The sequence below is a fragment of the Gobius niger genome, assembly GCF_951799975.1.
Source record: "Gobius niger genome assembly, chromosome: 15".
NCBI lineage: Eukaryota > Metazoa > Chordata > Actinopteri > Gobiiformes > Gobiidae > Gobius > Gobius niger.
This window is the reverse complement of record NC_136866.1, coordinates 17,184,464-17,472,821: the sequence shown is the minus strand read 5'-3', so window position 1 is coordinate 17,472,821 and position 288,358 is coordinate 17,184,464. Positions and strand designations below refer to the sequence as shown.

Here is a 288,358-nt window from a genome sequence, read left to right as displayed (position 1 = left end):
GGTAATAATTGGAATGACTGACGTGAACAGAGACATTGTGTCATTGTATCTTTTGGCAGGGCTGTAACGATGAAGGGGCCTCTGGGCATTTGCTAAGAGGCCCCAATTTGAAAGGAACCCAGAAATATAATTCTTTAACACCAGTAAATAGACCAGCTACAATTATTATTTACGATCTAAAATGCACCAGATTGCAGGAAATCATATCTGAATTCTTAAAAAAATTCTTGGGGGAGGACCCCCAACCCCCCCCCTTCAGAGTGCCCTCCTACACTTTCAATAGGTTCTGATGGTCATGTGGGATGGTGCCAAACCCCCTCTGATCCATTATGCAGCTCCTGATGTGCTCAGTCATGTAAAACGTAGACTTGTTTTTGGCTTAGAATTTAATACAATTACGAGACACTATCGCCACCCAGCTCGGGTACAGTATCAAATACCTTGTATTGTGCAAAATGAATATATAGAATAGAATAGAATAGAATAGAATAGAATAGAATAGAATACTGTATATACAAATGTAAAATGTAGCGTGTATCCTACTGCTTGTTGAAGGTTAGAGTTCCCCCACCTCCCAAATCCCACTTTAACCACTGGTTATACAGACTGACTAGGTCACTCCATTACTAGTTATTTTTCGTCTTGATGACACAGGCATATTAGAAGATGATAATGCCAGGATTCAACGGGCGAAAATAGCAAAAGAGAGACTCAGGGACACTGTGGATTAGCCGCCAGAGTCTAGATATCGGGCAAATTGAGAAATGGCTGCAGTTATTTGGACAGTGGTCTGATGGACAATATTAGAAAACACAGCCATCTTTGCATATTGCAATACAATGTATTGCTTGAAAAAAACAATTTTAATTTCTGATCAATATTTCCAAGTTACTACACAGTAAAAAAGACAGATCAAGATTAAGAAAGGTTATCACTGTTATAGCAGCAGAGCATTCACTTTTTGTAAATCACTTACAATAAATGACTAAAATGCAGAGTGAAGTATCCAAAATGTGCTTAAATCTTCTGTATTTTGGTTACCTTGATTGTATAATCCAGGCCATTCAGTTGGGCTTGAAAATACTGAAAGAGAGAGAAAATTTGAATGTCTGTTAATAATCGATGTTGATTTAATTAATTAAGAAATATATATATTTTACCTGTTTAACATATTGAATGAGCTCTTCTTCACTGAGGTTGTTAACTGATGTGACATGCATTTCCACATGTGCAAAGGAGGTTTTAGTTGTTGCAGTAATAGGGGCTCCAGTGGTGGTAGTAGTAGTAGTAGTTGGAGCTGCAGTAGTAGTAGTAGTTGGGGCTTCATTAGTGGTAGTAGTAGTTGGAGCTGCAGTAGTAGTAGTAGTAGTTGGGGCTGCAGTAGTGGTAGTAGTAGTTGGAGCTGCAGTAGTAGTAGTTGTAGTTGGGGCTGCAGTAGTGGTAGTAGTAGTTGGAGCTGCAGTAGTAGTAGTTGGAGCTGCAGTAATTGTAGTTGGAGCTGCAGTAGTAGTAGTTGGAGCTGCAGTAGTAGTAGTTGGAGCTGCAGTAGTAGTAGTTGGAGCTGCAGTAGTTGTACTTGGAGCTGCAGTAGTAGTAGTAGTTGGAGCTGCAGTAGTTGTAGTTGGAGCTGCAGTAGTAGTAGTTGGAGCTGCAGTAGTTGTAGTTGGAGCTGCAGTAGTAGTAGTTGGAGCTGCAGTAGTAGTAGTTGGAGCTGCAGTAGTAGTAGTTGGGGCTGCAGTAGTAGTAGTTGGAGCTGCAGTAGTTGTAGTTGGAGCTGCAGTAGTAGTAGTTGGAGCTGCAGTAGTTGTAGTTGGAGCTGCAGTAGTAGTAGTTGGAGCTGCAGTAGTTGTAGTTGGAGCTGCAGTAGTAGTAGTTGGAGCTGCAGTAGTAGTAGTTGGAGCTGCAGTAGTTGTAGTTGGAGCTGCAGTAGTAGTAGTTGGAGCTGCAGTAGTTGTAGTTGGAGCTGCAGTAGTAGTAGTTGGAGCTGCAGTTGTTGTAGTTGGAGCTGCCGTAGTAGTAGTTGGGGCTGCAGTAGTAGTAGTTGGAGCTGCAGTAGTTGTAGTTGGAGCTGCAGTAGTAGTAGTTGGAGCTGCAGTAGTTGTAGTTGGAGCTGCAGTAGTAGTAGTTGGAGCTGCAGTAGTAGTAGTTGGAGCTGCAGTAGTTGTAGTTGGAGCTGCAGTAGTAGTAGTTGGAGCTGCAGTAGTTGTAGTTGGAGCTGCAGTAGTAGTAGTTGGAGCTGCAGTAGTAGTAGTAGTTGGAGCTGCAGTAGTAGTAGTTGGAGCTGCAGTAGTAGTAGTTGGAGCTGCAGTAGTAGTAGTTGGAGCTGCAGTAGTAGTAGTTGGAGCTGCAGTAGTTGTAGTTGGAGCTGCAGTAGTAGTAGTTGGAGCTGCAGTAGTAGTAGTTGGAGCTGCAGTAGTTGTAGTTGGAGCTGCAGTAGTAGTAGTTGGAGCTGCAGTAATAGTAGTTGGAGCTGCAGTAGTAGTAGTTGGGGCTGCAGTAGTAGTAGTTGGAGCTGCAGTAGTTGTAGTTGGAGCTGCAGTAGTAGTAGTTGGAGCTGCAGTAGTTGTAGTTGGAGCTGCAGTAGTAGTAGTTGGAGCTGCAGTAGTTGTAGTTGGAGCTGCAGTAGTAGTAGTTGGGGCTGCAGTAGTTGTAGTTGGAGCTGCCGTAGTAGTAGTTGGGGCTGCAGTAGTAGTAGTTGGAGCTGCAGTAGTTGTAGTTGGAGCTGCAGTAGTAGTACTTGGAGCTGCAGTAGTTGTAGGTGGAGCTGCAGTAGTAGTAGTTGGAGCTGCAGTAGTTGTAGTTGGAGCTGCAGTAGTTGTAGTTGGAGCTGTAGTAGTTGGAGCTGCAGTAGTAGTAGTTGGAGCTGCAGTAGTTGTAGTTGGGGCTGCAGTAGTAGTAGTTGGAGCTGCAGTAGTAGTAGTTGGAGCTGCAGTAGTAGTAGTTAGAGCTGCTGCAGTAGTAGTAGTTGGAGCTGCAGTAGTAGTAGTTGGGGCTGCAGTAGTTGTAGTTGGAGCTGCAGTAGTAGTAGTTGGAGCTGCAGTAGTTGTACTTGGAGCTGCAGTAGTAGTAGTTGGAGCTGCAGTAGTTGTAGTTGGAGCTGCAGTAGTAGTAGTTGGAGCTGCAGTAGTAGTAGTTGGGGCTGCAGTAGTAGTAGTTGGAGCTGCAGTAGTAGTAGTTGGAGCTGCAGTAGTAGTAGTTGGAGCTGCAGTAGTAGTAGTTGGAGCTGCAGTAGTAGTAGTTGGAGCTGCAGTAGTTGTAGTTGGAGCTGCAGTAGTTGTAGTTGGAGCTGCAGTAGTTGTAGTTGGAGCTGCAGTAGTAGTAGTTGGAGCTGCAGTAGTAGTAGTTGGAGCTGCAGTAGTTGTAGTTGGAGCTGCAGTAGTTGTAGTTGGAGCTGCAGTAGTAGTAGTTGGAGCTGCAGTAGTAGTAGTTGGAGCTGCAGTAGTTGTAGTTGGAGCTGCCGTAGTAGTAGTTGGGGCTGCAGTAGTAGTAGTTGGAGCTGCAGTAGTTGTAGTTGGAGCTGCAGTAGTAGTAGTAAGAGCTGCAGTAGTTGTAGTTGGAGCTGCAGTAGTAGTAGTTGGAGCTGCAGTAGTTGTAGTTGGAGCTGCAGTAGTAGTAGTTGGAGCTGCAGTAGTTGTAGTTGGAGCTGCAGTAGTTGTAGTTGGAGCTGCCGTAGTAGTAGTTGGGGCTGCAGTAGTAATAGTTGGAGCTGCAGTAGTTGTAGTTGGAGCTGCAGTAGTAGTAGTTGGAGCTGCAGTAGTTGTAGTTGGAGCTGCAGTAGCAGTAGTTGGAGCTGCAGTAGTAGTAGTTGGAGCTGCAGTAGTTGTAGTTGGAGCTGCAGTAGTAGTAGTTGGAGCTGCAGTAGTTGTAGTTGGAGCTGCAGTAGTAGTAGTTGGAGCTGCAGTAGTAGTAGTAGTTGGAGCTGCAGTAGTAGTAGTTGGAGCTGCAGTAGTAGTAGTTGGAGCTGCAGTAGTAGTAGTTGGAGCTGCAGTAGTAGTAGTTGGAGCTGCAGTAGTTGTACTTGGAGCTGCAGTAGTAGTAGTAGTTGGAGCTGCAGTAGTTGTAGTTGGAGCTGCAGTAGTAGTAGTTGGAGTTGCAGTAGTTGTAGTTGGAGCTGCAGTAGTAGTAGTTGGAGCTGCAGTAGTAGTAGTTGGAGCTGCAGTAGTAGTAGTTGGGGCTGCAGTAGTAGTAGTTGGAGCTGCAGTAGTTGTAGTTGGAGCTGCAGTAGTAGTAGTTGGAGCTGCAGTAGTTGTAGTTGGAGCTGCAGTAGTAGTAGTTGGAGCTGCAGTAGTTGTAGTTGGAGCTGCAGTAGTAGTAGTTGGAGCTGCAGTAGTAGTAGTTGGAGCTGCAGTAGTTGTAGTTGGAGCTGCAGTAGTAGTAGTTGGAGCTGCAGTAGTTGTAGTTGGAGCTGCAGTAGTAGTAGTTGGAGCTGCAGTTGTTGTAGTTGGAGCTGCCGTAGTAGTAGTTGGGGCTGCAGTAGTAGTAGTTGGAGCTGCAGTAGTTGTAGTTGGAGCTGCAGTAGTAGTAGTTGGAGCTGCAGTAGTTGTAGTTGGAGCTGCAGTAGTAGTAGTTGGAGCTGCAGTAGTAGTAGTTGGAGCTGCAGTAGTTGTAGTTGGAGCTGCAGTAGTAGTAGTTGGAGCTGCAGTAGTTGTAGTTGGAGCTGCAGTAGTAGTAGTTGGAGCTGCAGTAGTAGTAGTAGTTGGAGCTGCAGTAGTAGTAGTTGGAGCTGCAGTAGTAGTAGTTGGAGCTGCAGTAGTAGTAGTTGGAGCTGCAGTAGTAGTAGTTGGAGCTGCAGTAGTTGTAGTTGAAGCTGCAGTAGTAGTAGTTGGAGCTGCAGTAGTTGTAGTTGGAGCCGCAGTAGTAGTAGTTGGAGCTGCAGTAGTTGTAGTTGGAGCTGCAGTAGTAGTAGTTGGAGCTGCAGTAATAGTAGTTGGAGCTGCAGTAGTAGTAGTTGGGGCTGCAGTAGTAGTAGTTGGAGCTGCAGTAGTTGTAGTTGGAGCTGCAGTAGTAGTAGTTGGAGCTGCAGTAGTTGTAGTTGGAGCTGCAGTAGTAGTAGTTGGAGCTGCAGTAGTTGTAGTTGGAGCTGCAGTAGTAGTAGTTGGGGCTGCAGTAGTTGTAGTTGGAGCTGTCGTAGTAGTAGTTGGGGCTGCAGTAGTAGTAGTTGGAGCTGCAGTAGTTGTAGTTGGAGCTGCAGTAGTAGTACTTGGAGCTGCAGTAGTTGTAGTTGGAGCTGCAGTAGTAGTAGTTGGAGCTGCAGTAGTTGTAGTTGGAGCTGCAGTAGTTGTAGTTGGAGCTGCAGTAGTTGTAGTTGGAGCTGCAGTAGTAGTAGTTGGAGCTGCAGTAGTAGTAGTTGGAGCTGCAGTAGTTGTAGTTGGGGCTGCAGTAGTAGTAGTTGGAGCTGCAGTAGTAGTAGTTGGAGCTGCAGTAGTAGTAGTTAGAGCTGCAGTAGTAGTAGTTGGAGCTGCAGTAGTAGTAGTTGGGGCTGCAGTAGTTGTAGTTGGAGCTGCAGTAGTAGTAGTTGGAGCTGCAGTAGTTGTACTTGGAGCTGCAGCAGTAGTAGTTGGAGCTGCAGTAGTTGTAGTTGGAGCTGCAGTAGTAGTAGTTGGAGCTGCAGTAGTAGTAGTTGGGGCTGCAGTAGTAGTAGTTGGAGCTGCAGTAGTAGTAGTTGGAGCTGCAGTAGTAGTAGTTGGAGCTGCAGTAGTAGTAGTTGGAGCTGCAGTAGTAGTAGTTGGAGCTGCAGTAGTTGTAGTTGGAGCTGCAGTAGTAGTAGTTGGAGCTGCAGTAGTTGTAGTTGGAGCTGCAGTAGTAGTAGTTGGAGCTGCAGTAGTAGTAGTTGGAGCTGCAGTAGTTGTAGTTGGGGCTGCAGTAGTAGTAGTTGGAGCTGCAGTAGTTGTAGTTGGAGCTGCAGTAGTAGTAGTTGGAGCTGCAGTAGTTGTAGTTGGAGCTGCAGTAGTAGTAGTTGGAGCTGCAGTAGTTGTAGTTGGAGCTGCAGTAGTAGTAGTTGGAGCTGCAGTAGTTGGAGCTGCAGTAGTAGTAGTTGGAGCTGCAGTAGTAGTAGTTGGAGCTGCAGTAGTAGTAGTTGGAGCTGCAGCAGTAGTAGTTGGAGCTGCAGTAGTTGTAGTTGGAGCTGCAGTAGTAGTAGTTGGAGCTGCAGTAGTTGTAGTTGGAGCTGCAGTAGTGGTAGTTGGAGCTGCAGTAGTTGTAGTTGGAGCTGCAGTAGTAGTAGTTGGAGCTGCAGTAGTTGTAGTTGGAGCTGCAGTAGTAGTAGTTGGAGCTGCAGTAGTTGTAGTTGGAGCTGCAGTAGTAGTAGTTGGAGCTGCAGTAGTTGTAGTTGGAGCTGCCGTAGTAGTAGTTGGGGCTGCAGTAGTAGTAGTTGGAGCTGCAGTAGTAGTAGTTGGAGCTGCAGTAGTTGTAGTTGGAGCTGCAGTAGTAGTAGTTGGAGCTGCAGTAGTAGTAGTTGGAGCTGCAGTAGTTGTAGTTGGGGCTGCAGTAGTAGTAGTTGGAGCTGCAGTAGTTGTAGTTGAAGCTGCAGTAGTAGTAGTTGAAGCTGCAGTAGTTGTAGTTGGAGCTGCAGTAATAGTAGTTGGAGCTGCAGTAGTTGTAGTTGGAGCTGCAGTAGTAGTAGTTGGAGCTGCAGTAGTTGTAGTTGGAGCTGCAGTAGTAGTAGTTGGAGCTGCAGTAGTTGTAGTTGGAGCTGCCGTAGTAGTAGTTGGAGCTGCAGTAGTAGGAGTAGTTGGAGCTGCAGTAGTTGTAGTTGGAGCTGCAGTAGTAGTAGTTGGAGCTGCAGTAGTTGTAGTTGGGGCTGCAGTAGTAGTAGTTGGAGCTGCAGTAGTTGTAGTTGAAGCTGCAGTAGTAGTAGTTGAAGCTGCAGTAGTTGTAGTTGGAGCTGCAGTAATAGTAGTTGGAGCTGCAGTAGTTGTAGTTGGAGCTGCAGTAGTAGTAGTTGGAGCTGCAGTAGTTGTAGTTGGAGCTGCAGTAGTAGTAGTTGGAGCTGCAGTAGTTGTAGTTGGAGCTGCCGTAGTAGTAGTTGGAGCTGCAGTAGTAGGAGTAGTTGGAGCTGCAGTAGTAGTAGTTGGAGCTGCAGTAGTAGTAGTTGGAGCTGCAGTAGTAGTAGTTGGAGCTGCAGTAGTTGTAGTTGAAGCTGCAGTAGTAGTAGTTGGAGCTGCAGTAGTTGTAGTTGGAGCTGCAGTAGTAGTAGTTGGAGCTGCAGTAGTTGTAGTTGGAGCTGCAGTAGTTGTAGTTGGGGCTGCAGTAGTAGTAGTTGGAGCTGCAGTAGTTGTAGTTGGAGCTACAGTAGTAGTAGTTGGAGCTGCAGTAGTTGTAGTTGGAGCTGCAGTAGTAGTAGTTGGAGCTGCAGTAGTTGTAGTTGGAGCTGTAGTAGTAGTAGTTGGAGCTGCAGTAGTTGTAGTTGGAGCTGCAGTAGTAGTAGTTGGAGCTGCAGTAGTAGTAGTTGGAGCTGCAGTAGTAGTAGTTGGAGCTGCAGCAGTAGTAGTTGGAGCTGCAGTAGTTGTAGTTGGAGCTGCAGTAGTAGTAGTTGGAGCTGCAGTAGTTGGAGCTGCAGTAGTAGTAGTTGGAGCTGCAGTAGTAGTAGTTGGAGCTGCAGTAGTTGTAGTTGGAGCTGCAGTAGTAGTAGTTGGAGCTGCAGTAGTTGTAGTTGGAGCTGCAGTAGTAGCAGTTGGGGCTGCAGTAGTTGTAGTTGGAGCTGCAGTAGTTGTAGTTGGAGCTGCAGTAGTTGTAGTTGGAGCTGCCGTAGTAGTAGTTGGGGCTGCAGTAGTAGTAGTTGGAGCTGCAGTAGTTGTAGTTGGAGCTGCAGTAGTAGTAGTTGGAGCTGCAGTAGTTGTAGTTGGAGCTGCAGTAGTAGTAGTTGGAGCTGCAGTAGTAGTAGTTGGAGCTGCAGTAGTTGTAGTTGGAGCTGCAGTAGTAGTAGTTGGAGCTGCAGTAGTTGTAGTTGGAGCTTCCGTAGTAGTAGTTGGAGCTGCAGTAGTTGTAGTTGGAGCTGCAGTAGTAGTAGTTGGAGCTGCAGTAGTTGTAGTTGGAGCTGCAGTAGTTGTAGTTGGAGCTGCAGTAGTAGTAGTTGGAGCTGCAGTAGTTGTAGTTGGGGCTGCAGTAGTAGTAGTTGGAGCTGCAGTAGTAGTAGTTGGAGCTGCAGTAGTAGTAGTTAGAGCTGCAGTAGTAGTAGTTGGAGCTGCAGTAGTAGTAGTTGGAGCTGCAGTAGTTGGAGCTGCAGTAGTTGTAGTTGGAGCTGCAGTAGTAGTAGTTGGAGCTGCAGTAGTAGTTGTTGGAGCTGCAGTAGTAGTAGTAGTAGTTGGAGCTGCAGTAGTAGTAGTTGGAGCTGCAGTAGTAGTAGTTGGAGCTGCAGTAGTTGTAGTTGGAGCTGCAGTAGTAGTAGTTGGGGCTGCAGTAGTTGTAGTTGGAGCTGCAGTAGTAGTAGTTGGAGCTGCAGTAGTAGTAGTTGGGGCTGCAGTAGTAGTAGTTGGAGCTGCCAGGTGACTGCAGGCGCTCGTAGTACAGCAATTAGGTGTACTTTGGAAGGTGCCGATGCTCGTGAACAGAGCGGACGTGGATAAAGAGCCAACATCAGCACACACACTCTCAGAGGCACAGCCATAAAACAAGTCTCCGGTGGTAACTGCAAACAACAACATCACACTGTTACTATGTGTACACTGTTACACCCTGCAGGTGTCCGGCTCTGCTCAAAATGTGTGTGTTTTTGGAGGAAAATATTGACCTTTTCCAGACTTTGAATGTCTGTCTCGACAAATGTCTCTACAAGTGCCAAGCTCTGCTCACAACCCATTACAGTACACTGTGATTATGCAACAAATGTTATCAACCAATTAATAACTTCATATCAAAATGATATAATACGGGTAAATGAACCCTTAGTATATAGGACCAAGCTTTGCATAAAGCTAAGCTTCGAAACTAAGTTAAAACATAGCTTAATGCACTAAAGTGTGAGAAGCTATGCTCAGCGCCACTGCGGGTGTCGTAGCATGTTGCATTTTTTTACTCATTGTTACGGACGGGGATTTCAGCCCCGTTGCACTACCGTTATTTCTGTTCGCAAGCTGTGCTTTGTTTTAATATATGCACAACCGCTCGGCGAGGCCCGCTGCGTAATGTGTCCGCTCCTGTTCCGCCGGCTCGTCACCGATTGGAGAACCTCCCACCCGGAAGACCAATCAATGGACCAGGCCGTCAACCAGCTGGCCAATCGGGCCACAGCACCTAGAATGCCACTCCCTTTAAATCCACAGACTTTTCCCTTGTTCGAGGCGGCTGGGGAGTTGTGGAACCCAGTTCGCCTTCGTGTGTCTCTTAATTTCTGTGACTAAATGGCCTTACTTTGCTAGTGACTTGTTTGGTTTAGTTGAGACGCTTTGTTTATATAAATAAATATCTTCTTCTTCTTCTTCTTCTTCTTCTTTGCTATTAGTTCCTTAGGTTGCTTTGTTGTTTTAGGAACTAATTTGAATTATTTGTTTGGTAAATTTTCTAAGTAGTTCTTATTTTGTTCGTTTTCATCTTTTGGTTTTCGTCAGTGCTATTTTTGTTTTACCCGTTGGGCCTCCTTTTGTTCCCTTTTACCTTTTTGTAAGAATAAAATCTGCAGTTTTAGGGCCAGATCTTGTGGCGGCGCACGGGGCGGCGCAGGCTCTTGGCGAATTATTTTCCGAGTGGCGGAGCTATATGTGCCATTCGCCTCCGCCACCTGTGAGGGGGCGTCACCAGAGGAGGTGACTGCACTGATGGAAACACGGCTGACATTCACTTCCTCGTTTACATTGCGCTGTCTTGCGTTCTTTCTTAAGCCTTAGGCTCTCACAGGTCGCACTAAAAACTTTATTTACCCCATCGTGAGCTAAACGATGTTCACGTCTCGAGAGAAAAAGAGCTACAGTGTCCGCTGTGGCGCGGATCGGCCCGCGCTTGGCGTGAACGCAAAGCAAAACAAAAGCACATGTTGACCCCCCACTCCCACACAACCACTCTCCTGGACGCGGAGTCGATCTGGTTGGAGGAAAATGTGTGTCTCAACCCACTTAAATGCGCCAAGTCTGGAGTGGCAAGATCACAAAGTGCGCCCCGACTGAGCGCAAAATGTCACGCTATCCTCTCCGTTTTGATGCACAAGATCGGGCCCTTAGTTATTTCAATCTACTGTGTTCCTTTCTTTGTACCCTAGATCAAAGAGAGTGTAACGCTCATTAAAATTATTGATATTATTTTAATGATATTGTACATTGTGCCACAACCCAATTCCACAATGGAGATTGTGGAAGTATTTAAATCACTTACCTGCGTCACTTTATCAACCATAACCATAGTCTGTTTACTAATTATTTACTGTTTATACTTCTGTCCCCACAAAGTCCTTGGTCATTGTACACAAGATACCACTATTTTACTATTTAATTTTGTTTTTTCACATTTTCTGCCTATTTGCGCACCCTGAGTGTTTCTAAGAGAAGTATGTAACAAGTACATTTCACCATTGTGATATCAATAAAGGCTATCTTATCTTATCTTGTCTTAATTTCACTCGAGAATCTGTGGAAAGATCTGAAAACTGCTGTTCACAAGGGCTCTCCATCTAATCTGACTGAGCTTGAGCTGTTTTGCAAAGAAGAATGGGTCAAAAATCCAACCTCAAGATGTAGGACTGAGATAATACCCCAAAAGACTTGCAGCTTTATTTGCAGCAAAAGGCAGTTCCACTAAGTATTTACTCAGGGGATATAGATACTGTTGCAAACCCAACTTTTCAGTTTTTTTGGCTCGGCTCCCAAATATCCAGAAATTAAAATTGAAGCCTTGGAATGTGCAAGGAATGTCCCCAAGAGCTATGATGGCTCGCTTCACTCACTACCAAACGCTAGCAAAAATCAGATCCAATCGTTTCAAAGGAGTTCACCCCTCCCACCTGATAATGGAGCGTAGAGGTAAGATTTTAGGCCCAAGCCCAACCCGAAATTCGGGTCGGGTCGGGCCGAGATATCACACATGACAGTCGGGTTTAGGTCGGGCTTCAAGATTATTTTTTTTTAGGTATAATTATTTTTTTATTTTTTATTACAGTCATTGTAATCTCAAATAAAAATCTAAACTATAGGCTTAGACTATGGGCTATATGCACAGTGACCTCACGTGATTTCCGCCTGGACAGTCAGCCAGACGCTGTCCTTCCTGTTTGTTATCTCTTCCCATTAAAAATTAGCAGGTCCCACAGAAATGAAGCAATAGCTTAAGATTTGGTAAAGGACAGCGAGTAAAAGTTAAGATGTGACTGGAGCAGGTTAAAAAATATTACATGAGACGTAACGACCTCACTGGAGGAAACCTCCGTGTTCATAACGGTGGATGTTTTTGTCTTGAGGCTAACGCGGCTAACAAAATAAGAAATAAAACTAGCGCAAAGTTTTGAACGAGCCTGCGCAAAAAAGAATCGTCTTGTTAGTAGTAGTCTAAGATAAAAGCTCCTACCTTACGACAGCTGGCGTTTCCTTCGGGTGCTGGATTCACAGTGAACGTGAGGTTTGTAATACGTTGCTGTGACTCCATCAGTAACTTGTTGTCCTTAACCAGATCCTGAGCTTCTCTATATTTGTGTGGGAACCTGCTAATTGTGAATGTAAACGATCAGCGACCAGGAAGTACAGCGTCTGGTTTACTGTCCAGGAAGACGTCACGTGGGGAAACTGTGCATATAGCCTATTGGATACAAAATATGATTATACCTATTCCTGCGCGCTGGGAGGGGAGGGAGGTGTGCGGGGGGGGGGGGGTAATTTTAGAAATCTCGTACTAATGAGGGCCGGACTGTTAGCATTGGAGCTGCGCGAGCTACACATCATGCCAGGGCCGAGTCTACCGTGAAGATCCCGCCCTTATGTCCTTTTTAGGAACATGCTTCATCAGAGCTGGGGAGGGGGAGTCTGTAAATCAGCCATGATTTCCCCCACGACCGTAGTCATTTTGGTAAACGGGGAGGAGTGAGCAGAAGCTGTCCATTTATACACTGCTCACAAAAACTTCGGGCACACTCAAAAAACACATCCTAGATGTCAATCAATTCGATTTTTCGGATGAAAATCTTTATTCATAGTGTAGGGCAATGTGTTGAGAACAAAATAACATAAGAATGATGAATGGAAATCAAATTCTCAGCCCCTGGAGGTCTGGATACAAAATTATAGTCAAAATCAAAGTGACAAATCAGGTCACTGGTTGACGCCTGGGCATGCTCCTGATGAGACCACGGATGTTCTCCTGAGGGATCTCCTCCCCGACCTGGATTAGAGCATCAGTCAGCTCCTGGACAGTCTGTGGTGCGACGTGGCGTTGATGGATGGACCGAGACATGATGTCCCAGATGTTTTGTGTTTTTTGAGTGTGCCCTAAGTTTTTGTGAGCAGTGTAGTTTAAAGTTTATGGCTTGTTTTTTATCTAAACTCTGGTTTGGTTTTTAAATGTTTCATGTTGCATGTCTCACCAAGAAAAAATCCTAGTTTGTGAACCTGTTTACATGCAATGGCAATAAAAACCTATTCTGATTCTGATTCTAGTTCTAATTCCTCTAACTGCTTCAATCCACTGCCTCTTCTGGTCTGGGTCCGTCGGAGAAGTGCAGTAAGAGAGAGGTTTGGTTGTTTTCTTACACCACAAGAGCAACCAAGAACAGAAAAAAAATAAATGCACCGAGACTGAGCCATTTTCTTCACTGCCTAATGCTAATGCTGTTTTGTGACAACAGCCACCGCACGTTGTCACACACCACTTCATGGATATTGTCCCATCCCTATTACTATGAGAATGTCTCTGCAGGTGTTCAGCTTTGGGTCTTGTGTAGAACTTACTTATAGATGCGAAGCATTTGGTCTCCAGAACATTACAGGCTATATTTGTAGAACACAGATTGCCACTATTGCATGTTCTGCAAGTCAGAGTGCCGGTACCAGGGGTTGCCGGAGCTGAACACACAAGAGACACACACAAAAAAGTCACAACCAAGGGCTAGCAAACCTAAAAACAATCCTGGTGAAAACGCTCACTCACCGGTTGCGGCGGCAGAGTTACAATCGTCTGTGTTGCAGCATTCAGCTCTGGACAAAACATTACCAGTTCCCACATCCAGTGAGAAGTCCTTGGTCCCAGACTGGCCTCCACAGAGATTGTCAGTGTCACAGCGTTTTATATTCTGAGTGATTGCTGGTCTGGTCCCTTCTTGGGACACTATGGGCAATTCAAAGACAAGTAAGAGTTACCTCCTCCTTCTGTGTACTTTTATAAAATGATTTTGATGTGGTCATAAAGTAAAGTAACTTTGAACATACCTATGATGGCAGAGACACACTGGGTTATTCCGCCGGAGCAGGTGACAGAATTTGTGTTTGCACAAGTTAAATCATTTGAGTCCGTACAAGTCAAACAAGTGAAACCAACAACTGCAAGAGACAAAAGCAGGTCACGCCAAAGGAACCAGGACCAAACAGGGAAATAAACCAGGACTATAGCTTATATTCACCAGAGTTGATGGAGAGGGCCACAGTTAAGGCCAGAGGAAAGAGCATCTTCAGTGCAGTCTTCATGACCGGAGTCTTCGCGTAGCTTCAGTGTGTCCTCTGTGTATTCGCTGGTGGGTGCTGCTCTGTCTCTTCTCTTCTGTTTTGGAGGAACCGCTGTAAAGGCGATAGTTCAGTTCATGTTCAGAGAATGCATCACGCCCTTTTAATCAAACTAGTTCCACAACTGCATTCCCAACAGTCACAGTTTGTGCTTCACAGACAGTGAGATCAATAAAGTATCATCTCATCTCATCTCATCTCATCTCATCTCATCTCATCTCATCTCATCTCATCTCATCTCATCTCATCTCATCTCATCTCATCTCATCTCATCTCATCTCATCTCATCTCATCTCATCTCATCTCATCTCATCTCATCTCATCTCATCTTATCTTATCTTATCTTATCTTATTATTAAATCTTTGAATCAAACTTTTGTGTCTTTTCACCAACAGCAATTAGTCCAGAACGCTACTGCTGACAGGGAGCAAATAAAAACATGGTCATATCTCATGTCTTTGTGCTGGCTTATTGATTATTGTTTATTTTTCATGCTTTTGAATGGACTGGCCCCTCAGCACATCATAGCTTAAAAGTTAGACGTGCAGTGGGCCCAAAGCAGCAGAACACTCTGCCCCTCTATGTCCATTCAGCTAAGTTGGGGTGAGCGGGGTGGGTTGGGTCAAGACATTTCATAGCTCTACTGCCAAGGCTTTCAACATTTTGCCGAGACATTTTGACTGCTTCCCAAAGCCTCTATACCTAGCCTTGTCTTGGTCTGATGTGGGCGTGGTCAGGCATCCACATCAGTGCTGTTCCAGAGTCCCCCAGAGGCATGTGCCCTGCCTTTCATTACCATGTTAGCAATCTGCCAAGGATACATCAGTGTTACATCAGACTTTGCTGCCTTGCACCAGCCCAAATCACCCATAATGCACCATGGCTCTCCAGAAAAAAAGTTGGCGCTTAAAGGGGCTAGACGCAAGTTAGCCATTTTATGCTCACTACTGCCACCTCAGGTCATATGTGTAACTGCACCTGCTATATTAAGCTCGTGCATGACGGCAATTCGGATCCGAAGTAACACCTTTTTGAGTGACAGTGCAGGATTTTAGAGGCAGTTGTGGTGAACAGGTCTGAGCTCATTCTACACATTAGGACATGGCTGGAACATAGGGGGAGGAAAATACTTAGTTTTAACATTTTTAAACTCCCTTTAACTCCCCTTTTTGAGGAAAAATACATGCTTTGAATGTTTCATGAAGCACGACAATATAATTTGACATTGAATTATAATATCAAATTATTTTTGACATTATAATTTAGTTTTAGTCGTTGCTGGAACATGGTGGAATAACTGCTGAGTCATGTGTTTCTCCTCATCACAGGTGGCACCATAACCCTCTAATTGATCATACAATACAAATATGATTTATATGACATTTCTACTTTAGTGGCTCTGAGGCTGAACTAAAGGGAGGGAAAACTCGTAACAAAGTGGTCAGTAAGGTTCAGAGCGTGTTGTATGAATGTGTAATGCATTGGGTCTCCAGGTAAATTTGTAGTGTATCGCCGGGGTCCATAAACAAAAGCTCCAGTAAAATATGCTTTCATTGGGAAAATACTATTGAGGAAACTTTTTTCATTAAATGAAAAATAATGTGCCTGACAGGACTGAAGCCTCATAAAAAACATCTTACACTTGTATTGCACATTGTATTCCATGTTTCTGCTGCACTGTAGTCATTATTTATTCACTCACTTGGTGGTGGTAAGTGACTTTTGTTGCCACAGCCGCCCTGGAGCAGACTGTTCATTCACCACGTGGGTATAATGTGTTCTTTATATCCTGATCTCTTATTACTAGCTGAGACCCGGCCTTCGGCCGGGCCTCGCTAGTCTCCACATTTGATATTCTGGGATTATGAGTGATTACAAAGAAATGTCCAACCTGTCACACAGTTCAGCTTTAGACCAGTGGTTCCCAACCCATTCCAAAAACTATGGCCACTACAAATGAGTAAAAGAATGAATGCAAAAAAAAATGTCAAACAAACTGCAATTGGAGTGTTTGATGCACCCGTACTCCTTTCTTATAAACTACAACGACAATATTTTCGCTAAACTCGGGGAACAGGATTCAAGAGACAGTGGAATAATTATGGAGAAATATTAGGGGTTCAGTTCTAACGGTGTGGTTCACAGTGCAGGACCCGTGGTTGGGTGCATCACGGTAGTGCACAATCCAAAAAAAAGTGAGTAGGTTTTGAAATGAAATAGCCTAATGATCGTTGTTAGACAGTATTTATAACCTTACAATAAAATTGGCAATGCTTTCCAAGCTGCTTTAGAATAAAATGTACCTCTGGGCTCAATACGTGAAAGCAAAATAGAAAGCAAATGGTCCAGCAGCAAAGTAAAAAAAAGATAAAAAGAAAAAAAACTAAGCAGTGCAGGCCATGCGCTCGTTAAGTTGTAGTGTCATTGTCGCTTTTACGCACACGGAGGATAAATCAGTCGGAGCAGCGCGTGTGATTAGAGGCTCGTGTTTGAGCAGGTTTGGGGCGCACACGCACACACATACACACACACACGCACACACACGCACACATACATACACACACGCACGAACACACACACACACGCGCACACATACAGACGAACGCACACACGCGCACACAGCGCCCTGTTGGGATGCGCACGCGCACACATACATACACACACGCACGAACACACACAAATGCGCGCCCACACACATCGCCCTGTTTGTACGCGCGCACACGCACGGCAGTCAGATCTCGTGCACTCGCGTTTTTGTGACAGCGGGTTGTCCTCGGACAGCAGCACCGCGGTCCATAAGGACCCGTGGCCAATGCACGAGGCCGGTGGGACTCGTCACGTGGGGGCCGGCCGCGGATGTAATAACACCAACCACGCACACACGCAGTACTGTCGCCAGGCTTCCTGGTGTTCCCAAACGGTCTCCCATCCCAGTCCTAACCAGGCCCTTCCCTGCTTAGCATTCGAGGAACGGTCTCCCATCCCAGTTCTAACCAGGCACTTTCCTGCTTAGCTTCAAAGTCGGTATGGGAAATAAACATGGCGGCGCCCAGCCGGCGGCCATTGAGTTAGCGTTTTCTATAATAGATAATAGATGTCAGTGCCCTCTGCTGAACACGTGTCTAATTCTTTCCTTTTTTTCAAATTTAAGCTGCCTCCTAGTGGATGGAGTGAGCATTCTGGTTATATCTTTAAAAATGCATAACTCCGCACAGGAATAGGCTCGAGACTTGCTCTTATTTGACATACTCAACAATATGTGCTCTATAAGTCGTGGGCCAGATTGAATCATCTCACCTGTTGGAGACTACTGCACCTGCTGTCCCTGCTGTGGTGTTTATGTGACATGGCGTCTGTTATGTTCCCTCCTGCCAGTTGGTGGCGCTGTGAGTATAAATGGCCCACCAGATTAGCTTCTCTTTCCCTGACCTCAAACACTTCTTGCTTTGGCCCTGTCCCAAAACTCGCACTTCCACCCTCGCGCCCCTCCTGTGCACGTTCCCGATGATGGGTGCAAGTGCGTAGGGCGTCCCAATCCTCCAGCCCCCTTGGCTGACAAAGCATATTGCCCATAATTCTTTGCGGTACAGACCAAAGAGACAGAAAAATGGCTGCATCCACTGATCTTGTGCTGAAAAAAATTACTTTTAATGAAATATTTCAACTTTTCTTGTGCTGTATATGTGCAAATACACTCAAGATTTGCTATGTTACTTGGACAGAAGCAAACAATTATCTCATGAAGTATTACGATGATTTGCGCATTGGTATTTACGGATGTTATGCAACAATTTCATAACTTTTTTTGTGCAATCATTCATATAAAATTCAATTTCAACATTTAATTTCAACAAAACATAGGATGTATGAAAACGTAAAACTTACCCACTCCACATTTAAAATGAAAATTATACAGCAAGCACAAATAAATTACTAATATCCAATATACATTTATTTTAACGTGTTTTAACGTCAATTCATTTACTACTACTTTTTTTTAACAGGGCCGGATGAAATTACCTTCAACTTTATTAAGTTTAGGTCTGAAAATGATGTAAGCCGCATTGTCCCAATTCTGCCATTTTTGCACACTTGTAACCTGCACACTCGAACCCTTGCGTGCACTTCAAACAAGTGCACACTTCGTAGAGGGGCGTAGGGCGCAGTGTGGGTATTGGGACAGGGCCTTTGTGTGCATCGCTGCCCAGATCTCAAGTATAGCCCATTCAAACCGCTTTTAATGTACCATTTAAATAGTAGAACTAATCTGTACCTCCGTGAACCTGGCCCCTCATCATGCTCATCTTTATATAAAAAATATGTCAATCGTTTGAACTGTTTTCGTTTTTGAGATATTGATGATTCTGTTTTGCATGTAGTGTGTGTTGCCGTGTGCCACTTACACGTGCACGCGCTTCAGAGGAGGACGAGGGTGGACACCTCAAGGCTTTAAAGTTTGTAATAGTTTAAAAACAGAACCAGCACAAACAAGGATTTTTACAGGACAAAACAGCACAATTGACATATTTTTGATATAAATTTGAGCATGATGATGGGCTAAGTTCATGGAGGTCATTGAGACGCCTGGCTGGAGAAACATGATGGGCAGATGTGGTCACGCGCGCCACTTCCTGGCCGGTGCTTTCAAACACCCTATTTTCAAAATGAAACGTCATTTTCACATCTAACGCTGATCGGTGTATTCATATATTTTAAGAAATTTTATTTATTATGTATTTAAAACGGAACAAGTGTCTGTCATCAATGGACAAATCTGTGTGACCTTATTATGGTAGTTATATGTTTGGTCCAAACCCGAGATTGACCACTCGGTGGCGGTGTTGTGCAACACATCTTTAAAATAAAAAGCTATGGATAGGGTTGGGGAACAAGATTAGGCACCAGCCCACTATCCTTAAGGTTAGTTGCACGGGCACAGTGTTGGGGAGAATACTTTGAAATTGCATTTAGTTACTGAATACTTGCCTTAAAATGTATTTTGTAATATATTCCGTTACTTTGTCTAATCAGAGTATCGTATTCTGAATACTTTTAGAATGCTTTCACATTGATTGTCATTATATGTATGCATAAATATGGCATATAATTACAAAAATGAAGACCATGATTGTCGGGACACCTGTTTTAAACCATAGGAACTCAAATGCAGCAATAGATACAGCATCATGTGACACATGTGCAGTGTTTTAAAAAACAGCTAGGTCAACACTTAAAGTTCTTTCTTAATTATGTGGTGCAATATGGAGCTAAAATGTAATGATGAGAACTGGGATGTAATCTGTTGCTGTTGCAGAAGAAATGTATTTATTTTTTGTTTATATTGTAATTTAAGTTAATTATCCACAATTGTTATGCCATACCTGTGTTGCGCTAGTGACCCCTTGTGGTCGATTAAGGAAATAGCAGAGCGCAAAAACGCACGTGTTTAATTGGCTAGGGACAGATGGCTTCAGGTGAAAAAGTTCCTAAGCAAAAGTACAGCTATCGGAAACAAAGCGCCTGAAAATGGACTTGTGACATGTTTAAAAAAATAACATAAAAGATTCTCAAGGAATTAAATTTAAACATGAAACCAAAAAAATGTGTGTTCATGTATTTGTCATCTCATTAACATCAACTTTTAACTGTTTACAAAAATACAAAAATTGCACCAAATTATTGGAGAGTTATTTTTGCAAAGGCTTTTAGTCTCCTGTCGTCTTCTTTTTTATACAGCCTTTATATCATTGTCCTGCTTGTATAGTTTAAATTAGGGACGTGCACAGATAGAGCCCAGGTGGTGCTTAAGCACCTGCGCCGCGCGCCAAGACAGTCCGGACAAAGTCAGCGGTAGAAGTCAGTAACTTTAGCAGTTCTGTTTTGTCGCGCTAAAATAAAATGGTCTGAAAATGAGCTGTATTTGTCAGGGCTGAGCGTAGACCAGGGCCAGAGCAGTGTGAGCAGAGCTAAGGAGAGAAAGGTGAGGAGGGTGAGGAGGTGCCTTGCCCTTTTGTCTGTGTTGAGCACCTGCCCCTCAAAGTGTCTGGTTTAAATTGTGGAAATAGAAACGATTAATGGGTACACTCTAGGGCTGGGTATCGATTCAGATTTCACAAATCGATCTGATTCGATTCACTTCACAAGGGCCTGATTCTAATCAATTTGATTGATTTTTTATTCAGTTACCTCTTACCATAGGTGTACAAAATAGGGGATGGGGGGTTTATAAGCCCCCTTTCCCCCAGACTTGTATTCTCCCCTCTGTCTCCTCTGTCCCGGGGCTGAGGTCTGTCTCCTTTTCTTATCAAATCCACTGAAAAACATCCTTCCAAACCTCCTTCGCGTCGCCCACTTTTATTTCCTTTTGACAGAATTATAAACAAGTTCAGGACTCAAACCTGCAGCTCCTGAAGCACAGGATTGTGTTTGTGCCGACAATTATCACATGACACTGTTGACCAATCGGGGAATGCACATGAGAGAAATGAAACAGGAGAGACTGTGTCATAAAATCAGCCTCAGACTGGTGTAGTGAGTCGTGATGTGTGAACATCCAGTCGGTGAACACACTAAATCTAGTGCAGTGTGGACCCTCTATTCTCACAAAATCTCTTAAGACTGACAATGATGTGTAGTCTGTGATCAGCTTAAGAGCTTTACATCAAGGAACCAGTCACCCATTCATGACGACGATGGCATAACAGGAAGGTGGAACTTCACCTCTCTGTTATGCATAAGTGTTAAAAGTGCCCTCCATGGGTTCAGATTCCATCCAGCTGCAGGTACAGCAGCTGTCATGGTGTGACTCTACTGTGACCACCATCATGCCAGCTCCCGAGGGCTGCCTACGGCCCAACCTCGCTGTTATCTGCCCGAGCAGCCGATTACAACCCGGTTGCTGGCCCGTCTCCGGGGGAAGTCTGTCAGCTATGCAGTTGCTGTTTGTGGCTTTCATGCTGGCCTCTCCGCGGCTGTTTTCATCCTCGGCTCCGTACATGGCTCTTTGATACAAGTCCTCGCTGCTCTTCAACCACCACGCACCTCCTTCGCTGGACATCAACTCAACTCTGTAACAACACTTTCTTCTCCGTCATAGCCTCTACATCCACTGAGGCTCCCGTTGCAATCTTTTCTACAACTCCAGTGCCAAAAACATTATTTTGTCTCTCTGTTTCGGCCGCAGCTCGGACACCGGCACAACAACAACATCCGTATACGTCATCCGCACACTCATCACTTGACTTCATCTAACCTCCTGCCCGTCTAAACTTCCACCACACGGACGTCACAACAAAAGCCTCTCAAGACAGTACTAGTACACAATACAAGGTCACTCAAGAAAAAAAGCCTGCTCCTCTGTGAATTCATTGTTAACAATAAACCAGATAGGCAAGGCAAGGCAACTTTATTTATACCACGCATTTCGTACACAAGGCAACTCAATGCGCACACTCTGTCTCACTGAAACCTGGCACAAACTCATGGACTACATTGCAGTAAATCAAACCACCTCACCTGTATACTCCTACATTGACAACCCCCGGCAGGACCAGCGAGGAGGTGGCATTGCCGTCATCCACCACAGTGACATCTCAATCCGCCCCATCATGGACACATTCTCAACCTGGTCTGTTCCACACCCTCCCTTGCCATACATAATCTGTCATTGACCGACCTCACAATTTCTGATCATCTGGCCATTACCCAATAGTCCCATCTCTCTCTCCTCCTTCATATCCCATGCCATCTCCAGCTCTTTGCTTCCCTCAGATCCAACGGCCTCTGATCTAGTCAATTTCTACAACCACACACTCTCCTCCTGCCTCAACCAAATAGCCCCCCTCAAAACGTCCAGTCTCCTTCTCCACCTCTGCTCCTTGGTACACCCCAGATCTCCACACTCTCAAAAAACAAAAAAGGCAACTTGAACGACTCCATAGAAAATGCCCAAGCCTACAAACACGCTACTGCTATATTTGTTTTGGTCCAATTTTTACTCACAAATTTTGACTCAAAAATACTCAAAAACCCCCGCACACTATTCCCCACATATGCAAAACAGACCAAACCCAAGGACAACATCACTTCAACATTCACTACAGACAAATGCAATAACTTCCTGTCATCTTACCATACCAAAATCTATACCATGCACTGTTCTCTTCCACTGAACTTGAACTCACTCCACTCACACTCCATAGCATTCCCTCTTTCTCTCCTCTGTCTCCCTCTGACACCACCAAACTCCTCTCCATCCATCCATTTTCTTCCACTTCTCCGTTTTCCGGGTCATGGGGGCAGCTGTTGGAGCTGCCCAAATCACATTGCACCAGCCCCTATTTTTACTGCCATTCTTTTGTTATAGATATTTTATTTTGCCGTGAGCATATTTTTGCATGTCATTAGGACATACATTTGAATATTCCTTGGTAGGAACATTTTTTTGTTATGTTGGTTCCGCTGGGGCATTTTAGTGTGTTGCACACCCCCAAGCATAAAAAACAAGCATGGCGCGTCAAGGCCACAGCTTAAATAAGACTGTGAGACAGCATAAGACCTCATTTCTGCCTTGTGGTTATGGGTCAGCCAGCGAGGTATGTTTGTGTATTTTTTGTGTATTTTTTATACAATTTTGTCTTTATTTTTACCTTATTGTACCTCATGGTATTTTCATGTTGCACATTTTAGTTCGTCGGTGACGACTGTGATGGTGTTGTGATCAAGCTCAAGTTGTGAACAGCATTAAACATTCTCAAGTCATCAGTATAAAGAACTCTTATTGACTTTTAAGCAGCAAGACGAGGTGGAAGTGATACCCTATGGCTCCTCCTGCAGGTGGTGGGCTCACAGAAGGACTCCTCTCAACCATGAAATTCTCTAACTGCCAGCTTGACCTGATCCCATCTCTCCTACTCCTGCATACCTGGACAACTTCAGACCCAATCTCCCGCTACTTTCAAAAATTCTGAAACGCGCCGTCATCACCCAACTCCACCAACATCTCCACTCCTCTCATCTCTTCGAAACATTTCAATCCAGATTGCGCTCATACCACAGCACAGAAAAAACGCACTTCTTAAACTTCGTAACATTCATTGTGTCTACTCGTGTTACAGTATCACTTTTTGGGTTCATTTAGTCAGACACTAGGGTTAGGGATGTTTAATTTACATGTTTCAGCTGTCGCCCGAATCCACAAGGCGGGCATGACCAGTCAGACTGGTCACGCCTCGGAAGTAAGAACAGCCAATAAGTCACCAAATGCCGGTGATACTTCTGATGGCAGCCTGCAGTTGGCGGCTGAAACATGTAAAGGTAAAAGATCTCGACATCTCTAACCCCAGTGTCTGACAAAATGAGCCCAAAAAGTGATACAGCACTTCTTAAAGTCACAAACGATCTCCTCCTCGCCGCTGACTCTGGTTCCAAATCCATCCTCCTCCTCTTTGCTGCATTTGACACAATAGACCATACCATCCTCCTCCACCGTCTACAATCAATTGGCATCTCCGGCACAGCACTCCTCTGGTTCACCTCCTGCCTCTCTCTTTGTCTCTGTCAACAACTGCAACTCCCACACGTCACCCACGGTGTCCCCCAAGGTTTGGTGCTCGGCCCCCTCCTTTTCACCATTTACATGCTTCCCCTCGGTCAGATCATTTGCCACCATGGACTCCCACTGCTACGCTGACGATGCCCAACTCTACATTTACACCGAATCCATCACGGTTATCCTCTCCACCGTCACTAACTGCAGCTGAGCTATCAAAACTTGGATGGACAATAACTTTCTCAAACTCAACAGCAATAAAACAGAACTCCTCATCACCAGCCCCAAATCTCTCCTCCCCTTTGTCCAGAACGTTACCCTCCACATGTTCGTATCTGTGCTTATTCTGCTCCTGGATATTCGGTGTGAGTTTTTGTTTTTGCATCTTTGTATTTTGTTCGTGGTTGAAGTCAGGGCTGCAGTAGTTGGGGTAATAGTAGTGGCTGCAGTAGTTGTAGTCGTAGTTGAGACTGCAGTAGTTGTGGTAGTATTAGGGGCTGCTTTAGTTAGTAGTGGTAGTTGTGTTATACTCAGGGGTTAAAGTGGGCGGGAACGGTCGGGAATGGCGTTCCCCCACTTTGCATGGCCAAAAAAAAAAAAAAAAACAGTTAATGATTGCAACCTTGTCATTTTCACGCACATACGAGGCAATAAAAATACTAGGTCGGGCCATACTATGCGTCCCGGGGGCCAAACAATAAGATCTGACCCGCGCCTAATTTTCCATAAAAATATATGTTTTCCGGCATTATTCGCGCCACCTTGCGTAGCAGTGTGCCTGCGGCTCCGCAGGCTCAAATGGAAACATGTCTCTACAAAACGGTAAACTGAGAGAACAGGAGGCTTATTGTTGGACGGACTGACAGATTTTCTAAAACAAAGCACAAGGACACAGCGAGAGAGCGTCCGAACGCTCCCAGCGCCAGCTCTCCCTGGCCATGGGAGAGAAAAAGGCGCGTGGGTTCCGTATGTGACGAGGCGGCTACAGGAGCCCCGACACTCACATCTTCCACCTGTTCACTCAGCTCACTCCACTCTTGGCCGCCTCTGAAGCGACATCACCACACACCGCCTCCTCCTCCGCCGCCACTGCTGCTACCCCACGAAGCGCTCAAAGTGAGCACGCAAACGAGTTTAAGAAATAAAAGTCCTAATGAAATAATAAACAATGGTTACAGCAGAGATCGAGTTGAAGTTAGACCTAGCTCTTTTACTTCAGTTTTTCCCCTTTTGTGCGCGGGTGAGTTAGGCAGAGAAAAAGTAATTATTACAATGAATAATCATATTCAACTTTTAATCATCAAACATGCGCTAACAATCTGCAAAATAAAGGGATCAAATGTTCATATTGTCTAAAGCTTGTGCTGCTTTTTGTTGGTAATAATTGGAATGACTGACGTGAACAGAGACATTGTGTCATTGTATCTTTTGGCAGGGCTGTAACGATGAAGGGGCCTCTGGGCATTTGCTAAGAGGCCCCAATTTGAAAGGAACCCAGAAATATAATTCTTTAACACCAGTAAATAGACCAGCTACAATTATTATTTACGATCTAAAATGCACCAGATTGCAGGAAATCATATCTGAATTCTTAAAAAAATTCTTGGGGGAGGACCCCCAACCCCCCCCCTTCAGAGTGCCCTCCTACACTTTCAATAGGTTCTGATGGTCATGTGGGATGGTGCCAAACCCCCTCTGATCCATTATGCAGCTCCTGATGTGCTCAGTCATGTAAAACGTAGACTTGTTTTTGGCTTAGAATTTAATACAATTACGAGACACTATCGCCACCCAGCTCGGGTACAGTATCAAATACCTTGTATTGTGCAGTATGAATATATAGAATAGAATAGAATAGAATAGAATAGAATAGAATAGAATAGAATAGAATAGAATAGAATAGAATACTGTATATACAAATGTAAAATGTAGCGTGTATCCTACTGCTTGTATCCCACTTTAACCACTGGTTATCCTGACTGACTAGGTCACTCCATTACTAGTTATTTTTCCTCTTGATGACACAGGCATATTAGAAGATGATAATGCCAGGATTCAACGGGCGAAAATAGCAAAAGAGAGACTCAGGGACACTCTGGATTAGCCGCCAGAGTCTAGATATCGGGCAAATTGAGAAATGGCTGCAGTTATTTGGACAGTGGTCTGATGGACAATATTAGACAACACAGCCATCTTTGCATATTGCAATACAATGTATTGCTTGAAAAAAAATTTTTTTTATTTCTGATCAATATTTCCAAGTTACTATACAGTAAAAAAGACAGATCAAGCTTAAGAAAGGTGTATAACTGTTATAGCAGCAGAGCATTCACTTTTTGTAAATCACTTACAATAAATGACTAAAATGCAGAGTGAAGTATCCAAAATGTGCTTAAATCTTCTGTATTTTGGTTACCTTGATTGTATAATCCAGGCCATTCAGTTGGGCTTGAAAATACTGAAAGAGAGAGAAAAGTTGAATGTCTGTTAATAATCTATGTTGATTTAATTAATTTAAAAGAAGAAATATTTTACCTGTTTAACATATTGAATGAGCTCTTCTTCACTGAGGTTGTTAACTGATGTGACATGCATTTCCACATGTGCCAAGGAGGTGTTAGTTGTTGTAGTAATAGGGGCTCCAGTGGTGGTGGTAGTAGTAGTAGTAGTTGGAGCTGCAGTAGTAGTAGTTGGGGCTGCAGTAGTGGTAGTAGTAGTTGGAGCTGCAGTAGTAGTAGTAGTAGTTGGAGCTGCAGTAGTAGTAGTAGTAGTTGGAGCTGCAGTAGTAGTAGTAGTAGTTGGAGCTGCAGTAGTAGTAGTAGTAGTAGTTGGGGCTTCGGTAGTGGTAGTGGTAGTTGGGGCTGCAGTAGTGGTAGTAGTAGTTGGAGCTTCAGTAGTAGTAGTAGTAGTTGGGGCTGCAGTAGTGGTAGTAGTAGTTGGAGCTGCAGTAGTGGTAGTAGTAGTAGTTGGGGCTGCAGTAGTGGTAGTGGTAGTTGGAGCTTCAGTAGTAGTAGTGGTAGTTGGAGCTGCAGTAGTAGTAGTAGTAGTAGTTGGGGCTGCAGTAGTGTTAGTAGTAGTTGGAGCTGCAGTAGTAGTAGTAGTAGTTGGGGCTGCAGTAGTGGTAGTAGTAGTTGGAGCTGCAGTAGTAGTAGTAGTAGTTGGGGCTGCAGTAGTGGTAGTAGTAGTTGGAGCTGCAGTAGTAGTAGTAGTAGTTGGAGCTGCAGTAGTGGTAGTAGTAGTTGGAGCTGCAGTAGTAGTAGTAGTAGTAGTAGTTGGAGCTGCAGTAGTAGTAGTAGTAGTTGGAGCTGCAGTAGTAGTAGTAGTAGTAGTTGGGGCTTCAGTAGTGGTAGTGGTAGTTGGGGCGGCAGTAGTGGTAGTAGTAGTTGGAGCTTCAGTAGTAGTAGTAGTAGTTGGGGCTGCAGTTGTGGTAGTAGTAGTTGGAGCTGCAGTAGTAGTAGTAGTAGTTGAAGCTGCAGTAGTAGTAGTAGTAGTAGTAGTTGGGGCTGCAGTAGTGGTAGTAGTAGTTGGAGCTGCAGTAGTAGTAGTTGGGGCTTCAGTAGTGGTAGTAGTAGTTGGAGCTGCAGTAGTAGTAGTAGTAGTTGGAGCTGCAGTAGTAGTAGTAGTAGTTGGGGCTGCAGTAGTGGTAGTTGGGGCTGCAGTAGTGGTAGTAGTAGTTGGAGCTGCAGTAGTAGTAGTAGTAGTAGTTGGGGCTGCAGTAGTGGTAGTGGTAGTTGGGGCTGCAGTAGTAGTAGTAGTAGTAGTAGTTGGGGCTGCAGTAGTGGTAGTAGTAGTTGGAGCTGCAGTAGTAGTAGTAGTAGTTGGGGCTGCGGTAGTGGTAGTAGTAGTTGGGGCTGCAGTAGTAGTAGTAGTAGTAGTTGGAGCTGCAGTAGTAGTAGTAGTAGTAGTTGGGGCTGCAGTAGTGGTAGTAGTAGTTGGAGCTGCAGTAGTAGTAGTAGTAGTTGGGGCTGCAGTAGTGGTAGTAGTAGTTGGGGCTGCAGTAGTGGTAGTAGTAGTTGGAGCTGCAGTAGTAGTAGTAGTAGTTGGAGCTGTAGTAGTAGTAGTAGTTGGAGCTGCAGTAGTAGTAGTAGTAGTTGGAGCTGCAGTAGTGGTAGTAGTAGTTGGGGCTGCAGTAGTAGTAGTTGGAGCTGCAGTAGTAGTAGTAGTAGTTGGGGCTGCAGTAGTGGTAGTAGTAGTTGGAGCTGCAGTAGTAGTAGTAGTAGTTGGGGCTGCAGTAGTGGTAGTAGTAGTTGGAGCTGCAGTAGTAGTAGTAGTAGTTGGAGCTGCAGTAGTGGTAGTAGTAGTTGGGGCTGCAGTAGTGGTAGTAGTAGTTGGAGCTGCAGTAGTGGTAGTAGTAGTTGGAGCTGCAGTAGTAGTAGTAGTAGTTGGGGCTGCAGTAGTGGTAGTAGTAGTTGGAGCTGCAGTAGTAGTAGTAGTAGTTGGAGCTGCAGTAGTAGTAGTAGTAGTAGTAGTAGTTGGGGCTGCAGTAGTGGTAGTAGTAGTTGGAGCTGCAGTAGTAGTAGTAGTAGTTGGAGCTGCAGTAGTAGTAGTTGGAGCTGCAGTAGTAGTAGTAGTAGTTGGGGCTTCAGTAGTAGTAGTAGTAGTTGGGGCTGCAGTAGTGGTAGTAGTAGTTGGAGCTTCAGTAGTAGTAGTAGTAGTTGGGGCTGCAGTAGTGGTAGTAGTAGTTGGGGCTGCAGTAGTAGTAGTTGGAGCTGCAGTAGTAGTAGTAGTAGTTGGAGCTGCAGTAGTAGTAGTTGGGGCTGCAGTAGTGGTAGTAGTAGTTGGAGCTGCAGTAGTAGTAGTAGTAGTTGGGGCTGCAGTAGTGGTAGTAGTAGTTGGGGCTGCAGTAGTAGTAGTTGGAGCTGCAGTAGTAGTAGTTGTAGTTGGGGCTGCAGTAGTGGTAGTAGTAGTTGGAGCAGCAGTAGTGGTAGTAGTAGTTGGAGCTGCAGTAGTGGTAGTAGTAGTTGGAGCTGCAGTAGTAGTAGTAGTAGTAGTTGGGGCTGCAGTAGTGGTAGTAGTAGTTGGAGCTGCAGTAGTAGTAGTAGTAGTAGTTGGAGCTGCAGTAGTAGTAGTAGTAGTAGTAGTTGGGGCTGCAGTAGTGGTGGTAGTAGTTGGAGCTGCAGTAGTAGTAGTAGTAGTAGTTGGAGCTGCAGTAGTAGTAGTAGTAGTTGGGGCTGCAGTAGTGGTAGTAGTAGTTGGAGCTTCAGTAGTAGTAGTAGTAGTTGGGGCTGCAGTAGTGGTAGTAGTAGTTGGAGCTGCAGTAGTGGTAGTAGTAGTTGGAGCTTCAGTAGTAGTAGTAGTTGGGGCTGCAGTAGTGGTAGTAGTAGTTGGAGCTGCAGTAGTAGTAGTAGTAGTTGGAGCTGCAGTAGTAGTAGTAGTAGTTGGAGCTGCAGTAGTAGTAGTAGTAGTTGGAGCTGCAGTAGTGGTAGTAGTAGTTGGGGCTGCAGTAGTAGTAGTTGGAGCTGCAGTAGTAGTAGTAGTAGTTGGGGCTGCAGTAGTGGTAGTAGTAGTTGGAGCTGCAGTAGTAGTAGTAGTAGTAGTTGGGGCTGCAGTAGTGGTAGTAGTAGTTGGAGCTGCAGTAGTAGTAGTAGTAGTTGGAGCTGCAGTAGTGGTAGTAGTAGTTGGGGCTGCAGTATTGGTAGTAGTAGTTGGAGCTGCAGTAGTGGTAGTAGTAGTTGGAGCTGCAGTAGTAGTAGTAGTAGTTGGGGCTGCAGTAGTGGTAGTAGTAGTTGGAGCTGCAGTAGTAGTAGTAGTAGTTGGAGCTGCAGTAGTAGTAGTAGTAGTAGTAGTTGGGGCTGCAGTAGTGGTAGTAGTAGTTGGAGCTGCAGTAGTAGTAGTAGTAGTTGGAGCTGCAGTAGTAGTAGTTGGAGCTGCAGTAGTAGTAGTAGTAGTTGGGGCTTCAGTAGTAGTAGTAGTAGTTGGGGCTGCAGTAGTGGTAGTAGTAGTTGGAGCTTCAGTAGTAGTAGTAGTAGTTGGGGCTGCAGTAGTGGTAGTAGTAGTTGGGGCTGCAGTAGTAGTAGTTGGAGCTGCAGTAGTAGTAGTAGTAGTTGGAGCTGCAGTAGTAGTAGTAGTAGTTGGGGCTGCAGTAGTGGTAGTAGTAGTTGGAGCTTCAGTAGTAGTAGTATTAGTTGGGGCTGCAGTAGTGGTAGTAGTAGTTGGGGCTGCAGTAGTAGTAGTTGGAGCTGCAGTAGTAGTAGTAGTAGTTGGGGCTGCAGTAGTGGTAGTAGTAGTTGGAGCTGCAGTAGTGGTAGTAGTAGTTGGAGCTGCAGTAGTGGTAGTAGTAGTTGGAGCTGCAGTAGTAGTAGTAGTAGTAGTTGGGGCTGCAGTAGTGGTAGTAGTAGTTGGAGCTGCAGTAGTAGTAGTAGTAGTTGGAGCTGCAGTAGTAGTAGTAGTAGTAGTTGGGGCTGCAGTAGTGGTAGTAGTAGTTGGAGCTGCAGTAGTAGTAGTAGTTGGAGCTGCAGTAGTAGTAGTAGTAGTAGTTGGAGCTGCAGTAGTGGTAGTAGTAGTTGGAGCTGCAGTAGTAGTAGTAGTAGTTGGGGCTGCAGTAGTGGTAGTAGTAGTTGGAGCTTCAGTAGTAGTAGTACTTGGGGCTGCAGTAGTGGTAGTAGTAGTTGGAGCTGCAGTAGTAGTAGTAGTAGTTGGGGCTGCAGTAGTGGTAGTAGTAGTTGGAGCTGCAGTAGTGGTAGTAGTAGTTGGGGCTGCAGTAGTAGTAGTTGGAGCTGCAGTAGTAGTAGTAGTAGTTGGAGCTGCAGTAGTAGTAGTAGTAGTTGGGGCTGCAGTAGTGGTAGTAGTAGTTGGAGCTTCAGTAGTAGTAGTAGTAGTTGGGGCTGCAGTAGTGGTAGTAGTAGTTGGGGCTGCAGTAGTAGTAGTTGGAGCTGCAGTAGTAGTAGTAGTAGTTGGGGCTGCAGTAGTGGTAGTAGTAGTTGGAGCTGCAGTAGTGGTAGTAGTAGTTGGAGCTTCAGTAGTAGTAGTAGTAGTTGGGGCTGCAGTAGTGGTAGTAGTAGTTGGAGCTGCAGTAGTAGTAGTAGTAGTTGGAGCTGCAGTAGTAGTAGTAGTAGTAGTTGGGGCTGCAGTAGTGGTAGTAGTAGTTGGAGCTGCAGTAGTAGTAGTAGTAGTTGGAGCTGCAGTAGTAGTAGTAGTAGTAGTTGGAGCTGCAGTAGTGGTAGTAGTAGTTGGAGCTGCAGTAGTAGTAGTAGTAGTTGGGGCTGCAGTAGTGGTAGTAGTAGTTGGAGCTTCAGTAGTAGTAGTAGTAGTTGGGGCTGCAGTAGTGGTAGTAGTAGTTGGAGCTGCAGTAGTCGTAGAAAGCAGGTGACTGCAGGTGCTCGTAGCACAGCAGGTAGGTGTACTTTGGAAGGTGCCGATGCTCGTGAACAGAGCGGACGTGGATAAAGAGCCAACATCAGCACACACACTCTCAGAGGCACAGCCATAAGCCAAGTCTCCGGTGGTAACTGCAAACAACAACCATCACACTGTTACTATGTGTACACTGTTACACCCTGCAGGTGTCCGGCTCTGCTCAAAATGTGTGTGTTTTTGGAGGAAAATATTGACCTTATCCAGACTTTGAATGTCTGTCTCGAGAAATGTCTCTACAAGTGCCAAGCTCTGCTCACAACCCATTACAGTACACTGTGATTATGCAACAAATGTTATCAACCAATTAATAACTTCATATCAAAATGATATAATACGGGTAAATGAACCCTTAGTATATAGGACCAAGCTTTGCATAAAGCTAAGCTTCGAAACTAAGTTAAAACATAGCTTTATGCACTAAAGTGTGAGAAGCTATGCTCAGCGCCACTGCGGGTGTCGTAGCATGTTGCATTTTTTTACTCATTGTTACGGACGGGGATTTCAGCCCCGTTGCACTCCCAATATTTCTGTTCGCAAACTGTGCTTTGTTTTAATATATGCACAACCGCTCGGCGAGGCCCGCTGCGTAATGTGTCCGCTCCTGTTCCGCCGGCTCGTCACCGATTGGAGAACCTCCCACCCGGCAGACCAATCAATGGACCAGGCCGTCAACCAGCTGGCCAATCGGGCCACAGCACCTGGAATGCCACTCCCTTTAAATCCACAGACTTTTCCCTTGTTCGAGGCGGCTGGGGAGTTGTTGAACCCAGTTCCAAAAGGCAGTTCCACTAAGTATGTACTCAGGGGATATAGATACTGTTGCAAACCCAACTTTTCATTTTTTTTTTTGCTCGGCTCCCAAATATCCAGAAATTAAAATTGAAGCCTTGGAATGTGCAAGGAATGTCCCCAAGAACTATGATGGCTCACTAGCGAAAATCAGATCCAATCGTTTCAAAGGAGTTCACCCCTCCCACCTGATAACGGAGCGTAGAGGTAAGATTTTAGGCCTAAGCCCAACCCGAAATTCGGGTCGGGTCGAGCCGAGATTTCACGCAGAGTGGTAAAATAAATATAAATATCACAGCAATAAGTGAAGTTATTTCACAATGCAGTTGAAAGGAGTTGACATCTGCAACACAGCTTCATAAATGGCTAACACACACGCTGACACGTGTTTTGATTGACTCACCGCTCTGTCCTGGCCGCTCCATAGGGTGTTTAAATAATGGGACTTGCGTTGGTTATAAAAGTTAAAACCACTCTGGGGGGTGTTTTTGAAAAGGAAATAGCATAACAACATGGTTAAAAGCTCCAAAATTGATTGATCTTGCATGATATAGGCCCTTTTAAAGAATGTAGTTTTGATCAGAAGTTTTGATCTTCATTATGCACATTTAACTCAAGTCTCCGGTGGTAACTGCAAACAACAACAACCATCACAATTTTACAAAATCTCAGTGATGTTTCAAAGTATGATTTTCATCTGATGACTTAACTGAGCAGGAGCAAAACTATTAAGTAAACCCATTGTGTACTTCATGTATCACTGTTGACAGTGTTTTGACAACATGCTGATGTATCAGAAGAACCAATACAATGCGTTAATGCTTCAGATTTATTCAGTACATTTAGTAAAACAGACATTAATTGTCATTGTGTAGGATTTCAACAGCAGTATATTACATTTTAAAGGATCTGTATCATGCTATTTTGACCATCCCAAAGTAAAGTGTAGGCATTTATATGATATATTGTACCTCTACCACTATGGAGCACTTTTTTTTGGGTGAGAAATATAAGTATTTTCTGGGGGTATTTTGCAAACCCGGAAGACAAGACGCTTCGATTCAGTTAACTCTGCCCCCTCTCCCCGAGCTGATCTGCCCATGCATTATTAGCAGTAAAATAAATATAAATATCACAGCAATAAGTGAAGTTACTTCACAATACAGTTAGAAGGACACACGTTTTGACTCACCACCGTTCTGTCCTGGCCTCTCCATCACATTGGAGGTTCACCAAACATCCATCAAGAGACGGTCAGAAAAGCACTATTTTGGCTGATAGTCGCTGAATCCCGGAAAGAAATTCCAACTTCTGGCGAGTGGCCTCTTCTTTAGGAAGGTTGAAAAAAGTCCTGCACCTCTCGTAGCCAAACGCGCTTCTTTTTCTCCGCGACATTATTGTTAGGTAAGAATAAAGAAAAGGTGTGTCCAGAGTAGGTTAGAAAGAGCTCCATCTTCACATCCTTCAGTGCAAACATGACATCTGTTCAGACGCTCAGTGGTGCGTTTGTTTTCAGCCCTGACCTGGAAGCGCTTCCTTTTTAAAAAAATAAATAAATTATTATTATTATTATTTTAAATTTAGCTGTTTTATATATTGAAATCAGGCCGTAAGGCATAACATTAAAGACGTTGTGCTCTGTTTGACGCTATGACGTAAAAAACGTCAGAGTGTCACAACTCAGTCATTTTCCAGCAGAGGGCAGAGCAGCTGCTCAGAGAGCAGGATTCAGGAGGATTGCTGAGAACTGCGTGAATGAAGCCAAAAACCACTCTGGGTTTTTTTTTAATTAGGAAATAGCAAAACAACATAGATCTAAAAAATCGATTTTGCCTGATATAGGCCCTTTAAATGTTTTCTTGACAGACTTTTAAGATGGAGTAGCAGCGCATGAAGGTGAGGCCACAGCAGAAGGAAAAGCGAAGAGCTGGCAGAGATGTAAACACCACGAAGAAGACCTACACCAGCAAGTGGTGAAGGCTGTGGACGAGACTGTGTTGGAGAAAATGGAAGACGTACTTTTAAATACAGGAAGACATTTGTGAAAAAAGAAAAGCTTCATAAAACGTATTTGTAAAGAGTTTCATTTATCTAAATAATTCAAATGAAGTTCTGGATGTAATTCAATGGCAACAGTACACTTGTCTTGAAGATTAAAGTTGAAAGATTCACAAAGAAATGTACCCTAATACCTCTAAAACGATATGATGTGTTTTTCATCCTGACAAACCCAGTGTTGGGCATGTGCATGTGTTTTTGATATAAGTCTTCTCATTGTTGGATTCAATGGAAATGCTGTTTTTTTTTACAGAGGCTTCCTGTGAGCAGTTGAAGATTTGTAGTTAATGTTTAGTCAATATTTGCATTAATATTAAATCCAGATACAGTCTACTGTATTTTTCAGAAACACAACTTTGGCTTCTGCTTTGAAGAAAAGAGCTGAACCAGTGATGCAGGTGTCTCTGGTCGACCCTCGTTCATTCAGTCGCGTATAACCTGTACACAGCCAAAGTCTGCATACAAAAGTCCCTGGCTTTATGCAGAATTCTGGACCCTGCACCGGCAATTCCTAAGACTGAACCACGGATCACAGGACTTAATGACTACAGGCCGGTGGCGCTGATGTCTGTGGTCATAAAGTCTTTTGAGCGCTTGGTCCTGCCACACCTCAAGGACATCACCGCCCCCCTCCTGGACCCGCTGCAGTTCGCCTACAGAGCCAACAGGTCTGTGGACGACGCAGTGAACCTGGCCCTCCACTTCATCCTGGAGCATCTGGACTCCCCAGGAACCTGCGCCAGGATCCTGTTTGTGGACTTCAGCTCTGCCTTCAACACCATCCTCCCTGGACTGCTACGAGACAAGCTCTACCAGCTCAGCATGCCCGACTCCCTCTGCAGGTGGATCAATGACTTCCTGACGGACCGGAGACAGTACGTGCGGCTGGGTAAGATCGTCTCGGACACTCAGACTACAAACACCGGAACTCCTCAGGGCTGTGTACTTTCCCCCTGGCTCTTCTCCCTGTACACAAACCGCTCCACCTCCAGTCACCAGTCCGTTAAACTGATCAAGTTTGCGGACGACACCACCCTCATCGGGCTCATCTCCGCCTACAGGAGAGAGGTGGACCAGCTGGCATCCTGGTGCAGCCACAACAACCTGGAGCTGAACGCCCAGAAGACAGTGGAGATGGTCGTGGACTTCAAGAAAGACAGCCCCACCGTCCTCCCTTGCCCTGACAGACTCTCCCACCCACATCTCCATTGTGGACTCTTTCCGTTTCCTGGGCAACACCATCACCCAGGACCTCAAATGGGAGCCAACCACCAGCTCCCTCATCAAGAAGGCCCAGCAGAGGATGTTCTTTCTGCGGCAGCTGAGGTTCTACGCGGCCATCATCGAGTCCATCCTCACCTTCTCCATCACTGTGTGGTCTATCCTCACCTCCTCCAAGCAGCGACTGCAGTGCATTGTGCTGCTGCTGAGAGGGTGACTGGCTGTGAGCTCCCATCTCTCCAAGTCCTGTTCACCTCCAGGACACGGAGGCGTGTGGGTCGGATCACTGCTGACCCTTCTCACCCTGGACACGGACTATTCACCCCTCTCCCCTCAGGCAGGAGGCTACGGTCAATCAAGACCATAGATCCCGCCACTTTAACAGTTTTTTCCCCACAGCCGTCACACTCATGAACGATAAAGAGACCGAATAACTCTATTGCACTATGTGGTCTGTCCGCACTTAGATCCACTGGTATCACTTATCACTTTATCACTTTATATCACTGTATCACTTTATGCACCATATGTAAATCCGATCCTGTTGTTCTATGTCAATTGTTGTCGTCTACCATATTTTACCTCTTATTTTTATCTTATTTATTTTAATATTCTCATGCATGCCCCTTATACTTTAAAGTTTATAGCGTGTTTTTATCTAATCTCTGTGTTAGATGTTTTTATGTTTAATGTTGCACGTCTCACCAAAAAAAATTCCTAGTTTGTGAACCTGTTTACAAGCAATGGCAATAAAAAACTATTCTGATTCTGATTCTAGTTCTAATTCCTCTAACTGCTTCAATCCACTGCCTCTTCTGGTCTGGGTCCGTCGGAAAAGTGCAGTAAGAGAGAGGTTTGGTTGTTTTATTACCTGTTACGGATGGGGATCTTCAGCCCCGGTGCACTCCCGTTATTTCTGTTTATAATTTCTGTTTTGTTTAATATATGCGAAACCGCTTGGCGAGGCCCGCCGTATGACTGGTCCGCACCTGTTCCGCCGGCTCACCACGGATTGGACAACCGACACCACGGTGGACCAATCCACAGACCAGGCTCGTCAACCGGCTCGCCAATCAGAATCAGCACCTGGAAGGCCACTCCCGATAAAGCAATGGACTTTCGCCTTGTTCGAGGCGGCTGGGAGTTGAGCAACCCAGTTCGCCTTAGCGTCGTTATGTTCTGTCACTATGGCTAGCCGAAATTTGTTAGTGACTTGTTTGATTCTGTTCAGACGCTTCGTTTAGTATTAGTTCCTTAAGTTGTGTTGTTTGTTTTAGGAACCAATTTGCATATTCGTTTGAATCTTTGTTTGGTAAATTTTCTAAGTAGTTCTTGTTTTGTTCGTTTTCATCTTTTGGTTTTCGTTAGTGTTATTTTTGTTTCAACCGTTGGGCCTCCTTTTGTTCCCTTATTACTTATTTTTGTGAGAATAAAATGCGCAGTTTTAGTTTTAAATCTACCGTGTTCCGTCCTTTGTTCCCTAGACCATAGAGGGCGTAACATTACCCCACAAGAGCAACCAAGAACAGAATAAAAATAAATGCACCGAGACTGAGCCATTTTCTTCACTGCCTAATGCTAATGCTGTTTTGTGACAACAGCCACCGCACGTTGTCACACACCACTTCATGGATATTGTCCCATCCCTATTACTATGAGAATGTCCCTGCAGGTGTTCAGCTTTGGGTCTTGTGTAGAACTTACTTATAGATGCGAAGCATTTGGTCTCCAGAACATTACAGGCTATATTTGTAGAACACTGATTGCCACCATTGCATGTTTTACAAGTCAGAGTGCCGGTACCAGGGGTTGCTGGAGCTGAACACACAAGAGACACACACAAAAAAACAGTCACAACCACAACTAAAAACAATCCTGGTGAAAACGCTCACTCACCGGTTGCGGCGGCAGAGTTACAATCGTCTGTGTTGCAGCATTCAGCTCTGGACAAAACATTACCAGTTCCCACATCCAGTGAGAAGTCCTTGGTCCCAGACTGGCCTCCACAGAGATTGTCAGTGTCACAGCGTTTTATATTCTGAGTGATTGCTGGTCTGGTCCCTTCTTGGGACACTATGGGCAATTCAAAGACAAGTAAGAGTTACCTCCTCCGTCTGTGTACTTTTATAAAATGATTTTGATGTGGTCATAAAGTAAAGTAACTTTGAACATACCTATGATGACAGAGACACACTGGGTTATTCCGCCGGAGCAGGTGACAGAATTTGTGTTTGCACAAGTTAAATCATTTGAGTCCGTACAAGTCAAACAAGAGAGTCCGACAACTGCAAGAGACAAAAGCAGGTTACGCCAAAGGAACCAGGACCAAACGGGGAAATAAACCAGGACTATTAGCTTATATTCACCAGAGTTGATGGAGAGGGCCACAGTTAAGGCCAGAGGAAAGAGCATCTTCAGTGCAGTCTTCATGACCGGAGTCTTCGCGTAGCTTCAGTGTGTCCTCTGTGTATTCGCTGGTGGGTGCTGCTCTTTCTCTTCTCTTTTGTTGTGCAAGGACCGCTGTAAAGGCGATAGTTCAGTTCATGTTCAGAGAACGTATCACACCCTTTTAATCGTCACAGCAGACAATAACCAGAGTTAACATTAATTTGTACCACTGTGCTCAAACTGGTTCCACAACTGCATTCCCAGGTGTTCACAGTCAGAGACAGTCTGAGACATTCACAGATAGTTTATTTGTATTAAATCTTTGAATCAAACTTTTGTGTCTTTTCACCAACGGCAAATAGTCCAACACGCTACTGCTGACAGGGAGCAAATAAGAACATTGTCATATCCCATGTCTTTGTGCTGGCTTTGTGCTGGTTTTTATTGATTTTCTATTGTTTATTTTTCATGCTTTGAATGGACTGGCCCCTCAGCACATCACAGACCTCATCCATGACCTTGTGGTGCCTCAGCTTAAAAGTTAGACATGTGGTGGGCCCAAAGCTGCAGAACGCTCTGCCCCTCCATGTCCATTCAGCTAAGTTGGGGTGCCAGTGTTGGGTCAAGACATTTCATACTACTGCCAAGGCTTTCAACATTTTGCCGAGACACTTCGACTGCTTACCAAAGACTCTTGGTCTGATGTGGCCGTGGTCAGGCACTGCCCAAGTGATGAGTCCCCCAGAGGCATGAGTCCTGCCTTTGGTTAACATGTTGGCAATTTGCCAAGGATACATCAGCGTTTCCTTCGCTGCCTTGCACCAGCACCCCCATAATGCACCATGGCTCTCCAGAATTATAATAATAATAATAATAAAATGATAATATCAAATTATTTTTGACATTATAATTTAGTTTTAGTCGTTGGTGGAACATGAGGGAATAACCGTTGAGTCATGTGTTTCTCCTCGTCACAGCTGCCACCATAACCCTCTAATTTATAATACAATACAAATATGATAATTGCCACTTTCGTGGCTCTGAGGATGAACTAAAGGGAAAGAGGAACTCACATTGCTCTTGTAACAAAGTGGTGATTCAGGTTCAGAGTGTGTTAGTTCAGTTATGTATGACTCTGTAATGTAATACTGTCCAAGTAGTAGTGTATCGCCGGGGTCCATAAACAAAAGCTCCAGTAAAATATACTTTCATTGGGAAAATACTACAACACGTTCCAAATTATTATACAAATGACATTTTCTCTGATTTTCTTAACTGTCAACTCAAATGAGAGTCAGCATAATTTTCAAGTCTTTAACTGGTAGAGGATGATTTTTTTTTATTTTTTATTTTTTTTTATTATTATTATTTTTAATTTAAGGTAGTGCAGACGAACAATACCAAAACAGTAGACAAGTCCACTGACGTGTAATAATAATAATAATAATCATAAAACAAATTCTATACAACAACAACAACAAAAAGGGCATAAGTTAGAAGTGCTACCTTAAACATTTACATGTGTGTGCGTGTGTGTGTGTGTGTGTGTGCGTGCATGTGTGCATGTGTGTGCGTGCCTGTATGAAATGCTAAGTGCGACTTGGATATGTTTATAGGGGAAACACAAGAGAATGAGAGTTTGGCAACATAGAAAGGAGCAAAAAACAAAAGAAAAACAAAAAGATACTAATAATAATAATAATAGTAATAGTCATACAACTAAAATATAGAATAGTAAAATCAATCAAATAGAAGACATTTCTTTCCAATTATACAATGCTTATAATTTTATTTTATTTATTTATTAATCATTTTTACTTATAAGTTCAATACCCTTTTGAAGTGGATGTAAGACCAGGGGCTTAAACTCTGCTGCTGCCCGACCCTGGGGAGGCAACTCGCAGAGCAAGGACTGCTCCATCACCTCAGAGCAACCCACTGACCAGATGAGGAGAGGGTCTGCTCACTTGATCAAGCAGTGTTTTTACCTGGCTAATATCCACCTCTACATTTGTCGTTAATTTTCTTTTTAGTATTATTATTTATTTATTTATTTGCATTCTTTAATTTTGAGGTGGGGTAAGACCATGGTGCTTAAATTCTGCTGCTGCCAGGATGATTTAAATGTGGTGGAAAAAATCTCCCAGTGATAACAGTATTTTTTTGAAAAATAAATATAGTTAAAACCTCAAAATCTACTGTTCCAAATTATTATGCAACTCATAGTTTCAATACATTTTAAAGCTTGTAATTAACTGAAAATGAATTTGTAGCATTAGGAGGTCATATTTACTGAAATCAAAAGCTATTTAAAGGAGGGGTATTATGCAAAATCGACTTTTTCAAGCTTTACATCATGTTATTAAGTCATTCCCTCATTAAAAACATGCCTGAAGTGTTGCCTTAGCACATTCACGTATTTTCGAGTAATCTGTAAAAACTCCGATGGCAGCCATTTTAGGGATAAAACGCCTGATTCCTTCAGGAAACGCCCTCGACCTCCAGGATACGCCTCCGACCTTTCGTCACCAGCCGAGTAACCAACCACTGCTCCTCAGCAGAACCCCCTCCCCGCAGTGTCTAGCCCTAAGATGTAAACAGAGTCATCATGGAGAATTAGCATCATGTGTTGTGAACCGGAGCCACAGCAGACTTTTACAAAGACACACATCAGTGTTTCTGTTACCGAAACACCCAGGATTAAAACCGGTGACAAGAACGCTTATTTCAGTGTCTGATTCTGCGCTGGGCCTTGATGATGCACAGAGCCTCCGGAGAAAGCTAATGCTAAGCTAAACCTCGAGTCATCACGTGAAAACGAGAGATATGCACACATAAAGTCAATAAAACCATCACACACATAAAGAACCGTTCAACAATGATCACACACGGAGCCTGGCTTGTTGATTTGGAAGTTTATTGCTCACATTTCATCTACAATGGGTCATAGCCAAGTGGCTTTCTCCCGGAGCTAACAAGCTAGCCGCGACAAGCTAACGGGAAAATTCACTGAATACAAGCAGCATATTATGCATTGAAAACGTCACTAAAACAGGCAACTGCTTGAAGCAGCCTTTATGACGATCACACACGGAGCCTGGCTTGTTGATTGTGTAGTTTATTGCTCACATTTCATCTACAGTGAGTCGTGGCCGAGTGGTTTTCTCCCGGAGCTAAGGCACTATTAGCCGCGACAAGCTAACAACCTTCACCTTCACAACATTCATTGAAAACAGGCAGCATATTATGCACAAATAACGTCAATAAAGCAGGCAACTACTTGAAGCAGCCTTTACGATGATCACACAATGAGCCTGGCTTTACACATTTGTGGTTTATTGCAGACTTTTCATCAACAATGAGCTGTAGTCGATTATAACAAGCTAACGGGTAACCTCGAAAAACCATTGTCCACCTGCACAGATAATGTCCGTCTTTGAATCGTATGGGCTCCTGCAGATCCTGGTGTCGTCCATGTGGGTATAGTTAGAGATCCATAGGGCATGGCAGATGCAAAGAGAAGCCTCCAAACAGCAGTTATTTTTCAGGCAAGAGCCTCTTCCAAGCGTCCGGTGTGGAAGGTTCGTCTCCAAATAATATCCTGTGTGGCCATTGTTCACAAAGTGATAAACAGTAGCTCCTTTCCAACAATAAAAAATAAAATGCACCGATCGTAGTTTCAATACAGTTGAGAAAATGAGCGCAGTGTTGTTGTGATGCCACAGACAGCGTGTGGAGGGGGCGTGTCGGAAAAGGTCAGAGGTTCTTAAAGAGACAGGGGCCTATTTCAAGTCATTTGCTAACGCCATTTTGAAAGAGCAATTTTATACAAGGCAGTTATTCTAATTTACTGGATTTACAGACCAACAGAAGGTTTCGTCATCATTGTAGTGTGCTATAGACTGGTGCTATGTGGCTGAAAAAAGCATAATACCCCCTCTTTAAATCAAATAATATTAACAGGTCAAGTTATATTTTACCATAGGAGCCCTGGTGTGATAGCAGCTTCAAAATTCTTAAATCCATTAAACTTGTGAGTTTTTGGACAGTTTCTGCTTGGATTTCTTTGCAGGATGTTAGAATAGCCTCCCAGAGCTGCTGTTTGGATGAAAACTGCCTCCAACCCTCATAGAAGTTTTTTTTTTTTTTTTTTTGTTGAGGCTCCAAAGCTTCTTAATAGGGTTGAGGTCAGGGGAGGAGGGGGTCCACATCATGAGTTTCTCTCCTTTTATGCCCATAGCAGCCAATGATGCAGAGGTATTCTTTACAGAATGACATGGTGCGTTGTCATGTATGAAGATGATCTTGCTTGGGAAAGCACGGCTCTTCTTTTCTGTAGCATAGAAGACAGTGGTCAGTCAGAAACTCCACATATTTTTCAAAGGTCATTTGTACACTTTCAGGGAGCCTAAAGGGGCCGACCAGCACTCTCCCCATGATTCTGGCCCAAAACATGACTCCGCCCCCTCCTTATTGACGTCACAGCCTTGTTGGGTAGTTAGTTATGAGTAGGGGTGTAACAATGCTCTGTGCAAAAATCTAGTGATATGAACTGTACGAAAGTGCACGCACCTAAACACAGTGTGTCATCATCACTTACCGCTAAACTGAAGGCTGTAAACTCTCCACACCTGTATTTTGTCCTCCAAAAACAAATCTGCATGGCTTTGTAAAGGGAGTCCTGCAGACGACTAGGCTGCACGGGGGAAGATCCAGTGCGGCAGCAAAATGCGTAAGATCCAATCTTGGTCATAATCTGCCTCAAAAGCTTTGTTTCCAATAAAGTGTAATGTTGTCCATGAACAGCCCAAACACGAGCCTCACATCAGATGCGCTGCTGTGAATGTTTTAGCTGCCGTGTATGGAAAGCGAAGCTGAAACTTATCAGTTAACAAGCGCATGGCCTGCACTGTGCTGCTGTTTTGTTTTTGTTTTTTTTACTGTAGCGCTCTAGTTTTGCCTATTTTATTCTGAGACCATAAATACTGCCAAAAGATGAACATTTTATTTATTTATTTTATTGCAAAACCAACTTTTTGTATATTGTACTTGCACCGTGATGCACCGAACCGTGAGATAGCTGAACTGTTACACCCCTAGTAGTTACCAATCAAAAATATTAAGGGATGCTGTGATTATTTGGTGCTTAAACCAGGACTTAATCAGGCAAAACAGAAACAAAAGTAAGACATAGACAGTTTATCTTAGTTCCACAAATCATATAGATTCCATTTTAAACAAAAAACATGGCCCTCGAAAAAATGTATGTCAAACGTTTATTGATTTGTGCTGTGCAATGAAATCCAGTTTTTATCCTGGGCATGATCCCAGCTTATACTGTCTCTGGGTCCCAAAAAGTGTCCGGTTCTGTTGAGCAGTGTCCAGACGCTCAAAGTCCGTCAGAGCCGGGTAATCGCTCCAAACCCAGGCTTTGGTCTGGGAGGTAAGGCCTGATCCCTTCAGTAGTCTGGTTGGTAAGCAGCACCATTCACTGTGCCGCGTGACTTTTAATTGTATTTTAACCCATGTACTTGTCCGTCCCGCCTGATCACGGGTTTAGGGTTAGGTCAACCTCAGGGGGAACCACAGAAGGAGAGATCCACTCCCATGAACGAACAGGCTATAGACCCAGGGCCAATGGGAGTCCCTCAGCAGACGGGCCAAGATCACAGAATGTCCAGTCCTTGTTGGAGCTTCACTTCTTCTTGTCCAGATCCTGTAGGCGGGGTTGAAGACCATGACACCAACGTCTCACCATCTGAAACAGACACTCCCAAGCCCAAGGGGGAGCGGAAAAGGGGACACCATGTGAATAGTAATGAACTGATCTAGAGGATAGCGCTCAGTGTACCGTACTTCCCACAGCAGTGTCCCTCCTAAGGCAGCTTTGCTTTAGGCTTTGGGTTATTTATTTATTTATTTTATATTTATTTGTATTTATTTATTTTATTGAGTTTTTACACAAATACAAACAAAGGCAGCAGAGCTAAACGGCTCTGTTAAACAGGGTAAAACGAGACGGCAGTTGAAGGAAGGGGATGTGCCTACATTGATGAGTGGGGAGAAAAAGACAACAAGAGTGGACACGGGTTTGCTTTCATTATAGATATTTTTCTTTGTTTCAAAAATTTAAAACAAGAAAAAAACATTAATCATCAGGAAGAAGGAGTATCTAATGATAATAATACAAATACAGATAATAGTAATATTATAAATAATTACAGAGATTAGTCGTTGTGAAGTTATTGGTGTTGTAGAAAGGTTAAGAGTGGGGGCCAGATAGGAGGGGCTTCAGCGTGTGGGGGGGAGGTATGAGTGTGATCCAGAGTGATATTGTCTATAAGGAGGTTTTTCCATTGTGTGATGCTGGTTTTATGTCTTGTTTTCCAGTTCATGAGGATTGTTTTCTTGGCGACAGTCAAGGCCACAAGGAGTATTCTGTTGTTTGTGTTATTCAGGGTGGTTGTGGATGTGTCACCGAGAATGCAAACAGAGGGTGACAGAGGGATGCGGCAGCCAAAGAATGAGGACAGAGTATTTGTGATCTTTGACCAGTAGTTCTGTATTGGTGTACAGTGCCAAAAGGCGTGGATATAAGTGTCCGGGGTGTTCTGAGTACAGTTTGTGCAGTTGATGGAGGAGTAGCCCATTTTGATAGTCTTTGTCTGGTGTAGTGTGTTCTATGAAGAATTTTGTATTGAATTAGTTGTAAGTTTGAGTTATTAGTCATAATGTACATGTTCCGGCAGATTTGCGTCCAGAAGTCGGCACCGGGAGCAACCATTAGGTCGTGTTCCCATTTCGCTGTTGGGATGCAAAAGGAGGTGTCTGATTTAGAGATCAATTGATAAGTTTGTGACAGCTGCTGTTTAGGTTTTAATTTGAATAGATCGATAGTAGGTGATGGGAGATTTAGGTCTAAATGAGTATTGTTGTATGCAGCTGTTAGGGATGATTTGATTTGTAAATACTGAAGAAATTGGTTGCTGCCGATGCCGGATCCCCGGACAAGGTGATTGAAGGAGACCAGTGTGTTGTTATGGAAGATGTGTCCTAGGTGTGTTATGGCTTTTTCGGACCAGGTATGGAAGTGGATTGTCTTCTTGTTGCTTAGTATGTCAGGGTTGTTCCAGATGGGGGTTCTTTCTGAGGGGGTGAGTTTCGAGTTTGTTATTTTATGGAGTTTCCACCATGCCATCAGAGCTGAGGATATAGAGATTGATTTGAAACTTGGGTGGAATTTGAGTGATTCACTGAGGAAAGACATGTCTGATAGTGGGATGTTGTTCTATATATTTGTTCTAAATCTAACCAGATGTTGTCTGACTGTCGGGGTTGAGTCCATTTGTGTATGTATTGTATTTGGTTGGAGATAAAGCAATGATAGAAATTTGGTGCATTAAGTGCGCCTAGGGGTTTGGGTTTCTGTAGAGTGGTCAGCTTGATCCTTGGGGGTTTGTTTTTCCAGTAGAATTTTGTGATTATTGAGTTAAGACTGTTGAACCAGGGTGTGGGTGGGTGTGTGGGTAACATTGAAAAGAGATAGTTGGCTTTGGGGAAGATGGACATTTTGATTGCAGCGATCCTGTTTGTGAGTGATAGTGGGAGATTCATCCATTGAAGTAGCTTGTCTTTTATTGTTTTGAACAGTGGTGTGTAATTGAGATGAAACAGCTCTGACAGCATGGGGGATACCTTAATGCCCAGATAGAGATACAGATTTCTTTATTTATTTACCGACCTGATCATAAGCTAAATTGGAGAGGTACATTTTGAGCCTAGGCTTAAATGTTGAGACTGTGTCTGCCTCTTACATAAAAATGGACCTTGGTAGATAATGGCTTTTTGGAGAAATATAAAAAACATATTGTGATAGTACTCACAAAAAACACTAAAATACCGTAAATTCCGTACTATTGAGCGCACCTGAATATAAGATTTGCAACAACATTTATTAAGCGTTCCAATACTGGATTTTTCTCTTTGTGCGTGTTCTGTTTTACAAAGAGAAGAGTGGCATACACATCCACTTCTATTAAAGTGTGTCACGAACTTCATTATATTATTCTTTAGACATGCGTGTGTTCAGTCAAGCCAAAACACTGCCCGCACAGCGACTCCTCCTTGGGAGTGTGGCCGCTCTCCTCAGCATGTTAGCGCACACAGCCTCGGTAGCTCGGGAGTTTCCCGGTGTTATTGTCAGTACCAACCCTGAATCCTGGAGGCCAGGAAGCCAGTCCCAAAGTGAGGCTGGTGTTCTCTGTTCTAAAATGTCCAGAGCCGTAAGTAAGAGACGTGAATGATTCAATATTATGTGAAGGCATTCACATAAAAGGAAAAGCATCAGAGCTTTTAGTTTCCAAGTGTTTTTGTCAGCCATTTACTGCAGCCTCCTTTTTTTTTTTTATTGACCTTTTATTTAACCAGGATAGTCCCACTGAGATTAATAATCTCTTTGTCAGGGGAGTCCTGGCCCCAGAGGGGAATCTATTGTACAAGTTTTTAGTGGTAGGGGAAACCGGAGTACCCGGAGGAAACCTACGCAGACACGGGGAGAACATGCAAACTCCACACAGAAAGGCCCCGTCCAGGTGGGAATCAAACCCGGGACCTTCTTGCTATGAGGCGTGAGCGCTAACCGCTGCGCCACCGTGCCGCCGTGGTGGATGGTGCTCCAAAAAACATATATAAACCTAAAATATTCTTAAAGGAATAGGCCACCGTTTTTACATACTGAGCTATGTTCTTACCTTAGCTTAGACGGGTTCATTTGTAGCTTGTTTTGCCGCCCCAGATACTAGAGCAATGGCGGCCCCGAGCGTCGCGGTCAAAAAGCAGAGCGACCAGGGGCCGTTGGTCCGACTGCAGAGACTTCTTTAAATCATTTTAGTTTGTGTCAGTTTTATTCAGACCTTTTGTTCCATTTCTCTCAGACAGATTGTAGCTGTGCAGTTTTTAAAAACTTGACTTTGGGTTCTGGGGTAAAGTAATTGCCCATGGAAGGTGCGCCCTCTAGATTACTGTTTCTCAACTGGCTTGGGGCCCAAAAGTGGGTCGCGTAATTGTTTGAGTGCATCATGAGCCATTTCTTTCAATATTATCTTCTGAAAAAGTATAACAACATATGAGTCTGCTGAAATGACTGTTATCAGCGTGTTTTTCATGTCAGCTCTTTAGGCTTATCTAACGCTTATTCAACAATCATTATAATGTTTGGCACTATATAAGACTAAATCGATCTTTATGTGGGTCACAGCTCGTCATCCTAGCATGATGGGGGAGACCCACTGAACCTGACTAGATTAATAAAGAATAACGAAAACATTTTAATTATCGGATTTCAGCATAATGACATTGCAACAATAAAGCACAAATTACAACAGTGTCTTTTGACTCAGATCATTGTGAGCTCTACACATGTTAAAATGCACCAAAACACAGAAAATATGAGCTGATTTGCTATAAATGTACTCCCTCCTATATAAATAATCTTATACATAATTCTTATATATCATTCTTGTTTTGCTTAAACCCCTGGCATAAACGGGGCACTGATGTTAATGTACGATATTCAGAACACAAAACGACCACAGTAGAGCAGTAGCATTTCAAATTGGTTTACTAAATAAGTATCAGCAGTTTCCTCTTGCACCGACTGTTACACACTGTACATTTATCCTCGAAAATTCAATAGCTTGAAGGTCCGAGTGCGGCCCTAACAGAAAGAGGCCACTTGTGGAAATCCGATGCACATATGCGACAATAAAAATGAACCAAAAGTACCTTCTGAAAACTGCCACAATCATAATATTTACAATATAGTAACAATCATAAACATTTCCAATAAACCAAACACATTACAGTCGATAGCAAAAATATACAAACCAAAGTTGAGAAAGAAATGCTTTATATCCCATGTATAGAATAAATAAATGTAAGTGTGATTAGTATCAGCAACAAAGAACCATTTGTGATGTGAATGTGATGAATACAGTAAATCCAAGCTTTGCAAAGTATTTCCTCTGATCGTATTGTTATCATTTATTCTACATGTTGTTGTCATTGTACAGCAGAATTAAAATCACATATTTAAAAACTAACAGTTTTTGACGATTTGACACTTTTGAACTGGACACAGTGCTTTATGTGGCTCAAAAACTGACAGTCTCGCGTGTGTGGGGGTAAAATGTATAATCTTATACCGACATTCCTACTGAGAAATGTATCTACTTCTGTAGCAGCAACGTTTTGGCCATGTCCATTTTAAGGCAAGACACTTGAGGTGAGAAAATACATACAAGAGATATTAAAGTGAGTCTTCTTGTAGAGAAAGTCATATACATTATTACAAGCATTATACATATAAAAAGCATCAATTATATTTTATTTTAGGGATGCCATCCAATGGAAAGTGCAAGGTTTAACATTGATGGTTAATTTCTTTTCATGTCAGAAGTGAGATCTAAGAAACCCTTGATTAACTGAAAGAAGTAAAGAATAAATAGTTTGCTCTCAGTGTCTTGCCTTAATACTATAAAGAAAAATCATTAGGTGTGAAAAAGTGATGCAAGTAGAGTTGGCACTAGTCGGTTTGCGGGTTCCTCTGCTGTGGTCTATACTGCTTTATTGGAGTCTATACAGCGTGAGCTGGTGGTCAGGCTCTTACAGGGCTTCAAACTCATCGATCCTCTGCTTGGTGTTGCCCTGCCGGATCTGCCGCAGAGTCTTGTACTTGTCGCGTCCCACTCTCACATTCTCGCTGTGGAGGATGTCGTTCTGTGTTTTCTTGGTGTCGTCTCGCTCATGAGCCAATTCGTCGGTCAAGGCCTGCCACAGACAAAGGTTAGAGTTATGATTGTTCATTATGCAACACACACAGCTAGGAAGGAATGGAATGATATCAGAGGCTATGTTCAGACTGCAGGCGGCTGTCACCCAATCCTCATGTTTTTGCCCCTATATGACCTGCATTTGATCTTTTCATGACAGTCTGAACGCCCTCCTGATTGATCCTGGGGGCTCTGTTGTCGGGGGCTTGGTGCCCAGTGGTGGGTCAGACAAAGAGCGGTTCAGAAGCCCCTTATGAGAGACCAACAGGCCCAGTTAGAATTGCGAGGCCATCCTTCTGTGGACCCACCACCTGCGGGAGGGGGCATAGGGGCTGGTGCAATCTGATTTGGGCAACTCCAACTGCTCCACGACCCGGAAACATACAGTACAAGAAGAAAATGGATGGATGGATGGGCGCACACTTGAAAATGAAACACGTAGGTCGGAGCAATCGTGGCTCTTCGTTGCAGGTTAATAGCGAGTTGGCGACAGACTCGAGTTTCACTTCCCAGAGTGGAGTTCTGCTTTCTCTTTTTCCGCTGTCCCTCTTATCCTTCCCAACAAAGTTTAGGCGCCCCCTGTCTGTCACAGGCCAGAGACTCGTCTGTGCCTCTGCAGAAGAGTAAAAAGCCTGTGGCGTGCATCACCTCTCATTGAAAATAATAGAAGCAGCTTTTTTTTAATGCGTTTCAAAGCGTCTCGTGTGCCTTGGCCTTAAAGTCCTATAGGCTAAAGACTCTCTCTCTCTGTTAAAGACATCGCTGCCTCTGCAACACAAAAGTCTATAGTCCAAAAAAAACTGCCTCTCTTCCCTCTTAAGATGTCTAAGTTATTGATGTACTGTATCCGTTTGCCTCCCATGACTTTAGCATAGCCACATTCGAGCCACATCCCGTTCAGACAGAGATCACAGAGAGGTCACATCTGATTGTAATCAATGGCCGCTGGCTGCTCTGCTTTATGCCCACGACACTGGAGGCCGCCATTGCTGTAGTACAGGGGTGTCAAACATACGGCCCGCGGGCCGGATGATTTAATCCGGCCCCTGCCCTGTATAAATAAATTCCAGAGTATGTCAAAAAAAAAAGTAAGTCTCTAGCCCATTCCTGTGCAGAGTTATGAATTTTTAAAGAATAACCAGAATGCTCATTCTAGCCACTAGGGGGCATTAAATTAAAAAAAAGGATAGAGTTCCACACGTGTCCAGCAGAGGGCACTGACATAATAAGAGCTCAGGATATGAACAACACATTATATAGCCATGTGGTAAATGGACAGTCTGCCCCAGGGCGGCTGTGGCTTCAATAAAAGTTTACCACCACCAAGTGAATGAATAATGACTATGTAGCACTTTCAGGAACTTGTGACACAGGCTTGTAAAGTGCAATACAAGTGTAAGCCGTTGTCATTGATGAAGCTACAGTCAAGTTGGGGCTTTGATCAAATCACAGCTTATTATTATTCATTTATTGGAAACATTTTCTCTATTATATGTGGCCCGCGACCCGCCATGGGAGCTGAATTTCGGCCCGCGACCCAAAATGAGTTTGACACCCCTGCTGTAGTACCTCCATATCGCCGCTAGTCCCCCATTGAAAAGCATCGGACTTCAGACACAATTTTAACGGCTGGTTTCTATTTTTTAAACACTAGACTAGGCTAGGATATTCCTCCTTAGATTGCGCTGGGTTAGTAACAATTAATGAAACCAGGCTGGTTTTCGTAAGAAGAATTTTAGAAATCTCGTACTTAATGAGGGTCGGACTGTTAGCATTGGAGCAGCGCGAGCTACACGTTAGGGTTGGGCGATGTTCCCTTAATTGGCCGTTGACGATGTTTACAGTGAACCATCGTGATGGACGATGATATTGTCCATTTCTCATTATAAGCATTTTTTAAAGACATTTACATAGCCTATATATATGCTGCATATTACTATGTATGAACAGAGTCACGGAACACGACTTTTGCAAAAGAAATGTGTTAAAACTCGTGCGTAAAGTCTGAGAGGAGAACGAGGAGTGCTCGTAACCTCGTAACTCCTGCACCGCGCCTTTCTCTCTCTTCTCTCGGTCCTTCGTGAGAATAATCCACTCATCTAGCTCCGATGTGAGAGCCATCTCGTCATTTTAAAACGGTTTAAGTTTCCGTACGCAGCAAAGCAAAGCAAAACCACGCGCTGTTAAACTCTGAGCTGCAGAGAGAGAGAGAGAGAGAGCCCCGCGCATCAGAAATAGAGCAGCGCTGCGTCTTTACGTTAATAATTATGGCTAACACATCGTGGCTTCTGGCAGGCCACTGAAACTAGCGTGCATATTAGTTACAGCCGTGATTTAATTTACAGTGCAATCCCTGCAAAGTTTGTAGGTTTACAAGGCCTACAGAAGACCAGCGCGTGTTTCTGACAGGAGGGGGCGTGGCATCACGATGGTGGCTCTCCATCGTGATGTTGCTCATCCATCACAACCCTACTACAGTCTACAGTGAAGATCCCCTTTTTAGGAACATGCTCAGTCAGAGCTGGGGAAGGGGAGTCTGTAAATCAGCCATGATTTCCCCCTCGTGCGTGGACATTGCGGTAAACGGGGAGGAGTGAGCAGAAGCTGTCCATTATATTTTCCCAGCCCTGCAGTCTGACTGTAGCCCAGGTTTTGTGTCCAGAGTGTAAAGATGTGACTGACCCGCAGCTGCTCCTGGAGGCGCAGGTTCTTTGCGGCCTCTGTGATGCGCTCCTCCTCGTCGCGGTACTGGTCAATGCCGTCGTTTTGCAGGTGTGCACTGTGCGAGTCCTCACTGTCACTGTCGTCGTCCAGCTGGTCGAACACCGGTGGAGGAGGAAGGGGCAGGGAGTAAGCGGGCGCTGTCCTCACATTATTTAGCTCCTCTTTAGTCTTCAGTAGGTCATCCTGCGCCTCTTGGGCCTGACCACAAACAGGGAGATGGTAAGTGACTGAAAGACCCTTCGATCACATTTCAAATAAGCACATGGGTAAAAGAATATAAAGTTAGTTAGCTGCAACCGGCAGAATAATAAGTGGTTCTGAGCAACTTAGTGATGGTGCTCCTTGTTTTCAGTGTTTTGTTTATACTTTAACCACGGATCTACAAAGCAGTTCACCAATGCTAGGTTCACAAATGCTAAAGAGTGTCAGAAGTGAGTTTAAAATAAGGTGAGCAATAACTAATATTATTGATGCAAAACATGTAACAGCAGAGAATTGTATGCATACAGTACATGGATGATACATGTACTGTATGTGAACTGTATATGCAGAGTGGAGAAATATGCCGTAGTTGATAAATATACAAATGTGTGGTAAATACTACTCTTGCTAAACATCTCACCCGGTGCTGCCATGCGTTGGCCTCGTCTTCTTTGCGTTTCTTGGCCTCTTCCAGAAGTGCAATCTTTGCTGTGTGCTCTGCCAACTCTGCCGCCTGGGGAAGCAAAGGCACACACTGATAAAGAGAAGTAAAATATACAAACTGTGAAAGAAGAATGTTTGATCTCTTGCTTTTACTTTAAAAGATGTCACATGTCTTTGTTACTTTCAGGGCAATAAGACTGATCTGCAGTTCCTTTTACTTTCAAAAACCACTGTTCAGAGTCGGTGTCATCATCCAGGTCCTGATATATATTTATATATCCTGTATATGTATCTATGTCTCCAGGGGAAAAATATTAGAGTAAATATTATAAAGCAGCTTACAATCTCGGCTGTGTCCAGTATATTTTTTAGTTCATTCTCGCCCTTTAAATCTATATAATGAATACAGAAGGTTGTGTAATCGTTTCAGTGTCGTATGGGTGTATTATGCTCCACATGGGAAACATAACTAATACTGGATGTCATGATAATGACGTCACTTTTTCTTATCTCAGTACAAACTTTGGGTTTGGTTCTGTCAATCAATCAACGCTTTATTGTCATTTTAAAAACAACAAACTTTCGTTGGAGCATACAGCAGTTCGAAAAGTTGCGTATCATCAGAGCCTGAAAGCAGGTCATCAGCTCAGAGTGTTCACTGCTGCCTTGAGCGCTGAGGTGATAAACCACGGATGTTTTCTGTCCCATATAGCGATGTAAATCATGTGTGATACATAAATGTGCTGCATTTTTCCCTATTTCACCATGTTCATGTGGTGTCTGCGCCAGGCTTTGGGCCAGTCAGAATAAACACTTTTCCTTTTCTTTGCAAAGTCCTGGCTGACCAAGGGGAGTGAAACGTGAGGAGCGCCATCTACAGCAAATGGTGTCAAAATTAGCTTTGACTGAATGAAATAAAACAATTGTGCATTGACATCCTGCCTCGGAGCAGCAGAGCTGCAGGTGACTGAGTCGGCCCCGCCCACTGGAGCTCCGTGAAGCACAGATCCACATTACAAAGACAATGAGTCTTATTTATCGGCCTATGATTGATTATTTCAAGCGTTAATATCAGGCTGCAAATATGAAAACCACCACACGCCTGTTTGAAACTTCTCTTGCTCACATGATTGTGTTGGTGCTTTAGTCGTGTTTATGTGAAGTCACAATACTAAAGTTTGTCCACAAGAGGTCAGTGTTCAAACAGAATGAAACAGCTCTGAGAAGTCGAACCTTAGAAGACTTTTTTTAATGACAAAGTGAAAATAATTCAATAAAAATGCACTGTAGTTGTGTGTAACTCACCAGCTGCTCCTGGCTTTTCTTCTGGTTCTCTGCCTGTTGAGCCAGCTCCTCTTTGGCCAACAGAGCAGCCTGTCGCTCTGCCTCCAGACGTGCAGCATCTTGCTCAGCCCGACGGCGCTCCTGGTCCAGGGTCATGGCTCGCTGCAGCTGCTCCTGGAGCTCTAAAACACACAGCCCCAACATCAGCCACTGCACATCAGAAACATCATCCTCTACACATCAGAAACATCATCTTCAACACATCAGCAATATCATCCTCAACACCTCAGAAACATCATCATCATCTACACAGCAGCAATGTCATCCTCAACACATCAAAAACATCATCCTCAACACATCAGAAACATCATCCTCAACACATCAGAAACAGCATCCTCTACACATCAGAAACATCATCCTCTAATCAGCAATATCATCCTCAACACCTCAGAAACATCATCATCTACACATCAGCAACATCATCCTCTACACATCAGCAATATCATCCTCAACATATCAGAAACATAATCCTCAACACATCAGAAACATCATCCTCTAAACATCAACAATATCACCCTCAACACATCAGAAACAGCATCCTCTACACATCAGCAACATCATCCTCTACACATCAGCAATATCATCCTCAACACCTCAGAAACATTATCATCTACACAGCAGCAATATCATCCTCAACACATCAGAAACATAATCCTCAACACATCAGAAACATCATCCTCTAAACATCAACAATATCACCCTCAACACATCAGAAACAACATCCTCTAAACATCAACAATATCATCCTCAACACATCAGAAACAACATCCTCAACACATCAGAAACATCATCCTCTAAACATCAGAAACATAATCCTACTAAACATCAGCAATATCATCCTCAACACACCAGAAACATCATCTACACATCAGCAATATCGTCCTCAACACATCAGAAACATCATCCTCTACACATCAGAAACATCATCCTCTACACATCAGTAACATCATCCTCTACACATCAGTAACATCATCCTCAACACATCAGCAACATCATCCTCTACACATCAGAAACATCATCCTCTACATATCAGCAACATCATCCTCTACACATCAGAAACATCATCCTCAACACATCAGCAACATCATCCTCAACACATCAGCAACATCATCCTCAACACATCAATAACATCATCCTCTACACATCAGAAACATCATCCTCAACACATCAGAAACATCATCCTCTACACATCAGAAACATCATCCTCTACACATCAGCAACATCATCCTCTACACATCAGAAACATCATCCTCTACACATCAGCAACATCATCGTCTACACATCAGAAACATCATCCTCAACACATCAGAAACATCATCCTCTACACATCAGCAACATCATCCTCTACACATCAGAAACATCATCCTCTACACATCAGCAACATCATCCTCTACACATCAGAAACATCATCCTCAACACCTCAGAAACATCATCCTCAACACATCAGCAACATCATCCTCAACACCTCAGAAACATCATCCTCAACACATCAGCAATATCATCCTCAACACATCAGAAACATCATCCTCAACACCTCAGAAACATCATCCTCAACACATCAGCAACATCATCCTCTACACATCAGCAACATCATCCTCTACACATCAGAAACATCATCCTCTACACATCAGAAACATCATCCTCTACACATCAGAAACATCATCCTCTACACATCAGAAACATCATCCTCTACATATCAGAAACATCATCCTCTACACATCAGAAACATCATCCTCTACACATCAGAAACATCATCTTCAACACATCAGCAATATCATCCTCAACACCTCAGAAACATCATCATCATCTACACAGCAGCAATGTCATCCTCAACACATCAAAAACATCATCCTCAACACATCAGAAACATCATCCTCAACACATCAGAAACAGCATCCTCTACACATCAGAAACATCATCCTCTAATCAGCAATATCATCCTCAACACCTCAGAAACATCATCATCTACACATCAGAAACATCATCCTCAACACATCAGCAACATCATCCTCTACACATCAGAAACATCATCCTCTACATATCAGAAACATCATCCTCTACACATCAGAAACATCATCCTCTACATATCAGAAACATCATCCTCTACACATCAGAAACATCATCCTCTACACATCAGTAACATCATCCTCTACACATCAGCAACATCATCTTCTACACATCAGTAACATCATCCTCTACACATCAGCAACATCATCCTCTACACATCAGAAACATCATCCTCAACACCTCAGAAACATCATCCTCAACACATCAGCAACATCATCCTCAACACCTCAGAAACATCATCCTCAACACATCAGCAATATCATCCTCAACACATCAGAAACATCATCCTCAACACATCAGAAACATCATCCTCTAAACATCAGAAACATAATCCTACTAAACATCAGCAATATCATCCTCAACACACCAGAAACATCATCTACACATCAGCAATATCGTCCTCAACACATCAGAAACATCATCCTCTACACATCAGAAACATCATCCTCTACACATCAGTAACATCATCCTCTACACATCAGTAACATCATCCTCAACACATCAGCAACATCATCCTCTACACATCAGAAACATCATCCTCTACATATCAGCAACATCATCCTCTACACATCAGAAACATCATCCTCAACACATCAGCAACATCATCCTCAACACATCAGCAACATCATCCTCAACACATCAATAACATCATCCTCTACACATCAGAAACATCATCCTCAACACATCAGAAACATCATCCTCTACACATCAGAAACATCATCCTCTACACATCAGCAACATCATCCTCTACACATCAGAAACATCATCCTCTACACATCAGCAACATCATCGTCTACACATCAGAAACATCATCCTCAACACATCAGAAACATCATCCTCTACACATCAGCAACATCATCCTCTACACATCAGAAACATCATCCTCTACACATCAGCAACATCATCCTCTACACATCAGAAACATCATCCTCAACACCTCAGAAACATCATCCTCAACACATCAGCAACATCATCCTCAACACCTCAGAAACATCATCCTCAACACATCAGCAATATCATCCTCAACACATCAGAAACATCATCCTCAACACCTCAGAAACATCATCCTCAACACATCAGCAACATCATCCTCTACACATCAGCAACATCATCCTCTACACATCAGAAACATCATCCTCTACACATCAGAAACATCATCCTCTACACATCAGAAACATCATCCTCTACACATCAGAAACATCATCCTCTACATATCAGAAACATCATCCTCTACACATCAGAAACATCATCCTCTACACATCAGAAACATCATCTTCAACACATCAGCAATATCATCCTCAACACCTCAGAAACATCATCATCATCTACACAGCAGCAATGTCATCCTCAACACATCAAAAACATCATCCTCAACACATCAGAAACATCATCCTCAACACATCAGAAACAGCATCCTCTACACATCAGAAACATCATCCTCTAATCAGCAATATCATCCTCAACACCTCAGAAACATCATCATCTACACATCAGAAACATCATCCTCAACACATCAGCAACATCATCCTCTACACATCAGAAACATCATCCTCTACATATCAGAAACATCATCCTCTACACATCAGAAACATCATCCTCTACATATCAGAAACATCATCCTCTACACATCAGAAACATCATCCTCTACACATCAGTAACATCATCCTCTACACATCAGCAACATCATCTTCTACACATCAGTAACATCATCCTCTACACATCAGCAACATAATCCTCTACACATCAGAAACATCATCCTCAACACCTCAGAAACATCATCCTCAACACATCAGAAACATCATCCTCTACACATCAGTAACATCATCCTCTACACATCAGCAACATCATCCTCTACACATCAGAAACATCATCCTCTACAAATCAGCAACATCATCCTCTACACATCAGAAACATCATCCTCAACACATCAGAAACATCATCCTCTACACATCAGCAACATCATCCTCTACACATCGGCAACATCATCCTCTACACATCAGTAACATCATCCTCTACACATCAGAAACATCATCCTCAACACCTCAGAAACATCATCCTCAACACATCAGCAACATCATCCTCTACACATCAGCAACATCATCCTCTACACATCAGCAACATCCTCTACACATCAGAAACATCATCTTCAACACCTCAGAAACATCATCATCTACACATCAGAAACATCATCCTCTACATATCAGCAACATCATCCTCTACACATCAGAAACATCATCCTCTACACATCAGTAACATCATCCTCTACACATCAGCAACATCATCCTCTACACATCAGCAACATCATCCTCAACACCTCAGAAACATCATCCTCAACACATCAGCAATATAATCCTCAACACATCAGCAACATCATCCTCTGTACATCAGAAACATCATCCTCAGCACATCAGCAACATCATCCTCAGGAGAGGAAGAGGTCACCTGCTGATCACAGAGTTAGAGCTAAACACCGCCAGCCGAACCGCCAGCCTCTCGGCTATAGGGCGACCCACACTCCCTCACTGAGCCATTGTCACCCTTTGTGACAATTCCCACCACTTCCTGTAGAGGGTGCTCACCTCTCTCAGCCCTCTTCGTGTTCTCTTCCACCTGGTACAGACGCATCATCAGATCCTGCTTCTCTTGCTCCATCTGGTCTTTCTCCCTCTCCATGGCCTCGCGTTTTTTCTTCTCGTTTTCCAACTGAGCTCTGGAGATAACACACAGGATAAAGGGTTAAAAATACCACCAGCCATAAAGAATGGACAGACAGTAGCACAGAGGCCCCAGGGACAGACATTCATTCATTCACAATGATATCGTCACACACAATCCTTCAGCTGACAAAAGATGCATGCACAAAAACAGAAAATTATCAAAGCTATAGGGACACCCCTGTGGGCTGAAACTCTATTGTTATAATGTGAGGGAAATGCAAAGTCTCAAATCCCAAAAGGTAACGATCAGATGTGGTTCAGCACATAAATCTTTCTCTGTAATATATTTTTTTTATTTTTTTTATTGACCTTATTTAATCAGGATAGTCCCACTGAGATTAAGAATCTCTTTTTCAGGGATAATGATTTACTGACCATGATGTAATAAGTGAATACGCTACAGGCTAGTTATTCCTCTACTGGGATGACAAGATTCACAAATGCCAATAATCAGTCTCACTTTATTTTCCAAAACAAACACATTAAACATTGCTTTTGAGCAGTTTTCACTCAAATGTTAGTTGACCCATTAAATTGGGTTTTCAACTTTTGTATTATTGTTTTAGTTTTGTATTGTATTGTTTTTTTTTGTTCACTTGAGGTAACTTGTAACTTGACGGGGCCTATTTATGGCGGGTATGCATGTTCTCCCATGTCTGCGAGGTTTCCCTGACCACTAAAAACATGTACAATAGGTGAATCCTCCAGCCAGGTGTTTCTGACCATTAGCCTGGCTACACATCTGGAGCAAATGCAGAGAATGACTTTTCCTAAGGGATCAAAAAAGTGTACCTTAACCTTTGACCTTACTGAATGAGTGTTCGAGTAAGTGGTGGTGATTCATGGTGCTGATTGGCAGCCTCACTTCCTGCCCCAGAGGCAGATGTGGCTACAATAGTAGCTTACCACCACTGGGTATGGAGTGAATTAATAAAGAATATAGGGCGACGCTTTGAGAAACTTGGTAACACAGTAACAGGCCAATACAATGGAACCACTGACCTTTGGATCTGTGGATGAACCACTAAGCCATTGCAGCCCCAAACATCTCTTTGTTATAATATTGTTGTTGTTGTTGTTGTTGTTGTTGTTGTTGTTGTTGTTGTTGTTGTTGTTTTGTTATTTGCATTGTCTTTGTCAAATGACATTAATTGAAATATTTAAAGTGAGCTAAATGGAGATCCAACTATGGTGACAAGATTTACATGAACACATTTATTGTGCTGCAGACCGTTAGGCCTCTGCCTGGGCTGTTTGAACAGCTGTAGGAGACACTGACACTGACACTGACAGCAGTAAAAACATGGACTGTATTTACCATGCAGCCCCAGAGAAACAGGAACGAGCTGCACCTCCACAAAACGATGAATGAAGTAGATTTGACATGACTCCGTAATGCACAAAGGAAACACTACATGTGTGTTTTGTTTTATAGAAGTGATTTGATGATCATGGCACCGTCATTGTTACGACCGGGTGGGACACAACATATTTGGGAAGGACATGGACAAAATGATAAGAGAAACTGTTACTTCTTTTTGTTCTTCTTTGTTGTTTTCATTAGATGTGGAGTCGGCCAAACAGAAAAGGTGTGGCAGCGGGCCAACCCTGTACAGGGCTGTAGAAGCCAAAACAAGTCACAAATAATCTCAACCCAATAAAAAATCTTCTAAAATAAAATACAGAAGAGAAAAAAGACTTAAAATACAAAGGAAAAAATATAACTAAAAACTACACTACGAGTCAAAGGTTTGGGGTCACTCAGGCCAGTTCTATAGCTTCTCTAATCAGCACAACAGAAGAAGAAGAACTTTATTTATGTAGCGCCTTTCACAGACAGAGTCACAAAGCGCACAAGGGTTTTCTAATTATCTAACTAACACAATGCACCATTAGAACCTCTGCACACCCATGTAGGTCCATTCAAAATCACCAGCTAGACTAGACATTCACAGCATTAACACGTCTAGACTGCATTTGTGATTCATTGAATGTTATAATATTTAATGTTAAATAAGGACATTTGAAGTGACTCCAAGTGTTTGTGTTTGGAACACATAACAGTTGTATACTTTGTCTGACCTCAGACACATGTGACCTGTCTGCCTCAGTGTGACTTCAGTTGGCACATGCATATCAGCAGACCACACTGTTCCATTTCACGGCTGTTTCTTAGATTGTATTAAATAAATAAATACTCTTTGTTTTGTGAACTTTGAGCACTGAGTTTATAAGCACGAGGGCTTAAGTCACCTTTCTGTCAAGCCTTACTTTTTGCTTCATATCTTTCAAATGATCTTGTTCCTCTATGTGCCGTTGGCGTCTGGTTACTGTCCTTAACAAACTGTGCATTTGTGGCAATCATGAAATAACCACCACTCGAGCCTTTAGGTCCTCCTGTTATCTGCCTGACAAAGACAGCATCTGCTCCAGTCACTTTGTGAGGACGGCTGATGCTGTCGGCCATCTTCAACAAATGGTTAGCAATGCCCCCGGCAACAATGTAATTGGCATTTACAGTGTCTAAAGTATAAAATAAAATAAAATAAAATAAATAAAATGTGAACAATATAATTTCAAGTAATGCAAAACCAAAGACATATAAATAAATTACCCCTAATTTCAAAACTCCCAGTTTTTAACACCAAATCCAAAATAATTTCACTTTTTCACCTGGAGACGTATTTTTAAACAAAAACAGTAAAACTTCTGTGAATTAAGGTCAAATGTTAGAATATATTAGCTTTCTGTCTTTATTATTTGCACCATGATCAAAAATATATTTTGATACTATTTATTGATACATTTCCCTGAAATATTGACCCTGACCACATGACTTACTGCGCTGTATCAAATGACATGGTGCTTTTTCAACACAAAATAGAAGATTTCTGTTTCTTGGTTTTGTAAATATAATTGAAATAGAATTGGGAGGTGTCTTTAAGATCCAGGAGGAGGCTGCTGTGCACCTACCTCTCCATCTGTTTCTGGTGCTTGTCCTCCTTGGCCTGGGCCTTCATCTGCTGCACTTCGATGCTGTCGGGCTTCCTCCTCCTCATGTACAGCTCATGGTTCCCCATACAAAGCTGCAGGATGCGCTTGTTGATCCGCAGTCGGGACGCGAAGAAAACAAAGTCCTACAGCAAACATCAGCAGTTTAAAATAATGACTTACTATCAGAATCACAGTGAACTCAAAACCCTGTAGTTTAGACCTCTACAAGTATCTTATGGACCTCTACAAGTACATGATTAATGCATTACTTATTACTTCATATTTCTGTTTTCTCTCAACTGAGCCGGCCAATCACACGCAAAGATTTTATAAAGCTGTAGTAATAAAGCTGGTTGAACTGAATATTGAATCTACTCACTGGAGACTTCTTGTCGATGGGTTTGATGATGAACTTCTTGTCATTGAAAGAAATATTTCGGATCTCACTCCAGGGAAAGCCAATCTTCGGAGTCAACCTGAAGACGAAGATCAAAATGTAAAAACACCAACAATGACAGCAGACAAATGCACCAGAGGAGCGCCTACGGAAATGGATACTTTTTACAAGAGCTATCAAATCAAAACTGTCCTTTCAGAGAGTCCTATTTGGATTAGAACTAGTGACCACTTTCAGAAAAAACTAAATCATATGAACCAGTTCAAATTGCTTTTGGCATACTGTAATTGTGCGTACATTTGGCATTTAAAGAGACTAGATGCAAGGTGGTCATTTTACACTCACTACTGCCACCTCAGGTCTTATGCGTAACTGCAGCTCCGTGCATCACGGCACTTCAGACCCGAATAAACCTTTTTGAGTGACAGTGCAGGATTTTAGAGGCAGTTGTGGTGAACAGGTCTGAGCTCATTCTACACATTAGGACATGGCTGGAACATGTAGGGGGAGGAAAATACTTAGTTTTAACATTTTTAAACTCCGTACAGTCCCTTTATCAACACTCAAGACTCCTCAAGAGACTCAATGTCTAAATTGGCAAATAATAATTAAAATATCAATGCAAATGCTGAACATATGATTTTTTGATCAATGGGTTACTTTTGGGTGAACTTTAAAGCTGCCTTAAGCAATGTCTTTTTGAAGTGTTTTCATCAGTAGGTGGAGTAGTGAACTCTGCTCCACCACCCCGTGCAGCCCCGTGAGGAAACTCCTGTTGTGATGCTGGGCTTTACAAAACCATTGATTGATTTACATGAAACTGAACTCATGCTCAGGCCTGTCATATTCACATGTACACTATCATCAGAGGTTTTTCAGCCATATCATCACCGATAACTGAGAGGTGCGTGTTGAAGAGGCTGTTAAAGTCCTGAGCTGTTCTTGCAGTGAGTGAACTGTTGTGTGAAGGTGAAGTCGACTGGACTGGGTTGATAGCAGAGAGGACGTTATGCTTCTGTTCAGAGAACCTTCTTCTTAGCTCTTGTGGTCACATGACAACACTTCCTGGACGATTGAGAGCCTTCACAAACTCAGACGAGTTGCAATAATAACAAACAGGACTTGACATTAACACTAAACACTGATCCAAATTGGCTTTACACTCTCTGTGACACTTGGGTTTTATTCAGTTCAAATTTGTAAGCAAACATTAAAGATGCACTGAAGAACTTTTTATGCAAGCACAAGCAAAGAATCAGGAAAATATTTTCATTCACAACTTAGTGCTGAGCAGCAACAGCGTGTGGGAGATTTTTTTTCCACAGTCGCGCAGCAGCAGCGGCTCCTGAAGTGAACTCATGCGAGCGACCAAACAGAAGCAGTAACAGGTTCGGTGTGTGCGCACCTTTAGAAGTGATTAACTCTACCGCCCCAAGAACTGACAGGGTAAGAATATGTTGGCAGGTGGAGGATGATTGAAATGAATGCAGTTCAATTATAGTCTGATTAAAAGTGTTTAAAAGGTGAGAGTAGGTCACGGTCATTATAACCCTGAGCAGAAACTATGAGAGACTAAGGTGTGGATTAGGGCGTGTTTGGGTTTGTTGGAGTCGGGCCCAGTTCAGTCACCGAGTGTCAGTCCCATTGAGGACATCAGGGCCCGACTTTCTAAACAGACGTGGTATTGTAATGGAGCCGCATGAAACTGCACAGTGCCTCGACCGGAAAAACCCTTTTGCCTTTTCATGCCTGCAGAACAGACACGTGTGCAAAAGCCCAAGGAGAGCGGACTCGAAACACTGCACAGGAGCTTTCAGACGCCCTTTAACCTCTTACCCCCCGCATCAACCGAGTGCATTCTTTCCAGTTCGGTATTACTCAAATTTGAAAGCTTCTCAACTGGAGAGCAACAGTGTAATGCCGAATTTGAAAGCTAAGACCTGCAAAAGTGATTGTAACTTTGTGGTCACAATGTCGCCTTGTTTTATGTCACATTTTTGTCAATTTTTGTTACTTTTTCATGGCTTTTTTTTGTCACTCTTTGTTGCATTTTTGTCATGTTTTGTTGTTTTCGGTGTTGCTTTTTCATTGTGTTTTTTCATAGATTTTTTGTTGTGCTTTCGCCTTGTTTTTGTCACTTTTTTGCTGTGTTTTCATCCTCGTTTTCATTGCTATTTTGATGCTTTTTTTTTTTTTTAAGCTTTTAGGTAAAGCCAAACTGGTTCAGATGGGGGTTAAGACTTAGCTGTCTTTAATAATCACTTAATATCCATCCATCCATCCATCCATCCATCCATCCATCCATCCACCAGCCCCTTATGGCTCCACCTGCAGGTAGGTGGGTCCACAGAAGGACGACCTCATGGTTCTGACCGGGCCTGTTGGTCTCTTATAAGGGGCTTCTGAACCGCTCTTTGTCTGACCCGTCAACTAGGACCTGTGAGAACCTACCAGGGGCACAAAGCCCCCGACAACAGAGCCCCCAGGATCATTCAGGTGCTCAAACCCCTCCACCACATTAAGGTGGCGGTTCCAGGAGGGGCACTTTATATTGTAATTTATATAATTGACTATAATCTTATACGGAAATATCGTTTGAAAATAGCCTAAACACTTTAGTTTTACAGCTATGAGAAAATAAAATTCTTATTATACTCAAAACATTCCTTTTAGGCCCTATAGGTGACTGTTTGATCTTCTCCATCTCTGTGCCAATGGAGCACTGCAAACTTGACTCTTTACCATCAGAAACATGGCTCAGCCTCATCTGTGTAGAGCATAGACACGTGAGTCCAGTGGCAGGTTAGTCAGGAGTTTGTTGTAAACTGCAGCGCGGCACGAGACTCTGAATGAAGCTCAGTCAAACAGAGAAATAAGCTTGTATTGCTTTGCAGCGGATGCATCATGATAATATGATATTGTACAGTATAATGTGCCAGATCTAACGCACACCTTAACTAGGCCGAGAAAAGACAATTGGACCAAGGCCGTCAGCTGATATGGACCCAAATGGTGCACTCGTGGTGGACTGAACGGGGAAAAATGCTTCATTTCACATTAACCATGCTTATTTCAATTAAAATGAAACTTAATCAGTATAACAAAACTATGTATAATGGTAATCAGCACAAAAATGACAAAAGCATCAGCTGTAACATCCCCGTGTGGACGGTCTGGCCCTGGTAACAAACAGTGGGGTCAGTGACTTCCCAGTGAGTTACCTGAACGAGCACTTGAGTTGACCTGACGTGCACATCCCGCACCGGAGGTCATCAACCTCTGACAAGTGCCATTCCAAACAATTTGAGGCTTTTCAGAGACTGGGTCAGGGTTAGAGGTGTCACAACATACGAGGAAGACAAATGCTACATGGGCTTCACCTGCACTGGGGGTGGGACTTTAACCTCTTAACCCCCGCCTTAAAGGAACAGGCCACCGTTTTCACATACTGCGATATGTTCTTACTTGAGCTTAGATGAGTTGATACGTACCTGTCTGGTCTTTGTGTGTGCCCTCAGTCACGCAAAACGACCAAAGATGTTGTTAGCATTTGGCCTCTCCCAGTATATTCCTATGGCTCCAAACAGTGTGAAGTTGAAAGCTACCAAGCTCTTCCACGGGCACGCACAAAGACCAGACAGGTACATATCAACTTGTCTAAGCTCAGGTAAGAACAAATCTCAGTATGGAAGAACTGTGTGCTCCAAGTCACACAATAAGACCAAAGATGCTGTTAGCATTTGGCCTCTCCCAGTATATTCCTATGGCTCCAAACAGTGTGAAGTTGAAAGCTACCAAGCTCTTCCACGGGCACGCACAAAGACCCGACAGGTACGTATCAACTCGTCTAAACTCAGGTAAGAACATATCTCAGTATGGAAGAACAGTGGCCTGTTCCTTTAACCGAGCGCATTTTCTCAAGTTTGGCTTTACCCAAATCTAAAAGCTTCTTGACTAGAGCTTACAGCCGACAGGCCAGGGTACACGGGTGGAAAGCAAGTCAACTTTTGAAACCACGCCTGTCGGTCTGAGCGTCTTTCCTCCATGGATTTATGGATAGAACACAATTGAAAAAAGGCAAAGAGAACAGAGGAAATGATGCTCTGTTTGCACAAGATCACAACCTCGCCTCGACCGAGACTTTCCTTGCGCCAGGGGGGAGATCGGGCCTATTGTCTATAACAAATGGCCACATTAGGACACATGGCTTTTCACTGATAAACACCATTCAGTGTCCGATAAATGACCCATTAACGAAGGCTTTCGCTGTTTGAGTTTGAGTTCAATCCCTCAGCTCACGTGGCATATATTAAACATATCGTAACATTGTAATGTAATTTGTAATGGCAGTCTGGCAATATGTACGCCTTGCTGTTGATGGAGGTGCACTGCATTCTCTTCATGTCTGTCATCTCCATTGCTGCACGCCTTCAGTATTCCCACGGCCGCTTGTGTGTCTGCAGCGGCGCCACAACACAACAAACGGGCTATGTGTTTCACAGAACGACCCGTAAATGGTCCTAAGTGTTGTGTCTATTCTACTGAAGTGTAACTATAGAGTGATTAATATCCGTTAATGGGATTCATTAAGTATTTATTGTGGCTAGTGAAATCGTTCGCAACCAGAGCTTGTGAAAAACACACCGCTACACGTGACAGTTTTCCCGGTGAAAAACTGTCACATCTGAACGCAGAAAGCATGCTGATGCTGTTAACAAAAAAGCGATGATCAGAGGAGAGCGGCCGCTTTTGGGAAAAGTCATGTTCACAATGACACATCGTCCTTATGTGATGTAATCTAACTATGACAAGCTCAGTACTCTGTCAACCTTCATCCCAATGTCTTATTGTCAATACTTATCGAAATTCATTGACTAAAACTATCACATTTAGAAACAACAACTCAAATGTGACAAAAACTAAAAGCATTCATCTAGAAGACTAAGAGGGCTGCCAAAAACACAACACTGCTCTTTACAGTGACAGCAAGCCCATTCCAGTGCTCTCTGTTGGAGTCTGTGAACATTCAGAAAAATCTGTGGTAGATTCCATTGCTCTTGATAAACCTCCATGAGTCTGATAATAGACCTTTAAAGAATCAGACTTCAACATTGTAATACAGGAATAAATAGAGGGCTTCCTGAACCAGCTGTACTTGTTTCTGTGTTATAGCAGATAAGTCATCACGAGTCAACCAGGAGTTTGTAGAAGAAAGAACAAACCTGTCATCTTTCTCATAGATGTTGAGCCCCAGCGCGTCCACTCCAAGCCACAGCTCGGTTCCCTTCTTATTCTTGATGTCGAAGTAGTTCACACCGTACATTTCCAAGTCCTGAGCAATCTTCAAGTACTCCAACATGGCGTCCTCCCTAAAGAGTGTGCACAAGCCTTCATAAGTTATTACATCTTAAATCTTTCACTACAGCAACATGGACATTGGTTAATGATAGTTTTGCTCTTTAAAGAGTGAGTATGTCAGCTATATGTTAGCATTGTGTTTCACTAATGAAAGGGAATCATAGTGCTTCCATTGCCTAGATGAGTGGCTCTGCTGGTGCAGCCACAGCACCCACTTCAATCTCTGACTATCTGTATATCAAGGCCTTGTCCACACTTAGCAGCTCATTAAAAACAAAGATATTCCTACGGTTTTCCAGCCAAAGTGAAGATTTTTGAGTGTGGACATAAATAGAACGTCACATGTACATTTAGAAACAGCATGGACGCCTCTGCTTCATGTTGAAGAGTGCAGGCATAGGAGCATTTCATGGTCGGCTATTTTCTGCCAAATAACCATCCCACGCCAATGACTTTGGGTCAAATACCCTGCTGCGTGTGGACAAGGCCTAAGGATAGCAAAAGACTGACTTTTAGTTAAAGAAGAAAAATGGATTCATAGATTAGCAACATTTGACAACTCTGCAGGCATTACTTTCTTCTTTATAGACTTTACTTTCAATTCTACCTCTGCAGCTCTGTTATCTGTTATCAAATAAATGTGTGTCTGGATTATAGCTGCTGTCGACCAAACTGCAATTTGGTCGACCTTCACCCCCAATATCTGCTGAGCTTATACACGTTATTGTCTCACTCTGTCCAGACTCCAGTCAAAATCACACATACACCCCCCGATACACACTGGTCTTTCTGTATGAGTATGTTAGTATTTGAAGAACAGTGGACAGTTATAGTAGTTTAAGAAAATGGAAGACTGACTTGAGCATGCCGCTGTGCTCCTCGTGCCAGACCTGGATCCGCTCCTCCCACTGGTCTTTGGACAGTTTGTGCTGCTCCATCACTCTGAGGAAGACAAAGAGCACCAAAAAGGTCATTTCTTTCAATTCAGCTTCTCTATGATGAATACTTCCTGGGCGAATGAGAGCTTTCACTAACATGAAGGCAAGATGTCTGAGATTTGCTCTCTGTTTTTGTTCCTGTTAGGTTGTTGTTTGTGTTTTATTTGTTTGTTGTGACCCTATTGTACATGTTTTATATGTAAGGGGAAAAGGATCTCCCAGAGGAAACCTATGCAGGCCCAGAATGGCTTTTCATCCATCTGATCCTGATCCTCCCAAATGGCATTTTGATGGTTTCATCCACAGCCTCAGATTCACACTTTCTGGTGACGTTTGCCGTGACCGACTCTTCGGCTGTAATGAATGTCAAGCGGATTAAATGAACACTTTGTGCTGATACGCAGCTGCACAAGGCTTAAGGCTGAAACCTGAGGCCTCCAATGGTCTTATCAGACACTTGGCAAAGGATTGATGCTTTTGCATGAGAATATCGGTAGTATGGTCAGAGATTATGCTTTTAGTGCTTGAGCTGGGGGCCGTCTTGGCTGATTTTTGGTGAAAATAGCCCCCGCTTCGATTTGCCTCTCAATAATATTTTCGTGTGAGCGCAGAATGGACAAGAAGAACTGAAGCTCCATCAGCCCTGGGTCTATCTATAGCCTGTCCGTCCATGGGAGTGGATCTCTCCTTCTGTGGTTCTCCCCGAGTTTTCTCTTTTCTCACACTTTGTTTCTGAATTTTTCCTTGCTGGGTAGAAGAGTCTAAGACGATTCCATTTGCTGATTTGGACACTATGTTTGCCTGCACACTACATTTGCTTGGACATTACATGGTTATTACAAAGACATAGGGACATTAAATAAAGTTTTGTTCAAAAAGAGTCCTAAAAAGTGTGTGAGGTGGCTGACCTGTGGGGGAGCAGGCGCTCGGTCATCAGGTAGCCGGGCTTGTGCACTTCTTTGGTGTAGTCTCCGAACTTGGCCTGGACGGAGTAGGAGGCCAGCAGCACGGCGGTCTCTGGAGGGCAGTAGACCTGGTCACTCAGAATGCCGTCTTTAACCTGCAGAAAGAAGAGCTTCTGCGTGATGTCCTGGATCAGGTCCTCGGACACATCCTCCGGGAAGAACTTGGCCAGGAACTTGAACTGAAGAGGGTTCTCCTTCTTCACATCCTGGGACGTCACCTGTAAGTCACACCAGCCAAAAAATACATAGTGAAGAAGAAAAAAATATACATATAAGTCGCTCCGGAGTATAAGTCGCACCAGCCCTGGCAACTAACTGGGCCTGGAGGCGTAACTGCACCACTGACAAGCCTCTCCCGGCATCACGTTGTTCAAGCACCCATTTGCAAACTTGTTCCTCTGGCTGTAGCCATTTAGCTAAATTAGTTTTTTTTTGTTTTCTTCATCACGGTAAGAGTAACCTCCGCTTTTCCCTCACAAGTTTCTCGCTCACTCCAAACATTCTTTCTGTTGCTCAATTATCATTGTTTAAATCTTCAGTGATACTGGAGCAACAGATAGTGGTACACAAGCCTAGAGCACCCTCTAGTGGCCGTCAGTGTGAAATAACAAACGTGTGAGATTATATATCAGTCGCCTCTGAATATAAGTCGCACCCACAGCCAAACTATGAAAAAAAGTGCGAAGTCCAAGGGAAAAAAAACACTTGGGTACAGGATTGTGAATATCCAGTGCTACTAAAAGGCACTATATTCCCATTATTACCCATTTTGTCAAAATGTGACGAAATAGGTGTTTTACCGCCAAGGCTGTCCTGACGAGTGAAAATGTGACAAAACGTAAACCCCATTTCATCACATATTGGTTATTTGAGATGACAATGCAAACGTCACGCTTATTTTTACTACAAATTACTACTTTTACAACATACGTGAATGTTACCTTAGAAAGAAGTGTCAGGTATAGGGCCTTTAAATGGAGATGTTGTCCCCAGAAACTGACAATAATGCATTTAGAGAAAAGAGTTTTCTTCAAAAAGCCTGGACTTGGAGCAGAGCTGCTTCCACAGAGAGGTGCCTGAGCGTGAGGCATGTGTTGTTTGAGAAGCACTGGGCTCGTGGGTGTGACCTAATGCCTTCCCTGTATTATAATTGTCTTGTTTAGTTCTGTGTTTTTGGTTCAGTTTACGTGTGGTTTAGTCCTGCATCGAATCTTTCTATTTCCACATGCGAAAGCTTCCTTCAGTTTTTTCCCTGATAAGCTAACATCTGTGACAAAGCACCTTTCAGTACATCTGCGCTAAGCCAGAATCATCAACATCATCTTTCAATTTATCATTTCTTTCAAAAGTTTGAGAGAAAGGTGCAAGCTTTTTTTTAAATCCATCTATCCATTCGCGGAGGCAGCAGTCTAAGCAGAGATGCCCAGACATCCCTTTCCACCTCCCCCAGCTGTTCTGGGGGGACTCCAGGCCATAGAGACATGTCTCACCAGCGTGTCCTGGGCCTCCTCCCAATTAGCCATGCCTGGAACACCTCCCGAAGGACGCGACCAGGAGGCATCCGAAACAGATGCCTGAGCCACCGCTGCTGCTCCTCTCATGCGACTCTACTCTGAGCTCCTCACCCTATCTCTAAGGGTGTGCCCAGCCACCCTGCGGAGTTAACTCATTTCAGCCGCCTGTAGCTGCGTTTAAATCGCAATAATATTTGTGATTTGTGAGAAACACGTTGGCTTCTAAATAAATGTGAGCAAAGGAGTTTTAACCAAGGACTTTCTGGCCCTTAGGTCGTGATGAGCACCTGTTTCTCCCGCCTACAGTGGTGATCTAGCAAGCGCTCGCAGCCTCCTTCTCTATTACTATTTGAGAAATATTGAGCTGCAACAGTGGGTAATACCATGGGTGTATTATACTGTATGTAACAGCTTTACCCAAACCTGCATCATTGTCTGAGGACATGACCACTGTAAAGATTAAAGGTTCACTAATAAATAAAATGTATCAGACTGTATGACATCTGGCCTTACCTTTTTGTTCAGTTTTAGCCAGCTGGGATATCCTTTACCATCCACAAACTGCAGTCCAAAGTACCAGACTTCACGCACCCCGATGGTTTTCACCACCTGCACATACAGAAATGCATTTCCTTATTTCAAGTACAATCACAGACTTTCAGAAACTCAGAGACAGACATTATTTACTGTTTGAAGAGCCAGCTGCTAAATTTTATGGTTATGGTTAAATTACATCAGTGAACTGGCAATTTTATAAGCAAAGTTTGCAATACTGAGACAGTTTGTAACAAAGATGGTATTTTGACACATAAGAAGGAGTACAGCCCACTACAGCCCAGCTCAGTCCGAGTATTAGCTTAGCCAGCTCAGTCCGAGTATTAGCTTAGAGTGATCTTTTCTTGTACAGGAATCTTATCTCACTTTTCATTTCTTTACTGTTGCATAAGTTGACTTCGTTGTCGACATACTAAAATGAGCAATCCTTTAGTTAGTGCCTCTGGAGTCACACTATAAATTCATGAGCGGCTTTTCCATGTTCTTCCAGTCATTTCAGCTGAATAATATACTGTGGCCATGTTTTTTCCACTGACTAAAGACAACGCAGTCAGAAGAAACGCTCAGTGTTTCCCAGACGTGGACTTTCCATGTGCACTATACGTCACTGCAACATTTCACAAGCTCACACTTCATCTTACAGTCAAGCCCGCGAAAGTCCAGGGTACTAACGCCCACTACAGCCCAGCCAACTGCCCACTACCCCTGTCTACTAAAGCCCACTACCCCTGTCTACTAAAGCCCACTACAGCCCACTACCCCTGTCTACTAAAGCCCACTACAGCCCACTACCCCTGTCTACTAAAGCCCACTACAGCCCACTACCCCTGTCTACTAAGGCCCACTACAGCCCTACCAACAGCCCACTACCCCTGTCTACTAAGGCCCACTACAGCCCTACAAACAGCCCACTACCCCTGTCTACTAAGGCCCACTACAGCCCTACAAACAGCCCACTACCCCTGTCTACTAAAACCCACTACAGCCCACTACCCCGTCTACTAAAGCCCACTACAGCCCACTACCCCTGTCTATTAAAGCCCACTACAGCCCACTACCCCGTCTACTAAAGCCCACTACAGCCCACTACCCCTGTCTGCTAAAGCCCACTACAGCCCACTACCCCTGTCTACTAAAGCCCACTACAGCCCACTACCCCTGTCTACTAAAGCCCACTACAGCCCACTACCCCTGTCTACTAAAGCCCACTACAGCCCACTACCCCTGTCTACTAAAGCCCACTACAGCCCACTACCCCTGTCTGCTAAAGCCCACTACAGCCCACTACCCCTGTCTGCTAAAGCCCACTACAGCCCACTACCCCTGTCTGCTAAAGCCCACTACAGCCCACTACCCCTGTCTACTAAAGCCCACTACAGCCCACTACCCCTGTCTGCTAAAGCCCACTACAGCCCACTACCCCTGTCTACTAAAGCCCACAACAGCCCACTACCCCTGTCTACTAAAGCCCACTACAGCCCACTACCCCTGTCTACTAAAGCCCACTACCCCTGTCAACGAACGCCCACTACAGCCCACTACCCCAGTCTACTAAAGCTCATACAGCTCAGGCTAATAAAACCTAGGCTACTAAAGCTCACTAAAGGTCACTATAGCCCAGGCTAGTACAGCCCAGGCTACAAAAGTGCATACTACTAAAGCCCACTGCAGTCCAGGCTACTAAAGCCAAGGCTTCTAAATCTATACAGCAGCAGCGCCTGATCACAGTCAACTTAAAGGGGACTTAGATTCAGGCGAGGAGCATACACAGCAGGGGATGGCTGCAAAGATGGGGAACAGGGCTTACATTGAGCTTAACAGACGTGTTTTTGCCTTTTTCATTGCCAAAGTAAATCCTGTTCAGCCAACTTCATGAGCATTTCATAATGAAAACAAAGCCATTTATTCACTGACTTGGAACAAGTCACATCTCTTAGAATAAACTGAAAGCTTTGTATTTATTTTACAGACTTCTTTGCAGGGGCAAAACAACAGGAAGTGTAACCAGTAAAGCACTAAGGGGCCCGGAGAGGCATGAGCACTAGGATCAACTACAATAATATTTACCATGTTTCCATGCTTCTAACTGTCTTACTTCACTTCTTCAGTAAATGACATTAGAAATAGGTTAGGCCTGTTAAAACACTCTGAAAGTAGTAAGTGGCCCAAAACTATACATACATAATCTGTGCTTTGAGCAAATGCCCATATCCTGATAAACATGTTGTTTAGTTTCATTCGTGCATGTTGGAGTAATCCTGCATATTCAATATTTCTCCCTCTTTTAAACTGACACTTCCTTTTAGGATTTCCTCCAATGCAATTCTTTTCTTTTCTTCTTTTTTCTGCTAAACTGCTTCACCGTTGTTGTGTCAGTAGGGGGTGAATCCAGGTGTTCTGCACGTTCAGAAACTATCTACTGCTTCATCTAACACGTACATCATGTCCAGTCATAGAACATGAAGTACCTGTGCTAAGGCGCCCAAAAGGGTAGAAAAACTTCAAAAGTATGATAAGCTACTGCTTTAATTCACTATTGTTCACGGGCTACATTCCCTTACTGTCAAGGCCACATTCTTGGTCGCTAAGAGAGATCGCACACTCATGAAGTTAGGGCTATTGTAAAACCAGTTCTACAGGAAGTAGCCTCAGACAATGTTTTCTCTGCGTTGGTGCAGATTAGAGACAGGTACTGACATTCCTCTCCCAAAACTTTGAAGTGAAAGAAGCAATTTAGAACTAGCAAGAAAGTAAAAGTAGACGGACACAACACTGAGCGATAATACAGAGACATTTCTGAAATATGTTGAAGTTCTGATTATATTTTAAATAAGGATTGATATTGTTAACTGGTAGAGGGTTAAACATAACATTTACCACTGACCAGGAATGTTTCTAGTTCTATGAATCCACAATAACGTCATACAAAGGTTTGTGTGGTGACTAATGACTATTGTGGAGTTTCACTCTCGTACAGATACAGGGCGGTTTCTGGCTGTACGTAGGCTCAGCACATGCACAGGAAATTATACAAAATTTTTTAATTGATCGAGAAGGAAAGTACTGTTTAAAGTGATAGTCTGTAAGTTTAAATGTTTTACAAATTTAATAGAATGCCTATAATTGACCCTCTGGGCCTGACTTTTGATCATATTTTCTCTGAAGTGTCCTGATCTCAGCAATTTAATCAGAGTCTGGCAAGATTAACGCATGGACCAATGAGACGAAGTTTCCTGTGCACAGGGCCTTCATGCAAGCAAGAAAGTCTTAGGTTCGATTCTGTGTGGCGTCTCCATGGGTTTTCTCCGGGTGCTTACGTTTCCCCCATCAACCCGAAACATGCACAATAGGTGACTCCTCCGGCCAGATGATTCTGACCATTAGCCTGACTCAAAAACTGGGGATGGATCCCTGGTCACCCACTGCTCCTTATGGGGCGCCCCAGCGCATGAATGCATTTTTGGAACAGCTTAAATGGAGTGTTGCACTTAAAACAAATTAAAAAGTTGCATACTCAATAAATATGCTGATGAAAAACGAAATCATTTGAAATCTATTGAAATATTGTTTAGTACCTGTGAGGCAGAAGCTCATGAGTGTGCTGTGAGGAACCGTCTCAATGTCTAGTGTCCAGAAGACTCAATAGTTCAGGAACTAATGACATTTAAAGGAACAGGCCACCGTTTTTTCATACTGAGGTTATGTTCTTACCTGAGCTTAGACGAGTACCTGTTTGGTCTTTGCGCATGCTCTCAGTTATGCAAAACGACCAAAGATGTTGCTAGTATTTGACCTCTCCCAACACATTCCTATACAGTAGCTCCAAAGTTGGAGGCTACCACGCTCTTCCACAGGCACGCACAAAGACCAGTCAGGTACGCATCAACTCGTCTAAGCTCAGGTAAGAGCATATCTCAGTATGGAAAAACAGTGGCCTGGATCAGTGGAGTGTGTTTTGCTCGCTGGTGTCATTCTAATCATTCTGTACGGTCAGCTGTGACTCAGAAAAACGAGTACATGTTTTTGCCTCTTCCTTTTCCCATTGAGCATATGGAAAGTGACACCTTGCATGGGATTACGTGATTGTAGTTGCTCAATAAACAAACTGAAGCACATGAAAGGACAGACCGCTGGAGCTGGCCAGTATCTGACGGATCACGTGTGTGGTGTCGCATTGTCAGAGTGGTTTCGTTTGTGGCCTCAAATGAAACTACAGTATCAACCCTTGTGCTGAGGGCATCTTCTGACACTTTTAGCCAATCTTCACATTTCCTGCTTTGTAAGTCATTTCATTTGTAATGAAAACTCTTGATTTGGCTTACACTTACACATAACATGTCTTAAACCGTTGCAAACACTAACAACAAAGCATCTGGTTTGTTCAACGCTATTGTTACATCTATATCAAAGAAAGGAGATGTTTGATTAGCCTTTATTTTTTTGATCCTGCCCTTTTATGCCACTATTTTCCACTGGTGTGTATATTGTAGATGTATAGAACATTTTTAAAACTGTTTTTTTCACATAAATTTGTTCATCAATTTAAATTCTGCACAAAAAATACTATATTTTTAATTACAAATATTTTGCCAATGTAAAAAATGGGGTGTGTGTGTGGTACCTGGTCAAAGAGCTGTTTGCCGGTCGTACTGTTCTGAATGGCGAACTCCAGCTCTGCGTCCACCGTAGTGACGCGGACATTGACCTGTGGGAATAAACAGGACAGCATTAGAGCAGAGGCCAGCACTCACATTCAACATTTGATCAGCAAAATCTCATGGAAGAGCGAGAAGTATTTCTGTAAACCTGTAAATACAGCTAAGATATTTACTTTTTTCAATAGATTTTTCTTTGTATTCACATTGGACTGGTCATACTTGATTCATACATAAGACTCCCACATTTGCAGCACATAAGTAGAAAATGACGACAGCTTGTGACACAAGCATGACATTTAGCTCAGTTTGAGCTCAGAGTCAGTGAGAGAAAAATGCAGATGTATCTTTTTATAAAGTGTATGTAAACATCTGGTTCCCGCTGTACATGAGCCCCTGCCCTTGACTTGCTGCAAACCCTCAACTCAGTCTAACTAAAGCTTAGAACCATAACCAACCAACTGATGTGGGGCTATTACAGCATTTAAACTAAACTAAACTAAACTGCAGCTAGTACTGGTCTACTATTGTACAGAAAGTAAAGCTGGTACGGTTTGTGCAGTGACATTCACTCTTTAAACTAAATGTAAATATACATATATGTAATTAAACATTCCAAGACTAACTATTACATTCATTAAACTGTGCCGACTTCATCCTGGAACACATTTAGAAGGTTTGTGGGGCCATAATGGACTATTAACCCCTTAAGGGCGAGTGTCGCTGATTCACGACATACAAGCAAAAACACATCCAGTCTCTGAGTGAGAGGCGGGACATGGCCACACTCCTCTGCACCTTCATAACTCAGACCCTCCATTGGAGACCAGCTCAGGCACCGGAGACCACATCCAGCCAAGAAGGGCCACACAGGCCCACGAGCTTTAACATCGTGTTATAAATCTGTTTTATAGATGTTTTTTTTTAAAATAATTGATACATTTCAGGTTCAACATTTCTTTCTTTCCTGCCATGTCAACACTGATATATATTTTTTATACAATTGGAAATTAATTCAGGCGTCAAGGGGTTAAACACAAATCCTTTCAACAACAAAGTATTTAAAGCAAATGCAAACGCAATATCTCGGGAAAAAACTGAAGAAGAAGAGTATATGTGTGTATTGTAGTGTATTATGAAGATCTAGCCAACAACATGTGGGGAATGATGGACAGACTAGCAGTAATTCCAGCTCAAGAAGTGCACTTCCAAGAGACGAGCCTGTCTCTCCCTGCCCATCCCTTCTGCCAGCGTTGTGTTTTCAAATAAAGCCGACTAACTCCTTAATAGAATGGGGAAAAAAGAAAAGAAAATGGAAAATAACCATTGGGATATCCCATTGGGTCATGATGGACGTCACATGACCGCTCCTGTGGTGTAGTGTTTGCAGTGTAAACATGTGTGTGTTTATCTGCTCTTTCACAGCAGCGAGGTTAGCTGTCACAGTCGGTCTGGCTGTGGGGGCTGGGCCAGGCAAACCCTCACCAATAAACCAGCACAACCATTCATTTACAAGATCCATCATCGACACGCAAGTCTTTGTAATCCAAACAACCAGTTCTTTTTTTTATTATTCTTTATTTGTAATTTTTTTTTGTTTAAAGATGGGTACAATTTACTTATATGTACAGTATTATTGTTCACTTTCAAAGAACACTGTCCCATCAAAAAACAAATAGAAGAAAACAGAAAAACAAACAAACAAACAAACAAACAGAAACAGAACTTCAGGGAGTGACCATCACGTTGTCTTTAACACAAAATCAAACCAGGCTTTTTAATTTTTACGTAGGTGACCCATTTTTGTTTTTGGTTTTCATATGCCGTCAGCTCTTCCATTTAAAAAAATACTCATTGTTACATCCCACCATGCAGATAAGGTGGGAGTATCTTGTGATAACCATTTTTGAGTTATGCATTTCTTGCTTGCCACCAAGAGGACGCTTAACAAATATATATCTTTTTTTCTCCATTCCTGTGGTTAGCATCCAAAGTATACAGTTTTTATTTCGAAAGGAAATGTACAATTGAAAATGTCTTGTAGTGCTCTGTGAATGTCCATCCAATATTGTTTGATAAGTGGACAATTCCATAGGATGTGGAAATGATTTGCACGTTGGTCTCCACATTTTCTCCAACAAATAGGAGGTCGTCCGTCAAAGTGTGTTTTTGGACATGGAGTGATAAAGAATCTTATGATTGTTTTCCAACCATATTCCTTCCATCTCTGTGAGTTTGTACATTTCCATTGGAGTTTCCATGTTGTTGTCCATTCTCCTCTGATATTGTCATCAAGCAACCAGATCTAATACGAACCTTTTCATACCGAGCCTGCAGAACATCATGACTTATCATCACACAGAAGGTCAGGCAGAACATAATAGGATTTGCGTTGGAGCCAAGGCTGCAAAGTTTATCGATATCCAATAGCAATCGAAGTTCTGACGACTGCAATAACCTCAAGAAGCTGAGGTTTGTTTTTCTGTTTTTTTCTGTATTTGAGTAATCTAAAGTGTTTATGTGATTCCATCCGGGACTTATTTTAGTCACGTGGCTGTCCCCCAGAGGTACTCTCTGAATGTCGGGGAAACTCCTCCAGAAGCTCGAGTACACTACATATACCAAAGATCAAACATTACTCCAACTAAAGTAAAGGCTACTCAGTCAAATTATGACTTCAGTGAAAGCAATGAAGTATTTGCTGTAGTAAGTACTGAAGAACCTCGTGACAGCAGCAGGTGTGAGCCCAGTCTGGGCAGTATGGGACGAAAACAGTTTGTTCTTGTGCTTTGCTGTTGCTCGTCTCCATCGTCCGTGCACTTCTGTCATTCGTATGTCACGTCTACTTCGATGTTTTTACCCCAGGTCTGTTGGGCTAATTCTGGCACAATGATCTACGGTCGGTGCTGACAAGTTGATTAAAGTGCATTGACATGTTGAAGATAAAGTGCTGACTGAGAAGTTCCTGAAGAGGTAGGACACACCGCCTCATGACATCAGCAGGTGGAACAAACAGTTAGGATAGACAGAGTAGATGGATAGATAGATAGATAGATAGATAGATAGATAGATAGATAGATAGATAGATAGATAGATAGATAGATAGATAGATAGATAGATAGATAGATAGATAGATAGATAGATAGATAGATAGATAGATAGATAGATAGATAGATAGATAGATAGATAGATAGATAGATAGATAGATCTCTTGAAGGAGACTCCCTTTGATAGAGAAAAGCATTATTTCAGAGTGAATCATTGGTTGAAGCAGAGAAAGGGCAGAGCCGGAGAGCGAGAGGTTTTTCTGTTTACTCACATGGACTCGCCCCGGTGATTAATACATCACTCCACAGTCATAAAGCAGGAGAACCACAGCGGCTCTCTGCTTTAAAGAACCCTTATTATAAATGACTTTTAAATGGCTTTTAGTTTGTCTGTGCAGGCTCTCTGTCGTACAGGAGTTGTCCATCCATCGTCTGTAAGGTCGGTAAAGGTATAGGGTTTTTCGCCTCACATCCTTTGGCAGCGACACTAAGACTGATACTTTACAACATGTTCACTCACAGGTTGAGAGTAGCCCTTGAATAAAGAGGGTGGCACTAGGACAAGCTGACCCCTCCCAGTGGTCTGTATGTAGTCTGCCTGTGAGCGGAAAGCCTTATTGTAGCTGACAAAACCTTTTGGATGAGAGGCCAGTACAGACGATGACTCAAGAACCTTCTTCGAGGAAAGCATTAACATGTTGTTCCTTCATGAATAACATATTCCTGGATTGTACGTCTTTAGTTTCCTTCGCAAGCACTCATGCGTTATGGGGTAGTTTTATTTTGGTTTAACAGTTTGTGTCACCGGTTCTGTTTATTACTTTTATGGACAGAATTTCTAGGCGCAGCCAGGGGCCGGAGGGCGTCCTGTTTGGGAACCTCAGGATCTCATCTCTGCTGTTTGCAGACGATGTTGTTCTGTTGGCCTCATCAAACCAGGACCTTCAGCTGCTCTGGGGCGGGATGAGGATCAGCACCTCCAAATCCGAGGCCATGGTTCTCCACCGGAAAAAGGTGCTTCCCCTCTTCAGGTCGGTGGGGAGTCCTTACCTCAAGTGGAGGAGTGCAAGTATCTCGGGGTCTTGTTCAGGAGTGAAGGACGGATGGAGCGTGAGATCGATCCGATCGAACGGATCAGTGCGGCGTCAGCAGTGATGCGGTTGCTATATCGAACTGTTGTGGTGAAGAGGGAGCTGAGTCGGGGCAAAGCTTTCGATTTACCGATCGATCTACGTTCCTACCCTCACCTATGGTCATGAGATTTGGGTAATGACTGAAAGGACAAGATCGCGGATACAAGCGGCCGAAATGAGTTTCCTTCGCAGGATGGCTGGGTGCACCCTTCGAGATCGGGTGAGGAGCTCAGTTACCCGGGAGGAGCTCGGAGTAGAGTCGCTGCTCCTTCATGTCAAAAGGAGCCAGCTGTGGTGGCTAGGGCATCTGTTCCGGATGCCTCCTGGTCGCCTCCCTCGGGAGGTGGAAGACTCAGGACACGCTGGTGGGACTATGTCTCCGAGCTGGCCTGGTGTCGCCTCGGGGTCCCCCTAGAACAGCTGGAGGAGGCGTGTGTGGATCGGGAAGTCTGGGCATCTCTGCTGAGACTGCTGCCTCCTCGACCCGGCCCCAGATAAAGCGGAAGAAAATAGATGGATGGATGGATGAATGGATGGATGGATGGATGGAGTTTGTGAAGCTCTTGATGACGTCACTCAAACCCGACTCACAGCAGCACTTACAGTGTATTTGGATGTATTGCTAACATTGCTATCAACGCCTTGAGAAGGGTAAGATTTAGAAGCATTTACTATTTGTGTAGAAAGGACACATGTTAGTAGCTCACAATGAACATTGTTACACAGCGATTTGACAAACGCAATCGATCGAAACTGGCCTCACCAACCTCCACAGATGGCTCATGGTGCTGTCCACACCAAACACACCCGTCCCAACATGGGCCAAAACCTGCTCCACCAGGACCCACTGGAGATTATCGTGCCTTTAACCACACCTTTATGGTGCACTGTCGGAACTGAGGTGTTCAGACTGTGAGCAGGCACATGCGTTTATTGATTCATATGTTGTGTATCCAAAGCTTTCCCATGGTCCTCACCATTGGTTTTATGCCATTAAGCCCAATTAGCCTATTTAAATCAATCCAATCCCACATGAACATGCCCCTCAGTAGTCGGTCCAGCAGCAGAGCGGCGCTCAGAGATAGGCCGAAGAGCAGAGGGCTACTGCACAGAACAACCATCTTTGCATCTTGTGCTTCAGATGGCCCTTTGTTGCTTGCTTTATTATTGTCACAAAATCTTAGGTCTATATTCACATGAAACATCTTAAAACACGCTCAAACATTCTTAACACTCAATGTCCTTTTCTGAAGCTGCTGTTTTCAGCCACTGCCCAGTGAAGAGAGTGAAATGAGGGAGACGAACACGTCGTTGAAGTGTGTGCTTCTGCAGGGGCGCTGCTAAGACACTTGTGATACCCCACATACAAAAGATACAGACAAAATATAAAATAATCAAAATAACATTAGGCTTTCCCCAAATGTAAATTTTTGCTCTTTAGCTATTTTAGCTACTTAATCAAATAAAAATAGAGGGGTTGTGTCCCTGCCTCTCTATCTATCTGCACGGCCCTGCTTATTTTTTGACATACTGTGCTAACCGCTGCGCTACCGTGCCGCCCATAAAGTCATAATAAAGTCTGAAAGAAAAACATCCAGCTTTTACCTGATGTTTAAACCGTTTTGGTTGCATACGATCTGATTGGGTTATGAACGTCGCATTATGACCACATGGGAACATTTGAGTTTAACAGTGAGCTCTATTCAATCTTTAACCTGGGGACAGGCTCCCTCCACCATCAGAGTGTCAATACGACCAAAGAGTGACAGACAGAGGCCATTGTGTCTGCGACCGGGCCCAACAATGAGACAGATCAGTCAGAGCAGGTTCACATGCATTCAGCTCACCAGAACAACCACCTTTTCAACTATAGATTGCATTTTATTGTCCCCTGGAGGAAATCTTTTCTGTAAAGAGAATATGGGTGATTCTAATTTCATCTGTGAACAGAGCTGTAAATCTCTGTTTTTATGCATCGTTACACAGATGTAACTGAATCATTTCAAGAAATAGAAATCTGTGGTAAGCGCACATGTTTACTGCAAACTGTCAGTCACATAGTGTACAGCATACAGGTGTTTTGTTTACATTAGCCAAGTTTGTAGCTGATTATTCTCTGAAAGTGTTTGACATGTTTATTGGAGGAATGGCCCATTGAGATAAAATCCTCTCGTTTTCTGTCCGTTGTCCTCAGTTCTGTTCATTACTTTAAAGGAACAGGCCACCTCACCTTTTGTCCATAATACGATATGTTCTTACCTGAGCTTAGACGAGTTGATGCATACCTGTCTGGTCTTTGTGTGTACCCTCAGTCACGCTAAACAACCAAAGATGTTGCTAGCATTTGGCTTCTCCCGACATATTCTTATAGCTCCAAACGGGGTGAAGTTAGAAGCGACCAAGCTCTTCCACGGGCACAAAGACTAAAGTCTAAGCTCAGGTATGAACATATTGCATTATGGGTAAACGGTGGCCTGTTCCTTTAATGGACAGATTTTCTAGGCGCACTAAAGGTCAAAAGGAGCCGATCATCTCTGCTGTTTACAGATGTTTTTCTGTTGGCTTAAGTTGGCTCTCAGTGGGAAAAGGCGGCGTCCTCTCCAGGTCAGCGGAGAGTCCTTACTTCAAGTGGAGAAGTTCAAGTATCTCAGAGTCCTGTTCATGAGTGAGGGCCGTGGAGCGTGAGCTCGACAGACAGTTCGGAAAGGAGTTTCCTTCTTAGGGTGGCTAGAGACAGAGTGAGGAGCTCAGTCACCTGAGAGGAGCTCGAGAGGAGCTAACTGAGGTGACTCAGGCATTTGGACAAAGGGCAGGGACTACCTGGCTGACCCCGAATGAAGCGGTAGAGAATAAATGGATAAATCCAAGTATTTTCAGAGTAAGTGGAACATTTTCTGTACACATTAGTGTCAATGGGAAATTACACAAAAGTATCCAAAGAAAGACACAACTAAAAACATAATATTTAGGCCTATGTCAACTTTAAATGTGAGGCAGTGCAGGAGAAGGGTGAATAGAAGAGTTCAAATATGTACGGTGTGTGCACTAGAGCTGCTCTACCTGAATGACTCCGTTATCAAACTGTAAAGGGTAGTTGAGTAAAATCTCTCAGCTGTTGCCAAACTCATTTCTAGCTCTCGCACATCCCCATTGCTCACTTGAGCTAATTGGAAACACGCAGTTCATAGAGAGGCAGAGTTTAGACGTGAACAGGGCGGACGGCCAAAGCTAACTCTGACTTCCTTTATTTAAACACACAACAGCGCACATGTTCGATCTATGGAGCCAAATGAAGTTTAATCTCTACAAAAAAATCATTAGAGTACCACAGCTACTAAAGAACCTCTCAGCCTCCTCCAAACGAACAAAACTATAGACAAAGTTTATATATTGAGGCAAGAATACACTGCAGTAAACGATATTATACTGAAGAGCGTTTAAGTGAAGTCACAGTAAAAGTAATATATCTTCAAGAAATAAGAAACACACAAGATTTTTCATGTGTGTTGCAAAAATAGAATAAAAAACGATATTGTTGGTCTGTCACTTATTGCAGTGTTTCCCAACCAGGGGTACAGACATTCAAAGTAACATTCATGGAACTAAATTTCACGACCCATTTCCAGAATGTGAGGAGCCACAAAAGCGTGAGTCAATATGCTCATTGGAGGGTAACATCAAAACATGAATGCCCAGGTTGTTCCGAATATTCGGGCCCCTCCTCCACCATTTCAAAGGCCTTCTTCAGATTTTTCCACCAGTAAATGAGACTTTGGGGACTTCCAGAGTTCTCCGTAACATACCTGCTGCCTGGGACACACTGTTCCGTAATGACGGCTTTTGCTTTTTGCCGTTCCAGAGGGAGGGAGAACTCTCACATGAGAAAGCTATACTAGAGCTAGAGCCTAAACTGAGAGCTGCTGCCCCACCTCATTTCACGCTCACACAATACCTTTAGACACGGACAGCGCCTAAGCACACACATCATTATACAGTATTGGCCTCTTACTGCTCCACTATTGCTAATATCTCTCCATCCACAGGAAACTCAATCTCGAACACGATTCCATGAGTTCTGTATTAACAAAATAAACTAAATCACAGGCCCGGCTGCCGTCTCGTGTAAGAAACGCACACATTTTTTCGGGGGAACCGAATTCCAAATTTGCTCTAAAAACACCCTCAATTTCCAAAACATGAGCCCAACCTGTTTGAGCAGTTGTAAGGTAAGGGGCAAAACGTGAGTGTGTAAACTGACGGAACAGGTCCAAAGCACACGCAGGAATCTGGCTTCAAATACCTATGACACAAAGGGGGAAGTCGTGTTCGCTTCCATACACTGTTGGCTTGACATTAACACAAGTTTATTCATCCCAGGTCTCTCTATTGCAAAGAAATAACTCCAAATTCAAGAGTGCGAAAGTAAAGTCTTTGTAATCATTCCTTCGTTTGATGGAATCACGCAGTAAAACAAGGAGTAAATATTAATGCTCTGTCTCCAACATCGGTGACATATTAAAGAGGGAAAGTTCCGTAGGACTCTGACACACTCACAGGTTTGGCTGAATGACAGCGCTGTAGCAGTTATGGAAATGCGACCTCTTTCTAGGTTACTTCCTGTGCCCAGGGATTAATAATAAACATCACCAGAAATGTCAAACCATAAAAAGAAGGTGAGTTTGAGCAGCCGGAGTGTGTGTTATATGACAATCCTTACACCACAATGGAACTAACTATGGCTACTTCAGCCCCTGGCTCTGGTAACAGTACAGTGGTCAGTGATTGTTGGATGTAAATGTGATAAATGAGCTGTAGGAGAGCTGACTTACTGGTTTGGGCATGTTGGGGTCCTTTCCCTGGCTGTGGCTGTGGCAGCAGTTATTCTGGGCTTGGTGCGCTTCCCCTCCGTGCTGCGCGTCCTGAACGGAGTGAGAAAGAAGAGGAACGAGTTTGAGCCGCGCTGGCGTCACTTAAAGCCGGCTCAGGAGCAGTCACCGGGGATGAATCACCTCCAGCAGCACAGAAGCAGAGAGAGGCAGGCAGAGAGGGGAGGGGCGGGCAGGGAACGGGCAGGACTGGCCTTTCACAATAAAAGACCGTTCCACCGGGTCGGTAGGAGAACCTCCAGCTGCATGGAGGTGACTTTAGGATGAATGGCACAGTGTGTCGACTCAGAAAGAGGAGCATTCTGGGACCTCGAACTGGAAATGATGAGAGGGGACCGTGGGAAGCCTAGAAACACAAGAAAACACAGAGAGAAAGCCTTATTATTGGAGACATTTGAACTACACACTAAAAACTGACTCCAAAGTGTGTCTTTCTGAATAATTCACCTTATTCCGCCCGATTTTATCTTCTCCAGTCCTATGTAAACTAATAGGGGAGAAGGGGCGGGCAAAAATCATCGTGGCACCAATGAGAACTTCTCATTCTCATTCAGCAAGCTCCTGAGGTTAATTTCTTCAATACCTGTTGCTATAGTAACTATAAAAGTAGATCTTCCACAGTCCTGTCCACATCTGTCAGCGTCCGCCACGACTCAGAGGAATAGGGACACACGTGACCTACATTGGATACATGTCGCTAACTTTGATGATTCTTTTCTTTGCTTCATATAAATAAAGAGTTGCAGTGTTCTGAAGTTCTGTCTCATGCAGAATCCTCCTGCCTACAATCTGGTGTGGCTTGTTTACATGCATGAGACCCATGTATGTTCATGAACATGTACTGTCCCGACCAAATAAACCAATAAATAAAACTTCCTTCTTCACCTGTCACTCTGTGACTGAAGAGCAATGAGGCCTCAGCCTTTTAACTGAGAATGAAGAGCACATTTCGTGTCATGTTACTGTTGCTCATGTTGCTGAACTTAAAGGAACAGGCCACCGTTTTTCCAGACTGAGACCAGACTTCCAGACTGTTCTTCCCTGAGCTTAGACGAGTTGATACGTACCTGTCTGGTCTTTGTGCACGCCCTCAGTCACGCAAAACGAAACGGAAGATGTTGTTAGTATTTCACCTCTCCCAGTATATTCCTATAGCTCCAAACGGTCTGAAGTTGGAAGCGACCACAAAGACCGGACAGGTACGTATCAACTCGTCTAAACTCAAGAAAGAACATATCTCAGTATGGAATAACTGTGGCCTGTTCCTTTAACTCTGAATCTGAATCAGAATTGGGTTTATTGCCATTGTTAATGAACAGGTCCACAAACTAGGAATTTAGCAATCGTGCAACAAGAAACATAAAGCATAATGAGATGACGTGAATTATATAACACCACCAAACAGTGTCACATTTACACTGGAGCATTTGTTCTGCAGTTTTGGGGTGAACAAAATGGGCCCTTCAGACACAAACTTGCCCCCCTTCTGGTTTAGAAATGATAGAGAGCATAGATACATAGATAGAAAGCAAGGAGACAGGAGGTTAGCATCGTGCTGCTGTAGACCATCCTGTGCGCAGAGTTTTACACTGAAAGCTCAAAGCGGAAGAGCCGGGTGTTTATCCCGCTCACGCCGTTGCTTGGATCCAGTGCGGTCCTCGGTCAGACATGCAGCAGGTTAGGAACGGCACTGCGCCTCGCCCTGTGATAAACTCTCCGCCCTCCACTGTCTCAAACTCTAGTCTACGCCTTTATTTGAGCACAAACACACCCAGCGAACGCACTTACTGCGCTTACAATGTACTATTGCAATAATCTGTCAGTTCTCCGCGTTATTTCCTTGTGGTAATCCTGGAACGAGACGCTTCTCTCTCTCTCTCTCTCTCTCTCTCTCTCTCTCTCTCTCTCTCTCTCTCTCTCTCTCTCTCTCTCTCTCTCTCTCTCTCTCTCTCTCTCTCTCTCTCTCTCTCTCTCTCTCTCTCTCTCTCTCTCTCTCTCTCTCTCACACACACACACACACACACACACACTTGTTTGGAAACTCGGAACTGTGTTTTACGCACGTCTGGCTCCACGCCCACAGCGACAATTGTAATCCAGTAAACCAGCTATTCCACTCTTTGTCTAGTAGGCCAGTAGGACAACCCTTAAAACCAGACAGTCTTCACAACACCCACGGGTGATTGAACCTGTTTGATCAGGATCGACGTCCTCACCTCCTTCATCCCGGTCTCTGAGACACCTGCGCGACACACTGTCCCCTCCGTTTGGGAAGGCACAGGCAGATGTAAGGTCAGCATTAGGTCTGCCTGATGGAAACACTCATCACCTGAACCAGCAGACCCTGTCGCGCTCCCTCGTCGACATGCGCCCCCTCCTCACTTTAACAAAATCCACACGGTCCCTCGTTTAGGCCGTCTCAGCGTCATTGTGATTTGCTCCAATTTGTTTAGACTACGTTGAAACCTGAACATTTTTATTTAACAATTAAAGAGAACTGTTTTAAAAAAAAAAAAATAATTCATGAAGGAAAAACGCATGAACATTGATCATGAGATTGCTGAGATCAGTTTGTTTTTCCGTGGATTTAGTGAAAGAAAAGGGCGCACTTCACTCATAGCAGTTGTTTGGCGCGTGTGAATGAATAAAATACAGTTGTGCGAGTAAGTTTACGCACCCTGGTGGATTTTTGGCAATTTCTCGAAGAATATGAAGGAAAATACAAAAACACTTTCTTTTTTTTCTTTCTTTTTACCCAGTGATGATGTGAATCAATATATTCTGCCAAAAAAAAATGTGTTAACTCATTTCAAATGACCCTGTTGAACAGTTTACACACACCAGTTCCTAATACCGTGTATTTCCCCCTTCAGCATCACTGACAGTTTGGAGTCTTTTGTGGTCGTTGTGGAGAAGGTTCTGTTTATAATCTAATGGTAAAGTCTGAGATGGAAACTCCAGAACCTTCACTTTATTCTGCCTGAGCCAGTGGCATCAGCGAACCAGCTCCATTGTTCAGTTGCCTGTGAGACCAGAATGATTCCCCTCTACTCACCTTATTCCGCCCCCGCCCACTTTTGCCACTTTTTGCCTTGTCTCAGCACTTCCCTTGTACAGATACTTCCGGTCGAGTGCAAAGCCCATTAATTTAAATGGAGAACGAGGGAAAATATTCTCCGCTCAAATCTGATGTTTAGTCAACTGATTTGTGTAAAATGCCCAATGTTCATTTGCACCAACATGTCAACACTGCAGCGTTTCTCAGCGCGGCCGAAAAACAGCTTTGTTTGTGTGCAGTAACTGATTTCATCTGGACTTCTCCAGTCCTATGTTAACAGAAAGGGGGGCGAGCACAATTCATGGCGGCGCCCCCACGAACTTCCAGAGTAAGGTGAATACTTTTTTTATACATAGGGACCAGTCTGGAAGCCCCGCCCCCATTGGCCGCGTCAGAAAAATGAAACCGATCCCGTGCAATCAGATTTTTTTATTTGTGTCACATGTTGGACATGGAAGTCAATACTAATCTACAAACGGCGCTGGAGAGAGAGAGCGAGCGTGTCTCCAATCGGCGGTAAGTGACCAAAAACACATCGACAGTAGGTGAGTTTTATGATTCAGAATCCTGCGCAAATATTAACACAAAACCGTGAATAACACCACACCGACGGCAGACGCCCTTCTCTGATTGGCTTACCCTGCTTCCTGTTTGCTTGCACATGCACCGCTGTGGGAAATGGAACTGACTCTGCGGTGACCAAACTCAGTCGCTGCTACAGCGGTGAGTCTGGTTCCCAGGCTCACATTTCACAGTCGGCATGCTGCACTTTTCATCATAGATCCTGTCCAGATCTCAGCGGCCAATCAGAGTCTAGTATCCTCCCGCGTCGACCAATGAGACAAGCTTTTCCAGTGAAGCAGCCTGTCAGGTCCAATCAGGAGGGAGGGGGAGTTGATCGACGACAATTCTGTTCCTGCTCTTCTCATTTTGCTAATTTAAGCTATATTAGAATGAAATCAGGACCTCAGGTACAAAGTAAAATGACGTCCTCAGAGTTTCTATTCCTGTACAAATCTGCCATGTCGGTAAAATTTCCTTTTAACCTGCGTAATAAAGTTTTAATAAAGGCAACGTCTTTTTATGAGCTCCCATGTAAATGCTCTGTTTTTATCCTTTTATAAAGTAGACAGTAAAAGAGAAAGCGTGTATTTTTTTTAAAAGTTTGTATTTGGTGTAAGTTTAGATGGAGGGGGCTGTTTCAGAGTGAAAGGAAACTTCTGTTTGATGTCCCACAGACCTGACGCTGAGGTCGTTCACTGTAACGTGCGCCATGTAGTAAGAATAGCCTCCCGCTAAAGCAAAGCTCATATTAACAAACCTGATAGTTAGCGCTCGCATCACGAAGGAGAAACAGGCTTATTGTCATCATGTTCATTATCTCTGATCATCACTGGGAGATGCACATTCATTCATCAACATGCACCGTGTTCACACCACTGCAGTATTCAATCGGCAAAAAACACGGTCTGTTCTACAGCTCCGCGCTTAAACCCTGATTGTGAACATTATTTAACAAACCGTGTTCTCACATTTTCATGAAATCTGGGCCATATCTCAACGTGATCATTTTGGGATCGTCTTCGTTGAGGAAAACAACACTGCACCTACAGACAAAGTAAATACAATGTATGTATGTGCATGTATGTATTTCTTCATTACACTTAAAGGAACAGGCCACGGTTTTTTACAGACTGAGATACAGTATGTTCTTACCTGAGCTTAGACCAGTTCATTTGTGCCTGTCTGGTCTTCACACAGGCCCTCCACCTGAGTCCTTCAACATCCACACAGTAAAGTGAAGATATTACTGCGCCGATGTGGAACTACTCCTGGTATTATTACGCCTTACAATAAAGTTCCCCTTTTTATCCGCTTAGAAAATCCACATTGTTTAATTTGGTGTAATAATACTTACATATGGTTTGGAGCTATAGTGGAGAGGAGGAGAGGCTAAATGCTAACGCCGTCTGTGCTGTGTTTACGTGACTGAGGACACGCGTGAAGACCAGACAGGTACAAATGAACTCGTCTAAGCTCAGGTAAGAACATATCTCAGTATGTAAAAACGACCTGTTCCTTTAACCTCTTAGCCTTAACTCAGTGCATTTCCTTCAGTTCGGCTTCTCCACTTTTTTAATGGGTTTCTGTTGCTCTTTTGTCACTCTTAAGTCACTTTTTGTTGCTTCTTTGTTGCTTTTTTGTTGTGTTTTTTCCCTTTTTTGTTACTTTTTTGTCGCCTTTTTATTTTGCTATTGTTGTTTTCGTTTTCGTCACTTTTTTGTTCCTTGTTTTTTTTACGCTATTTTTCAAGACACTTTTAGATATGTGTAAAGCCAAACTGGAGAAAATGTCCTCGGTTCAGGTGGAGGTTAAGAGGTTAATAATCTACTTTTTCAGTTAAAGTAATTAAATAAACAAACCCATCCTAAAGTCCCGTTTATGGCAAACATTTGTCTTATTTCTGAATGATTGACCAGGTTTACCTCACTCTGAGCCGTACTTATGACTTCATACATACGGCTGTACCTCAGTGCGCACGGGCCAGGAGGGAGGGGCCAGTTCCGGTGGGTGTGGCCTGTGGAGAACAGCTGACCAATGACAGCGCGGGGATTAAAATAGAGCATATATATGAGAGTTTACAGACCTGCCGCAGGACTGGTCATGCACTGGCCACAGAGACCTGACATTCCACAGCTCTGTGTCAGGTCACTCTCGCCACATCAGAGAGACGTGACCACTGACTATTATAGGGATGACATCAGTGTTTACTCAGGGAATGGCCACTCTTCACGCAGTGCTTCTCAAACTGTGGTTCATTCCTATTCATTGTGATTAAAGGATTATTTTACACTGTGTGTTTGAGTAATGCAATTAAGTTGAGACATGGTTTACACCCAGGACCATTTTCCAAACCGGTTTAGAGCGGCTTAGGCCCGTGATCATCCTGGGATTTAGTTTTAGTCCAGGATAGAGAGTGTGAATGGGTGACTGGTTCCCTGCTGTAAACCTCTGTGAGCCTGATACAAAAGTATCAAGCCTGGTACAAAAGTGCTGTACAAGTTGAGGCCATTCACCATTTTACATTTTAGTCATAGTGTTAGTCATCATAAACCCCTTTTGGTAACACTTTATTTTACTATACCTTGATACGTACCTAACTAAATGTATTACAATGTAATGTGCTCTGTAACAATGTGTAATGACTTGTACCTATGGGTTAGATACACAATGGAATAACTATGGAAGATATTTTGTCTCATCAGAATGTGAATTTTAAATTGAAATATTTAAAAACAATACCGTCTATATTTTCAATGTGAATTTGTCATTCTGAATTTGAAACACTTTTTGTTTTGTTTTTTCAGACACAGTGTCTGAAACTAGAGGGTAAAAATATTCAAACATGTTGTGTCAGTTTAAAAAAAATTCACAGACATGCAAGATGGCCATATTATGCTCACTACTGCCACCTCAGGTCTTGCGCGTAACTGCACCTTCTATATTAAGCTCGTGTATGACGGCACTTCAGACCCAAAGTGATACCTTTGGTCTGAAGGATTTTAGAGGCAGTTGTGGTCTGAGCTCATTCTACACATTAGGACATTATTGGAACATGTAGGGGGAGGAACATACATAATTTTAGCATTTTCAAACTCTGTATAGTCCCTTTAAAATTTACATTTTGATGACACAAAATATCTTCCATAAATAACTTGTATTAGTACTTTGTATGTATAATAATGTAATAGGACACGAGACCCTTATGGTTAGGCTTATGTCTTACTACATTATGTACCTACAAACTACAAATACATAGTATTCCATTGTCAAACCCATAGGTACAACTTATTACACATTGCTACAGGCCATATCACATTGTACTTAGTTAGATACAATGCATCAAGGTAGTCCCCTCCTGGAACCACCACCTGAAAGTGGTGGAGGGGTTTGAGGACCAGAATGATCCTGGAGCTCTGTTGTCGTGCCCCTGGTAGGGTCGCCCATGGCAAACAGGTCCGAGGTGACGGGTCAGACAAAGAGCGGTTCAGAAGCCCCTTATGAGAGACCAACAGGCCTGGTGAGAACCATGAGGCCGTCCTACTGTGGACCCACCACCTGCAGGAGGAGCCATAGGGGCTGGTGCAGTGTGATTTGGGCAGCTCCAACAGCTGCCCCCACGACACGGAAAAGTGGAAGAAAATGGATGGATGGATGGATGGATGGATGGATGGATGGATGGACGGACAATGTATCAAAGGTACTGTAAGGTAAAGTGCTACCCTACTTTCTTTCAAATTAGTTGTGGTCCAATTCTATTCACTAAATAATATTAGGCTAACTGAACTGTATATTACTTTAACTGAAAAAATATTTCAGGGTCAGGGTTCAAAGTTCATATGACATTAGAGATTAGAGATTTAGTTTGCTTTAGATTACTAGCAAACTAAAGAAAGCTGTGTACAATCTTTAGCAAAACATTTAATATAATAGTATCTTATGTGTCATGTGCACTTTCAATCACCCTCTGGGATTCAAAGTTTAAAAGTGAGAGGATTTTAAAGTTTGAGTTTCTGTTTTGTCTTAGGCGTCATTAGGCGTCGGAAACATGAAGATTTGACAGTGTCTGCGTGTGCTGGTGTATGAATGAGAGTGTGAATGCGTGAGGGGCTCCTTGCTGTGAGCCTAATGTCGGTGTTTAAAGTCACACCGCCTAAAATTTTACCCAAAAAATAAAATTGAAACACAAGAATATAATCATTTATTTTATGCCAGATGATTCCGTCATTGAAAAATACCTCCTAAATGTACAAACAAACATGAGCTTTGGCTGTGAGCGGCTCAGCTCTCCTAAGGCAAGGCTGTAAGTTCACCGGGAGTGGGTCCGTCTCCATGGAGATGTGACTAAAGTCAGCAGCATTTGAGATTCAAACAGGTCAGATCCACTCTTTGGTCACCCACTGCAGTATTAGCATTTTCTGTGTCGAGCTGGTCATTAGGAGCATGTTTTGTACTAATGACAATAGCACAAAATGTTACGCAGTGTGCCTTTAAATTCAGACCATTTTACCAACATTGATGCACCAAATACGATTTTGAGTGAGGTTTTAAAGTGTTGCTGACATGGTTTAACACTGAGGATTAGGCCAGATGCAAAACATGAGCACATTTACCTACTGGAGCCTCTCAGTCCACTGTTTGCAAAGTAACGCTACACATGCAAATGACACTGCACCGCTGGCATCTCCAGACCCGGGCCGGGGGACGACTCAGTGACACGTGACGGACTCACACTTTATCCACAAACACTTCAGGGACATTTACCATTTTGTTTCCTCAAGTGCAAAGCAAGCACCTGCAAAAGTAGATGAGTGGTGTCTGCCTTTGGGCCTCACACTGCGCTGTCTTATTTGCATATCACATTTGGAGCCCGAACACTGTATCACAGGCAGCGTTCAATGGTGAAATATCAAGCAGGGGTTTAATGATGATGATGATGGTACTTTATTGATCTCACAGATGGAGAAATTGCATAAAGAGCCGTTCAAAAGAGCCGCTCGGTCATGAACGTCGCTCACATCACTGGAACTCATCCCTCTTTCTTTTTTCCAAGCATAGTTCAAAAGATTGTATCTCGGAAAATGTTTTGAGGTGGCTTGAGTCTATATATTTGCCTGATCTTCCGACACAAGCCTTTGTTCAGTGGCTGTTACTTCCTGGTCCAGTTTATCCATATGATGATGAAACACACAGCACCTCAGCTGATGGTCCTCACCCAGAACTTTTGTTTTGTTTTTGTCTCTCTGTCCAAAGTTTTATTTCTTCGTCCAGCCTCCCATCCTCTGTGACCGTACTTCCAAAATATTGTTACTACTTACAGAAATCAGAGAAGGTAAACAAACAGGGAAGGACTGGGACTGAAAAATGGCCCTGGACTCGGACCAGCCTGGCCCAAATTAGCCTAAATGTGACACTTCCACAAGATTTTAACCTCTTGCTTTAAAGAGACTAGATGCAAGTTGGCCATTTTATACTCACTACTGCCACCTCAGGTCTTATGCGTAACTGCAGCTTCTATATTAGGCTCGTGCATGACGGCACTTCAGACCCAAAGTAATACCTTTTTGAGTGACAGTGCAGGATTTTAGAGGCAGTTGTGGTGAACAGGTCTGAGCTCATTCTACACATTAGGACATGGCTGGAACATGTAGGGGGAGGAAAATACATCATTTTAACATTTTTAAACTCTGCATAGTCCCTTTAACTAAGTGCATTTTCTCCAGTTCGGCTTTACCCAAATCTAAAAGCTTCTCTATGCCTCATTTGAAAGCTAAGACCTTTGTACGCATTTTTGTTCTTCATTGCTTTTTTTTGTGGCTTTTTGGCGTGTTTGTCACTTTTTGTCACTTATTTGTTGTGTTTTCGTCATGTTTTTTTGTCCCTTTCATTGATTTTTTTTTATTGCTTTGTTGCTGTGTTTCATCTCTTTTTTGCCGTGTTTTCGTCACGTTTTTGTCACTTTTTTTGTTGCTTTTCCAGCACATTTTTGTTCTGTTTTCATCCACGTTTTCGTCGCTATTTTGATACTTTTCTTTCAACCTCTTAACCCCCACCTGAACCGAGCACATTTTCTCAAGTTCGGGTTTACCCAAATCTAAAAAAACACAACAACAACAAAATACAAAGTGTCGTAGTTTCTTCATCCAGCAGAGGTCAGCAAAGCTCCAGATCAGAGCAGCAGGCCAAGCTCTTTTTATGACTTTATTTTAGAACTTACACACATTTTTGGATTCTTCCAAATGTCCCTCTCACAAGTGTCTCATATTGCACCAAAAAAATAATTACAATTAAATAAAATGCACAGGTATAAACTTACTTTTGATATAGGACAAAACAGTATAAAGATATTGCAACAACTTTAGTTTTTTAATTTATTTTAGTCTCTACAGGTCCGTCTGAGGAGGACGCCGCCTCAGCACGACTTCTTTTATCATCTCTGTAAAAGAAAAGAAAAAACTTTAATATGAACATTAAGGTCTAAGGCTAAGAGGCAGAAAGTCATTCACCATCACCGTCTGATAGAGAAAGTTTATTGAGAAACCTGTAAAACTCAATTCACCAGATGCCCTTCCTGTATGGGTTTTCCACTGGCACATATAACAGGGCCTTCAGGCGTAGCTATTGTTTTCAATCAGTTTTTGGACAGACGTGGCAATATGAAAACTAAATGTTTTCACAATAAACATAAAACTTTTAAACAATATTTAAAAAATACTTTCATAAAAATATTTGCAAATAATATCAACAGTGGCACAAATCCCAAGCAATAGAAAACTCTGGAAAGAAGTTTGCAAACTGAGAACAGACGTGACAAATAAGCTGCTAAGATAAGACGGAGCAGATCAATAAGGAGTGAATCATAATCCTTAACGCATCCTTAAAACCACCCATCAGGGCAGAGAGTAAAGCCATGTGGTCATGTGACGCTCTTACCGTCCAGCACAGAGCGGCTGCTGTGTCTCTGGTCAGCAGTGCAGTGGACCTCGTTCATCAGCCACGGTAAGAAATTGGTTTCAACATCTGCAAAAAATAAAATAAAATAAATAAAACACATTTAAAATATGTTGAGGAACTTTCAAAGGGCAAAAGTGTGTTCTTTGTGGGACAAAGCCTGACAAACTGTGCCATTGGCCCCTCCCACCACCACTCACTCATGCACCACATTCATAACAGATGAATGTGGTGCGCCAGGAGTAGTTCGAAATCCGCGCAGTAATCTTCACTTTACTGCGCAGTAATCTTCACTTTACTGTGCGGATGCCAAACTACTCCCAGTATTATTACGCCTTACAATATAGTTCCCCCTTTTATCCGCTTAGAAAATCCACATTGTTTAATTTTGTGTAATTATACTTTGTAGTGTAACACTTCACGTAACCATATTTAAATATGGAAAACGTGGAAGAGCTTGGTAGCTTCTATCTTGACCTGTTTTGGAGCTATAGAGGAGAGGGGGAGAGGCTAAATGCTAACGCCGTCTGCGCTGTGTTTACGTGACTGAAGGCACGGGGGAAGATCAGACAGGTCCTAAAGAACTCGTCAAAGTAAAGGTAAGAACATATCTCAGTATGTAAAAACGGTGGCCTATTCCTTTAAAACAACAAACATTTTTATATATATATGTATATATATATATGTATAGTATAGTATAGTATAGTATCTTATTGTAGTGCAGAGTGACGTGCCACACACCGTGCTGCAGGGTGTCTGTGAAGAAGCCGTGGCAGCGCAGAGAGGTGAAGATGGAGGGCACCAGGTTGGCCAGGTGCTGCTGAGTGTACGCTCGAGCGGCCATCTTCTCTGCCACCTCCTTCTCTCTCTTCAGCACTTCCTTCTGCTGGGCAATTCTCCGCTCCTTCAAATGACAAACAATTCAGAGCAGCAATCTTCTTCAGTAAGGCAGAGATTTGGACTGTGTGTAATCACTTGGAACTACGGTCTGTTTAATGGGGTCAAAGAAAGAGCATCAACAATCACAGCAGACTCTCGCTTCTGACATAAACAAATTTAGAAATAAGAGATTCAATCTTAAAGTAAAGACTATTTTCCAGTCAGATGAAAAGATCGTGTTGCGTCACATAAAATTGATGGAGAATCACTGCCTTATATAACATTGGTGATCAGGCTTTAGTTTCTTTCAGTCGAAGCTGGGGTTACACTGTGTGATTTTTTGCACAAATTTGGCAATAATTTTGATCGTATGACAATTTTAAAGTCATGCAGTCAAAAAAGCCGAAAAACATCCTCTAACAAGCACCATCAAGCACAGCCCTGCGACGTTCACCTTGCTCTAACGTAATAATGATATAAGAAAGTCCCACAGCACTCACCTTCTCCTCAGCGTGGCGCCTCTCCTGCTCCTGCAGCCTCTGCACCTCACACAGTTGGGCATTTCGTCGCTCCTCGAAGGCCCTCTGCTGGGCTCGGAGACAGGCCAGCTCCTCCTCTTCCATCACCTCCAACAGAGACTGCTCCATCACCTTCCCCACCAGCACCTCCAGCAGCGGCTGCACCTCCTGGTCAAAGTCGAACAGCTGCCGAGCGGAGGTGAGAGAGTGGACTTTACACACAAGAGGCATCTCAGCAAATGTAGAACCTTTAATGCTTTCCAAAGCCCTGCAGAAACCCTGGTTCTGGTTGGAAAATCTGGTTCATGGGTTTGTCTCGAATGCAAATCGACATTGATGATTATCATTTGTTTCTCTATCAAAGACTATTAATTCAAGCTGTGCTCCTTGAATGATTCTGTCTGAGTGAAAGTTGGAGGAAGTGAAATCTGCTGCACAAACGTGTTTCAAGCTCTTCCATTGTTCACTTCCTCATCAGGGATCGCTATAATAAATGAGCGATTAGCTAATGCCACAAAACACCATACTGGGATCACAGTATGGGATCCATGGGACACGACCAGGCCACGCCGTATCGATCACCAATCAGCGTGTGGTTTATAGGTGCCATACGTCTCAATATGTCGCCCTCCAGCATGAGCCCCTCATCACATGTCTGCAATATTTACAGCCTTTACAATGTACATCTACAAAATTCATTGCCAACTTTAACTATTGGCAATTGAAAGTCCTACTGTGGCCCAATGGGGAAACCCGAGGCCAGCTTTTCATTCCTGACCCACCGTAGGACAAGATTGGTGTGCAGCGGTCACTGACCTCTCCGTCCTCGATCTGGGTGGCTACATCCACTCCCGACTTGGCGGGGATGAACAGCGGCGTGTCCGGCCTGTCCAGGAAGGCGTGTGTCTGGCACTCTGCGTCCGCCTCTGTCACCTGGTTACTCAGCTCCTCCAGGTACAGCTCTGACGTGACAAAAGGACGAGGAACACCGGGGTTTGTGGCACAGAGAGTTTAGTTCACATAAAAGCATTTGAACATGATACAGTGTGTGTGTAATGTTGACTTTTTCATCTTAACCACAACCGTAACCAAGTGCAGTTCAGCTTTACATGAAAAATTAAAGCTAAGACCTACATATTCCTTGAGTTTTTGTCACTTTTCTGTTGCTCTTTTTGGCTTTTTTGTTGCATTTTCATCCTCGTTTTCGTCTCACTTTTGTTGAGCCTACAAAAAAAAAAATGCCTATGTCACTCGCATTAGTCGACGGTGTTTTTTCATTATATCAAATCAGATCAATAATCTGTTTTTGAGCTCATACACAAACCCTGGTTCTGGTTGGAAAATCTGATACTTGGGTTTGTCTCGAATGCAAAACGACATTGATGATTATCATTTGTTTCTCTATCAAAGACTATTCAAACTGGTGCAAAATATCCTATAAGATGCAGATCATTATAAATTGCCATTTTGGGGTCTGTTATTTCAGGTTTTTAAACATCTATTTCCTACAACACTAACAGGGTTGTAACCTGTCTGCACCTCCATATCCAACGATGGGCTCTTCAGCATGTCTGATGTCAGCAGAGGCATGTTCAAAGGTTTCAAACAGAGACCCCAGCAGTGGTGTAAATGTCCTCAGGCATTTACAAACATGTATAGCCGCACCACTAAGAGGATCATTACCTGTGACAGTGTGGAGGGAGGGCTGCACTCAGGAGAGTCCGCCTCATAAGTCAGTCCACCTAAACTGGAGGATATTTACACTGAGATGCCGGCGCAGGGCTGAGAGAATCGTCAGGGAAACCAGCCATCCCGATAACAACCTGTTCTTCACCCTGCTGCCACCAGGGTGTGTGTGTGTGTGTGTGTGTGTGTGTGTGTGTGTGTGTGTGTGTGTGTGTGTGTGTGTGCCGTACCGTACCGGTCTGGACCTCCATGTGCTGCCGCCCCTGAAGGGCCTCTGGAGTCCCCACACGCTCCTGCTCACGAGCTCTTCTCCGGGCCACGGCTCTCCTCCTCTGCTCCTGCTGTCGCTGCAGCTCAGCCATGTCCGCCTGAGTCGTCTGTAAACCATCTCCACTTTAGTTTGGACGTCAGGTTAGGAAGGAAAGGAACAAAGCGCTTTACATGGGACAATTCACATTCACCTTAGTAGCCACTTCTGCTCTGGGGCAGACTGACGGAAGTGAGGCTGCCAATCTGTGCACCACCAGCCACTCACTCTCACCTACACACCATTATCCTAATGTACATGTTTTAGTGACACAGGAAGCATATGCAAACTCCACACAAAGGATCGAACCCGGAACCTTCTAGCTGTGAAGCACGAGTGCTAACTGCCGGTTATTCTGGTTAGTATTCTGGAAGTAAGGGTACAATTCCACAATAATAAACTAATAAATACAGGGAGCATGCTTCCCTTAAAAGCATTTAGACATTCTCCAGAGCACTGGACATATCAAATGATATTTGTCTGTAAATGAAACATAGTGAAAAGCATCTGGACGCTACAGCAGTGACCCAGCAGCTAACACAAATTTTCCGCACCTCTTTTCTCCATGTTTTTCCATTGTTTTTAGCTAATGTTAATCTATGAACAATGTGTCCTAGTTCCTCCTAAAAAAGGCAGATTCCCATGGCAATCCTGAAGTCTATTCGTCTGCTCTGTCGGATACAATAATTCTATTCCACAAAACTTTTCTCCAAACATAACAATGTGTGCACCTTACATATAATACAGCCATTACCATGCTATTGGAGAGAAAAATGGACAAAGGCCAAGGTTGCTCTGCACTGTGCCTGTAGTGTGCACACTCACTGTGGGTATGACGCGCTGAGCATACGTGTTTCCTCGCACCACTCGACGGTCATACATGATGTTTCCATACTGGCCCGGAGTTCTGCATTCAAGATATAAAATGTACATGTGACTGACATGTACTTTAGTGCATCGTACAGTCCTCGGTCATCTTTAGTTTCTGTAAAAATAATAAAATATGAGGACTTGATTCTGTAAAGCTGTTACTGCTGTCACAATCAAACCTGCTTTATGAAGTATGATGTTGCTTTTTGTTTATTTCATTTATTAATGTACGTATTTGAATGGGATAATGCCTATTATGAACAAAAAAATCAGTGCTATAAATATGCCTAATTTAGCTCAGAGCTCATTTCCATCCACAGTCCCATGGGGCAAAAACACACCACCATATAAGATAAGGCAGTTATCATAGGTATGTAGACTACAAACAGTTACACACACAGTTAGATTTTCTAAAACTAGTTGCTGTTGTTATTAATAATGATAATAATATATATATATATATATATATATATTGAAATAATATTAATACAACAAAAACAACAATAATAATAATAATAATAATAATAATAATAATAATAATAATAATAATCACTATGGCAACATAACTATTTCTTATCATTAAGTCGATTAGTGATTACAGGTGTTTTGGCGCTAAAAAAATAAACTTTATTAACCCTATATACATAAGGAATAACCAATAGAGAATTATTGAACCCTTTTTACAAAGTAAAATAATAAAAATACAGTCAGGCTAAGTCAGGTGGTGTCCGTGTGCAGCGCGTGAACCCAACACAAACACACACAGCTAACATGAGCTAACTGTTAGCCTCGGGCTGCTTACTGCTCCGGCGGCGCCTCTCGGTATCTGGAGCGGTTGTCCACGGCTCTGGGACGGCTGGAGAAGGTGTACGTCCCGCTCGTCTCTCTCTGGGAAACAAAAGCCATGGTTTACTTGAAAAGTAAACGCAATGTGCAGCGCTGGCTTTGTTCAGAGGCTCTGGGTCCAGGACATAACAGAAGAGATGGTTGTTGTAGCAACAGTAACCAAGCGCGCGCGTCTGCTGCCCCCTGCTGTCTGCTCCGGGTTTATCACGTTATCCCTCATTGAGGAGTCCTGTTTTTTCCCCTTAACCTCTTAACCCCCACCTGAACCGAGCACATTTTCTCCAGTGTGGCTTAACCCAAATTTCATTTAGTGCCCTGTGTAGGTTTCCTCTGCTCTGAAAAACATGTAGGCTACAATAGTCCAGGTTGAGTGTGAGTGGGAGACGTGTGTTTATGCATGAGTCCCATGTGTGTTCATCAACATCCCCTGTCCCGGCCAAATAAACATCTTTGCTCAAATGCTTAATGTTTTGCCTGCTGTTTAATCTTTAACTCTCAAGAGTTGTTCTGTGTCTAAATGTATGCTTCCTATCCACATTTCTCATTCCTCTGTTTGATGAAATGCTTACAATTATTTAGAAATAAAACATGTATTTGTCCATCTGGACATTAAAAAACATTTACTGCGTAATCCTGCTGAAAGATGCACCCATTGCCATAATATTCCAGTTTTCCATCCCTCATTTAGTGCAGTATATCTTTTTTATGACACTTATGACTTTCAATTGGTTTGAAACAGGACGAAGTGACTCTTGATGTTGAAGGTTGACTCCAACGCCCTGTACAAGAAGGACCAAAGTCACCTCCACCTTCTGAAGACACTGAGGTCCTTCAGAGTGAGTAGGCCTCTGCTCAGGACTTTTTATGACTCTGTGGTAGCCTCTGCTCTCCACTACGCTGCCGTGTGCTGGGCCCCGGGCAGCATGGAGCGGGACAAGAACAGGAGGGTGAGCTCTGGACTCTGTGGAGGACGTGAGGGACAGGAGGGTTTTAGCCAAGCTCACCTCCATCATGGACAACACCTCCCACCCACTGCACGGGACTGTAGAGGAGCTGAGCAGCTCTTTCAGTGGGAGACTGAGGCACCCTCAGTGCAAAAAGGAGCTCTACTGCAAGGCCTGCATCCCCACTGCTGTCAGACTGTACAACCAGACTGTAGCATACCCCCCCGCATTATGGAAGACACTTTACTGATGATTTGAAGTTTATTGACAGTAAACTCGAATTTCACCGTAAGAGCTGGGGACACACAATAAAAACAGCGTGTAAGCTAATTGCCATACTCTTACAATCTTTCATCCAGATGAACTTTTAACTTCCATGAAATGGACAATCAATAAAAATATTTAAACATGTGGTTATGCATTACTATAAACATACCTTGTTCCTCTACAAAGGGGTAGCTAATACAAAAATACATTTTTCGCTCCGTCGTGAATTTTCTTCTCTCGTACTTTTGTTGCTGTGAAGCTAGCGTGAAGTTAGCGGGGAAAACTTATTTCAAAATAAAAGCCCTGAATACCAAACAGGAAATTAACCGTAGCTTATGGCCAACGCCAAAATAAAATAAAAGCAAATATATACTTCGAGGTTATTTACACAGACTGTAAAGTAACATGTGCAATAACCAGAATACACACAATAATCCCTGTATTTACATCACATATCTGCGTCACTTTATGTGTTATAGTCTGTCTATTTATTATTTAGTGTTTATGCTTTTTGTCCCCACAAAGTCCTTGGTAGTCATTGTACATAAGATATCACTATTTACTATTTAATTGAAAACATAAACATTTCCTGCCTATTTGCACACCCTGGGTGTTTCTGAGAGCTAAATGTAACAAGTAGATTTCTCCATTGTGAGATCAATAAAGGCTTTCTTGTCTCGTCTCGTCTCGTCTTATCTTATCTTGTCTTAACTCATCTCATCTCATCTCATCTTATTGAGGACCCTTCCAACAGGTGCCCCAAGGAAAGAGTGCTCTCAAGGCTCAAGGCCATCGAGTCCATCCCCTCCACCCACTTCATGAGCAGGTGTTTCAGAGAGAGCTTCATTCAGCTGCCATTAGACTGTTTAATGCACCTCTGTGTGTCTAGTATTTGTCAATGATAGATGTGAATATATTCTCGTTTATGCTTCATATCAAGCACAATGTCTTCTCGTAATAACAATAAACCCGTCTAAATGTGTTTACTTTTGATATTTGAAGCCTGAGCCAGTCTTACATTTCATTACTTGACACAAGCGTCAGGAATGACACACGTGTCAGTAACAGATCGAAGTGAAGTGGTCGTGTAAAGGCTATGGATCATCATGAAGAGTATATTACATGCTGGGCTGACCCTGCTGTTCCCAGACTGTTCAATATCCTGTCACGTGTCAAGCAGCATAATCGATCTACGTTCCCACCCTCACCTATGGTCATGTCATCTGGGTAATGACCAAAAGGATGAGATCGCGGACAGGAGGTGAGCTTCCTTCCTTCAAACAGGGCGGCTGGGGATGAGGAGCTCAGTCACCCCGGAGGAGCTCGGAGTAGAGTCGCTGCTCCTTCAAGTCAAAAAGAGCAGCTGAGGTGGCTCGGGCATCTGTTCCAGGCATGTCCTGCGAGGCGGCCTCGTGGAAGACCCAGAACACACTGGAGGGACTATGTCTCTGTGGCCTGGTGTCGCCTCTGGGTCCCCCCAGAACAGCTGGAGGAGGTGAAGTCTGGGCACCTCTGCTGAGACTGTTGCCTCTGTGACCTAGCCTCGGATAAAGCGGAAGAAAATGGATGGATGGATGGATGGATGGATGGATGGATGGATGGATGGATGGATGGATGGATGGATGGATGGATGGCATAATGGAGAAGACTAAGCCAAACAAATGTAATTCTTGGAGGTTATTTTCAACAAAGGTCCTCGCAAACGTGACATTTCTTCTGAAGAGATAGCTTCTGTTTACTTATTGTACTAAAAAAAACAAAGTACTTTGAGAAACTTGGCAACAAAGGCTTGAAAAGTGCAACACAAGTGTAAGCTATTGTTCATTATCATTATCAAACATATCATCAGTGTTAATTTTGACAACATATTTTAATTTAGTTTTAGTCTTAGTCTTTTGACGAAAATGTAATTTGATTTTAGTCTGGTTTTAGTCAAAAAAATATCTTCAATTTTAGTTTTAGTCGACTAAAATTGCAAGTAAATTTAGTCGACTAAATTTAAGACGAATTTAGTCGACTTTGCATTGATAATATTCATTAGAATCATATTTAATCTTGTTCCTCTGCTTTATGGAGCTGCTCCACATGAACAAAGCTCAGAGCTGATCCTTTGGCAGAGAATTTACATGATCTGAGGCTCTTTCAAACTGTCAATAGAAGTTTGGATGATTTTAGTCTCTCCCTTTCATTTTTATTCAGTCTTATTTTAGTCGACTAAAATATCTGGACATTTTAGTCATAGTTTTAGTCTCATGAAAAACGTTTAATTTAGTTTTAGTCCAATTTTAGTCATCAAAAATAACACTTTGACTAAAATTAAGAGTAAATATTTTAGTCGACAAAATTAACACTGCATATCATTATATTTATTTAATTTTTATTAGAGTATTTAGAATATGATTTCTTTCCTAAAATCAAAGGAACTCATCGAAGTACGTAGTCATGAGATTTCAGCTTTTAAAAGATGAACTGCTAGACTGCTTTGCAAAGTGGTTTCTGGGTTCCTAATTAGTGGTAAATAAAGCGGTGTAACAAGCTAGCCAACTTGTTTTTAATCAGTTTATGCATAAACATAATGCTCATCAATGTGAAAGCATTCTAAGTATTCAGTAAACTGCACTCTGATTGGACAAAGAAACAGAAAATGTTACAAAATACATTTTAAGGCGAGTGTTGCTCCACATTCTGTAACTGAAACTGTAGTTGACATATTGTGTACAAACATGTGTTCATGTTAATGTGCCCGACTAACAATAAGGATATTTTCAAGTTGGAAAACTCTTTGTGGTTGCTTGTGATAAAAAAACAAAATCCCCATACAATTTTAATTTGAATATTAACTCCCACACACTCAGAGTTTTGCCCCTGTTTGCACTGCACTGAGTTTAACATACGTCTTCTTTATTTCTTTTTTCAAAGCAAAGATAGTTGGTCAACCAGAGTGCCAATGCAACATACAACACTGTGCCATTAATGATCAGCAAATCTGCGGTTATATAGATGAGATAGATTATATAACGTCTCCTGCAAACAGACTCCTCCCCCAAACCTTTCTTTTGTGCACAGTTTAGATTCATTGTGCACACATTTAAGATGATTCTTGCATTGGTTTTGCACTTCTTTTTTCAGCTGCAAGTGTTGTTTCTGGAAGTGTTTCAAATGGACACCGGGAACAGGATTGTGATTGCAAACCATTTCAACAGCAACGGAGAGAAACATTTAATACCACTGCTATCTTTCTGAATCAGAACCTGTTCAAAGGAAAAGGCGCGTTGGCATAAGAGGAAGAGCGGTTCGCAGAAAAACCGAAGTATCACGTGTTGGGTCTGGCTTCCTCTGTCAGAACACAGTGTGCAACGCTGTTATGCAACACATGGAGCGGAGACACTAAAAACATCTAACACATCTAATTGTCCGGATGCAGTCGCCGCTATAGCCTTTATACACAGTACAAAATGGAGCCCTTTCATTGCTTTGTCTTCTGTTTACAGGGTCACTCCACAATGGCATCTGTGCAAGTAAATAACACAATAAGCACAATTACTTCTACTCAGCTTTATTCGTGTTTACCCAAACGTACTCGATTGAGTGAAAAGAAAAGTGCCAGTGTAGTGATAGGAGAGGCCAAAGAGAAAGACAGCAAAAGAAAATACCAAAACATTCACAAACTTTACAACTAGCATATTACGACCTTAGCTTCACAGAGTTAGACTACAATTCTGTCAGACTACTCCGTGTATGAGTACTCTGTAGTACCACAATAATTCTCCAAACAACACACCGGCAGAACATGTGAAGGCCCAGTCCTGGACCCAGCCGTAAACTCTGGGGTCAGTCCGGGATTACGCCTGATACTCTTGAATTAGTCCTGTTCATTTGTCGGGTTATTTTTGAAAGCCAGCTCCCTCCCTTTCGGAGTTGAAATGGCGTAACATAATTGTCAGTGACTTCACAAGTTCTATTACAGGGCAGCATAACCATGGCAACACTCATGATCCAACTATACATACATCGGGGTACATGCGTGAATGCCATTTTAGACAGCGTGTCAAACTCCAGGCTTATACAGAATGGAATAAACTATGCATTTCTGGGAGACAATTCTTTCTGATGGGATTATGGAAAAAACAAAACAGTGGTTCTAAAACCTTTCATACCAAAGTACCACATCAGATATTCAACCTTCCAAGCACCAACAGACCCAGATCAAGTCCACATCCGGGTCTCAAAACTGATCTGAATCATGTCTAAACTTGAAAAACTCCCAACTTAAATACATTAGTGAAGCATATATTAAACGATTTCTGATCAAAATGAGTCTAAAATTGCAGGTTGTCCATGAGTACAACCTGAAGATGCCCAAGTAGCCAACCACCACTGACCGTGAACGTCCAAAAGATCTGGCTCAACTTCTGGACCTAATGAAAGTGACCGAACTGTCTCACTTCAGTCTCACAATATGGCGCCTCGATCACAAAGGCGTGACTGTTGTTGCCCAAAAGAAACACAGGCCCACTCCCTCTGAGAGCATGTGGTCAGGACTCTACAGAACAAGATTGTATTCTACTCTCCATCGGTTTCGGAGTGATTGTTCAGACGTAGGACTCCTTGGCGTAGGAGAACTCTTCGAACACCGGCTGACTGCACCTCCTGAGCATGGCATCGGAAGGTCCTACGGGCACACATGGGGCGCGGGAGCACTCCGACATGGCTCTGGGCCTGAACGCTCTCCTCTCCGGACCCCTCTTACTGACCACCCCCTCGCTCCCCAAATCCTCAGCACACCTGTCCACGCCTCCCCGCACCGGGAACTGCGCGCGCGTGGGCCAGTCGTAGTTGACGGACGCGGGGCGCGACTTCCTGTCCAATCGAATAGCGTCCTGTACTGTCATGGCGCTGTGCGTGGGCAGGGGGCGCGTGCTTTGGACAGCTTGTTGGTAAGAAGGCGGCTCACAGGGAAGTCTGCTGTCTATGTATTTGAAGACCTCGATGGCCGACAGTGGGCGGGGCTTAGGCGACATGTCCTCACTTTGTAAGTCTTCTTGTAGCGTCTCGCAAGGGAATGCGTTCTCACTTTGCGGGTCTGCCCTTTTCAAACTGATTCTGTTAAAACTCCTGGCCCTTGGAAGGACTTTCATGGACTGGGAACGCTTCTTGTCTTCTGGTTTTTCACAATTGAACGGTGTTGAAGTGGCTCTCCGTGGACAGGTTGGGGATGCCACTGGGGAACAGGTAAACACGGAGCTTTCTGACTGATTGGATGTGGCGCTGTCTATTGAGGAGCAAGAGCAATCTCGCGCCTGATTGGCCGGTTTGAAACGCATGTTGCTCAGGAGGAAAGAGGGGGCACTTCTGCGATTCAAAATGGCATCGTCCGAGGTTTGCTTCTTCAGCGGTTGCTCTGCGAGGACGCGAGTGAACACGGAGCAGTCGTCGTGGCTCCTGGCGTGGCCTCGGAGTCCGTTTGAGTCCGCAGAGAGGTGGATGATGGGCTCAGAGCAGCGGCGTGTGAAGGCAGCTTTGGAGCTGCGTGGAGAGGGTTCTTGGTGGAGGTACATGTGCTTGGTGTCGCCGATGGAGCTTTCCGCCTGCTCTGGGTCTCCGTCGGGGTCTGTGCTGTCGTAGGCTGAGTCGTGATGCTGAGTGGACACCGAATCTGCCAAATACAATACAATCACGGATCAAAGAACAGTTCCTCTGACAGGGCCGGACATGAACAGGGCCCGAAACCTGATGCTGAGACTTTTTCAAGGCCACCATTATGAGGATTTATTATCATCGAAATTATAGAAGCAGTCCGGCTATCTGCGCCTATTGCTACCGGTTGCCAGGTGCCAGGATCTGGATTCTCTCCACATACAAGTGCTTGGTGAAGGCAATACGATATAGAAGTATGGTATGTTGATTACAAAACTTGTCTAGTAGCCACTAAATGTATGTTTGGCACTTTTACACTTTTACTTACCGTCATCTGTGTCCAGCAGATTTGGGATGTTTTCTCCAAGAATCTCCCAGTGCTCAATCAAGAACTCCGTCAAATCGGCCACCTGTGACAGACAGTAACAAGACTTATTTCTATTTTGGGTTAACATAGATTGTTATAAACAATCAAAAGTTAGAGCATAGTCATGGAGATACAGCTGATCCCAAACGGGAAAGTTAGAAGAAGATGTTTACAATGGTAGCATTGTAGTCCTTGTTGGTAGTCGGTGTTGTGTTTTTGCTACTTGCACACTCAGATCAGAACTGTGATGACTTTTAGTGAAACTGTGTTGAGGTTTACAGCATTCTTAACCACAACATCTACAAAGTCCCCAAGACCTGAGCGAGACCAGTACTGGTCTCTTCACTTTTTGTTGTTTGTTTTTAATTCTGTCTTTTTATGCTCAGATCGGCCAGTTCTCTAGTTTAAATCGGCAGCCCCCACAATGTTTGTAGTGTATACTTTTAGTTTCTATATGGCATTTGGAGCAGTGCTGTTTTGAATGTGGGGCATACTGACATACCCTCTTCATGCGGTCGTGCTGCTCACTCAGGGGCGTGTCTTCGAGGCAGAGCAGCGTGGGCCCGATGCACACGGCCAGGTTGTGGATGTCCATCATGTTTGTGTTGGACTTCTCCTGGATGTGGTGCAGGACACAGAGGAGGTGCTGCAGTAGAAGCACGTTAGGGCTGGGCAGCTCCTCCAGCACTCTATGAAAAACAGGAAGGAACAAAACAAGAAGAGACATCAGCTTGGCGCTCAGTCAGACTTCCTCTTTGAGGCAGGGGATGCAGAAGTGGTCAGTCTGCATTGGCACATATGGAAACACTTTGAACCACATCATCCTCGTTCAAGTTGCTACTATTGAGAAAATACTGTGGCTCGAGTCATTCACAGTCTTTAAACTAGGTTAGTGTGGTCATATTACCATGCTTTATACCATGTGCAGAAAAGACTGAATACAGGCAGAAAGTGAATGAATTTTAAGCTCCATTTCTTGTGCTAGTTTACATACTGTATGTGCATGTGGTTGTGAAATGACCTGATTGAAGAGGAAAGACCGTTAAAGGGGACCTCTCTCTCTCTTTCAGCTGCTGTCCCTTACAGCCCAGTGGCTGATTGACTCCTGACTTTCATTCATGTCTTTGGGGATGACTTCCATTTTATAGAGCAGCTGAGAAGATTATCATTGCCCCTCCCTCTTCATTCAGGACATTTACTCCATAATTACTTTGTGGGTGATCCCACGCACCCATCACGCAGTCTCTTTTTTAAGGAGGAGACTTTGGAGTCTACAGGCCAGGTCCAGCCGACAGAAGAACAGCTTCATCCACCAGACTGTCAGGAAGCTAAACTCTCTCCATACAATTTCCATTTTATGGATATTATGTGATATCTTTTGTCTGTGTCAAAGAAAGTAACTAGACATAACTTGTTCTCATGCAGTAGAAAAGCTATATCGTGGTTAAATGATGGCCTGGTGGTACTTAAATGATCAAATAAGCCTTTAAGAGTTTGATGTTTTGCATGTGAGTGTCTGCGTCCCATTGCTGACCTCTGCAGGGCCTCCACCCTCAGCTGCAGGTCCTCCTGTTCTAACGTGCACATCCACTTGTCATAGAGCCGCATGTCCAGGAGGCTGCCCGGGAGCTCCTTCAGAAAGCTCTGCACAAACAGCAAGCACACTCACATCAGGACTACACCAGAGATCACACCAAGGTGGTCAAAGAACAGCAGCTCTGCACACTTTGATGAACATCTGCCACCTGGACAAAAATGGGACATCTGAGAGAAAGACAATATCATCATTTTTCATTTTGTTTGAGCGAAATATTTATTTTCTCTAAATACTAGACAAATAAGCTCCCTGGGGTGGATCACTTTATGTGGCATCAATTGGGGCATTTATATTTACCCTGCTAGATGAAAGGTTATCAAGTTGTCATCAGTACTGGATTGTTTTAAAGAAGGGGAGGGGAATCGCCATGCACTTCACAAACTACAAGGCTAGTTCAAACTACTCAAGAGATAACTGTGATCCAAGCACATCTGTGGACATTATAGGGAGACTACAGAGGTGAGTGTATGTGTATAAAGGACTATCCCATGCCTGTCCTCCGTCACACCTGTCCTGTGTGAATGAGACGTACCTTAAGTAGCCCCACGAGCAGGACCACAGGCTGCTCCTCCAGCTGCACCTCCGCCCCGGAGTCCAGCTGCTCTCGGACCTCCAGCATCTTCTTGTTGTTGCAGGACTTTCGAAACACGCCTTCAGTGGACGGACCACGCTTCCTCAGCAGCATCAGCATCTCCTGCAGTAACAGTAAAAAGTATAGAATAAGTAGTAGTACTAGAAGAGAAGTAGTGCAAGCGGTACTGAAGGCAGTAGGTAAACTGACCAGTATGGCTTTGGGCAGGGAGCCATCTTCAGAACACACTTTACTCAGCGGTTTTCCAAACAGTCGTTTCTTGGTGTCCGGTCGACTGGCCCTGTTCACAAAACTGGAGCCGCTCCTCAGTCTCCTCACCACACCCTTCCAACGTTTCTCTGCAGGCAGCAAACCAGGCTTTAAATAATATGATAATGTTTCACTTTTTTCTTTTTTTTTTTAAAGCCAGGTCCACAGTTAAATTGCGATATTTGGCGGCTTTTTTTGCCACCATTTTTTTTTTTTAAAAGGGAGAAAGAGATGGTCCGGCATCAACAAGTACACAGGTACAATACATTTTCCAGATATTTTGGGTGGGTTTGGTTGCTGAGACCTGGCAACCCGGGAGTATTGTTTCATTTGAAAGGTTTATGATCATTTAAGAAGCAAAAATATTTAACGTCTTATCGCCGACAAACGTTCTTAAGCCATCAGCTATACTCAGTCATTTACAGAAGGTCATTTAATGGAAAACGTCTGTAGGACTGAGAGGTTATTGAACAGATTTCATGTATGAACTAAAATGACGATGACATTCCCTCACACTCACCACTGCTCGTGTTGTCCTCTGCTGTGGCGGTGCTGAGGTCCTGCTGCTGGGTCATGCCCTAGAAACACAACAAAGAAGATCAGGACAAAACAGACCAAAACCGTACAGTAAAAAATTGTCTGGTGGTTGAAGATTTCACTTACATTGATTGGCGGCTCAATAAGATGCTCCATGCCCCCTCCACTCAGAGTTTTTACCTGCAGAGGATTACAAGTGTTTGAGAATGGAACTAAGAACCATCTGCACAGACTAGTTGGTTTATCCAGGTGTGTGGTGCAGTAGTGTTGGTTTATCCAGGTGTGTGGTGCAGTAGTGTTGGTTTATCCAGGTGTGTGGTGCAGTAGTGTTGGTTTATCCAGGTGTGTGGTGTTGTAGTGTTGGTTTATCCAGGTGTGTGGTGCAGTAGTGTTGGTTTATCCAGGTGTGTGGTGCAGTAGTGTTGGTTTATCCAGGTGTGTGGTGCAGTAGTGTTGGTTTATCCAGGTGTGTGGTGTTGTAGTGTTGGTTTATCCAGGTGTGTGGTGCAGTAGTGTTGGTTTATCCAGGTGTGTGGTGTTGTAGTGTTGGTTTATCCAGGTGTGTGGTGGAGTAGTGTTGGTTTATCCAGGTGTGTGGTGCAGTAGCGTTGGTTTATCCAGGTGTGTGGTGCAGTAGTGTTGGTTTATCCAGGTGTGTGGTGCAGTAGTGTTGGTTTATCCAGGTGTGTGGTGCAGTAGTGTTGGTTTATCCAGGTGTGTGGTGCTGTAGTGTTGGTTAATCCAGGTGTGTGGTGCAGTAGTGTTGGTTAATCCAGGTGTGTGGTGCAGTAGTGTTGGTTTATCCAGGTGTGTGGTGCTGTAGTGTTGGTTAATCCAGGTGTGTGGTGCAGTAGTGTTGGTTTATCCAGGTGTGTGGTGCAGTAGTGTTGGTTTATCCAGGTGTGTGGTGCAGTAGTGTTGGTTTATCCAGGTGTGTGGTGCAGTAGTGTTGGTTTATCCAGGTGTGTGGTGCAGTAGTGTTGGTTAATCCAGGTGTGTGGTGCAGTAGTGTTGGTTTATCCAGGTGTGTGGTGCAGTAGTGTTGGTTAATCCAGGTGTGTGGTGCAGTAGTGTTGGTTGATCCAGGTGTGTGGTGCAGTAGTGTTGGTTGATCCAGGTGTGTGGTGCAGTAGCGTTGGTTTATCCAGGTGTGTGGTGCAGTAGTGTTGGTTTATCCAGGTGTGTGGTGCAGTAGTGTTGGCTTGTTTGGTCATGTGATGCGACTGTGTTGGGACTCACTGCGATGCTTCCTGTCAGCACCTTCATGAGGCCGTCTGAAGGAGCACTCTCCCCCCCTTCACGCGCTTTAGCTTCACAGATGTTCCTGTAAATGAAAATAACCATGTATTTTTAGTTTTCCTTTCAGATTTGGATAAGTTCCTCTTTGTATTTACTGAGGAGTAGGGGATTCTTTTTCACTAAGCCACAAGTTTGCTTAATCTCTGTGGTAACACATTGAAAACGACTCCACTAGAGAATGAAACACGCCCAAAAAGGGGACGATCAGCCATCATGAGAAAGTAAAACAATCTGCTTCAGTAGTTATTGCTGTAGTTCAATACATTATAAAGTGATAAGATAAGGTTTCATTAAGAACAACTGTGCTTTAAACAATACCGTAATAATAAAACATCAATGAAAATGATTCAATAAGCCACATGCGTGTTCACGTTTGCCCCCTACTTTCCGCCCCCCTTCTGTCCTTTAGCAGTGTCACCTGAGCCCACGTGCTGAAAACCTCAAAAACAAATGATGCACCGGGGAATTTACCAAACAGTCATGGCACAACACGACAAGCCCACTCCTGCGGTCATGGTACAGTACGCCACTTTATTCTCATCAAAGACCTAGTTCACTATTATTTAGACCAGAAAGAGCTGGTTCAGTACGAGTTGCATTGGTTGCATTGGCACTGATAGGAAAGTGTCATTGTATTGCAACTATTACTACTACTATACTACAAAGTGCACCTTGGATGTGTTAGTGCCACAACAACCATCTGAGAACCTTGGGGAGTGATCTCTTTCTGATATCCACAGAGCTAGACACGCTCAGAGAGCATTTCAGTTTTTTGCAGCTGAAAGGAACAGCCTTCACGCACAGTCGTGAGTCGTGTCAGGCTGAAAACGCTTTTATGTTAACAAAAATGTAAAGCACTACTTTGTACCTATACAAATAAACTCTCTTGCTACTATTCAAGTTTTTAGCGGAACTACAGAGGGAGGCAAATTTGGTTGTTGCTTCATCCAGGTGTGTGGTGCAGTAGTGTAGTAGTACTACAATCTGCTTCAGTAGTTATTGTTGTAGTTCAAAATATGATAAAGTGATTAGATTAATCACTTAATAACAACGGTGCTTTTAACAATACCGTAATAATATAGCATTTTAGTACGATATATAGAATATATAGAATTGAAATATCAAACAGCAGAGGCCCTGTTTGTTCTGTTCTGGTGCACAGAAATGAAAACGTTTGGTGAAGTTGTGCAATTCCAAAAAACATGTTTGCTTTTTATATTTCACTGGTACTGGACAATCATACAAAACCATCACAAGCTTTTACAAATACTACTACTACTACTACTACAGTGGAAATACTGAAGTGTACTCTATCCAACGGTCAATAAATGTGTCTTACCTGTGAAGAATGTTTAACCAGAGCTCTTTCTCATTCGGTGAGCTGAAAAAACAGCATATTCCAAGTTACTATTCCACAGGAGAGCACAGTTCTGGAGTACTCTGGTTCATTCAGTAGTCCAAGTAGTGCTCTGATTCAAATGTAGTACTCAGATCAACTGGACGTGGTCTGTGCTGTAGTCTGCTTGAAATATGGAAGCAGTGTGCTGGGCTCTCTGGTTCAGACTGAAGCAGTCTGCGCTGATTCAAATGAAAGTCGTCTGTGCACTACAGTCTGACTTTTAGAGAGGCGTGTTGGAAAGAGTCCCCAGTCATGGGCACAGGAAGTGACGTCATGGCGCGCCCCGACCACTTCCTGGTCTGGGTGTTTGCGACGTCGGTGGAAAGTGAGAGGTTGTGATGCTCCTACATATACCTACCTAACCCAAATCAGAGCCCTTCTCTGCAGGACAGCCAGAGTTTAGTTAATACAGCCAAGATTTATTCAGCAAGTTCCTTTCCTTTTAACGACAGCTTTAGTTTCATCAATGTTGTCTCAAATGAGTGATATTTCAAATCAAATATCACTGTTTTTTTTATTGTAGTTCTTTTAAGGAAACAGAATTTAAGACGTGTTTCTTTGCTGTGAAATCTGTGTATGCAATTTTAATATTCAGTCAAGAAATATTACAATAAAAATAATTTGGTGAATTCTTGATAAAAGCCCCCACTTCCCCTTCAATGATAATGGACTTTCTTTTTGTCACTTCTGCTTTTCAATGGCACGGTCCCATGACGGGAGAGAGTTTACGCAGTTTACTAACAGAGTGAAAGAGGCACGAGGTTTGCATGGGACTGTTGTCACAAGTTATATATATATATATATATATACTGATCCAATGACTCTAAATGTGTGTACTATTAAGGTATGATTTGTGACTTTTCAAGAACATGAGTCAGTGTGATGAAAAAACATTGACGGCTAATCTCCTGTAACAAAGCTGGGATACAGTGAGAATTTGAGCCAAATCTGGACTTTCTTTTCCCACGTCAGACAATAAAACTGGCTTTGAGAAAATCAAATGTCAGCGACATGATCCAATCAGCATGAGGATGACAGTGCTTTTGTTTTGAGCTGGGTTTTTGTCTGACATAATGCTGGCTCAGTGTAGACAGTGTAGAGTGGAGCCTGTACACACTCTCAAAACAACACCGACTGAACACCTTTCTATGAAGAAAAACCTTTCTCACTTTTGCTGTGGCCTTGTAGAGCCACATTTTGTGATAACATCGCATTATGTAATAAATGTTCAATACAAAATAACATTTCCACTTCTTTGTGCAATAAAAGCTCATTTTATGTGTATATGCATTTTCATGTAATAATGTGGGGTCTCAAAAAGCTCAAATAAACTACTACTACCAAAAACAATTTTAATTGGGAATGAAAAGGAGATGGTACTATTTGTATTTTTATATGCACGAAATGAAAATAAATAAATAAATCATAGAACTCGATATCTCGGCAGGTACAGCATACTGAACCGAAGACTGACCAGAAGGTCAGCAGGCAGACGCTGAGGTCCCAGGCCAGCACCAGGCTCAGGGGCAGGTCCAGCGCTGAGTCCAGCTGTGAGTCCTCGTCCTCTGGGTTGGCGTCAAAGCTGAACACAAAGGCCTCGCCCAGCTTCACTCGGTGTTTCAGACGGTAACTCGCCGCAGACCTGTTTGGAGAGAGTGATCATTGGAGAGTTTAGGAAAGGTTCACACGGTTCTTAAGCAGAAACTGAAATACAGCTTGTGCTTTAGTCGTTTTCCCATAAACTTTAAAAACTGTGGCATCAAAGACACATGAAAACACACAAGGACGACATTAAGGAAAAGCTTTTAATGTGTGCTCCATGATTTCTTTGTTCTCATCGCCACGAAATCTGACGTCTTTGTTGATTTTCAAAAGATAAATATTCATTGCATGCAAATATTGCAAATATTGATCACAATGTTTATCACTGCAGAATGTTGATGCTTGGTTGTGTGAGTAAGGTCACTGAGTGGGCAGAGGGAGGAGGACATTGGGAGGTACAGCCTACAGGGAAGAGAGGACTGATGAAGATGTTTCCCACAATGGGTTGTGTTCCCGTTATAGAAATCAGTTGGAGGACAAGTGCCAAAACTATTCAATGGAGGAAAAACAGCTTTTGAAAGACATTTCTATTTGTCCACATGTTTTCCCTGATCATTATTTGACAGTGACTAGATTCACAAACCAACATCATGCTCATGTTTTTGAATATGGTCTCCACTTTTAGATGCCTTTATGAGGAAATAATAAGACCATAGTTCATGTGAGCTGGAAGAGAGGACTGTGAACTTTGTGACAGTTTTAGTTTTGTGTGAATTAGCACAGGAATGACAGAGAAATGGGCAATAAACTAAGACTAGAAATCTGTATTTTGACAGTTACCATAGTTACGCCATCGAATTTTCTGCTGCCCTCCACCTCAATTAACTCACGTGAACGCAACCTATTGCCCTGGGTCAGACTGACGGAAGCAAGGCTGCCATTCTTCACCATCTGACCACCATCAACCACTCACTCACACTCATACAGACAGCATTCACCTATTGTACACGTTTCTTAGACACAGGGAGAACAGGCAAACTCCACAGAACATCCCAGACCTTCTAGCTGGCTTTTACCTCTGACTCCTTTGAAGTCCCGGAGCAGCTTTACCTCACATAAACATTCTAACCACTGTAGAGTCTCCTCTGACCCTGACGTGCTGCACACACCTCCCACAGACTTCCACGGGAATGCGCTCCACTGTACAGGCTTTCTCGGAGGAACAGCGCTGAATGTCAATGCTCAGATTAGCCGGGCTGACTGATTGGACAGACATCATGCCCACAGCCTCCCAGACCCCATGGGAGCGGAGTCGATGATTACCTTTAATCGCTGCAGTTACATAGAATGCATCGCTCTCCATTAGAAGCTTTCATAACCTCTTACAACCCCCCGGTCTTTATTCTGCATGGGCTACATAAACGCTGTAGGTTGGACGGTGGAGTCAGAGGGATTTCAGAACTCATTAGAAGAGCGAGAGAGAGCGAGAATGGAAAGAGGAAGAGAAAGGAGGGGAGTGAGGAGGGCGTTGGATGGACAGGTTAATAGAAGGGTTGCCAGTGGCTCTGATGGTAGAGCGGCTGGTCCTGTAATCGAGAGGTCTGCGTCCGTCAGTCCGTCCTCTGAGTGTGGAGTGAATGAATAATGACGTCTGTAGCACTTTGAGAGCCTCGTGACACAGACATGTATAAAGCACAATACAAGCGTAAGCCGTTCCTAATAGACTCTCGCTGTCAGGCAGAGCTCTGGGAGAGGAAGGAAGAGACGGCCCATTCAACTCTGTGTCATTAGTATTATTTTATCATACAAGTCTGAATGTACTGGATGACTGAGAATCTACTTGAATCTACTCTAACTGAAAATAAAAGCCTTTATATAAGACTAGAATCAATAAGTTGATGTCTCATTGGCCATTCTTTTCGACAAATCAATGCCATGAATGGAAGCACAAAAGGCGGCACATTAAAGAGAAAGAGCTGTCTGAAAATAACGTCTTGGCTGATATGGCAGCAAATCCGTCCATGTTCCATGTCTCCGTCACCGATGATAATCCATCCACGACTCCGTCACTAATGATGCCTCTAAATTGATGCCACTTTTCGCCGCAACCACTAAGAAACGTGCGGCTGCTAAGCACTGCAGAACCAAAATGATGAACACGTGCTGAAACATGTGCTTCAGCTTCATGTTATAGAGGCAGAGAGGGAGATATAAGAAAGTCACTAACCACCTGTTTAAGTGTCCGGGTCAGCTCCTCCTCAGACTGAGCATCTTCACCAGGACAGAATACAAAATCAAATGGGTTCAAAGGCTATAGCGCCAGTTGTCACATGTTACTAAGCAAATATTCATGCTACTGGCACTTTGTAAGTAACAAAATCCACCCCCTTGAGTTCCAGCATTAGTTTGCCCGGCTTGGATTTGGGTCGGTCCAGTGGAAAGTTTAACTTAAGTGGCATTTGTTTCAGACTTTGTTGTACTGCTCGTACCTGCTTGTTTTTTTTTTTATTCAGTGCATTCATAAAATTCATTAAAGGGACTATACCGAGTTTAAAAATGTTAAAACAAAGTATTTTCCTCCCCCTGCACTGTCACTCAAAAAGCTGTTAATTCGGGTCCAAAGTGCCATCATGCACGAGCTTAAAGGGACTATAAGGAGTTTAAAAATGTTAAAATTAAGTATTTTCCTCCACCGACATGTTCCAGCCATGTCCTAATGTGTAGAATGAGCTCAGACCTGTTCACCACAACTGCCTCTAAAATCCTGTACGGTCACTCAAAAATGTATCACTTCGGCCCGAATTGCCGTCATGCACGAGCTTAACATAGAAGGTGTAGTTACATATATGGCCAGAGGTGGCAGTAGTGAGTATAAAATGGCGAACTTGCTTCCAGCCCCTTTAATATAGAAGCTGCAGTTACGCGTAAGACCTGAGGTGGCAGTAGTGAGCATAAAATGACTTACTTGCATCTAGTCTATTTAAATTTAACCTAAATCTGTACTACAGTATAACCTGGAATTGTTTTTTTGGTATGACTGTGGTGCATCACTTTAAAAGAGTGATTAAAGTACTTCAAAACCCCGGCCCTCATGCCGCCCCGGGCCACCCCAGGACCACAAAAGTTCTGGACACGCCACTGTTAGTCATCAAACAATAAACATTTCAGCTTAAAATGCTGTTTATTTTACAACAGCTTTTTTTAAATGCTTTGAATGAAGGAGTTTATGTCAAAATAGCTCTCCTCTCCTGAAAAAAAAACTACAAGAAGCTCATAGTACATCATTCATAGCCTATTTTTGATTGTTTGGAATCGATAAAGAACCGGACCCATAAGAGAAATGATCAATGGCAGTGACAGAGATAAAAACATATTCCCATCCCATAGCTGTGTACCACTATACATATATATTGGATAGTATCTGGCTACACAAGCCGCCAGTAGCTTCTATTCAACAAAACCCTGACAAAAAGTCAGGTTTTCTCCTGACCCGGCAACAGAAGCTCTCGAGAGCATGAGTGTTTTCCTTTCATACGAACCCACCCAATGAATGGACAGTATTTGCAGAGAATCAAGGTATCAAACAATAAGACATTTCCTGCTGTGACTGACAAATCCCTGGACAAATAAAAAGGAGCTTATGTAAAAGGACAAACCAATACCATCTAAGTGCTGACAACAAAAACACATGCCTAATCTTCCTCTAATCCTGCGTAGGTTTGGGCACAGGCTGATTCCCTTTCGATTGCAGTTGATAGAGTCATTACCTGTGTGAGTACTTCCATGGTTACCTTGTTTAAACCCCCCATACTCAACTCCATGAACCTAATACACACTAAATCCAGTATGTGGAGAGAGAGGAATAGTCACCGAGGCAGGGTTAGGGGATTTTTGTTTATATGGATCCCATTAGCTGAGAGCAATAAGCAGTTATCTAGTCTTTCTGGGCCCATTCCAAACAGCTATATAATAACATGTATATATAATTGGCTTAAAATGTGCATAGATTTAAACATTCAAAATACTTTTAGGAGCAAACAAACTTATATCAGAGTCAACACACAAACATGAAGCTTCAGATTATTTTTGAATAGTACCTTATTTCTAAGTTGGAATACGGTTTTCTTCATGAAATTAGTTTTAGGATGTTGTGTTATTATATGACCATTGGACACCATTCTAGTGTTATGCTCATGCACAGAGTTTAATAGGACAATTTGATTGAATATAAAGACAGGCATTTTGACTGATAGGCTGCTATATATTAAGGTGCCCAATGTGACATTGCCGTGACAGAGTAGAACATACACGTCTTCTCTGTTAGTTTTAATTGGACATCCAAGGACAAGTCTCACTGCCTTGTTCTGAACCACTTGTAGCTTTGCTATATCTTTCTGAGCAGTGGAGGACCACACTTCAGAACAATATGACAAGTGGCACAAAGTTAAAGACTTGGTAACCATTTCCAAAATGTCACGTTTCACATATCAACAACATTTTTTTGAAACTGCAATGGCACGTCCCATCTTATTAACAACAGCATTAATATGTTCTGTCCAAGAAAGACTACTGCCAATGACCAGACCCAACAGTTTGGCTCTGTCTATTTGTTGTATACATTCCCCGGCAAGGTTTCCTTTTAATTTCAGTCCATGTGTAAGTTTTTGCTTTGACCCAATTATCATGCCTTTGGTTTTATTAATATTCAGAACTAACTTGTTGCTTTTAACCCACTTGTACACCAGGTCCAGTTCTGTAGATAGAACATCATTAATTTTGTCACATGATTTAGCAGCGTAGTAAACTTCTGCATACAATGTCATGGATGCGCTTTTCATAGTGAAAGGTAAATCATTAATAACAACAGAGAAGAGAAGAGGCCCCAAACAACTACCCTGGGGTAATCCACATTCCAGATCCATTCCTGGTGAAGCATTGTAGTGTGTAGAGATTGCCAGTTAACGTAAACATCACAGCACTGCCCACTGCGCTCAGGAGCTCGTGAAACCACAGACCAGCTGGACAAACCCAAAAACACTGCGGTATTTTCCCTTGATAAAGAGCCACACAGCGGAACTTCCCCTTCAGTGTCTTCAGGGCGTGAAACGGTCATGTAATCACAAACTGACTGGAGAGTCCCTGACTGTCCACACAGCCGGTACGGGTTTCATTTTGTGTTCCTTTTTCTGTTCTCCATTGTCAGAAGAAACTAACATCACAAAGTGCTTCACGGTGAAAAAGTGAATCAATAACAGTCTGGGAATGAAGGATAGCTCAGTAACAAACCAGAGAGACAGTATTCACATACACTTATATTAGAGACTTATTCCAACATGGATTAAATTAATTTTTCCCCCTCATCAATCTACACACAATGCCCCATAACGACAACGTGAAAAAAGCTTTGAAGAATATTTAGCAAATGTATTATTTAGTGGTGGGCCATTAACGGCGTTAACATGCTGCGTTAACGCGAGACTCTTATTGCGCGATAAAAAAAAATATCGCCGTTAATCTATTCTCAAAGCTGGGTTGGGAGCTGGGTCTACACTCTGCTATGATGACTTTCACCGTGATATTTTATGCAGGGCTAAAAGTATTCCTGCCTGAGGCCTCTGGCGCAAGCAAAGTGTATCAGACTGCAAATTATTTGTCCGGTTTTTCCGCGCATTTGTGAAAAACTCGCCTTTCCCGCACTTCTTACGGTCCATGAATGCATCTCACACGCAGCCTCGCTGTTACGTGATTCGTCTGAAACCAAAACAACTGCCACGCGGATGCTGTAGCTACTTTTGTTATGGATTAAGTTTTGCCAAATGGGCGCTATGACCAGACGAGTGAGAATCGGATAAAGAGGCGAAGAGCAGCAAGTTCTACGTCTGATCCACAGTGAGTTTATTTATTGTTTCTGTGAGAACAGTCGGGCTAACGGGGTCGCATCACCCGCGCTAAAATAAGCACTAAAAGCCCCGCACGAGAGCTCGGTGTCGGACCTGCCCCGCTCCGCCTCCTTCTGCAGCCGTGCGCGCGGTGAGACAGGTGTGCGCGGTGAGACAGGTGCGCGCGGTGAGACAGGTGTGCACGAGAACGACCCGAGCTGCTGCCGCTGACCCGCTGTAAAAAGCGAAACGTAACGCCTTCATACTGAACAGAGCCTCGCACTGTCACAAATACCCGATGCCAGTGGAGTCTATGTTCCGCAAACGCGCACACAGTGGCGTGAACGCGCACACGTGTCAGCTCCAGCCAAATCTAACCAACAGCCTGATTAACAAACTATGACACTTAATCCTTTACTAACTAGATTATTTTGAAAAATATTACACTTTACATTTTGGTCTATACTTGTATTTTACCTCCCATATATTAAGTGTTTGCACAAATTGGGAATACATTAGGTCCAAGTGCAGAGTAAATGTGTAATAAAAAAGTTAAATAAAAAATATTGGCCAAGGCTACATTGCCTATATACAGTAGCCTCTATCTAACGTTTTTCTTTTTTCTTTTAAAGCACCGATAAGAGCACCATTAAAGTCCCGGATCTTTTTTCTGTAGCAGGTCATAGTTGCAGAAGAGGAGATTTAGTTTGTCACCAGAAAATTGATTGACACAAAGCTACTGACTGTACACAGTTCATCAGGACCTCTAATGTCGGCCTACAGTTCAAAATTAATGTTTAACTGAATAAACAGTTAGGAAACACAAGTGCATCTTCTTGAACATGAATCATTTTCATCACCAATTATCATAGTAGAACGTTCTCAAGCAGTTTGTGATGCATTTTGGAAACAGGAGATGAGCCCCTGGTCTAACGCACCGCCTGACTTGAGAAACTCGTTCTCAAAGACTTACTTTTAGTCATTATTTGGGCAGCACACATATTCTGAATGGCTTCGGCAGAATTCAAGCGAGACATTTTAATCTAGATTAATCTAGATTAATTTCAGAATTAATCTAGATTAATCTAGATTAAAAAAATTAATCTATGCCCAACTCTAGTATTATTCCATGTACATTCAAAGCAGATTTGTTAAAACAAGTAAAAAGGGAGTTACAATAATCTAAAGTAGAGGAGGTGAAACCGTGACTCACCGATTCTAGACCAGAGTTGGTTAGAATTGGCCTTTACTTGGCAGCGTTTCTCGTACACACATGTAGCCTGTTTGAAGAGCAGCTAAACTAAAGGACTGTCTTTAATAAAACTCTGGACAGGACATGGCCATGGTAATACGCTGGAATGAATGGTGATTCTGGCGGCCATCTTGTGACTGGCCCGTCTAACCCAGTGCAACATAATCAAATGTTTTGATCTATTTTGAGCTATTTCCTGACTCTTTGATCATTGTGAGTGACCTTATGTCAGGTCTGGTTTTTAAATGTTTCAGTTTTATAGAAGGCACAGACTTTTTATTTTCCTTCCTCTTTGGTTGTTCCCAGACAAAAAGTAACTCTATGAAAAGAACTGTTCTGTACAGAGGGGCAAACGCCTGGAACTCATTTCCTTTTAGAAATACTAAAACTAAACCACACTTCAAGCTGAAAGTAAAAGGTCAATTAGCTCAGTACATGTGAACATAGTCACCATGTCCTACATGTGTCCTATAAGGTTGTATGATTATATGAAATGTGTAATATTCATGTATTCTATTTTAACTGTTATGTAATTTTATATTGTGTCAGGACCCCAGGAAGACGAGCAACCACTTGTGTGCGCTAATGGGGATCCTAATAAAGAATAAGAAAGAATAAGAATAATCATTGAAATATGACATTATTGCTGTTCTTTTCACACGACATGACTAATATTTACTGAACATGTGACAGTGATACAGTGAGTGCTCATAATGAACCCTGAGTCAATGAAGAAAAACAAAACTAATGCGGATAAACAACACCACGTTTCAAAGAAATGAGCTGATCCTGACTGAGATACCAGACTTAGAAGGAATCGCTGTTTCCCCCTCCTGGTTTTAACTCATTCTCAAGATACGAGGAAATAACACTGATGAAAATAATAATGGAAGTAAGAGTATTGTTCTTTCACTATGACACAACATTAGAGTCATATACAGGCTCTTCAGCGCAGGGCAGTGCCACAGGTGACATCTATATATATCTTCAATAACGGTCTTTCACACGGGGTAATTTTGTTTTCGTGCACGGGTCGGCTTTAAAGCTCCTACGCTCAGTCCGCCTACTTGACTTGTCAGCTGGTATCGATTTAAAAATGGAAAAACAACAGAAAATCCCCCCGACGCTGGTTGGGGGATCGGGGACCCCTACGCTCACATGCACTGGTGAGAACACGGATGTAGTGATGCCTGTGGGCAGCGGAAAGTGACAAAGGAACGAGGGGAAGCCACAGACACGTCTGCAGCTGCAGGGGCGGAGCTCCAAACTCAGTCTACATCAATTATTTATTATAGGTTGTTGTTTGTGGGGGAGGGGCATTAAAGGTGCATTATGTAACTTTTTATGCGGGAAAACAATGTTGATATTTGTGTGTGTTGTAGTGACCCAGTGGCCGTATGACTGGTCAGCACGGCGCCTTTACGTTCCATCACAGTGGTCTCTTTCCCGAATGAAAAGTTGCATAATGCACCTTTAAAGATTTCTGCTTAGGGCACTGAAATGGCTTGCCGTGGCTCTGGTTGGGTTAAACCCTCAGTCAGTTTATAACTAATTGGGGGCTCGTCCATGATGATGCACTAACCCTGTGTTCATGATAGACCAGAGGGTCCAGGGGTCCCCAAATCAGCTCGAGGTCTGCAAACTTCTCTACCGTCACTTTGGACATATGTCCAGGGTCCGGACATGTGCAGTCATTGCTCTTGAAAATGTTAAAACATGAACACAGGTTGTCTCTTTACAAAGCAGAACTGATTAAGGAATCTAAAATGTTGACATCTTATTTCAGTGTTATTCAAATTGTTTAGATAATTGTTATTCAGCCTTAGAAATTAAGTATATTGAGAGGATGAAACGGCTTTGGGGTCTGGATCTGGACCCAGGTCGGCCAGTTGGGGACCCCTGTAATAGACAGTTGAATGTGGGCTGTGAAATGCATCATTTAAAAATTGAAACTCTCCAGACTGTGGCTAAAGCACAGCTGTCAGGAGTCCCGTTTTGGTCGAGAAACTACCGTATTTTACCTCATCTCTGATGGGACGGCTCGCGACGGGTGACGGAATATTGACCATATAAAGATTATCGTCCATCCCTTGTGCTGTCACATAATGAGGTATTTTGTTTTTACCACAAGGGTACTTTATCGTGGCCATCCCGCCTTCGCTCTGCCCGATCCCGTCTGACCTTAGAGGCTCAGCAGGAAGGGCCTGGTCAGTACTTGGATGGGAGACCGTTTGGGAACATCAGGAGCCTGGGGTGAATGTAGTGAGTGAGTGGTTGGTGATCGGAGGGGCCGATGGCGCAGACTGGTTGCCTCACTTCTGTCAGTCTACCCCAGGGCACAGGGACGTGCACAGATAGAGCCCAGGTGGTGCTCAAGCACCTGCCCCCTCTGCCCTGTGCCCTTTAAGTGCCCTTCTCAAGACCTGTTTTTTTTTCCTCACCCAATATTCAGTATTATTTATTTTATTGTTCTTAGATATTTGCCCTACTAAGCCAACATGTGCTGAAAATACAGTTAATGTTCAGCAACTTCAAATCGCGCTTCCTCCTCTGCCTCTGAGCCGCCGCGGCGCTGACGCTCCTGATCAATGAAGGGCAGCTGTGCCGTCCCCGTGTTTCCCCCGTTTGAGAAGATGGTACAGCCCATCTCTGTGAGACGCGGAGTAAAGTAAACTGAGTGAATTCGGTAAGTTTATGAACGAGCCAGCGCGACATGACTGGATTATTAAGGGGAAAGGAAACGAGAGGGCCGTCGGGGCGAGATTGTCAGCGCTGCGCGTGTCGAGACCGTCCGGATAAAGTCCGCGGAAACAAGTCAGTCACTTTAGCGGTTCTGTTTTGTCGCGCTATAAAATGTTCTGAAAATGAGCTGTATTATTCAGACTAAGTCAGGGCTGAGCGTAGACCAGGGTCAGAGCAGAGTGAGCTGAGCTGAGGAGACAGAGGGGAGAGGAGGAGAGAGAAGGTGAGGAGGTGCCTGGGTTCTGGACACTGGAAGGGCACAGGAACATGAACAGCCCAGGATTATTGTTATATAACATGTTTTTTGACATGATATTGACAAAGCAGATGTTTTAAGTGTAGGCTATAGTACCTTTGCATCATTTATTTGTGCTAGACTTAAAGCCACACCGTGTAGAATTTTACCCAATAAATAAAATTGAAATACAAGCATTTATTTAATGACCATTATTTTCATCATTGAAAAATACCTCAGAATTGTACAAACAAACATCTATGAGGCTCACCCCGCCTAAGATATGGTTGTAAACTTTACTGGGAGTGGGTACGTCTCCAGCTCGTCTCCATGGAGATGTGACTAAAGGCAGTAGAATTTGAGATTTAAACAGGTTAGTTTCACATCCAAATCCATTCTTTTATTACACACTGCAGTAACAGCATGTTCTGTGTTCGAGCTGGTCATTAGGAGCATGTTTTGTTTTGCCACAACAATATAGTCCAAAATGTTACGCAGTGTACCTTTAAGTGCAGAGCCTTGTGATAGTCCTACATTGTCCTTTAAAGTCTCTGTAGTTTACTATTAGGTCCACATAGTTGGACATTTTATGTTGCTGTGTTAATCAATGGTCTGTTAGTGTCACTAATTACAGAAAAATCACTTTTTTGTCTTTTTTTTTTTTGGGGGGGGGGTGCCCTTTTGTCTTGATTGAGCACCTGCCCCTCAAAATGTCTGTGCACGCCACTGCCAGGGCAGCTGTGGCTACAATAGTAGCTTACCACCACCGAGTATGGAGTGAATGAATAATGTAATGTAAAGTGTCTTCGTGCTATATAAAACCAATGCATTATTATTATTATTATTATTATTATTATTATTATTATTATTATTATTATTATTATTATTATTATTATTATTATTATTGAAAATGTCTTTAGATCAAGGGTGGGGAACCTCAGGTATATGGTGAGACCATTTGACCAGGCTCATGTCTAATATAGTACAGATCAGGGTCATGTGTCATGTGTCATGTTAAGTGATGTGTCTGACTTGTGCTGTATCACTGTGTTCCTCAAGTGTTCCTTACTTGAGTTTGGCCAAGACAAGGACGTCTGTGAAGAGGAAGAGGTGTCTCTCCTTGGTCTTGGAGCCCTCCGTCACCTGGACCGTCTGATCCAGCAGGAGCTCTCGGTTCTCCCCACACAGACCCAGGACGAAGGGGCTCTGGTCTGCAGCCACCCAGCAGGAGGACTCCTCCCTACAGCGGAAGAGAACATCCATGAATGTCAACCCAAAAAACCTCCACACATTCTCCAGGAATAAGCAAAACATTAAATGGACCACTGTCATTTGGATGATACACATTCATTTATTTCTTAAAATATGAGAAAAAGACACACTTTATTATGAGGAGGAAGAAGAAGAACTATCGCCATGGAATTAGTCTCACTAACAGACCAGAGAGAGAACGCAGGAACAAAACACTGATGAAGCAACAAGTACCATTTAGGTATTTGTGTTACTATCAAAGAGTTCATGCCAGAACTCAAATCTATTCTCTGTCATGCACTAGAATAAAGAGCAGGGCATAGGCGACCTAGGCGATGCAGAATTGCACTTTAATTTAACCCTAGGAGGTCCATGCCCCGCCTTGTACATCACGACCTGTGGACTTAACTTTTGTTTGTATACTTTACTTTACTTTACTTTATTGTTCCCGTTGGGAAATTTGTCCACCAGTGTGTACCAGTAAGGAGCAGTGGTAAACGGCATCTGGGGACCCATCTCCAGACCAGGCTGATGGTCAGAATGACCTGGCAAGAGGATTCATCTATTGCACATCAGGAGTACCTGGAGGAAAACCTACGCAGACACGGGGAGAAAATGCAACTCCACACAGTAAGGCGGGTGGGAATCGAACCCAGAATCTTCGAGCAATGAAGTGGAGGTACCTAACCGCTGCTTTTGAAATGAAAGTTGTAGATTTCACACTTTCAAACGGGCCCTTCTACGCCTCCGAGGAGCTGGGCAACATCGCGGTGAAAGGTTGTATATTCATATCAGAAGTGGAGGCTTCCTCCTCTGACAAAACTGTGCACATCTTCTAATTAAAATAAAAGAATGGTTAATAAAGGAAACGTTTTAAAGAAGTCATTTGTTCCAAAGGCAATCTCCACTTTGATCGGTCACAAATAATAATAATAAAGCATCTTATCTATCTTATCCGTTTAGACATAACAACATACCCATGGCTGCAAGCTTAATAAATGTTCTTATGGTTTCACATTTTTTTAGATAACAGAAGACTACAGGCACAGCTCTTGGTGACAGGAAAAAAGATATTTAAGTTTGAGAGAGAAAATATCTGTAGATCCCAAACCCCAGAACCAAATCTCTCTCTTCGTTATATAGGCTTAAGTCATTTGACAAACCTTCGTATGAATGGCGCGTGCCTCACTGTCTCCAAATCAATAGAGGATTCAGAAGGCGGCTCATTCATATTGAAAGGAAATGTCAGGGACTAAAGTGGACATGATGGGTGGTTTTGGGGTGGCATTTCCATTAGAGCGTCATCATATGCCTGGAGGATGAGCGACTGATCCCTCAGAGAAATAATCAACCACCACCTTCAGAGAGTCAGAGATGTGTGTGTGTGTATGACCGCTGCACCACCGCGCAGTGGTCAGTCTGCTGGCAGAGGCCCAACACCAGCTGGACTACGTGCACAGGGGCTGAAAGTCTTTAAAGTGCGCGCTCTACATGAGTCACGCAGGAACAAGCAACAGATCAAAAAGTCAGAACAGTCAATAAACACCGAGAACAAGCACCCTTTCAGAGTGTCTCATGGAGCAGCAGAGCAGGAGGAGGGTCTCACTAGGAGCTCCTCTTCCTCCGGCCCGGGACATGCAGGGGCGGTCTCTTCACCCCCTTTCACCTGGAGATAACGCCTCCTTGTTGTCTATGTGCACTGCTCAAAATTTTGGAAACCCTATTTATGTGTCGGCTTTTGTTTATTTTCAAAACTAATTATATCGCACAATTCTCATTAAACACATGAAATGATCATGTGGAACTATGTTGGAAACAGAAAAAGGGCATCCGCACAGTAAAGTGAAGATTACTGCGCGGATTTCGAACTACTCCTGGTATTATTACGCCTTACAATATAGTTCCCCCTTTTATCCGCTTAGAAAATCCACATTGTTTAATTTTGTGTAATTATACTTTGTAGTGTAACACTTCACGTAACCATATTTAAATAAGGAAAACGTGGAAGAGCTTGGTAGCTTCTATCTTGACCTGTTTTGGAGCTATAGAGGAGAGAGGCAGAGGCTAAATGCTAACGCCGTCTGCGCTGTGTTTACGTGATTGAAGGCACGGGGGAAGACCAGACAGGTCCTAAAGATCTTGTCAAAGCTAAGGTAAGAACATATCTCAGTATGTAAAAACGGTGGCCTATTCCTTTAAGGCGTCAGAGTTTGTAAATATGGGGTAATCTGTTAATGTCTCCTGCTCTTCTTTTTCTGCTCAGTCAGAGTTTAAAAATGTTATAAAATTATGTATTTTCCTCCCCCTACATGTTCAGCCATGTCCTAATGTGCAGAATGAGCTCAGACCTGTTCACCACAACTGCCTCTAAAGTCCTGCACTGTCACTCACAAAGGTGTTCATTCGGGTCCGAAGTGCCGTCATGCACGAGCTTAATATAGAGGCTGCAGTTACGAGTGAGACCTGAGGTGGCAGTAGTGAGTATATAATGACCAAACTTGCATCTAGCCCCTTTAAAGTGAAGAGCCACTGGACTTTTTTCGTCTCTGTTTCTAATGCTGCATGTGCTCTGCTATTCCAGCGTTTAGTGATCATGTGGTTTTACCCACAGAGCCACGTCCACAGAGACCCTGTGATATAGATTGACCATTGATATAATTTACGTATTCATGTGTATGCCCTACTCCTCCTGCTCACTGGTGGATGAAGCGACCAATCAGTGGGCAGGAGGTATTTACAGGAGCGGCATAGTCAGTGTGCAGGCTTCTTTACTGTTCACTGTTCACTGTAGTAGCACTTATAACACTGTTTTTTAATGCAGGCTAGCTGATATTGTAGAAATGTGCCAGCATTAGCCTAGCGCCACGAAACTCTTCAAATATAAGAACTGCAGGATTTACAAAAAAAAATATCTCCAGGAATGAGCAACACTCTGGATAACTAGGAAATGAGGCCCTATGTCAAAAATCCTTGAATATACCTTTAAGAACCATTTTTTTTCAGAATGTATTTTCACATATTATGTATTACACAGTTAACATTTGAATGACAGATCAGTTGTGTGTCGTAATACAGTTCCCTGTTTGTCTGTTTGACACAGAGGGAGTCATGGATGTGCGCCTCTCCCTTCTCATTAGAAGCCACTTGACTTTTCCTGGATCTTTGCGATTGTAAATGAACATAATCCACTAATCATAACTAGCTATGCCCCCAAAAGAACTCAGAAAATTGAGGAAATTGAGTACATTTCTAAGAGGAATATACTACGTGGATAATACTAATTACAGCGTCACTTCAGTGAGACGTTATGCTCTGCCCGGACCTCCTCAGTGCGGCGCATGTTCTCTCTGTCATTAAGCTCTCCTGTCCTATAATGACACCATGGATTTGAATACAGAAAAGACAATCATTCAGTGATAATCTCACTTCAGAAATGATACGTGCTTTTATACAGCCTCCTCGGATCATTTAAAGGAATAGGCCACCGTTTTTACATACTGAGATATGTTCTTACCTTAGCTTTGACGAGTTCTTTAGGACCTGTCTGATCTTCACCCGTGCCTTCAGTCACGTAAACACAGCGCAGACGGCGTTACGCCTTACAATATAGTTCCCCCTTTTATCCGCTTAGAAAATCCACATTGTTTAATTTTGTGTAATTATACTTTGTAGTATAACACTTCACGTAACCATATTTAAATAGGGAAAACGTGGAAGAGCTTGGTAGCTTCTATCTTGACCTGTTTTGGAGCTATAGAGGAGAGAGGGAGAGGCTAAATGCTAACGCCGTCTGCGCTGTGTTTACGTGACTGAAGGCACGGGGGAAGATCAGACAGGTCCTAAAGAACTCGTCAAAGCTAAGGTAAGAACATATCTCAGTATGTAAAAACGGTGGCCAATTCCTTTAACTGTTGTATGCAGTTTTCATTCATGTCTCAGTCACACTGCACACACAGGGTTGTGAAGGACACAACAACATTTTTCAGAGCTGGGATTCAACCACCAGCCTTTGGGTTAGTGAGCCACACACTCGCACATGCAACTCACCTAATGGGGGACCAGGGCATTCCCAAGCCCTTCCCGAAGGCCAGAGATGGGGCTGAACGCCGCCTTTGGGCCAAGTTTCGAAAGTGCTGCCGGAAAATACAGACAGGAAGTCAGTGTGTGAGTTTGTTTTGCTTGATATGTTCCTTTGTATTCATGGGACACAGCCGAGCTGAGACACGGCTGACACTACGGTCTTTGGTGGCTTTGTGTCTTGTACGAAGCTGCTAAACTGTGATAAAACACCAGCGTAACCTTTGTAAAGTGTTAATTATGGTTGTCTCGCACTCTGCCCTGCCACAAAAGGTCACAGTCACCAAGCAAACCTCCCACTTCCACATCTTGTTTCCATTTATCTCAGGTGACATAGGTCCTCATTTCGGGGCCCTTCAGGCTCGGAGAACACTTTTTGTTTTGTGTTGATTGGTGAAATATTCGCCCAGATATTCACTCTTTCGGGTTGCCGCTGATTTACTGTTCGTTTATGGAGCTTCCATGCTGTTCGTGTCAGAGTTTTTACTTTTAAACGATCCTGAAATGCTCTTTCCTTAGTTTTATTTTCAAATCGAGTGCGAGAGGGGGAAAGAGGAGGAGAGAGGGCGAAGGGGAGGAGAGGGGGAGAAAGATGGAGAGAGGAGGAGAGCGGGACAGAGGTGGAGAGGAGGAGAGGGTGAGAGAGATGGAGAGAGCAAGAGAGGGCGGAGAGGAGAGAGGGGGAGAGAGCGGGAGAGAGGAGGAGAGATTGCGGAGAGGAGGAAAGAGGAGGAGAGGGGGGAGAGAGAGGGAGAGAAGAGAGGGGGACAAAGGCGGACAGTGGAGGAGAGAGGGAGAGAGCAAGAGAGGGGTAGAGAGAAGAGGGGGGAGGAGGAGAGAGAAGGGAGAGAGAGCAGGAGAGGGGTGTAGAGAGAGGAGGAGAGGGTGAGAGAGATGGAGAGAGCAAGAGAGGGCGGAGAGGAGAGAGGGGGAGAGAGCGGGAGAGAGGAGGAGAGATTGCGGAGAGGAGGAAAGAGGAGGAGAGGGGTGAGAGATGGAGAGAGCAAGAGAGGGCGGAGAGAGGGAGAGAGGGAGAGAGGGGAGAGAGCGGGAGAGAGCGGGAGAGAGGGGGAGAGGAGAGGGGAGAGAGTGGGAGAGAGGAGGAAAGAGGAGGAGAGGGGGAGAGAGGGGGAGAGGAGAGAGGAGAAGAGGGGGAGAGGAGAGAGGGGAACAAAGGCGGACAGTGGAGGAGAGAGGGAGAAAGCAAGAGAGAGGGGTAGAGAGAAGAGTGGGAGAGAGGGGGGAGGAGGAGAGAGAAGGGAGAGAGAGCAGGAGAGAGGTGTAGAGAGAAGAGGGGGAGAGAGGGGGAGGAGGAGAGAGAAGGGAGAGAGAGCAGGAGAGAGGTGTAGAGAGAGGAGGAGGGGGAAGACAGGGGGGGAGAGGAGGGAGAGAGCAGCTCCTTGGTCCCTGAGCTCAACAATTACAGTATACTGAATCTTTACTTTTTGTAGTCTGTAGGCGTTCTTCTTATTTCAACCCAAAAAAGTTTATTTTTGGTCATTTTAAAATGGAAAAAAAAATATCCCACATCTCTCCCTTTAGATTTAAAAAAGGCTTTGCCATCAATACTTACAGGCCGCAGAGACACAGCTGCATCGTCCAAGCTCCCTCTCCTCAAAACTCCCACACCGGAACCTCCAGTCTCCATGTTCAGGCACCTGTCCCCTGAAGTCCTCTGTCCAAAGCCCTGTCCCCTGAAGTCCTCCGTCCAAACCCCTGTCCCCTGAAGTCCTTCGTCCAAACCCCTGTCCCCTGAAGTCCTTCGTCCAAACCCCTGTCCCCTGAAGTCCTCCGTCCAAACCCCTGTCCCCTGAAGTCCCCCGTCCAAACCCCTGTCCCCTGAAGTCCTCCGTCCAAACCCCTGTCCCCTGAAGTCCTCCGTCCAAACCCCTGTCCCCTGAAGTCCTCTGTCCAAACCCCTGTCCCCTGAAGTCCTCCGTCCAAACCCCTGTCCCCTGAAGTCCTCCGTCCAAACCCCTGTCCCCTGAAGTCCTCCGTCCAAACCCCTGTCCCCTGAAGTCCTCCGTCCAAACCCCTGTCCCCTGAAGTCCTCTGTCCAAACCTCTGTCCCTCACTGAAGTCCTCTGTCCAAACCCCTGTCCCCTCCTGAAGTCCTCCGTCCAAACCCCTGTCTCCTGAAGTCCTCCGTCCAAACCCCTGTCCCCTGAAGTCCTCTGTCCAAACCCCTGTCCCCTGAAGTCCTCCGTCCAAACCCCTGTCTCCTGAAGTCCTCTGTCCAAACCCCTGTTTCCTGAAGAAGTCCTCTACCCACACCCCTGTCTCCTCAATGTCCCACTGATCTCCCACGGTCCAAAGACTTGTCCTCCCTGGAATATGTCCACAGTGCAGACTGTTCCGAACGTCCTTGTCCCACGTATTTGCTATAATGAGCGTGTGAACAATGGGCGCCCACATAGACCGAAGAGAGCAGTTTGTGACGGGACAGTAGCACACGCCCCCCTGATGCCCCCGTAAGAGCCCCTCTGCCCCGTTGTGCTCAAACGGGGCCATACATAATGAGATATCTCCATCCAGGACGTCCCGCTTCAGGATAATGAGCAGGACATGCCATGGAAGGCACAGCAGCCAAATGAAAGGGTTCGTACATGACTGAGGGCTATTGTGTAACAGGGCATCAGAGGAGGGAGAGGCACTGATGCAGACAGACATAGGATCAAGAAATACTCGAGTAAACGTGTCACAGGAAAATTCTTCAACTCAAATTCAACTCAAAATGTTTAAGTAGCAACTTTGAAATGTACTTACAGTAAAAAAGTAAAGGGATTCGCACCGATTTTGACAGTCATTTATGAATAAAATCAGGTTTGGCTCTGAGCACAGGGGAACCTAAACCTGGCTCTCTCTTTGGCCCTCCGAGGGGCTGAGTAACATTGTAATGAAAATGTGTGAATCTTTATTTTCTCAAAAACAATTACATTCAAAAAGTTAAGTATAAAACACTCAATTTTCTCATGATTCTGAAAATGATATATTAGAAGAAAAAAGACCCACACTCTGGGCCTAAAGTCCAACACTACAGGCCTAGGGTCCAACACTCTGGGGCAAAAGCCTCGCACTCCAGGCCAAAAGATCCACACTCCCGGCCTAAGCCCCGCACTCCGGGCCTAAGCCCCGCACTCCGGGCCTAAGCCCCGCACTCCCGGCCTAAGCCCCGCACTCCCGGCCTAAGCCCCGCACTCCCGGCCTAAGCCCCGCACTCCCGGCCTAAGCCCCGCACTCCGGGCCTAAGCCCCGCACTCCCGGCCTAAAGTCCCAGACTCCAGGCCAAAAGACCCACACTACGGGCCTACAGTCCCGCACTCTGGGGCTAAAGTCCTGCACTCCAGGCCAAAAGACCCGCACTACGGGCCTAAAGTCCCGCACTCCGGGGCTAAAGTCCTGCACTCCAGGCCAAAAGACCCGCACTCCAGGCCAAAAGACCCGCACCACGGGCCTAAAGTCCTGCACAACGGGCCTAGTCCCGCACTCCGGGGCTAAAGTCCCGCACTTCAGGCCAAAAGACCCGCACTACGGGCCTAAAGTCCCGCACTCTGGGGCTAAAGTCCCGCACTCCAGGCCAAAGGACCCGCACTACGGGCCTAAAGTCCAACACCCTAGGGGCAAAAGTCCCGCAGTCCAGGCCAAAAGATCCACCCTACGGGCTTAAAGAGCCCGCACTCCGGGGGTTAAGTCCCGTACTCCAGGCCAAAAGACCCGCACTACGGGCCTAAAGTCCAACACCCTAGGGGCTAAAGTCCCGCAGTCCAGGCCAAAAGATCCACCCTACGGGCCTAAAGAGCCCGCACTCCGGGGCTAAGTCCCGTACTCCAGGCCAAAAGACCCACACTACGGGCCTACAGTCCCGCATTCAGGGGCTAAGTCCTGCACTCCGGGGCTAAAGTTCCGTACTCCAGGCCAAAAGACCCACACTACGGGCCTAAAGTCCAACACTCCGGAGCTAAAGTCCCGCACTCCAGGCCAAAAGACCTGCACTACGGGCTTAAGTCCAACACTACGGGCCTAAAGTCCAACACTCCGGGTCTCCTACTCATTCCCAAAGTCAGGACAAACACATGATGATGAGTCCTCGCCTTTGGAACGGCCTGAGGTCCAGCCGGACGGGCCTTTCTGTGTGTCCTTCCCGTGTCTGCGTAGGTTTCCTTCATATCAGGTACACCGGTTTCCCCTACCACGAAAAACATGTAAAATAGGCCAGGATGAATGAGAGTGTGTTTGAGAGTGAGAGTGGGGGACAACGGATGGAAATGTTTAAAAACTTTAATCCCCACTGTTATTGGGTTCCTTCATAAGTTATAGACACTTTACCTTCTCCTGGGTTGGTGCACTATATGAATTTGATATAATCTCCACATGTGTTTGCATTTGTTTTTAGAAATGATAAATTATAGTCTTTTTGTCTTTTTATTGTTTCCAATCTGTATGATTGTTTCTGTATGTTTCTGCTGGCTGCACACAAATTGCCCTTCAGGGATCGAATAAAGTATTGAATTGAAATGAAACACTTCAATCTGGTGTGGCATGTTCATTAACAAATGAACCAATAATAATATCCATCATTCCATGTACAGTATGGAATCCTGCTTACTTTAATGAGCGAACTGAAAATAATGCAAAACTATAGTATGTTAACATCTCCTTTTATGACTAGAATTCTTTCATTTGGTAACCAGAGTTGGATGATAGTAGTTACAATGGATTTGCATGGCAATGTCCTATGTAGTCATTTGTGATTGGACAATTCCAATTCCGTGGCAACAACCGATTTAGGCCTCTATCATACTGTAAATCTGTGACTATCTCAGCGGCTGCTCTCATCTGATGCACAAGTGCTTGTTTAATAAACATTACACAAACATGCACAGATGTTGCGAGTATGTTCAACTACTAACACACAGAATACACGAGTCTTCTGCAAGGCCGAGTAATGCTGTGTCCACACCACATGTTTTTCGGGTGTCAAAAGTGTGTCCCAAGCCCCTAGTTGGATGCTTGTGCTTATTGAAGTCAGACACTTGTCACAAATGACACGTCTGAACGTCAAGACTCTCTGGAGGCGTGTCAGCTCAATAAACCACACATGCATCACGCCCGGCTCAGTATGTGATCATCATAAAGGCTGCTTTATGTATTTGACAACTTTATTAATGTTATTAGTGCCTAATACTTGTTTGGACTGATGCGAGCTAGCCAGTAGTGCATATTTCTTGTTTTCACAGATCAGATCAGAGCTTTAGCAGTAGTAGCACTTACTTTCTCCGGAGAGAATGCTCCTGGCATCATCAAGGCCCTAAGACATTCCCAGCGCAAATCCAGCCACTGAAATAAGTTTTCATGTCGTCACTTTTCATTCTGGGTGTTTAGGTAAAAGAAACACGGATATGTGTGTCACGGGCACGAATGGACTGGTTTTAAGTTTTTAGTGTGTTTTGGTGCATGTTTTTAAAGTTGAATTTATACTAAAGCAAGCTTGTTGCCCTGGTAGCCCTGCCCCTGTTTGTCTACAAGACACCAGTGGCGGCTGGTCCATTACGCTGGGCTCAGACCTAGAGCAGCGGAAGAGAGGAGAGCGGCGAGCTTCCATTCATTCCCTATGCTGCCTGGCGACCGGAAAGAAGCCTCCGGAAATCCACAGGAGAGCGCCGAGATACGGGCGGCCGGAGCGGAGACTAGCGTTAAAAAAATTTCAACGTTATGCAAATACAGAGCCATTTCCGGCGGCGGCCACCAACCACAGAACAAGCGCTGACAGACACCTGTGCGTAATTGGCTCATGCGCAAAAGCTGCGTCTCAAACCCACCTCCACGCGCTCCTGCACAAGGGGGGCTGGCGAAGGAAGTAGAGCAAGCTGAGCGACGGAAAGCGTTTTTTTTCCGCTTGGTGTGAGCCCGGCGTTATGGGCGGTGGGGCGCCGCCCCTCCTATCAATTTTGCAAATAAAATAAAAAGTTTTAAGCTTAGCAAAATCCTAACTTTCTTATATACAGGTCTTTTATACAGTGGAGGGAGGGGGAGTGGAGGTGAAGGAGGTGTCATTTTGTCTGCCTGGTTCATCGTGTGCTGTAACCGCTGTAACACAGTCTCATAAATGTGTAGTTTTGTGCTTGGGGCGGCGAGGAACAGCGCTCCAAACATCTAACCAATGGTACTCTGATATGGTATAAAAACGTCACTGTATATCATTAATTCAACCAATCAGAGACGCGCAATAATAAATCCCCGATCGGAGATTTAACAGGTGAAATACGAGGAAGCTCTACTGTAAACAAACACGAGTAGCTCGTTGTGGGAGCAGCTCTGAGCTCACGGACGATCGGAGGAAAAACTTCTCATTTGAGAGACGGAGAAGCTTCGTGTTGTTTCCTGAGAGGAGGTGAAAGGACTTAGTCAAACTAATGGACTTGGGACAACTTTCTTCCGTCAGAAGTCACGTCTGAATGGACTTTCCTGGAGGTAGCATGACGATGCTAACTAGCTCATCTGCTTTAGCTGCTGCTTGTTTATCTCACACTTTGAGACAACCCTCGCTGACTTGGACAGACAGTTCTGTCCCAGGACTTGGACATTTGATGGAGAGAAGATTCAGGACCATGAGGAGGAGCTACGACAGGAGAGGGGAACGTCATTCATTCACTGAGGGAAACAGAGGTGGAGCTCCAGGTGCTACAGGAGGAGGAGGACTCTCTTCTATACGTGAGCTGCACATTATATCTGACCGGATCATTTGTCTGTCGGTTTATACAGGTTTAAACCTGTGGCTCTGAGGCTCATAATGAAATCACAGCAGGTCTGGGACTAAAACTGTACATGAAATCAAAGAGGAAACACCTCCTGCCTTTGTTCTGGTTCTGTTGGTACAAAACACATATCAGTGATGCACGATACAAATATGTATCGTGACTATCGTTACACTTTAGTCAGAAATGATTTATTTTTTTGTTGAATAAAACTAAGCAATAAGTTTTGAATATATTCTACATAAAATAATAATATTAAATGCCCCAAAGATAACTTTCTTTTTTAAGTTAAAAACAATGTTTATAAGTATCTTCTAAAATATAATTGAAGGTAGGTCGAGGCAACAGCCCCCCCTGGTTTTCACATCACCAGCCGCCACTGCAAGACACAGCTGCACCTTGATTGTGAAGGGGATATAATAGCGGAGGCGGGTTGGCACAGGAAGGGGGGAGAGACAGAGGACACGGTGTGGAGCAGGCGGCACGGGCATGGCATTGGACGGAACGAAGGATTTTATAGACTGGCATGCAAAGGAGGACGGATTGACGGCAGGAGCAACTATTGTATTTTAATGTTCTTAAACTGGTTTTATCATTGGCTACACCACACCACAGATTCTCCAGGAAGTCAAACCTGTGACATTTTATGGCGTTGTCGGCAGGATTTGGGAGCGTGGTGTCTATTATTTTTTTATTTTCTATTAGTGTTTTGTTAAATCAACATGGACTCAATAGTGCCTTGCTGCAACAAGAGGCTCCTCACAAGGCCTCAGCGAAATCCTCGATATGGACCGAAATAGAACATGGAGCTGGTTGTGCTTAAGTTGCAGGGACTGCCAGTGGGATGGCTGGCTATTTTTTCTGTGTGTTTTTAAACCATTTCATTTGTATTGTGCATGTATTTTAATCTGGCCGCCTCCCACTTTGAGGCGGGGACTGGCACTCCAGTGCACCTGTGCCACAATCAGCGCACCTGTGTTACGCCGGGCTCAGACCTAGAGCGGCGGAAGAGAGGAGAGCGGCGAGCTTCCATTCATTCCCTATGCTGCCTGGCGACCGGAAATAAGCCTCCGGAAATCCACAGGAGAGCGCCGAGATACGGGCGGCCGGAGCGGAGACTAGCGTTAAAAAAATTTCAACGCTATGCAAATACAGAGCCATTTCCGGCGGCGGCCACCAACCACAGAACAGGATCTGACAGACACCTGTGCGTAATTGGCTCATGCGCAAAAGCTGCGTCTCAAACCCACCTCCACGCGCTCCTGCACAAGGGGGGGCTGGCGAAGGAAGTAGAGCAAGCTGAGCGACGGAAAGCGTTTTTTTGCCGCTTGGTGTGAGCCCGGCGTTAGACGGTACATCAACACAGGTGCACATAGAGTGGGAGGAAAAAAGGAAAAGAAGGAAGGAAGGAGACCCACGACCTGGGGGTTCCGGCGGCGGCTGGCAGAACAGATGGAGCTCGAGGGCACGGCCCGGTCCCTGCTGCTATGGCGAGGAAGCGCATGGCGGCTGCAGTAGAGGAGACACCCCGTTCCTCGACCCGTAGAGGAGGCGCGCTGGCCGCGGCGCGTTTACGCAGGTGCGTGGTCGAGGCGCAAGGACGCAGCTCCCTGGAGGAGGCATGGGACATGGCTGGCTGGAGGAGGCGCCGGGACGCAGCCCGCTAGAGGAGGCATGGGACATGGCTGGCTGGAGGAGGCGTCGGGACGGAGATATGGAGGTCGCCAACCAGAGACCAAGAACATGGATGGACCACTGGACTGACTGTTTTTAGTTGGTTTTAAGTTTTTATATTCGTCTTACATGGGCCCATTGTTTTATACCAAGTATTTAATAAATAACCTATTCATAGGGTGTGTTTTTTTAATCTCTGGTTTTAAATTGGTTACATTCACCTCTCAAACACGCGCCTGTGACATTTTATGGTTGGCAGTGGTGCAGCGCAGGGGCGGACTGGCCATAGGTCCATTCTGGAGGAGCACAGAAGGGCTGCTGCTACCCGGCCTTGCGATTGCACAGCGAAGCAGCAATTTTTTTTTTCAAAAAATCTCTATTCTATTTGTTTAACAGCTCTGTTGTTCATTGGTGACACAGCAATTGCGCAATGAAAATTAAGCCTATTATAAATTGATGTAAAAAATGTCTTTGTGGACGCGTACGTTTACACTAACTTGGGCCGGGCTGGTCCGAGTCCAGGGCCGTTTTTTAGTCCCAGTCCGCCCCTGGTGCAGCGAGTGACGTAACCTTGTCATTTCTCTGTGACGCCTGGCTCACACCTAGAACAGCGGAAGAGAGGAGAGCCGCGAGCTTCCATCCATTCCCTATGCTGCCTGGCGACCGGAAAGAAGCCTCCGGAAATCCACAGGAGAGCGGCGAAATACGGGCGGCCGGAGCGGAGACTAGCGTTAAAAAAATGTCAACGCTATGCAAATACAGAGCCATTTCCGGTGGCGGCCACCAACCACAGAACAGGATCTGACAGACACCTGTGCGTAATTGGCTCATGCGCAAAAGCTGCGTCTCAAACCCACCTCCACGCGCTCCTGCACAAGGGGGGCTGGCGAAGGAAGTAGAGCAAGCTGAGCGACGGAAAGCGTTTTTTTGCCGCTTGGTGTGAGCCCGGCGTGACGGTCGTGATTGGTTCGGCCTTAGCCGCCAATCAGCAACTTGTTTACCGTGTGTGGCCAGCAGTGGCGTGCACAGACATTTTGAGGGGCAGGTGCTCAACCAAGACAAAAGGGCACCTCCCGCGAAATAAAAGGAGTGATTTTTCTATAACTATTGACACTAACAGACCACTGATTAACACAGCAACAAAAAATGTCCAATTATGTGGACCTATTAATAAACTATAGAGGACGATGTAGGACTATCACAAGGCTCTGCACTTAAGATTAGCACAAATACAAATAAAATAGGCCAAATGGAAAGGTACTATAGCCTACACTTAAAACATCTGGTTTGTCAATATCATTCCTTTGTCCATGTCAAAAATATCTTAAATAACAATAATCCTCCCACAGATGCACAGTGTCCAGAACGCAGGCACCTCCTCACCTTCTCTCTCCTCCTCTCCCCTACCTCAGCGCACTCTGCTCTGGCCCTGGTCTACGCTCAGCCCTGACTTAGTCTGAATAATACAGCTCATTTTAAGATCATTTTATAGCGCGACAAAACAGAACCGCTAAAGTCACTGACTTGTTACCACTGACTTTGTCCGGATGGTCTCGACACGCGCGGCGGCGCTGACTTCCTCGCCCTGTCGGCCCTTTTGTTTCCTTTGGTTTCCTTTCCCCTTAATAATCCAGTCATGTCGCGCTGGCTCGTTCATAAAGTTATCGAATTTACTTTGGTTACTTTACTCCCGTGTCGTAGATGGGCTGTACCATCTTACGAGTAAACGCGGGGACACCAAAGCTGCCCTTCTGGGATCAGGAGCGTCGGCGCCGCCGCGGCTCGAGAGGCAGAGGAGGCATGAAGCGCCATTTGAAGTTGTTGCGCATTAAAACTGTATTTTCAGCACATGTTGGCTTAGCAGGGCAAACATCTAACAACAATAATGAAATATGAATGAAATAAGACTTAATATTGGGGAGAGAAAAAAGCAGGTCTGGAGAAGGGCACTTAAAGGGTACAGGGCAAAGGGGCAGGTGCTTGAGCACCACCTGGGCTCTATCTGTGCACGTCCCTGGTGGCCAGATCCAATTTCATTCATAGCCGCCGGTGGCTCCGCTCCGTGGTCGTCCCATTAGTCCAACGTCTCAATATTCCGAAAACGGGCCTGTTTTTTTCTGACTAAAGAGACGTCGGACTAGTGGCACCTCTGCTCAGTCGGACTAATGGGTTGTCAGACCAATGTCAGGGCGCCCTCCGCCCCTATGTCACTGTTGGGGAAAAGCTCCTGATTGTCGGCCGCACAGGAGGCACTGGACGTGTGTCAAAAGCTTCCCACACACAAAAGGAGACACAGGAGACGCGGGACGCACAGCGGGATCTCTGGATGCTCCCCGAGGCGCGTCCCCATGTATTTTGAATGTAAACGTTTGACGTAGCGTGACCAGATGTCCCACGTTGTGTGGGACGGCACAGCATTTTCAACTCAAATCCCGCATCACGCAAATTGGAGCCGTGTCCTGCATTCAACTCCGCTGCTGCACAAACGTTATTTCCTCAGACGTGGAGAGCGTGCTCAGCACTGTCTGTGCCATTTCTCCCCTCTCTCACGCACTGCCACAGCAGACTGTGACAGCCAATAGTGCCGCGTTTTGACGTGTTAGGTTGTCTCTGATTGGACACTCTACTGTAAAGCTGCCTCTCACTCGCTGGCGCTCCCGTGCAGAGTGCAGTCTATGCTGCAGACTTAAATGAGAACTCAGAGGGGAACATTACGTAAACGAAGGGGGGAACTTTGTTTGTCTGTGTTAACAAATATAATCTGGTGACGGTCTCCTTAGTTTAAAGTAGAAGGTTTAGAGCCTATTGTTTTGTTGTCACTGCAGTGACAGGAGCAACACAGACACATGAGCTCAATGACAGCGCTCAACACTTTGAAACAATTAAAAAAAAATCATATTTTACACTTTGCTGCAGACTGTTACTACATTGTTTGCCTGCACGGAATTATAAGCTATTATTTTTGCACATTGTTGTTTGCAAAGTGGGTATTTATTATTGGGAATCATCTAAAGTTATGATGTTTCAATTGAATGTAGTTTCACGTTTTTAAAAGTGTCCTGCTTTGCCCCTCTTAAAAATGCTTCATGGTCCACATTTGGCGGGTTATGAAATGGTCACCCTTTTTTGACACTTTTGACGTGTTGGGTGTGAACCCGCCATGACACACAGCAGCAACAAGTGTCACTGTCACTGAAAATAAATATTACACACTGGCTGGTGTATTTTGAGACAAACTTTATTTTGTTTATTGATTGATGATTTGCGGAAATTTGTCTTTGGCTCAATGCCCGCCGCTGCCACACATACAACCAGTTATATTCAAATTCAACAGCACATAAACAGTTCTAGATACAAGTAGTTGGTCAGTTACAGCCAGTACATCACAGTAGGGCTAATACAATTCATCACAGTTAAGATGACCTCTTCAACTGCTCTTTGCACTGTTGTTTAAATTAGACACAGAGTAGGGGAGAAATGAGAGCTCTGTAACATCTGCCTGATGACAGAATTGCATATTCACCGTTCAGAAAAATCAATGATTTTCTGAGCTTCGATGAGGACAGGACTAATCCCTCAGTTTGTGTTTTGCTCTGCACCATTAGACCATTAGACCGTACCGAGCAAGACTCTCTAGAATGTCATTGAAGAAGTGAGACATTTCTGTGCTCACACCAACCCACTAACCACTCTCCACTTTAAGCTGGAGTTGTTGCATATACTGTTGATCCATGTTGTCTTGCCCTGTTGCTGGGTGCAGTGATTCGAGTGTCCCTCAGCTGGTCTATCTCAACAGGAATTATGTTAATAATGCCAAGCATAACAGACAAATAAAATAAAGCAGTTTTCAGATTGGGAATCCCAAAGGGCTATCAAGCAAAGCTAGTTTGAAGAAGCAAAAACATATGATATAAATATAATAAATTACTCAGTTAACTTTGGTGAGCAGTTCTGTCATTGTAAAACTAAAAGGTCTGTTCCATGGGGCGAGGGAGAGTGCAGCTGAAAGTCTCAGCTCCAATTAATCAACTGAATGAACCGTCAGAGGATTTAGTGGGTAGGGAAAGAGACGAGGGAAGGGTTTTGGAGAGGGTCAAGGTGTTAGTCTTCTGTAGAGAGATTTTACAGATTAAGCTGCTCTTCTGTTGAACCCTTTCACACAGTGTTCAGGTGGAGATGCTCTTCTGTTGAACCCTTTCACACAGTGTTCAGATGGAGCTGTTCTTCTGTTGAACCCTTTCACATAGTGTTCAGATGGAGATGATCTTCTAAAGATGAACTCTTTCACACAGTGTTCAGATGGAGCTACTCTTCTGATAAACCCTTTCACACAGTGTTCAGATGGAGCTGTTCTTCTGTTGAACCCTTTCACACAGTGTTCAGATGGAGATGATCTTCTAAAGATTAACTCTTTCACACAGTGTTCAGATGGAGCTACTCTTCTGATAAACCCTTTCACACAGTGTTCAGATGGAGCTGTTCTTCTGTTGAACCCTTTCACACAGTGTTCAGATGGAGCTGTTCTGTTGAACCCTTTCACACAGAGTTCAGATGGAGCTGTTCTTCTGTTGAACCCTTTCACACAGTGTTCAGATGGAGATGATCTTCTGATGATGATCTCTTTCACACAGTGTTCAGATGGAGCTACTCTTCTGATAAACCCTTTCACACAGTGTTCAGATGGAGCTACTCTTCTGATGAACCCTTTCACGGTGTTCAGATGGAGCCTTGCGTCAGACTCTTGGCCTGCGCTCCTCTCAGCTCCGGGGTGTCTGCCAGGATAGAGCCCCAGCACACATTCACGCCCCTGTTGTCATTAGAGGGGCCCCTGCCTTTCACCTGGCCCCGCTCCTGCTTCTTCCCCCTGCACTCCTTCAGCTGGATGTGGATGGGATGTGGTCCTTGATGGCTGGGTGGCAGCTGCACTCCCACACGGTTCATCCCCAGAACGGGACACCGAGAGCCCAGGAGTCCCCGCAGCTCTCGCTGGAATGTCTTGTTGAAGTAGAAATAGATGAAGGGGTTATAGATGTGCGAGCTTTTGGCGAAGAGTGCAGGGAACACAAAGCCTTCTGGAGCCATGTAGCCGCTGTCTTTGTAGAAAATGAAGAGGAAGGAGACCACAGCGTACGGTGCCCAGGCGATGATGAAGCCCAGGCTGATGCAGAAGAACATCTGTGAGGAAAAAAACACATTTTACCAAAACTATTTGGGACAACATATATAGCTATATATATATCTACTTGACCTCATCCCCAGGTAAATAAGAAAATGTAGTTCACTGAGTCACCCAGAGACTGTATTGAAGCCCATTCTTTGTGCAGTGGCTGCACTGAAGAGGAGATGCAAAATGTTTCCAAGAACATGTTGGGCCCATGTCGGTAATTGTGAAGTGCACAACTACAGTAATGTAAATGACGGCTATGAGTGAATATTTATCAAAGAGTGGATCTGCTTCTGAGCAGTTCTACTCAAAGTGTGTTCACAGGAACCATGAAGTTGCCGACCACACCTTCACTGAACTGAAGGTACTTTGTTTGAGTTTTTCTCACTGCTGCGTACAGGGGGAGCTCCAGGCAAACGCTTCACCAGCTCTGGCCCCTGTGTTTCAGAGTCCCCTTATCCTTTTACATTTCATCATTATGTCATTAATAGTATAAAGTATAAATTAACTTAACTTAACTTGACTCAACCTTAAAATGTAAAATATCAATGCTGTGGGACCCAAAAGAATGTTTGTTGCCGCACAGCTCTAATAATGTCTTTGAAATACACACTTACAGAGTGAACCTTTGTTTTGTAACGCAATCACCATCACTTTCATCATTCAGCATATAATATGAAATATGAATTTACATAGTACAAATCAGTGTGACAAAGAAGATAATAAAAGACTTCTTTAAGTTGAAATAGAGGCAATAGTAGCACATAAATGCAATTAGATATTCATGTGAAACTGTACTTAGAGGAAATGCTTCCATGACCTGTAGTGTGGTGTGTGTGGCAGCAGCTCTCACCATGGTCAGCCGCTTCTCAGTGCGCCGCAGGTTGTTGGGGATGCCTCGGGCCGACAGGGAATAAGAGAAGCGGGACACTTTGTAGATGATGAGGCCCTGGGACAACACGATCAGCAGCACGGGCACCATCGTGAAGCAGGCAAAAGAGCAGATGACATAGAAGGCATCTTTCGCAGAGGTGTGGTAGCCCCTCCAGGCCACCGTACAAGACAAACCATAGGGCTCGGGCACGTACTCGCCCCACCCAAACAGAGGGAAGGACGACCACACCACTGCCACCAGCCACAGGGCAGCACAGGCCAGGCGGATGTTCACTCCCTCCAGCCACACTGTGGAGCAGGGACATATCAGACTCCAGCAGACTGGATTGAAAATCTGTGGAAAGATCTGAAAACTGCTGTTCACAAACGCTCTCCTTCTAAAGTGACAGAGCTTGAGTTGTTTTGTAAAGAGGAATGGGCTAAAATGTCAGTCTCTACATGTGCAAATCTTGTAGAGTCAAACCCCAAAAGACTTGTGCTGTTATTGCAGTAAAAGGGGGTTCCAGAAAGTATTCATTCATGCTGTATGAATACTTATGCACGCCCCACTTTTCACTTTTCTATTTTTTGAAAAATAACAGAATCATGTATCATTTAGCTTTCACTTCACAGTTGTCAAAAAATAAAATAAAATCTTGATGTTTAGGGTTGTAAACATGACAAAATGTGCAAAAGTTCAAGGTGTATGAATACTTTTGAGAGGCACTGTAGTTAACTTGAGTTTAATGTCAAGTTCTGAGATGAGACATAACTTTGTTAACCCTGAAGGCGTGGCCAATATAAAGACACAAAATATGAAACCAGTAGAAAAACTCAAATGTTTACAGATACCTAATTGTAAATAAGTAACATGAGAAAGTGCAGAATGTAGTGTGTGCTGTTCCCTCCAGGGTTGTCAGGGTTGTATCAACTGACAAGGATGTGGACAGGAAAATGCAGGTGGGGCTAGAAAATAAAAGCTTAAGCGACCACTGGGATAATCATTAACAAAGTGTCAACAAGCAATCATCCTACAACCCCGAATAATAAGACAAACACGTTTCTAGAGCTAAATGTCCAATTCCAAAGGCTGGTCTAAAGGGAAAAACTCCCGCGCTGAGATGAAGACCCACCGTCGAGCAGGCTGTAGCAGGTCTTGAGGTAGCGGATGACACTGATTGCGGTGATGGTGAACATTCCGCACAGGCCAAAGATGTAGCAGCCCAGTCCATAGTAGACACAGGTGAACCTCTGGCCCAGCCACATGTGCCTGAAGGACGAGGAGATGGACAGAGGGTAGAAGAGGACACAGCAGCAGAAGTCCACCACGGCCAGGTTCACACACAGCAGCTCAGAGCCCGCCAGCTTCTTCCTGCGGCGGTAACAGATGAGCAGGACCAGGCCGTTCCCCAGCACAGACAGGAGCACTGCAGGAGACAGGGTGGGGGGGTCAGCAGAAAGACAACTCCACTTAGGTCTCCTTAGGCCTCAAATCACATGAATTTCAGAACGATTTGTCGGGCTCTAAACTACAAGGTTAGTGGCATTCACAGGGACACAGGGGCGATTCTTTTTCCTCTGAAACTCCGCCCATTTCATTTTCAATTCTTATTCTGGTGCATCATAAAACAGGTGGGAAAAAAATACTTTAAACAAAACTCCTTTTAACCCCACAGATGCCCTCTGTGAGGAGTTTGCAGACCACTTCAGAGGAAAGATAGACACTATCAGATGTAATATTTTATCTACCCAAAGGAACACGGTTCTAAATACATCTGATGGTCTATTTGTTCCAGAGGAAACACTAGAAAGTTTTGTCGTGGTTAATAAGATAAGATAAGATAAGATAATCCTTTATTGATCTCACAAAGGAGAAATTCACTTGTTACAGTCGGCGTTCAAGAAGATCACTCAGAGTTAATAAAGTGCAGCTGATACAGAGATTATTGCACATGTTACTTCACAGTCTTATTGTACAGTCTGACAGCAGTGGGGATGAAGGCTTTGCGGTAGCGCTCCGTCCTGCACTGAGGGTGTCTCAGTCTGCCACTGAGAGAGCTGCACAGCTCTTCTACAGTCCCGTGCAGTGGGTGGGAGGTGTTGTCCATGATGGAGGTGAGCTTGGCTAACACCCTCCTGTCACTCACCTCCTCCACAGAGTCCAGGGGGCAGCCCAGGATGGAGCTGGCCCTCCTGACCAGCTTGTTCAGTCTGTTCTTGTCCCGCTCTGTCCTGCCCGGGGCCCAGCACACTGCAGCGTAGTGGAGAGCAGAGGCTACCACAGAGTCATAAAAAGTCCTGAGCAGAGGCCTGCTCACTCCGAAGGACCTCAGTCTCCTCAGAAGGTGGTGGCGACTTTGGCCCTTCTTGTACAGGGAGTTGGTGTTGTGGGACCAGTCCAGTTTATTGTTGAGGTGAACACCCAGGTACTTGAAACTGCTGAGATGCTGCTGAGATGCTTGAAAAAGCTTTCTCCTCAGTGAGGCCCACCACATGTCTTTTGGACCCGGTCCCAACCCCGTTTTTTAAAACATTTTATGGATCTTTTAGAGACGAGCTTCTAAACATGATGAATTGCTCTCTTCAGACGGGGGTCTTCCCGGCTGCGTTTAAAGGGGTGGTGGTGAGGCCCCTGTTGAAGACGAGCAATTTGGACTGTAAAGATTTTAACAATTTCAGGCCAGTATCCAACTTACCATTTTTAAGCAAAATCTTAGAAAAACTTGTCTTTATCCAACTTAATGATTTTATTACTGCACATAATGCCCATGAGAAATTCCAGTCTGGCTTTAGGGTAAACCACAGCACAGAGACCGCCCTCTTAAAGATTTTAAATGACTTTAGATTAGATTATGACTCACAGAAGGTCACAGTGTTGATTCTTCTGGATCTGAGCGCTGCCCTTGATACAGTCGACCACACTATTCTTTTAACTCGTTTAAAACACATGGGCCTCTCTGGTACTGTCCACAAATGGTTTACTTCCTACCTCACAGACAGGACGTTCATGGTAAGTGTGGATACTTGCTCCTCTAAGGTGCATGGAATTACAGGTGGTGTTCCCCAGGATTCAATTTTAGGCCCAGTGGTTTTTAATCTGTATATGCTCCCTCTTGGTGATGTCATCAGGAGACATGGAGTCAATTTTCACAGTTATGCTGATGATACACAGTATGACACCAGGCCAATAGATGCACTTTTTAACTGCATTTTAGATATCAAATTCTGGATGGCAGAAAACTTTCTCCAGCTTAACCAGGACAAAACTGAAATGTTAGTCATCGGCCCTGAGGCCCAGAGAGAGAGACTTTTACCCAAACTACAGTCACTGTCTTTTAATCCTTCCTCACAGGTGAAGAACCTGGGTGTGATCTTTGACTCTGAGCTGGCGTTTATTCCACACATTAAGAACAACACAAAGATTTTTACCATCTAAAGAACATAGCCAGTCCGCCCCATTCTCTCTCGGGCCAACACGGAGACGCTAATGCATGCTTTTATCACCAGTCGTATCAACTACTGTAATGTCCTGCTTTCTGGTCTTACCAAAAAGAGGATCTCAGGTCTACAACTTTTACAAAATTCAGCAGCTCGTGTCCTAACGAAGACCAAGAGGCGGGACCACATTACACCAGTTTTAGAATCGCTGCATTGGCTCCCGGTGGTTTCAGGATTGATTTCAAAGTTCTTTTAATGGTTTTTAAATGTCTTAATGGTCTTGGTCCTTCTTATCTTTCAGAACTGCTTTTAACTTACGAACCTTCACGGCCCCTTCGCTCCTCCGGCAGGGGTCTCCTAGTTATTCCTAAAGTCAACAAAAAGACTCATGGTGAGGCGTCTTTCCAATATTATGGCCCTCGCCTCTGGAACGACCTGCCGGAGGAGCTCAGGGCTGCAGAGAACGTTCATGTTTTTAAATTAGGGTTTAAAACATCGTTGAGAATAAGACTTTTGGGTTATTTTTATGATTGGTGATTATTGTGGAAAATAATTTGTTTCTTGCATTTCTTATTGCTGTATTGTAGGTCTTTTGTTGGGCATGGAATATTTCATAATTTATCGTTATTTTGCTATTCCTCCATCTCCTCTCGGCCTTCCTGCAATTTCTCTTAAGTTGTTTTAGCTCCCCGTTTCTCCAAGGGGGAAGGGGTTTAGGATTAATATTTTTAAGTTTGAATGGTGCAACTGTATCGAGGGCAGTGAGTAGTTTACTGTTAAAGTTGTCAACAATAAAATCACAGTTAGCAGGTAAAGTCACTGGAGGAATTTGTTGTAAAGCATCAATACATTTTGCAGCCACTTCAGGGGTGAAATTTACGTTTCCTCACAGTTTTTGCTTTGGACTTTCGCTGAATCAAACCGGTGACATTAGAAAACACGCAGTAATGGTCAGAGACAGCCAAGTCGACGACAGAGGACACAGGCCATACGTGATGACCAGGTCCAGACTGTGTCCTTTCTCGTGAGTTGGCTGCATGAAGTGTTGTGTGAAGTCCATAAAATTAAGAACATTCAGAAACTCGACTGAAATGGGGTCTAAGAGGTTGTCTATGTGTAGGTTAAAATCACCGGTTAGAATTATCATATTAAAAGAGCTATGTAAAATTGATAGAAACTCGAATTCATTAATAGAGAGGGGACACCTTTTGGGCGGTCTATAGATAGTGACGCATAAAATATTGATCAAATAAAATAGGTTTGGTGGCAAGAGCATTTATGCATATAGAGGCAGTCCCACCACCCCTTTTTCCATTTCTGGTTGAAAAGGCACCGCTAAAATTAGGTGGGGAGGCCTCGGCAAGAACGGCATTTGCATCCGCACCCAGCCAGGTTTCAGTTAAAAACAAACAATCAAAAGATTATTATCTAAAATCAAATCGTTTGCAATAAAGGACTTATTCGGCAGAGAGCGGACATTTAAAAGAGCCATGTTTACTGTGGTAGGGGGCTGAGTATTTAAGGAACTATGAGATGACAGTGCCTTGGTGAGAGGTCTGAGGCCATTAGTATTAACAGTGCGAGTGGTCTTACCTTTGGTGCGCTCTCTGCTGATAAAGACAGGAATATCCGTTATGGTGGGTGCGACAAAAGCAGGAATATCCGTTATGGTGGGTGTGGAGGGACACCTTCATGCTGCAGATTCTATTGTAAGTTGAATGTTCTGTGAAAACAGGTGGGATCCGGTGGCGTTGGGGTGTAGTCTGTCCTTTTTGAAAAGTCCAGGCCTGTTAAAAAATGTGAAGAAATTGTCCACGTATGGGATGTTATTCTTCGTGCAGTAGTTCTTTAAAAACAGATGGAGCAGCCTCGCTCTATAGCCTACTAAATTTTCCATCCCCAAAACGGGGGGCAGAGAATGAAACTATGCAAGTTTTGTCGTCGTTTTTGATTGAGTGACACGAAGTCCTGGTAGTTTTTCTGACTGCTGAAGTTTGAGGTCATTGGTACCGGCGTGGATCACTACTGTGGAGATTGAAGGATGATTTTGGAGGATGTGGGTGGCAGAAGGTGTGGCCGTTGATGACCCTCACATCGCGGACCATCGACGTACCGAGCACAAGCACTGATGGATTTGGCTTCACCACGGCCTCCTCCACAGCAGAGGCGCGCGGCTTGTAAAAACACTCTAGTTGAAGGTGTTGATGTTTTTTTTTTACAAAGAAATATCAATCTGTGCATTTTTTTTGGCTTCTTCCTGAGCCCTCAACGATGTCTGCGTGAACATAGAGAATAAGGCTGACAGGTTTTTATTTTGTTTAAATAAGTCAGACAGGTTCAGCCCTTATGACCAGATTTTGTGGAGGTCACTCGCGCTTAGAAAATGAAACCTTCATCTTTTATTCCGCTTTTCATTTCACCCTTTTTGCATCAAAAGAAAAGAAAAGTGCATAATGTCTGTTTGCTATGCTCCACTTTATTGAAAATGAAGAGTTACGAAACAAAGAGCGCTGGGCAAACTCCGCGACACAGAAACATGATGGGTGGTGGATGAGTTTTTTTTTTTTTTAAAGAACCTCATCCACAACTACAAAGCTGTTAAAGGGCTGAAACGACTAATCCATTAATCGACAACTAATCGATTATTGAAATAGTCGACAACTATTTTAGTAATCAATGAATCGTTTTCTGGGTCATACAGACTTAAATGGAGCAAAAATGACATGAAAAATGTAGTATTTTTGATGAAAACCTATTTTGTTTCTATAGTTAGGGCCTGTAGTGTTTTGTACATTGTACATTTCATGAGTAGAGCCTCCAACAAACATTTCCCTTTAGTTTACTCCATCCACACATCCTCAAGCAGCGCCACATAAGCTATATGTGATCAAAAATATTGAAAAAATACAATTTTCCTACGCCATTCACAGCAAAGCGATTCATCGATTAATCATGAAAATAATTGATAGATTAATCGATTACAAAATAATCGTAGTTGCAGCCCTAAATGGGACAATACACTTTATTAAGAACTGAGGTAGCCTATGTAAACTTAGCCTGGCCTTGGCCATCCGTAAACTCTGGTCAATTATTATTTCCCTACATGTACGTCTGCATCTGATCTCAGTGGCCGTGTCACATCGGTTGAATTTCAACCTATCATTCAGCGAGCGGGGAGGCGGTGCTTGTAGGTGACGGATTTTCTGGTTGTAGTTTGGCAATGGCGGCTGATACAAAAGTAATGGAAGCTCTTCAGTCTGTTCTGGCTCAGCTCCCAAATATCCATAAATTAAAATTGAATCCTTGAAATGCATAAGGAATGTCCCCTAGAGTTATGATAGTGTTATGATAGAGTTATGATTGTCATGGCAACCTCGCCTGGTGTCCATCTCTCCCTTTGTTTCCCCTCCCCTTGTGTGTGTCTCTCTGTTCCCTCCTACCTGGGCGTGGCGTCTGCAGAGCTCACCTGGCAGCAATCTCAATCAACCTCCCTGCCTGTTTAAGAAGAGCAGCTCTCCCGCCACTCCTCGCCAGTTTGTTCATCTACACTCACTGTTGGTGACAGCACTTGGCTCCAGTTGCGATTTTTGAATTTTTTGCTTAAACCTTCCTATTTCTGTCCAGATCTGCCTGCCTGCCTGCCTCTCAGCCCACCTGCCTGCACCTGCCGCGGTGTTCACTCCGTCTCCAAGTCAAATACTTTTTTTGGACAATAAATTGTTAACACTTCCCTGTTGTGTTCTGCTCTTGGGTTCAATCTAGAAGCGTGACAATGATAGCGTTATGATAGTGTTATGGTCGATTATGAAAGCTGCTTCACTCACTCGGGCGCATTACATACGTCACGACCAAACACTAGCCAAAATCAGATCCGATTGTTTCAAAGGAGTTCACCCCTCCCACCTGATATCGGAGCTCGTGAAGGTCCAGACCCTCTGTACAAAATGAGTATGAGGGTATGGTAAAACCAGACTAATGTAAACTGTTGTTCTTTTTTTTTTACAATAAATGTAAACTACTATGAGTGAAAAAAACAACCTTTTTGTGTTCATCACATTCTTTAAAAAAAAAAAAAAAAGTTTAAAAAATAATTACATTCTGCCAGGGTATGTAAACCTCTGAGCACAACAGTACATATATATGATTTGCCAAAAGTCAGTGTTTAGCTTATGTGCCGTAGTTTTAACAGTTTTTATTGTAGCTGCTAAAATATCTGTTGGATGACCACTTGTCCACATGATCAGACTTCTTGAAATAATGAGGAGAGCACCATTGAAACTGCTTTGAATATTGAGGCATTTGTTTTGAGGTTATTAAATATGGTGTAACATGTCTATAATATGAGATAATGATGATAAAAGCCGTCTTAAGTGTCCCAGCAGCACATTACCCGGATCCCCCGCAGCGCCTCCGCGTCAGAGCCTTTGGAAAGTGTACAAACCCACGGAGAGAATGGCGAGCCCCACGCAGATGTCCGCCCCGGGGGACAGCTTGGAGGTGAACGCCGAAGGCAGGCCGCTGTCTTCGGTGCAGTTCCCGCTCATGTCTCGCTCCCGGGTTCTCGGAGCCGCATCAGGGCCCCCCTCCCACACACACACACACACACACACACACACCCACAGCCGCAGCCGCAGACACGCGCGTCTCTGACTGCGAGGCGCGCGGGGCCAGCTTTTATGCACGAGGCCAGCGGGGATTGGACGGACGCAGACGCACAGATTACTGCTGCGCGCACGTGCCACATCAACGCAAAACCATACACTGGTCCAGTGCTTTAAGTGGACAAAAAGAAGTGTATTTTTTGCCAAGACCCCCCACACCCCACCCCCCTCAATATATTTATATTTTTCCTTATTTTCTTTATTATTTTTACAGCGTTATTACTGTATAATAACGTGGGACCGTATCATTTATATAATGTATTAACAATAATTAGTCAGGTCTGCTCAAATAAATAACTCATGATGAAAGCCCAATGCAAAGAAAACAAGCTTTGTGAACGTCAATCTGCATAATAAATATGCATAATAAAACAGTAATGAAAGCCCAGTCTTACCATTAGAAAACAGACTGTTTGAGCTGAACTCTTATAGGTGGATGTCTCTGAAGTTCTGTTACAGATATGATTCTGAAAGACTAAAGTCTGTGCTTTCCAAAGTGTCTAACAAACACTTCCATGTTCTGTGCTGCAGCTTGTCAGGCTCCGTTCTGTTTGCAGTCCGCCTCATCTCAGTCTGCAGAAGTTTGTTTCAATCCATATGTACCGCTTTGTTTTGTTTTTATCGCATCTACGAGGCCAAACGGGGCACATGGCTCTCGTGCTCGTCGCCACTTGTGAGAACCTCAATGACCGCGGCTCACGTGGGGTCAGCCAGCGCGGCCAGCCTTGTTCTTTACTCCTCTGAAGCAGGAGAGCAGAAGTGTTCATAGTGTTTTAACCGAGCAGCGATGTTTGCGATCCGCTTGTTTGTGTGGACGAGCATCACGTTAAGTTGTTTACAGCGGCTACAGCGACGCACCGCGCTCTTCACTCATACGACTCAAGGGTGTATGGGTAATGTAGTCTCTGCTCACGTTGGGACGAAGTAAGAAGCGTGCATTGTGAAGGGCGCTCTGAAAAGCGGCGGAGCAGCCCAAGGATTAAAACAGATGTGCAGATGAGCGCACCGGTACGCTAAAAGCACGTTCCTGGCGCACGGAGAGGTGGCGGTACGTTCAAGAGCTATTTTTGTAAGTGACGGTACTGAGTACCGGTGCGTAACTGCCCACTTAAAGCACTGCATATATACTGCATATATACTGCATATATACTGGACCTCATATATACTCATATAGTACTGGACCTCATATATACTGGACCTCATATACTGGACCTCATGTATACTGGACCTTATATACACTGGACCTCATATATACTGGATCTCATATACTGGACCTCATATAGGCTACTGGACCTTATATACACTGGACCTCATGTATACAGGACCTCATATATACTGGACCTCATATATACTGGACCTCATGTATACTGGACCTCATGTATACTGGACCTCATATACTGGACCTCATGTATACTGGACCTCATGTAAACTCATATAGTACTGGACCTCGTATATACTGGACCTTATATACACTGGACCTCATATATACTGGACCTTATATACACTGGACCTCATATATACTGGACCTTATATACACTGGACCTCATATATACTGGATCTCATATACTGGACCTCATATATACTGGACCTTATATACACTGGACCTCATGTATACAGGACCTCATATATACTGGATCTCATATATACTGGACCTTATATACACTGGACCTCATGTATACTGGACCTCATATATACTGGACCTCATGTATACTGGACCTCATATACTGGACCTCATATATACTGGATCTCATATACTGGACCTCATATACTGGACCTCATGTATACAGGACCTCATATATACTGGACCTCATGTATACTGGACCTCATATATACTGGACCTCATATATACTGGATCTCATATACTGGACCTCATATATACTGGACCTCATGTATAGCCTACTGGACCTCATATATACTGGACCTCATATATACTGGACCTCATGTATACTGGACCTCATGTATACTGGACCTCATATATACTGGACCTCATATATACTGGACCTCATGTATACTGGACCTCATATATACTGGACCTCATATATACTGGACCTCATGTATACTGGACCTCATGTATACTGGACCTCATATATACTGGACCTCATATATACTGGATCTCATATACTGGACCTCATATATACTGGACCTCATGTATACTGGACCTCATATATACTGGACCTCATATATACTGGACCTCATGTATACTGGACCTCATGTATACTGGACCTCATATATACTGGACCTCATATATACTGGACCTCATATATACTGGACCTCATATATACTGGACCTCATGTATACTGGACCTCATGTATACTGGACCTCATGTATACTGGACCTCATATATACTGGACCTCATATATACTGGACCTCATATATACTGGACCTCATGTATACTGGACCTCATATATACTAGACCTCATATATACTGGACCTCATGTATACTGGACCTCATACTGGACCTCATGTATACTGGACCTCATATATACTGGACCTCATGTATACTGGACCTCATATATACTGGACCTCATGTATACTGGACCTCATATATACTGGACCTCAGGTACCGTGTCAGGATCAAAGACTCGGATGTATCGTTTGTTTTTGCTCTTTTTCATATATTCTAAAATAATACATATAGGCTATAGTACATTATTATCTCTGTCCAAACTGGATGTAAAGCGCCTCTAACAGGCCACATGGACCAGAGCATCAGTGAGAAGAGTTTATTTGAGCAGGTCAGAGTTGCTGTTATTGACCTGACCTCAGGTCGTGGATTTATGAATGACTGACCGGGTGTAAAGTCCCTGCAGTGTCTGTTATTTAGGGCAGTGGTTACCAACCAAGGGTACAGGGACCCCTGGGGGTACTTGACATTATTACAGATTTAAAAAGAAAGTGAGAAGAATTTCAATATTCCTTTCAAAGGAAAGTAAGTTAATGATGTTTTCAGTAGGAGAGATCTTTACATGATTTGAACGGGACAGACAAATTGGCTGTAGAATAACCACGACTTAAAGTGAAATTTTGATCACAAAAATTATCGTCATAAAAAACAAACACATCTTTGTCTATTTTTCCCCCTCATGTTGGTTGGTCATTTTGTTCGGTGTAAAAGCAAGACTATATCTTGGTGTTTTCAAAGAAGAAACAATGGGATAAATTGACCCGGGGGCGTCTGCTCCAGAAGAAACAATGAATAACAAACTACAGAACATTTGAATGTATAATTGTATAGTTTTTACTTTGTTAATTTGTGGATCTATTTGTTTTTCCTGTAACACTTTATGATGTTTTGTGTCACTTTCACCTTTAAATTTGGTGGTTCATCTTAAAATGAACCACAAGACCACTTGTTTTTTGACGACCAACATCTTTAAAACCAAATATTCCAGACGATTTCTAAAGATGCAAACAACTAGAAAAACATCCCAAAATGTCAATAGTCACATTTTATATCTATTTCTGAGAGTATGGGAGAGCGGGCTATGGTTCGACCACTGAGAGACCAGATATGTGTCACATGACCAGTCCGCAGCCCCTCGCACTGATCACACACATACAGTCTATGGATCACACAGAACATCATCTCAGGTAAAACCATTCCTTTTTTCTCACACTTGACTTTGTGTTTTCGGTTTTTAAATGAGCTCATGAGGTCACAGACTCACACAGTATTAAAAAACAGCTTTAAAGACACAAAGTGCTGCAATTTCCTGTTTTAACTCACTCACTCACTCACTCACTCACTCACTCACTCACTCACTCACTCACTCACTCACTCACTCACTCACTCACTCACTCACTCACTCACTCACTCACTCACTCACTCACTCACTCACTCACTCACTCACTCACTCACTCACTCACACTAATAACTTTTTATTGTTTTGTGTCATATTTTATCATCATTACAAGTTTTGTTTCTCCTAATTTATGTCACGACTGAAACATTAATCAGAAACATTTCCACCAGTACTTTTCCCTTTTACTTGAGTATGTATTTGGGTCACTACTCTTTACTTGTACTCGAGTACTGCCTATTATAAATAAAGGCCCCCAGCCCACACTAACATACACCACTAGGGGGCGCCAACGTCCCATATGAAGTCCCCCTGTACATGACAGCACGTGCACAGTCTAATACCTCCTCTGCTACTATATGTAAACTATACTCAAGTACTGGCAGTGATTATGAACTTATGGGCAACACATTTATCTTTGTACCAAGAATTGAAAACACACTAAAATATGAATCTCTTCATGACATCACCAACACTTGGTAAGACGTTTCAAAGTAGATCCTTTAATTCCTTTTTCATGGCTCAATAAAACATTGAAATTGAATTGAAATATCAGAAGTGTTTGCACTCGTCAAAAACACGTGCTTGATGTTGGGGAGTTGGAAGGATGTGGCATGTCTGGATCTTAATCCCTCACAAACAAAGAGGTTTAGCTATTGTTTTGTTTGCCGTTGCTTTTATAAAACCTCTTCCATAGCCTTGTTTTGGCTCGAGCTCAATCTGAGATTATGACGTCAGATCAGGATCTCGATTCTAGAATGTGAACGGAACAGTAACATATGAGGCACACATTTTTTTTTGATACCAGTACTTCAACGATACTTGTTTTTCGATACCGATACCTGAACGACACGTTTTCTATACCTATACTACAATATTTGTCATCTGAACCAGAAAACAGAACAATAATGTGTGGAAGATCTGCACCTTTACATTAGGTTCATCTCCAATGTTAAGAAATGTGGGGAAAATAAGAAAAAAAATTGAAAGTGGGGCCAAAATAGGAAACAAAATGGGAATAAATTTGGCAAAATTTGGGGAAAAATATAGGGGGGAAAAAAGTCATGTATTTGACTTCCTTTAATGCTTTAAGTCACCTCCTAAGTTTTGATGCTGGACCAACAGCATCAAAACTTGGATCAAAAGAGAGATTTTTTTTCGGTTCCCACATTAATCTTTTTGATACCAGTATAACCTAAACTTTTTGTTCTGATACCAGGCTGGTATCTTTTAAAGGTACCCAGCTTTAAGACTGACTGAAACCAAACCGAGGACCAAATGGTGTAGAGACGCGTGTGTGTGTGTTCTTGTAATTACGACATTGTGAGGACCAGTTTGAGTATTTAACCAACAGAGTGAGGACATTTTTGTTAAGTTAGGACATTTTGGTCGGTTTAGATTAGGGTTAGGGATAGGATCAAGGTTAGGGTCTGGGTAATACACTATGTCTATGAGTGTCCTCACTAAGATAGCAGTACAAGATTGTGTGTGTGTGCTGGCTCCAAAAAGGAAGAAGAGAGAATCCCGGGCGTTTTAGAAACATGTTTATTATTATTTACAGTGCTCCATAACAAAAGCTCCCACACTCACAGCGGAATGACTGACACTAAGGCCTCACATGTGCACCACAGGACAGTGCTACAGTGTTGGAGCAGAAACCGGGACCCAGAGCGACCAGGAGAGACATGCTGCTGCAACCCTATTATACCAGCAAATACTTTGGACACAGGAGTGTTTTGATCATTTTTCCTAAAAGAACTTGGGGACAGGTGTGCAGGTGATGACGTGCTTGGTAGTGAAAACAATTAAAGTGCTGAAATTTTGACGATCAGGTGTAATCAGAGCATGTGCGTCCTGGACACCAGCCGCTACTGCAACACGAGCGCACGACGTCCTGTGGCAGTTCACTACAGTGGCATCCAGAAAAAAAACGTCTTGCATCGTTCCTGCTCCCAGATAAAGACAGGTTTAGGACAGACTAACAAAAATAAAAGGTAAGACGCCTAACGCTGCTTTGTCACACACTTTGAAAAAGGATTCAACCGAGTGGAAATTCCCTTTGAAGCATACAAATATACACGTGCACATCCATCATCCTTTTTATACAATCAATACTTAAGGAAAAATATATACTGCAAGTCTGTGGTCAACCATCGTGTTCACCCTTTAACAATCTTTTTATTCAGACAGAAAAATAGACTTTGAGAAATGATCCCACGAATACCCAGCATCCCACTTACAAACCGTGAAAGTCCGATGAAGGTTCAGGAGGGGATTTAGAACATGACGATATAACACTCTGTCAGTTTTCCCGCGGACTTATTCAAGATTTCTAAAGGAAATACCCGACACGGCATCCTTCAGAATCATAAAGAGAAGTGATGTGTCACAACGTTGAACATGTCATTGAACATATTTACAAAAATAATTTGCCAACGATGGACAAAAACACTTGCAAACAAAAAAAAAATTAAAATTTCAAATATATAATATCTGCGTGTGAAAATAGAGTTGATTTTGGACTGTCCCCTTTCCTCTCGAACATGAAGATGGTTCCAGTTGTCCAGAACACAGCGCCCCGCACTCAAAGCACAACTGAAGATGATGACGATGATGAAGTTAATTTGACCTTCCTCTTTTTTTTTTTATTACAATATTCACTCCACTTAACTCCTGCCTGAGCCCAGCGGCGGCACCAGACATTTGTCTTGGGGGGTTAGGGTCAGGAGGGGCTAAGGTCCTCCAGGGGAGTGCTCACAAAACATGACACAGTAATCACACACATTTGTCACTGCTATTGGCCGATCGAGCGCCAATAAAGGCTGATATCTCCGAGAGACCGAGAGTGATAGCCTTCTCATTAACGTTGGAAAGAGCGAAGTCAGGGCTTTAAAACGAGTCCTCCCACAATGCTCTAGGCCTCAGGGGAACGGAGAAACATCGCTATGAAAATTGGTTATACACAAGTGAATATGGACATGCTGCAAAGGGGTGGGCCATATCCTATCACGATACAATGTTTTGAGATCGTAATTTTTAATATTGTTGGGGACATGTAAACTGCTAGAGTAGATCATATTTGCAAGGAAGTGAGTATGCCATAAACAAACAAAAAGAATAAAATTAATCTTAGATACAGACGGCATCTCTGGAATCGCCCATATATGGTCATGTTTAAAAACAGTTGAGGGGGAAAACAATTTGGAGAAAACTTTCTCTAATAATTCAGAAACTACTTTAACAAATGAATTATGAATATGGTTTTCCACTAAATAAAGATACAAAGACATGGGGAGAGCAAAGTGGTTCAACAGCCCAAAAATACATAAATAAGGGAGAATCGGGCTAATGCTAACGCTAGCTAGCGCAAGCTACGACTGCTGTTTTTTCGCTTCTACTGAACAATCTGCTGTGAATAAACATCCATATGGACCTGGTTTAGACTTGACTTTATTTGTATGTGATAAATAAGTTTATACTGCGCAAGAAAGTAGTGTTTTCACCCTTGGCGAGGCCACGCCCCCTTCCATGACGCGATGCCGTCTGTATCTATAGGCGCAAGGCTGTTTTTTTGTTTGTTTGTATACTTTATTGTCCCCGTAGGGAAATTTGTCCTCTGCATTTAACCCATCCTTCGCAACCTGTAAGGAGCAGTGGTCGACGGCAGTGCCGCGCCCGGGGACCCATCTCCATGATGTGGAGCCAGGCTGATGGTCAGAATCACTTCCACACAGAAAGGCCCCGTCCTGGTGGGAATCGAACTCGGGACCTTCTAGCTGTGAAGCGGAGGCGCTAACCGCTGCACTACCGTGCCGCCTGGGATTTTTAAGTAATTTGTCCATTGTCAAATATATCGTTATCGTGATATTTCTTTTTTATATCGTGATATAGATTTTAAGCCATATCGCCCTGCCCTAATGCTGCATGTCATTTTGAAGTTAAGAACCTGGAGGATTCAATCGAGGTATTTTGGATCGCCATACAAAATGACAGAGCTAGCAACAGTATGCTAATGCTAACGGCGTCACGCTAATGCTAACGGCAACAAATCAAAGCTGGAACAGAAACTATGATTTTTACACCTGACACTTGGAAAAGTCTCGATCAAAAATATTGGTCGAAAATATCGGCTGAGCATATCGGCATCGGTCAATAAAAATCCCCCCAAATTGGCGTCGGCCTTAGAAAAACCCATATCGGTCGACCTCTAATCCCAGCACAGGACAGCCCACACAACTTCAGCTCATTGATCAAACACAGGGTCACACAGGCTCTCGCTCGCCCAGTTTGACGCCCTTGGATAATAGTAAAATGATTGTAAAATATAAAAAAAACTTTAAGTTGGTGGAAAACTGAACCACCCCCCAAAGTCGCGTCACTTCCTTGTTTCATTCAGTCGGAACACAACCACGTCAGTAAAAGAAAACAATTCTTAAGAAACATACAAGATTAAAAAAAAACTGAACATGGAATAGACCCTGAACATTCCCAGCCACCGCTTCCCCGAACTAAGCTGAGCTGCCTTCCTGCTCACCTGGAGCCACTGGCCAAACGAAAACAATGCGCTAAGAACGTTTCCCTTTGGTCGCGGGGAAGTTATGGAGTGAAGGAATAGTTGTGATTGCAGATTATTGGAATCGTTGTGGGAAAGTTGAGGGGTTTTGGCATGGCTGCATTCCCACCTGGGACGGGGCCTTTCTGTGGAGTTTGCATGTTCTCCTGTGTCTGCGTAGGTTTCCTCCGGGTACTCCGGTTTCCCCTACCACTAAAAACATGATGAATGAGAGTGTTTGAGAGTGCGACTGTGGGACAGCAGATGAGCAAAGCAGCCCATGGCAACAATCTGGTGTGTTGATTGACATGCACTGTCCCGCCTAAATAAACCAATAACAAAAAATAAAAACAAAAGCTGCAAAAGGTAATGGAGAAATGACTCAATTTGCCTTTTGAGTTGAGTTGGTATAAACAAATCTGTCAGTATTTTTGTACTTAAATAAAGAAAAAGCAAACAAATATCAATCTACTTGGAATAAAATGATTTTTTCTCCATTTTAAATCCACAGGCAGATTAGATTTTCTAATCACTGTGTAATAACACTTATTAAAAGTCACCACCTTGCACTGCTCAATTAAAAATGTCCAGCCCCTCCTTTGAATAAGCGGGACCCAGTGACCCTTCAAAGACAAATCCCTGGTTGAACCAATGTGTGCGCATCCCTGCCTTTGCCAGGCGAGCGAAGACATCCGCCAAAGCTTCACCGCGATACAGAACACGCAGCAGCCTCTCCCCAGGCCGGTGAGGACATGTCCCGAGAGTAACTAAAGGGAAGCGAGGGGAGAGGGGTAGGAGGGGCCCAGGAAGAAAAGCCAAGGTAGAATCAATATAGCAATTCATAACCAAAAAAAAAAAAAAAAAAGGAAGATACTGAAATGACCAAATAACCAAAAGGATGTAGACCCTCTTTAACAATTCAATCAAAATGTTGCAAAAAGCTGCTAAGACTAACGTACACGAGACGGTTTCGACTCCTCCTCCTGTATCTGGTCCCTTGTCCCTTAAGGTTGGCGGCATTACGAACAACAGTAGAAACATTTATATATATATATTTATATATATGTGTACAAGCGCTGGAAACCACTATCAAACCAGAAACCCCACATTGCTGATCTGTGTGACATCCAAAAATCTGTGTGTAGTAGAAGTGCTGGTGTTCACGAGGCGTGTCCACACTACGGCCCCCCCGGTACCCTGTGCTACTCCACCTGCATGTGTGATTGTTCCTGTGACGGTTTGGCATCTGTGCTAAAGGCTAATACATGAGCGCTCGCTTCCTGTTGCATTTCAATGCAACAGGAAGGCATGAGATGACAGCATGTAGAGCATGTAGCTATGTTTAAAGTCAGATTGGTACGCCGCTGTTACTGGGAAAGGGTGAAGGAGAGGAGGTGAAAGGAGAGCAGGTTTACAGATTGTTTTACTCATTTACTCATGTGTTTGACCCCCCCCCGCGGTCCGACAAGAACAGGTGGACTGATGGAGATAACGGACCGAGGAGCCACAGCTGGAGCATAAACAAGCCTTAAGGCCAGACACTACAGGTGATTCGCCTCAACTTTTGAAATGCACAGATAGCAACATAAAACTTTTGCTGTAGATCACATAAATAAATATGAGAATGAAAATGTACTGCGTTTTTTGTTATTTTATGTTTTCATGACAAAAAAATGCTCAAAATGTCCTGTAATTTTGGCGAAAAACTGTGAGCCAGGTTTAAATGTATGGTTTTATTTCGTAGACATATTCGGGGGATTTTGGATGTTTTCTTTAGTCTTAAAATAAGCTGTTTTTTGGTTGACATTCAAAACTCAATAAATCAAAACCTAAAGATTGAGATAATTGAGTGTTGCCTGTAGTGTCTCCCCTTAAGAGAAGCAGCTAAGTCATTAATACCTCTCCTTCAGGACTGACGTCATCAATCTTTCACGTGACAGGACACGAGTGGACTTTAGACCGGACTTTAGAGTGGACATGTCCTCGGGCGTCTTTATTGTTATTTGGCAGTGGGCTCGCATGTGTCCCCGTTAGGTTCATGCCTGTTGTTGTTGTTGTTGTTGTTGTTGCTGAGGTTGTGGATGCTCTGAAGGCCATGGCTGTTGTTGGGACCACAGTGGTTCAGTCTGAGTGCGTCCAACTTCCTCCACAGCTCTTCCCTCTCCTGCTCCTTCTTCTTCTCCCTGAGGCATCAACAGCACTGGCATCAGTATTTCCATCTTTGTTCACTAGCGTAAGACCTGGATCTACAAACAGAGTGGCTCAAATCACTTCATCCTTGATCCTGTCGAGAGCCACACATTATATTTAATCATAAAGGACTTAACAGCCTTATGACATGTTTTCAATAATGTTTAATCACTGATCAAAAAGGTCCAGATATAATATGAAATGGGGGCTGTACAAAGATGAGAGTCTGGGTGGGGGATGTATTTTGGTGATTTTTAGATGTAACATTTTCAGCAGCTCAATGCCCCCCAATTACAATATTACAATAAATGCTTTTATTTCTCATTAAAATTGAAATTCATTTGTATTCAACCAATGACATTCTCTGCTGTTGTGCTCAGACTGGGACAGCATTTGATTTATCTTTAATCATTTACTCTAGGACAGAAATGACTTATCGATTAATCGACGACTAATTGATAATTGAAATAGTCGACAACTATTTTAGTAATTGATTCATTGTTTTCTGGTTCACACAGACTCAAATAGAAATGAAAATGTAGTATTTTTCATGAAAACCTACTTTGTTTTTCATAGTAAGTGTATGTAGTGTTTTGTACATTGAATGTCATGAATATCTGTGTCTCATCCAATCAGATTGCAGAACTAGCACTAAGAGCCTCCAACAAACATTTACTTTAAGTTTACTCCATCAACACGTCCTCAAGCGATGCCACTTTAGCTTTATGTGAAAGAAAAATGTGAAAAAAAATCCAATTTTCCTACACCATTCACAGCCAAGCGATTCTCAATTTAGAAATGACAACTCAAAGGCTACAAACTCAGACACACAATCAGAGTTTTTGTGATAATCAGCTAATGATTAATAAATGTATATGAATTAATGACACAGTGAAGCATGTGACTGTGTGTTTAATCAGGCCCACTTTATGTGACCTTTAGATTCAAGGCATCAGTGAATCTCTGAATGTCTGTTCTTAACATGACGTTCTATGCTCCAGGTTGTGATGACGCTCTAAAATTAAAGGGGATATGGATTATTTAGCCTAGAGGAGGTTCCACACCTCTGCCGGTCGTTCTTGTAGGACGCGGTCAGCTCGTCGAACAGAGACCCGTTCATCTCCATCAGAGTCTTCAGGACGTTGTAGACCAGAGCCACGATGGTCCTACACACCACACACAGGTTAGACAGCTGCTCCCTGAGCCCAGACAGAACTTAGACAACTTAAAGAAACTAGGACATAGACGTACAGCCCTCTCCCTGATTTCTGACATTTGTTTATGTTTACCACTCTTAGATGTTTCCAATCATCAAGACTATTTTTATATCACATAGACATTCTCAGTGAATCCAAAATGCAAGGGAAGGGAAAGAATACTCAAAACCTGTCTGGTCCTGTTTGAAAAAGTAAATGCCCCTGAACGTAGTAACTGGTTGTGCCGCCTTTGAATCAATAACTGAGGTCAGCGTTTGTGATAACTGGTGGTGAGTTTGTCACATCACTGTGAGATCCTTGTCCTGCTGCATGGCCCAAGAGCGCTTGAGCCTGAGGGTTTGAACAGATGGCCGGACGTTCTCCTCCAGGAGTTCCTGTTCCGACTGCACAATTGATTATTCCATCAATGACAGCAGGTTGTCCAGGTCCTGAAGCAGCAAAGCCCCAGACCGTCGCACTGACACCTCCATGTCTGACTTTTGGTACGGCGCTCCTTTTATCAAACGCTGCAGGTTTGGGAGTGGCCACGGAAACTGAAACTGAACTCTGCTTTTCAAAAAATCTGGTTACTCACAGCTAATCACAGACGGGGCATTTACTTTTTCTCACAGGGTCAGAGAGGTTTGTGTTTTACTTTCCCTAATAAATGTGATAATCATTTGGAAACCGCATTTGATGCATTTGCATTGATTAATACCGTAAATACTTTGTACTCCTTTGGAAACGTCCTGTCCTATTGATAATTCATAGGTTTCAGTCCAATCTTTTTCCTGTGTTGATCATACATATGTTTCAAAGTAAGATGTAAACCCACGGATTCCAGTGCTCTTTGGAGATGCGGTACAGGCTTCCGAACATCAGGGGCAGGATCTTGTCAATGTTTTCTTCGATGAGGCTCAGAATGTATTCATTGTTCCACAAATACAGAGCCCTCTCAGCCACCTGAGGGAGAGGTCAGAGGTCAGACTGCAGGTAGGAAAACATGGACCGGAACACAGCCCCTGTACTGGATATTCCATTCAGATATCTAAGTACTTTTAGACATCTTTAACTCCAGGGCGTATTTGAATTACTACAATTAGCGCCTTTTTTAATGGGTGTTTCTCAGGCCGATATTTCGGACCGATTTTGAAAATGCCTCTTATCCTGTGAAGCTTCTAAACTGTAAAGTGTGTCAGTGTTGCCTGTGACAGCAGGGGGCGCTTCATTAGGAGTGTTGGGCTGATTGATTCAGGACATTCATGTTTAGTAGACACTTCAGAGGAAACTGGTTTACAGAAATGTCCGTCTCTTATGGCTCCGAAATGATAAACAAAGGTCTCCAACATAAAACATATAAAGTAGGTGCACAAACTTCTGACCGATGTTTCTCCGCTCCTCTGAGGCTGAGGAAGTTGTGGGACGGTCTCTATCACTTTATGTTCTGGAGATATCGGCATGATATCGGCCGTTAGCCAATATTGTAAACTGCCCAAATATTGGCCTGATATATCAGTCGACCTCTAGTGTCTAGTGTCGACCTCATAGTTCCAATGTCCCCAGTTCTAGGGTGTTGAAGGTAGCCCAAAGAACAGCTGCTCTTTATGGATTAGAAGTAATCAAACTCACAGATCACAGTGAAAACCAGGACTAAACCTGGGCTAAACCTGGACTAAACCACGTCTTAGCCTTGCTCTGGTGAAAGACTAGCTTCTAAGGAGCAACAAACGGCTCTGAAAAGGGTTTCTGTGCGTGGCCTAGAGGTTATAGGCTGCAGCACATAAGCTGTGCTGTAGACTGAGCGGTTAGCGACTGTGCCTCTGGAGTTTGCATATTCTCCTCGTGTCTGCAGGCTTCCTCCGGGTACTCTGGGTTCTCCTACAACTAAATATGTACATAGGTTCGCCTCTGGAGCCAGGGCTCCCCTGGAAATCAGATTCCTAGCAAGACTTTCCTGATTAAATAAGTGTCAAATAAATGATTCAAATTTAACAGTTTAAACATGCAGCAGTAAATTACACGTTTAAACTATCTATACTACTATAAAAAAAAATCAATAGTATAGTCTCCATTGTTTCCATATAATAGAGTGGTGGTCCAGGCTGGACTACATAAGTGCGTCTAAATAAACTTAAAACTGACATTTGACTCCACAACAGTAATCTTTTTCCAGGGAATGGTTAGCATCATCATAGACTCAAAATCCGTGACACACAATCCATCTGTGGGAGCATTGTGCTGCCATCTACAGCTCAGAAAGGATCTCACCTGGAAGTGGGGGTTTGTCACACACTTGGAGATCTGCTTGAACAGCGGCTCCTGGATTTTCTTGAACTGTGTGGGCTCAATGACATCCAGGATCTCCTCCATCTCCCCCAGAAACATCACCTAAACACAGCAGCACCAGGTACAAATGACCCCCGGGTTATTGCTAAAAGTGTGCACATAACTTTAAGTAACCCTCGCAGTGATATACAATACTTTTCACATGTATTACTACATTAGTATTTCTTATTGGTATTATTCCGTCCCTCGAGATCCTGTTCACCTCCAGGACGGATCACAGCTGACCCTTCTCACCCTGGACACGGACTATTCACCCCCTTCCCCTCGGGCAGGAGGCTACGGTCCATACAGACCCATACCTCCCGCCCTCCGGATCAGACTCATGATTGTAACATCCTGCTCCAGACATTTGCACTTCTCTATTGCACGTGTTCTGTCCACACTTAGATCCGCCGCTATTACTTAATGCACCTGCACATCTGTGAATACACTCACACTGTTGTGTGTTAAAAATTGTTGTCTTTATTTTTATTTTAATCTTCTTCATGCATGCCCTTATAGTATTTTAAGTTTTTATTGGTTTATTATTGATCTAAGTTATGTGCCATGTCTCAGGTTGCACGATTGCAAGAAAATTCCTAGTTTGTGAACCTGTTCACTGCCGATGACAATGAAACATTTCTTTTCATGTTCACATTTAGTGTGACACACATTTATGACATTAGTCTTCTACTAGAACTAAAACTTTACAAGAGCCAGTAAAAAGGTCAGTCTTTCGCCTCCTCCTATTGGCTGCGATCAAAGACTGTGATCAAAGTCCTGGAGTGTTTTTTGCTGCTCGAGGGTGTCGCAGTTCGCACCTGCGATGCTAACTACATGTTTATCAGAGATGCTGTTCACGTTGGAACACTTTTTAGTTGTTCGGAGGAGTACTGTTTGAGCTTGCCTGTTCAGAGCTGCGCTTTGGTTTCAGGTACACTGGGTTTAGCCTGGTTTAGTGTTCAATTTAGTGTGTTAATAAACAAACTGACTACAGAAGAAAGATTCATATTCTGATGGTGTTTGACCTTTATCCACAGAGTTATCAGTATTTTAAAGGTCTCCCGTCGCCACAGATTTACGATTTACAAAAAGTCTTACCTCTTTTTGGCTACACGTCTTGGGCCAAAACTTGAGCAACCCACGGATCACCTACAAACAACAGCAGCAAGTCATTGATGTGTTCTCATAATAAAAGCGTTTGAGTAGGCGTCTGAGTGGATTCATTTAGCTCCATGTGCCATTTCGGAGGTGGAATGAAAATGGCACACTGCCATGATGTAAAAATAAAATACCGGCTCAGTGAGCGTGGGATCCTTCTCCAGAAATTGGACGATGCAATAGGCCAGCTACGGAGAGAAGAGGAGAGGCAGGTTAGCTGTGGAGATACAGCAGTGATTCAGCCACAGATAGATTTAAACACGCTGCAGAGGGAAGGGAATATCAGGGCTGGATTCCTCATGGAAATGCAAAGGGCCTATCTGGTCCTCGGTTTGCCTTAAAGTGATAGTCTGTAAGTTTGTTCTTCAGTGCGTGTACCTGAGCGTGGAACAGGACCAGGGCCTTGGCCGTGTGCAGCGGGAGGAGCACCTTCATGAGGAACTGCTTATGCTCCGCCTTCAGAGGCAGAGCGAAGCCGTTGATGATACTGTCCAGAGAGACAGACGGAACACTTCAGACAAGTGGACACAAAGACCAGAGTAAACAGGACTGAACAGGGACTTACCTGCCCAGGATCTCAAGCAGCTCCGCAACGCCGTTAAAATGTTCCGATTCATAGATGAACCTGCACACACACAAAGAAACCGTCAGAACACGAAGAAAACAAGGAAAGTGGAGCAGTTTCAGAAGCTGCCCTTTTTAACATGAGAACTGTTTTAGCTCCTTTAGCTCCAATCAGCACAGCTCTTAGTTCAGATTCAGATTTCTCCCGGTTGTGACCCCAGTTTAGAAAATGGCAATAATGAAGAGCATTCCCAGTCCTGCCCGTGTGATGTGGACTTACCGTAGGAATATGTTGTTGATCTGTTTGCGGATGAACGCGCGCAGGCCCAGGAACTTGCCGTAGATTCGGTGCAGGATGGTCTTAAGGAAGTCCCTCTCTCTGGGGTCCTCAGTGTCGAACAACTCCAGTAGCTGCACAAACACGAGCGCTTTAGCAAAACCCACTCAAACAAGCGCACAAGACTTCAAGGACGAGCTCAGGACCATAAAAACATGTGTGTGACCATAAGAACTCCTGTATGACTGAGACCTTACACACACTTAACGGTAATATCCCCATCAGGAGTGTTCCGTTTCACTTTCATTATTATATAAATAAAATGATATACAGGCCGTGAGTATGAGGAGTTTATACGAATAAACGAAGCTAAGAAGAGTCTCCTAATGTTCATCTCTGAATGTTTACACCCCCACCTGTACCCACCACATTTTCTCCAGTTTGGCTTTACCCAAATCTAAAAGCTTCTAGTAAAAAGCATTTTGAAAACAGCAACAAAAACAAGACAAAAATGTGAAAAAAAAGTCTATATAGTGACGCCAACAATGCGGGGAAAAAGATCAATTTAGATCAATTTTGCTTTCAAATCACCATCAAACTTTACTTACTTACACATGAGGCACTGACTTATAGGCCATAAGGTTTAAGATTTGGGTAAAGCCGAACGGGAGAGAATGCGTGTAGTATTTGATGATCTGTTGCTTCATTTCAGTCTGACAAACAGCAGACTTTGTCGGCCGGGTGAGCAGATCTTTATTGTAACTGTTGTTAGCAGTAGCTCTTTTGAACAGACATTTCATGTGGGACAAAGCAAATGAATAAATGAAGAGATTTCCAATTTACTATTTCTGATAACGTGACATCATTTTATCCTCAGGGCAGAAGGTTCTTTTCGGGACCAGGGCTTAACGTCACAGATGGATCATCTCTTAGTTTTATAGGAGTCCTTTTAGTGAGTGACAGGGACGCCATGGTAACGCTCAGGGGCGGAGCTTTTGCTCTTTTGCTCTTTTTCTCTGTCTCCTCATCTTTGTGTGTGCATTCCAGTGTGTGACCAGGTTAGAATCGATGAGCCTGGTAACAGACCTTTGAGGACTTAATATTCACTCTGTATCTGGCATAAAAATAAAGAATATTCTTCTGTGATTCGATCCTATGCTCCTCAGTCCCATTATGTAAAGTGCATTATAAATAATGTCTAACGGCTTTCACTGTCACCGCAATTACAGCGGCTTATTGGAGTTCATTATGAAACAGCATTCATTAAGCTTCAGGGGAGGCCACACCAAGGGTTTCTCCTGGTCACGCTACGTCCTTGCTTCAATCGTCTGCAGCAGCAGTTCAGACGTGCACACATTTCTTTGCACGACATCAGCTCTGTGCTAACGACTGACCATAGCACGGCGCGTTTACAGGACAGAAAATTATGATAAATTCATATATATTTAATATAATTTGGAATGCACCAAATGTATCACCCTGAATAATATCCACAACCACAGCAGTAAACCATATGGTTTACCACACAACACTCATTTCTACACAGGAGAATGAGGAAATGATGCAACATTTTCTTTTTGTAGCACAATGACAGACTCTGAGACGCCCTGAGTCATGTTAGGACATACTGCTCTATGAGTCCCCGATTGATGGATAATCAAAGCATCTTCTGCTATAAACAGGACTGTAATGCTGGAGGTCAGAGTTATGCTACGTTCAGACCAAACGCGCCAAACCGCGTTATGTGCATCTATTTGATCGCTTGAAGCGGCTGCTGGAGTCTGCTGCTATGGCGTGCCTCTCGCGCCGTCTCTGAGCTCCAAGTTGTGAATGACTAATTGTTTCCTGATTCTTTGATTGTGAATCAGTGAACCCACGCGACACAGGTTTGTAGTGTCCCCGGTTAAGCACATAGTTGAGTACACATCGAGTGTGCAGTACCTGTCTGTCCAGCCCAATGGCCGCTGGCTGCCCTGCTTTTTGACCACAAACGTGGGGGCCGCCATTGCTCCGCCGTTGCTGCAGTACCTCCATATCGCCGCTAGGCCCCCATTGAAAAGCATTGGACTTTAGACACGTTAAAAACTACTTTAAAGCCTGGTTTCAATTGTTTCAACGCTAGACTAGGCTAGATCTTCCTCCTGAGATCACGCTGGGTTAATAACACTATATGAAACCAGGCTGGTTTTCGTAATATGATTTTTTGAAATCTCGTATTTAACGAGGCTCGGACTGTTAGCATTGGAGCAGCGCGAGCTACACGTCACGCAAGGGCCGAGTCTACGGTGAAAATCCCGCCCGTATGTCCTTTTTAGGAACATGCTTCGTCAGAGCTGGGGAGGGGGAGCCTGTAAATCCGCCATGAATTGCCCCACGGCCGTGGTCATTCTGGTAAACGGGGAGGAGTGAGCATAAGACGTCCATTATTTTCTACAGTCTATGGTCCAGCCTCATGTCATGATAAAATCTGTTTAAAACATGTTCCTTATTGTGTGTTAATAATAATAATTCCTCCGATCCAAATGCCTGGGCTGCGCTGTCATAAAGCTTTCCCTCCTCTCTTCAGGCGGTGTTTCCAGGCGTTAGTCTTCACAATGTAGGAGAGGGGAGGTGATGTTGCTCTAAGTTCACACTGATGATCTTCTGTGTCCTTTTGCCAAAATGAGTGTTGGACTCTTTCTCCTTTAGCTGAAATGTTCACACGTTCACATGCTTGTGTTAATATGATGCTCTGACCGCCCCGTCGGGTCAATCACTCGCACAGCTACTTATTTGGACTCGTGCATTGCCTTCACATTGACAATACACAGAAATCACCCACTTTGGTCTGAACGTGCAACTACAGGTGGTGTGTTTAAACAGGCGGTAGCTGATGAGTGGATGGAGAGGGTCTATAGGTCTATAGGCCTAATCCTGAAACTGGAGCTCACACACTTGTGAAGAACTTATGAACAACAGGTCCGGTTTTAAAGCCAGCACTGGACTTCCAGCCTGAAGAGAAAGTCCCGTCAGGTCCTTAAGATGTGGGCCTCCTCACAGACTCCTGAACTAAGGGCTGTGTCCGCTCTGCACTGGGTTTTCAGAAAGTCAGTCAGTAAAACATTCTTTTAAAAAACATACCTGGAGAACAAATCTTTGGTCGACGTAGCGTTTAGCGATGCTGGGCTGGAAATCTGGATTCTCGAGAAAACGCAGGAGGAACTCGTACACCAACTGAGAAAATACAGAACAACGTGTTCAGAATGGAGCTGGTCGTTCAGAGGCCACAGTGAGGGGAGTACCTGCATGTGGGGCCAGGACGCCTCCAGCGTGGGCTCATCCTCCTCTGGGTCAAAGTCGGGGTTCTCACTGGGAGGAAGTGTCCGGAAGATGTTGGTGATGATCTGAAGAGACAAACGATCACATCAAAACTGCCTCATTGCTCCTGTCGTTACAACAAACTTAGACGCTGAACATTGTGAACTCAACTGCTCAAATAAAAAAAAAAGGAAAACTCCAGTTAAAGTAGAAAGTAGTCATCCAAATAATTACTCAAGTAAGTGGTTCAAAATATGACCCTAAGTAGTACTGAGCAAATGTTGTTTAGTAGTACTTCTTCTTTCCAAGTGATGGCCATCCGTGGAATGACAGAGGGTGTGGCCAAAGCCTGAATCAGGTGCTTTTGTGAATCTGCTAATTCTGTGCTTTTACTTTTCTGATTTTTGATTGTTTGTTGATTGAGCTGCGTTAAACTTCTCTCGTTCATAGTGCTTCAATCACGGGGCAGCGTGTAGATCTGCTGCTGTAAATTTGCAGTCATGAATCTGCAGCAGCTCCGGGCTGCAGGACGAGCGAGCAGGAGCCGCAGATTCAATGCAATTTGAGCTCATAATTATTGGCTGATTTTTTTTTTATTGGCTTATCGGGGATGGCGTCAAAAATGCAGATAATGGCTGATATCATCGTGCATCCCTAGACATAAGTGAGATGACTGTAAGATTTGATACGCTGATTGCTGACATGCACTGCTAATACTTCAGGCTGATAAAAGGACGATTTCTGCATTCATTTATAGAGTTATTTATTTAGTCCTGCGTAAATGTGCTTTATTAGGGCCTGGGGCGGACACACTGAGGGCTTTCACATTTTCTGCAGTTATGAAAATAACAAAATAACCAGGGCTCCAGACTAATATTTTGGGTTGTTTGAAATGGTACACTGAAGTTCTTTCACTTAGATCAACCAGGCGCGTTTACTGCCAGTACTTAGTCAGTCCTTACCATGTTGGTGATGTCTGGATAGGCCGCCTCCACGAGGACCCCTCTGTTGGTGGAGACATAATCCACCAGTTCGTTGAGCGTGGCTCTCTTGACCTCTTTACTTTTCAGATCCGTCACAGAGTCGAAGAAGTCGAAGAGGACGCAGCACTGCTGGAGTTTCTGAGTGAACAGCTCCTGTTGCTCTGTGCTGGGGGCGTCTGAAATCAACACACATTCATTCATACGTCTGTGAACTCTTCAGTGAACTAACTGCCTTGTTTATTTTGCGTTCAGCTGAATAAATCAGGCTGGAACTCAAAATAGATATTAAAGAAATCTTGTTAAGTCCAAGACCAGAAAGTCTGGAGTCTGTAGGAGCGACTAGTGGAACAAAAACCTCATTTGGCGAATCGGGCGTCTCGGGTAATCTTCAGGAAATGTGGATTTGTGAATGAATACCCGAGGGAAAGACGGCTTTGCAAAACGATAGTAGTAGTAACGTCTGCGTTATCTCTGCATCATAAAATAAGCATCGTACGGGCTACGTTTGTCATTTTTATACTCTGACATGAAAACTAAGATGGTAAAGGGAGGAAACTAACTCCACTTCGACCACTACATGAAGAATCATTACAGAGACAATAAAGTACTCAAGTCTTTCACACATCAGCCAATAATCACCGAATCCCCATTCAGCCAATTTCAGAACAGCCGACCACATATTGCCAAGCTTTGTAGATGATTTCCACTGATTTTTCAGACCCACAGAATATTGTGTACTATGACTATGTCAAATCGGAAACCAGCTCTTACTTTCATCAGTAAAAAAAAAAGCGTGTTTCTTGCTTGTTTCGTTCTTCTGTAATCGGCAGTTTAATAATAGGTTTCACTGAAAACGCCAGTTTCTGACCAAAAAGCTGAGAAAACAAGCTTTTTGTAAAAAGAAACGCATAAAGCAGAACAGTGACTTTGGTGCTAATATTTGCTGCTTTAGTGACACCTCAAACATCTGAACTGTGGTTTCCTTCTATAAAACAGAAAAAAAGTGCTTCTCTGTCGTGTGCGCTGAGATGAAAGGCAGCACCGGACGTGGACTCGGGGTTAGCATGGCTGTTGACGGCTTTTTCTAGATCAAACACCTGTCTGCTCCCTTGATCCTCCTCCTACATCATGATCACCATCATCTCCTCCAACACTCTTACTATGAGAACCACCGCTAACCAACCTAACCTGCTCAAGTGTAAGGTGCCTGTCTTTTTCCTTTCCGCCATTCTCTCTCGATCTTCTCCTACTCTCATCGCCATTATCCGTCCCTCGTCTGAGATCACAGTTTATCTGAAGAAGTAGTCGCAGTTTCTACTTCTGCTACCTGTGGTCGGGCATCCAAAGAGCACTGCTGTCACCTGACTCATTCACCAATGTCTACAAGTAAGATCTTTATACAGAAGTTGCACAAAACTTTACTGCACCCGTTCTCACTGGAAAACATAACTGACGTCTACAGACGTCAATGGCAGTAAATGAGTTAATATTACACATAAATAAAAAGTAGTTCTAATAATTTTCAGAGAAATCCCACAAAGGCAGAGTCAGGAAGGAGTGGTGATATACAGTATGTGATTACAAAGCCTTGCATGGATTAGCCTCAGGTTATTAGAGCTGTCCAACATGACCTGAGCCATAAAGAGCCTTATACCTCACCCACACTCTGTGCACACAGGTACGTGCACACATGGAGGTACACACGGGGTACAAACAGTACTTCCTTTCAGAAGGTTGGTGTGATTGACTTGAACTACAGACTAAGAGTATTTGTCAGTGATAGACCATTTGCAAAATATCAAAATGTATTTGGGAACTGCCTTCACAATCGACCTGTAGATATGACCTGAGCACACCAGCCCGTAGTTTTGAACATGTCAGTGATTATTCACCAGCGTCCACCACAGACCTTTAATCATTTGCTCTGAAGTGGTCACCCTCAGAACTAGCCTCATGCTCCCTCACGGTGCATTCTCAGATGTTTATTAGGAGCGAGCGGCCTGACAGAGAGATGCACCAATCCAGCCCTTATGCTTCGATACCGATATCTACTGATCTCCAAAATTAACCGATACAAGAGACTTTCCTACAAATGACTGCTGTGAATCAAAAAGTGAATAGTCTCTTTTCTCCAGTGTGAGATCAATAAAAACTCATCTTTTTTCAGCTTTGATACAACTTTTCTACACTAGACAGACAATTCACTGAGATTTAGTCTGAGAGCTTCAGATCGGATGCTTTGAATCGATACCCGATATCGTATTTTGTTCAGGATCAGCTCCGATATCCGAGACCAGTGTCGGATCGGTGCATCCCTATCAGAGGACTTTACACCCTGAGTGAAGGTTCAGCAAACTTATCAGTAACAACAGCAGCCCATCAAACACTCCCTCCACAACACTGCAATAGGACGAGGTCACGGCTCATAATTAAGTATAATTTAATCATTACTACTACTTTTTTTTATGGGATTATATTTTTCCAGTTTGGACCTGCTGGATGTAGCTTATTGTTATGTGTGATGTCACACTTAACAAACGCATTGATGCAAGCGCTGCCCCGGGGCTTATGGGAAATTCTCACATGTTTAATACAATTTATCGGCGGGCCGGTTATAATGCAAGCGTTGTGTGTGACATGTGCTTTAGAGAAAGCTGTGTTGATGGGTCTACTCTGCATGGATCTGAAGGACCAGCTCTAACACGCACAGGCAGGGAATGGTGACATGTATTGAGCGTTGATTATGTAACTGAGCTTGTATTAGAGAACAGTAGACAGAAGCACAGCCAAAATCTGCACAATCAATTTGACACAGTGGAAATGTCCCCGAAGTGATGACAGCCAAACATGCCTTATGCAAGCTCAGCTCAGGTCGGAGTCAGAATCAGAGAGTCAGAGTCGGAGACAGAGGCAGACACTGAGGAGGATAGATACCGGCTTTTGTCAGATCTGACACCAATGTATTATTACATTCATATAAAATATACTGGATCATTATTTTTTTATATATTTGATATCCTTTGCAAGAATAACAAATTGTAGACCTACTGCATGAAATAGCCTAAATACTAAAAACTTTTTTGGCAGAAATATATTGTAAACTGCCTTTTTATACTGTATTTGTAAACTGTCTTTTTGTTGTGTAATCTTTATCTGTAAACTGCCTTTTGTTGTGTCATTTTGATTGTGTAGGACTATGGATGGAAATTAGCATAATGCTAAATCTGGTGCAGCCATCTTTTTAATGTAACTGCACGTTGTCCTAAACTAATCAAACTTTGAAAATATTTCGGCCGGCCTCAAAAACACTTTGTTATTACAGGACTTTATTGCACAGTAAATGTAGTAAACTCTACTGGCGATTTGAACGCACCGCTCTCTAGTTTCTCAACTCCGCACCGGCGCTGTGGCTCTTTGACTTTGTACTGCTGCCCAGGTCCAGGAGTTTTTAAAGCGAGATTATTTATGGAAATCAACCTTTATTAAAATGGTGATTAGATTAAAATGTGATTAATTGTCCAGAGCGTATGGTGTAAAGTGAAGGTGTTCCAAACGGGCTGACCTTCGGTCTGTTTGATACAACACAGAGCGTCACTGCTTTAGTCCAACACATGGCCTTTGGTCACATCAACACTTCAGAGAAACACAGCTAAGACACCAGAGCACAGCAGAGGAGGGGCCACGTCCACCATGTACTCCACCGCGTACTCCACTGTGTATTTTCTACAGCACCACAGTTTTTAACTGGATTAAAAGTATTTTGAGTTTGGATTGAAAGACAGTTTTGCAGTGATCACTTTAGACAAGCTGCAGGTGACTCTAAAGACACACGAGTGTCGTTCTGCTCAGAAACATCTTACAGAAGACACCACTGCTGTAACAGCACCATTATTCTTCCCTTTTTTATTTAACCTCTTAACCCCCGTGCATTTTCACCTGTTTGACTTTACCCAAAACTAAGTTTCTTGACTGGAGCTGACACATACCTGTAGGCCAGAGTAATGTCTCATCAGAGAGCTAAAACCTGACCCTAACTTTTTTGTCGCTGCATTTATGTCACATTATTAAAGGGTTTTCGTCTCATTTTTTGTCGCCTTTTTGTGGCTTTTTTGGCGCCCTTTTGTCCTTTTTTGTTACGTTTTTGCCACTACTTTAACACTTTTTCCAAGAAGCTTTTAGATTTGTGCAATGCCAAACTGGAGAAAATATGCTTGGTTAAGGTGTGGTTTAAGAGATTAGTACATTTTATTTAACTTTACTACTATACTTCAATTTCTATCTCTTCACAGTTAAAATATTTTTTTGTGTCAATTGTATATTGTAATATTTTGATTGTATACTATGATCTAATGTTGCGCCCGGACCTAGTGACTTCTCCTCTTCAACTATAAACTACTGCTGCCACCGAGGGTCAAACATGTGAAAACCCAAGGTAGATGATAACAGATGTCAGGCTTCCTGTTCCTGTCACAGCACAGCCGTTCTTCACTTCAGTGAGCTCAGCAGTTTGTGGAACTACAATTAAATAATTACACTATACATTCACACATTAGGGCATTAACTGTGGCAGTGGCACTAGGCTACATCACTTGAGTCGACTCGTCGTGCTAATCTCCCTGTCTCTCTCTCTCTATGCAGTTGTGAGTTGATGCTTGTGGCTTGCAAGTTTGTTTATTCTGCACTTTACTGTACATCATTAATATTAGAGTAACCCTTAATACAAGTTGTTACAAGTTTCCTAGTTATAACATTTATTTCGAGGCGGAAACCCTTTCCCGTGTTTATATGGGACAATTAACAGTGTTACACCTGCCAAAACATTGGGTCTTCTGGACATGTTCAGCCAATATGAGTGAGCTAAAAACCAGGACAGTCACTGCGCACTGAGACCAAACACAGGGGGCGGCTTTTAACTATTTCTGTCACGGACTCATTCACACGGAATCAACTACGATCTAACACACCAGGGACCGAGAGCATGTTTGCTTCAGACCTTCAGAGGAGGGTAGAAGAGAGGACTACTGCCACACTCGGGTCACCTACTGCCACACTCGGGTCACCTACTGCCACACTCGGGTCACCTACTGGCACATTCGGGTCACCTACTGCCACACTCGGGTCACCTACTGGCACATTCGGGTCACCTACTGTCACACTCGGGTCACCTACTGGCACATTCGGGTCACCTACTGCCACACTCGGGTCACCTACTGGCACACTCGGGTCACCTACTGCCACACTCGGGTCACCTACTGGCACATTCGGGTCACCTACTGCCACACTCGGGTCACCTACTGGCACATTCGGGTCACCTACTGTCACACTCGGGGCACCTAATGCCACACTCGGATCACCGAGTCACCTACTGCCACACTCGGGTCACAAGGCCATCTACTGCCACACTCGGATCACCGAGTCACCTACTGCCACACTCGGGTCACAAGGCCATCTACTGCCACACTCGGGTCACTGGGGGACCTACTGCCACACTTGGGTCACTGGGGGACATACTGCCACACTTGGGTCACCGAGCCACCTAATGCCACACTCGGTTCACCGAGCCATCTACTGCCACACTCGGGGGACCTATTGTCACACTCGGGTCACCAAGTTTTTGTATTGACACTAAATAAATTAAAATGCTCAAAAAATATTGGCCTGTCTCTAGTATACGGATGTCTCTTTCCATTTTTTAGCTTCTGATATTTTGACTCTTCATGCAGGCCGATACTGACCAGATACAATCTTTTTGTAGTATTATATTTTTATTTAATTTATCGTGATACAGCATATAATATATTGACAATATATTTTATATATTCTGGTCTTTATAAGAATAATAAATATTACAGTAGTTTCATTACATTACATAAAGGTCCAATAAGAAAATTAGAAGAAATTAGAGGCCTTTCTAAAGACATGTAAGAAGAAATTTGGGATTTTAGCTTTGAGTTTTAAATTAGAACGTAATGTTGAGTTTTATACAGGGTAAAATAGGCATTCTACATCAAATAAGTGCTATAATAGAAGTTTTAATATTTGCTGCATTTTAAGCCTCTTCACAAAACAACCGCAGTGACATTATAGTTTCAGCTCTATCAACTTCTAAAGAACATTCAGGTCAATTGCATTCTGTTTAGGACCTGTAGACATACTCACTAGGAGCACATGGCTAATTATCATGCATAAAGTGCACACCTACAGAGCATATGGTGGTTCCTGGTTCCTCAGTAAAACTAAATGACAGCTGTAAAGTGCTTTCTTCCTCTGCCATTATTATGTTTTAGCAGCTGCTGAGTGTCCTCAGTGATGAACATAGCAGTTCTTAGCAATAGCATTTGCAGCAGCTGCTGCAGTAAACCTGCAGGCCGGAGCCGTTGCAGATTCAAGACCGCAGATTGTCGGTCGTCTTTAAGGGGACCGGACTCGAGCCAGTCAGTAAAAAGGTGCATTATGCAAGTTTTTAAGCTAAAAAAAAAAAAAAAAAGCTTATATTTGACCATGTAATGATCCATTGGCTGTATGAGTGGTCAGCATGGAACCTTTACTTCCTGTCAGTGGTCTCCAAGACGCTCAAGGATCAAATGATTTAAAGGTTTTCTGGTGAGAGGCTCCGTCAGAAGTGAAAATATTCCGAACAATTGATTCTGGAGCGTCTTGGAGACCACTGTGATGGGAAGTAAAGGTTCCAAGCTGACCACTCACACAGGTCACATAAGCACTAATATCAACTTTTTCTTCCACATAAAAAATTGCATAATGCATCTTTAGATCCAATCCCTTACTCTCAAAAGACCTAGATCAGCTACTAAAGCCAAATATCGAATCGGAACATACTGAGCCTTCGGACCAAACAATCCTAACAAAGACCTAAGCAGTCCAGAGGAAATCCTACTTCTGATGGGCTGTGTTGTACTTCATAGAAAGTCAAAGACAAATTCTCGTCCACCAGAACAAAAGCATACAGAAAATAACACTTTAGCATTAGCTTGTGTAGTGCTAACACAAACACACATGGTGTCACATCAGACCAAACCTCTTTCAAAAGTTCTCCAACCTGGCACTAACTTCAGACACACATTTTTTTTATTTTTTAAATGAGGAATGAGTTAACAGTGCACGTGTTACACCTGTCCACCAGCATTAACATTTGGAAGAAGAAGATTCCGTTGTGAATCTACTGGCTAATTTAGTGATAATGAAGACTAAAATGTGCCGGCTTTCCCTAAATTCCAAACTACGGACCGGAGAGGTCTGTCCTCACAAGGTCAAACTCTGATGAGGCGTTTCGAGAGTTGTCTTCACTGTCAACACACATGAGCAGCAGACACCCACAGCTCAGACATGCAGGTGAACAGGTTGTGCCGCACATTCTGAACCTCCGCAACAGTTTCACCAGCTAAAACTGACTCGCCAGTTCCACATTACAGGAACAAACCACTGAGTGAGTAGTTTAGGGCATGGTACAAAACTAAATTACATCACAATTTCTTTCCTCTTTTGATTGATCATTTATGTTATAAATGAATATGGTTCATCAGATGCACAGCTCATCTTCAAACAATGAGTCGCTCCCTGCCACAGGAGACTCTCCACGTTCACATTAGAAACCTAAAGCTGTGACCATAGGTTTCATCACAGTTCAGCTGAAGTGTATTTAATTGCACAGCTACATTACAGTGAGTTCCTGCTCAGTGCCCTACAGGCCTTCACAGCGGGACTATGGGCGCACACGTGCTCTGATAAAAATGTTGGTTATGAGAAGGGATGGGCCGAGATCTCGTAGCACGAGATTCAAATAACACGAGATTTCTCATCACAGTGTAAAGTCATTTCCTGACTTTTTATTGTATTTCTTTGGTTTAGGCTATTTTGTTTTATAGTTTGCAGCTGCATTATAAATATAGACCTACTGTAGACAGCTTATGGATCTTAAAGGAATATTTGGACTATAGTTATCTATATATTTAGTCACAGTTATAGTTATACAATAGTTACTAATATATTGGTTTGCACTTAAAGCAGAACAATACTACTTCAAGCTCAATTGTTTGGGACAATAAATCAAAGAGAGAGACAAAGGTACAATATTCCTGAATAAGATACTGCATGATATTGGTGATTTCTTATCAATTCCCATTCCTATAGTTTGTTAATGTATTACAATATAGTACAATGGAATAAATTGAGAAAAATTAAGTCAAAATCTCATCTTGTGGGATATGTATCTTAGCCAACCCCAGTTATGAATGACAAAACCGTTTCCTGTGTAGCTGTTAAAATAAAAGGAGAGTAATAAGCTGTTGCCTAAAATAATAATGGAAAGAATAAGGAGGACGCATTAAGTTCATTATCACATGATCAATTTTGTGGCAGAAAACCATGTTTTTAGAGGCAATTCCAAAATATTGCCTTAAACTATGCTCAAAAACGTAACCAATATGTGGTGTATGTTGTATTTATACTCCCTGTACCTCTGGGGCCACCGTAGTGTCCCCCGTCAGGGAACACTCTGAAGCAACCTTAGTAGTGTCCTCTGTCAAGGAACGCTCTGAGGCCACCCGAGTGTCCCCCCGTCAGGAAACACTCTGGGGCAACCCTAGTAGCGTCCTCCATCAGGGAACGCTCTGGGGCCACCCTAGTGTCCCCTGTCAGCACTAGGACCCTCTTACCTTTGAAGTGGTGCCACCCTAGTGTCCCCTGGGGCCACCCTAGTGTCTCCAGTACTGTGACCCTCTTACCTTTGAGCTGGGGCCACCCTAGTGTCCCCGGTCAGTACTGTCTGTGACCCTCTTATCTTTGAACTGGGGCCATCCTAGTGTCCCCGGTCAGTACTGTCTGTGACCCTCTTATCTTTGAACTGGGGCCACCCTAGTGTCCCCGGTCAGTATTGTCTGTGACCCTCTTACCTTTGAACTGGGGCCATCCTAGTGTTTCCTGGGGCCACCCTAGTGTCCCTGGTCAGTACTGTGACCCTCTTACCTTTGAACTGGGGCCACCAGTGTCCCCGGTCAGTACTGTCTGTGACCCTCTTACCTTTGAACTGGGGCCATCCTAGTGTTCCCTGGGGCCACCCTAGTGTCCCTGGTCAGTACTGTGACCCTCTTACCTTTGAACTGGGGCCACCCTAGTGTCCCCGGTCAGTACTGTGACCCTCTTACCTTTGAACTGGGGCCATCCTAGTGTTCCCTGGGACCACCCTAGTGTCCCCGGTCAGTACTGTGACCCGCTTACCTTTGAGCTGGGGCAGCGGGGACAGCTCCACGGGGACAGCGCCGTGGGTCCTGAACTGGGACGAGCCCTGAGAAGAGCTGAGGGACCTCCTCTGCCGCTGCTGGGCCTTCCTCACGGACTTCCTCGTAAAGCCGTCCACTTTCTCCGCCGCGGAGATCGCAGCAGCCGACATTTTAGAGCCGTCTTCTGGAGCGGTTCTTCTTCACACGCACTGCCGTCGATCCCTAATCACAAGAACAGGCTTCCGTCGTTTCGCATTTGCACAAATAACACTGTCACCTTTTGGCTGCTGCTATTTTACATAACGCAGTATGTTCTTCATGTGGCCGGGCGAACACTAACGTTATCTGGTGACTTGCAGGAAGCTCGGCATAAACAGTAGGCATTTGCCGCATATGTTTGGGGGTTTGCGGGTCGTACAGCCTCCACCTGTTCCACGGCGCGGTCAGGGTAAAGTTGGGTGAAATGTCCGTGAAGTTTGGAGCAGCTCGAGCCTCCTCCTCCTCCTCCTCCTCTGTTGACGATGCCTCGGGGCCTAACGCGCTCGCTAAAAGACACTCGCGTAGACAAATCGTCCGAGCGTCACGGTCCAGACGTCTGCAGCGTAAAGGGAGAATCCCGACACACGCTTCCCCCGGCGTTTATGGACCGCGCTGTACGATTAATTCCCGGGGATCGATGGCAAACTGGCAGCTATAAGCGCTCCCGTGTGTCGGTAACAGCGCTGACGGAGAAACGGGGGAAGAGAGGGAGAGGAAGGCGACGGGGGAGGGGCGTGTGGGTGACGGACAGCTCCCGCGGCCAATCGGCGGGCAGCTCCGGAGAGAGGGCAAACTTTTAGCGCCAATCACGACACTCTCGGACCATGTGACTTGCGAAAACATTCTGTGACGTTTGTAGTGCAGCAGGAGCGGAGAGGGCACGTACGGGAGAGGGGCACCCGTGGGAGAGGGGCACCCTGAGATCGCCACAGTTCTTTATGACGCAAAAAAATAAAAAAAATAAAAATAAAACTTGATTAAAATCTCTTTCCCCCCACCTGAACTGAGCGAATTTTCTCCAGTTTGGCTTTACCCGAATCTAACAGCTTAAAAAAAAGAAAAAAGAAAAATAGCACAAAAAACTAAGACAAAAAAGGGCTGAAAAAATAGAAACAAAAACGAGTTGTAAATGAGGATCAAAGATTGACAAAAAAGCGACAAAAAAAATATGAAAACTGCAAAAAATATTAATTCATCAGAAAAGCAACAACAACAAAAACACGACAAATAAGTGACAACACAGCAACAACGTGAGGATAAGCGTTAGATTAGTTTTGTAGGCCTTAGCTTTCAAATGAGACTAAGCTCCAGTCAAGAAGCTTTTTGGGTAAAGCCGAACCGACCAATTATAGATATTTTCAAACTACGTAGCCAAATTGGTCTCATCATCCTATCGGTCAAATGAAACCACATGATTACCGAAAGTCGGCATTGTGGCTGACGGTCATGTGACCCCAACCTGACTGATGGCTGATACAGTTTTCACTTGGCTGCTCTGTTATGTGGCCGATTACCACAAATACAAACTTGTCTGAAGTAGGAGAAACAGAGGAATTAGCGCTCTGCTCCCTCCTTCCCTTTAATGATTAGTCCCACTTTAATTTGATCAAAATCACTTTTAGAATAAATCACACAAGTTACAAGACATTTTTTAATAAGACTTGGCTTTTGTTCACAAACAAACCAAAACATCCAGCAGTGGGTTTTGTGTCTCACAATCCAAAATTCACAAAAAATATATACAAAAATGTTACAGGCGCTATGTACAAGATTCACAACAGGGAGAGAGGACGAGTCTTTAGAACAGAGACGTTTACAACATGAACGTGTTGTCAGAGTGCGGCCGATAACAGCACTACATTAAAATGTGTCACACGGCTGCGGTCACTCCCCTGTCCGCTTGGTGAAGTACGTGGAGATTTTCTTCATTCTTTGTGGGGAGCAAGTGGTCTGAAAAACAAGACCGACACAAAGAGTAAAACATGGCAGTCTGGCTGCATTCCACACGAGAGGAACAGCTTTGTGAAAGTGTTTGCCTTAAAGGGCTGGGTCAGGTTTGACACTGGCCCCTGGTCATCAGAACCTCCACAAAACTCAGCATTTCAATATGTCCAAAGTGCATTACGACAAGCCTGGTGCATTTTGGGAAAAAGGTCCTGTGGGCCGATGGGCGGCACAGTGGTACAGTGGTTAGCGACATGTGACACCTGCTGAGTCGCTGTCTGTGGCGCTGTGCCAGGCCCAGCAGATTTGCACAGGCTGGTAAACATATTTTTCGACAGTGCACCCCACTGGAGCTCATCAGTCAGTACACAACCCTCCTCAGTCGGACCCAGCAGGTGACTTGGTATCAGTTTCTATAGCAGAGGTACAGAGTGGAGCATGTGTGGAAAAATGTGATGAAAATGATGTCAATGCTTTATTGGAACAGCAGTTCATGGAGGGCAGAATTAGAAAGATACGTTTAGTCTGTTCATTCTAAATCAGAATAATTGAGAGGAAATTTAAATATAGACCACATAAGTCTCGCGGAGAGACAAAAGAGATTGCTCATTTTAAACTGGACACAAAACAGATTCAAATGGCATGTGTGATATATCGCGATAGAAATGTTTATATCGTAATTTTTTATACTGCTGTGTACACGATATAATTTATGCCATAAGTGCAGCATTAAAGAGATATTTCAGGATTTTTGACATAGGGCCTCATTTCCTAGTCATCCAGAGTGTTGCTGATTTCTGGAGACATTTTTTTTTGTAGATCATGCAGTTCTTATATTTAAAGAGTTTCGTGGTGCTAGGCTGGTGCAGGGCTAGCGCATTACTACGGTATCAGCTAGCCTGCATTAAAAACAGTCTGACCCGCTCCACAGAGCACCTGAGGCAAATCACTTATAACGCCAGACTAACCATATAAATGCATGTGTCGATAAAATAATTTTTGGAATATAACTGACCTTGCATCACATGAATGATCGCATTTTGAGGGATTATTTTCTAGCAGATCACTCTGCCGCCGCGTAGCTTATACAACCACGAAGCTGATGCTGCTCAAATATAAGTTCTTTTAAATGCAAAATGGTTAAAATTATTCGACACAGACATTTATATGGTTAGCCTGGCGTTATAAGTGATTTGCCTCAGGTGCACTGTGGAGCGGGTCTGTTTTTAATGCAGGCTAATGCGCTAGCCTTGCGCCACGTAACTCTTCAAAGCATAAGAACTGCATGAATTACAAAAAAAAATATCTCTGACTATGTTGGACACAGGGGCAGGTGCCTGCTTGCATGTAAACTGCTTGAGTAGATCATATTTGCAAGGAAATTAGTATGGAGCTGAAACAAAAGGATGAAACCTCTTTGCATTAATCTTCCCAACAGGCATATGGCTGGAATTTTTAAGTAATTTGTCCGTTGTCAGTTCTATTGTCAAATATCGTGACAAAGATTTTAGGCCATGTCGCCCTGCCCTACACCAAACTGACCAGCAGTAATGCACAAATGTTTTTATTTTTCTAGAGCTGCCGTTTATGTTGGTTATACATCAACTTAATGGCATGATGTGCTTCATTTTCTCTGTTCTGCTTGTGGCTGACCAGATTCGATAAAGGTTAACCGTGCCAAACTAGTTCTGCTGCTCCTAAGGGTTAGGGGTCGTCCATACCAGCCTTGGTGTCAGCTAGAATCCAATGAAAAGAGGTAAACTCACCTGAAATCCAGGCAGCCTCCCCTCTGCTCTCCCGGGACTCTTCTTCATCTTCTGGCCCAGCACAGAGAGCCAGTTCCCGGCTGTAGGACAACAGTTCTCCTTCTCTGCTCCTGCTCCTGACACGTGACTGTCCGAGCAGCACAGCCCTGACACGAGTCTGCTCTTCTTCGCAGGATTCAGCTCCACCACACACTGACAGCCCTCGTCATCGGCGCAGCAAGAACGGCCGCTCGCCTCCAGCCGCCGCTTCGCCCGCTGCTCCGAGGGGGGCGCGGTGGGATTTTGAGGACTTAAAGGTCTGGATGTTGAAGGACTGGCAGAGCCCTGACTGGGGGACAGCCACTGCTTGATAGAGGTGGGCGTTTTGGGGCGGGCGGCGGGGGAGGGAACGGGGGAGTTGGTACTGGAGGGCAGAGGGAGCGAGGCGCTGTTGGAAGCACAGGCAGCGGGCCGAGGGGAAGACAGGCCCCTGAAGCTCTGCACGCCCTGGGTCTTAGCAGGAGTGGTTTCTTCTCGGGCCAAAAGCTCTGAGGACAAGAAACACCAGTGAGAACAGAATCAGTGTCCAACCAACGCACCACAACCACACCAGAGAACGGACGCTGTCATGGCGGCGATGACTGGACAAATTACAGCAGAATTTGAACTACTAGTCTCATTTGGAGATGACATGACCATAGACAACACTGTCATTTTACTGTGGAAATAATGTATTTAAACAATCTCCTGTTTAAGAATCCACATTATATACACTACATGGACACTCCTGTTCAAGTAACAATCGGCCTCATTCACGATACGTTCTTATGCACAAATTTGTTCTTAGGTTTTTGGCATCACAAAACTTGTTCTTAGCCGAGAACGTTCTTCTGTAAGAACAAATCCTAAGAACAGTCAGGAGGACTCTTACAGTTCTGCTCACGGTCTGGAACCTGACTTTCCGAGTCAGATATATTTGTGCACAAATCATGTATTAATGAATTCCTGAAAACATGTAAAAATGTTTCTAATAAATCACAGATGCCCTGTTTATTCCGAAATGTTGGAAATACTACTGCAGTCTCAGTAAAGCATGTGTTACTGCTAAAACTTTTTATAGCCTCTGCTTATAAATAGGGCGCTCTTCTCGTTGAGCTACATGGTCAGAACGTCGTGCTGCTGTATCTATTAAACAAACTGACCAGTGAGAAGTGCAGGAATAAGCTTCCGTGATGTTATAACTATTTAAACATCTTGTAATGAGAGCTTATTAGCCTGGTGCCCAAAGGTTTAGGTGAGGCACTTATGACTGAGTTTCTTTTGTTTTCTTGGTTGTTCGTTTTGGATTTGCGTTTTGTCATTCGTTTGCTCCTCTGGCGCACAGCACTATACAGTATATGATATAAGGAGCAAATGATTTTCCGACTTAAAGGAATAGGCCACCGTTTTTACATACTGTGATATGTTCTTACCTCACTTTAGACGTGTTAATATATCCCCGTCTGGTCTTTGTCCGTGCGCTCTGGCACGCAAACGGAGCACATACGCAGCCTCTCCCACATGTCACATAGCTCCGAAAAAGCTCACGATAGAAGTTACCAAGCTCTTCCACGTGTTCCCTATTTAAATAAAGTTACGTGAAGTGTTTTCATGCGAAGTATATTTACACAGAAATGTAACGTGTCGATTTTATAAGCAAATAAAAAGGGGGGCTATATTGTGAGGCGTAATGATACGAGGAGTAAAACGTCCGCGCAGTAACTCCTAAAGGTTATTGACGGAAGTGAGCGGGGGAAGTCTTTAGAGTTACTGCGCGGACGTTTTGCTCCTCGTATCATTACGCCTCACAATATAGTCCCCCTTTTTATTTGCTTATAAAATCGACATGCTACATTTCTGTGTAAATATACTTCGCATGAAAACACTTCACGTAACTTTATTTAAATAGGGAACACGTGGAAGAGCTTGGTAGCTTCTATCGTGAGCTTTTTTGGAGCTATGTGACATGTGGGAGAGGCTGCGTATGTGCTCCGTTTGCCTGGCAGAGCGCGCGGACAAAGACCAGACGGGGATATATTAACACGTCTAAAGTGAGGTAAGAACATATCACAGTATGTAAAAACGGTGGCCTATTCCTTTAAGAACTTGTGGTGAATCTAGCGCAGTTTCCTCACACTGCCTTCGTAAGTACAGATTTAAGAAGTTTTTTACCAAGATGTTCATGAATGAGGCCCATTGATCTTATTAATCTTATTTTAATTTAATTTCATTTTATTTATTCTTTTTTCAAGGTAATGCAACCTAAAATAAAGCAACAATCCAACAAAAAACAAACAAACAATACATTCCATGAAAAGAAGAACAGGAGTTGGATGAAGAAAAAAAAATCTTATAAACTCCAACCCCATTCTTGAAGAAAAACTTACAAACTAGATGGCCTAACCGATGTAAAAAACAACAACAAAAAACAACAACAATTACATATACACATACATACACATATACACACATATACATACATTTACACACATATACACACAATACACACATATACATACATTTACACACATATACACACGCAAAAACCAGATGTAATCAACTTTCGATTTTAACTTTTTTTTTTTATTTTATTTTATTTTTTTATTATTATCATTACTATTATATTATTATCAGCTACTTATTTAGCTACTGTGGAAACGGAGTAAAACATGTCTAAATCATGTGAGTTTATGTGAAGTTGTATTAAAAACACTGTTATCTCTATAAGGCGGCTTGATCTAATACAATCAAATCGAAATCCTACTTTGAATGTTTGTGATTATTTAAGTAAATAATGTGCACGTGAGGTTTTATAAAAATCCTGCTAATGCAGTAGTTTAGACCTTCACAAACACTGTTAGATAAAAGCACTAACTTGTTGGAGACTTGGGCCGGGCCCAGCCCACGAGGTTGGCCTCTCCCAAACGCGACTGCATCTCTTCTGTCCCTCTGCGGAGCCGCCACAGGCGCACCGTGTGGTCGTCTGAGCAAGACGCAATCTATGGATGGAAGAGAGGAAAACGGGGAGAGTTGGGGAAGCAAGATGGATGGGGAAAAGGGGGAGAGATTGGATAAGTTATTTTGTGTAGTTGACGTACAGTTGTAGGTACTAATCCAAAGTAAAGGGAGGCAGACCTTGGTGAAATCGGTCGGGCACCATGATACAGACGTGACCTCCTCACTGTGGCCCTGGAGCATCATGGGAGGATCCGAAGGAGAGGAGAGCTGCAGGAGACACAAACACAGAGCTACTACAGGACGTCTAGCGCAGACTGAACTGCTCCGTGTGGTGTTGGCCCACGTACCTTCCAGATGTAGGCGTGGTTGTCGCTGGAGCCGCTGGCGAGGAACTGGTCGTCAGGACTCAGCGAGGAGCGGATGTAGAAGGAAGAGTTCTGGTGTCCACTGAACACGGCCACTGTGGAGGCAACACAACAGTTACCACGGCAACGAATGTGGGAGAGGCAAACGACACAGGACTTTGGGTGAATCAGAGCAGGAGTACATGTTAAATATGATGTCTATGAATGTGCAAAAGCCCCAAGCTCGTTTTCACATGTTTCAGATTCTCGCCCTCGTGAATCTGTGCCATAAGTCTGAACGCTTTCCTACATTTCTTATTGATAACATATTTGCTTTTTCGAGATTAAACCCAGCCTTGCACTGCTGCAGACGACTCTACCAACCCTGTTTGCTCTGCAGTCTTTTTGGACCCTGTGCCTCTTGATGATCTGTCAAATATTGTGCACCAGTTCACACGCTCTGACTGCCCACTTGATCGCCTTCCTCCTAAAATATTGAAAGATGTCTTTGATGTGTTTGGGCCTTATATAATGAGCATTATTAATTCCTCGATGTCAGGTCGTGTCCCAAATGCTTTTTAGCGGGTTATTGTGCAGCCTTTGTTAATTAAAAAAAAAAAAACTGTCTGGATACAGAGGTTCTCTCAAACTATAGACCTCCAGTATTTCGAAGCTCCCTTTATGGATAAACTGGCTTATGCGCGAATTCAAAACCACCTGGAAGTTATACCCTTTCGAAAAAAGAAAAAAAAATGTTATTGTGCCTATAGCTTTCGACACTGTGGATCACCAAAAATAATCATTTTTTATTTCATTTACAGTGCCTTTCGAAAGCACTAAGACATCTTGAACTTTTGCACATTTTGTCATGTTTACAGCCGTAAACAAAGATTTTATTTTGATTTTTTTTTTTTATGAAAGTCCTCACACAAGTAACAGACAACTGTGAAGTGAAAGCAAAATGATACATGATTCTGTTATTTTTCAAAACAATAGAAAACCGAAAAGTGGGGCGTGCATAAGTATTCATACAGCATAAAAGAATACTTTGTGGAACCCCTTTTTTGCTGGAATAACAGCACAAGTCTTTTGGGGTTTGACTCTACAAGATTAGCACATGTAGAGACTGACATTTTAGCCCATTCCTCTTTACAAAACAACTCAAGCTCTGTCACATTAGAAGGAGAGCGTTTGTGAACAGCAGTTTTCAGGTCTTTCCACAGATTTTCAATAGGATTTAGGGTCATTGTCCTGCTGGAAGGCGACTCTCCGCCCCAGCCTCAGTTCTCTTGCCGACTCCAGCAGGTTTTCCTCCAAAATGTCCCTGTATTTGGCTCCATCCATCTTCCCAACTATTCTAACAATCTCCCCAGTCCCCGCTGAGGAAAATCAGCCCCACAGCATGTTAGATAAAAGAACTAACTTGTTGGAGACAACAAGTTAGTGTTGTCTCCAACAAGTTCTTTCTTTTTTTTTTTAATAACAGACTCATGTATCATTTTGCTTTCACTTCATGTATTGTGTATGTGTATTAGTACTTTCGAGAGGCACTGTATTTTAGGCAATGGCACAAAAAAACAAAAGTTAGACAACAATCCAACATGCAAATAAGACTATCAGTTCTGCCTAATGGGGAGTGGGAAGAAGATAAGTTATTTAATCCCTCCCCCAAATCCTGAAGGTGCCTTCTCGACTTCAGGACTGTGGAGGCATCAAAAGCACGGCCTTAAAATGGTTCAAGTCTTATCTTCACTGAATTGGTCCTAAAAGCTGAATGTCCTGAAGTTCAAATTCAATAACCTTTATCGCACATTCAATGCTTAACAATCGAATTCTATGGCTCCATTCACTGCATTTTGTAACAGATTAAATAGACACACAAAGGCATCACACTCCCTTTCATACTTTCAAGACAGGACATCGGCTTACAGCCCCCTCTGCTGGCAAAGGTCTGGACAGAACTTACCTGGAGAGGTCTTGACTCCGCTGACGTTGAACATGTAAATATTGTCGTCTGTGCAGTTACACATGACGTTGGCTCGAGCCGAGTCCAATACCAGCCCGGAATAACCTACAATCACAAGGACGTTTCAGAACAGTGTTGGTGTGGGCGCAGGAGGGACAGAGGCCCAACACTGACCGAGTCTCGTCCGGAGACTGGAGCCGGGATAGGGGAACGTCTGCAGGGCCACGGGGTCCTGTCGGTGAGCAGAGTAGCTCTTACGCAAATCCCACATCTTCACCACTCTGGGCAAAACAACACACAAGGACAAAAACAGGAGACATTTTAGACCATTTTAACACTATGCTCAAATACAATCCTAAAAGGTATAAAATACACCCCCAAATAATTCTCTCTGTACTGTCTGTGGTGGAAAAGACAATAAAGCAAACAATTCTACATTTGTTAGCTTTGTAATTGGCTAAATGTGTGTTCTAAACCTAAATCTACCTCAAAATAATCCAACAAAATACTCAAACAATTCTGCTCTGAGAGATTTTAGATTTGTTTTATTCTTACCCATCCACAGCCCCCGCGGAGATGAGCGTGTGCTGGTCCCGGAACAACACCACGGTCACACTCTGCTGGGTGTCCTGGAGAACAGACAGAGGTCCTATGGTCAGTTTAACCATGTGTGTATGTTAGACATATATCCCGTTCACTCATGGATGACACCCAGTATAGAGCTGCTAGACCCGGTTTATTCTGAAAACCGATGTAGATCTCGTCTGATCTTCCGTTTAAAGCGAGGGTGAACGTACCACGCTGGGCGCCATGCCTCTCGTGCCGCTCCTCCTCTTCTTGGTTTTGAACAGGGAGTTGGCTTCGGCTTTGTTGTGAGCGCCACTGATCTGCTTCACGTGCTTATAATACCCATCTGAAACAGAGCACCAGACAACAGGCATGACTCCATAGGTAAACCCGAGTGTTCAGACTGCAGATCTGTGTGTGGGACATGTGCTCTTCAGTGCCATATGTGACCAAAGGTTTCCCTCTGACGGACAGGGGCCAGAAAACCCTTCATCAAATCATTAATGAATATCTCTCATTATATGCATTTTAGATGTTTAATGAGACATAAACCTATAATCTATAATAATAAGGAAAAACCTGAGATTGCAGGATAAATGTAGTATAAAGCACGAGGCAAATGACTGAGGGCAAAGGTCGCAAATTGAGGTTCTCGCCATTAAATCACTTTACGATGGACCAAAAATGAGGGTGCACATTTTTTTTCAAATGCAGCTGCAATGCTACGGCTTTATATTCAATCCGACAAAATGACGGACGGCCTTGACAATTTTCCTGAATTTTTGGTTTATGTAACCTCTGGTCCCGACTGTATTTCTAACCATTATTATAATTGGCCCAGTATGTATGACCACATCGAAATCATCCATATCGGCATAAAAAGTATTGTGCTGCAAAACCCGCTGCCACTGCCCCAAAAGGCGGACGGAACATCACGAGCTGCCATCTTCATGTAAACTAACACATGTTTGAGAGGGATGTAAGTGGTACCTTTCTTGGTGCACCTCATATCCCAGACCATAATGTTTCCGTCCCGGGCTCCAGTGCAGAACACAGCTGAGGGGAAAACCAGCAGGAAAAGTCAAACACAGAGGTAGAAAGATGTGCTTTCACAGTCTAGGTTCAAGTTCAGGCCTGAAGCAAAGGCCATCCCACAAACTTCATTTATTCCTGACCTTTCCCTTGCTGCAGAAACCCCTGTAAGTAATATGTCCTTTGAGTAACACTGTTACTCAGGCTTTGCAGATTGTCATCTTTGAGTGAGCTCCACTTGCTTGTTCGTTTGTGGTTGTATGGCTGTTTATATATTATTTGTTTTGTTTTCTCTGCTCTGAAGGAATTGGGCCATAAGGGATAAATAAAGTTGTCTGAATCTGAATGTCACTAAACTTTTCGTTTTCCTTCAGAAAGAATAAATTAAGTGGAAGAGAGTGAGTCAAGGCACTCTGGAGAAGCAACGTGTTTCGTGTGAGTCTTCATCAGGGTAAGTGGACAACACAGGCGCAAGCCCCATTGAAAAATAGCTTGTTTACAGAAAACCTTCATAAGAGAATGTAATTCAGGACTGAATCCCGAGCATGTTTGAAAGAACACATGTCTGTACCAGAGCAGACGTCTACCTTTGTCCTGGGGGGCGAAGGCCACAGTCTTAAGGCTGCAGAGGTGACCCCTGAAACTGCCCAGGAGCTCTCCGGACTTCACGTCCCACAGGCGGGCCATCTGGTCTCCGGCCGCCGTCACCTGGACACATAGAGGAGGAGAATAGTTTTACTGCGTGGACTGTGGTCAATGAAGCTAGAAAATCTAATCTAAGCTACAGCGACGGGGGCTGGACACTGATGACGTGTCACCGACGTCTTGCAAAGTTACCATTAACTGACCATCTCTACGACTACTTGATATTGATCTAGACCGAAAGTCCAAAACTGTGCACCCCTCTTAACCCCCACACGAACCAAGCTTATTTTCTCCAGTTTGACCCAAATCTAAAAGCTTCTCGACAGGAGAGCAACAGTTCAATGCCTCATTTGGAAGAAAGCTGATAGTAACTTTTTTTGCACGTTTGTGGAGGTCCAAACTACAGGGTGAGCAAAATCATCTCGAATGACAGTAATAACATAATGATAATCCTTTGGCTCAGTGCTCACCAGCTGAGGCTCCTCTGGGACCCAGGCGATGTCGAAGACGGCGTTCTCATGGGCTAACCACTCTGCAACAGCCAACAGCGGTTATTATTATGGCAGCTATAAAGCATCTGACACTGCAGTGAGCGAGGCCCCGAGGGGCCGTACCTTTGAGGAGCGCGTCGTCCCTGCTCTCCGTGTTGTAGACCCGCACTATACCTTCTTCATTCGCCACCGCCAGAACGTCCTTGTGGTTAGCAGCTGGAGATGCAACAGGAAACACGTTCAATAAAACGTGACGAAAGCACACTGCACCATATATAGTATCTGATATGGTTTAGTGCCGTGGGTTCAGAAAGGTTTTAGAGTTTGTCCATTTCATAAAGAATATGAATGAAAACACAAAAACTTTATTTTTTCCACTCATGGTCAGTGAATGTTGACGCTATTTTCGGAGCTATTTAAAACAGCGGTGGGGGGTTATGGTTTAAAATGCGACAGCCCTAGTGTTGGTGTTTTGGTGCCTAAACATCTCTTGTGGGGTGGTGAGAGTGACTTTACCAGAGGAGAAGGCCAGTCCAAATGGGGGCACGGTGTCGCCCGTGTTTCCGTAGGAGATGTGCTCGTCGCGGCGCACACAGCTGTAGTCCTGCAGCAGGAAGCTCAGAGGGTACAGGGGAGAGGGCTGCCCGGGCCGGCCTGGAGGAGACAACAAGACACGCTCAGACACACACAGTGGAATTCCATAAGCATTAGCTGATAGTCCACTATTTAGAAAAAAAGGCTTGAGAAGCACGGCACAAAAGTCTATTTTCACAAATATCTGCTTTCACAATGTACTGAAAGACACATTTTTACTCCACCACGTCAGAAAATAGTCCACGCTGCTTCACCACAGAACCTTTCAGTTCTTCACACTTGGCAGTTTGTGTCTTAAACTTTTTAAAAAGCTGCTTCTTTCCCACTGAGGCCTCCAGGCGTTTGCACTGCAGGAAATTCCTGGTCTGTGAACCTGTTCACTGACAATCAGAGGAGGGGAGAGTCGGCACAATATGAACTCAAGTAAGAGTAACGTTACTTGAAATCATTTCACTCAAGTACAAGTAAAAAGTACAGGCCCAAACAGTTACCCAGGTAAAAGTAAAACGTACTTGGGGAAAATGTTACTTGAGTACTGTGAGTAACTGAGCAAAAAGGGATTTATTTCGCCATAAATTGTGTGAAACAAATCTGATGACAATGGCAATAAACCCTATTCTGATTCTGATACAGGTTCAGAAAATAGGGCTGAATCATGTTTACTCCCTTTCTCTGCTTACACATGACTTAAGTTTAAAGTTAAACGATAAAACACCAAAGCCCTTTATAAAGTGCAATAGAGGACCTGTAAGAGAACATTCATCTGTATTAGAGCTCTGGTGAAGAGTTCAGATGCAACACTTGTCTGGGTACAAAAGTCCAAACAGAGGTCATACTGGTGTGGTCAGAGACGGAACTCCTGAGCTCAGGCAAAGACTTACATTACTGTGAGTGTGCACGCTGGATTAGTCTAATATTTCAGACAGATTGATTATTGATCACTTTGGAAAGTGTTCATCGAGTCAAAGTGAGCACAACGCACTCGATCAGTTCACATGTTTACAGAATAAACAGGATAATGAAGATGGAGCCATAGTGTTCACTGTAAAACCAGATCGATGGTTCTCCCGTGCGCGCAAAGCGTAAAACAAGAATACTGAGCACGATCTGCTCATTGTTCCTCACCGTTCTGCCGCCGTTTACCGAGCTGCCCGTCAACCACGGAGCGGAAAATCATGGTGTGGTTCAGATCGGGGATGTCCCGGTGTTAGGGTCTGCAGTGGCGGCCGAGCGGGCTGATCGAGGGCAGTTCTTCTCTCGGATCGTCAGTATTTCCCGCGAACAGAGCAGCTGGACAGAGGAACGAAAGCCCCGCGCAGCAGAGAAGCGCGCTGCCATTGGACGGCACACGGGCTTCCGGTCTGAGCTCATCCCACTTCCGCCGAGGGGGTGGACGTTTATTTACTTACGATAAAAGGATGTTTTTCATTTTACATAATATTTTTGCTTTGTAAATACTTAAATAACCCTTTTAAATAAATAAAAAGATGCATAAAAAATAAATTACCTCTGTATTGTTTTATGAAAAAAATAATTGACTCCAGCTCGGACACTGTAAGAATGGAAAACTGCACCACCAGCAGCAGTGGTTTAGTTCATTATTCATTATTCAAGTCACCTAATTTTTCTTTCAAGAGTATATTTTAAAGGGACTATTCGGAGTTTAACAATGTTAAAATTATGTATTTTCCTCCCCTACATGTTCCAGCAATGTCTTAATGTGTAGAATGAGCTCGGACCTGTTCACCATAACTGCCTCTAAAATCCTGCACTGTCACTCAAAAAGTTGTTCCTTTGGGCGCGAGCTTTATTTAGAAGGTGCAGTTACACATATGACCTGCGGTGGGAGTAGTGACTATAAAATGGCCAACTTCTTTGATTTAGGCCTACAGACATATCCAGAAATCAAATTTCTACTCTTTGCATTTTCCATAGCTATATTTAAGAGTTTTGGAAGAATTCAGGTCTTTTGGGTGAATTTCCCCAATGTTTCAGGCTGTTGTGGAGGGAGCTGCGTCAATCTACGTTCAGTCCCTCTCCTGCGGTGCTGACATATGGGCCATGACCGAAATGACAAGATTGCGGATAAAAGCGGTCAAAATGAGTTTCCTCCGCAGGGTGTTTGACCTAGGAAGGTGCTCGGAGTAGAGTCGCTGCTCCTTCACATTGAGAGGCGCAGCTGAGGATCCTCCTGGTCTCTGCCTCGGGAAGTATTCCAGGCATGGCCTATTGGGAAGAGGCCCAGACCCAGGACCCGCTGGAGGAAGTGAGACTGGGACACTGGGTTCAAATCTATCTACACACGAATACAAAAGTCAAATGAAGATAAGTGCTATGTATGTGATGTGAGTGAGAGTGTGGAGCCTGTTCTCTTGTGTGCAGTAGCCAATAGTCTGGAGAGAGAGAATGTAGAAATGTTCACTTTCTGAAAGGCATGATGCAGTAGCAAAGCCAATCGGTAGGTGGCGGCATACGCCTTGGATTGGCGAGTCGTCCGCCGGCGCCAGTCAAACCGAGTGTAGAAGAAGAAGTGCAGCTGGGAGAGAGCAAAGAAGAACTGTTGTGAATGAGAGTCGCATAAACTGTTCTGGTCGTTGTGTTGAAGCATTTGGACATGTCTCTGTCCACTGCCCGCTCGTTCCTGTCCGAGGCCTGCTACGGCGAGCAGGAGCTGGACGCCAACTCCGCCCTGATGGAGCTGGACAAAGGTGAGAGGAGCAAGGAGCTAACACATACAGACAAGGCTAAACACATACAGCCAGGGCTAAACACATACAGACAAGGCTAAACACATACAGCCAGGGCTAAACATATGCAGACAGGGCTAAACACATACAGACATTGCTAGTAAGTTCAAAATACAACATAAAGAAACTAGAAATAAATATTAAAATGACAATAAATATAATAAGTTTGCTAGCACCCACAAACATGGCGGAACTCCATGGTAACAGTGATCTCGTATCAGAAACTCGGCATCTGGTGTTTTCCATCATTACCAGACCAGTGAAGGCAGCATTAGGTCTACTGAAACTGATGTGTCCAAAAGAATAGCGCCTTGAGAAGTTCATCAACTGGACAGCTTGTAAAGTGCAATACTTGTTCTTATTTTGGCAGGTCTGCGCTCGGGTAAACTGGGGGAGCAGTGTGAGGCGGTGGTGCTTTTCCCGAAGCTCTTTCAGAAGTATCCCTTTCCTATTCTCATCAACTCAGCCTTTCTGAAACTGGCCGACATCTTCAGGCTCGGGTATGTACTGTCTGTCTATGGGCTTTTCAGGACAATGTCATGTAATGGAATTAAACCGATATCCTGTGAGAAACGGGAGGAGCTAGGACGCAGAGGAGAGAGGAGGAGACGGAGGATTTAATAATAAAACAAAGATAAAACATAGTCTTTGTCTTGTCTGTTTGCAGGAATAATTTCCTGCGCCTGTGTGTCCTCAAAGTGACTCAGCAGAGTGAGAAGCACTTGGAAAAGATCCTGAATGTGGATGAATTTCTTAAACGGGTCTTTTCTGTCATACACAGCAACGACCCTGTGGCCCGAGCCATCACTCTGAGGTATGTCACTTTAGTCTGTCATTTGGTGCACAAAAGGCACATAAGCATTGATGTTCCAGGCATTGTAACTTCAAATTATTTGTAGGTAAGTATAGAAAGACACTTTGACATATATTATGTCTTACTTACATAGTCATATAGTCATATATATTTTCAAGTTTGAGAGTGTCTCAGCATTCCTAACGGGCGTGGAATTGTGCGCTGGTGGCTGAAAACCTTTCCTCCATGGGTGCTTATACAAATCCTAGGAATTGGGATTGGTACCGAAACACGGTATCAAAACAGGACCGCATCTGCCGGTCCACTTGGACCGATAAGCTCCAGCCTTAATGGTCTTGCACTGCTGCAACTCCAAAAAAAAAGGCCCTTTCCGTCTCCTAGCCTTCCCTACATCTGATTGATTTATCCCCGCGGTCCCCACATACTATAGAACACACAATGTCTGATCTCTGCGCTGTGTTTCACTCCCTCTGCTGTCGTACACATGGCACTGGTGCACAGTAAACATGCCTTGGAAGTGCACGGGAAAGCTGTCAGGTAAAGTGTGACCTACAGCCAGTGAGTAACATACAGAATATGACACCATTCATTTATTTATTTTTTCTTCCGCTTTATCCGGGGCCGGGTCGCGGGGGCAGCAGTCTCAGCAGAGATGCCCAGACTTCCCGATCCACGCACATCACCTCCAGCTGTTCTGGGGGGACCCCGAGGCGACACAGGGCCAGCTCGGAGACATAGTCCCACCAGCGTGTCCTGGGCATATGACACGTTGTCCTTAATCTGAAAGTTAATTCTAATATTTAATAAACATTTTGGTTCATATTTGGAAATAAAACAAGACAGACCAGGAAAATATATATTATTTGCTTCTAAAGTATCAATAAGAGTCCGTTAAAGTACCGGATCAATAAGGAGTATTGATACTACTAGTAGTAGTAAGGATTTATCGATACTAGTAGTAGTAGTAGTAGTAGTATCGATAAATTCTTAACCATGCCTATCCCTTCCTAGGAACCACAATTCCTAGGAGCAGTAGGTCTCCAATATTAGAAGGAGCCGTACCATTTAAAGCTTTGTAAGTTAGAGGTCAAATTTGAAACTGCTATCCTGGCTACTACCGGGAGCCAATGAAGTGAATACCAGAGGTATGTGCTTGCTTCTGTTGTCTTAGTCAACAGCCTTGCTGCATCACCTTCGGTTCCAGACATTTTGGCTTTTATCGGCATTAGCTCGGCTGATAGCCAATATTGTAAAATACCCAAATATCATATATTGGTTAGCGTCTAATACAGCCTTCAGCTATTTCTGTATCATAGATCATTTGTCATGATGGTCAATGTCCTTATTATATTGTACATCCTCCAGTGTACCATTGAGATAACTTTCACTTTCCGTCCTTGCCTGAGCAGCTCCTGTTTCACATGCTCTTTAAATTGTGAGCTCCTTGTTTTGTTGTCCAGGATGCTTGGAAGCCTGGCCTCTATAATCCCCGAGCGAAAGAATGCCCATCACAGCATCCGCCAAAGTCTGGACTCTCACGACAACGTGGAAGTGGAGGCAGCCATCTTTGCTGCAGCCAGCTTCTCCGCTCAGTCCAAGTAAGATGTGACGGATTTATTACAGCGCTGAGTGAGTCTATGCGAGTGCTCTGAGGGTAAAATGTAAACTGTGTCATTCCAGAGACTTTGCAGCTGGGATTTGCAACAAAGTCAGTGAAATGATTCAAGGTAATGTGTGTAACAGCTGTCCACACACAAACAACGATCAATGTTACTACAGTAATTATGACACCATTTCTTTTCTTGCTTTGCTAGTATATATTTAGCTAAATCATTCATGATTTACTCATTCATGCGATTTACAATATTGTTGTATATTGTCCCATCTCTATTTGAAACGCAGACAAGTGTGAGCATAGCACTTCATGTTTCAGTCTTTCAAATGTTCACGTTCTTGGACATGTTTGTACTGAACCTTGATTTAAAAATATGACTTGCAATGTTAACAGTACAATATTTGTGTCATTAAAATAAACTTCTTCCCCAGACCTGGTCAGACGTGTGTATATTGTAACTGACTGTTGTCCCACACCTCTCAGGCCTGGACACCCCGGTGGAGCTGAAGCTCAAGTTGATTCCGATGCTCCAGCACATGCACCATGACGCCAGCCTGGCCTCCAGCAGCCGAGAGCTCCTCCAGCATTTGGTCAACTCTTACCCCTCTACCCCCATGGTCATCGTCACGCTGCACACCTTCACTCAGCTGGCCGCCTGCTCGCTCATCCACATCCCCAAACAGGTAACACCACAGTTATGAAAACGTAAAATGACAGAAACCTTGCAATAAATGTTTTCCTCATATTTATGTCAGTAATCTACATCATAAGTTTAGAATTGGCATCTCTAAGAATGTTTTTCTTCATAGTCAGCTCCCTGTGTCTGTGCAGGAGACCACTAAAAACATGCGCAATAGGCCAGATTGAGTGAGATGAAAATGAGCCCGGTGCTACGATCAGGCGTGGCATGTTTACATGCATGAGTCCCGTGTGTGTTCATTAACATGCTCTGTCTTAGTATGTGCTTTACATGATAGAATTGACAATAGAGCTAAGTGTTTGCCCTAGTCTGGGCTTATTTAAGTACTTGACTTATGTAGTCTTAATGCGTCCTGTTTTGTTGTGTAGCTCCAGCTCTTGCTGCAGTATCTCAAAGACGACCCCAGGAAAGCTGTCAAGAGACTGGCCATAAATGACCTGAAGCTGCTGGCTAAGAAGGCTCCTCACCTGTGGATGAGAGAAGACACTCAGGTAGCACTGCTCCTGCTCACACACATGACAAACTACTGTCCTGTACAGAGGCGTCCTGGTCTCACTTGCGTACGTGTGTTATTCTTTCGCCGGTATTTCAAGATCATTTCATGTTCGTACAATGTACAGATCAGGTTATTTCATGATACCATTACCAACCCAGGGACCAGTCATGTCTGAGTCAGTCCTGGCTTTCTCGTGGCACAGCTGGCTGATTGGCAACCTGGATGTTTTTATCTGGCCCAGTAACGAGCCATTCGCAATCAATTCTAGTGTCAGTAATCAGGCAGTAAACCACACACTGTGTCTGCCCCACAACAACCACACCTGGTGCGGGCCACAGCGGTCAGAACATGTCGTGGGCCACAGTGGTCAGAACATGTCGTGGGCCACGGTGGTCAGAATATGTCGTGGGCCTCAGTGGTCAGAACATGTCGTGGGCCACAGCGGTCAGAACATGTCGTGGGCCACGGCGGGCAGAACATGTCGTGGGCCACGGCGGTCAGAACATGTCGTGGCGTGATGCGGTGCCATCTTCTGGCCCAATAACAAACAAATGGCGAGTTTGCCACAAGTGTTGGAATAGATACTTGGTTGATACTTGGTCACTCTGCAGTTTTGTCATTGTTGATAGAATGTAAAAAGTGCAAAAGAAGTCTACAATGAAAAGAGAATTTGTCTGTATTAAATGATCCCGTCCGCTCGGCAGGAACACACAGGCGTCCAGAACCAACAAACCACAGTAACGTGTCATGAAATAACCTGATATTTTCATATCATGAAATAATTTGATCCATATATTGTACGAACAATAACGTGATATCAGCGGAAAAAATAACAGACCATGACGCTTCTGAATGTTAGAAACTTCAGTGTGATTTCCATACAGGTTTAAAGTTACTCTACTGTTCGAGCTCTATGATAGACGTTTATGTTAGAGATGCTCCGATCCACAGCAGTCACTTTTACAAAAGTCAGATCAACAAAGTCTGACCTTTTTCTTGCAGACGAGATGTTACGGATCATTTATAGGCCTGGTCCTTAAGTTGGTTATTGGTGTCTTATAAGCCCATTAGGGCTTGGCATACACTGCGTATGCAAGACACAATAATAAAAACCTATTCTATTCAATTCAATATAGGCTATCTATGAATAAACTGTTAAGAAAAACATCAAACAAGAATTAGGGGACTTTTCTACAGTATCCTATCCACGCTACTAGGTTACATTAACTCGCATAAAGCGATCATTACATATATTATTTTTTAGCAGCATTTAAAAAAATACAAATACTTGGCCACTCCAGTGGTGGCTAATTTGATTTCATTTGGCAACTTCAAGTGAGCCAACCATAGTTATATTCCAACCTTGATTAGTTGCCGTTAGCATTAGCATTTTGTACATTCGTTTGCTGAGGTTAATTCTTCAGGTTCTCAGTTTCGAAATGAGGTCAAGACTATCCATATTCACTGAGGTTTAGTCGGTGAAAGTTGTGTTGTGCCAAAACATGTATCGGATATTTCGTATTGTTTTTCAGTATGGCGCCAGTATCGGATCACCTCGTATTATACACTACCGTTCCAAAGTTTGGGGTCAGCAGTGCTAGCATAATTGCACAAGGGATTTCTAATCATCATTTACCCTCTAACACGATTAGCTAACACAATGTACCACTAGAACCTCTGCACACTTCTCCTAAAAATCTCCTGGGTTATAAGTCAAATGCTTTGGAAGTGGAACAGTCTGTCTGATCTGAGCTCCAGCCGTGCTCTGGTACTGGACCTCTGGACACAGCTGTGAGTGATCACTTTCCAGAAGATGTGTGCGTGTCTATCTAAACACTGTTCTCTGCAGACCCTGTGCGAGTGTGCACTGAGCAGCCCCTACAACAGTCTGAAGCTGGGGATGTTGGCTGTCATCTCCACTTTGTCTGGAACAATCGCAATCAAGCAGTACTTCAGTGCGGCGGCAGGTAGGTCTGAAACCCTTACACTGTGAGCACATTTCAGGGCTTTCTTCATAATGATGCTGGAAGTAGAATGAATTGGAAGAATAATGTTGGACACATTTCTGTTGGCCTCAGGTTCAACTCCAGTCCCCCCCAGACTAACGGACCTGGTCAAACTGGCGCAGGAGTGCTGTTACCATAGCAACCTGTGTGTGTCAGGCCACGGGGTCAACGTGCTCACCAACATTGCGCTGTCCTGTCCTGATAAAGGTTAGTTCATGAACTGGACTTCTAAATCAACATTCAGCATTCACTAAACAAATTGTTACAATGTTGTTCTCTCATCTACAACTGTATAAAAAAACTGTCTCTGTCCATACCACACATTTCACCAGCGCTTAACATTGTTTTAATAGAATATAAGTCAAATGAATTTGGCTTTGTTTTGTAAAATGCAAAGAGGTTTTCTCCTTCATAAATGAACTGATTTCAGCTGATCGCCTCATGGAGAAGCACTATTTTAGCGTAATCCCCAGGGTTTACAAGATACATTAAAGTATTATGTATTAGAAGTCGACTGATAGGGGTTTTTCAGTACTTTAACTCTAAAAATGTTAAAGTACTCTCTGATTTGTGTAGTAATCTTTCTCAAAATTATCTTGAAGGCCAGAGGTTCTATGCTGGAGGGTCGGATTTGGCCCCTGTGGCAGACATTGCCTACCACTGCTTTAGGGGATCCAATTATAGTTTCTGTCCCAGCATTAGCATGCTACTGTTAGCATTAGCATGCTGTTGCTAGACGCAGTATTTTGCAGAGCAATCAAAATACCCCTAACTCTGCGTTTGAATTCTCCAGGTTCTGAGCTTTAAAATGACATACAGCATGTCTATATTCACTGAGGTTTAGTGAAACTAACTAATTTTAGTCAAACTTGTAGCGAACCAATTTTCATTGTGATGTTTCTCTGTTCCCCTGAGGCTTAGGGAGTTGTGCGAGGACTCGTTTTAAAGCCCTGACTATTACTTTAGGTCATGGAGGTATCGGCTTTTATTGGCACATATCGGCTGGCCTCTACTATGTATTATTAAGTATTATGAATGGTGACGCGAATGTCCACTTGTGCTGGCCATACAACAGCATGAATATCAACTTTGGCAGTCCACTTTCTGCGTCTCTGCGTCTCACAACACACACACTTGTACCAAAACAACTACAACAGATTTTCTATAAACATCCCACAAAAATCCACCAAATCTGTGTTTTAAGGCGACGTGCAGCAGGAGCTCATCGCTACGCTTCCCTATTTCACTCATATTTCATCACATTGTCCACAAATTCTCATTTACTTTTACCGTCATCATGGTTTTTGAAGTTTACTCTCATGTTATTTAGTTACCTTACTTCCATGCTGCCACCACGGCTCAAAGAAAAAAAAATCTGCTAATGCCAGTTTATCATCAGTGGATGCCTCATTAATTGATTGAATCTGTTTTGTGTCAGACTGTGTGCAGCTGGAGCAGGACACTCTCCTGGCTCTGCAGTCTCTGGTGACTCTCTGCAGTCAGGACCCCAGCCCTCGGGCTCAGGCCATGCTCAAGGTAAGCGCCGCTTTGCCCCGTGTCGCTTTTCTCCGGAGTGTCTAACTGTCTGTGTTGACGGTTTGTTCGGGCTGTGCAGACTGCTCTTACCTCATTGGTCAGGCTGTTGAAGAACCGCTCTGAGCTCAGCCAATCGGCGGTGGAGTTCCTGTTGGGGCAGCTGCATGTGTCCTGTGATTGGTCGCGTGTGTCCATGTGCCACGCCCTGGCTGCCATCGCCACTCAGCTGCCCGTGCTGGGAGACGCCATGCTGCCCGACCTGCTGGATCTGTACAGAGTGACGGGACACTCCTCCACTGACCGGCAACAGGAGCTACTGGTGAGACGACGGCCACACGAGAGGAGAGGTTTATCCATAGACTACAATGCGAGATAATGTGTGGAAAATCCTGGAAATTACCTAAAAAATAAATAAGAGTGGGAAGCCTGACTAGGTCTAAAAATGCTCTAATCTAAATTTGACTAGATTCTGTCTAAACTGAGCGCAAACCAGGAAAACATATGACTAAAATTCACTAAAACTATCTCAAAAATGAAACACCATTGTGTTTTCATGTCCTCTGCAGTATGTCCATGTCCTCTGCAGTATGTCCTTGTCCTCTGTAGTATGTCCATGTCTTCTGGGGGCTAACCTTTCCTGTCCCCCGCAGGTGTCCTTGGCCACGGTGATCTTCGTTGCGAGTCAGTCCTCGCTCTCGGCGGAGGTGAAGTCTGTTATAAAGCAGCAGATGGACAATGTGGCCAATGGTTGGACAGTGTACCGCATCGCCCGACAAGCATCACGCATGGTAACTCCTTTATTTGTTTATTTCATGTTTAATGGATGTGGTTCACACACAGATTATCTACGAGGGTATCAATGTTTCAGCAAAATCACACATCAGTCCCTAGAATGGCTTCAACTCGAGCTCTAACTAAGTTGTAAAAGGAAGTACAAGTTGAAGCTTCCACTTGTTGAAAGGAGTCTCTTTGAGCGGACTGAGCATCTGTCAGGAAGTCATCCATGTTTTGGTGTGAAAGAGCCCTTCAAACATCTCGTACTCTATCCTTATCGTCTGTTAGTGCTGTTGATAATTGGCCATAACACCGGTTAGTTCAGGCTTTTCTGAATGTGGATGCTTCTTTACTTCTCCTCCAGGGCTGCCATGACTTCTCCAGTGAGCTGTACCAAAGCCTGCGCACCCGTGTGGCCTCTGAGCACTTCTACTTCTGGCTCAACAGTCTGAAGGAGTTCTCCCAGGCCGAGCAGTGCCTGAGTCTCATCCAGGACGGAGACTACAGCGGGGCCATGAGCGCCATCGCAGAGGCACTGCGCTCTTACCAGAAGGGCATGGCTTCACTCACGGTCAGTCACTCCCAGCTACTGTCTTTACACTTCACACAAGAAGGAGGGATTAACGGACTCTGAGAAATGACATATGATCTTTAGCTTGACCATGAGAGGAAGCAGCTGTGGTGTTAAAGTGGAGCTGGGAGACTGCGCTGTAGTGTAGTAGTGTAGTAGTGGAGTAGTATTCTCACATTCAGTTTGAGTAGTGCGGTTTACTTTGGGCCCAATACATGAACATTACCATGAATGGGGCACTGAATGGCTACTGTGTATCTCCTGTATATCTATAATCTGAATCCATTATAACGGTACCTTGGCCTACTCGGGCTTATTCACTTCAGGAAGCACAACTGTGCTTTTAGTTCTGCTGCCTTTTCAAAGCTTCCTCAGTTGTTCAGCATGTTCAGGAGTCTCCATAGTGAGGATAGACCTTTTCTCTGGCAAACGTTGCGCTTGCATTTAATATCTCACTTTTATAAGATGCGCAGAGTGTGGGAGTTTAATGAGCTGTGCACAGCTCTGCTCCTCACGTCTACCTCAGGACTGATCTCTAAAGTAAGTTGAGTTTTTCTGCAGGCTGCCAGCACCCCGCTGAGCCCCCTGAGTTTCCAGTGTGACCTGATGAAGCTGCGCATGGACACCGTGCAGGCCTTGTGCCAGCTCCTGTGCACCTGCAACAGCCTGAAGACAAGCCCGCCTCCTGCCATCGCCACCAGCCAAGCCCTGACCTCCGGGAACCAGCTGCAGCGCTGCGGCCGCATCTCTCTGCAGGTGAGCGCGCCGCCAGTCAGCATTATCACGATTTGAATGGTTTCTAACTAGATCTGAGGTCTTCTCTGACCATTTGTGCCTCAAAGACTTTCAAGTCTGTAGTTACCAGGTCGACCGTAACATCTGCATTGGACCAAGGAACTCTTAAACTGTCTTTAATAACCAATGACTCATTCAGGATCATTGTCCAGGCCTGTGCTTCTAAACTGTGGTACGTGAACCACTGATGATACTTAGGCTTTCAACAAGAGAATGATCCTTTGATTTGTGCTTGATTACTATTTAAGTTGGTTTAATGTTGAAGCCTGCATGAGACCTTTTTTAGTCGTGGTTTACTCCTGATTTGATCTTGATCCCTGCCTTGTGGGCCTTGAAGGGAGAGGATGAGCATTTATCGGGAATCTCATGGGATAGGAAGAATTTCACTATTGGTCCCGTGATTGGGACAGGACAGGGAAAGAATTCACTGGGAGCGGATGGGAGTACGGGTCACATCCACACTTCACAAACTAGCGTCAGATAATGCAGCCAAGGAAGCGGCGACATGCTGCTGTTATTTCATCAGACCACAGAAACACAGAGAGGAAAAGATGAAAAATAAATGGGCGCTAATTTTCTTCACTTCATCCTTCTGTCTTCCCAGTACATTACCTACACACCATCACCTCCTCTCTCTGTCTCTGGATATTACAAAAGTTTGTTCCACTACTAGAAAAAACGAAATCAGGTTTAGTGCCTTTTAAAGGGAAGGTGTCATGAGCCCCTAAACTACCTGAGCATCTTTCGATTGTGCTGCAGGTTAGATTAATCGTGGTTGTGTGTTGTTGTAATGTAATGTTATGGGCCTATGAGCCTGAGTGTGAATCTTCAAAACTGCTTTGTAAAACATGCAGGAGTGGGATTGACACGTGTCATCCTCTATTGGAAGGTCTAATATTGTAGGAGGTGCTGCTTGGTGTGAAAAGTTCGAGTTCCACCAGTGTGAACGGTTCACTGATCCCAACAGAAGATTTATCACGAAGTGCGGCAAAAATATAACTGTGGGTTTTCTGATGTGTATGAAAACTCCTTTATACTGATATTCTCAAGTGTTTATTTATGTCCCTTTATTTGGTTATATTATATAATAATGGTGTGCTGATGTAATTCTCTGTCTCTGCGGCTCTTCCAGATGAAGGTTTGTATGGACGAGTTCCGAAGTCTGGCCGCTCGATACGCCGACCTCCACCACTCTTCATTTGACGCCGACTTTGCCACGCTGCGTAACGTGGAGCTGTATCCTTCACACAAAAGTTTGAACCATCCGGTCATTTCAGTTCATGGTGTTTCTGACGGCATTGAAGGTTCTGATCAATGATTTTGAACAGATTATTGCTGTGGTCCTAATTTATCCCAAGTTATTGTAACGGCAATATTAGGTGACGCTCTCTCCATATTACAAGAACCACATGATATCAATGTCAGTGAAGTCAAATACTGTGTACTGTAAGAGACAAGACAGTACTGCACTGTATATTGTGCATAAGTACCGCCACCTATAGTGACTGAAACTGCATCCAGCCTTGATGATGGCAGGGAGAGTCATGAACGGGTGAAAGGATAATCCAGCAGTTGTCCTTGTTTCTTTCTCTGAAGTATGTGTTCAGTCTTAACCTTGGTGTCCAGACAACAGCAGAGCTGCCTGCTGGTCTCTCATGTCATCGAAGCTCTCATACTCGACCCACAGGCTGCAAGGTAAAGCAACACCTGCATTGACTCTGTGTCATGTGGAGATGCTTTGTTTGTGATCTGATCCTCCTGGTTCTACTCTTGTCAGTTCTCAGGAGTGTGGCTCTCTCGGCGCTCTGCAGACAGAGAGCGAGTACGAGCGCAGGATGATGTCTGTGTTCCACAAAGTCCTGGAGGAGGTGGAAGGGCTGAGGCAGAAGCACCCGCCCGTCTCACACCTGGTAAAGACACACACACATTGTAGTACTACACTCAACACTCACCTGCACTGTAGTACTACACCCATACTCACCTACACTGTAGTACTACACTCTAAACCCGCCCACACTATAATACTACACTCTAAACCCCCCCTACAATGTGGTACTGCACTCTAAACCCGCCCACACTGTAGTACTGCACTCTAAACCCGCCCATACTGTAGTACTGCAGTGCCCTCTGGTGGTAACATTCAATAACACTTTGTAACCCTGTGGAAGCCTATAGCAGTGAACGCACAGATCTGTTAACGTGGGAAAGCGGAGCATAAATGAGCCTTCAGACGATCCCTAACTGTGCTCCTGTTCTCTCAGCACACCGGCTGCCTGTGTGACGCTGTCATCGCTTTACTCAAGGTCCCGCTGTCCTTTGAGAGATACTTCTTCCAGAAGCTGCAGTCCACCAGTATCAAGGTAAGACATGAGGCTCATGTCTTCATCGAGGCAGCACAGGATAAAGATGTTCCTCATGGCCTGCTTACTGAAGTGCAGAGCAGAGGTTTGAACCATGCAACCACAGCTGCAGTATTTACAAGCTGTGAGCCATAATTATCAAAATTACAACAAATAAAGGCTATACATATGTCACTTTGCATGTAATGAGTCTATCATATCTTAGTTTCAAAGTTTCAGTTGAATTACAGAAGTAAATGCACTTTTTCATGATATTCTAATTATATGATGAGCTCTGTAAATACTAGGGTTGGGACAAAATATCGTTTTGTAATATATCTCAATACTTCTTTGTTGTGATACGTGAATCGTATCGGAAACTATCGCAATACTTTTGATACTCAACTTATATATATATCATTTACACATTGTGAAAACTCAACTTGCGCTTATTGAATTCATTGGGTTAAATTCTAATGAAAAATCTATGGAATCTACTGTATCGCAGACGTATCGTCCCAGCCCTAATAAATACAACTTATATTTCATAGTGGAGGGTCCTGAGTGGTTGGTCTGGTGATTTTTGGGATCACAGCCCGAAAAGTTTGGGTTTTGAAACTTAAAAAGTAAATTTAACTAGCTACAAGTCTGAGAAACACAAGCAAAAATATTGCTGGAGTATAGTTTTTATATACAGTGGGGAAAAGTATTTGATCAGTTTCTCATAGACTTTCTATTGGATTTTGGCCAAATACTTGTTTCCCCCACTGTATATATATGTGGGGATTGTGTCAGATGTGAAGAGTCATATCTGATTGCATTTGTGGTGAGTTTAAACACGTGTGGTTGTCCTCTCAGCTGGCCCTGTCGCCCTCCCCGCGCACTTCCACTGAGCCCATCCCCGTGCAGAGCAGCCAGCAGCTCACTCTGAAGGTGGAGGGCGTGGTCCAACATGGCTCCACCCCCGGACTCTTCAGGAAGATCCAGTCGGTGTGTCTGAGTGTGACCACAGTACTGCAAAGCAAAGCATCAGCAGAGCAAAAGGTACTGGGAACTTTTCACGTGATGCCGCTATATTCTTTAGAGCTTATAGTTGATAGAAATGCTGATTTGTGATACAGACAAATTTGGAGCCTTGGATCAGTAGAGGGATGTGAATACACATGCCTGCGTTAATACTGGTTTGAACTGTACCTGAGTGTCCCCTTGTGTTCCTCCAGGGGGCGCTGGATACTAAGACCAATGAGATGGAGCAGCGAGTGGAGCCTCATAACGATTACTTCAGCACTCAGTTCCTGCTGAACTTCTCGGTGCTGGGGACTCACGCCGTCACTGTGGAGGCGTCTGTGGTGGACCAGAGCGGGGCCCAGTGGAAAACCGGCCCCAAGATGAGCCTCTCGGTCAAGTCCCTGGAAGACCCCTATTCCCAACAGCTCCGGCTCCAGCTTCAGCAGGGGCCCGGGGCGCAGGCACAGAGGGGCCCCTACACACGCTTTTAGACATTCAGCAACACGCCCCACTTGTTCATCACTCAACTTTTTTATTAAAGATGTGTTTTGTATTTGATGTTGTGGTTTTGTGTGGTGTTGTGGGACAAGCATGAGACAGAAACCAACGGGTTTCTGGTTTAAATCCTAACAGAGCACATACTTGCATCATGTCCCCGGGCAAAAGGCCAGTTAAGGCAAGTTTATTTGTAGAGCACAAATTATACACAAGGCAATTCAAAGTGCTTCACAGTTACATACAATTACTATTGTCTGAGCGACAGGAAGACCGGAGCACTGGACTTAAATGGTGGTATTTCCTGGTTCTGTATGTTCTGCAGCTGTCTAACAGTGAGCAGGCCGTTAGTCTAAGTCTGGTTTGGGTCCCTCTCTATAAGAAGGGGGATCGGAGGGTGTGCTCCAACCTCAGCCTCCCTGGTATGCTGGAGAGGAGGATCCGGCTGATAGTCGAACCTTGGATCCATTCGTGGCACACTGGACCAGCTCTATACCCTCCATTGGGTGCTCAAGGGTTCGTGGGAGCTTGCTCAACCAGTCCACATGTGTTTTGTGGATATGGAGTAAGCCAGGGGTGTCCAAAATGCGGCCCCCAGACCAATTTTTGGTGGCCCTCTGCCTTCTTGCTGAATCGGAACACATCATCAGAGGTAGTGCTTTTTATTTGAAATGTAATAATTCTACACAAGTCTAACCAAACAACTAACCTTTTACTGTGAGACCGAGCTGGCATGAAGGTTTTGAGCAAAAAATAAAGGTGTGGGTCGCAATTTAAACCTCTGCTAGTCAAAGGTTTTGCGGCACTAACCACCGATCTATGGCCCTTCACCCTGTGTACACTAAAGTATGCGGCCTGTTATGGTAAATATCGAGACCATAGTAAATAAAATCCGGAGAGAAGTTGTCGTGAGTCAAGCGTGCCGATTTATTGGACATGTGCACATGGAGACACATCAAGTACCTGGATACAAGATGCTCTGAAGCACAGTTCAGAGCTCACAGTATTTATACACAAAGATAAACAATGATCATACGATTGTGGAATGGTTCAGATTGACCTAAGACATTCAAAAACGCTGACGAAGATGTATTAGACAGACGTCGCCACAGCAAGGACACAGACACCCTGTCTCCAATTCGAGATAAGATGTACTACCCCGGCCACGCAGGTGTCCGAGCAGGTGTCCCTTAGCTGTAAACACTGTCTCTTAGCTGTAAACAGGGTACAGTGCGTACTTGTCAGTCGCTCATAACACATACGTAATGTGATTACAATAAAGCATATAATAATATACAGTTGGATTTCCATAATTTCCATAACAGGCCCCCCATGAAAAAAGTTTGGACACCCCTGGAGTAAGCGTTCGACCGTGTCCTTAATGGGGCCCGGGACCCTCTGCCAAGGGCTGTATGACCGCAGCAGGAGCTTGGTTCATTGCCGGCAGTAAGTCAGACCTGTTCCCAGTGCGTGTTGGTCTCCACCAAGGCTGCCTTTTGTCACGGGGTCAGAATTTCTAGGCGCAGCAGGAGGGTGTCCGGTTTGGGAGCCTCAGGATCTCATCTCTGCTGTTTGCAGACAATGTTGTTTTGTTGGCTTCATCAAGTCAGGACCTTCAGCACGCTCTGGGGCGGTTTGCAGCTGAGTGAAGCAGCCAGGATGAGGATCAACACCTCCAAATCCAAGGCCATGGAAAAAGGTGGCTTCCCCTCTTCAGTAGAGAGTCCTTGCCTCAAGTGGAGGAGTTCAAATATCTCTGGGTCGTGTTCATGAGTGAGAGACAGATGGAGCGTGAGATCGACAGACGGATCGGTGCGGCGTCAGCAGTGATGCGGTCGCTGTATCGGACTGTTGTGGTGAAGAGGGAGCTGAGTCGGGGGCAAAGCTCTTGATTTACCGATCGATCTACATTCCCACCCTCACCTATGGTCATGAGATTTGGGGAATAATAACCAAAAAGACAAGATCGCGGATACAAGCGGCTGAAATGAGTTTCCTTCGCAGGGTGGCTGGGCGAACCCTTCTAGATCGGGTGAGGAGCTCGGAGTAGAGTCGCTGCTCCTTCACGTCGAAAGGAGCCAGCTGAGGTGGCTAGGGCATCTGTTCCGGATGCCTCCTGGTCGCCTCCCTTGGGAGGTGTTCCAGGCATGTCTTATTAGGACAAGGCCTCGTGGAAGACCCAGAACAGCTGGAGGAGGTGTGCGACGTGCGTGGATCGGGAAGTCTGGGCATCTCTGCTGAGACTGCTGCCTCTGCGACCCAGATAAAGCAGAAGAAAATGGATGAATGGTTTTGACACTGTACCTCTTCAACTCTTGAATCAATCAAATGTAGCACATTGAAAAACAACAATTGTTGACCAAAGTGCTTCACAAAAGATGTATGGTACAAAAATATAATAAACATGGACAATACACAAGCAGCAGAGCACCACCAGCTCGGACTTTCGCCGTGCATTAGACGGTTTCAAAAGCTTGTGAGTAGGAATGTGTGAGTTTTTAAATTGGTCAAGCTGCTCTCATGTAGAGAGGCGGGTCATTCTGCAACAGAGGAAGCCCTGTCCCCTTTGCTCAAAGTGATAATTATTAATCGGAACAGATGTTATTCATGTTTTAATGCTTTAAAAGCTTTAAAACGTGTCATATACACTTCAAACCTAATCCTAAAACGTACAAATGTACTCCTGACTTCAACTTGTCCTCAGAATGTGTCTGGTAATGACAGGGCATCCTTTTCACTGGTGTGCCCTGATGTGTTTTGGGATTTTTTTGCAAATGTATTAAAAAGTGAAATGTCACGTGCATAAATATTCAAACCCTTTGCTCTGATTATTCTGACTATTAAAGCAGAATTTAGCTGCATCCTGTCTTCACTGATTCTTTGAGATGTTTCTACAATTTGACTGGAGTTCATCTGTGCTAAATCACATTCATTGGACTTGAAGGGAAGGATACAGAAAAATTGCTGCACCATTGAATGTCCTCAAGAGCACAATGACTTCCATCATTTGTAAATGGAAGAAGTTCAGAATCACCAGGAAACTCTTCGTCAGAGAAATGACAACCTTAAGACGAGACCATTGTAACCACTGTAGACCTGTTCTACAGCACCCCACCAATCGGGGCTTTATGGTAAGAGTGACCAGAGGGAAGCCTCTCTTCAGTAAAACGCCCGGATCTCAACGACTCCCAGAACAAGACTCATGAGAAACAAGGTTCTCTGGTCTGATCAAACCAAGATGGAACTATTTGGCCTGAATGCCAAGTGTTCGTTTGGAAACCAGGTGCCACTCATCACCTGCAGATACCATCCCTGTTGAAGCATCAGGCTGTGGGGATGTTTTTCAGAGATGAAGATGAATGTAGGAATGTTCAGAGACATACTGAAGAAAACCTGCTCCAAAGGTTTAAGGTGACAGTTCACCCTCCAACAGGACAATGGCCCGAAGCACAGCCGAGATAATGAAGGAGAGGCTTCAGGACCAGTCTGAAAATGCCCTTGAGTCATCCAAACAGAGCCTGACTTGAACCTGATAGAACATCTCTGTATGACCTGAAAATACAACGCTCCCAATGTAATCTGACAGAGCTGAGGGAGAGAAGAAAATACCCCACATGCATCTGTGCAGAGTTTAAGCATCAAACCCAAGAAAACATGAGGCTGTATTGGCTGCCACAGGCGCCTCAGCAAAGAACTGATCAAACAGCTTAATACTTGTACATGTGATTTTTCAGGGATTTATTTTATTTGCATAAATGTGAAACCTTTTTCATTTTGTCATTATAGGGTATTGTTTGCAGATTGATGAGGGGGGGAAATATGTTGATCTATTTTGGAATAAGGCTGTAACACAACAAACTTAGGCACCCAACCGATCCCAAACTGATATTGGACATCGGAGCTGATGCGGGAAAAAATACAGTATCGGGTATCGATTCCAAATCCGATACTGAACCAATACCTATTTTGGCTTTCAGTGTTTAAAAACATAACTTTCACTGACTAGATCTCAGTGAATATGGACATGCTTGTTCCTCATTTTGAACCTGGAGAATTGAATTGCTGAGTTATTTTTAACATATGTAAACGTACTATTGAATGCCACAGCAGCATGTTAATGCTAACACCAACTTGAAGCCTGGGACAGAAACTACGACTGGCTCACCTAAAGTGATCATACTGTGGCCAAGTATTTTTAGTTTAGTTTATGAAATGGTAAAGAATAACTGTACTACTACTGTAATACTATAACATATTTGTAATGATCACATCACTTTATGTGAGTTATGTGTGTTAATGTACCTAATAGCCTGTCATTACCCGAGGATATTTAGTGTAGAAAAGTCCAGTGATCCATTTTTTTTATGTCTTAGTTTATGAATAGATATAATTGATCAGTTTAACCCAGGCACTGTAAACTGTGGACAATTAGATATGAGCAAAGGACCGCAGATACTTGTGCATTGTTTATCTACATAGCAAGGGCTGTTAAACTATACAACATAACGCTCTGAGAATTTCTGTTTGGAGCTTGAGAGAGATATAAGAAAGAGCTCTGTAAAAAGAATGTCACCTCTCTGGTGTCAGCCTTTATCATCTGGCCTGCTTATATTCTTCAACTTTTATGGAATACTACATTTGTGTCATAAAAATAGAAAAAGGTCTTTCAGCTCATGTTGACCATAAGCGCTAATAGACTGAATAAACACCTGTTCCTGAGAGCTGGGAAAGGAGCTGCTGCAGTCTGGGCACTGCAGTGATGCGTTTATCCAGCAGGGGGCGCCCCATGACATTGTAAATTACATCATTGGAGAAGACCACGTTACCCTAAAATACTGATACTCTTGTGAATGTTATTGTTAGCATGTTTGTATTAACAGTTTTATATCAGATGATGACAAACGCAGCTCTGACATTAGTGCAGCTCAGAGCAGAGAGAGAGAGAGAGAGAGGCTGCGGGCACCGATTAATAGAATGACCGACATCATGTAGAGATGAGAGTCTGCGCACTTCAGCGTCACCACAATCAAGTGTCAAGTCACACACTGACACTACACTTCCTCTGGACCTTTTCAAAATAAAACAGCCATTTCGCACACACACGCACGCACGCACGCACGCACGCACGCACACATACACACGCATACACACGCACACACACACACACACACACACACACACACACACACACACACACACACACACACACACACACACACACACACACACACACAGCAAAGATACTGAACCGAGTGCTCCATGAAAGCCTAAACCAGGGGTAGGCAACGTCAGGCCCGGGGGCCAAATCCGGCCCTCCAGCACAGAACCTCTAAAGAAATATTATAATGCAAATAAGGGCTCTTTTTATAGATTATTTTCTAGATGTCTTTGCAGAACATCCCACCTGGTCATATATAATGTAAAAGAGTGATTCTCAACTGGTGGGTCAGGACACAAAAGTGGGTCGCGCGAGCCTGTAGGGAACTTTTTTTTCAATATTTTCCATCTGAAACTACACAGAATAATACAACACAATAAAATATTTTATAAGATATATGACAAATTACAGTTTTATTTGGGTCGCAGCTTGTCATTAAGGTTATGGTGGGTCTCGGAGCCAGACCTCTCCAGAACCACAGGTGTAAAACATTGGCATTTGCAGAAAATGGTTCTTAACTTTTGGCTACAATGGTGAGAGGTTCGGACCCTGATGTTTTGGCTATGCTGAAAATCGGCCCTCTGTGATGCAAACTTGCACCTCCTCCAGCTGTTCTGGGGGGACCCAGAGGTGACACCAGGCCAGCTCGGAGACATAGTCCCTCCAGCATGTCCTGGGCCTTCCACGAGGCCTTGTCCCAATAGGACATGCCTGGAACACCTCCCACGGGAGGCGACCAGGAGGCCCTAGCCACCTCAGCTGGCTCCTTTCGACGTCAATACATGGATACAATATATGTAGCTATATAATTGAAATGAGATGAAATACAATCAGTTACCACTATACAACCATGCTTTCAGCCTGGTCACGTCGTCACTGAGGCTGTTCCACACCTTTAGCTGCATGAAACTGAAACGCAGCCTCACTGTGTTTAGTGGTGACTCTGGGAACCACCAGGAGACCCCGCCCTGAGGATCTCAGGGCTCGAGATGGTTCATACAGCTGTAACATGTCAGCTACATACTTGTTCACTAGCAGAGCTATTTTAAAATCTATTCTCTGAGCGACAGGAAGCCAGTGCAGAGACCAGAGCACTGGACTAATATGATCGTATTTCCTGGTTCTGGTCAGGACTCGAGCCATAGCATTTTGAATGTACTGCAGTTGTCTGACAGCTCGTTTAGAGAGGCCAGTGAACAGGCCGTTACAATAGTCTAACCAACTGAGACAAACACATGAATTAGTCTCTGCAAGTCTGGTTCAGACACTGTTTTTTAGTTTTGCAATGTTTTAAGACGGTAATAACCCGCTGATGTAATGGACTTAATACGACTGTTAGAATTCAGGTCTGAGTCCATGATTACTCCTTGATTTCTAACTTGATTTTTTGGTTCTAGTGAAAAACCAAAACTAAACTAAAACTAAAACATACTGCACACACATTGTAGTCATCACAGGATCTGGCAACCTAAAATGTCACTTTATTTCTACTTTCTCACTGGACAATCGTCCATCCTCATCCAGTTATCTGAGGATGGAGACTGGTCATTTTTAAGTTATGTATATATTAAATAGGTGAACGAATAAACCCCTAACACATACATGAGAGAATACACCCCTTCCTTTCGCGTAGTAAAGCGCAAACTAAAACTACGAATATTCCGTGCGTTTATTGTGAAGGCTGACTCCTGTTTCCGGTTGTCCCTGTGACGATGTCCCACTCTGAGACATAACGGGACGAAGCGCAGCAGCATCAGGGGACCCAAATCTGTGCCGCCGGTGTCCCGCTGTCTCCTCCAGCCCAGCAGACAGCCCTTACCCCGGCCGGGGCCTGCTCCAGCCCGCCTCTGACGCCCCGTGGCCCGTACCCTGGCCCGTACCGGGGCCCGCTGGCCCGACACCAACCGCGATGGCGCTGGCGGTGCATCCGTGGAGGATTTATCCCGGTGTGTCTGCCTGAGATGGGGCCGTCGCTGCTCAGGCGGACTTGCTTGTTAGCCAGTTAGCGGGCTCTCCGCGCTCACACGGACGGATCTGGAGGTTTTTGATGGTTTTCGGTGAAAGGACGTGGTTTTATGGCACGGCTCGGCTCGGCGTTGTTATCACAGGCGTTTCCAGCCCCTCGGTGTGATAGGACCATGTCCAGTTGGAGCTCATTCATGAGCTAGAGCTCTCCGGTCAGCCACACGGGATTATTCTTTATTTTGGAGCATCTCTGGCTGTTTGGATGATTCACTGACACCTCAGAGGGTGAGTAACTTGGAGTTTGCCTGGCTTTGGGTAGGGCTACATGATTCTGGGGCGCACAACGCGGATATAGCGCTTTGTTTCCTTTACCACAGTCAACAAATGATGCAGACGTCTGTCCACGCGTCCCACAGTCCTGTCCCTGTTTTTGACCATCTGAACGGTTATAATCCTGTGTTTTGGCCAAGTTATTAGGAGCGAAAGCTGCTCCCGTTGTGTGCTATGGCGCTAGCTCAGCGCACGAGTAGGGGGAAGGCTGCAGCCCGGAGCCGCACATACACGACCACAGATACACGGCCGCAGCTTCATCAGCTTGTTTGGAAGCTCTCGATCAAAGTGCAGATAACAATATATATATATAGCTTAGAATTGACCAAATCAAGGCTTAAAGTGACCAATGTTTGTTTACATCCGACATGTCACTGATACTGATCAACACTGGAAGAACTTGTTTACAAGTCTTTCACACGTGTATGCTTTATTTATATCAATGTTTGTTCTCTTTTATTTATTTCTTAGGCCTCGATATCCTAAACCCGGAAGTAAACCAAACAGCCCTACGAGATAAACAAGATGCTAGTGACATAATAAACAATGGGAATAACAAACATGGCCCTAAACATCAGTAACTTGTTATAATATGCAAGGCCGGATTTATGAAGGGGCTAACAGGGGCCAAGCCCAGGGGCCCGGCAGGTTGAAGGTTTTTTTTTTTTACCCGAGAATAAACAAGGTCTAAACCAGGACTAAGCCAGGACTACACCAGGTCTAAACAAGGACTAAATAACGTCTGAGTCATTTTCATTAAGTTGATCCTGGGAAAAAATATGTACCTATTGGTCTGTTAAAATGCATGAAAAAGCACCAAATTGCACCATTAAAATAAAGAAGATCTCTGTGGGAGGACCCCCAGACCCCCCTTTTAAATGAGTCCCCCCACCAGTCTAGCAGTAGCAAAGGTTCTTCCGCGAGGGCCACCGAACTAGTACTATGTTTAAGAAGTTACTTCTGCATGTTCAAATAAAAAAAACCCCATTAATTTATCTTTTAATTGAGGATAATTAACAGACATACAGTATATGTACACATGCTGTTTAGGCACTATATATATATAAATAAACATTGATTGATTATGGGGGGCCCTGAAAAAACTTTAGCCCCGGGGCCCATTTTACTTAAATCCGGCCGTGATAATGTGGCCACACACCAAAAATGTGTCATTTTTTTTAAAACGCGACAAAACTCAGAGTAAGCTGTGTAGAAAAAGGGACTGTGCTGAATCTGCTGGCGTAGACCTGCGGGTGTAGGTCTGTGGCGGCTCCGCGCTGCAGGTTTCCCTGGCACAGCGCACGGCTAAAGTAGCATGGACGAGCACCAGGCTGGTCCTTTTATGGTGCTGTCTGGACCCGCTATCACCGGCATCAGCCCGGGCTCCTGGGGCAGCAGCCCGGGCACCAGGGGCAGCAGCTCGGGCTCCAGGGGCATCCAAGTATCATCGTATCCAAATGTAATGTTCATGTCTGATGAAACGGCGTGGAGCTGCCTCGCCCACTGTTCCGCTCATACAGCCCATTTTAATATCTATGCAAAGCTGGCAGACTGCATTAGAATAGTTGTATAGTATGTAGTTCTCTCCGGGGCAGAGTGCAGGGTACAGCTCGGTGTTTGACTGAGTGCTAAGGGCCAACCGGGAGGGCCCCCCACGTGTATGAAGGGGCTGGAGAAGTTTGTGGCTCCCGACATGCACAGCAGGGAGCCACTGGTGCGGGGAGGAGAAAGTGTGTCATCTGGAAGTGACACAGGCAGAGGTGGGGAGAGGATTTACTGGTTAGAGTAACGTTCCTTGGAAATAATTTGAGACAAGTAAAAAAAAGTAGTGACGAAGTAAGAGTGAACAAGTGGTTGGAGAAAATGAGTACTGTGAGTAACAGTATGAGCAAAAACGTCAGATTTATTTTCAATTGCATGAAACAAAGCATGAAATGCTGTGGAAATAGAATATAGAATATGGAAATACTGAACAATTAAAATCATTCAAAAGAACAATGAGAACTGTTTTATCAAATTGAAGCATTTCCCGCTTGAATATTTGCTCGCAGTGGAAAAAGTAACTTGTCTTTACTCGAGTAAGAAGCATACTTAATTGTAATTTTACTCAAGTAGAAGTAAAAAGTAACTTATGATAAAACTACTCTAAGAAGTACAATTTCTAGTTAAGTTAGTCCATGTACTTGAGTGACTGTAACTGTAAGTATGACCCGCCTCTGATCTTGGGCCATTTCCGTCCAGCACCATGTGTCCAGTGTGGGACTGTCCTCTGAAGGATGGGACTGTCCCTGTGTTGCCTGGAGACCAGACTCACGGCTGGTACAGTCTGGTGACTGTTGCATCAACTACATTTCCACAGTGTTACAGAGGTGAAGAAACAGGAAGTGGAGTAAACCAATCAGCGAAGGCCGTCTGCCGTTGATGCAGAGTTATTAATGCTACTGTCTGTGTATTTTTGGTCATTTACCGCCGGTTGGAGGAAAGCTCTCTCCGTAGATTGTTATTGAGGGACTTGTGTGTCCCGTGAGTGATGCAAATAAGTGGCTCGTTTGAGTTTTCGAATGCCGCCAACGATGGCGTGGGTCCCAGACTGATATCCCTCTGTAAACAAATATAGGGGGATTCATTCTGGTCTCACCAGGCTCGTGTCTGTGGGCTCGTACTATGTTTAAAGCTGCTTATCCTAGGCCTGGGTAATTACTCTGAATTTAATCCAAAATACAACCTCAACTTTGGTCAATGTCAATGATTGGCTTTTTAGTGGTCACATGATCTTGAGTGATGTGGGATATTTCCGTTAAATGATCCTGGCATATCTTTATATCATATAATATATCAATATTAATGTTATATTGAAGATGCGGTTTATTGAAAAGGTCTGTCACGTCTGTTCACAAAACCTCTTCGTCAAAGCTTTATTGAGTTGTTTTCAAACGTAAAAAATAGAGCCCAACCGATCTCTATTTGGGTCCGATACCGATACGAAGGGGGTTTGCCGATAGCCTATAGTGTATATTGGCCGATGTTTAAAGTAATTGAATTTGATGTAATTTTTTAAATCTCTGAAATAGCCTCTAGTTAAACATGTATTTTTAGAGTAAAGGTTTCAATCTTAGAAATATATAGGAATATATCTAATTGAGGTCAACCAATGTGGGTTTTCCTGAAGCCGATGTCGATCTGCATCAGTGATATAAAAAAAAGTCTGGTCTATAATCCTGTGTATGAAGCTTCTAAACCTGTCAGTGTTGAACTGTGACAGCAGGGGGCGCTGTATATGATGATTACGTTCTTCTGAGGGAGCTCGTTTGAGAGACAAAAATCAGTAGATTCCAAAACCAAAAACGGCACGTCTCTGTCTCTCATGGATCTGAAATTAAACGCAAAAGTCGACAACCTAATAAAATATATAAAATAGTTACAAACTTGTGACTGATTTTCACCATGATGTATCTCAGTCCCTTGAGGCCTGAGGACGTTGTGGGAGTTTTAAAGCTCTGACTGAGCTCTTTCCAATGCTAAAAATATGTAAAATACCTTGTATCGGGCCCTAGAAGAAACTATAAAATATAATAGTCGAAAATGGGCCAGGACACTCTTGAAAAAGAGATTTTTAATCTCAATGAGTTTTATCCTGGATAAATAAAGGACAAAAAAAAAAGAAAGAAAAAAATCTTGATGAAAATGAGGAAAGAAATGATGATTGTTGCTAATGTCGGGCGATGTCCCCTTAACTGGCAGTAGACGTTGTTTACAGTGAATCATCGTGATGGACGATGATACTGTATCATCCATCTCTCATTACTGCATACGCATTTTTTTAAGATACATGGCCTAGTTATAGGCTGCATATTATTTATGTTAGGAAAAATGTGAGATCGCAAGATAAATGAATCTAAACTAGACCGCGTTCCAAATTATTATGCAAATTGTATTTCAGTATCAAAAAGAAAAAAACAGACTTGAAGACACGAATCTCAGAGACCTGGGATGATTAGTTTTCAAGTTAAGCCCAGTTAAGGGAAAAACTACTGAAAAAGGACGTTCCAAATTATTAAGCAGATCATCATTTTCAAGCAATATGGGAAAGAAAAAGGATCTCTCTGCTGATGAAAAGCGGGAAATAGTTGAATGCCTTGGTCTAGGTATGAAAACCTTCGATATTTCATGAAAGATTAAGCGTAATCATCGTACAGATAAGAGATTTGTGGCTGATTCAGAGCACACTCCGGTTTGTGCAGATAAAGGCAAAATAAGGACGGTTTCTGCCAGACAAACACATCAGATTAAGAGAACAGGTATTTATAGCTGCTGGTGCCTCTGGAGTCTCCCGAACATCAAGGTGTAGGACCCTCCAGAGGCTGCAGTCAAAAAAGTAGATGAACTGCTGAACTGACAAGAGATTCCCCTGCAGTTGTGTTTGAACTTTCTTTCTCCATAACTCACATCTTCCATACTTTGCCGACCAAATTCAGTCCGTGATTATTAAGAAGTTCAGTCCATGGTTTGCGTTTTGCATGTATGAATAAAAAAAGAAAGACAAGTCATTGTAAAGAAACCTGTAATTGTTAATTTGGTTTCCCTCAGACTTTACATTGTGCATTACAAATGAACTAATATTACTGTACAGCGCCCGGCCCGTCCCCAGGCAAAAATCTGGACATGCCACTGGGACCCAAACCAGGCTAAAGTTGAGCTAAATGAGGAACTTTTGCGATATTGATCTTGCGTGGCGTAATATTGTGATGACGATCATTTGACCTTTGTTCTATCGGTCACAATGTGGACTTCAGTTCTAAGTGTCAAACCAAAGGAGTGCCCTGTGGTAGGGGTGGCCTGATGTGCACGTCACATTACTACACCGTAAAAGGGCTCAATCATTAACCCGCCGTGCACACATGAACATGGGTCTATCAGACGGGACGTAGGGCCGAGCTGCACTTAGTTCCTTTTCTCTCTGTCGGTAAGTGTGAGACGCTAAAAGATGAGTATTGGGCTGAAAAGTATGATTTGTTTTCCAAGGGCATTTCAACGTTGTCCGTTCCTCTGGACTTAAGACACAAATGGTAGAGTCTGTTTCCTCTTCTGAAGAATGATGCTATATCAGGACCGACTTATTGTGGAAACTCCTGACCTAAACTGACCCTATGTGCACATTATTTTGTTTCAGGTTGTGTTTGCAACAAATGTGTTAGTGTCAGTCAGATGGAAGGCTTCAGGGATTTTGTATTTTAAATGGCCCAGTTTACTTTTTACGATTCCAAATACATTTCCCAGGTTTATGGTTAACATCTCGGTCATTTCTCTGGGCCTTGTATGTAAGAAAAACTGGCACAAAACTAAAGTCTTCACAAGTTCACAACACATTCAAAGTGTCAGGCTCAGCACAGTGGCGCAACGGTTAGCACTCACATGCCTCACAGCTCGAAGGTCCCGGGTTCGATTCCCACCCGGACGGGGCCTTTCTGTGTGGAGTTTGCATGTTCTCCCTGTGTCTGCGTAGCTTAAAACATGTGCAATAGGTTCATCCTCCAGCCAGGTGTTTCTGACCACCAGCCTGGCTCCACATCATGGAGATGGGTCCCCGAGCGCCAGCGACATTGAGGATGGGTCAAATGCAGAGAGATTGAGAAAATATAACTTAAAGGTACACTGCGTAACATTTTGGACTATACTGTTGCTGCAAAACAAAACTTGCTTCTAATGACACAGATAATGCTGTTGTTCTCAAATTCTATTGCCTTTCGTCACATCTCCATGGAAACGAGCTGGAGACGTACCCACTCCCAGTAAAGGTTACACATATATCTTAGGAGGGGTGAGCCTCATAAATGTTTGTTGTTCGTACATTTATGAGGTGTTTTTCAATTATGAAAATATCTGTCATAAAATAATTGCTTGTATTTGAATTTTATTTATTGGGTAAAATTCTACGCAGTGTGGCTTTAACTTATACAGATGGAGGTGAAAAGCCAAACAACACTACTGTAAACACCTATAGGGGGACACCAACCCGTTGCTCTGGAGACTTCTAACATTCTAATATTAAGAGGATAAAGTATGATGCATCTGGATTAGGTTGATTTAGCCGTGTATGAGACTTGACAATATAAATATATACTTAATAATATACTTATTGTTTTGTCTTCTAATTCATATTCAAATGCCGAGAAACATATATGATGAACATAAAGCCAACAAGAAATCAACCCTTTGTGACTGGACTCCATAATCCAAAGGAAACAGTAAGATTACGGTGTCTTTTTGAGAAGTTTTCAAAGTCCTCCTTACTCTAAGCCCAAGTGCTAAAGGCCCGGTCCACGTTTCCTTGTCCTTTGTCCTCAGAATCCCTGTGAGCGATGTGTACTCAGAGCGAGCGTTCTGCATCATGAAAGGCTCATGGACAGATGTGGGCAACAAATGCTCCCAGGAATTGATCTGTGCCGAAGTGTTAATAAAAATGAACCTGGAGATGAGCTGTGCGGACTTTAACAACTATATCCTTGGGAAGAAGAGGCTTCTCAACGAAATACAGTGCTTATAGCTTTAAAGGGACTAGATGCAAGTTGGTCATTTTAAACTCACTACTGCCACCTCTGGTCATATGCATATTAACTGCTACTTCTATATTAAGCTCGTGCATGACGGCACTTTGGGCCCGAGGTAACAGCTTTTTGAGTGATAGTGCAGGATTTTAGAGGCAGTTGTGGTGAACAGGTCTGAGCTCATTCTACACATTAGGGCAGGGGTGTCAAACTCATTTTGGGTCGCGGGCCGAAATTCAGCTCCCACGGCGGGTCGCAGGCCACATATAATAGGTAGCGTTCACGTGACATCACAACATTCTAAAGAGCCTATAGTTTAACATTGAGGTGGAGGGCAACTGACGGTATCTATGGTAACTGTGGTAACTGACAAAATGCATGTATTTATACCTTTGTTTTTTGGCTCATATCTCAGTCATTACTGGAGGAATTCACATGAAACACAAACTATCACAAAGTTCATTGTCTCCTCTGTCGGCACATATGAACTAATGTCCAATTATTTTCTCCGAAAAACATCAAAAAGTGGTGACAATATGCGAAAACATGACCATGATGTTGTCCAAAAGAAAGGACTTTCAGACATAAAAATAATATCACAGGTTTGTGAATCCAATCACGATCAAATACTGAAGAGGAAAATCATTTGTCATTTTTCGTTTTGGAGATTTCTTCCAAAAACTCTATTTCTCCCATAGAATTGCATTGGCCTTGCCCTCCATCTGACATTATGACATCATCACATTCTAAATCGTGAACGCCACCTATAGAGAAAATGTTTCCAATAAATGAATAATAATAAGTTGTGATTTGATCAAAGCCCCAACTTGACTGTAGCTTCATTAATAACAACGGCTTACACTTGTATTGCACTTTACAAGCCTGTGTCCCAAGTTCCTGAAAGTGCAGTAGTCATTATTCATTCACTTGGTGGTGGTAAACTGTTATTGAAGCCACAGCCGCCCTGGGGCAGACTGTCCATTTACCACATGGCTATATAATGTGTTGTTTATATCCTGAGCTCTTATTATGTCAGTGCCCTCTGCTGGACGCGTGTGGAACTCTATCCTTTTTTTTTTTATTTAATGCCCCCTAGTGGCTAGAATGAGCATTCTGGTTATTCTTTAAAAATTCATAACTCCGCACAGGAATGGGCTAGAGACTTACTTTTTTTTTTTTACATACTCTGGAATTTATGCTCTACAAGGCAGGGGCCGGATTAAATCATCTCGCGGGCCGGATCAGGATCAGGCCGTATGTTTGACACCCCTGCATTAGGACATGGCTGAACATGTAGGAGGAGGACAACACTTTAATGAGTTAAATGTTGCATTTTTCTAGTTCTAAATCTTCTAAATCTTTTTGTGTTTCATTAGCTTGATTTGCAGTTGTGCATAATGACTGTAAATGTGGCATATGATTAAAAACATGTGCACTTGTTACACCGTTTTTTATTAACTAAAAAATTGAAAAATCCTTAAAATACTACTGTGCTTGTGTTAAAGCCCCATCCCCTATTCATACTATTAAGCTTATTATACAAATTCATGCCTTTAAACAAATACTCAGTCTCACGAACACACATTTTTTACTTCCAAGATGCAAGAAATTGAAATGTTATATTTTTAGAAAAGTGTCAAGGGCGACCTGCTGATGAACCTGATGAAGACCTTTCCTTTGTGATCTGACCTTTGACCTGTCTGTCTGTCCCCAGCCTGTGTGTCCAGCATGGCTCAGCTCGGGCAGGGGCCGGGTCTGGCCTGGGTGCTGCTCAGAGCCCTGCTGCGCTTCATCTTTATGTTCTTCAACAACTGCGTGGCCATTCCCTCCTACTGCCTGTACCTGCTGGCCCTGCAGCCGCTCCGCGTGTGGGACAGCGCCACCTTCTGGTACCTGGAGGGAGTCATGTTCAAATGGCTGCTGACCATGGTGTCTTCGTGGGGCTGGATCGCGGGATACACAGGTAGGACTGCTGAGAATATGCCTTTAATAACATAGTACTGTCCGGTCAACTACTACTCCCACTCTAGAGACTAAATGAAGGAGTCAAAGAGTTTACAGAGCCTCCAAAGTCAGTGGTGCTCCAGGCCTGAGCACCACTGAGCATTTAGCCTCCACACAGTAAACAGTCTTACCTCTGCCAGCAAAGGCAGGTGGGCATTTTGTGTGGTTCAGGCATTCTCTTCAATCACTGAATCAAACTTTATTCATAAAGTGCTTGTAAGCAGACTTCACAAAGGTGTCACACACACACACAGTGGTGAACAGTGGTGTGGACCTGTAGCTCGTGAGCTCCTCTCTCAGAAGTTCGCTGACAGGCTCTCGCTGCTTTTAAGACGTGTCAGCTACCCCTCAATCAGAAAGTGAGGACTGAATCCCAAGGTTTGACTTTTCTTTAAGCGTTCATCTGCAGTGAGCTGTTCTATTTTTGTCGTACCTGACTTCAATCAGCGAAGACGTGTAACTTGATTCAATGTACACGATCCAGAGGTCCCCGAGATGCACCAGAGTCACGTGACCAACACACATGTGTAAATATGTGAATCATGCGAAACCTGTAGGACGAGCCAATGGGTTCAGTCACAGTTCTGTTTCCCCAATTCGACCATAGTCCAGAGAGGTCCACATGCCCTTCCCTTTAAAGGAACCGTTTTTAAATTCTGAGATATGTTCTTACCTGAGCTTAGACGAGTTGATGCGTACCTGTCTGGTCTTTGTGTGTGCGCTCAGTCACGCAAATGTTGTTAGCATTTAGCCTCTCCCAGCAAAGATATAGCTCCAAACTGAGGTGACGTTAGGGCTGTTCCACGTTTTCCCTATTTCAACAACAACAATATCACAGCACGGACTTCGACGTGGTCCAGGTATTAATACGCCTCACAATATAGTGCCCCTTTTTATCTGCTTAGGAAATCAACATTTTTTAAATGTGTGTAACTAGACTTGGATCGTGTAACGTTTCACTTAACTGTATTTAGATAGGGAAAGCGTGGAACAGCTTGGTAGCTTCTAGCTTCACCCCAGTTTGGAGCTATACCCTTGCTGGGAGAGGCTAAATGCTAACAACATCTTTGGTTGTTTTGCGTGACGGAGCTCATGCAGAAAGACCAGACAGGTACAAATCAACTCGTCTAAGCTTAGGTAAGAACATATCTCAGTATGGAAAAACGGTGGCCTGTTCTTTTTAAGGGCCGTATTATTGTAAAGGGGTCCATCTCCCTGACCAGGCCTTCTGTCGAGCATCAAAAACATCAAATGTGCCAAAATTAAGGACTTAAATTGAACTCAAACTTGCTTTTAATTCATTTTTTGGGGGGTAAAATAATGGCATCGCTTTACTACTATTATTGCACAAGTTTGTTGAAAATCCAAAAGTTCTGGTTAAACACATTCGGCTGAAGGTTTGGTGAAAATCCCCACAATTTTTGCTCCAAAGTTGCTTAGAAAGGGCGTTAACAATGATTTTGGTCTTTTTTCACCTTCCACAACCAGAAAACCAATAATCCATGACTAGAAAATGAAACTATTTCAGAAATCCACAAGTCGTTTCAGCCCTAGTTGACATGTCCCCATGGTTAGCTGGATGTCAACATTTTATACGCAGGTCAATAAGTCCGTGTCGAAGGGCCAAAGCTTCACTTTTCTCTGCGTAGTTCATTTATGCGCTTGATCAGGGATCCAGCGATAACATCAGCATTTATGTCGCTGTGACCGTGAAGACCTTTGCTCATTTCTCTGCTCAGCTTTGAGTTGATAGCCGCCGCGCTAGTTAGTCATCATCCCCCGCTCCTGTCACTCCCTCCACAGCTCACAGATGCACTCCTCTTTTGTTCACATGCCAAATACCCAAGTACCACAGACCTCTGACGGCTGTGTGGAGAACGGAATACTAGAATACTAGCCGTCTACAGCAGACACAGATGAACTGACTTTGTTCCACTTTCAAATTCACTTTCCCCTTAGACGACTTGTTCTAAACTAGTTCTTAGTTTAAGTTAGATGGGAGCTAACAAGCTAAGTGGGGAACAATGACCTTAAAACATTATAATAGTGAAATTTGATGCTAGAACATGTTCATTTCTCAGTCAGATGTAAGATGATGGTTTTATAGTGCTGAGCAATTCATCCAAATGTTATCAAAACCGTGATCTCTCCTTTGGTCAGTCTCAGTAATCGTCCTTTTGAATTGTCGGGTTTACAGACGTGTCTTTGGCAGAAACAGCACTTGGTTTTGGTGTTTGGACGAGACATTGAGAGATTTTTGTGTTAAATGAAACTGGAGGAAAGCTTTTGTTTTATTGTGAGCTGAGGTTTGTATTCGGGCCCATATCGGGCCGATATGAGGTATTTTACAACATCGGCTATCAGCCGATATCGGCCGATAAAAAAGCCGATTGCTATGTCCCACAACTTCCCCGGCCTCAGGGGGCGAAGAAACATCGCGTGAAAAATCGGTCACAAGTTTGTTAATCTGTTTTATATATTTTGCAAACCCATCCTTCAATGCCGCTGGGGCAACCCGTAAGGAGCAGTGCCGCACCCGGGGACACACATCTCCATGATGTGGAGCAAGGCTGGTGGTCAGAATCACCTGGCTGGAGGATTCACCTATTGCACATGTTTTTAGTGGTACAACAACAACAAGAACATGCAAACTCCACACAAAAAGGCCCCGTCCTGGTGGGAATCGAACCCGGGACCTTCTAGCAGTGAGGCGGAGGCGCTAACCGCTGCGCTAACTAGTGCCGCCACTTACTGTGACTTACTGAATCTGATGCTTTTTTTCAAAGTTTTAAACGAGCTCCCTCTGAAGAACTGACTAAACATGAATATACAGCGCCCCAGAAAAACCCTTTATTAGATATATTTCTATGTATTTCTACGATTGAAACCTTTACTATAATAATACATGTTTAACTAGGCTATTTCAGAGATTTAAAAAAAAACATCAAATAAAATATCGGCCTATATATCGGCTATCGGCCTGCCCCCTTCATATTGGTATCGGACCCACAACATCCAGATCGGTTCTAGTGTGTATAAAAGGTGTAGGTTCATGAATCAGCTCCATGTATTGATTTTATTATGAATGAATAAAATCGTGATTATTTTTGTTTGCCATATCGTCCAGGAGGATATTACATCACCTTATATTGCACTAACTATAATTACGTGCAGCATTAGTAAAAGTGCAACCTCTTCTGTGGCACTGTGGGACGTCCCGCCAGTATTGGGTTGCACTGGGCTAATCGCTTACCGTGACTAAATGGAGAACATGTGGAGCAACACGACGACTTGTTTAATAATGTAGGGCCCTTCAGTTCTAACTCCGGGACGACTGACACTGTGCCCGGGGTAGAGTAGTATTCAGTTCAAACTAGATTCATTCATCTGGATATGTTTCTATGGATGTTCCTGCACAATAACAGGAGGGACTGGTGTAGCGCCTCCTGTGGCAGTAACGGCTCATTGAACTCTGGCCTCTGAGTATGCAGGATCTCTGAAACCGAGCGCCTCCGCAGACTTTAGCAGCATTTCTTCAGGACAAAAGCACCTTGTCAAAGCCGTGGATGCTGACATTGGTCTGACCTTATGGTTGAGTACAGTGACTCAGACTCAGGTGAGCAGTGTGCCCTTGTGGAGGTCAGAGCGTTCAGAGCGTTCAGACTGCTGCAGCGAGTCCGCAGCTGAGACGCACGTCACGACCGGCGCTTTCACAGAGACGAGTCACGAGGCCACTACAGCGAAGAGCAGGATTTATAGTTTGGGGCTGGGCCATGCTTCTCTGTGGGAACGCACAGAGAAAGGTGGCGCCCTCTCCAGGTCGGTGGACAGTCCTTGCCTTAAGTTCAAGTATCTCGGGGTCTTGTTCTCAGTGAGGGACGGACGGAGCGTGAGGTCGACGGACACATCTGTGCGGCGTCGAAGAAGATTGAAGTCGTGTAGGGACGTACCGATCCGATACTGTGAAAAAAAATACAATACTAGTATTGGCTACAAATATCCAATACTGAACCGATACCTGTTTTGGCCCTTACCTCTCTGAATATGGACCTGCTGTTCCTCAGTGTGAAGCTCTAAACCTGGAGAATCCAATCATTGAGTTCGTTTTAACCTCCGTAAATGTATTTTTGATTGCGGCGCAAAATTTCGCGAATAGCACCAGTATGCTAATGCTAGCAGGAATTAATGACAGTCTGGGCCCTTTTTAAGTAGCCTGGTGAGACCAGAATGATTCCCCTTTACATTAAAAAAACAAAAATGAAAAAAAAATTCAGATTTGTTTATTTGTGTCACATGTTGTTCACGGCGCATGAGAGAGAGTGCGTGTCCAATCGGCGGTAAATGACCAAAAACACATCGACAGTAGGTGAGTTTCTTGATTCATAATCCTGCACGAATATTAACGCAAAACCCCAATAACACCACATCAACGGCAGATGCCCTTCTCTGATTGGTTTAATCCGCTTCCTGTTTGCTTGCTTATGAACCGCTGTGGGAAATGGAATTGACTCTGGTGACCAGAGTCAATTCACTGGTACAATTACTTTGTAAGAAAGTCTCTTTGTATCGGTTAATATCGGATATCGGCAGGTACACAAAGCCCAAGTATTGGTGTCAGAAGTAAAAAAAAAGCTGGATCGGTGTATCTCTAGTCAAAAGTCAAAGCTCTCGATTTCCCGGTCAATCTATGTTCCTACCCTCACCTGTTTCATGACATCTGGGTCATGACTGAAAGGATGAGATTGCGGATAGAGGCGGCTGAAATGAGTTTCCTTCGCTGCATCCTTAAGTTGAAGAACTCGGAGTAGAACCGCTGCCCCTACATATCGATGCCTCTTTGTCCCTCCCCCAGGAAGTGGGCCCCGGGATGACCCAGTACACGCCGGAGGGACCAAAAAGTAAACATTAGTGCATATTTGACCTTTCAGTGACCCAGCAGCTGCTTGGGTGGTTAGCATAATGTGCTGAAAGGTACGTGGAGTGTTTTAAAGAGGCGCATGATGGTGATGGATTAATCCAAATATGATGCATTTGTTGTGTCTCTTTAACGCCGCCCTGGGTGTTCTTATCGATGGCTATAGGGCGGATGATTATAACCGAGCGGTCTCTCTACTTTTCGGACAGAAATACAGTGGCATCTCCAGCTCACGGAATCGTCTGAAGCGTCTGCATTGACTGTACTGTTGTAATGACCTCGTCTCTATTTGGTGATTTATTTATTAGAGAAGACTGGAGCCAGAGTAAACAGACCAAATCCAGAACATATACTGTGTGTTTTGGACAGACTGACTCTCACCGTCAGACTCCTGGGTCACTATTATTTAGCTAAGGGCTTTGTAACGTCACATGCTGACATGCAGCTGGTGCTCACCTGTTAGAATGACATAATGATGGTAACTCTGCATACGCATGAGGAACCTCACACTACACCCCAATACTTCTGCTCATATTGTGTCTTTTAGTGCTATCATTAAAGCTGCCCTCCCTGAATCCTCCCGTTTGCAAACCATTAAAGTCAGAGGTCAGTCAAATCTCTGAGCTGCTTCCCAAACTCGTTTCTAGCTCTCACAGACCCTCCATACATCACCATTGCTCACATGAGTTCATAAAGTACGTGTTTCAGTCTAAGACGGTGTTGAGAAGTGAACCCGTCAGACCACCAAAGAAAACACTGCACTCATTTAAGAGTCTAAAAATACTCAGCGGTGCACACATCAGTTTTTCTTTGTCTACAAAGTCCACGGTAGAAACATACTACTATTTACTAAAGTCATATAAATGAGCACTACTACACCCTGAACAACTTCAAACATATAGAATGACAATATTTGTGATCATATTTGCAACATAACCATGTTTAAGATGTGCACTAACTGTTGAAACTGAAAAATGTTTTTTTTTTTTATTTATTTATTTATTTTTGGCATTTACCAAAAATAATTGTAGTTTGTGAGGTTTGGTAACAGCAGCCATTTAAATTGCAATTTCAATTTGACTGTAATTATTATTCTGTCATTTTCTTGTGACATCCTGCATTTTGGGCTTAACCTTTTGGGACCTGAGATTTAAATAATGGATAAGCCAGTGGCCCAACAGGCAGCAGTGAGAACCACCCAAAGTCCCAAATCTTGTCAACATTGACTTAAAATTAAAATAAGGTTCATCTCATCCATAATCCAACCCTGGGAGGATTTTCTGTATTAGAAAAAGAAGCAAAGCAAACATTACTTAAACCTTAAGTAAATGTTTATTTACCTCCTCCTTTTATACACATTGGCACCTCCCAAAAAGAGCCTTTGCTGCTACACATTTACTCTAAATGTCCCCCTAGAGGCCATAAGCGCCACTGCAGGGGTCGTAGCGTGTTGCGGTTTTTACTCATTAAAGGGACTATACGGAGTTTAAAAATGTAAAAGTTTAGTATTTTCCTCCCCTTACATGTTCCAGCCATGTCCTAATGTGTAGAATGAGCTCAGACCTGTTCACCACAACTGCCTCTAAAATCCTGCACTGTCACTCAAAAAGGTGTTAACTCGGGTCTGAAGTGCCGTCATGCACGAGCTTAATATAGAGACTGCAGTTACCCCTTTAATTGTCCGTGAGAGTAAATACTACGCTGACAGAAAAGACAAAGGGACAGAGGGATATTGTACATCCAATTACACAATGGAGACCATTATTTTCAAACTTGGCTGTAAATAATGTTTAAGTGGCACTAGCCCGCACTTGGAGTGATTATGCTAATGAGGAGGAGTGGTTATGCCAAAGAGGAGTGGTTATGCTAATGAGGAGGCGTGGTTATCCTAAGTAGTGGTTTGTTCTTTCTTTAAGACGAGATGTAGCTTCTTCAGAACACTTGAATTGGACCCATTCTCCAGAAAGTCCCAAAGGGACTAGATGCAAGTTGGTCATTTTTATACTCACTACTGCCACCTCAGGTCTTTTGCGTAACTGCGGTCTCTATATTAACAGTGCAGGATTTTAGAGGCAGTTGTGGTGAACAGGTCTGAGCTCATTCTACACATTAGGACATGGCTGGAACATGTAGGGGCAGGAAAATAATTAGTTTTAACATTTTTAAACTCTGTATAGTCCCTTTAAAGTGCTACTTACAAACTTTCTCAAGAAAACATTGCTGAAGGAGACCCTTTGTTTTGAACAATATTAAATAATATTATGGCATGGGGTCCGCTATAGTTCGTCCAAGCCACTCCAGACTGGCCCCACAGTGCTAAGGTCTTTGTGAGGTTATGGCGTTGGAGGAATCAAACATCAGTGCAGTGCTCGGTTGTGAGGTCTGGGACAAGCCTTAGATGTTATGGAGGAGTGCTGTTAACAGGATTATACTCTTTTTAACCTTGCTTTGAACTTGACCCAAAATAATGCTTAGCTCATGAACAGTTGACAGACCGGGCTTCAGTGTTTTAGCCTGCAGCTCCTGTCACACTGTCATCTCTCCAAAAGTGCTCCCCCCCTCCCCCACGTGCCCTCTGTCAGGACCAAGAGGAGCATGTAGCACTCCTCTGTGTGCACATGCTACTGCCGGTGCGTTCTGCCTGGCCATCAGTCGTCGGGGCGCCCCCTAGGGCCAAGGGTAGATGGGCACAGTGCCGTGTGCGCAGTGTGTCACAGGTGTTGGCATGAGCTGTGCAGCTGTGGGACACACTGATCTGCAAACTACAGTTTCCTTCTTGCAGTGCATTTCATGTACTGCCGCTGCGCTCATACACCAATGCCGTTGTGACTCCAGGGGCTATAGAAACATTGCTGCTGGCTGTTTGCATTGAGACTATGTGCCAAGTCTTATTTTTAGAAAGTTGACACAGAGGGGACATGCTACAGGAACATCGTGTTTTCGTTTAGAAGAGTCTTGTACCAATGCATCTCTATCTTTATTACAGATCCCTGCGAGTTATTACCACAGCTATAACTATTCCTCTAGTTACTGGACTTGGGAGTACACGTGCTCACCTGTAAGAATGTGACCTGTGCTTCTGAATACTGGGGCTGGGACCATCTGGAATCCTTTAGTCAATTCAAAAAGAAACCTCAAGTTAAGTTTCCAAATGTGATAAACTATGAATCAGTCTGACATTGAGGAAAACCTTCTGACTTGATGTGTCACCAAGCAGATAATCAATACGAAAACTAATACACTATCTGTACTCTCTGCTCTTTATTAAAAAGCATTAGAAGTCATCCGATTATTTATTAATTTATTCATATTAATTGTTTGGACTGACAGTAAAAGTGTTTCTGCTTTAGTGCCGTGAGTCTGAAGAATAAATCCTCGTCTCTTCTGTAGATCGTAAATCCATTGAGAAGTTTCATACGTGTTTTTGGTTATAATTCAGAAAGTGCTATCTACAGTCTTGTTGTATTTCCTTTGGTATCGCGGCGTTTTCAGACCTCAGTCAATCCATGTGGACGCACACATTACTGAGCTGGCTCCGCCTTAACAGAGAAAGCGCTTTGTCAACATTTCATCAACAGTTTGTGAATATTCTTGATCTTTAGCTGAAGTCAGATGAGTGGAGCTGCATAGACCTGAAGGAAACTGCTGTTCACCTCTGTGCCAATTACCTTTCTATTGAGCTTGTATGGAGTATCGGGTTTGTTTTAACCCCCGCCTTCACCCCCTCTCACTCTGCTCTGAGCGGACCATTTAACTCCGCCCCTTTGCCTTGAGTCTCCATGGAGACGCTTGTCAATCACAGCAGAGACATGAAGCACTTCTGAAAACACCTTATTATGGCTTATTAAGAGGTGTTATTTCTGAGAACAGGCAAGAAGAAGAAGAAGAAGAAGATCTTTATTTATATAGCGCCTTTCACAGACATATAGTCACAAAGCGCTTTACATGAGACAATTGTACATTCACTCCATACTCGGTGGTGGAAAGCTACGTTTGTAGCTTCAGTTTCCCCTGGGGGGAAACTGTCAGAGGCGCTTTCGCGACTACACACGTCTGCGCCAACGGACCCTCTGACCACCACCTTCACTCACACACATGATTCATCCTGGCCTATTGTGCATGTTTTTAGTGGTAGGGGAAACCGGAGTGCCCGGAGGAAACCTACGCAGACACGGGGAGAACATGCAAACTCCACACAGAAAGGCCCCGTCCTGGTGGGAATCGAACCCGGACCTTCTAGCTGTGAAGCGAGAGCACTAACCGCTGCGCTACCGTGCCGCCCAAGGAATATCTAAAACAGAAATAACCTTTTTAAATAAAGGGGTTATGTTATGTTATGTTATGTTAAATGAAGTTAGTCATTTTATACTCACTACTGCCACCTCGGGTCATACGTGTAACTGCACCTTCTATATTAAGCTCGTGCATGACGGAATTTCGGACCCGAATTAACACCTTTTTCAGTGACAGTGCAGGATTTTAGAGGTATTTGTGGTGAATAAGTCTGGGGTCATTCTACACATTAGGACATGGAGGAGGAAAATACTTCTTGATACTACTTGACATTTTTAAACTCTGTATAGTCCCTTTAATGGGCCTAATTGTAGCGACATTATAAAATATTAATGAGCTGGACTCTGAGCAGTTTTCTTCAAAGATCAGGAGACTTTTGAAAGTTTAGTTCAAATAAAATTGATTAAAGTCGTAATTTTTTTTTTGGCCATATCGCCCAGTCCGAGGTCACAGCCTATGCCTTACCTATAAAACTCATCTAAATGGATCTTTTTTTGTTTTTGTTACATTTTTTCCCCCACATTTTCATCGTTCTGTGTCACTTTTCTGTTACTTTTACTTACTTACTTTTGTGTTTCGTCACTTTTTTTTGTCACTTTTCTGTTACTCTTTTGTGTCTTTTTCGTCACATTTTTTCCCCACATTTTCATCGCTTTTTGTCCCTTTTCTAAGGCTTTTTTGTTGCGTTTTCGTCACATTTTTGGCCAGGTTTGCGTCACATTTTCATCCCCGTCTTCGTCTCATTTTTGTCGCCATTCACTTTGTTCGGGAAGCTTTTCGATTCGGGTGAGGCCAGACCGGAGAAACTGTGCTCGGTTCAGGCGGGGGTTAAGGGGTCAATATCTAGACTGAGTTTGAAATCTTAGTATTGCGACGGAATCTTTTTAATTGTGTGTAATGTTTATCAAACCAAGTCCTCCTTTACAGCGCTGCCGTCTCCTTTCCAGCTCAAATGCACGTCCTCTTTTCTTAAACAAACAGTGATATTGCCAAACCGTACTGTACACATGCCGCGGGCTCCCAGCGCCACACCGACACGCCGCTTTCTCCCAGTGTTCTCCTCGTCACACTGTTTGTTTTCCTAATAACCGAGCTCTGTCCTGTGTGTGCCCACAGTAACGGAATGGGGTGATGACGTGCGGCCCATCTCTGAGGAGGAGGCCATGGTGATCGTCAACCATCAGTCCACCGGAGACGTGTGCACGCTCATGATGTGCCTACAGGACAAGGGCACGGTGAGCACCAACACCAGCAGGGGGGGGGGGGGGTTAAGAGGGTAATGCCATCCCAGGACCAACAGCATCAAAACCTCTGAAGATTTAAAAACATTTTCGGTTCCTGCTTTCAATACTTTCAATGTTTTGATCCCAGTTGTGCTTGAACTTTTAACCTAACCTTTGTCATGTCGAAATCAAGCTTTTGCGACTGGACAGAGTAAGAGTAGCCACTTCCCGTTGTACGGTCTCAGTGAGGCGAGAATCAAAACTACTGTAGTGCTGTCGACTTCCTCATTTCTGTTGAAACAAGGTAACTTCCTCATTTCGTGTCAGTGGCTCCTGAAGCTCCGTTTGTTTAGCTGCTGCCGACTCTGCGCTAACAAGGACTTGAAACAACATCCATTTGAATAAAAGATTGTTCTTATTTTACTTGTCAGATCGGAGACAAAGTGCCAAAATGACAAAGGAGGAAGTATATAATCGAGGTGTTATCATGCATTGAGAAAAATACTTGGTTTTGAGCCTACTTATTATCACTGAGTGTGTTTATAAGGGCTTGAAATTCCCGGTTATTAGATATATTTCGGTTATGGCAGTTTTCAGGATGTTGTGTTTATATGTCACTGGGAAATCGGGAAACTCAAATCCCTTGTTCACATGATCAAACAAAGAAAATGTATATTTTGGAGCACAATGCGGTGAAAATATTAAGAGCATAAATATGTGGCTTATTGCGGGGTTTGTTCTTTTGCCCACTTTGGGCTAAATGTTTTGCTCATCCACGACATCCTGAGCTACAGCAGACGACAACGACGGCAATGGCAGATTATGGATCAATATCACCGACGCGGACCAGGGAGCACTGGGAGAAGGTTCGAAGCGCTAGAAATGGGAAGTTTCTTAAAGGGGCTATATCATGCTATTTTAGCCATTCCAAAGTTAAGTATAGGCATTTATATGATATATTGTACCTCTACCATTATGGAGCACTCATTTTTGTGATAAATATAAGTGTTTTCTGGAGGTATTTTTCGAACCCGGAAGACACAACGCTTCGATTCAGTTAACTCCGCCCCCTCTCTCCGCGCATACAACTTTACCGTAATATAAATAAACAACAATAAGTGAAGTTACTTCACGATGCAGTGATACGGAGTTGACATCTGCAACACAGCTTCATAAATGGCTAACACACATGCTAATATGCTAACACACAAGCTAACCCGCGTTTGGACTGACTCACCGCTCTGGTCCATCGCTGTTTACATTATGGGACTCGCGTTGGTTATAAAAGTTAATCCACTTTGATTCTGACGAAGGTTCACCAAACATCCATCAGAGACAGTCACAGAAAAACAATATTTTGGCTGATAGTCGCTGAATCCCGGAGAAAAAAACAGCTGAGTGGCCTCTTCCTGAAAAGGGTTGAATATAAACTCCTCGTCCTCGTAGCCAAACGCGCTTCTTTTTCTCCGTGACATTATCGTTAGTTAAGAATAAAAAACAGGTGTCCAGAATAGGTAACGAGCTCCATCTTCAGCTGCAGCGCAAACATGACTGATCTGTTCAGACGCGATGTGTTTGTTTTGGCCATAGCTGACCTGGAAGCACCTCGGGCACATCCTTTTTTTTTTTTCTTTTTTTTTTTCTATTTTTTACTCTTTGTTTCTCTCTTACGACAGAAATAATGAAAAAGCTGTTTTACAAATTAAAATCAGGCCGTAAGCATAGAATTAAGACATTACATTACAGACTTCGAGCACTTCCGTTCCGCTGTTACGACACAACTGAACACTCAGTCGTTCACGAGGAGAGGGAGGAGCAGCTGCTCAGAGAGCAGGATTCAGGAGGATTACTGAGAGCTGCGTGAATGAAGCCACAAACCACTCTGGGGGTGTTTTTGATAAGGAAATAGCATAACAACATGGCTAAAAGCTCCAAAGAGTCGATTTTGCATGATATAGAACCTTTAAAACTGAAAAATAGCGTATACGTGAAGTTACATCCCAGTTACTGATGGAAAATCCGTGTTTCTCAAAACCGGGAAACTGCTATTTTTGTGTTTTTATAATCGGGAAACTCAAGCCCTTGTAAACACACTCACTGTGCGTGCCATAGCTCATTTGAAAGCTCAGTACCTCCATAGTTGAGTCTGTGAGCTTTAATACTGCAGGCAGCACTAGCACTACTTAGGATTTGATTGTGCAGTTGCTGGAACTTTGGTTGTGAGTGTTTGGATCAGAGAAAAACCTTTTACCAACCCAAGATCAGGTATTGCACAGCTCTACGAGCCAAGCTTTAAAGAGATCGTCTGTAAGATTGCAAAGTGACGGGAGAGAGTGGGATTGAAATGTGAAAGTAAATAATTCCAGTCCTGAATGGACCAGAAAGCCACTCCCGAGTTTGAAAAATGAGGAGAGGGAGAGCAAACCTTTGAAAGCAAATGGTCAAGCTCCCTCCCTCCTCCTGATTGGACCTGACAGGAAAGCTCGTCTCATTGGTCAACGTGAAACCCAGAGATTTGGATTACTGTCTGAGATCAGCAAAGGGAGGGACTTTAGAAAATATGTTGTTCATTAACATTACTTGTGGTACATCAAATTGTTGAATCAAATGTGTAAAACATTTAAACTTACAGACTATCACTTTAAGTTCAAATAACAAAAGGGCTGACTGTGCAGCATCATGTAGTGCTGGGAATGTTGCTTACAAATGTTATCTCTGCCTGTTGGAGTAAACATAAGCCTGTTTTAAACTCCCAGAATAAATATTTACTTTACTCGATGACGGACAGGAAATGGGAGCAGATCAGATCAGATCAGAACAGAACAGAGCAGATCTCTCATTACTGGAAAATCTAACACAGTTACAAACGCTGTTATTCCCAACACTGACTATCATTTACTTTAAGCTCCTTTACAGCACGTAGATCATTTACAGTTTAGGCGGCCCAGGTCAGGATTCCTATTAATGTGAACAATGAAGCAAAGGAAAGATGAAATGAGAAGGGTTGCAAAATTACAGGAATTTTCAACGGTGGAAAACTTCCTTTGGAATTACCAGGATATATGGGAATTAATGGGAATAAACAGGGAATTAACCCAACTGAAGGCTGCTTCTTTACAGACAGATTAACTGAAGCATAAACATTTGATTTGTTTGTTGTACTGAAATATCTGTCACAGCAGAGAAGTCTCAAAGAAATCATCTTCACCGTCTGACCCACTCTTTGAAGAGGACGGTGTTTTATTTATGGGTAGCTAACTGTTCAACAATTGTTTATTCAGCAAAATTTTCTGAGCTAAAGTTCCCATTGAAAGTTTCTGAAAAAATCTGGAAATTGATCTTTGCGACTGTACTGATATTATTATATTTATATTACATTTTGTTTCAAACAAAATCATGTGTCTTTTACACTTTTACACATGCAAAATTATATTAAAGGTGCACTATGCAACTTTTTAGGTGAAAAAAATATCTTAATATTTCTTGTAATAAGTGACTTTATGGATGCAGCATGGCACCTTTGCTTACCCTCACAGTTTAGCCTTTTATGACGCTCCAGAATCAGTTGTTTTTATGGGTTCGTACCAGAAACCCCAAAACAATTGATTCTGGAGCATCATAGACACCAGTGTGAGGGTAAGCAAAGGTGCCATGCTGCACCAATAAAGTCACTTGGTCACTACAAGGTCAAATACACACAAATATTAAGATTTTTTTTTTTCACCTAAAAAGTTGCATAGTGCACCTTTAATGTAAGAGTGTTTAAAGGGGGGGTATTATGCAAAATCGACTTTTTTAAGCTTTAAATCATGTTATTATGTCATTCCCTCATTAAAAACATGCCTGATGGCAGCCATTTTAGGGACAGGTTTGCCTGAGTCCTCCTAGGAACGCCCCCACCTCCTGGAGACGCCTCCGAGCTTTCGTCACCAGCCGAGTAACCAACCACTGCTCCTCAGCAGAGCCGCCTCCCTACTGATACCACAGACAGCGTGTGGAGGGGGCGTGTCGGAAAGAGTCAGAGGTTCTTAAAGAGACAGAGGCCTATTTCAAGACATTCACTACAGCCATTTTGAGAGAGCAATTTTATACAAGGCAGTTTTTCTAATTTACTGCATTTACAAACCAACAGAAGGTTTCGTCATCATTGCAGTGTGCTATTGAAAAAAGCATAATACCCCCTCTTTAAAGCTGTGATACTTGCCATGTTGGGGAATTACGAGGCATTCACTTTGGACGTGCTCCAACATAACACGGAAATGTGCGTTGGAATAATTGTTGCAAAGATGCGTGGGCGTCATTGTAACAGCCGGAGTTTTGGCAGCAGGTTAACCACGACTATTTCCTCCTTTCACAGTTTGAAAACAGGAAGTATCGGGTCACTGTTGCCGCCGTTTGTACTGGCTCGACATAAGCTGACAAAGTTAGTTAACATTAACCTCATCATTAGCCTCATCATTAGCCGCTAAACTGAATCACTTCTGAACTCCAGCTGCGCTTTGAGTCCAGAGGATGATGCACTGACAGAACCGTCACACAAGGGTTAGGCCAAGGACACGACACACTTTCTGAGCCGGGATTAATCCCACAACCGCTGCATCCCAGGACAAAGGCTTTCATAGGACAACAACAAACCCACACTAAACCTACTGAATATTTAAGAACAAAACGATATCAGCGCCCTCTTCTGCCACCAAGCTGTCACATTCTCCTGCTGTGGAGGTTTTGGGCCAAATCCACCATCCTCCTGGGACGGGGGGGGGGAGACGGGGGGGGGGCGTGGGCTTCCGCAGCTGTGGTATCGTTGGGTGAAGTGTCTGAGCGTGTGGTGCCTCTGCAGGTGGTGAGGAAGATGATGTGGCTGATGGACCATGTCTTCAAATACACCAACTTTGGCCTGGTTTCCCTCATCCACGGGGACTTCTTCATCAGACAGGTGAGCTATTTTTGGACACGCCAGTCGGCTTTGCAATTTATCTGTTTTAAATCGGTGTTTAAAGAGGTCAGACTTACACTATTTAATTTAGTTTATCAGTTTTTTCTCTGTTGTGTTACTACGTGTACATTTTATACTCGAAACAATTACAAATATGTTCTGAATAAGGATGCACTGATCCGATACTGGTGTTGGATAGCGGAGCCTATACTGGAAAACAAATATCCAGCTCTCACGGTTTTAAAAACACAACTTTCACCAACGAAACCTCAATAAATATGGACATGAATAAACTTAATGATTGAGTTACTTTTAACTATCAAGGCTGGGACGGGTTCACCTAAAGTATTAAGATCATATTGTCCACTGTAGAGGCCAGTGCGCACCAAAGCGTCAACACACACCGGTTACTTCCTGGATAACTTTGTGGCTGGGTCGATCTCCATGGAAACATACCCTTAGCCATAACCTGATCTGGACCAGGTTTAGTTCCAGCTTCAGAGGAGAGAATCCTCCGCTTTGTCGCCTAAACTCTGCGGTGAACGGAAGGAAGAGGAGGAAGAGGAGGGAGCTCCTTGAGCAGCGGTGAGAGAAGTCCTTCATATCAAAGCGTCTCGGTGTACGTTGGCCTTCAGTGTTTCTATTTTAGGTTTAATGAAATGGAGGCAAAGAATAACTGATCTAACCTATTTGTTATGATCAGATTAATGTTGTTTTATATTAGTAACCTATACCAGCTTGTCATGTAGCCGTTTACAGACCCTTGATTTGGAAACATCTTCTCGTTTGCAAGATTCTAGTTTGATAATTGAGAATTACGATCACTTCTCACACACGGCAAGCTACTTTTAAGAAAGCCTTTTGGTATCGGATAACAGTAGATACTCAAACCCCCAGCATCAGTATCGGAAGAAAAAATGCTGGATCGTTGCATCTCTCGTTCTGAAGTTTTGAATTTCACACATTTTCTAAAGTGTTTGTTGGTGAGAACTCCTGCCCAGGGCTGGGTACCTAAACATCACAGTACTACACTGCGTTCCAAATTATTATGCAAATGACATTTTTCTAAGATTTTCTAAATTGTCAACTCAAATGAGAGTCAGCATAATTTTCAAGTCTTTAACTGGTAGAGGATCATTTACATGTGGTGGAAAAAAATTCCTAGTGATAACAGTATTTTTTTCAAAAATAAATATAGTAAAAACCTCAAAATCCACTGTTCCAAATTATTATGCAAGTCATCGTTTCAATACATTTTAAAGCTTGTAATTAACAGAAAATTGTCATATGTTGAATTTGTAGCATTAGGAGGTCATATTTACTGAAATCAAAAGCTATTTCAATCAATAAAATATTAACAGGTCAAGTTATATTTTACCAAAGGAGCCCTTGTGTGATAGCAGCTTCAAAATTCTTAAATCCATTAAACTTGTGAGTTTTTGGAGAGTTTCTGCTTGGATTTCTTGGATGCAGGATGTCAGAATAGCCTCCCAGAGCTGCTGTTTGGATGAAAACTGCCTCCCACCCTCATAGAAGTTTTTTTTGTTGAGGCTCCAAAGGTTCTCAACAGGGTTGGGGGAGGAGGGGGTCCACATCATGAGTTTCTCTCCTTTTATGCCCATAGCAGCCAGTGATGCAGAGGTATTCTTTACAGCAGGACATGGTGCGTTGTCATGCATGAAGAGGATTTTGTTATGGAAAGCACGCCTCTTCTTTTTGTAGCATAGAAGACAGTGGTCAGTCAGAAACTCCACATATTTTTCAAAGGTAATTTTCACACCTTCAGGGAGCCTAAAAGGGCCTAAAGGGGCCGACCAGCTCTCTCCTCATGATTTTGGTCCAAAACATGACTCCGCCACCTCCTTGTTGACGTCGCAGCCTTGTTGGGACATTGTGGCCATTCACCAACTATCCACTACTCCATTGATCTGACCATCCAGGGCTACACGGCGCTCATCAGTGAACAAGACTGTTTGAAAATGAGTCCTCATGTATTTCTGAGCCCGTTGCAGCCGTTTCTGTTCATAAACATTCAATTAACAGTTTAGGGGAGGCCCGGATAGAAGGTTTATGGACAACTGCAGCCTCTGGAGGGTCCTACACCTTGATGTTCGGGAGACTCCAGAGGCACCAGCAGCTTCAAATACCTGTATGCCGCTTTGTAGCATCTGTTCTCTTAATCTGATGTGTTTGTCTGGCAGAAACCGTCCATATTGTGCCTTTATCTGCACAAACCGGAGTATGCTCTGAATCATCCACAAATCTCTTATCAGTATGATGATTATGCTTAATCTTTCATGAAATATCGAAGGTTTTCATACAGACCAAGGCATTCAACTATTTCACGCTTTTTATCAGCAGAAAGACCCTTTTTCTTTCCCATATTGCTTGAAAATGATGATCTGCATAATAAAGTGGAACACCCTTTTTCAGCAGTTTTTCCCTTAACTGGGCTTAACCTGAAAACTAATCATCCCAGGTCTCTGAGATTAATGTCAGTGATTCATAGAGCCCCAAGACACGATACCATCCATGAGTTTCATTATTATTGTTTTTTTTTTTACCTTTTTGACACAAAAATCCAATTTGCATAATAATTTGGAACGCAGTGTAGTATAATCTGAGCCACACGTTTCAGTTCCTATGCTTTGTGTGATTCATGATTTCTTTGTGCTGGGCCAAAGGACTCTCTTTTCAGTGTTGTCTCTTGACCCACCAGGCAGCTCAACTTTTTCTCCTCTCTACTTTCTGTGGGGTACCTTTGAATGGTACCCCGTCCTGCTCACATGGAAAGAGGCCAATCTGTTCAGTTGGTATTGTTTTTCTGTAAGGTGTGTGAGTGAAGGACTGAACAGTATAAATGATGTGTTTCTCAAACCACAGTGCTGAGCTAGATTTACCAGTAAACAGCTTTGTGGGGCGACTTTTAAATAAATCGCCCTTGTGTATATATATATAATATATAATTATACTGAAGGGCAATTCACCTTATTCAGCCCCACCCATTTTTGTGGTGTAAGCATTTCCGGTTAGTGACAGCGCTTTCTGTGAACAGGGGTTTCAGTTGTTGTCAGAGAGTGATGAAATAAAATGGGAGTAAACGGAAAACTGTAGCAAAATTCAAAGGAAATGCGTTTGCGTGGCCTCAGGCTGATCACAGAGCGGGGCGACGGCAGGAGACGGGGACCTCCCATTATTTTTGTGAGCTTTCAGCCGTTGATGTGTGTGTCACATGTTACATCAGTATCACTCCAATGTCAGCTTTAGTTAGACAGCAGTTTGTTCAATGATTTAATGGTCCTGATAAAGGGTTTGCCAAGGCTGTGCTTTGAGGCTCTGTCAGTGTAGCCTGTTTGTTTGACCGCAGGAGCTGGACTGAAGGCAGATCCAGTCTATGAAAGTAGGGTGACTGTGGGAATCTCTGTCATAGGCTACAACTAAAACTGAGCAATGCACATTTAATTAAGCTGTAAACAACTTAATTAAATGTTTATTACTTCCCCCCCCCCCAGAATTAGAATCACTACACAGTAACAAAGGCCCTAAAGGAGTAGGAAAGCTTATGTTCCATCTTAAAAATGCTTAGGTGGAGTAAGATGGTCCTATGGTCATATGGAAAATGTCCTCCTCACTATAATGGCACCAATATTTTTACAAAGTTACAGCAAGTATAAAATCTATCCGTTTTCTACCTCTTAGTTTTAGTCTTCCCATCTGGTCCCAATGTAAGGGCGAAAGGTGGTGTCATCATCTCAGACAGGTCTCAGCACGATCAACGTATGCAAAGCCCTGGGTCTGTACTGTACTGAGAGAGTGTACTGAGAGAGTGTACTGAGAGAGTGTACTGAGAGAGTGTGCTGAGAGAGTGTGCTGAGAGAGTGTGCTGAGAGAGTGTGCTGAGAGAGTGTGCTGAGAGAGTGTGCTGAGAGAGTGTGCTGAGAGAGTGTGCTGAGAGAGTGTGCTGAGAGAGTGTACTGAGAGAGTGTACAGAGAGAGTGTGCTGAGAGAGTGTACTGAGAGAGTGTGCTGAGAGAGTGTGCTGAGAGAGTGTGCTGAGAGAGTGTGCTGAGAGAGTGTGCTGAGAGAGTGTACTGAGAGAGTGTACAGAGAGAGTGTACTGAGAGAGTGTACTGAGAGAGTGTACTGAGAGAGTGTACTCAGAGAGTGTGCTGAGAGAGTGTGCTGAGAGAGTGTGCTGAGAGAGTGTGCTGAGAGAGTGTGCTGAGAGAGTGTGCTGAGAGAGTGTGCTGAGAGAATGTGCTGAGAGAGTGTACTGAGAGAGTGTACTGAGAGAGTGTGCAGAGAGAGTGTGCAGAGAGAGTGTGCAGAGAGAGTGTGCAGAGAGAGTGTACAGAGAGAGTGTGCAGAAGAGAGTGTGCAGAAGAGAGTGTGCAGAGAGAGTGTGCAGAGAGAGTGTACAGAGAGAGTGTGCAGAAGAGAGTGTGCAGAAGAGAGTGTGCAGAAGAGAGTGTGCAGAAGAGAGTGTGCAGAGAGAGTGTGCAGAGAGAGTTGCTACGTTTACCTGGTCTAAAAAGTCAGATACTGGAGTAATCAGATAACCCGATAATCAGATCTGATGTGTTTACATTCTCTTCAGAAATCAGAGAATCCAAAACTATCTCCCCACCCCTTTGATCACCTTTACCTGCAGAGTCAAACTGCTCCATGTGACAGTAGCGTGGAGCCGAGTGGATGCAGCACAGATTTAGTAACCCAAAGGTCTGGGGTTCAGACTCAGTCAGCGATGTCTTATTTTCTTCAGTTATTGTAGCAGTAAAATACAAATAGCTCAAACTGTGCTTCAACTTCTATTAACAATGATTTAAACAGTAAATAATCACAGCTGGGGGCTTGAACTCACAACGCTGAGGATAGAGTAATATTCTGCATCAGTCTACTATTACAACTGAAACACAAACAAATCAGAGATTTATTTCATTGATAACATTTTTGTTTTTTATGTTAATTTTTAAAATCAAAAATCAAAATACTTTCAATATTTTCATAATATCTTTAATATTTGATCTTTGAGACATCATTTGGCCTCTTTGCTGTATTTTCCTGGTTAGTTTCTGCACACGTGTTAAAGATCAGAAAGAAATCAGATTATATGAATATCAGATTATGTTGTTTGCACATCTCGTTAATAATCTGAAAACTCCAGGAATCAGATCATGATCAGATTTTTGGTCTCCATGTAAACGTAGCCAGTGTCCTGAGAGAAAGTGCTGTGGAAGTGTCTTTCGAAGCCCTGTCTGCAGCTGGCTGTTCTCAGCATGATCCTGGACCTGGGACACCACACCCCCTCCTGCTTTAACAACTACTGCCCAGTTGTACTTGCTCTTATTCTAATGAAGTACTTCACACGGCGAGTCATGAACCACATCAAATGAGTTCAGCCCCTGCCTCGGACGCAGATCAAATCAGTCACACTGTTCCACTGCTCATGAGACCAAAGACTCCTACGTTCTCTTCAGTGTTTATGTTTTTTAAGAACACCATGAGCCTCAGCCACTCCTCCCGCCCAGAGGTGCACCGATCCACTTTTTTTGCTTCTGATACAGAGACCTGGCTTTGAGTATCGCCCGATTTCTGATATAAACCGATACCAAGAGTGTTTTTCCCAGTATCTGCTCCGATATCCGATACCAGTATCCTGCCTTCAGAGAGACTGTGGAGTTTGCATCTGTGGCCAGGTCCACCCGTCTGAAGAACGGCTTCATCCACCAAGCTGAACTCTCTCCTTCCCTCTGAGATGTGTTTTCAGTTGCAGGCATAAGGCTTAGTGGGCTGACAGCGCCTTGTCATAAAGAACACATGGTTTGCACATAAAGTTCTTTTCGTCAGTTGTGCCATCAGGTTAGTTTCTCATTCACCGAGATCTCACGCCTCGCATTCAAGTGTTCGTTGTGGTAAAGCTAGATTCCACAGTTACTAAAACAATAAATCAAACTATGAGGATTGTTCTCTGTAGTTTTGCTTACCTTTAGAAAGAGCTAAAGTATCGGAGCAGGCAGTGTAACGGAGACCCAGACAAGAAACATGTGGAATGTGATGGGTAATACCAAGCAGATAACACGAAGACCTGAGAGAACCATGTGGTCACCTCCAGGCCCAACATGATATAAGGAATAAGGAATGCGTAAGGGACAGATTATTATAGATAGAAACATTATACTCTACAGGTACACATATATCTGTTGCTTCTTCTCAGATGATCTGATGACTGCATTAACAGGTGTAATGCTAACGGCTACAAGCACTGTACTCCAAACAAACAACTCTCCCGCCATTCAGCCCTTACCTCTGCTTTAAAGCAAACTGCAATCAATGTCCCACCATGCCAGCATTAAGAGCATTAGCCTGATGCAGGAGGAGCACCATTGATTTTTAGTTAGGACCAATCGAAACACATTCACATTTGCAAAGGGGCAACACGCCCTGCTGTTACAGTAGAAGCAGCTGGAGCTTTGCAGAGCTCGTCATATTAAGCTCTCCAAACTTCACATGTCTATAGGGTCTGTAATCCGGGGGCGGAGCTGGATGAGAGGGGAGCGGCGTGGGTTCATTTTGGGATGTGGGACACAGACACACAGCTCTCCCACATGTGTCCTGCTGTTGTTTCATTACCTGTATTCATTCAGTAAAAGTGAATCATTTATATCAAAGCCATCGCCTTTGCTCTGGTCCCTCAGCAGTTCAGGCCTGGGTGGGACTCGGACAGAGACCGCTGGGGAACACCAGGAAGCCGGGGTCAGTCGACCCCAGAGCATATGTAGCACATTACCGATGAATAATGCACGTCCAGCAGACAGGTGCACACTTATGTAAGCTCATGGGAAAGGCACACAGTGTTTCATATTCAAAACTTACCCATTTACTGAGAAAATGATGACTTAGCATTTCTCAGCTGTGTTTGACTGTATAAATATGTATGTATATGCATATGTATGTGTAAATCTCCGTCAGAAGGAAGACCTCGTGACTTTGCGATGTATTCTTAAGATGTGGGCATTGTGTCGTGCTCCACCATCGAGGCCCCCTGAATGTTCACTGCCATTAAATCAGAGTACAGGTGACTGAGCGGTTTGTGCTCTGGTTCAGTTACTGACGGACTGTCTGTTAACATGGTCAGCTCCCACTCCCTCCATCAACCAAAAACATGCACAAAAGCCTAATCCTTATCGGCCGGGGCGAGCGATCCTCCAGACCAAGACCCAGGCTCCAATCTGGAGCGGGGGCTCCTCTGCGGCCGCCTCAGCAGAGGCTGCGATGAGTACGAGCTCAATATGCACTGGTCCTTTTTCCAGTGAATCACTGTATTTGAGTCTCAATATTAGGATACACCGATACCACTTTTTCTAAAACCAATACCAGTACTTTTATTTGAGGAATCACCAGTACCAATACATTGTCTTCAAACATACTTGGATTATATACTCACTGCTTCACAGCAGATAAGTTGGTAAATAGTTACTTTACTCGCTATCATTGCTTTCCATTTTGTCTCTCACTTTGAACACCAAACCAACATTTAGTAGAGTATATTTTCAAAACATGGGGGATATATTAGCTGCGAAGCTAATAAACATTCATGTGCATTGTAAAGGTTATGGACATGTCATTAAAGTTGGCTTCTGCATCTTCAGACTTGAGTTAAACGTTGATGATTATCCAATGAGAGAACAGAATGAGCACTTGTCCCCAGTCAAGGGCTTCTTCAGTCGTCCTCCAGTGGTTCAGCTCAGTGACTGAACTCTGGAGGTTCTGAGCTGGAGGCGTGTTTATAAACTAGAGCTTGTGTCCATCCAGCTCAACATCACTTCATATCCATGTCTTTGTCTTCGACAGGGTAAAGCTCACAGGGACAAGCAGCTGGTGTACCTTAAGGAGCATTTAGACCGGTACTACCACAGCCGCGACCGCAAGTGGATCGTTCTCTTCCCCGAGGGCGGCTTCCTGCGAAAACGGCGGGAAACCAGTCAACTATTCGCCAAGAAGAACTCCCTGCCCCACCTCACCCACGTCACCCTGCCGCGCATGGGGGCCACACAGGTCATACTGAAGACCCTGGCGGGGCAGCAGGAGAACGGCAGCCTGCCCGCGGACGGGCGCAACAACAACCAGACCGGTAAGCTCCGGGACTGTCCACCATTTCCTGATCATACCCGAGTGTTTTTGGAGACCAATATCAATAGATACTACTGGCATGCACATTACAGCAGCTGGAAAGCTATATGACTTTCCGAAAAGTTTCAACTGCGCGCACTCAGGACAGAGTCGGAACATTTCACTCATGCACTGAAGTTGTTTTGTCAACTGTCATTATATTTGAGCTTTATTTAACCTGGAAAGATATACTAATAACAATAATATTATATAGAGTACCTTTCATAAATCCTAAAGGCGGCATCACTGTTTCATTTCTAATTTCTTTCCTCCTGCTTTCTTGGGATTTAAAGCAGTTGCTAAAATTTTGATGAGCTCGCAGTCCTTCTGTTCCAGGACGTGAGGGGAAGCCTGACACAGATACTCAGCAGGTGTCACAGGAAACTAAAGGGCGACGGTGGCGCAGTTGGTAGAGCGGGTCGTTTTATCATTGGAAGGTCTTAGCTCCTGAAGATCCCCACTGTCATTGTGTCCTTGGGCAAGACACTTCACCACCTTGCCTCCAGTGTCTGCGTACACTGGTGTATGAATGAGAGAGTGAATGGGTGTGTGGCTCCTTACTGTAAAGCGCTTTGAGCCTGATGAAGATAGACAAGTGCTGTTCCAGTTGAGACTAGGGCTGATATATATACAGTATTTTTAAAATATCGGCTATCGGCCGATAAATAGGCCGATATCCCGGAATGGTGATACCGACTTGCATCGTGTTGAAAGTCTGTCACAAGTTTGAACACCTATTTTATATATTTAAGGTTGTAGACCTTTGCGTATTGTTCATATAGTTCAACACCACACAGGGTTATAGACCCGACAATTTAAAACATTTGGCCAAAAATACGTTCGTTGAAGCTCGGCCTCACCCTCAGAAAAACCCACATCGACCTCTATTGGGTATATTTCTGTATATTTCAATGATTGAAAAAGGTACTAAAATAATAAATGTTTAACTAGCTATTTCAGAGAAAATAAATTATATCTGATTAAATGACTTAAAATGTTGGCCTATATATCGGCTATCGGCCAACCCCCTTCGTATCGTATCGGATCCGAACATCCAGATTGGTCGGGGCCTTGTTGAGACCATTTCCCATTTAAATGTTTTCCTCCAGAGCCATTTCATCCATTTAAACAAACACAGAGCTGAGAATATGTCAAAGATCATCTATAAAAAAGAGGACCGCTCATCCCTTTTAAATCTCTCACTCTCCCTTTAAATCCATGACAACTCTGTCCTGCTTTTGTGCTTTCACTTTAAATCCTTAATGTCAGAGGCTATGTGTTTATTTTTTGGGACAATGCATGTTACACATAAACACACTCTCATTCATCCTGGCCTATTGTACATGTTTTAGTGGTAGAGGAAACCGGAGAGGCTCCATCCGGGAACGGAGAAAGAGCGGAGAAAGACCGACATCAACTACTGCAAAGTTGATCTTGGTCTTAAGTTTCTTTTTCCTTCTCTCCTGGGTGCACTGGTCCATGAGCTCAGACTCAGTTTCTGTCGGAAAACTCTGCTCTGAACATGACGCTGCTGTGTCAGGGCCGACTGATTTACATTTAAATGGCCGGTACGGAACAAAAGCATCAACAACTTTACGGTTTCCTCCACTTTCCACTGATGCTGCCGATGTGGAGACCGCATGACACTGTTGCAGATCCATGATGGTCAGACTGCATATGGTCTTGTGTGAAACTCGCTCTCCAACTTTGGCCCTGAAGTGATTTGGTAAAACACCAAATGTGGTTAAATGAATGAGAATAAATGTGTCTTTTCGATATTGTGATAGGTTGTGGCTTCTCACAATAAGGATGGTGCATTGTCTCATATTGCCACGACAATCATTGGGTCAGACTGACTTTGCTTGAAAGAGTGAAATGTGCATGTTGCGGGGCGAGTGCTGTGCTGGTCCTGAGGCAGACAGAATGAGCCTGTCTTTAGCCCGTCAGTGCCAACGCAGCATCAGTCCCTCCGCTTCAGCAAACACACATCAGCGCAGACAGCTGTTAAAGCGCTTTTAGACGTGTGGGAACCTTCCCTTGTTAAGCAGCTTCAGGCAACTTCAAATTTAATTTGAAACATGATTAGAACAGCTATCTAAACACCTAAAGTAGTCTAAAAATGATGAAATATGGCCAATCCTACTGAAAGTGCCCTGAGGTCTTTAAAGGTAGGCCACCCTGGGCAGGTAGGCCCTCCATACTGATTATATCATCTCCTCTTCAGCAGCAGAACATACTTCTGAACCCAGGACCCAGTTCGGCCATCAAAGTGTGTGCATCATTGTTTCAATGAAAAATGAAAGCTGGTATTTGATTATTTTTCATCATGCCCTTCCTAATGCGTCCTGCAGAGGGAGCCTAGGCCAATTTTATTATTATTATTATTTGTTTCTTCTTTGCTACGGAGAAAGTAAAAGTTATATTCTGGTCGATGTCCAGACCTCACGATATCCATGATGATGACCATGTAGTACGCTTCAACCCTGCACTGTTTGGTCGCACATGGCATGGTTTTTACACATTTACCATTTCCGTTCTAAATGGACCACAGTTGTTGTGGGCGGCTCTCCCACATATGCGCAACACTGGAATACACATTACTGAAGGAACAGCAGAACTGCAATGGAAAGTTTTGTGGACCGCATTGAGAACAATGTGGACAAATTCTGCCTTTGGATGGAGTTTATGGAATTATTCAGAGGTGCCAAGGCCAAAACTAGAGGAAAGAAGAAGTAAGCTACATGCAGATGTTATACTAACACTAGCTTGAGTTGTGCTAGCAGCAACTAAATCACCTTTTTCAACAGCGGTTTGATGTTGTGAATTATGGAATCTGGTATGACCTGCCTGTGTTAGTGAGGGCGGTCCTCTCTCCTCTGGCCAATCAGAGCTCAGTCTGTTTAGTCCTCTTGGTCCTATATGCCCCCTTGGTTCTCTCGGTTCTCTCGGTCCTCTTACTCCTGTGGGACGCGTGTTTGTCCGCTCTTCAGTCAGATGCGTTTGGAGTGGTGGGGTCAGGATGAAGGGCAGTGAGTGACGCACACAGCTGTGCCTGTGTGACTGTGTCCTGAGTGTGCAGCAGAACTCCAGCTAATTACCATTTTACTGACTATTACTGCAGTGGGATTACATTTGCAGTCTGTTTATCTCTTAAATCAGGATTCAGGTCACAGTGCACACTTCCTACTCCTGGTCGGGGGCATTAACGCCTGAGAGAAGACGTGTGTTTGTAGATCTGTTTGTTCTCTCATGGCTGAGTTCGAGAAATCCACATTGAAGCAAATAAAAGTGTATTTGTACATACCCTTTGGTTGTCCACTGCTGCCACATGCCGTCTGTTATCCAGCGATGAGCAGCACCACAGGCTGATGAGAACAGCAAACTGGGCCCTCTAAAGAACTGACCACAGTCTTTATTACATTAGACTCATACAGTCTGGGTGAATAAAAGGCATCCATGTAATGAGTTAAGTATTTTTGTGCAACCAGATGTTTAAAAAGAACTTTGTGCAAAGCACTGAGGCTAAAGGTTAAAATCAGCAAATCCCATTAAAGTGAGAAGGACTTAAGTTCCATCGGACCCAGAGGTAACGTGATGACATCATCATCACTTTACAAGAGGATTAGTTTAGGAATAGTGAAATAAAGACTGTGCATGTCTCTATTAAAGTGCGGTACTGATCAGGGCTCACATAGAGATTAGAAATCATCCACACCAGGCGCGTTTGGTGTGGAAGTACCTTTAATCTGAGGTAGGAGAGGTTCGGCAAAAGTAGTATCAGCACATTGTTTAACATGATGGTCATGGGCCATATACAGTCTGTAAATGGTGTATAAGGTAAGTTTGAGTTAGTATAGTAATGAATTTGACTATGTATATAGCAGTTGAAAATGTAAACATTTATTTAAAATTAGACCTTTTTGTTGCAATGATTTCTGAAGGACATGGTAAAACCAAATAAAGTAATACAGTGTCAAGTGTTCTGCAGTGTAGATAAAACGGGGCAGATGGAAAAGAGACGAGTCAACATAGTATATATATTTAAAGCGAGATTTTTGCCGCAGTATCAATATCGGTATCAAGTATGGAAATAGAGTTTGAAATGTTAGTATCGTGACAACCTTAAACGGAGGGGAATGTGCTCCTTATAGACGTGACGTTCGTGACTGAATGGGCTCTTTAGACCAGTTCCACCCGATGATGCCTTGCAAATAGACTGCTGTCACTGGTCACCCTAAAACTCAAGGGAGCAGTAATTTGCGTGAAGAAGTCACCAGACCAGACTGTATTTTTAACAGGAGACAGAGAAGCTGCAGGCCTGACTACAGTTTGGAGTGTTCAGTGGTAGACTGCTTTGTCATTAGCGCGACAGTTGAACTTAGTGATTGAGCTGACTTGTTTCTACTTGTTGTTCTGTGAGTCAAAGGCCTGACCATCGGCTCTACTATGGCCTCATCTCACCGTAGAGAAACTCTTTTGCTCTGGGAAAGTAACACTGATTGAAGTAACCACATGTGGATGAGATTACATGGGACACAACCCCAGTATAAAAGTTGTGTTTCGCTTAGTTGTGTATGGTTAATGGTTAGCTAAAGCTTGATTGATTACTTGATGATTGATGGGAAGGACAATAGTCTACAGATTCCAGACCACTGTGAGCTGCAGTATATACTTTTTTCGTGTGCCAAGTAATTAATTGGAGAAATAATCAGTAGCTGTAGATGCAATAATTGCTCCAAATCGTAATAAAGTTGTGTGCATGGAGAAGATGGAGAGCTGAAGATAAACATCGGACATTTTACATCAGATTTTAGCGGCGAACATTTTCTCTCGTTCTCCGCTTAATGAAGACTTTGCGCTCCACCGGAAGTGTCAAGAGTGGAATAAAGTGAATAGCCAGTTAACGGTAACCCTGCTCACTTTATGCATGCCCATGACTGCACTGTGCCACTAGAGAGAACTCGCATTTGTACTCATGAGCCCACTGATGTGAAATTATTGGCTTTTAAAACTGTGTAATGAATGTTCTTGCCTGTTTGTGTTCTTTTTCAGGAGTAAATAAGTGCAGAAATCTGCAGTGGGTCATAGATGTGACTATAGCCTACCCCAAAGCCAGACCCATGGACATCCAGACGTGGATCTTTGGCTACAGGCCGCCCACAGTAACGCATGTACACTACAGGTAAGAGCATAGGACCACAGGAACACCTTTTCTGAGCTTGTTCCTACACATGGGTTCATCTATCAGCCATAGGCTTACGGACCTGCTTGAATGAGCGTTCTATCCCCTTACTAATGAATGGTGAAGCCAGGTTTTTTACTGTAAAGCACTTGGTCACCTTGAGTGTTGTAAAGGGCTTTAAAAATAAATGTTCACTGATTGATTAATTGATTGTCGCACACATTACAATGGAACCCTTTATTTCTATGGTAACACATGGACACGTCGGCTAGTTTTATGTTTAAAGCTCCAATGGTTTTATGTAATGTGCCAATACATCTCATACATCTCATGCTGTAAAAAACTGTGATTTTTCCGCACACCTCGTGTACGCTCTGATTATGCCGTACGCAAGTTTGATGAAGGAGGGCCAGTGTGATGTGAGCTTGTTTTGATTTTGAAAAGGTGAAATTGATCTCGTCCTCTGCTGAATATGGCTGTTTGAAACGAGGGCGCAGACACGTTTGATTAAAAATAACATGTTACACATGTTGCACAGCCCCAGTGGATACATGCCCCAAATGTCCTTGGGGCATCCTTGACAAGTGCTTCCAGAAAGGATAATTCAGAGCTGCCAGCAGTTCCTATGTGCTTTGTGTCACTGAGCAAGGCACTTCACCCACCTTGTTTGTGTAAATAAATAAAAAGTGGGAAATGCCCTCACATGCTTAACATTGGGGCTGTAAACAGAAGCAGTCCCAGGTTCCTGTGGCCACAGCAAATGCATCGGTTCCTGTGAGCTCTTCTCTTGGCCCCGCTCTGTAATCCGTCCTCTGAAAGACGGAGCCGCACAGACTAGTCCTGCCAATTTGGTCAAAATCATGTTTCATTATCATTAGATTTGTGATTTCTGTTTTTAGGTAGATTGAGTCCACAGTGTGCATGTTAAGCACTCCCAGAAGCGTTTAAGAGAACACTCAAATACAAGCGGCTAACCAACAGGAGAACTAAAATCACATGTGTTATACAACCTGCTGGTAAGGGTTGAAATGACAGGGTTAGTATACTGGTGAAGCTGGTCTCCCTCTCTCCCCCTCTCTCCCCCTCTCTCCCCCTCTCTCCCCCTCTCCCTCTGCCTCTGACCTTGATATTATTCTGCTGTCCTTTGCTGTCAGTTCAAATATAGATGATTAAACACTTGTGCCTTTTGGAACATACTGTATTCTGCCTGATCCTTATTTAAATGATGCCTCACTCCCTCTGTCACTCTCTTCTCTCACTCTCTTTAATTAAAATTGCCTATATTTTCAGCGATTATAGGCATATATTTTCAGCGAAATCTTAAATATTGGATAGAGGCAGGTTTAAATGTATGGATTTATTTTGTGGAAAAATTGGTTCCTAAGATTTTAGATCTTGTTTAGTTTCAAAGCTCTATTAATCAGGCAGGATGTCAATATTGAAAAAAACATCCAAATGTTAAGTCTAAGACTGGGAAATTTGGAGTCTGTAGGAGCTACTAAAGTGTAGATTTTGTGAAAATGGTGTTTGAATTAGTCAACAATTCCCCAAATAAATCTATGGAGAAATGTTAAAGTTAGTGCAAAAATTCAGCCCCCACGGCGGGTCGGGGGCTGCATATATTGTGGCCTTATGAATCGGCTCACACTTATTGCACTTTTTCAGCCTGTGTCACACGTTTCTCAAAGTGCTACACTGTAGTCATTATTCATTCACTCCACTCTCGATGACGGTAAGATGCTATTGTAGCCACAGCCGCCCTGGGGCAGACTGACCATTTACCACATGGCTATAATATGCTGTTTATATCCTGATCTCTTATTATGTCAGTGCCCTCTGCTGGACACTTCTGTTAGCTCCTTCTCTCAGCTTCTGTTAGCTCCTCTCGGCTTCTGTTAGCTCCTCTCGGCTTCTGTTAGCTCCTCTCGGCTTCTGTTAGCTCCTCTCGGCTTCTGTTAGCTCCTCTCGGCTTCTGTTTGCTCCTCTCGGCTTTTGTTAGCTCCTCTCGGCTTCTGTTAGCTCCTCTCGGCTTCTGTTTGCTCCTGTCGGCCTCTGTTAGCTCCTCCTCTCGGCTTCTGTTAGCTCCTCTCGGCTTCTGTTTGCTCCTCTCGGCTTCTGTTAGCTCCTCTCGGCTTCTGTTAGCTCCTCCTCTCGGCTTCTGTTAACTCCTCCTCTCTGCTTCTGTGTGCTCCTCTTGGCTTCTGTTAGCTCCTCCTCTCGGCTTCTGTTAGCTCCTTCTCTCGGCTTCTGTTAGCTCCTTCTCTTGGCTTCTGTTAGCTCCTTCTCTCGGCTTCTGTTAGCTCCTTCTCTTGGCTTCTGTTAGCTCCTCCTCTCGGCTTCTGTTAGCTCCTTCTCTCGGCTTCTGTTAGCTCCTTCTCTTGGCTTCTGTTAGCTCCTCCTCTCGGCTTCTGTTAGCTCCTTCTCTCGGCTTCTGTTAGCTCCTCCTCTCGGCTTCTGTTAGCTCCTTCTCTCGGCTTCTGTTCGCTCCTCTCGGCTTCTGTTAGCTCCTCTCGACTTCTGTTTGCTCCTCTCGGCTTCTGTTAGCTCCTCTCGACTTCTGTTAGCTCCTCTCGGCTTCTGTTAGCTCCTCTCAGCTTCTGTTAGCTCCTCTCGGCTATTAGCTCCTCTCAGCTTCTGTTCGCTCCTCTCGGCTTCTGTTAGCTCCTCCTCTCGGCTTCTGTTAGCTCCTCCTCTCGGCTTCTGTTAGCTCCTCCTCTCGGCTTCTGTTTGCTCCTCTCGGCTTCTGTTAGCTCCTCTCAACTTCTGTTAGCTCCTCCTCTCGGCTTCTGTTAGCTCCTTCTCTCGGCTTCTGTTTGCTCCTCTTGGCTTCTGTTAGCTCCTCCTCTCGGCTTCTGTTAGCTCCTTCTCTCGGCTTCTGTTAGCTCCTCTCGGCTTCTGTTAGCTCCTCTCGGCTTCTGTTAGCTCGTCCTCTCGGCTTCTGTTAGCTCCTCTCGGCTTCTGTTAGCTCGTCCTCTCTGCTTCTGTTTGCTCCTCTCAGCTTCTGTTAGCTCCTCCTCTCGGCTTCTGTTGGCTCCTCCTCTCGGCTTTTGTTAGCTCCTTGTCTCGGCTTCTGTTAGCTCCTCCTCTCGGCTTCTGTTAGCGCCTCCTCTCGGCTTCTGTTAGCTCCTCCTCTCGGCTTCTGTTAGCTCCTTCTCTCTGCTTCTGTTTGCTCCTCTCAGCTTCTGTTGGCTCCTCCTCTCGGCTTTTGTTAGCTCCTTGTCTCGGCTTCTGTTAGCGCCTCCTCTTGGCTTCTGTTAGCTCCTCCTCTCGGCTTCTGTTAGCTCCTTCTCTCGGCTCCTCTCGGCTCTGGTTAGCTGCTCCTCTCGGCTCCTCTCGGCTCTGGTTAGCTGCTCCTCTCGGCTCCTCTCGGCTCTGGTTAGCTGCTCCTCTCGGCTCCTCCCGGCTCTGGTTAGCTGCTCCTCTCAGCCTCTGCGTCTTTGTTGCACAGGCCTGATTTGTGATGAATATTTCAGTGTGAGGAAGCGTGTGTGGTCGGGTTTGGCGCGGCTCTAATCGCTCGGTTGCTCAGTCTGAGTGGTGAGGTGTAAGTGACTGTAAACCATGGCTCAGGTTACCACCGTTTAACAGACCGGAGCAGCAGCAGAAGGGAGTGTCTGTCCGTCTCACCTTCACGCTTTTGTTGGCCGTTCTGGTTAGAATATTGACGACAGTGTAGCGCTTTGAGAAACTTGGCAATACAGGCTTGTAAAGCGCATTACAAGTGTAAGTCATTATTATTATTAGATGTTCTGGAATAATGACTGTCCTTCAGCAGATATCTCCAGGTGTGGAGTATTGGATAACACCCGGAGACACATTTTAGCATAGAGAATAGGAGATAAACTGACGTTGTGCTTTTTCTAAATGTCTTGAGATGTTCCAGGTTCTGGTGACAATGTAGAATTAAAACCTCTTGAAAACATGTTAGTTCAGAGGAGTAGGTGGCACCTTTAGGGCAGGTAAAAAAGGGAAGAGTGTTGCATATATCTATGGTTGCATCAAAGGACTGAACATTTATCACAGGTTAATGAGGCATTTGGAAAAATATTACTTCTATGTATGTCTATTTGAAGTAATTTATTGTATATATGGGCGATGCATTTATTTTATTTATTTAACCTCTTAACCCCCGCCTTAACCAGGTACAATTTCTTCAGTTCGATTTTCCCCGAATCTAAAAGCATCACGAAAGCAACAAAAATGCAACAAAAAAGCAACAAAAACACAACAAAAAAGCAACAAAAACACTACAAGAAAGCTAAAAAAAACGCAGTAAAACAGGCGACATAAACATCAATAAAACTGCAAAAAAGTGACAACGCAACAAAAAAGCACAAAAAATAAGACGAAAATGTGACGACAACGCAAGGAAAATTCTATGCTCTATTTTGTAGGTCTTAGCTTTCAAATGAGGCGTTACACTGGCCTATAGACTGTTGCTCTCCAGTCGAGAATCTTACAGATTTGGATAAAGCTGAACTGGAGAACGTGCGCTCAGTTAAGGCGGGGGTTAAGAAGTTAAACATTCATCTTTCACCGTCTTTATTGCTTCACTGTGTCTCCTCCCACCTCTGTTCTCCCTCTTCCTCACCCTTCTCTACCCCCCTCCTCTCCCTCTCCCTCTCTCTCTCTCTCTCCCCCCTGTGACACATGACCAGTGTGAGTCAGTAGAGCTCAGTGGAGTGTCCTGCTGTGACCCAGGCTCAGGTGGCTGTTCAGTATCACCAGTTTGACCCACTGACCACGGCACGCACGTCTGATGTCAGTCGTACGGTCAGAACCATCGAGGCCCATCCCGATCCTCCCCACAGGACGCCATTCTGTCTAACTGTTTAGTAAAACCATCACATGGACAATTTTTCTTCACAAAACAATTAATTAGTCACTTTATTTCTCCGCCGGTCTTTTTCTGGGGCCGGGCTTGTGTCAGAGCACGAACAAATGGAACATGTCTTATTCATTCAGATTTGGGTCACAAGGTCCGCAGCCTTTAGTTATATGTGTAGAAAATATGCCATGGCGCGAACCTGTAGAAGCAGAGGAACGTCATGTTCACAGCACTGACTCCCACAGACTGAGACGGAGCCACACCCTCCCTCAAAACCTGATTTATGGCCTTAATATCCTGTGCAGAGAAATGAAGGTTTCTATTCTGTATTTAAAACGCTGTAGTTCAGAGCTCTACAAATGTTCTGAAAGACATGGGATTCTAGCATCCTTTAAGCAGCTCGTATAGCAAGCTAATGGTTAATTTAAATAGCGAGAGCTGTATCGTGATGCGCTGCGTTGGTCATACTGATGCTGACCACCTCCAATGGGACCATTTTGACCCCATCAGTAATGCAAGTAACTGAAGTGGCCAGTCTTCTGCCCTGCTTTCCACACTGACGATTGTGCCTCTGAGCAGGATTCTGACCTCGAACCTAACCTCGTTTGAATATTTATCCATCTGCAGCTCCTGCTTTGCCTCTGTCCGTGTCTTTGACAGCAGTCCTGTTTTCAGTGAAAACCCCCGTGTAAAGTTGAGGTGAGGTTGGCGGGTTTCAGGAGGACAAGGTAACCTCTAAAGGTGAACCACAGGCTCTGTTCATCCACAGCTCAGTGAGGCCCTCCTCTGGCAGATGAGGGCATTACATCAGCTCCGACTGACAGGGCCGCGCTTTCCAATAGGTTCATCTTGCATTATGGTTCTTTGCTTTTTGCATGAGAAAAGAATACAAAGGAAACAGTGGCATGTTCCAAAACCCTAGATGCACCGTGCTGCTATACGCTAGGGGTGAGAACCTCTGGGTAGCTCACGATTCGATACGATAAGCGATACATGGCTTACGATAACGATTATGTCACGATACGCCGATACTGCGATAATCGATGTATTGCACAAAAATAATCTACGATACATCACGATTAAAAAAAAGCATGCTACTTTTAACCTTAATTTTAATATTTCTTTTCATGTGCTTTGTACCGCTTTTATAAATGATCCCTGACTTACACACTGAAAATGGGTCTATAGATCCGTCAATGACTTCAATAATAAAAAGTATCTGCATCGTACCGTCACGCAAAATATCGCGAAATATCAGGAAATCGATATATTGTCACACTCCTACTATACACTATGATCAAACGCACATTTGTCAAATTTAAACAAGTGCTGAACTGTTTTGGCCGTCAGAGATGTATAAGCCGAATGCCCATCTCGACCGCGCATGCGTGGGTCAATCAGGCTCCTAATTTCGGCTACCAAACAAACCACTCGGCCATTGAAATGTGTGAGGCAGCGGAGCGTGAACACTTAAGTATATTGAGCCATAACCGTGAATTATAAGGCTTACGGGCGTTTTTGTTTAAAGACTTACAAGTCTCAAGTTACATTTCTTGCAAATATTTATGTTGTCAATATCTTGAAAGCGAGGGAAAAGTCAGGACGGCGGCTCCGTAGGCAGGAGTGGACCACAGCGGACCACAGCGGACCATAGCGGACAGGGGGACGACAGGACCTGGGATATGCCCGACACAGACACCGCCACTTTTTAAATCATTTAAATTCGTCTTGTAATTGCAGGGAAAAGTTTCAAAATGGTGTTGATGTTAAATATAGTGGGTACATTTCCGTCTGTCAAATTGGCGATTGATTCTCCATGTTGTTCACCATCAGATCACTCGTAAAAAATACAAATAAAGTCAATTTAGATGGCCTAGCCTATATATGTACATGGATCTCTCTGGTCACAATAATAATAATAAAGATTTCATTTACTGTCCACCTCCTTATTGACAAAAACAAACAAAAAAAGAACTCTACGTGTTTATTTCTCACTGCAATTTAAATGTTCTAAATATCGGCGACATGAGGCCACAGTTGCAGACCAGTCGCTTTCGAGGGTCAGAAATGTTTTTCTCACATAGTTATTCCAACTATGTGAACAAGGACTGGTCGTCACTTTGACAGCAGCTCTACATATGAACAGCCGTTCAGTTCTTTCTGTTTCTGTCTCCGTTCGGAGCCCCGGCTGTAAATAAATAGACTTTATGCTAACATCGTAACAAGCTCCACGGTGACAACAAAAGCACTTTATATCATCAACTTTCCAGCGGTTAAAACGGTCCAAATCAGAGCTTTCTTCATTGCTTTACGCTAACTATCAATACTGTTTGGTAGCCAAAATAAATTCCATTACCCATAATGCAACGGGGCGACCCGAGATGGGCATTCGGCTTATTCTGAGAATGGTAATGTTGAGCTAAATGTCTAACAAAACAAAGCTAGCTTATTAATGACGGCTGTTTCTGGTGTGGTGCTTCTGTGAGATGATGCATCCCTTGTTTGGAAACATTAAGAAAGCATGGACTAATGAGAGGCAGAACATACATGGGACTCATGCATGTAAACACACCACGCCGGATTAGCCTTGGGCTCATTGTTTTAATGTCTTAAGTATGTGTATAGTCTGTTAAATGTTTACCCCAGCCTCAACCTCAACACACATAGTTTAAGTTGCAGTCACGGCTGACCTTCTCCCTGGACTCTGCTGACCTCCCCGTCTCCTGTTCTGTTACAGGAGGTACCCCATAAAGGAGGTTCCAGTGGACACCGAGGCACTCACAGACTGGCTGTACCAGAGATTTGTGGAGAAGGAGCAGCTGCTAGAGCACTTCTACAGCACAGGTAAAGTCCTCAAAGTACAGCCCAGACATGACCAGGATCTACATCCATCTTTGTAAACATTAGAGGTGGTGGGCGGGGCTAAAATGCTTTATCGCTTTATTGTAGCTGATGCCATAGTAACAATTAAAAAATACACTTTTTTGCAGAGAGCAGACGGCATTAGTGTGCAGAGAGCAGACTGCACTAGTGTGCAGAGAGCAGACGGCATTAGTGTGCAGAGAGCAGACGGCATTAGTGTGCAGAGAGCAGACGGCATTAGTGTGCCGAGAGCAGACGGCATTAGTGTGCAGAGAGCAGACGACATTAGTGTGCAGAGAGCAGACGGCATTAGTGTGGAGAGAGCAGACGGCATTAGTGTGCAGAGAGCAGACGGCATTAGTGTGCAGAGAGCAGACGGCATTAGGGTGCAGAGAGCAGACGGCATTAGTGTGCAGAGAGCAGACGGCATTAGTGTGAAGAGAGCAGACGGCATTAGTGTGCAGAGAGCAGACGGCATTAGTGTGCAGAGAGCAGACGGCATTAGGGTGCAGAGAGCAGACGGCATTAGTGTGCAGAGAGCAGACGGCATTAGTGTGAAGTGAGCAGACGGCATTAGTGTGCAGAGAGCAGACGGCATTAGTGTGCAGAGAGCAGACGGCATTAGGGTGCAGAGCGCAGACGGCATTCGTGTGAAGTGAGCAGACGGCATTAGTGTGCAGAGAGCAGACGGCATTAGTGTGCAGAGAGCAGACGGCATTAGTGTGCAGAGAGCAGACGGCATTAGGGTGCAGAGAGCAGACGGCATTAGTGTGCAGAGAGCAGACGGCATTAGTGTGAAGAGAGCAGACGGCATTAGTGTGCAGAGAGCAGACGGCATTAGTGTGCAGAGAGCAGACGGCATTAGTGTGCAGAGAGCAGACGGCATTAGGGTGCAGAGAGCAGACGGCATTAGTGTGCAGAGAGCAGACGGCATTAGTGTGAAGTGAGCAGACGGCATTAGTGTGCAGAGAGCAGACGGCATTAGTGTGCAGAGAGCAGACGGCATTAGGGTGCAGAGCGCAGACGGCATTAGTGTGCAGAGAGCAGACGGCATTCGTGTGAAGTGAGCAGACGGCATTAGTGTGCAGAGAGCAGACGGCATTAGTGTGCAGAGAGCAGACGGCATTAGTGTGAAGAGAGCAGACGGCATTAGTGTGCAGAGCGCAGACGGCATTCGTGTGAAGTGAGCAGACGGCATTTGTGTGCAGAGAGCAGACGGCATTAGTGTGCAGAGAGAGCATTTGGGGGATGGGAATATATTTCCCTTGGGGCAACAAAGTTCACCATAACATCTTAATCATTCAAATCTTTCTTTGTATAAAAAAGGTGCAGATGATGATTGTCTTTTCTCTCCGCAGGAGTGTTCCCTCCTTCTCCAGGCCAGAAGGAGTGTGTGTCCCGGCAGATGACCATGGACCCCGTGTGGCTGTGTGCGGTGCAGTCGTTTGCCTTCGCGTCCGGTTACATGTGGTACAGCATGTTCCAGTACATCTACTGCTGCGTCTTCTGAGAGCGCCTCCAACCACATCCCAGCCTGGTGACTGGAGCCTAGAGCTTGAAGCCTGGAGACTGGAACCTGGAACCTGGAACCTGGAGCCTGGAGCCTGGAGACTGGAGTCTGGTGACTGGGAGTCTGGAACTTCTAACTTGGAACCTAGAACCTGCCCCACTGTGGATGAATGTACGTTTTAAAACCACGGAAAACAACTTCTCCAATTGGATACCTATCTCCCCATGTCCATTTCCTCCCAGAGTTGGCCACCTTCTGCACAGGCTCAGGGCGTGTTCAGCCGCTGTTTCTTCCTCTTCGATTTTAGCTGAAATAGATAGACAAAGACTGCTGTACTGTGTGACTGTAGTCCTATAGGAGTCTGTGTCATTTTTTACACGAGCTTCGTTTGAAGTCCTGTTCTTTCATTGCACTAAGGATCAATACTGCCCTTCTGCGCCTCGACTCTCCATCTTTTCCTTTTTGGTGGCCATCTTAATTGTTTTCCAACTCATGTTTACATTGGCTCCCTGTTTGAAAGGGAAAGACGACAACCATGCACTGATAATTCTAGACACTTTGTTTTTGCGACATCAAGGATTGTACGAACGCAAAGGATTTTTTTCAATCAAATTAAGATCATGTTGCTTCACGTCGGCCATTTTGGAAAACCAAGACAATACAAAAGACCTTACACATAGATTTACAAATATTTAAGCCATATGCTTAGTGTGTAAAGACGGGAACACAGTGAAAAAAAAAATCTAACTTTTTTATATAGGAAACTAAAAGCTTTGGAAGCGGACATTTTGGCTTGTTGTAGGTGTCTCTACTGTAAGTGTACAGCTTAACCTGCCTAAAGGAGTGCGCGTGGCGTGTGGTGCGCTTTGAGTTCCTTTTCAGAAGTCGTCCCTTGGTCTCGATGCTCTGTTTGATGTTGTACAGAAAACACATAGGAAGCAGGAGGGTTTTTTTTTCATCGTGAGAAATGAACTTGGTCCCTGTCATTTCAGCCTTTTTAGTTCATTGTGAATGTTTTATCAAGAATCTGATTTTATTTTATTTTATTCCCCTACCTGAACCAGTGTTATGTTTTAGTTTTTTTTTGGGGGGGGGGATTCTTTGCATATTTTTGCTCACTGATGATCATGTTAGAGACTTACTTTGTTGCGTAAAAAGCCCAGTTGTTAATCATGATGCGATTGTGATCGGAGCAGGAGGCGGGCGATATGACGATGGTTGGAATCGGCTCAAAGCAGAGTCAGAGTAACTTTTTAATCCATTTTCTCCTGTAGAAGTGAAGAAGTACGCGGTGAAAAGGCACATGAGTCCTGAATAACTGTTTGAGCGCTGATATAATGATTCACTCCGTTTGGAGCTATAGGAATACACTGGGAGAGGCCAAATGCTAACAACATCTTTGTTCTTTTTGCGTGACTGAGGGCACACAGTTCTTCCACACTGTGATACGTTCTTACCTGAGCTTAGACGAGTTGATACGTACCTGTCTGGTCTTTGTGCCCGTGGAATAGAGGTTAGATTTTTGGCCCGAGCCCGAGCCCGGCCCGAGCCCGACCCGACATTCGGGCCGGGCCGGGCCGAGATTTCCCGCATGAGAGTCGGGCTCGGGTCGGGTCGGGCTCAAGTTTTTTTTTTTTTGTTTTTTTTTTATTAATGGCATTATAATCTCTAATAAAAATCTATCTAGGCGGAGTCTATTGGATACAAAATGTGGCAATATGCAATATAAAATCGAGGAGTCCGGGAGGGAGGTGGTGCAGGTGCGGGGGGGTGAGCGCACGTGCTGCTGTGTTGTCACGTTTAAGCAGCGTGGTCAGGCTGTGATACCGGCGCCACACAGAGAACATCACTCTTCACTCTCTCTCTCAGGACAGCGTTTCATTAACAGTAGATAAATAAGCAGTTTGGTTCCTGTTACTGCGTAAAAGTAGCTTTTGTAGAGCGCGATGTTTATGAAACATGAAGGAGGAGGAGAGAGAGAGGCGGAAAAGAGGAGACAGAGGCTCCGCGCCGCGTACGTCTCTGCCCCCCCAGGTATGTACGCTACTGCTGCGTGCACGTATGCCGTGCGCGTAGCCGCGTACCTCGCAAACATGGTGCTGCTGTGCAGATGCACCTATCTGAGCCTTAAATAAATCATTATTTACATCGGGTTTGTTTCGGGTTCGGGCTGACAATTCACGTTAATTGCTCGGGTCGGGTCGGGTCGGGCTTTATAACCGCGGGCTCGGGTCGGGTCGGGCTTGATTTTTTGGGCCCGATCTAATCTCTACCGTGGAAGAGCTTGGTCGCTTCTAACTTCACCCCCGTTTGGAGCCATAGGAATATGCTGAGAGAGGCCAAATGTTAACAACATCTTTGGTCGTTTTGCGTGACTGAGCGCACGCACAAAGACCAGACAGGTACACATCAACTCATCTAAGCTCAGGTAAGAACATATCTCAGTCTGGGAAAAACGGTGGCCTGTTCCTTTTAAAGTACTCCAGAAATAGTCCAGTACTGTCCATTCTCCTGCCCAAACTCTTAAGGATGCTCTGTCGCTGTATTGGGGGCAGGTCGACTATTTGTCTGCTCAGGTTTCCTCCCGTCTGCTCCGTCTCACCTGCTCAGAGCAACATCTGCACTGAAGCGACCTGAACCCCAGACAGAGACGGATATCGGCACATGTGCATAATGTCTGTGTGTTTAAACATGTAGATGAAATTTAACCTCTTACCCCCCCCCCCCCCCCCCCCCCCCCCCGCCTGAACCGAGCGCATTTTCTCCCGTTCGGCTTTACCCAAATCTAAAAGCTTCTAGACTGGAGATTATTATTAATGTCTCATTTGAAAGCTAGAACCTACAAAAGTCAATGTAACTTTTTTTGTCATGTTTTTGTCGTTTTTTGTCACTTCTTGTTGCTTTTCCGGCACGTTTTCGTCTCTGTTTTTGTCGTGTTTTTGTCACATTTTTGACACATTTTTAGGGGTGGGGGTTTCGGTGTTTTTGTCGCTGTTTTGTCACATATTTGTCATGTTTTTGTCACTTTTTTGTTGCTTTTCCTTCACATTTTTTGGTCACATTTATGTTAGGGTTAGGGTCATCCTCGTTTTCGTCGCTATTTTGATGCTTTCTTCCTGTGAAGCTTTTAGATTTGGGTAAAGCCAAACTGGAGAAAATGGGCTCGGTTCAGGTGCGGGTGAAGAGTTTAATAATGCAAAAACACAGTAGAAAAGCTCATAGATTTTACTCCACGTGGAAAGAATAACCAAAATGTTGAAGTAATGAGGTAAGAGTAGCTTCTCAAGTAGAAGTAAAAAGTACAGTGATCAAACTTTCTTTAATGCTTTTCCCCTCTCACTCCTATTGGTCAGCCTGCCGTCGTGCTCTGATTGACAGGTGAATTTAACCAACCACATTGGTCATATCACCCGCCCCCCCCCCTCCGAATAGAAGTTAAATGTAATGAGGAATCCATTTCCTATTGCTGTGTGTATATCTATCTATCTCCTCTACTATCTTAAGCTTTTTCAAAACAAGACAACCAAAACAATATACACAGCTTTTATACATATTTTTTATTAATTTTTCTTTTTTGTGGTCTAAAAACACAGACGTTATTAAACACATGATTTTTGTTTATACATTTCTTATACAAAAAATAATAATGGGGAAGTGATTTGGATCTTGTCGACTGACTCCTGTACTGCCCCCGTGTGGTTGTGGTCAGTACTTTTTTAGCTTTTAGCTTCTCTTTCGTTGTTACTTCCTTTAACTTTTTCCAAATAATCCCAAATGAGTCGATATTCCATTTGAATCCTGTTCGAAGTGCAACTGGTTCAACAACTGGGCTTTTCCTCTTCTGGGGGGGTCTGACGGGCCTCAAACTGCTGCGTAGGTTGTGTTCACGCTCTCGAATTTGTCCTAATCTCAGAGGAGGAGCCAATACGACGCTACGGAAGATTCACTCCAAACAGAAAATCTCCCAATATTTCCGAGGGGATTTAGGTCCAAAACTGCCATATTAATCTTTCTGCTGAAAGTGCATGACCAGGCACGTGGTTTTTCAATACGGTCGCCACTTTTAGACTCCTTTATGAGGAAATCATTGGACCTTTGCTCATTTGTGCCGTCGAAGAAGACAGTCGACTTTGTGCCAGTCTTTGTTTCACGGAGATCGGTCCAGTCGTTACAGAGGGAGTTCTGCTGCGTTCCAACCGGTGATCCCACCTCCGAGTGCTCGCGTTATTGTCACTTTTTTTGTTGCTTTTCCGGCACGTTTTTGCCCCTTTTATGTTTGCGTTTTCATCCTCGATTTGGGTAAAGCCAAACTGGAAAAAGTGTGCTCGGCTCAGGTGGGGGGTTAAGAGGTTAAATCTAAATTTCTTAGCAAATCTGATTTTTTACTGAGACAGAGAAGCCACAACAATGACGTCACTAAACTATTTTTACTGCAGACATTTGTCACAAACACCAAAACTCTGGCATTTGGCACGAGCTTTGGCTCAAAAGTTAATAATAATAATAATGCATCGGTTTTATATAGCGCTTTTCTGGACACTCAAAGACGCTTTACATTGCATTATTCATTCACTCCATACCCGGTGGTGGTAAGCTACTATTGTAGCCACAGCTGCCCTGGGGTAGACTGACGGAAGCGAGGCAACCAGTCTCCGACCACCACCAACCACTCACTCACATTACATTCGCTAGGCTTCCTGGTGTTCCCAAACGGTCTCCCATCCAAGTACCGACCAGGCCCTTCCCTGCTTAGCTTCCAAGGTCTGACGGGATTGGGCATCGCAAAGGCGATATGACCTCCGTTATGTTCAATTTAGCTTTGAATAAAGCGTGGGCGGGATGCGCCGATACCAGTATCGGATATCGGGCCGATACCACATGCTTGTACTCATACCCGTACTCATTCATGAGGTCCCAATACCAGAAACCCGGCGCTCCAACGGGACTGAGGAGAGAAAATAGCAACAAACTAGAATTGTTTAGTATAAATCCAATATTCCACATAGAGCTGACTTTATCACAGACGACACTCCCTAAATCAGCACTGTTTGCAAGATACAAGCTAATGTTGCTAACTAGCCGCTAACTCATGGCTAACAGTTTTGGTGATTCTTACGCCGTTTTATGTCCAGGGGCTTATTCATCAAATCCAAATTAAAGAGGTACAGCATGTCCATATTGAGCGAAAATGAGCTGAAGCAAAACAATCAAAATGCTGTAGCTACTGGATAAGTTTCTAAAAAACACACGAGAAAATCCACACAGAGCTGAAGTAAAGGCGAAAAGAGACCATTAAACTACAGTAATAAGTAACATCTCAATACTATTGTTAAATAAAAATTGATAAAGGAATAAAGCACAGGTATTGAGGAGCTTTTGGACATGAGCTGTTCTGTCTATGATGGACAGTGCTAAAATGGCATCTGTTCAATTCTGATATAACTTCTCTTAAAATGTAGTCTACTTTAGTCCAGGAAATATTAAAAAAAGTAAATTAACTAACTACTAACCAATCTGCTATGAAAAAGTATTTAAATCAAAGTACTCGTATAGGTGTATCCCTAAAGCGTGCCAATGCGTCGGCGGCTCGGAGGTCGCTAATGTACCAGGTCTGGAACGCAGCATCAGCCACAAACCGTCAACACGGACCTGCATTGTGACGGTTACCATAGTTACCGGCTCCCCCGATACGAACCGGAGTAGAGGGTGTGCACATGCGTCCTTCGCTTTCTAAATAGAACCCTCAACATTCCGCATTCCGAGTGTCAAACTATACCAATGCAGACTTGCCACTCGTTTGGCTCGGTCGCCATGCTGTTGCCATGCAGGAACGCCATCTGCATACCCTCTGCGGGCTTTTTAGGATGCTCGGATGTCACGTGAACGCAACTTATTGTTTGAATAGATACAAAGGAGAAAGGAAAGAGGCTAAAGTGCATGTGACAGGTGAATCCTCATCTCATATCGATGATGTTAAATGTCCTTTTCCCTGGTTTGACATTGTGACCCGTCTTATTTTGAAATGAGCTGCAAACCGCGACGAGGCCCCGAGCCAGTCCCAGACGTAAATTGCGACTGCTAGCTGCGAGTTCACCATCAACCTTTCACAAATGTCTGACTTTACACTGAAGGTCAAATCAGGTACAGGGCCTTTTTAAGAACATCCCATTTGCAACTTTTGGTCCTCAAATTGCCACCTCACAGGCGTAGAACCGCGACTGACGGGTAACGATAGGAAAAGCTGTCATATGCACTTTAAAGGGTGGAGACTCTGACCCCTCAGCCCCCTCGACCCGAACCACTGCTCCCCCCCACCCCACCCCACGTGTCCGGAGGAAAAGGAGTCGCAGGAGGTCGACCGCTGTGTGAAAAGTTTCATTTTTTGTACCTGTCCTTTAAAATCCAACTACAGCCGTTTTACTACAGGAAACTTGTGCTGGAATAAAACCTCCTTCAGATCCCGATTTCTGTGACTTATTTCATGTTTGCTTGTTTGAATGAAAACGAAGAGCGTGAATGGATTATGACAGTATTGTAATGTGTGATCCAACATGAAGGAAATGTTTTCACAGGTTCAAAGGGTCCCGGACGCGAGCGGTCGAAGTGAGTTTTCTCCTTGTTCTGGACGTCTCCTGCAGGACGGTTCTCACATGTCCCTGTGTGGAGCGGGACATGTATCCCTGCAGCTCTGAGACGGGGGGCCCCTGAGAGCCGCTCATTGACAGGACAGACGAACACGGATAGAGACTGATTCAAACTGTTTTGCAAACGTTATAGAGAAATAAACCTTAACCTAAAAGCTTACAGCCTCTAGGCCAGAGTAACGCCTCATTTGAAAGCTAAGACCTACAAAACTGACCATATTTGCTGCTCTTTACTTTATGTATATTTACATAAAATCGAATAGATTCCAATTATTATGCATTTTTAAATAATCTCTGATGATTCAAGTATTATATTTACAAATGCATTGTACATTTTTACAGTTTACATATTTACTGAATGAGCTCTTTTCATTTTGTAAAATATATTTTTTGCACCTTTGACTTCTGTGAATTTTATTTTTCGGACCTTTTGATTTAAAGTTTGAGAACCCCTGCTTAAATGTCTTAACCCCCGCCTTAACCGAGTGCATTTTCTCCAATTTAGCTTTACCCAAATCTACCAAATTTGAAAGCTAAGACCCACAAAACTGATCTAAACAGATCTTGTTACCGCCTTGTCGTCACTTTATTGACATTTCTTTTTAGTTGTGTTTGCGTCACATTTTCGCCACATTTCTATCGCCATTTGTCACTTTTTTGTTGCATTTTTGTCATTTTTCTGTTGCTCTTTTGTGGTGTTTTCATCGCCGATGTTTGTCACGTTTTTGTCGCTCTTTCATTTTCATTGTTGTTTTCCTCGCATTCTTGTTGCTATTTCGACACATTTTTTTCAAGAAGCTTTTAGATTTGGGTAAAGCGAAACTTGAGAAAATGTGCTCTGTTCAGGCGGGGGTCAAGACAAGAGGTAAAGTCATCCAAACCCCAATAAATGTGCTTTTATGTTAATAAATAATTAGAAAACACTGATGCTCGTAAAATGTGACTTTCAATCAAATCATTAAATGGCTAATAACATTAAAAGAAAGAAAAAAAAGGTGAACGTCAAGCCCTGGATGTGTGTGTTTAAAGCGCCCTCTGCTGGCCACTCGGTCATTCCCGCTTTGTCTCGCGGGCTTACGGTGCCTGGCAACCCCGCGACTGTATCCTCCCGAGAGCCAATCACGGGCAGCCTAGAGACACAAGTGGCCAATCAGAGGCGTCCTTTTCGGCACCGATTCAAACTGACTTCCGGTTTGGTTCCTGCAACAAACGCGACTCGAGCGAAATAAGAAAAACAAGAAAACAATCCGAGGAGAGACGTCTGTTTTTATAAACCAGCGGACAGAGTGTAAACCAGTGGAGTGGACAGAGCAAACGCGTTGGTCAGCTGTCCGTACTCCTGATTTGGGAGCTCGGCTAACGCTCCTGAAGAAGCGGACGCTGCTGTTGCCCCCAGAGATGCCTTCGCGAGTGGAGGACTACGAGGTGCTGTTCACGATCGGGTCTGGCTCCTATGGAAGGTGCCAGAAAATCCGACGGAAATCTGACGGGAAAGTATGTGTCACGTTTAGTTCGACAACAAATTATCTGTGTAGAGCACACTTCACACACATCGTTAACCTCTTAACCCCCACCTTAACCGAGCACATTTTCTCCAGTGGGACGTGTTACTACCCAAGTCTAAAAGCACCATAAACAAGCGACAATAACACGACGACCAAAGACCATACGATCAATTTTTTGTTTCCTTTTATTTAGTGATCGTTTATTAAAGGAACAGGCCACCGTTCTTCCATACTGAGATATGTTCTTACCTGAGCTTAGACACGTTGATACGTACCTGCCTGGTGTTTGTGCGTGCTCGTGGAAGAGCTTGGTCGCATCCCTGCTCCAGAAATACTGGGAGAGGCCAAACGCTAACAACATTGTTGGTCGCTTTGCGTGACTGAGCACACGCACAAACACCAGACAGGTACGCATCAACTCGTCTAAGGTCAGGTAAAAACATACCTCAGTACTTTAAAATGGTGGCCTGTTCCTTTAATACAAATTAGGAGTTACCCTGGCCTATCGGCTGTAAACTCTCCAGGCGAACCTTTAAATTTGGGTAAAGGAGAAAATACGCTCGGTTTAAGGTAAGAGCTTCATACTTTTTGATTTTGAATCGCAATAAACTATTTTCCTAATCTTACTCCTCACCATATGGCTGTTCCTAAACTTGGCCCTAACTTTAACTAGTTTGTATTTGTTAGCATTGTCAAAATCACATTTGACGGGAAAATAAGAGATGTGTTGTAGTACGGCCACTCTGATTGGACACAAACGGCTATACTTGCAGAAGGATCAGACTGACTTCCAAACATGTTAGCAGTAGTTTTCTAATTGGGGCTGCACCATTCCTCACAAAATAAATATGGTGTCGCGACATCAGGCGATTCGTTCGACATGTCTGGACTTTGTGTCCCTCAGGTGCTGGTGTGGAAGGAGCTGGACTACGGCTCCATGGGGGAGAGTGAGAAGCAGATGCTGGTGTCTGAGGTCAATCTCCTCCGCGAGCTGAAGCACCCCAACATCGTGAGATACTACGACCGCATCATCGACCGCAGCAACACCACGCTGTACATCGTCATGGAGCACTGCGAGGGCGGAGACCTGGCCAGTCTCATCAGCAAGTGCATCCAGGACAGGTGCTCCTTCCTCTGTCCCAGACCATAAGCCCCATATTCGCACGGGGATCAAGACGTTACAGTACAGGAAGTACAGCCCCATTGTCATGACAGTGTCTCTCCCTCTCCTCGCTCAGGCGTTACCTGGAGGAGGGGTTTGTCCTGCGTGTCCTCGCCCAGCTCGCTCTGGCGCTCCGAGAGTGCCACAGACGCAGTGACGGGACGACCACGGTGCTGCACAGAGACCTGAAACCCGCCAACATCTTCCTGGACGCCAGACACAACGTGAAGCTGGGGGACTTCGGCCTGGCTCGCATCCTCCACCACGACACCAGCTTCGCCAAGACCTTCGTGGGAACGCCGTACTACATGTCCCCAGTAAGCTCCTGTCTGAACCTCATAGTGCCGGAGATTTGGTCTTTCTGTAGAGTAAGTACATTATATATTATGTGTTAGGGCTGCACAATATTTCGCAAAGAATATCATATCGCGATATTGGGTGATGCAGTATCCACATCGCAAGAACAATATATCGCTATCACTAAAGTCTTCATCTGACGGAGATTGACACATTTTTTTGGGGCAAACTCGGCCAAAAGCAAACAATGCATTGAACTTAAGTTCAGTTTTAGTTTAACATTTCCTAATTATAGTAATTGTAGTTGCTGAAAAACCGTTAAACGATGCCAGTCTGGCTTCGGAAAAAAGTTTAGGTTCTACTTGTATTGAAAAAAAAAACCTTTTTTTTTCCCCCTATATTTTAAAATTATTTTGCCCAATGATTATTTTTTTTTACACATTTCTTTTTTTATTTTTGCCCCATTTGGTTTGTTTTTCTCCCCACATCTTTGCAAAAAAAGATATATATATTTTCCCTATGTCCCCCCATTTTGTACCATTTTTTTCTCTATTTTTTTCCCTTATCATTTTCCTTTTTCTGCCACAATTTCTCCCAAATTATTCCCCAAATTTCATACATTTCTTGACATTGGAGATGAACCCATATGTAAATGTGCAGATCTTCCACACGTTATTGTTCTGTTTTCTGCTTCTAGATAAGTAAATATTTATTAAAGTATCAAAAACTAAGTATTGTTAAAGTACTGGTGTTGTAAAAAGTGTAACAGTGCCCCCCAGCCCTTCATACGGTTTGTGCAGTGGTGTAGTCTACGTGATACGCAGGTATACGCCATATAACCACTAGAAGGCCTGCAGAATTACCATATAACCACTAAGTGGGAAAAGATACGTATCACTCATTTGCGCAGTGGTATTTTAGCGTTTTCTGTCCGTTTGGAGACCAGCACAAACTCCACCGCAAACTATTTCCTCCCCTGAAAACGAGAGATCACAGGCTCATCCCTCTCTCTCTCTTTTTCTCTGTCCCTACCGACAGCTCCGGTGTACATGTGCACAAAATAAAACCCGGCCTGAGAATAGCTCTTCATGATAGAGGCTTATTAATCGTCCTCACGGCGCTGGAGGAGTCGCGTACGTCTCAGCTCATAGACACTTTCTCTGGGAGTCCACAATGCCGAACGCTTCTCTCCCTCCCCTGCAGCAGCGCGTGAGAGTGGCCTCTGGCAAAGGCAGTGACAGGTGCAGGCGAGTAACAATCTGTATCACAAAGCGCTGAAGTCCACGGGAAAGACCGCGTAGACTGTTCCAAGTGTGCGTTGGAAGACACTGAAGCTGTCCTTGACAGAGACTGAAAAGTGGATGTGCCCCGCCCACAGCGCTGACCGAGCCACGCGCGCCCACAGCGCTGACTGAGCCACGCCCGCCCACAGCGCTGACCGAGCCACGCGCGCTCCTGTTCATTAAGAAATGTCCTAAAAGAGTCGTTCTCCAGGAGCTGAGCGCATGGTTTTGTGTGTGGGGGAGTTTGCAGGTGCGAGAGCCCGGTGGTTGACTGGTGGAGGGGTTGGTGAAAGCAGACTGGGCTTTATTCATTTGAAGTTTTCATTTTGGCTTCAGTCCCACAGCCTTATAGCCTAGCTACAGAATTTCTAGAACATTCCTATAGGTCTATTGGTTGTTATTTCAATAACATTTATATTCACAGTCTGGTTTATAATTTATTTAATTCTCTGATACATTAGTAATAGTATGTGACGGGCAATTTTTTTCAGCGCATATAATTGGCCCCACGCCTGCTAAAAAATACAGTATACCCACTAGAAAATTGAAGACTACACCACTGGGTTTGTGTTTAATTAGAATGGACCATGTGGTGTCGAAATGGCTCAGTGAAATATTGTAATAACATCGTTTTCGCCGTTTCACGTATTGCAAGTCACTTCAAAATCGTTCAGCCCGACTGACCTAAAAATACCTCCAACCGCCATGATCAGTTTGTTGAAGGCATTTGTTGAGCTGAGCTTTATTTTTTAAAGGTTGTGATAATTCTATTTGTCTTTCCATTTCACTCAGCTCTAGTGCTGAAATGTAATCCTGGACTCTTTACCAAAGGGTCAAACAGAGCAGATGTGGGCTCTCGCTGCAAAGAGCCTGAAAGGTGCAAATATCTGACGTGAAGTTTGTTTTCAGGAACAGATGAACCGAATGTCCTACAATGAGAAGTCTGACATCTGGTCTCTGGGCTGCCTGCTGTACGAGCTCTGTGCGCTCTCGTAAGTGCTGGTGAATACTCTGAGGAGGTTTGTAAATGGAGGATTGAGATGTTTGTGCCCCCCAGACCCCCCTTCACTGCCTTTAACCAGAGGGAGCTGGCCGAGAAGATCCGGGAGGGCCGCTACAGGAGGATCCCCTACAGATACACAGAGGAGCTCAACACGCTGCTCAGCAAAATGCTCCACCTCAAAGTAGGGCTGCTCGATTATTGATTGACTGCGGAATCCTTCCGCAGTCAACCATTGGTTTTCATGTTCTTTATTATTATATTTTTTTCCAGATTTTCGGGAGTTTTCACAGCTTGCACGGTTTCAGCAATTTCAGCAACTTATACCTCAAAACGTTCAGCATGTTGGAGAGAATCCTGCTATTACTTTTGGGAATTCAGCGATTTCCGGTTTTTCCGCAAATCGGCCGGACTTCGGCCGATTTTTCCCATTACTTATAATGGGGCTTCCTCAAATTCACAGATTCTGCAGTTTTTTCCGCAGTTTCAGCGATTTCTGCAGTTTGTGCTTGTTCAGCTTCCGCAGCTTGTCAGTTTTCAGAAAAATTCCGCCTTCTGCAGTTTTCCAGTTTTTTTCTACGGGATCGGGAATTCTGCCATTGATTTGTATGGGGAATTCTGCCCATTCATTTTAATAGGCCCATTCATTTTAATGGGACTTCAGGTACTTTCAGCCATTTCCGCAGTTTCATATACTTCTGCAGTTCAAATACTTCTGCAGTTCAAATACTTCTGCAGTTTCAAATACTTCTGCAGTTCAAATACTTCTGCAGTTCAAATACTTCTGCAGTTCAAATACTTCTGCAGTTTCAAATACTTCTGCAGTTCAAATACTTCTGCAGTTTCAAATACTTCTGCAGTTTCAAATACTTCTGCAGTTCAAATACTTCTGCAGTTTCAAATACTTCTGCAGTTGAAATACTTCTGCAGTTTCAAATACTTCTGCAGTTCAAATACTTCTGCAGCTTCAAATACTTCTGCAGTTCAAATACTTCTGCAGTTAAAATACTTCTGCAGTTCAAATACTTCTGCAGTTCAAATACTTCTGCAGTTTCAAATACTTCTGCAGTTCAAATACTTCTGCAGTTCAAATACTTCTGCAGTTTCAAATACTTCTGCAGTTTCAAATACTTCTGCAGTTCAAATACTTCTGCAGTTTCAAATACTTCTGCAGTTCAAATACTTCTGCAGTTCCAAATACTTCTGCTGCTTCAAATACTTCTGCAGTTCAAATACTTCTGCAGTTCAAATACTTCTGCAGTTCAAATACTTCTGCAGTTCAAATACTTCTGCAGTTCCAAATACTTCTGCAGTTCAAATACTTCTGCAGTTCAAATACTTCTGCAGTTTCAAATACGTCTGCAGTTCAAATACTTCTGCAGTTCCAAATACTTCTGCAGTTCAAATACTTCTGCAGTTCAAATACTTCTGCAGTTCAAATACTTCTGCAGTTCAAATACTTCTGCAGTTTCAAGGATTGGGACAAAGACCCAGAGCAAGACCCGAACCAAGACCAAGACCGGAGCCAAAAGCCAGACCCAGACCAAGACCAAACCAGGCCAAGCCAGGCCAAGTCCAGACCAAGACCCGAACAAAGACCCGAACCAAGACCCGAACCAAGACCCGAACCAAGACCCGAACCAAGACCCGAACCAAGACCCGAACCAAGACCCAGAACAAGACCCGAACCAAGACCCGAACCAATACCCAGACCAGGACCCGAACCAAGACCCGAACCAGGACCCAGACCAAGACCCGAACCAAGACCCGACACAAGACCCAGACGAAGACCCGAACCAAGACCCAGACCAAGACCCAGACCAAGACCAGAACAAAGACTCGAATCAAGACCAAGACCCGAACCAAGACCCGAACCAAGACCCGAGCCAAGACCCGAACCAAGACCCGAACCAAGACCCGAACCAAGACCCGAACCAAGACCCGAACCAAGACCCGAACCAAGACCCGAACCAAGACCCGAACCAAGACCCGAACCAAGACCCAGACCAAGACTGAACCAAGATCCGACCCAATACCTGGACCATGACCAAGTCCAGACCAGGTTACCATAGCTACCGGAATTAAAACCATAACCAGGTAAACCATAGGAACCAGGCCAAGTCCAGACCAAGTCCCCATAGTCACCTGAATTAAAACCATAACCAGGAAAACCACAGAAGCCAGGGCAGGTCCAGACCAGGTTGCCATAGTTACCAGAATTCAATCCATAACCAGGAAATCCATAGAAGCCAGGCCAAGTCCAGACCAAGACCCGAACCAAGACCCGAACCAAGACCCGAACCAAGACCCGAACCAAGACCCGAACCAAGACCCGAACCAAGACCCAGAACAAGACCCAGAACAAGACCCAGAACAAGACCCAAACCAAGACCCAAACCAAGACCCAAACCAAGACCCAGACCAAGACTGAACCAAGACCCAAACCAAGACCCAGACCAAGATCCGACCCAAGACCTGGACCAAGACCAAGTCCAGACCAGGTTACCATAGCTACCGGAATTAAAACCATAACCAGGAAAACCACAGAAGCCAGGGCAAGTCCAGACCAGGTTGTCATAGTTACCAGAATTCAATCCATAACCAGGAAATCCACAGAAGCCAGGGCAAGTCCAGACCAAGACCCGAACCAAGACCCAGAACAAGACCTGAACCAAGACCCGAACCAAGACCCGAACCAAGACCCAGACTAAGACCCGAACCAAGACCCGAACCAAGACCCGAACCAAGACCCGAACCAAGACCCAGACCAAGACCCAGACCAAGACCTGAACCAAGACCCGAATCAAGACCCAGACAAAGACCCGAACCAAGACCAAGATCCAGACCCGAACCAAGACCCAGACAAAGACCCGAACCAAGACCAAGACCCAGACCCAGACCAAGACCAGAACAAAGACTCGAATCAAGACCAAGACCTGAACCAAGACCCGAACCAAGACCAAGACCAAGACCCGAACCAAGACCCGAACCAAGACCCAGACCAAGACCCAGACCAAGACCCAGACCAAGACCCGAACCAAGACCCAGAGCAAGACCCGAACCAAGACCAGAACAAAGACTCGAATCAAGACCAAGACCCGAACCAAGACCCGAACCAAGACCCAGAGCAAGACCCGAACCAAGACCCGAACCAAGACCGGAGCCAAAAGCCAGACCCAGACCAAGACCCGAACCAAGACCCGAACCAAGACCAGAACAAAGACCCAGAGCAAGACCCGAACCAAGACCAGAACAAAGACCCAGAGCAAGACCCGAACCAAGACCCGAACCAAGACCCGAACCAAGACCGGAGCCAAAAGCCAGACCCAGACCAAGACCTGAACCAAGACCTGAACCAAGACCCAGACAAAGACCCGAACCAAGACCAAGATCCAGACCCAGACCAAGACCAGAACAAAGACTCGAATCAAGACCAAGACCCGAACCAAGACCCGAACCAAGACCCAGAGCAAGACCCGAACCAAGACCCGAACCAAGACCGGAGCCAAAAGCCAGACCCAGACCAAGACCCGAACCAAGACCCGAACCAACACCCGAACCAAGACCCGAACCAAGACCAGAACAAAGACCCAGAGCAAGACCCGAACCAAGACCCGAACCAAGACCCGAACCAAGACCCGAACCAAGACCGGAGCCAAAAGCCAGACCCAGACCAAGACCTGAACCAAGACCCAGACAAAGACCCGAACCAAGACCAAGATCCAGACCCAGACCAAGACCAGAACAAAGACTCGAATCAAGACCAAGACCCGAACCAAGACCCGAACCAAGACCCAGAGCAAGACCCGAACCAAGACCCGAACCAAGACCGGAGCCAAAAGCCAGACCCAGACCAAGACCCGAACCAAGACCCGAACCAAGACCCGAACCAAGACCCGAACCAAGACCAGAACAAAGACCCAGAGCAAGACCCGAACCAAGACCCGAACCAAGACCCGAACCAAGACCGGAGCCAAAAGCCAGACCCAGACCAAGACCTGAACCAAGACCCGAACCAAGACCCAGACAAAGACCCGAACCAAGACCAAGATCCAGACCCAGACCAAGACCAGAACAAAGACTCGAATCAAGACCAAGACCTGAACCAAGACCCGAACCAAGACCCAGACCAAGACCCGAACCAAGACCCGAACCAAGACCCAGACCAAGACCCAGACCAAGACCAGAACAAAGACTCAAATCAAGACCAGAACAAAGACTCGAATCAAGACCAAGACCTGAACCAAGACCCGAACCAAGACCCGAACCAAGACCCAGACCAAGACCCAGACCAAGACCTGAACCAAGACCCGAACCAAGACCCGAACCAAGACCCGGACAAAGACCCGAACCAAGACACGAATCAAGACCAAGACCCGGACAAAGACCCGAACCAAGACCCGGACAAAGACCCGAACCAAGACCCGAACCAAGACCCGAACCAAGACCCAGACCAAGACCCGAACCAAGACCCGGACAAAGACCCGAACCAAGACCCGAACCAAGACCCGAACCAAGACCCGAACCAAGACCCAGACCAAGACCCGGACAAAGACCCGAACCAAGACCCGAACCAAGACCCGAACCAAGACCCAGATCAAGATTCGAACCAAGACCCGAATCAAGACCCGAACCAAGACCCGAACCAAGACCCAGACCAAGACCAGGACTAGAACCAAGACCCGAACCAAGACCCAGACAAGACCCGAACCCAGACCCGAACCAATACCCAGACCGAGACCCAGACCAAGACCCGAACCAAGACCCGAACCAAGACCCAGACATAGATCCAATCCAAGACCTGGACCAAGACCAAGTCCAGACCAGGTTACCATAATTACCGGAATTTAAACCATAACCAGGAAAACCACAGAAGCCAGGCCAAGTCCAGACTAAGTTGCCATAGTTACCCGAATTAAAACCATAACCAGGAAATCCATAGAAACCAGGTCAAGTCCAGACCAAGTTACCATAGTAACCTGAATTAAAACCATAACCAGGTAAACCACAGAAGCCAGGCCAAGTCCAGACCAAGTTACCATAGTAACCTGAATTAAAACCATAACCAGGAAATCCATAGAAACCAGGTCAAGTCCAGACCAAGTTACCATAGTAACCTGAATTCAATCCATAACCAGGTAAATCACAGAAGCCAGGCAAAGTCCAGACCAAGTTACCATAGTAACCTGAATTAAAACCATAACCAGGTAAACCACAGAAACCAGGCCAAGTCCAGACCAAGTTACCATAGTTACTGGAACCAAAACCAGATCCAGGAAAACTACAGAAGCCAGGCAAAGTCCAGACCACATTTCCATAGTTACCGGATAATTTCAGGAGTTTCAAGTATTTCAGGAGTGGTGAGGAATTCAACAGTGTTAAGGATTATAGGAATTTCAAGGTTTTAACAGTTTCAAAGAATTCAGGAGTTTCAAGGTTTCAACAATTTCAAGGTTTCAACAGTTTCAAGGATTTCAGGAGGTTCAAGGTGTCAACAGTTTTGAAGATTTCAGGAGTTTCAATGTTTCAAATCTTTCAAGGACTTCAGGAGTTTCAAAGAAGGTATTTTAACAGTTTCAAGGCATTTTCAAGGATTTTTCAGGTGACTTCTGCATTAGATCTATTCCGCAGTCAATCGCAATTGCGCAGCAATTGCAAACATTTCTAGTTGAGAAAATAATAATCACGATTATTTTTGTCATAATTGAAATCACGATTATTCAAACGATTATTTGTTGCCTTTAAAAAAAAGTCTTTATTTTATTAATATATTTATTAATAAAAAAAAACAACAATGCTGAATATTTTCTGTTTTCTGAACTGTCATAAAAGTACAAATGATTTCATGTATGCCTTGATTAAGGAGAGGTCTCTGTTTCACACCTGCCCCCTGCTGGCCAGCCCTCACACCTGCGCAAGTAAACTGAGCATGATGATGACATCATCTCACAGCGCTGTTTGTTTTTATGTCAGGCAAAAGCATGAGCCATGGCACGTGAAATGTGAAGGGGAAAAATCCTAGCGCCATGAAATAATGCAAGTCTGCTTTGCCAGAAAAAAATGAAAAATATATATATATATATTTTTAAAACAAACATATTTTTTTTCGATTATGCTAATTTTGTAATTGTTTAGTATAATAATCGAAATCGTAATCGAATTTCGATTAATTGCACAGCCCTACCTCAAGGTGCTCCTCACATGGGCTGTGGGCTCTACACACACGCAGAATAATTACATGTTCAGAGCACTGATCAACACGACCCACTCAAAACCTCATGAATATCTCTAACATCAATTAACACATCGTGTTGCTTTCTTTGTGTTTAATCAGATTAAATTCGATGAAGGTTTCTGCTCCTTCCTTCATTTGTTTGTGCAGGCTCGTGTGTTGGCCAGATCCAGGCGGCACTGCAGTTCATTGGCGCGTGCGTGTGATGTCACTCGTTTACATGCGTATACTGTTCTGTCTGCAACAACCACTGATCCACTCCTTTTTATGATCATTGAACCTTTGAGCTTCTCCACGTCAGCATTTTTGCCCCATTATACCTTTGTTCCACATTGTGACATCATTAGGTGATTAGAAAATGATCTTCACGCGATGCGACTGCTCGCTCCCATCCCCTCGTCATGCTCCCCTTTGCTGCGCAGCTGTTTTCCAGGATGAGACGGGCCAGACTGCAGTACCACAGAGCGACAGAGGGGGCAGTACTCTACCCAAGGTGCTAGATAACAGCTCGGAGCCCACGCTTTTAAATATCATCGTTCCAGCTTCTCCGACACAAGCTGAGTCGGTAATGAAACATCTGTAGGTTTCCTCCGGGTACTCTGGTTTCCCCTACCACTAAAAACATGTATAATAGGCGAGGATGAATGAGAGTGTGTCTTGGCGTCGGCGCTGATCTTGGCACAACAACTCCACCCCCTTTTTCTGCCGCTGTTGGGGTACAGAGTAGAGCCAAACGGATCCAGGAGCTGCGACTGGACAATGGCCGCTGGCTGCTCTGCTTTGTGATGACGACACTAGGGGCCGCCATTGCTACTCCATATAGCCGCTAGTCTCCCATTGGAATGCATTGCACTTTAGACATGTTAAAAACAACTTTAAAGCCTGGCTTCTAATTTTCTTAAACTTTCTACAGCTACATATTCCTCCTGTGATAACGCTGGGTTAGTTAAGATCAAAGAAACCAGGCTGAAATTTGAAACTGTTAGCATTGGAGAAGTGCGAAGTACACGTCACGCAAGGGCCGAGTCTGCAGTGAAGATCCCGCCTTATGCCGTTTTCAGGAACATGCTTCTTCAGAGCTGGGGAGGAGGAGTCTAAACCTGCCATGATGTGGTCATTGTGGTAAACAGAGAGGAATGAGGAATGACGGTGTATTAGTGATCTGTCTATGGACTGGACAAACATTAGTCAGACGAGCCACTTCCAAACAACATGGGCCTTTAAGTCAATAGATTGTCTATGAAGGCAATGATCTGGTGATATGTGAGTGTTCTCTGGCTAATCTGTGCTGGTGTTCACAGGACTACCTGCGCCCTTCAGTGGAGTCCATCCTCCAGAGCAGGCTGCTGTCTGAGGCCGTGAGTGAGGAAAAGAGGAAGGTCCAGGAGAAGGCCCAGGGGAAGGCCCAGGGGAAGGCCCAGGAGAAGGCCCAGGAGAAGGCCCAGGAGAAGGCCCAGGAGAAGGCCCAGGAGAAGGCCCAGGAGAAAGCCCGAAGGAGGTCTGCAGACTCTGACCCCCCTGTGAGCGAAGCTACACTCCGGCTGAGGGAGCAGGCTGTGAGGGAGCGGGAGAGGGCCCTGAAGGAGAGGGAGGAGCGGCTGGAGAGTGAGTGGAACTTTCTGGGGACAACCGTTGCTTTGGTCAAAATATTCATTTTTCATTTGAAGTTTGTTTCACAGCGTGCACTTCTTTGCTTTTCTCTAATCACCACAAACAGGTGGTCCTTGTATGTAGAAGGTTCTGTGCGGTTTCTTTTGTGTATTAAAAAGCATCAGTAGCAGTCATTGAATGAACTGTGCCAAATTAAAGGCCTTTATGTGCCATTGAAAAGCATTAAATCTATATTCCTTGAAAAATAATGGCATTGCAATGCTTGGATAAGTTTTTACTGCATAAGTATCCGATACAGATATGATAGGTCAAAGCACAGTAAAGTACAGTTAAACGGTTGATGATTGGAGAGATGTTTTCTTTGGTGGTTGACCTTTTCTCTGGCTCTTGCAGAAAGAGAGCAGGAGCTGTGTGTGCGGGAGCAGCTGTCCAATGAGAAACTGTCACGGTAACACATGACCTCATGCACTTTCTACTCATTTCCGTTTTTCTCATTAAAAACTGTGATCCTTTTTCCTATTCCAGGGCAGACAACATACTGCGGGCCTATAACCGTCTGCACCAGCAGAGGGCGCTGTCTCCACTGGCTCACAAAGACATAGGTATGGGCATCGGCTGAGGCCCACAGGGTTCACTTCACTTTTTACTCTCACTGCATCCACATTTTCAACTGTCCTTTTTATTATTATTTTTTAATTCTAAATGATCATGATTAAAGAGGTTTGTCCACAAATGAGGCCATGTTTTTATGAAGAAGAAAACCCAGCTAATTCTGGGTGGCACAGTGGTTCAATACCTATGATCTCCCCATGTCTCCCACTAAAACATGCTCAATAGTGAGTCTGAAATCCCAGAGGTTTGATGGTCAAAGGACAGTCAAACAGTTCATTCTTTGATTATAGCATTTTCTTGAGTTGCTTATTAGTTGCTGGCAACAGTTTAATATAAAAAAGATAGTGTGCCTTTAAAGGAACATTATGGGACTTTGTGTGTGGGAAAAAAGTTGGTTAGCGCATATTTTACCTTTCAGTGACCTTCTGTCCCAGTGGCTTCTTCAAAGCTTCTGGATCAATTGTTTTAAGGTTTCAAGATGGAATGTATGCGTCCTAGAGGCCGCCATGATGGAAAGTTTAGGTGCTAAGCTAACCACTAGCCGCTAGGTCACTGAAAATACAAATAGGACCTTCGACAGGTTGCCACTCGATGGGCTGCTGTTATGCTAACTGCTATGCTATGACATCACACACATAACCTCCATACAGCAGTGTTGAACTTTATGAATTTATTTTGTGACCTTATAGATATAAAAAAAAGAAATTAGAGGGGATTTTGGATTTATTTTGTCTTTGAATAAATAAATTGTTACTGACAAAACCTGTGTAAATAAAAATGTTGCCTCATTTTTTTGGGTTCAAACCAAAAAAAATAGGCAAAAACTCCAGAACCTTGTCACAAGTGTATAGGAGATACAGTATTTCCAGGTGAAAGTGCATATGGCGCTTTCATCATAGTGAAAGGACTTGTAACTACCATGTGATTCAGTAATAAGGCAGGTCTAATTCTGCACAATGATGATCACGCTCCACATGTTTGTGTCTGAACGCTGTCTCGTAGATGTGGAAGAGAACTCGTCTCCGGGGAAGAGGAAAGTGCACTTTGCCGGTGAGAGCAAAGAGAACGTCCGACCTGCTGCTGCCGGTCCTCAGGAGGTGGTTCTGCGGAGGCTCCAGGCGCCGCCTCTGCGCGGCCTCAGCCACGTGGAGTGGGAGTGTCAGTCGAGGAGCAAGCACATGCTTGGACTGAGATAACTCTAGTGCAGACGACTGTGGCTTCAGCAAAGTTTCATTCTCTGTTGTATCGGCGCAGGCTTTACACTGAAGTGGACGTATCATGCATCAATATGACTTAATATATACTTATGATTTTCACTAACGTTTGGTTGGAGCACCCTCTGCAGGCAGCTGTGGAAAATACAAGCTTTCACTTCTAACAATCAGCATGGTAATTCAAATCTCAGGTCTGTTTTTCAATTACATCAGTGGAAACCAATAAACGTCCAAATTAAACGTGGTTACTTAAACTAAAACTTGATATGTCCCCTTCAAGCTTAATTTCTACTGGAAACTGAAAGGCTGAGTGTAGATTTTGTTAGGAATAAAACGTAATAATTAGAATTTTACTTAACATGAAAAAACAGTGATTTGAAACTTTACTGAATCCACTGCGTGAATACTACTGAAGAAAGACGTGTTTACTGTAATGAATGATGTAAATAAGTTTTATTTATTGTAGACCAGAAAGTGATGGACTGATATTTGCTGATTTTACTTGTGTTTCTGTAATGTGTGATTCATTGATGTTTTTACACATAAAGCCAGTGACTGGCCCCCAAAACCAGGGCTTAATACATATAACCACGACCCCCACATCGACTGCAATCATCGATGTGAGTCGAGCAGTTGGAGTAGACGGGTGATGAGGCCGTCGTGGTGCATGGTTTGGGTTGTTTGGGAATGCCGTAGGAAACAAACCATGACACAGGGAGGCCAGGCTATTCAGGACAGCAAGAACCGAGAGAGAGATTTGTGTTAAATTATAACAACATAACTGGATTAACAGTGTTGGGCAGATGCCAACGTTTCACTCTCCATCCAGGGATATCCTCGTGGTAATGGCCATTTTTCTTAACGTTTATGTGCCTCCATCAAAACTGGAAAGGTTTAAATTGGACGGTTCATGATGGATCAAACAAAGGACAAATGTTCCACAGTGAAGTTTCCCTATAGCTACATGTAATCCAGCCTTCCTTCAGGATAATCTCTGAATAGCATTACAATGTGAGGAGTCTTCCTGTTTAGAGTTCATAGAGAGTTTGTTGAGTCACCGTGATTTACTGTGTGCTTTCCAAGAAGTGGAGTGATTAAAGGTGGATGACCCAATACTGAGTCACCGCGTGAACTTTCACTTTCTCCTGCTCCACAAATACTTCTGTTACCACTGTAAAGGAGCAACTTTACTGTTACTACGCCAATGACTTACTGAATGAAGGGGTTAGTGGGATCTTAGGAAACAATATCATTTCAGAGGGAGGGCTGTGAAATTCTAATAAACGATTTACTGATTCTGAGAGCAATGCTATCTTATAACTTACAACCCTCTGTCGCCCTTCCTGCTCCCCAATCTTCACATGTCTGCAGATCCATTATACCCCCTTACTGTGGCACAAACAGGCTCATTGGCGGGGCTATAATAATAATAAAATGTTTTTTCATTCATTAGATATTACATTTAGAAAAAATATATGGTTATTGGTTATTCAATCAAGCACATGGGTTTACATGTTGGAAGTTCAACATGTGAGATTTAAGTTTTTCTACCTGAAGCATTTGTTTTGACACAACACTTGATAACGTTCTCAGCAAGAAAATTTACTTTTACATGCAATAAACACATTTTTGTGATGAAAAAAAAAACATACCACAGCACCCGCACCAACTATTCCTACCTGGCAAGTGTGGAGTGGGAGGGCCATGGACTTGGCAGAAGTGGCCTAACAGGAAAAGGCCCTTGACCAAATGTATGACCTTCTTGACCAGGGTTGGCCCTAACATGCAAATACTGCAGGGGCAACTCTGAAAATCTTTAAGTTCAGTGACTCTTCCAAATGCTCTTGTCAGGACTGGAAGGTTCAAAGTTGAAAAAATCAACTGGATCATCCAGAGCAGCAGGCTTTCCCAGTCTACATCCAAGAGGATGTTTCTGCAGCAGGTACAGATACATCTGGCAACTTTTGATCATTTGGATCAAAATCTAGTGAAATACTTTTGTACTCTCTTGAGAACTATGCCACTGATAGCAGTCATGGATGAGTCTTTCTTAAAGCAGACAATTGCAAAGAAGAGATCGATTGACTTCATGAGTTTTTGCTGGAGGCATGCTGAGGTCAGCTAAAATCAGTTAATATTTATCTCACCTTCACAAATCAACAATTGCTTTTGAAAGAGTGATTTCTTAATGGATAAAACAAAAGCTTTTGAAACAGTTGTTCACAGCCTCATTAAATAGGGACATTACATTTTACTTTTAAATTCATGATTTTCATGTCTTAAAAGTGCCCTTTGATTTCAAAATTTGCAATACAGGACTTTTGGGAAGACCTCAAAATCGCGTTTTTTGGGTGATAATAACCTTTTTTTTTTTTTCAATATGCAATATCTAATAAATCCCTCATCAAAAAAAATCTTGTTTTACATTTTTCTAATCCTCAGACACTGAACTTTAGTTAGGCACTTATCTTTTCTTCTGCACTTTTTTATTACCCTAACAGCACTTCGCAAGACTTGTGACCGGTGACTCAAATATTTGGCCAAATCATGAAACAAAAATGGTGTTGTTTGAGCGTCTGCCACCAGGGGTCCTCCTCACTCAACCGTTTTCACACTCATAACCGACTGTTCTCAGACTGGATTATAGATGAGAGGTACTGTCCTCCAGCGATGGGATTGAGACAGAAACAGTCGTTTGAAACTGATTAAATTAAATGATGCCACAGACAGTGAAAGACCGCAGATAAGATCAAGATAACAGGGCCCATTATAAGCAGAGCCAGTGCTGGCCATTCTGGGGCCCTAAGCAAAAAAATGTATATTTTTGTCTTACCACTGAGAATAAGCCTAGTTCTTAAGACTGTGCACATTCCAAGTGCACAGTGCATGAGAACCATGTGTTCAACTCCCATTTGAGACGAATACAACAGCTTTTTCTCTCTTCTATTCACCGAACTATACTGGCCTGATACTCCACAATAAAGGTTTTCATAATCACCGACGTCTTACCAGCGTTTATAATAATCAAAGGTGCGAAAGATGTTTGTTTGGATACTGTATTTTTATATTTGGCTTCCTCAAAACATACTGCTTTCAATCAGAAAAACTTCAAATTAAATGTCAGTAATGCTACAAAATATGGTCTTAGCGATCCCATCTTGCGACCCCCAC

The 288,358-nt window shown here is 43.9% G+C and overlaps 9 protein-coding genes across 9 annotated transcripts; 3 read left to right on the top strand and 6 right to left on the bottom strand.

The window, feature by feature from the left end:
• Positions 1-47,033: 47,033 nt before the first annotated feature.
• ezrb (ezrin b) lies at positions 47,034-83,839 on the bottom strand. Its single transcript, XM_079572779.1, has 13 exons — positions 83,703-83,839; positions 74,660-74,743; positions 69,997-70,092; positions 67,913-68,187; positions 66,925-67,008; positions 65,931-66,077; positions 60,691-60,787; positions 60,291-60,454; positions 57,180-57,310; positions 52,495-52,655; positions 51,167-51,259; positions 50,503-50,742; positions 47,034-47,818 (listed from the first exon to the last, which is right to left on the bottom strand). Exons 1-13 carry the CDS (start codon positions 83,712-83,714, stop codon positions 47,654-47,656), a joined length of 1,749 nt encoding a protein of 582 aa, XP_079428905.1. The 5' UTR covers positions 83,715-83,839; the 3' UTR covers positions 47,034-47,653.
• A 9,922-nt stretch (positions 83,840-93,761) lies between these two features.
• On the bottom strand, positions 93,762-99,582 carry rsph3 (radial spoke head 3; the record flags this gene model as incomplete). The annotated part of the gene is made up of 8 exons (XM_079571674.1): positions 99,392-99,582; positions 98,545-98,626; positions 97,648-97,789; positions 96,543-96,688; positions 95,709-95,912; positions 95,071-95,233; positions 94,312-94,398; positions 93,762-93,814 (listed from the first exon to the last, which is right to left on the bottom strand). Exons 1-8 carry the CDS (start codon positions 99,493-99,495, stop codon positions 93,762-93,764), a joined length of 981 nt encoding a protein of 326 aa, XP_079427800.1. The 5' UTR covers positions 99,496-99,582.
• A 5,443-nt stretch (positions 99,583-105,025) lies between these two features.
• Positions 105,026-130,949, bottom strand: tagapb (T cell activation RhoGTPase activating protein b; the record flags this gene model as incomplete). The annotated part of the gene is made up of 14 exons (XM_079572616.1): positions 105,026-106,302; positions 106,612-106,693; positions 107,153-107,339; positions 108,185-108,294; positions 108,780-108,941; positions 109,029-109,177; positions 109,609-109,666; positions 109,752-109,805; positions 110,865-110,949; positions 112,264-112,305; positions 113,798-113,965; positions 125,043-125,213; positions 129,272-129,357; positions 130,875-130,949. 14 exons carry the CDS (start codon positions 130,947-130,949, stop codon positions 105,239-105,241), a joined length of 2,493 nt encoding a protein of 830 aa, XP_079428742.1. The 3' UTR covers positions 105,026-105,238.
• Positions 130,950-141,861: 10,912 nt separating this feature from the next.
• opn8c (opsin 8, group member c) lies at positions 141,862-151,822 on the bottom strand. Its single transcript, XM_079572348.1, has 4 exons — positions 151,647-151,822; positions 144,901-145,194; positions 143,748-144,076; positions 141,862-142,905 (listed from the first exon to the last, which is right to left on the bottom strand). The coding sequence occupies exons 1-4, from the start codon at positions 151,747-151,749 to the stop codon at positions 142,447-142,449; spliced, it is 1,185 nt and encodes a 394-aa protein (XP_079428474.1). The 5' UTR covers positions 151,750-151,822; the 3' UTR covers positions 141,862-142,446.
• Positions 151,823-162,145: 10,323 nt separating this feature from the next.
• ppp2r5a (protein phosphatase 2, regulatory subunit B', alpha isoform) lies at positions 162,146-182,154 on the bottom strand. Its single transcript, XM_079572139.1, has 13 exons — positions 181,446-182,154; positions 172,191-172,387; positions 171,213-171,314; positions 171,052-171,144; positions 167,935-168,065; positions 167,656-167,715; positions 167,469-167,577; positions 167,225-167,278; positions 167,031-167,081; positions 165,873-165,992; positions 164,440-164,567; positions 163,473-163,574; positions 162,146-162,401 (listed from the first exon to the last, which is right to left on the bottom strand). Exons 1-13 carry the CDS (start codon positions 181,615-181,617, stop codon positions 162,218-162,220), a joined length of 1,503 nt encoding a protein of 500 aa, XP_079428265.1. The 5' UTR covers positions 181,618-182,154; the 3' UTR covers positions 162,146-162,217.
• A 1,202-nt stretch (positions 182,155-183,356) lies between these two features.
• dtl (denticleless E3 ubiquitin protein ligase homolog) lies at positions 183,357-195,010 on the bottom strand. The gene is made up of 15 exons (XM_079572586.1): positions 194,937-195,010; positions 193,734-193,871; positions 193,341-193,433; positions 193,197-193,258; positions 192,669-192,789; positions 192,040-192,105; positions 191,280-191,395; positions 191,038-191,111; positions 190,657-190,763; positions 190,483-190,587; positions 188,520-188,632; positions 188,350-188,439; positions 188,090-188,213; positions 185,197-185,723; positions 183,357-183,436 (listed from the first exon to the last, which is right to left on the bottom strand). The coding sequence occupies exons 1-15, from the start codon at positions 194,986-194,988 to the stop codon at positions 183,371-183,373; spliced, it is 1,854 nt and encodes a 617-aa protein (XP_079428712.1). The 5' UTR covers positions 194,989-195,010; the 3' UTR covers positions 183,357-183,370.
• Positions 195,011-196,328: 1,318 nt separating this feature from the next.
• Positions 196,329-209,816, top strand: ints7 (integrator complex subunit 7). Its single transcript, XM_079572414.1, has 20 exons — positions 196,329-196,519; positions 196,929-197,058; positions 197,226-197,372; positions 198,833-198,970; positions 199,053-199,099; positions 199,471-199,670; positions 200,056-200,178; positions 202,033-202,150; positions 202,262-202,396; positions 203,628-203,725; positions 203,805-204,044; positions 204,376-204,513; positions 204,864-205,070; positions 205,632-205,826; positions 206,998-207,101; positions 207,492-207,560; positions 207,643-207,775; positions 208,127-208,225; positions 209,063-209,248; positions 209,425-209,816. The coding sequence occupies exons 1-20, from the start codon at positions 196,426-196,428 to the stop codon at positions 209,701-209,703; spliced, it is 2,880 nt and encodes a 959-aa protein (XP_079428540.1). The 5' UTR covers positions 196,329-196,425; the 3' UTR covers positions 209,704-209,816.
• A 6,624-nt stretch (positions 209,817-216,440) lies between these two features.
• Positions 216,441-264,707, top strand: lpgat1 (lysophosphatidylglycerol acyltransferase 1). The gene is made up of 8 exons (XM_079572798.1): positions 216,441-217,115; positions 225,420-225,668; positions 236,034-236,152; positions 240,981-241,076; positions 248,928-249,207; positions 254,298-254,427; positions 261,993-262,099; positions 263,476-264,707. Exons 2-8 carry the CDS (start codon positions 225,434-225,436, stop codon positions 263,625-263,627), a joined length of 1,119 nt encoding a protein of 372 aa, XP_079428924.1. The 5' UTR covers positions 216,441-217,115; positions 225,420-225,433; the 3' UTR covers positions 263,628-264,707.
• Positions 264,708-271,591: 6,884 nt separating this feature from the next.
• nek2 (NIMA-related kinase 2) lies at positions 271,592-285,145 on the top strand (the record flags this gene model as incomplete). The annotated part of the gene is made up of 9 exons (XM_079572208.1): positions 271,592-271,765; positions 272,681-272,898; positions 273,015-273,255; positions 275,428-275,510; positions 275,576-275,702; positions 283,052-283,355; positions 283,755-283,809; positions 283,887-283,963; positions 284,976-285,145. Coding segments are annotated over exons 1-9 (1,371 nt in total), but the record flags the coding sequence as incomplete, so codon positions are not given.
• Between the last annotated feature and the right edge of the window lie 3,213 nt (positions 285,146-288,358).

Excerpts from the sequence above, each read along its gene's own strand:
- ezrb (XM_079572779.1), bottom strand. Across the intron at positions 51,260-52,494 it reads AGAAAAGCCAGGAGCAGCTG|GCGGCAGAGTTGGCAGAGCA; the intron begins GTGAGTTACACA and ends TTGCTTCCCCAG. Across the intron at positions 50,743-51,166 it reads CCAACGCATGGCAGCACCGG|GCCCAAGAGGCGCAGGATGA; the intron begins GTGAGATGTTTA and ends GTTTGTGGTCAG.
- opn8c (XM_079572348.1), bottom strand. The coding sequence starts at position 151,749 with ATGAGCGGGAACTGCACCGAAGACAGCGGCCTGCCTTCGGCGTTCACC. Across the intron at positions 144,077-144,900 it reads CTGCTACAGCCTGCTCGACG|TGTGGCTGGAGGGAGTGAAC; the intron begins GTGGGTCTTCAT and ends CCTGCTCCACAG. Across the intron at positions 142,906-143,747 it reads CTGAGAAGCGGCTGACCATG|ATGTTCTTCTGCATCAGCCT; the intron begins GTGAGAGCTGCT and ends TTTTCCTCACAG.
- ppp2r5a (XM_079572139.1), bottom strand. The coding sequence starts at position 181,617 with ATGTCGGCTGCTGCGATCTCCGCGGCGGAGAAAGTGGACGGCTTTACG. Across the intron at positions 171,145-171,212 it reads CGTCCTGGCCCCACATGCAG|TTGGTGTACGAGTTCCTCCT; the intron begins GTACTCCCCTCA and ends GTATTTTCTCAG. Across the intron at positions 167,082-167,224 it reads ATCCCACGCTCACTGAGCCG|GTGATCCGTGGGTTGCTCAA; the intron begins GTATTTTATTTT and ends TGTTGTTTGTAG.
- dtl (XM_079572586.1), bottom strand. The coding sequence starts at position 194,988 with ATGATTTTCCGCTCCGTGGTTGACGGGCAGCTCGGTAAACGGCGGCAG. Across the intron at positions 188,633-190,482 it reads CGGAGTCAAGACCTCTCCAG|TGGCCGTGTTCAGTGGACAC; the intron begins GTAAGTTCTGTC and ends TTGCCTCCACAG. Across the intron at positions 188,440-188,519 it reads ACCACGCCTACATCTGGAAG|CTCTCCTCTCCTTCGGATCC; the intron begins GTACGTGGGCCA and ends TGTCTCCTGCAG.
- ints7 (XM_079572414.1), top strand. The coding sequence starts at position 196,426 with ATGTCTCTGTCCACTGCCCGCTCGTTCCTGTCCGAGGCCTGCTACGGC. Across the intron at positions 198,971-199,052 it reads AGCTTCTCCGCTCAGTCCAA|AGACTTTGCAGCTGGGATTT; the intron begins GTAAGATGTGAC and ends GTGTCATTCCAG. Across the intron at positions 199,100-199,470 it reads AGTCAGTGAAATGATTCAAG|GCCTGGACACCCCGGTGGAG; the intron begins GTAATGTGTGTA and ends CACACCTCTCAG.
- lpgat1 (XM_079572798.1), top strand. The coding sequence starts at position 225,434 with ATGGCTCAGCTCGGGCAGGGGCCGGGTCTGGCCTGGGTGCTGCTCAGA. Across the intron at positions 225,669-236,033 it reads CTGGATCGCGGGATACACAG|TAACGGAATGGGGTGATGAC; the intron begins GTAGGACTGCTG and ends GTGTGCCCACAG. Across the intron at positions 249,208-254,297 it reads GCGCAACAACAACCAGACCG|GAGTAAATAAGTGCAGAAAT; the intron begins GTAAGCTCCGGG and ends GTTCTTTTTCAG.